Source organism: Uranotaenia lowii, chromosome 1, assembly GCF_029784155.1.
Source record: "Uranotaenia lowii strain MFRU-FL chromosome 1, ASM2978415v1, whole genome shotgun sequence".
Lineage (NCBI taxonomy): Eukaryota > Metazoa > Arthropoda > Insecta > Diptera > Culicidae > Uranotaenia > Uranotaenia lowii.
In genome coordinates this window covers 29,165,817-29,454,174 of record NC_073691.1, presented here as the reverse complement: position 1 = coordinate 29,454,174, position 288,358 = coordinate 29,165,817, and the positions used below count along the sequence as shown (strand labels likewise).

The 288,358-nt window shown below is 35.0% G+C and overlaps 1 protein-coding gene and 1 pseudogene across 5 annotated transcripts; one reads left to right on the top strand and one right to left on the bottom strand.

The window, feature by feature from the left end:
- Positions 1-1,202: 1,202 nt before the first annotated feature.
- LOC129753860 (protein brunelleschi-like) lies at positions 1,203-15,960 on the top strand (annotated as a pseudogene).
- Positions 15,961-65,168: 49,208 nt separating this feature from the next.
- Positions 65,169-233,731, bottom strand: LOC129754664 (protein lozenge). 5 transcript variants are annotated; one of them, XM_055750849.1, is made up of 7 exons: positions 231,810-233,731; positions 231,557-231,673; positions 115,590-116,490; positions 85,112-85,225; positions 74,558-74,659; positions 67,128-67,337; positions 65,169-67,066 (listed from the first exon to the last, which is right to left on the bottom strand). In XM_055750849.1, exons 3-7 carry the CDS (start codon positions 116,140-116,142, stop codon positions 66,258-66,260), a joined length of 1,788 nt encoding a protein of 595 aa, XP_055606824.1. In that variant the 5' UTR covers positions 116,143-116,490; positions 231,557-231,673; positions 231,810-233,731; the 3' UTR covers positions 65,169-66,257. The 5 variants fall into 5 exon arrangements, with proteins under 5 accessions (XP_055606824.1, XP_055606859.1, XP_055606843.1 ...); XM_055750884.1 differs by having other exon boundaries at positions 74,558-74,647; positions 231,557-233,729; XM_055750868.1 differs by lacking the exons at positions 231,557-231,673; positions 231,810-233,731 and adding an exon at positions 211,457-211,767.
- Between the last annotated feature and the right edge of the window lie 54,627 nt (positions 233,732-288,358).

Genomic DNA, 288,358 nt, shown 5'->3' with positions numbered 1-288,358 from the left:
TCGAATAGCAGTCGTGACAATTTAATTTTAAACAAATCAACTTAAATTTACATGCTTTTTCGATTACAGGCAGTTTTATTTTAAAGGTAACCATTTTCAATGACACGTAATAGTCATCATTTATTTCTGTGATGGGTCGATTCTCGCACTGGCTGACCTCACTATTTTTGACACTACGCACTTCCTGTTTTGATTTCTTATTTTCCAATTCTACACGATGAGGAAACAAGGCAAACATTTGGGTCCTCATTTAATTTCACTCACATATTTTTATCAATAGTTCTGCTCAATTTTTTGATGAAAAAGGTTTCGAGTTGTTAAAAAATTTGATTTTTTTAAAGACATACGCCGTCCTAGCCGATTTAGGCTTTACAGAATGAATACATGTCGTGGACAACTTAATGTTTTATACATTTAACACCCAGTACCAAGATGAAAATCGAACCCATGCCATCATGGACCAGTGAATACCGTCTGACCACGCTAAACACTCGACCACCGAGACATTTTTAGTATCATATAATGAAAAATCAATCATTCTGTTTGTTAATCCAGCTGAAAACAGAAATATTGTGATTATTATTGGAATTGGATAATTGGAATTATTGGATTTAAACTTAAGAATAAAACTATTCAACGTTATTTTGATTCCTCTGAAATTTCAAATCGTGAAAAAATTAGAGTGGTTCAGCATTTTCTTTTAGTACGTTCACCGGAGGTTGGATTTTCTATCTCTGAAGAGTGTCGTCGTACGATTGGTATGTGCACTTATTTACAACTTCCGGTCTAAATTAAACAAGAAGCTTTCGGGCATTCGATTCGGCACATTCAAATTCTTAAGAAGCTTCAACTTTGGGTCCATCGATAGGATTTTTCGTTCCAAGTAGAAGCGCTGCCCCAGAATATTGAATGTCAGGGCTATTAGATTAGTGTGGTGTAAAATGTCAAATAGCCCAATCAGCCATGCTGTTACATTGTTTACAAAACAAGAACGGATCAAAGTGCATCAAGCGCACAGGTATCACGGTAATTTTATATTATCGAGTGACTGAATAATTTCGGTTCAGGGAAAGTATTTAAAAATTGTTTTTATGTTTTGTACTTATTTATCTATTTTATTCCCCTTTAGGTTGGTTTCTACCGGTGCTGAAAAAGATAAGAAAGCTGTGTGTGGCACGCACGAAGAAAAGGGAGGCGTATCGCGAAAAATAATCATAAAAAAGAGTCGACGACAAAAGATGATGTGTTAAATCAGTGTAGATCTGCTGGCAAGAAAATGGACAATACAAATTCATTTGCGCTGATTAGAATATAAGCACAATCGATTGGAATTCCTTTCCCGGGATTGGGGGAGAAAGTTCTCCGTTTGAAGTATAAAAGGTTATCGAAGCAGGGAGCAAAAACGAACTGGACCGAATGAAGAAGATTGGCCACTAAATGAGATCGTCTGTAAGTTACATGTTATCGCAAGGACCAGGTGACCCGATAATGGCGCATCCAGACTACGAGCAGCATCACTATCATCACGGTTGTCTGCTAATCCTTGTGCGCGGAATCGGTCCACTGAAGCCGCGATCTCTGCAGCGTGTTTTCGAACGAATTCAGCGACTGAACAACGTCAAAATTCCTGGTAAAGAAATTGCCCTGTTGTTAATTTTGCTTGATTAAAATTGACATCATTCATTGTAATTTCAGATTCTTCAGGAATAACTCGAGATATTTGGGTCCGATATATTAGAGACCATCCAGTGGAAAATAATGATTGGGGTGATTTCCAGCCGCATCGGAGACTGCTGGGTTTGATAACAGTTGGCAAATTCGACAACCAAACCGAGCTGAATGAATTATGCCGAGTACACGAATCACTGAAGGTCAAATACACTTCCGGACAAAACCTCCGCTTCTTCTAACTCGTCAGCTTCTTCTATCAGCTCAACATTTTCATCTGGATCAGGTGGCAGCACGGTCAGTGGAAGTTCTTCGCTCACCGATTCTGGAACGCTGGTTAACAAATCAACTACTACCCAGAAGTTCCCTCCGAACATTCTCCAACCGGAGGAAATTCCAGCCCGTTATCGAGAAGCGATTATTAATTACAGCAAGTATCGTAACGCAGGTATTATCGAAACAGAAGCTGTTCTGAAAGCAGCCAGAAACTGTATTGAACAGGGAAAAAACTTGGACGTAGCAATGTTCCTTCAAAACGTACTTTACATTAACCTCAACATGACCGAACAACAGCGGGTTCGGCGGTTTGAAGTACTCACAGATCTGTACCAGAAAATAGGCTACAACAGAAAAGCCGCATTCTGCCAACGACTTGCTGCCTGGCGACACGTTGCCGTTAGTAACACCAACCCTGACTGGGGCCAAAGTTATCGACTCATGCTGGAAAGTTTAAGCTCGTTCTTGAACCACAACAGGTACTCGAGAGCAACATCGGCTGGCCGGTTTTACAGATCGATCTTCTCCAACAGCTGGTGGGAACGGCCAGGCGGCTGAGACAATCGGCGTTAGCTACACGGCACATGACATTCCTGCTGCAAACGATGTGGCAACATTTGAACGCACACGATCAAAAAGAAATGGCACTACAGCTCCAAAATCTCAGCTCGCAGTGCGAGGGTGCACCGGTTCCGTTGGTATTGGAAAATGGAACCATCATACCGCCCGCGAATCTGACAGATCTACCCTTGTGTAGTCAACTGTTGGTAAAAGATTTGCCGTCGTACATGAAACCGCTCAAGGTTAGTATTTTCCATATCCCTACGCAATGCATCAGTCTGATGAGAACAATAATTGATATGGCATCTAATAATAATTTTCTCTACTATTCCTAAATGTTCTTTGTCTAGATTGTTGATGCCAAAGCCGATAGTGGACCGTTCCTTTTCACGCCAATCCACTTCAGTTCTATGGATCGCCGCCAGCCGAAGGACGATAGTAAACTATCGTTCAACTGGATTCAGCACGATGTGTGCGAGGTGAACTTGAAACTGACCAACCCGCTGCCCTTCGAGCTTCAGGTAACTGACATCCGGTTACTAACAACAGGGGTAGTTTTCGAGGCATTCCCACAAACGGTGATGCTGCAGCCAAATGTCTAGAAAACAGTGGCCCTGCACGGAACACCTATCGAATCGGGAGAGCTTGATATTCAAGGCTACAGCACCCACACGTTAGGAGTCAAATCGAACTGTCGCTTGAAACACATGTTACACCGAAATGAATTAGTAATTAGTCCTCAATGAATTTCGATATCAGGCGGGCGAAGGCTAGAGATTTACCAAGAATAGAAATGCCGCCAAATATTATTTTTATAGGTGTAGGGGGAACTCGTCTATGGTCGGACACCGCCTATGACCGGACAACATAGATTTTTCGAAAAAACAATATCCTAATAATGTTTTAACATCATGAAAATAAAGTAAATAGTAGCCTGATATGGTGTTAGAAATATGGTAATTCCATCTAAAAAGGAAAACCAATGAGAGGCATCTGAAGCTTTTGCCTAGTAGTACGGAGAGGATCGCCTGAACTTTGAATTTGTATTGTGGTCAGTTTTTTCGACTACAGAAGATATAACAAACAAAAAGGAAGTTCAAACGAAATATTAGGAAAATTCAAAAAAAAAATTGTCTATGACCTGACAAGAAAATATTCAAAATTATATATTATTTCTGCTTGATTCTTACATTTATTCATCTCTATAGCACCCTCAAAAAATAATTAAAAAAAAATTGCACCCTCAAATGGTTAGCAGAAGATAAGGATTCAATAACGAAACTGTTTTGGTCATTGTATGTTTCATTCTGGTTTGTCAAAAAAACTTTTATGGCTGGCTTCATAAAACGTTCAGTATTGGAAAACACGTACTCACAAGACCTGTGCAAGTGATTTCAGTCATTTTGCTACGTTTTTGTGCCATTGATGAACCATTGAGGAACCAATATTTACAAAAATCTATTTTTGAAGTTATTGCTTAAAAACCTTAAGTGTCCGGTAGTAGACAACTTCCCCCTAAATCTTCAAAAAATTTAGTACCCATGTACCTATATAGTTTTTACCAAATCAGTAACAGATAAGCGAGATAATTCCTGACTTTTTGAAAATCACTCAAGAAAACTTGGACATTCAGATACTGACCGAACAAGTGATACCGGATGCCTATACGTTTTTTGTCCGTTGTAAGAATAAACTCTTTCTGGAACAAGCCATTAAAACTTATCCTTTGTCCACACCGGATCGTTGAGATCCGATAGCAGAATGCATACCGAACCGGAGCAAAAATGAGTGTCTCAAACCTCTACAGATCGGAAACCAAATTGTAATTTAAGAAAAAAAATACGTTCACCCCTGTTGTACGCAATTTCGACCACTGTGCGATGACGGTCATGATGATGGTTACAATGATGAAAGTGATGATGAGCAGATAAATATTATTGTTTACAAGTATGAGGTGAGAAGGAATTATATGATAAATGTTTACACCATTTTGTTTTGGTTTATTCTGGATTGAATAGTTGTTAGTGGTGGTCTAAATTATTGCTGTGATTTGTTTAGCGATTTCGGGCATTGCAATTAAGTGGAAAGTTTAAAAAGATCTCGACTAATGATCTGTAAGTAGTGCAAATAGAGAAAGAAAGTATGTGCTAATAACAAACTTGTCTTTAGGTTGATTGCAAGTGCCGTTTAATCGAGAGGAATTTGCAGGTGAATTGTATAACCGTAAGTGATCGAATGTTGGTAGCAAAGCAAAATATTCAATGTTTATCTGTTTAGGTTTAGAATCCTGAAGACTATCAATTCTGAGAGGAAATTGTTTAGCCTAGTCCTACGTGCCGTAAGTTAGTTGTTGATATTGTTCCATTGTTAATTTTAATGACAAAGTGAATTTACTATGACCTGATAGGAATAAGTTGTTAGCCATTAAGGAAGTAATCTCGTGCACAGGAAGAAACTTTAAATTCAAGCCATGTTTGTTTTTCGATATTTTTTAGCCTTTTTGTAATTTAATTTTAGCTTTGAATAAACCCCATCACTACAAAGACTTGTTTCCCTATTCTGAGATTTTCCGAACAACAACCCGTGCCTACAGCGTACAATATTGTAGTTCTAATTAAAGTCCCTTCGAAACTACTATAAGAAACTCCATAAAATAATGAATTATTGTTATTCAGTCGACCCAGTTGTCAGCCAAACAAGCCTGAAAAAAAACTCAGAATGCATGAAAACCCCCAAATCGGAGTTTTTCCAGTTTTAGCGAATTCTAAATGGTTTTCCTTCCATTTCAAGTCAAGGAGAATTAGAGTAAAAGTGTTTGCCAGAATGACAAAAACAAAAATTTGTTATTCGAGAATTTTGTTGTCTTGTTTTTCAGATTTAATTCACGGAGCACTTCGATCTAGCAGAAGTGGCTTGCTTACCCTTGCTTTTTGCTAAACAAGGTATGTAATATCGTGAATTTGATTTTATATAATTTGCTTGTTAAAAAAAAACCTTTTTTAGATGCCTTATTTTTGTGCTGTATCGGGATGTGGAAATAAATTACGAACCAATCCCGATATAACTTTCCACAGTTTTCCACGAGAAACAAATCGGTGGAGGCAGTGGGTCGAATTTTGTGGATGGAGAGAAGACTGGGTTCCGCAACAGAACCAAGGCATTTGTTCGAACCACTTTACCGAAAACAGCTACGATGAGCTTTATCGAGTGCGGCATGAAAAGATTGGTGCCAAAAAGCGAAGAGTGTTAAAAATCGATGGTACATATTTTATAATTGTGTTTTGTTGATGAAATGACTTAGATTTTCTCACATTTTTTTCAGCACTTCCAGTGATTCGCCATCCAACTGAAGCTCCAAATGTTGACGTGGGTGAAGGTTTGTTTTATTTTTCTTTTCCGATATATTTACTAGACGTTAAGATCCTTTTTTTTCTAAAAGGATGGTGTTAGACAAAATTAGGTATTTAGTTGACTCTGTGAACTTTACCACAAATATACTGATACAATTTATTTGATGCTTGAATTATAGTAGAGTGTAGTGTACAGATGGCTAGTCTATGAATAATATTTTCTCAAATTCAGGATCATCCGGAACCGGTTTCAAAGACACGTCGCTCGGGGCTAAAGAAATAGGAGGATGTGAGCGACAGACTGAGCCAGTACAGCAGACAATCAACTGAGACTCCGAATTGTTGGCAAATCAATCGATACAAAGTCAGCAAGACCCGAATATTTTGAAGCTTACTGAAGAAATACGGATCTTAAAGTGGCAGTTGGAGCAAAAACAAAACGCTGAAAAGACTCTCAAAAGAGACCTTGCACTGTCCAAAGTTCAAGATCAACAATCGCAACAACAAATAGCAGATTTGAAAAAGGCTAACTCAAATTTGGCTAGACAATTAGCAGATGAAAGAAAACTTTCGAAAAGAAAATTAAACGATCTTGAAAAGCAAATAAGGACTTGTAAAGCCGAACACATGGACAGCTCACAATTCATTCATAACGTAAGGCTTGCTTTGAAAGATTTCTTGTCCGCAAACCAACTAGACGTTCTCTTAGGAAGAAAACAGCAGCCTCACTGGACTTCTGATGAGATTTCACAAGCGTTCGCTATTCGATTCATGAGTAGAAGATGCTACCAATTCATAAAAAATGAATTGCATTTTCCTCTGCCATCAATTTCCACACTACAAAGTTTTGCTCGGTGCCTTGATTTGAAGAATGGCCAATTGAGGGACGTGCTACGTGCCATGGATATAGTAGGCCATGAATTTCAGCCAAGGGACTTCACCTGTGTTCTTTCATTTGATGAAATGAGTGTAAAAAAAATAATGGAGTACGATCAAGGGGCAGATGAAATAGTTGGTCCGCATATTCATGGCCAATTTGTGATGGCTCGAGGGCTTTTTTCGAAATGGACGCAAGTCGTCTACGTTGGCTTCGACACAAAAATGACGTCAGAAATATTGCTTAGTATTATTAAGGAACTATACAAGATTCGGTACGTTGTAGTTGCGATAACGTCCGATAATGGTGCTGATAATGTTGCACTTCGTAACGAACTTCGCGCATCCAATAACCAAAGAAAAAATATACGTTTTCGGTGATGCTCCCCACAATTTGAAACTAGTTCGCAACTGGCTTGTAGGTGGAGGGATAATATGGCAATTCAGGACATTGAATAAAAGACTACTAGAAAAGCTCATAAATGCACGAACTAGCTTTGAGCTAACGCCATTATTCAAACTTGATACCAGTTATCTCAACCTATCCTATGAAATAGTTATTCATGAATTATTCAATGTTGTCCCTCCTATACTAACAAAATCTATGTCAAAAAACTCACCGTGGGTGAAAATGTCGGAATAATAAATTGGGCATAGCTTCACACACACACACACACACACACACACACACACACACACACACACACACACACACACACACACACACACACACACACACACACACACACACACACACACACACACACACACACACACACACACACACACACACACACACACACACTCACACACACACACACACACACACACACACACACACACACACACACACACACACACACACACACACACACACACACACACACACACACACACACACGCGCACGCATGATGAAGAAAGGAGTAAAGAGTATAACCGTGGTCCGAAAGGTCTCAATAGATTAGGTAATCATTAAATGTTAAAATTTTCCTATGCGATTTCTCGGAAAAAAATACACAAGATAGATCACACACACCCAAACTATGCACCATTATAAAAAGCGATTTATTTCAGCTCAATCAAGACCTTTTGGAAAACCTTTTCTCTCAAATACGAACAAGAGGCGGATTAGATGATAGGCCAACTCCATTTCAGGTGCTATATCGCCTGCGTTTGATTATTCTAGGTAAATAAATTGGTAACACTGAGTAACAAAAATCTTCAGCGGTTCTGTTAAATCTATACATATTAACATATTGTAGGTAAAAATCCAGGAATAACCAAACGCAACATTAACACGGTGGACCAAGGCCTTCACAGCGAAACCCGGGATGAGTTTATAACGACGACACTTTTTAGTAAGTCTGATATTGATCCCGACATTCCCGAAGAGCCTAAGGATTACGAGTCCGTGGAATGTCCGACCTCTGGGTCAATTGATGACTCTGTAACAACTGGTTCGAACGTTCAGCTTGAGACATCGCTTTCATTAGTGACTGTTCGGGTATTTCTGGACCGAAAAGAAATCAAACGCGCAAACTTAATTTTTGGATTCGTCCGCCGTTTATTTCTCGATTGTCGAAAGTGAACTAACTGCGCAGTTGCCGGGACCCGGCTTTATCTACCTTCTTCGTCGTCATTCCATACGCGGGTGCGTATGTGTTGGTGTTGTTGGTTCGATACGCACGGTACCGCTGTCAAGTGATGATTTCGGTTCGCTATAATTTGGTCGTCCGTAAATGCCTCAACATACTCCCCAGGGTGGAAGGAGGCAACCTTCCAAAAAATCAAACGTTCTGGGACCCAGTCTTGATGGTTGTGTGTAGTGTCACCAAATTGTTCTGGATTGGCAACATACACAATCTCGAAATCGATCGTCGAATTATGCCGTCTTGGGTCCGGATGTCAGCGACTCGTACTATACCGTCCGGTCCTGGGAAGGTTTCGACTATTCGGCCAAGGATCCACCTTTGGGGTGGAAGATTCTCGTCGCGCACCACAACTACCTGTCCAGGTTCGATGTTCTTCGCTTGATCAAGTTTGGTTCGGTTCTGCAATTGGGTCAAGTAGTTGATATGCCATCGCTGCCAGAAGTGTCGAACCAGTCTCGACACGTGTTGCCACCTTTTCATCAGGGATGTCTTCGTCTTCTGGAAATCGGGCTCTGGTAGGTCCTTCAATGGTCGGAAGATCAGGAAATGACCCGGGGTGAGAACGGTCAAGTCACCCGGATCGGTTGATTGAGGACACAATGGGCGCGAGTTGAGGGCCCCCTCGATCCGCGCTAGCACCGTCGACATCTCTTCGTAGGTTAGCACTGCGTTGCCTAACACTGCTCGTAGGTGCGTTTTCATAGATTTTACACCAGACTCCCAGCTGCCACCAAAATTAGGAGAATAAGGTGGCTGGAAGTGCCAAGAGATGCCCTCTTCGCTGCAGTAGTTGACCAGGGATTGTTGGTGCTGTTCGTCGCAAAACAACTTTCGCAGCTCTGCGAGGATTCGCTTCGCCCCTAAAAAATTCCGACCGTTATCTGAATATATATGAGCACAATTACCTCGTCGTCCGACAAATCTTTGGAGAGCCCCAATAAACGCCTCGGATGTCAGGTCCCCGACCAGCTCCAAATGGATCGCCCGAGTCGCCATGCAAATAAACACAGCGATGTAGCCCTTGTACGTGACCGTCGATCGTCTGTTTCGTTGCTGTAAACTCACAGGCCCTGCGAAGTCTACTCCGGTGTTGTAGAAAGGATAATTTTGCTCGACTCGACAAACAGGAAGCTCGCCAACAGGTTGACTCAAAATTTTCGGGTTTCGTCTGAAGCACTTGGTACATTGGCGAATCACTTTCTTCACTATGTTTTGTCCTCGTACAATCCAGAACTTTTGGCGTAGAGCTTCGATGGTAAGACGAGGTCCTGCGTGGAGGTACTTGGTGTGATACGACCGTATCAATGCTACTGTAAACGGATGGTCTGCCGGGAGGATCATTTGGTTTTTCATGTCCTCGGGAATCTGCGCCTTTTGAAGTCGTCCACGAACTCGCATCACACCGTCGTCGTCGAGATATGGTCCGAGAGTTAGCAAATGACTGTCTCGGGGAATTGACTTGCCGTTGCGAAGTTTTTCGATGACGTCAGAGAAAACTTCTTCTTGAACTAGCTTCACCAATTTCACCAAAGCATCGTTGAGTTCCAGCACGTGATACACATTCGTCCGAAATGTGCAGGGTTGTTTCGGCTTTTTTCTGATGAATCGCAGCATCTGGACCATCGTGCGTAGCATCGATTCGAAGCTGCCAATATTTTCGAAGATGCTGAACCGCTCGTTGACCACGCTCACCAATGCCTTCAGTTCTGGGATGTCCTCGATTTCGATGTTTGGCTTGTCGTCAGATAACCATGTAGCCTCGATGTTCTGCAGGAAGCACGGCCCGTGCCACCATTTATCGAAGTCGACAATCTCGTTCGGCATGAGTCCTCGTGACAGGGCATCGGCTGGGTTCTCCTTCGTGCCAATGTGCCGCCACAAAGCTGGACTGGTCGTTTTTTGGATGTAATCTACTCGGTTAGAAACATATGTTTTGAGCTTAGTAGATGGTGTTTGGATCCAAGTTAATACTACCATGGAATCACTCCAAAGAATTATTTGGTCAAAGGTAATTTCAAAAGATCGTTTCACATTTTCAATGATTTGAGCTAAAACATGAGCGCCGCATAACTCGAGTCTTGGAATAGTTAACTGTTCCTCCTCTGTTTTACGAATTGGAGCTATACGCGATTTTGAGCAAAGGAGCTGAACCGACACTTTATCTTCGCAATCGACCGATCTTACGTACGCGCAGGCTCCGTAGCCCGATTTCGAAGCGTCGGAGAAGCCATGTAGTTCAATGGACATCAATTGGTTGTTAGGGAGCACACACCTTGGGACTTTGATTTGGTCTACTTGTTGGATTTGAGAGCGAAATTTTAGCCACTTGTTTTTCAACCCTTCGTCTACAACGTCGTCCCAGCCATATCCGCTTTTCCATGCCTCCTGAACAATCAACTTGGCTGTCAGAATCACAGGACCGATGAGTCCGATCGGGTCGTACAGCTTTGCCACGTCTGACAGAATTTCACGCTTCGTACATCCGCAAGTCTTGAATTCGATGGATGAGAAATCAAGGACAAAGAGATCAGTGTTAGGCTGCCAGGTTAGCCCAAGTGTCTTTGTTGATTTGTCGTTCGAGAAAATTACCTTTTGTTCTTGATTTTCGCTGGGAACAGCATCCAGGATTTTGATGTCGTTGGAGCACCATTTATGCAGAACCATCCCTCCGGAACAACACATTTCGATTAGTTCAGTTTGCAGAGTCCTTGCTTCGTCTGTGCTGTCCGCACCGGTCAATGCATCGTCCATGTAGAAGTCAGTAGTACCACGAGCCGCAGCATAAGGAAAACGATCTTTCTCGTCTTGGCAGAGTTGTAGAAGACATCTAGTAGCGCTGAAGGGAGCACAGGCCGTGCCGTACGTGAGGGTTGTCAACTGATACACAGATATTTCACTATCAGGATTCGATCGCCACAGAATTTTTTGAAACCGTTGATCATCTTGGTGCATCTTTATCATTCGGTACATTTTTGAAATATCAGCTGACATAGCGACTCGATGTTTTCGAAACCTCAAAATAATATCTGCCGAATTCTGTTGAATGGTTGGGCCGACCAAAAGATTATCATTCAGGGACTGACCGTTCGAAGTTTTTGAGGACGCATTGAAAACGACACGTAATTTGGTGGTGCTACTAGATGGTCGGAGGACAGGGTGGTGGGGAAGGAAGTACTGGTCTGGACCGTCAACCACTGTATCGATAGTTCCGATTTTTATCATATGGCCCATGGATAAATATTCGGCCATAAACGCTTTGTAGTCATCATACAATGTGGGATTCTTGAGTAAGCGATATTCCATAGCAAGAAATCTTTGGTGAGCAAGATTTAAAGAATTGCCCAATGTAGCTCCCTTTCGAAACGGTAGTCTAGTTATATATGTACCATCAGCTGTTCTTTCGACCGTGTCACAAAAATGAGTTTCGGCTAATGCTTCCTCAGAGACTGCTTCTGATGGTTGGAGTTCCTCAACTTCCCAGAATCTTTTAAGTTTCTCATGCAACTCTTCATTTGTCATAACGTTGCAGAAACAATCATCAGTTTCGGTAAACTCGCCCTGTCGCTCAATTATTCCACCAACTACCCAGCCAAACTTGGTTTCACGGAACGAAAACTTTCCATCCATAAACTCTTGCCTTCCAGAAAATATTTCCCAGTACAATTCCATACCGAGAAGCATGTCAATTCGCCCTGGTATGTTGAAAGAGGGGTCAGAGGGAATCACACCGTCAGGTAATTTCCAAGAAGACGTTTCAAAGGGTTGTAGAGGAAGATTCGCAGTGACGTTGTCTGCTTCAAGGAACTCGATAAATCTTGCGTAGTCACAGTGCCTGGACATAACAAAGGCTCGCACAATACGACGAATTTTTGAATGTTGGTGACACACTCCACTTAGTTCCATGTTAGTTGATCTAGACTTCAAGCTCAGCTTTTTGGCGCAGTCTTTAGTGATGATGTTGGCCATAGATGCACCATCTAACAAGGCACGACAGTCAAACCGTTCGCCGTAAGAATTTTCAATCACGACGGTTGCAGTGTAAAGCAAAACCTGTTTGGATGTCACGGTTGCATGAGTCAATGAGGGGTTGGACGACGAGTTCTGGGTACTCTGAACTGAACGATTTGTTTGACCAGACGAGGTTGGGGCAGACCGGTAATTTTGACCATCAGGATTAGGAGGTTTCGGCTGATTATCACGACCACGAGAGTTGGAATCATATTTCATATCGGGTTTCGGTTGGGAGAATTCAAGGTGCAGCAATGTGTGATGTCTGTCTGAGCATCGACGACAAGAGGAGCTAGGGCAGTCCGCCAAAAAATGCTTATTGCTCAGACAGTTGATGCACAAACGAAGTTCTTTCACCTTGCGTATACGTTCAGGGACGGAAAAGCCTCGAAACTTGAAACATTCGCTCAAAAAATGACTTCCACTGCAAAGAAAACATTTGTTCCGCTTTGGTTCTAGGCTCATAGCAGCATTTGACACAGGACCACGAGATGTATGCCGCAACCTTTGCGCCTGCGAGACTTGGGGACGAGGATTTCTTTCACCAGCTGACGCCTTTCCACACTCAAGACTTTCCAAAATTCTGCACCTGTCCTGGAGGAATGTAATTAAAGCTGTCCAGCTGGGGTAAGTCGAGTCTGTTTGTTGCATCTCAAAGGCCTTACGAGTTTCACGATCCAAACGACTGGTTACCAGGTGAACCAAAAAGACATCCGACGTTTTATCAAGGGAGAAGCCTAAAGCAGCAAGGGCTCGAATATGCTTCAGCACTCCATTCAAAAGCTCGCGCAGTGCCAAGGAGGATTCGTAATCAATCGATCTGATGCGGAATAATTCAGAGATATGTTTTTCGACTAACAATTTTTCGTTTTGGTAGCGATCCATCAGGGCTTTCCAAAGGGATTGAAAGGACTCTTCTTTTGACTCAATGGCACGCGCCTCATCGCGGAGGGACGAACGGAGATAGTACAGCCTTTGAAAATCGTTTAAATGATCGTTGCGTTTAATCAAACTGGTGAACTGGTCCTTGAAGTAAAGCCAGTTCTCGCAATTACCGTCGAAAAGTGGAAGGGGAATTTCAGGCAATTTTATTGTGCTTTTATTGGGGGTTTCGGAAGAAGAAGGAACAATAAGTGGCTTTTTTTCATCTTCTTTATAGTGCAAAAGCTTCTTCTTAACTTGAATCCGCACTTCACGAACAATATCGTGGATGGTTTCACCTTGCATCTCAATATCTGGCACTTCTTCTTCTTTAACTAGACCAAAAAGTTTCAATTGATCGGACCGAAAATTGTCGTAGAGCTCAATAGAAGATTCAAGAATGTCTTCCAAGCGAATTTTTTCACCGGTCGCCACATCGAAATTTTCAACGACCAAAAGCATCTTTTTCAATTGCGTTTCGATGGAGGAAAGGGACCGGGTGAGAGAGGTAACTTGTTGCTTGGTAGAGGAACTCATTTTGACCGATCAATTGCTCACGACTTTGCTCAAAATTTGACCGAAATTTTTCGATTTACGATACGATTTGCTCAACCGACGCGATCCGCGAAACGAACGTAGCTCAACAATTGCTCGAGATGCTATTTATTTAATTTGGGGGGAAAATGCTCAAATTGAAACGATCTTACCTTGTGGCGCTCGTCCAGCAAGACGCTTTACTCGACAGCGAACAAAGGCTGGAGTTAGAAAATGGCGTCCTTCCAATTGTTTCGCTTCAATTGTTAGCGATAGCGTCCTCCTTTTGTTCAGGTGGCGTCCCCTCAACTAAAATGGCGAATTTTATCCGACCCACCGATGCCTGTTTTCCAGTCCGGATACTCGTTCTGCAGCGTTCCGCCGTAATATCACTGATTTTATGATCACTAATTAATCACTGATAGTCCAGTCCTTTATTTTTCGTTTCTTTTTAATTTCACTTTTTTCTACACTTATCGACTTTTCGCCGATTTTGCAGTCCACAAATGTAGCAGCGCACTTTTTCTGTCCGGTCAATAAAAGAACGCACACTTTTTCTAGCGGTTCAATGTCCGTGAAGTCCAACAAAACTTTCGAATTCGTATCACAAACTGTCCGCTTTTGTTACAACAACACTAACTGTCCGTTCATTGACCTCTCAAAACTGTCCAGTAAATGCAGTCCAGCAAGCACAAATTTTCTTCCCAGCTACTGGGTTTGCACTCAACAAAATGGAGTAGCGCGCCGCTACTTTTGTTCGCACACAAAGCACTTTTTGCAAACGTTTCGATGACGCTCGATTTTCGCTCGAAAAAACTATCACCGAATCCGCTTAAACTTTTCACTTTCCGATTTTATCCGTAGGTACACCGATTAACAATTCTATCCGGTTCGAAGGACCACTTTATGTTCGGGTATTTCTGGACCGAAAAGAAATCAAACGCGCAAACTTAATTTTTGGATTCGTCCGCCGTTTATTTCTCGATTGTCGAAAGTGAACTAACTGCGCAGTTGCCGGGACCCGGCTTTATCTACCTTCTTCGTCGTCATTCCATACGCGGGTGCGTATGTGTTGGTGTTGTTGGTTCGATACGCACGGTACCGCTGTCAAGTGATGATTTCGGTTCGCTATAATTTGGTCGTCCGTAAATGCCTCAACAGTGACTGTCTCTTCTGGCGTTATCGAGAGCTGCCACGAGGAAGACGGTTTTGCTTATATACTGGGATGGATTGCTTATAAGCTCCAAAAATCGCATCCTGATCTCGGTGATAAGACAAAAAATCTCAAAGACAGCTTGAACCAAGCTAACATGCCAGTTTTTATACAACATCTTTCATATGGCGGACTAACTGTCCCTTCGGCCGAATTTCAGGTGATGGGTAAAGCCATGGAAAAAGTTTTTATTTTGTGCCACGGTACCAACAGCTCCAATTTCAAGACGAAGGTTATTGAAACGGTCGAAAACCAAATTTTAAAAAAATACCCGAACTTTGACAAAGTAGTAGTGAAGAAGTTCGTGAAAATACGCACTATAGTGAGGATGAGATATGGGAATTTACATGCGCAGGGTTTACTACAGTCTAGCGAGTTAGATGAGGATCAAGTGCCATCAACATCGAAAAGACGAATTGAGCATAAAACCCATCAAGCTAACAAATACAAAAAGTTACGCTCTCAATAGACGGTTCAAATAACAAGAAAGTATTGACAATCCATCATATAAAAATTTATATACATATAACAATTTTCTTTTAATTTTTCCAGGTACCCTTCTAAAAAAATTCCTCATCTATACTACTTAACTCCCATACGAACTTCGTTTTGCAAGAAATTATAAAATTGTGATAAAATAAGATGATGTTTTTCAAACCAAGTATACTGTTCCTCCCATTGAATAAAAAAAATCCTTTTTAAAGCTAGAAAATCACCCCAAAACCCGACCTTCAATTCGTACGTTTACCCGTATAATGTCCACCAAAAAAGTCAGTATCGCAAAACAGTTAACGGGTAACATAGACGACCTCTTTTGCTGACCCCTCACACCACCTGAAATCGATTATCCGTCCCTGAAAACATCCGTGTGCCAATTTCCATCTTAATCACACTTATAATACAGTATTTATAAAACAGTATTTGTGTTGTGATCCCCTTGAAAAAGGGGTGATTGATGATATGCTGCTTAAATCACATCATGATTACGAAAATACTCCTTTATTGGCTCATATGTGCTTTTTCCCCTACAATAAAGATAAAGATTAATTAATATTCCATACTCTGTTTTGACTACAAATTAAATAAATGTACCATGTTTCTATTATCTCAACTATAATTGTATTGTATTAGTCTCAATCCACCAACGAATGATTGATTTATGGCCTTCTTCGCCAACGATTCTACATTGGATGAATAATAGTGCTATAGACTAACTAGCTGATCCCATACGAACTCCGTTTCGCTTTCAAATTGGAATACGTCATTAACAGTTCGGATGAATACGCCAATTGTAAAACATTTTCCAGATGCACTTCCGAATTCATTGTTTAGTAATAATTGCAAAAATATTGGACGATCACTTTTTCTGTCGTCTGCTACTAAATTTAAAATCAGGAATCAATTGAACGTGCCAAACAACGTATATAAATTTCGACTCGATCGTAGCATAACAACGCATTTATTGCCATACAGTTAAACCCCTTTCGGTGGCCTCTTATACAATCTTATCTGAAATTAAAAGTTCACCTCTTAACTGACTAGTACGTCATCCAGTTGTGCTGCTGGTCTCGACCGACGTAGACCGCAACAGGGTGCATTTGGTTTTCAGCAGCTCAATTATCTATGGAGATATGAAAAGTTATTTATGGGGGATGCGAAAAATAAAACGAGTGCCTGCCGATTTTCAATCCGATGTTCTGCTAGTTCGATCCGTCCAGCCGGAACCGACCATCAGGGCCATATACTTACCTCGATATTGATATTTGTCGTCGACAGATTACAAAGACGGCATTACGGAGTAGGAAAATAGTAACTGTTGGTTATTGTATTAAAAACAAAACTAAACGAAATTTGAATCAAGTTGATGGTGACGTCATATAAAACACCACTACCAAAGCACGACTGTTTCGTCCTACTTTTCATTGATTTTCTTTGACACAAAACGTAAACAATGTAATAGGCTGTCAAAATTTTGGCTTCCGTGCCCACTTCTCCACCGCGCCTACTTTGTGTCAAAGTTGTTCCACCCCTAGATTTAATAGCCCTGATTGAATGCAAAGTGGGTTGGTCCAAAAGAAATATGTTTAGAAAGGGGTTTTAAAAAATTTTGAATTTTTTTTATAAACAAACATTTTTTTTGAACTTTTTAAGAATTTTCAACTTACTGTGCATTCGTGGAGAGATTTCCGTAAAAAATACAAAAAATGCGCTAAATTTAATTCACAAAAAAGAACTTGATTTTTTTGCTATCCTTAAACTGAGTTTTGAGTTTTTTTTTTAATAATAATAACTTAGCATTCATTTCACCAAGGGGTACGACTCCTAACTTAGCATTCATTTCTTTGAGGTTGAATTTATTGGCCGTGCAGCTACAAGAAAAACTTCGCTGCACCTCATTTCTCGTTCGCAAAATTTTGTTAACAGGACCTGTGAACTGTCACCTCAAACGGAAATAACGTCATCGTGAATCGACCCATTGATTTCGATTGCGAATTGGACACAAAGTATGTGGAGAACCAAAACAAATCATTTTGTGGTTCTGCAAGATGAAGCAGTAGAATTCTGCTGGAGGAACGGCTTTCGACGGATACGAAACTGTAAGTATCAACAAATATTTACGAATAACTTTTGGCATTTCCTCTTAACGATTTTTTTTTCACATCAACACAGGGAAAAACAATCGCCTACGAATGAATGATAATGAAACTGTACGATCTCATTAAACCTCAAATTCACCTATAAATATTGCTAAATAAGAAAAAAAAACTCACTCTTCGACTGGATCCCATCAAATCTAACCGTCGATGAGCGGTCGGCCTGCCAAATATCAATAGAAACATCACTCAGGTGGAAAAATGTTAGATTAATTTCATTCATCCCTCAGACCAAATTCCCCTCCTGCTAACTTAACCACAAGGCCATCATTTTCCCATTTCCAAAAACGGGTGAAAACCCAGGAGAAAAATTGCGTGCGGAATTTGTGCGGCCAGTAGTCAAAGGTGGTGTCAAATTGTAGCTGTTTTTCCCGTTAATATCGAACGTATTAATTGCGAAATAGATGAAATATTGTTCGGCAGAAAAAAACAACTGCCCGAAATGCTCACCAATCGATTGGACTCAACAGCAAAGGTCCCAAAACTGGAAATGATTTCGAAATTAAATCAAACTGATGCGAGAAGTGGGCGGCAATTGAAAAAGTTGGTCAGCCACAATTGGTTAAATGAAATGGTAAAATCATGCCACTTTTTTTGATATTTTGTTTGAAAACTTTTTCTGAATGGTCGCATTTTTTGTCATATGATTGAGAATTATCCTTCGCAAAATTCGGGGAAAAAGATAGAAAATATCACAAAATAAAATGTTTTATTTAATGTTAGTTGTATTTCAATGACTTCTGCGTGAAATTTTAAAGTTTTTAAAAACTAATCATATGTAAAAAAATCACGAATCGGAACATACATACCAGATTAAGTATCTATTTAAAACTTTCATTGCATAGTTCAAGGCGTTAAATGAGAACGTGCCTTTTGTAAGACGTAATAATTTCGCTTACTGGACTCGGAAGTCCAAATAATGTTTCCGATTCCGGAACGGATAGTTTGACGATGGCCTAGGCTACGGGGAAAACTAAACGATATTGGTTAAATCGTTGCATTAACACGTACTTGAGCGATAATTTTCCCCAAAGCCAGCAACAGGCAACAAAACGGTTTGTTGCGGCATGCATAAAATGTTCACACCAAGAAGGCATTTCGCCCATAGCTGAATGCCGGATATCCGAGGTTGAGCAAAAGTTTACAGAAATATTTCGAAAATCACACCGTTGTAGTTGGATCATAAACTTTTGCCACATAACCTTTCACGACTTCCAGGAATATGTGCACAAACATAGAAATATTTAAAAAAAATCCCGAAACCGGAAACGAGGAAATCCCATTTTCATCTGTAGAGGAAAAGAATTCGCTCATACCTGACGGCTTGAAACATGGAATCGCGATTTGCAATCGCTGGGAAATGCTAAAGAGAAGGTGAGAGGAAAGCCGGAGTGTGGATATAAAATCAGATGAATTTCGGGGAGATGCAAAAAAAGCAAACCTACCAAATAGTTGTGGATTTTCGGGGCGGACTCAACTCGACCACAATAACAGGGAAATGCTTTCCTTTTTGATCTAGTTTTTTTTTCATAGCGCCACCGTTTTACTTTGGGAAATGCAATTGGCTGGGAAGTGATGTTTCGAATAGTTGAGGTAAAAAAGTGTAGCAAGCTGTCAAAGTTTGTTCTTCTGTGACTTTTTTTTTTTGCTATTTTCATAATTGATCATCTACTTATGATAAAATATTCTTGAACTACTGTTCAGTAGGTTGTGATTATTTCTAATTTTTTTTTTAAATGTGTTGGAATTATATTTTTATGAAAAACGACCGGAAATGGTTGAACTACAATTAAGAAGAAAAATAAAGTTGTGGAGTATTTAGATTTGTTTTTTAATGGCAAAATTTAATGTCTTTTTCCTCCTCCAGAAGCTTGCTACTTCATACATTTCTTCCATTAAACACAGAATTTGTAAGATGTAAGTTATGAGTTTTCGGCTGTGATAGACTTTTTAAAAAAGCAACTATCAATCTGACGGTCAACCAAAGACTGACTTGATCAATCAATTTATTTCTCTGATTCGAATTACAGATTTTTCTTACTACTAAAGATACGGTTCTCCCACGCGCCGATAGCGTCAGCATAAAATGTGTCTCTGGATACGCGCAGCTAGCGTCAGCATAAAATGTGCCTCTTGATCCCGATGCGTCGCTGGATTTCTGCTGTCGTATGATTTAGGCTGGTTTATATTGATATGGTGATAACTTGTATTATATCAAAAACATTCAAGAAGACTCAGAAATGTTCTTAAGTTTGTGTGAGTGAAATTTAAAATGAAAATTTTTGAAAATTGTCTGCACCTTCCACTGGCCCCTTCAATCTGAACAGGGAAAACTTTGAGAATGTCGAACAGCTCATTTTTTTTAAATGAGTAAAGAAAAGTTCAATTCAAAGGCAATGGCAATCAGCTCAACGTTAAATTTTTGTCCGACAGTTTATTATAATTTGTCAAAATAGATATTTGAACCCAATAATAACATGCATTAAATGGGTTAAATGGAGTTTTTATTTAATTTTTGTGTGTCAGTGTCAAGTTTAAATTTGGTTCACTTCATGTTCCATTTAATGTTGTTGTAAATTTGCAACAATTAATATTTCGGCTAAATACTCGAAATATGTGAAAATAATATTTTTTTCATATTTTTTCCCTTCATGTACTCTTCATTGCGAACTATTGAGAATTTTTTCAAGAAAAATAAAAAAAAATCATGAAATGAAGGGTTAAACAAAGTGCTATAACTAGGAATTAATGTAAATGTTAACATTTTTTTGAGATAATTTTTTTTGTATTTTCTGATCTTCAAATCACTATGCACAGAATTCTTTTGAAGAAGTCTAGACAAAAATTCGAAAGATGGAATCGAAAATTAAAGGATTCAACTATTTTTTCATGCCAAAGAATCGATCCAAAAAATCAAAAATATGAACTGAAAAGGTCGATTTTCCATGGATCGATCAAAAATCGACCGACCCTAGTGCAGAAAATTCTACTGTAAGTCACAAAACTCATTGCTCAAATGCCAAAAAATAAAATTTGTAAAAAATACTATCATTAAAAAAAATCACTCATTAAAAACTGGCACTGGCAATTGCTCTGGTGTACCTAACATTTTTTTTAGCCTATCAATTCGAAAAATAAAAAAAGAGACTTGTTGCCAAATTTATCGTAATTTTCTATAATTGTTTTTGTAGCTTTTTATGATTTCAAGATCGAAGGAAAATCATTGTTACTAAACTTTGTTTTCAGTACAAAATCGAGCATATAATTTAAAAAAAGCATAGAATTTGGATTTTGGTATCATAACTCAGATTTTGAATTCATTATAATTCAAAAATTAGTTATACAACTTGAGAAAATGGAAACTATCATGAAATTTGATGTGTTTGTTCGTTTAAAATTCGAAAACCATAATGACAGAAAAGTAATATTAATACATTATATATAAAAAATAAATTATATATCCGAACTCGAATGAGATTCAGGATCAACACCAATCACATCGTCAAAACTGTTTCTAGATCATACACACAATGATAATTTAAATTAAAAGATATAATCCAGTTTCAGATTTGACAGTAAAGTGATGGTATTAATTGCAATTGATTGAGAACCTACATTGGAGAATAGAATCAACTACCTACACAAGAGATTACACTCAGTCGAAAATGAAACGTGAAATTCACCTGAATTTTCACATAGCAATTGATTACGTGAATTTTTGCTAGATTTACGTGAAGCAGTCAGAGAAAGATTGTCAGAATTTTTTAGCATGTTTCCGTGCCGGAAAAATCCGTGCTATTTTTTCTAAAATCCTAGCAAAATCCGGGCATCTGATTTCAAAATTGTCAACAAAAAATCCGGGCAAATTTGGTGAAAACCCAGAAATTACTTAACAAAAATCGAGAAAAAAAATGTGAAAACAATTTTTGCTCATCAAAACTTATTGGCAGAATTTTGAATCGTGTTTAAGGCTTCCACAAAACCTTTAATGATTATTATCATAAAACTTGCCCATAATCATTTCGTTTTGGACGCATGAATAAAAAATTTTTGCAATACAATTTGTTTATTTATTTGTTTGATCTAAATCAAATTTTTTCTATCACCTCTAGGTTTGGTGCCATGGCTCGTATAATATTCAAATTGAGGAGTTTTTTCTGAATTGCAGCCGAATGAAATAAACCTTCATCAAAACTAAAAGCAGCATACGAATCTTTTTATTATCCTGAAGGGTGATACGATCAAAATTTGGTCAAGAGAAAACGCGTGTAAATTGGTGAAATCGTTTATTTAAAAATCAAATTAAATATCTTTTTCTAGTTTAATTAGTATAAAATTCAGGAAAAATATTCAGTTCGGCTTTTCCTAATCCGAATTGTCGGGCCTTACGCTTAACCCCTGCCATCAGATTTTGTACAGCAACCTTGTCCACCATCTTCGCCGCAGAAAGCCAGTTTGCCTTGAACTGCTGCTCGTCCTTAGCAGTTTTTTTGGTCTTCTTTAGGTTCCGATTGACAAAAGCCCAGTATTTCTCAATTGGGCGGAGCTTTGGCGTGTTGGGAGGGTTCTTGTCCTTGGGAACCACCTGCACGTTGTTGGCGGCGTACCACTCCATGGCCTTTTTACCGTAATGGCAATATGCCAAATCCGGCCAAAACAGTATGGAACAACCGTGTTTCTTCAGGAAAGGCAGCAGACGTTAATTCAAATACTCTTTTACGTAATTTTTTTGGTTGACAGTCCCGGAAGCTATGAAAATGCTGCTTTTCAAGCCACAGGTACAGATGGCTTGCCAAACCAGATATTTCTTCGCGAACTTTGACAGTTTCATGTGCTTGAAAATATCTGCAACCTTTCCCCTTCCTTTTGCCGTATAAAACTCCTGTCCCGGAAGCTGCTTGTAGTCGGCTTTGACGTAGGTTTCGTCGTCCATTTCCACGTAGTCAAACTTCGTCAGCATCGTCGTGTACAGCCTCCGGGATCGCGCTTTGGCCGTCGTATTTTGTTTATCACCGCGATTTGGAGTCACTAACTTCTTGTAAGTCGATAGTCCGGCTCGTTTTTTGGCTCGATGCACGGTTGAAGACGATACATCCAGCTTATTTGCGACATCTCGGAGAAAGAGGTTAGGGTTTCGCTTGAAACTACCGGCAACTCTTTTTGTCGTCTCAGCGGCTTCCGGTTTTCGATTTCCCCCCGATCCAGACTTCCTGGCTGTCGACAAACGTTTCCCAAGCATTTTAATTACATTTGTAACGGTTAGTTTAGCAACTTTTAGCGATTTTGCCAGCTTTGCGTGCGAGTAGCTCGGATTTTCGCTATGCGTGAGCAAAATTTTGATACAGCGTTTTGACAACTGAAGAGTGAATTCCAAAATCAAAATAGGAGCAACATTCTACACACACACACACACACACACACACACACACACACACACACACACACACACCTTCAAAATGAGGGGTGTTCAGATTTTTTAAATGCAAAATTGAAAGAAATACGTCAAGTTGATATTTACCAAATTTTGACCGTATTACCCTTTAAGTGTTTTCCTTAGAATATTTTCTCTTAAAATCCGAGTTAATTCGCGAAATCCGTGTAAAAAAATATCAGTGTTAATTCCCGAAAACCGTGCAAATAATGCCGTGTAAAATAAACAGTGTAAAAAACCGCTTAAAAAAACCCTGGTGTATATAAAGAATGCAGGCGGTACCTTAGTCACCACTTACAGTTCTTTTATAGTTATTCATGTTTAAAGTCAATACATAAATTTTTTAATATTTTTTATGGAAAGTTGATAAAGTTAAAATGCGTTTTGATGTGCTATTTTATGATTTCGGTTCAAAAATAACAGAGTTATGTAGCTTTGTAACATAGTTTTATTTTATAAACAAAAAAATTTGTCAAAAATTGTTAAAATGAACGAAATTTTCAACGTTGGAGAGATCTGGAGACTCCTGGCGCAAATGGTCATATAATAAAAAAAATCAGAATCAATATCAAAAATATGAAAAAGATAGACTTTTAATTTTTTTTAAATTATAATTATGTTTCTAATGAAATTTTAAAACATTTATAGCTTTTAGAATTTTGTGCAAAAACATGATTGAGATCAAGCAGATACTTTTTTAAAATTAACACATCCTAAAGTTTTTATGCTTTGTGTGGGGTTTAACCCAAGTTCTGACTGATCCAGCAAGTTTCATCATTCGGATTTTTATGAATTCATTAACGCTCCAATGACTAAAACTTTAAGTTTTCTCTTTTTAAAGCTTAGTTATAGACGTTAAAGCCACAAGAGTTTCAAAATTTTCACCATCTTAGTATCTTCGAGTTTCAGCTTCAAAATGTTGGTGGAAATTCAATGAAATCATCTGAAATTCACTGTTATTAGTTCGAAAGGTAAAAGTTCTACCAACCAAGCTCTAGTCGTCTAATCGATCTAGTCATTGTTAAGAAATTTCTTTCTAGGCATTCTATTTTCCGTTATACAATCTAGAATTTGACGTCAGTTAGTAAACAGATTATTTACGTAAATTTCTTTGAATTAAAAAAAACTAGTTTATCCCAGGTAGGATGACTAGACTTGAATTAACTGAAATATAAGATTTGGAACGCCTTAAAGTTAACATTTGAAACCAACTTCCACAGCGCGCATATTCTTAAATCTATCATGGACCGTTGTAACGCCGCCTCCATCCACCAAAGACACATTCATCTGTTACCATTTTACTTTTGCGGTTTTTCGGTCTGGTAACAATCACCAGAAAAACACTCGTTCAATGGGCACTTTTATACGCTTACCAACACAGAAATTGGTCGGCGTCAGTATGAGTAAAAGATTTCAAATATAAGTAGAGGAAAAAAGTGGCACAAAACCAAACTCGCGACTCGAACATTTTCAACCGAAAGAATGAACGCATGGGAGTGGGGTGAATGAGAGAAAAGTGTGAAAGAAAAATCCCTTCGACAAAACCGCAAATCAGACACTCGAATTTGTTGTTTTTGGGTGTGGGTCGAGAAACAAAATGGACGAACACCTGGTTTGTTTAACTGTTGACGGACAAACCAACCAATCGATTGTTCAGTTTATGTCTTGGATAGGAGAATTCTTGGGGAAGGGTGTCTCCCTCCCTCTTAATTCATGACCAAATGGCCAAATGTGTAATGACTTTCACTTGGCCAAAAGACGATGATGACGACGGCGCGGCTGCGGTTTTGGCCGAATCCCGAACCCGATGTGGGATATGAAGATTTGTGCTGCTGCTTTGTATGTGTGGGTGCAAATATGAAAATGATAATTTTGCGGTGAATAAATTAAAACTCTTCTGCGGCTGCGGTTTTCGGAAAAGAGTACCTATATACGTATCGGTTTTATCAGACTGGGCTCCGATTCGAGGAAACAGGGCATGAGCGAGCTGTGGGAAAAGTTTCATTGGTTGGTTTCTTTTTTGTTTTTTTTTTTTCACAATCAGGCCAGGTAGTTTAAATCTGATATATTGTGATTGAAAAATTTGTTTGAAAACATTAAAAATCACAACTTTATCTTGTTCTTCATTTAAAATCGAATCTTAACTGCAGATTTGAAAACAATATATAATATGTTTGGAACTGACATCATGACAAAGGAAAGTTCTTTTACTTAGAGCAAGTTTACTGGTGTTGGGAAAAAGTGGTAGAAATTTTGACATTTTGAAAATTTTACCATGCAAAAATGTTTTCAAGATCTTTGGGCGTTGTATTTTTCTACAGCACTGTTTCTATTTCAGCCGTATGTGATAGAAATATTGCTATTTTTGCATCACAGCATGCGAAACTACAACACGTGTTATTAAAAAACTTGAAGGCCACAGATCTTGAAAATGTTAAATATTTTAAAAGTGTGCTGAAAGTGACAAAACTTCAACCACTTTTTCCCAACACCAGTGAACTTGCTCTTAAGAACTTAAAACGTCGTCTCATGGCTTTTTCCCAATTTATTTTATTTGAACAAATAAGAGGATTATATTTTTCCAACCAAGCGCGGACCTCGAGTTCGCTCGTGATTTAACAAGTTATCAAAAATCGGTCAATAAACACAACTTTAGTATTAAGGGAAAAAAGGTAAGTTTTGAATAAGTTAGAAAGCGGGGGGGGGGGGGGGGGTGCTGTACCCTGTCTCTGCTCCACCAATTTGATCTCATTCTAAATCATTAGTATTTTCAAAAGATTCAAAATAAAATAAAATATATAACGTTTTTAATCCATTTTCTATACAAACAGAATTCAATATCCTTTGATACAACTTCAATCCGCAAATTAATAATTTTCAACGCGAGAAAATGTTGAATAAAAGATTATTTTCGTAATTTTATACTATGGAACTCAAAATTATCGACTTATGACATAAACACACTTGTTGTTAAAAACAAGGACATTTTGAAAAACATTTGAGTTATTTCTTAATGCTGACCTTTTTCATATCAGCGCAAGGTCAAAATAATGACAGGTTTATGATTCTCATTCTTCATATTTATGTTCGCGAGAACAAATTTTTGGAATAAGTTTTTGATAACAACTGCCATGAAATTAAAAATATTTCTACAACTATGATGTTTTGTTATCACTCTGGTATATTTTTTTGAATAGGTACTAATAACTAACGTTTTGTTTTGTAAATCGAAGAGTTTAATTTATGAATCTTAATTAAATTATGAAATAAGCAGGTGGAGCATTCAAAACTCTGCTTTCATTTATTTACTCTTGAATTTTAAGCTCTCAATGCCGTGCGCCAAAGAGATTTTTTCCAAGTAAAATTTTCATAGTATTACCGGGAAATTAATTGATCTTAAAAAGTATTTAAAAATAAGTGTTAACAAGTCCAGTTAACGAGTCAGAAATTTAGAAATTAATTCCTAATTGTAAATATCGATTTGCAATTCAATAACTCTTTTGTATCAACACTCTAAACTTGACATACAAAAAACCTTACCTCATCTTTAGAGGGGGTTTTATAAAGAAGTGTAACTAAACAAGAATAGAGTGTGAAACGAATCATTCTAACTTCAAAAGTAATTCATCAAATATCGAATACTAGTTTTATACATCGACAAATTGGTCACCATGTAACAGGCGATTACATCTTGCAAATCAAAAATTTGATATTCTATATTATAATTATAAAATTTTTGATCAGAAAAAACGTTTATGTCATTAAAAATGTTATGCTGATATGAAATATTCTTCAAGAAAACAATTTCAGCCTCTTTGATTTTTTTTTCTTATTCTTCTCAATGCTCAATATCACATTTTAAAAAGTTTTCAATCAATAACACAAGGCCACAAAATTTACAATTTTTCGAGGTGCAAAGAATTTAAAACGTAATTTTTACTTATTTGGGTGCCCTAAATCAAAATATGCAATTTTTCTATCATATTTGATATTGAAACTAGTTTAAAATTATTTAAGAAAGTTCTGAACTTTTTGAAAATTTGCACATTTGCTTATTTTAAAATATAAGTTTTAAATTAATTACTACCTTTTCTCTAGACTTCTAGTAAGTTTGAATTCAGCGAAAAAAGTTATTGAAGCTATTTTTTTTCTTAAATGAAGGTTTGATCGTTTATCAGTCATCAATGATTAATTTCAATTAAAACTGACACATTTTAATACTCCATATCACATTTAGTGTGATAGTTCAAATTTGACAAACGATTTGAATTCAGGACGCTCAAATCTACAATGTCAACCATTAAAGTATACGCACTAAAATCTCCCTTGAGTTTTCAATTAAGTTCCATAAGTAAGTTTTTATAATAATAAGACTTGTTTATTGAAAAAAAAATCCTCTTTAAATGGCAATAACTAATCTTATTTACTTTTTATTTTACTTTTTGTTTTAATTTTCAAATAAATTTGACGAATTTTACAGCGGAGTTTTTTTTTCAATTATTAAATAAATTTATCGAATTTTTAACCCTTACTTTTTAAATTTTTAGAAATATTTTTGATAAGTTTGTCTATGTTTTCCAATTCTCAATATTGGTTGTTCTAAAAACATAAACCTTAAGTTTTTTTCCTAATCAAAAATTCACATTTCAAATCTCTTATAATTTTATTTTTCAAGTTTAATACCCAACAGCGAAATTTTTGAATCATCCCTTCAATTCAAAATGAAGAAAAGAAATTTTAATCCAATTGAATCTATATATATAAAAATGAATTTCTGTCTGTCTGTCTGCCTGTCTGTCTGTCTGTCTGTCTGTCTGTCTGTCTGTCTGTCTGTTCCCTATAGACTCGGAAACTACTGAACCGATTTGCGTGAAACTTGGCAGGTGGGGGTATTGAAATCAGGGGAAGGTTCCTATTATAGTTTGAGACCCCTCCCTCTTTCATGAAAGGAGGGAGGGGCCTCTCAAATAAAATACAATTTTTCGCATAACTCGAGAACCAATCAAGTAAATGGTATGAAATTTGGCATAGGGTGGTATTAGGGAACGAGGAATTTTTTTAAGAATATAAGGTACCCCTCCCTCCTCTCAGTCTGGTGATAGGAAGGGGGGAGGGAGGCTACCTTATAATTTTTTTATATAACTCGAAATCTAATCAAGATATTGGAACCAAATTTGGCATATGAAGGCATTTGGATACGAAAAGTATTTCTATGATTATTTGAGGTCCCTCCCTCTTTCCAGTGGAAAGGAGGAGGGGCCTCTTTAAATTTTTATTACATAAAATATAAACTGATAAAGAAATGGAACCAAAAAAGGCATGGGAGGGTATTTGGATACGAACAATATTTCTATGATTGTTTGAGACCCCTCCCTCTTTCCAGTGAGGAGATAATAAGGGGGGGGGCTCTTTTATAATTTTTTCATAACTCAAAACCTAATTAAGCCAATGGAACCAAATTAGGCATGGGCGGGTATTTGGGAATGTGAAATGTTCTAATGATTATTTGAGACCCCTACCTTCTTTCAGCGGGGAGAATAGAAAAGGGGGAGGGGAGTTTCATACAATTTGAACTGCATAACTCGACAAGTTACAACAGCAAATGTAACCAAATTTGGCATGGAACGATATTTTGGTACAAGAAATGCTTCTATGAATATTCGGTATCCCTCACTCCTCCTTTACAATTTTTAGTTTAATGGAGAGCTGATCGAACAAATGGAAACATATTTGGCATGTGAGGTTATTTGGATACGAGAAATGTTTCTATTATAAATGAAAGCCCCACTTTTTTTCAGCGGAAAGATATTAAAGAGGAAAGGGGGGCTTCCATACAATTTTTTTGCATAACTCGAGAATTAATCGAGCAAATGAAACCAAATTTGGTTTCATAAAGTATTTGAGTACAAAAAATACTATTATAAATATAAAGTTCTCCTCCCTTCAGTCAATGGGGAGAACGGAAGGGGGATGGTTTCAAGTTTATGCATAACTCAAGAATTTACAAGGCAAATTAATCCAAATTTGGCATGGGATGGTATTTTAATACGAGATTTTTTTCTATGTGAAACAGTTTCTTTCTTGCAGTAGGAGTATAGAATTGGGAATATAGGAAGGGAAGAGGAAAGCTTGCATTTAACTTTTTTTTTTACAAAATCCATGAAATAGACAAAACTTAAAATGGAAAATCATTTTGGTATGATTCTATGATTATCGGACACACCATCCTCCTTTCAGTGAGTAGGTACATAGGATGAGGGAGGTAAGCCCAACACAATTTTGTTAGCATATGTTCTCAATTTATGCTAACAAAGCCAATAAATGGAAACAAATATGGCATGGAAAGGTACATAGTTATGAGATATGTTTCTACGATTGTTATAGACCCTTACGCTTTCAAGTGGAGAGGAAAGGGGGGTGCCTGGCAAAAATGGGTATGATTATCATCATTGTATTGCAATTCGAAACTCCAGCTGCAGCTCTCATTTCATAGCGGTTGCTTTTGAATCATGTTATAATTTGATTCAAAATAAAGCAATAAAAATTTGAATAATTTCATTTGTTTTTGAATGGTGTAGCAAAGCACACCGGGTCAGCTAGTAATAAATAAATAACAATTTTTTATCATCTCTCTAACAATTAATCGTCGATAAATTTTTACCTTATCTGACATTTATTTAAGATTTTATTTTTTGAAATGAGTGCTTGTGAATATTAATTTCAAGTTTTTAAACAAGACTGCTAGGAAACTATTTTGAAGCGAATTTCTAGTTCAGAATAAGAAACATAGTTTTGAAAAAAAAATCAAGGACCTACCAAAAATATTTTGATTTTAAACTTTCAAAGTGATTTGTATTGAAAGTTTCGATTTATTTTTTCAGTTAAATTTAGGTATTATATTTTGAGTTTGTGTGATAATTATGAGTAAGAAAAAGATGTGAGAAATCCATTTCGATATTTATTGTGTATTTTGGTAATGCTATCATTTTTGGTTAAATTTTAATTTATTTATTATATTTTTATCTTAATTGAATCAAAAAGGAATGAAATGAAATGCAAGCCTTTCGTTCCGAGTAGTAACAAGTTTGCAACAAAGAACGAGTTTATCTTGTGAAATATATTTTTTATTCCTTGATGGACCCATTTTGCATTTTTCTTTAAATGATTAGAAATTAAAAATATAATATGAAATCATAACACTTTTCGAACACAAAATAAAGGTTTAAAATCATTTTCGAGGACTGTAAAAAATTTTGATTAGGATTCTGCATAGGATAAAAATCCCAGTAAAAGAAAAAAAATATTTGTTTTCAGTACTAAAAATTTAAGAAAATTGAGAAAATTTCGAAATTTTACAAAATTGATACCAAATTGATCATTTTTCAAAAAATCGACCCCATTTCAGTTTTCTCATGTTTTATGCTTTGTTTAAAAGTTAAATTATACAACTGCTTTGTCAAACGGTTTTCAGAAACAAGGATTGACAGATTCATACATTTTTAATCGTTTATCAGCAAAAATTTGTATAAGACAAAATCCGATTAGATATTTAAATTCATGACGCCAAAATCTTTTATAATCAGCATTTAAAATGTTTATCAATTGCAATCAATATGATCATCTATTTTTTTAATAAAATCTGAAGCTGTATTATAATTTTATTTATACCGTCATCGTGTGATAATCAATGATCTGGAAACCACATTGACGATATCAGCGCTTGCATATTTGACACTTGGTAAAGTTCCTAATTAAAGTTTATTATCGGCAAATCAGTCCAGTTTCTTACCAAATTTATTTCAATCTTACTTTTAGGTATCGTTTGATACCTTCATCAAGGATCCTACAATTTGTGTGGTTTGAAAAGTATAAAGATTTGTGCTTAAAAACACTAATTATAAGTCCTACTTACTAGATGGTTTATCTTACTGTGCTTAAGCGCGTAAAAGCGTATTGACCGGTATATTTTATGTTAGATTCCACTGAAAATAAAGCTTATTGTATAATTTTGATGAACGAAGTGTTTAAATTATATTGAATTAAATTATGTTAGATCGATTTTATAACACTTTGTTGAACAAAATCATAAAATTAAATTTCTTTACGGTGGAATCCAAAACAAATGAGATTGAACAGTACGCATTTACCAAAACACAGTAAGATTAACCATTTTGTAAGCAGAACTAAGAATAAGTTTTTTTAAATACAAATCTTTACATTTTTCAAAGCACAGCAATTCTTGGATCCCTGATAAAGGTGTTTTACTACACCGAAACGTAGGATTGAAATAAATTTTGTAAGAACCTGGACTTATTTGCTGATGATAAATTCAACAAAACATACAGTCGAAAAATCAACATCATCACAGTACCTATTTTGTCTAAACAAAAAAAAAAAGGTTGATTCTCATCGTAGCTTTTAAGCCTAGTCCACACTAGGCAACTTAGACTGCGATTTCGGTTGCTGAGACTTGTTTATGTTTACATCTTGCTTGCTGAAGGTTTCTCATACTTGTCGGGAGACTTGATACAGACATCTCATCAAATGTAAACATAAACAAGTCCCCGGAATCGTAGTCAAAGTTGCCCAGTGTGGACTAGGCTTTAGATGCGTATAAATGAACTTCTTTTATTATTTTAATCACCAAATTAAGCATCACTCGCTCTCATACAAATTTCTTATAAAGGGAAACTCCCTCAAATAAAAACAACAAATCGATACGTCACCGTTGTTCTCCAAACGTCATAACGAGCGCGACTTCTCGAACGGTCAGATTCCTCCCACAATTGTCCTACACTCTATGTCCCTCCAAAAACTAACAACCACGAGAACGATGACGACACGGCGGCATTTTGTCGATGTGTGTTTCTTACGTTTGCGGTTTGATGTTTTGCGGTTTTCCCTTCGCGCGCACACACTCTTTTACACTGGCCCCTCGTTGTTTGGAAAATTTCTCGAGCCCAAAGACCATTCATTGGTTGGGTACAAAATTGCACTAGTATTCGTTGAGAAATGCTTATGTAGGCGGAGACTTTTGTGGTTTTCGGAAAATAACCGCAACCGATTGGTTTATTTACGATGCCTGGCCGAGACTGTCCCAAAAATGCCCTTGGATTTGGTCGATTTTCTCCACCAATCCTTTGAAAACAATCTGAATTATTTTTATTGATATTCTGAAAGTTTGCCAATCTTTTTGAATAACTTTTTTTCTCACATTTTTCACGACACGATCGTTTAAAGGTTTCTTACGTTTTTCTTCCCAGAGCATCTTCAATCAACCCACAACAGCTACTGCCATCTCGAGGAAAGCTTCAAAATCATCACCGTTTTCTTGAGGAACTTTTTCCGGTTCTTGAGCTAAAACAAAGTTTCTCATCCCTTATTTTCCTTAGCCCGATAATAAAAACGCGCCCCGGAAAATGACCCCACTTGGGCGTTTTTTCGCTCGTTTCCTCTCTCATTTTTTTCCCCGCGACGACGCGATGCATCAAGAGCATCAGCGGAAAAACTTGTAAGAAAGTTTTCTTCGCGAGAAAGATTTTTATTTCGCTCCCTCTTCAATAACAATTTTCTTCTCTCCCCGAGATTTTCCCCTCCCGGAAAAGCTCTTTCCGAGACAAAAAAAAAATGCGACGTCCACCCTCTCTTGCAGTTTTTCTTCAATTTTTTGTTGCTGTTCGAAGGTGTGGGTGTTCTTATGTCGAAAGAAAATAGGGGAAGTTTCTAAGTTAAATCTCGCGGAAAAAATCCAGGGGGAAGTTTAACGATTTCTTTTATTCCGTTTTTCGTTGACGGGAGATTTTGCTGAGTTTTTGTGAGCAGTTTTTTCTGTCGTTGGTGAGTGTTCTTGGGAAATAAAGAAAACTCAAGGATAATTTCTTTCCAGCTGAATACTTTTTTTTGAGGGGAAGTGAATCTTTGATGAGAGCCCAGGATATGTTTTTTCTATCGATAAAAATTCATACCGACCAAAAGATGGCACCAGATGTATAAAATTCAAACCACGATTTGAAAAAAAAAATCAGTTACTTCTTCAAAGACCGTGCAGAGGATCCACAATCATGAAGCGTTTACATCTTATCAAGAACACAAATCTTTGTGCTAAAATGTGTACACCAAGATTGATAATATTTAGAAGTAAAACAAAACTAAAGAACAATTGAAAATATAATTTTCGTGATAGAGCATCAAATCAGAATAAGTTATTTCAAATAAAATCAATCCGTTTTCTGAATCAAAATTAAGGGAATTGCTGCAATCAACATCAACAAAATTTAAAGATTGGTTAACATAGTTTCGTTTTTTTTTTTGAAGTTTCTTTTTTCATTTATTTATCTTTATAAATTTATATGGACTAAAATATTTGTTTGTCTAATTTTGAACCTGTGACAAAAAACACCTACTAAAATCAACATTTTTCAGTAACGCGTGAATTCTTTTACATGAATTCACATTTTTTTCAAGATCCATGCCATTTTGACGAGATATAAATTTATGTAAAACAAAAAATAAGAAAATACGCATAAAAATTGAACAAAATAGTTTTTTTTTTCAAAATCAATGCTCCTTACCTTACCTAAACATTGTTTATAACTCTAATAAGACTCCAAATGATGGCTTCGAACATGTTAAGTTGAATCATATTAATAATAATTGTATGTTGAAATACACAAACTAAATTGGCATATGGGTAAAACTGGTTTTTTGAAACAACATAGCCTAAACTTAATTGCTCTTACAAAGCCAATTAAGTTTAGACAAACACCATTTATATGCTTTTGACGATCTTAGTATTGATTAAAAAATAATAATAAAAACATTAAAAATAAATAATATTTTTTTTGCTATTTTTATTATAATTTTTTTTGTAAAATTCAAAAACAAACATAGAGACAAACTTGCCAAAGGCTGAAAGTCTCTTTAAATTAAGAAGAAAAAAAAACAAACAAACAAACAAATGACTAAGCTTGACAAAAAATAAATACCAAATTTAACCGGGACAAATATCAAATTTTTCTTTTGTCTCCCCCCTTATATTTTTCCAAAAATCCCGAAGAGAAAAGTAAATGAAGTTTAAGGTATTTTTTGAAATATTATTTATTCCTAGAAAACTCAAACAGTTAAAAACAATAGTTATTCTGTGGAATTTAGAAATTTGTATAATATACCTTTTGTATTCGAATTTTATTTCAAAAATTTACGATCTCAAATAACTGTTTTTTTTTTTCAATTTTTCCAATGTAGTGTTATGCAAGTTTTTTGAATGCAAGCATTCGTCTAATTTGTTTTAATTTAATGAAAACTTGGATTATCTTTTATCAACCCAATCGTGATGTTTCAACTCCAAGTGACAAAAGAAATATTTAAAATTTGTAACGGTCTAATTTTAAACAAAAAACACATGAACTAGATGTACCTAGTATAAGGTTGCCAGATTGTTGGTTTTATCCGTTTTTGCCTGTTTATCAAATACAAAATTTGGGAGCAGTTCTGGATTTCATTGAATAATGCAAGGATTTTTCCTGGATTTATTCACTTTATTTTTCAAATCAAGTTTAATAAGAAACAATTTGTGTTGTAAAAATTTTTAATTATGACTCCAAAACGAAATTTTTTAACCAAATTTCATTAAAATGATTCTCAAAGGTTTTTTATAGCCTAAAATAAGATTTAGAATATGTCGATGGGTTTTGATAAGAAAAAGTATTTTTTAGTTTTTTTTTCTTGATTTTTATTGAGTAATTTCTGGAATGTGACAAAATTTGTCCAAATAGTGCCAGGATTTTTGGACGTCAATTTTGAAATCAAATGCCCAGATTGGGCTAGGTTTTGATGTAAAATTTTCCATATTTGTACGGCCCGGAAACGTATTGAAAAAAAACTGGCAACCTTAACTTAGAATAACCAGATTGCCTGGTTTTAACCCGAACATGCCCAGATATTTGGCACAAAATTTAAGAAAAGTCCGGCCAGTTGTCCAGATTCCGTTGAAAATGCCTAGATTTTACCGGATTTATTCACTTCAACAATAAACTCAAATTGAGTTTTTTATTTTTGATTGTATTGTCCAAAAACGATATTTTTGAGTAGGTTTTATCTAAAGAATATTGAACGGGATTTTGGAAGCAAAAAATACGTTATAAGCTCTGCTGATATGTATTGATGGAGAACAAATTTCATGTGAATTTTTCTTAAAATTTTTTTAAAATTTTGTAATTTTGACAAAATTTTCCCGAATATTAACCGAATTTCGAATTGAAAATTATGAAATCTAATGCCCGGATTTTGTCAGGTTTTGAAAAAAAATTGCCAGGATTTTCCCGGTCCGGATACATCCTGGAGAAATTCTGGCAACATTAATCTAATTCTAAAGATTTTGTTTTGTTAAAATTCAAAAAAAAAGTTTTGCCAAGAGTGTAACTTATCATGCCCAAGGTTGCTGATAAAAAACTCTGTGTATTTAAGAAATAAAAATTCTGCATTTCTTTGATGGCATCCAAAAATTCTGTGATGGTTTTCAGTGATTCTATTTTTATTAATTTCATTGGAAATTGATGATAAATCGGGTCTCTTTCAAATTTTAGTTATGAAAAATCAATTTACATAACCAATCTTATTTCACTTTTCCAATTCAAAGTTAGAAATCTATGTTTTATATTGGCAAAAAAATTTTTTCGGAAATCCAATCAAATTTAAAAATTTGTGAAATCTTTGAATATTCCCAAATTTTGTGTTTTACGACACACGACAGACAGACAGACAGACAGACAGACAGACAGACAGACAGACAGACAGACAGACAGACAGACAGACAGACAGACAGACAGACAGACAGACAGACAGACAGACAGACAGACAGACAGACAGACAGACAGACAGACAGACAGACAGACAGACAGACAGACAGACAGACAGACAGACAGACAGACAGACAGACAGACAGACAGACAGACAGACAGACAGACAGACAGACAGACAGACAGACAGACAGACAGACAGACAGACAGACAGACAGACAGACAGACAGACAGACAGACAGACAGACAGACAGACAGACAGACAGACAGACAGACAGACAGACAGACAGACAGACAGACAGACAGACAGACAGACAGACAGACAGACAGACAGACAGACAGACAGACAGACAGACAGACAGACAGACAGACAGACAGACAGACAGACAGACAGACAGACAGACAGACAGACAGACAGACAGACAGACAGACAGACAGACAGACAGACAGACAGACAGACAGACAGACAGACAGACAGACAGACAGACAGACAGACAGACAGACAGACAGACAGACAGACAGACAGACAGACAGACAGACAGACAGACAGACAGACAGACAGACAGACAGACAGACAGACAGACAGACAGACAGACAGACAGACAGACAGACAGACAGACAGACAGACAGACAGACAGACAGACAGACAGACAGACAGACAGACAGACAGACAGACAGACAGACAGACAGACAGACAGACAGACAGACAGACAGACAGACAGACAGACAGACAGACAGACAGACAGACAGACAGACAGACAGACAGACAGACAGACAGACAGACAGACAGACAGACAGACAGACAGACAGACAGACAGACAGACAGACAGACAGACAGACAGACAGACAGACAGACAGACAGACAGACAGACAGACAGACAGACAGACAGACAGACAGACAGACAGACAGACAGACAGACAGACAGACAGACAGACAGACAGACAGACAGACAGACAGACAGACAGACAGACAGACAGACAGACAGACAGACAGACAGACAGAGAGACAGACAGACAGACAGACAGACAGACAGACAGACAGACAGACAGACAGACAGACAGACAGACAGACAGACAGACAGACAGACAGACAGACAGACAGACAGACAGACAGACAGACAGACAGACAGACAGACAGACAGACAGACAGACAGACAGACAGACAGACAGACAGACAGACAGACAGACAGACAGACAGACAGACAGACAGACAGACAGACAGACAGACAGACAGACAGACAGACAGACAGACAGACAGACAGACAGACAGACAGACAGACAGACAGACAGACAGACAGACAGACAGACAGACAGACAGACAGACAGACAGACAGACAGACAGACAGACAGACAGACAGACAGACAGACAGACAGACAGACAGACAGACAGACAGACAGACAGACAGACAGACAGACAGACAGACAGACAGACAGACAGACAGACAGACAGACAGACAGACAGACAGACAGACAGACAGACAGACAGACAGACAGACAGACAGACAGACAGACAGACAGACAGACAGACAGACAGACAGACAGACAGACAGACAGACAGACAGACAGACAGACAGACAGACAGACAGACAGACAGACAGACAGACAGACAGACAGACAGACAGACAGACAGACAGACAGACAGACAGACAGACAGACAGACAGACAGACAGACAGACAGACAGACAGACAGACAGACAGACAGACAGACAGACAGACAGACAGACAGACAGACAGACAGAGCGAACAGAACGGTCAGAACGGACAGAACGGACAGAACGGACAGACAGCGAAATTTTTCAAAATATCATTCCACGAGCAGTCCTCATATTTTGCACACGATTCGACCACCGTATTTTGATCACTTCCTCTATTGATATTATCGAAATGAGCTCGAAAAAAAAATTCCCACATTCCTTCATGAAATCAATCATCCTAGATTTTATTCAAATTATAGCTAACTATTGGATCCTTTTGAATTTCTTGAACGATTGTCAATGTGAACTTTTTCGAATAGTTGTTGATTTCCAGCTGTTTTCCGGTCTCCAATAGGAACTCTCCTGGATTTTCCTCGATCCTGCCCATAAAAATTTGCCAAGGCGATATCTCAAAAACCAACCAAACTATTGAATCAAGGTTTTCTTAAATAAAGTATCATTAATTTTGGTCGCGGGGTGGATTAAAACGAAAACAGTTTATCTTATTAGAAAATCGCTTCCATTTCCAAGAAAATGGGTCCCCTGCATCTTCAGTCTTCTGTTTATTTTTGTACGCTCAACTAGAATGGAAAAACTATTCCTTGTAAAGTAGGTATAGTGGGTTAAAGTCTCCATGGGGGTTGAGGTATATTTTTTGGCTAGCTTCTGGAACTTGAAGAGAAACAACGAACGAACGTCGTTAATTGAACGTGACGATAATAAATTAGCTTCGGTTTCCCGGAAGACGTATGGCTCAATTTGGGACGTCTACTCTTGCAGCAAGAAGATGTAGCATCTTGGTGAACACGATCTCGGAGGTCGTAGTTTAATGTGGACGCCCAACGGCACTTCTGAGCTTTTGCAATTTTCCTGTTGAAGCGCAACAAACTTTGATATTTATTTCGAACTTTTATAATTGAAAAAAAAAACACTGAAAATAAATTCAAAAGAGAGATAAAAATAAACTTTTTTCATTCAAGAGATTATTTCTTAATTCTGGAACTTAGCTTGATTGACTACTCACATCCACCTGAACTAGATTATTTCTCAAATCTGGAACTGATTCAAAACTGTACCGATAGGAAAATGGATATGATTTTTTGTTAAAATCAATTAGAAAAAAGTAGACATAAATGACCTCCCTAAAGAACGTTCTATCTGTAAAACATAATTTCAATGCTTTTTGCCTTTGGCGAAATTTTCCACTTATATCAATTCCCATAAGTAATTTCTACTTCCATACTGACATCAGTTTCTTGAACATTCTCCTAACAATTTTATGCAGTCTCTTCCTTCAACGAAGCTTGAAATTCTTCGGTTGAGACGACTCGATAAGGGATGTGTCTGAGGGTAAAATGGAGGGCGGTTCTTCGACTTGTTCAAGCTAAATCTTACGTTTTTCAGTCTCGCTTGCGTAAACTGGCTGGGAGCTGGAATCTTTTTTCCACATTTTTCCATTCAAGCTCCGATGTTTATCTACCGGTAGAGCCATAAATTTTGCATCCGATCTGAGTTTTCAGAAGACCTCCGGAACAGAACGAGAGCTAACCAGATTAGAGTGAGAAAACATCAGCCAGGATCGTTGCCGGATTTTGTTGAGCTCCGAAGCACCGAAACTGTGCTTTATGAGGCCTCTTCACGGATGGGATGAAGCGCAAATAAAATAAAACTCATGAGACTTGCTTCAACAATTTTGTGGTTTTCGTCGTTTCCATATTGAAGCAGCACTAACCGGGTTCCGGTTGTTGGATGCTGTGAAAAATTGTGCTCCAAAAGGTTGCGAAATTTTAGTCATTTCGATTTGGAAAAGCAGTTGAAACAATTTCTGATATTTCTCAATATTTGAATAGAAGGAATATGATCCTTATACTAATTTGTGTTAATGAGTATACTGTTGTTCTATAAAATAATTTAATGAAACAAACATGATAACCTCCTTATAAGTAAAGTTTGATTCAATTCAAATAACATTTAAGGGTGAACTTTCCACCAAATCATTCAACTTTCGAAAGGAGAGCAAACAACTTTCACATTCGAATGCAAATGCAAGCATTTGCCTAATGAACAAACGGGATTGATTGAAAATGCGCACTGAATCGTAGCTATTCTAACAAGCTTTTGTTTCCTCTAATCATCGGCAGATCGCCAGGAAACAGCGATAGGACTAGTGCAACATAAATAGAAGCAGCAGCATAACATCGACGAGTTCGCTCGCTTGAAATGAGTCTGGGTTACATTCATACAACAACACCCAGCCAACATATCCGAATGGGGAGAATCAAACATTCGCAGAAATGCCAATTACACTCATTACTCGTTTCGCCCGGAGCCTCATTGTTTTGAGTTCAGTCCTCGGCTGCATACACCTGCACTTTACCTTTTTCTGACTTCCGGTTTGCTTCCATGTTCCGTAATTTTATCGGAACACCTTTATTCGGGTTGATTAGAAATAGGGTTACTATGAAAGTTAACTCACTTCCACTTTTTTCGAAATTCTCTTTAAGTGAGAATATTTTACACCACTAAAATAGTATGATAAATAGGGATAAATACCCCATTTGTTCACCTATTTAATCCATACACTTTTTTTTCATGGTTTACTCAAAATCACTAAATTAAAAGGATTTAAAAAAACTATTTAATTAATGCGGAAACAGAAATACAAATATTATATACAAGTATCAATTAAAAAGGATCAAACATGATCAAATTCCTTTCAGAATTCTTGATGCTCAGGAAAGCTTTAAAGCACAAAAAACAGTAAAGAGTGTTCTGATCAACAAGTAATCAAACTAAATTGCGTGTAAATCGATTATTTGTTTACAAAAAAAAAATACTATTTTCTTTTTGAAGTCCAGTTTGCATTGAACTGCTGAACTTTGTTTTGGGGTCTTCTTAAAGGTTCTGCTTTATTATCGCCCAATATTTTTTCGAATGGGAGAAGTAAAAGAGTATAAAATCATCCTAAAAGTCTACTTTTAAGAGAAAGGTGGAACCAAATTTCCAAAAAGTAGATCTTTGTAAAAGAAAATGTTAAAAAAATATACTACAAAAATATTCTGAGCAATATCGTCAGAAAAATGTCAACACAATTCTCGGGAGATCACAAACTAAATCTGTTATTAATACAGATGTACTGAATATTCGACGTCAAAAACCCCATAACTGCTAAAAAACCGTTAATATTCGGCTCACCAAATACTTGAGCAAAGTATTCGGCCGAAGCTTGTACAAGGCCTTCAGCACCGGGACGTATCAAGTCTAACGAAGACCTCTTTGCCCTTCGACTCAGTCGTGCTGTTTCCCGCCAGTATCTTCAGTCCCGGCCCTGAGTTCGTCTGTGACGCAGGGGTTCTCCAGCCTGTTTTTTATTAGTTGATCACCCAGGTGGTAAATCCTTTTTACAGATTGCATTTCAAGGCGCGGCGAGCCACCGCGTCGCCCCAGTTTGCTACTCTGGGTCCATGGGTGCAATAGGACGACTCATGATACAATGCTAAGGAACACTGTACCCCCTACGCCACTGCGAACCCCCTACGAACTGTTTGACACACTTTGCTTCAATAGTAGGAGGTCAATTCGCGCTAGTGCGTTCCAAGGCAATAGTCGTTTCCGAATCGTCTATCAGCAATACCTCATTCTAACACACTCATCGTGTGAATGAGGTCCCCGCGCAGCGCAACTACTAACTTTGTGAATCCAGTCTCAGGAAGTCCGGAAACACAAAGCGAGTTGTCGACGACACTTTCTCTGTTCAAACATGCGGGTAGGGGGGGTAAGCCCCCTAAACCACGTGTAGGACTCAGACTCCTCCGAACTCATAAGTAGTGTTGACTTAAGTCACCACTCAGCGCAACTACTCGATCTTCAAGTCGGGCGCTTTACTCCCCCGAAGCGAAAATCGAGCTATAAACCGCCATCATCATGTCACACTCGCGGTTCAGGCACAACAATTCCCGAAACGCGTGTCGACCCCTGACACCTCCGGCAAAACGTGCCTCTCAGACACTGACGTGTAAAACACGTCCCAAGTGATCGGCCCACCATTGGCCACCACTTTGCGCATCTACTCGTTTTGCGAGCCGGGTCTATACCCACCGAAGCGCAAAACGAGTTGGCGATCGCTCTCCCTCCGGTCACGTCCGCATATCAGGGCCATGACCCCCCGAAAGCGTGTTGGACCACCACGCACACACCCAAGTACTGGTACCTAAGTACCCGGGTGCACCACTTCTTCCGCGCCGGTTTGGCAGACCCGTCGACAGCCTCTAGTGGGTTTGGTGTAGTTCTCTTGGCCGTACATCTGCAATATGCCGGACTTTCGTTGCGATCGCAGTTCACGTAATAGCCCACCGGTGGCGGAGTGTTGATTGCCGATAAGTCAGATCTCCCAGCGTTGCTAATCGAAGACAGTTCCTGGAGTGATAGTAGGAGTTGATCCGCATTGATATTTATGACCGTAAACTTTATGCCTGCGTACTGTACCTGCCTCCTGAACACACGAGAGATGTTGGCCTAGTTGTGTCTTTTTCGCGCTGCTTATCTAAAGTTAGCTCTCTCTGTGCACCCGAAGATGACATTCTAGTGATTGGAGACTTCAATTTGCCTGTTTTTTTTTTTTCCTTGTAGGGGAGAACCCTCTGCGACCAGTAGTTGAACTATTGTGGTATTTACCCCGCGTTACTATATGCTTTCAAGTTCACCTGCACTATTGATTGGAGTGACAGTTGATTGCTGACTAAGCATTTTATCCCAATCGGGTATGATATCAAAGATGTATGGTAGCCCTTCTTAGGGCTGATATGCAACCATACACAGTAAACGAAAATTACCGAGTTCGGTAATTTTTTTTACAGAAATCCTAACATGTGTATATCGTTAAACTGTTCGGTAGTTTTTTCGGTAAAAAATAAACGAACATCAGTCAATCGATTTTTTATTTACCGATGTTCGTTTATTTTTTACCGAAAAAACTACCGAACAGATTAACGATTTACACATGTTAGGATTTCGGATCATACTGGCGACGAACATCTCTACCAAGGCAGGTGCGACCATTTGTTTAACTCGCTGTATTTGAATTGTATTAATTCCATCTTCACCAGCCGCTATAATAGATTCGAATGTACTTATTGCCCAGTTAACCATTGAAGGTGTAAAGATAGTGCGTAATTTGCAAAGTGCTTCATCATGTCTGACATTTCGAGTGAGTCTTTCAGTCGGAGTGTCATTAATCCCCGTGGTGGTGCTTAAACCTTGTAACTTTCTCTACCCGGATCCAGTACGCTCAACTTTTTCGACTCGATCGAACTTCATACAAGACTTCCTGTGTACAGCGACTTTGCAGCCGATTAACAGCGTGACAAACGAAAACGGTCGTATGTTGGATCTCGGCTTTGCCAGCGATGGGACTCGTTTACCGTCCGTTGTTTTGGCTCCTGCTCCATACGTTAAAGCGATACACCATCATCCTGCTGTATTGGTCCCGCTCGATGTCTCTAGACTTGCTCCTGTCGCAAAATTAGCACCCTTCTATCTTGACTTGAAGAACGCTGACTATGACGATGTTTTTCGTACTCTGGTTTTCATCGACTGTAAATCTGAGCTCGACTTATCTGATCCTAACGCTGCGGTCGGAACCTTCTTGCCCATCTAGAATTACGTTATCGATCGTCACGTCACGTACCAAAACACACTACTGAAAGAAAAAAACGTACTCCTTGGATAACGACTGAACTACGACGACTAAAGACGGCAGAGAGATGTACCCTTAGAAATTATAACAAATCAAGATCCTTCAACTTTATGGACATTTATCGTAGACTAAATTCTGTTTACAAAAAAGTCAGCAAACGGTGTTACCAAAACTATCTAGCTCGAGATCAACGTGATCTCAAGTCCAGACCAGACGTTTTGGAAACATGTTAAAAGTCAGCGGAATGAACCTGGTCTGCCAACCCAAATGTTCATGACAATACGGTGAACTCTGATCGTGGAGTCTGTGATCTCTTTGCCGAAAAAATCTCATCTATAACACAGCGTCGACATCTTCTGAACATTTGGATAGTGCGACAAGGAATATTGCGCCACTGGGCTTCTCTAGCCCTCATCCGCATTAGGGTGTCATTTTGACACCATTGCAAGTTTGAAGGCTTGTAACTTTTTTCAGAAGCTTCAAAATACAAAAATTTCTTCGGGGACCCTAAATGAATTCAAAAGTTCTTCAATATTGCATCTTTACTTTTTTTATGGACGAACCCTGGAAGCCTGGACAAAAAAACTCCCTTTTCCGACTTTTGGTGTCATTTTGACTCCACAAAAGTAAAATCTATTTAAGTCGTTTAATTTATTGTGAACTTCATATAAAACTTATATCAATAGAAACCTTGTAATGTCAGTAAAATATGTTTAGAACATTATATACAGCTAAAGTTACAAGTTTTCTCGTTATTCAGCATGAAAGAAAAAAAATCTGAAAAAACATGCCTCACGAAAACTGCTGTAGTTCATATGTTACACGTCCAAAAAAATATTTGCCTTATGCATATGAAAGCTGAAGTTAATGTCTACATCATGAAGACAAGAAATATTTTTTTTAAATTTTTTTTAATGAAATGGTCACAAAAAGTTCAAAAAAGTGGTCTAAAAAACCTACTTTTCATTCGATTGCTAGTAAATACTGTTTGAGCGATGGTAGAGTTTTGAAAAAAATATGACTACAAAATGTATTAAAATTCCAACATTTTTCTGTCTTTAGATTTTTGATGCAACAAAAATTGAGTTTACTGGAATTTTTCAAAGTTCACTACTTTGCGCGATTTATTTACAAATTAAAATTTCATCTGTTTTTGTGGTCCTCCGTCAGGTTGTACCCGGATTATCAGTGCTTTTACTTTGTTTGGACCAACCAAGAGTATATTCATTGGAAAGCACATTTAATCTACATTCTAGTGAGGTGCTGCAATTCATGCTGTGAGATTTCACAAAAATATGAAAATTATAAACATAAAATCATTCCTGAATTTCTAGAACTACAAGCACCTCGTCCAGCAAAACGTGTTTGTTTGCTCTCCGAGTAGGTACGGTGGGTGGTGATTCGGGCAGAGAGCGAAGCCGACAGACGAAATAATGATGCGTGTCGTGACTAGCAAACGAGAACTACTGTCAATAGAAAATTTCCAACCGAGAAACGTACGACACGCATCATTATTTCGTCTGTCGGCTTCGCTCTCTGCCCGAATCACCACCCACCGTACCTACTCGGAGAGCAAACAAACACGTTTTGCTGGACGAGGTGCTTGTAGGTGCTGTCTCGCGATGCGCGAGCAAAATTTTGATACGCTGCTCTTCTTCCTTGGACGGCATTTTGAAAACTGAAGAGTGAATTCCAATAGTTAGGAGCAACATTTCACACACACACCTTCAAAATGAGGGGTGTTCAGGTTTTTTAAATGCAAAATTGAAAGAAATACGTCAAGTCGATATTGACCAAATTTTGACTGTATCACCCTTTATCTCAGTACCCTTAGAATTTCAGCTCCGTACATCTGTTGTGATGAAATTGGTAGTTCTTCATCCCATCTTCTTGTCCCGCAAACAAAACTTTCAACACGGATCATGCCAATAAGATCCAAGCCCTATTATTTATTACATTTCACATCATTTGTACATGATGGCTTTACCATGAAGACACATTCTGTTGCCATCTAAATATATCGATCTGCCAGCTGAAACAGATTTGTAAAAATTCAGAAATGGATTTTTGTTTTTCATTTAATTGTTTTGCTGGATTTGCTTCCCTGGATGCGATAGACAAAATCTACCAAATATTCGAGTTAAAAGACGCAAAAATCTTTTACAACCAGTTATGAAACATTGATAGAAGGTTTGAATCCAACAGAGTTTAAAGAGATTGAGCTCAAGGTTGCAGTAACGACGAGCAAGCACTTAATAGCTTTTGAGTTTTGAGCGGATCTGTACAAAGTTCTGTTACTGAAACTTTCAATTTTCAATAAAACCAAAAAATCAGGCAAAATCAGGCTTTTAATCATTCATCAAAAAACTGTTTACATTTTAAATGTTTGTTTACACACAATCAAAGTATGAACTTAACATGAAAAGTATGTTTTTGTTTAACATATTTTGGCTATATAGAAGAGACTTTTGATTCACTTTTTTGTTGAAAAGTTTTTTTGTGATTGATATTCCAGGGGCAACAGATTTTTATGATGTCTGAGGAAAATATTCAAGTGAGTTGAGAGGACAGCTTTACATGAATTTGAAAAAAACACTTTGAAGCAAGTTGAAAATCAAACTCGTGCGTGTGGAGAAGACAGCCATTGGAAAGCTCGAACGCCTGGGTTTCTGTGGAACTCTTCTTGACTGGTTCCGGAGCTACCTATCAGGACGTAAATTAACAGTTCGCACGGAGGACTTTTTCTCCATACAATTCTCTGCTTCTTCTGGTGTGCCTCAGGGAAGCCATTTAGGGCCAATTATCTTCTTAATCTACTTTAACGATGCGCTCTCACTCCTCAACGGCCCAAAGCTACATATGCTATGCTGACGACCTAAAGCTATTTTACTGTATCAACGGCCAGGACGATTTTGATTTCTTACTATATCAATTCAACCTCAATGGTGTGACATAAACTGCCTACCATTGAATCGTAGAAAACGTGCAGTCATCAGTTTTTTAGAAGGTGGCAGCCGTTTCCCACTGAGTACTTCCTCGGAGATGAACCAATTACACGCGTAGAACACATCAATGATCTTTGCGTAATTATATACCGGAAGCTAGAATAAGGGACATACACAAACTGAATATGCTGTCGACAAAGTCTCCAGAAGTCTTGGATTCTTATTCCGAGTGGCCAAGGACGTCAAGAATGTGTATTGCCTGAACATTTGTAATGCAGAATTGTTCACTATATTTTTGAAAACGTAACAGCTCCATTCCGGTAGTAGGGACACCAAACCTACTAACGGAATGAAGCTGAACGGAACATCGGCGTTTCTTACGATTCCTGCTTCCGTTTCACTTAAAAAGCTGTGAACATCGATGTCGTCTCATAGACATGGGGACACTCTTCAAGCCCGCAGAAAGGCAACACGAGCCACCTTCTTCGCCGATCTCTCGATATCGCGAATTGACTGCCCCCCGCTATTGAATGCCATTTCTCTACGTGTGTGACCCCGTGGACTTAGAAACCAAGATCTTTGATAGTATGTTCACACTCGATTGAAAAACTACGAAGTAAAATAGCGCTATTATCGATGTTGTGAAAATATTCAACCGTTTCTCTGAGCAATTCGACTTCGATGTTTTGAGAGATGTTTTCAAAAATATAGTTTTCAGTGTATTTTGAAGCCTAAAATTAAACATGGTACTCCTTTCATTTTAATTTCAAGTCATTTTTTGAACCAATATGTATTCCGTTGATTGGTTTTAATTATTCAAATGAACAGAGCTCTGAATGATGAGAATAGAGTTTGTAGTGAAAACATAGTCGCACATATCTATTTGTAACAATGAATAATAGCATTCAAAAATTTGGTTTGCAGTCAAAACTCTAACAAATTTGCGAGTTCATATTTTTCTTATTTTCTATCCAGATTTTTTTATATTTATTTTTTAGTAGTGTGTTCAGTTTCTGTAGAAAACCTTGGTTTTGTTCAGAAAATTCTAACATGTTTTTGTTTATCTGATTCTGAATCATTAACAACTAGTTATTAACTAGGAATGCTAGTTTCATATTATGTTACAAGATATGATTTTCCCCTCACCTCGCCCAAATCTTCTAAATCAGTGATATAACAAAGGTGCCTAAAAATGCTATTTCTTTGATAGAAGATTTGAATCCAAAAGATTGTGAAGTTATTGAGTTCAAGGTTGTAGTGATGACGCGCAAGCACTAAATTTCTATTGAATTTTGAACGGATTTGTTCAAAGTTGCGCTCAATGAAACATTCATTTTTTTTTCGGCTAGAGCAAGTTGAAGAAAAGCTCCCATGAATTGTAACTCCTTTGCTCTACACACTAGCAACCTATGCAAGAGAAACTGAGAAAAAAAATTCAACACCTTTCAAACATTCTTCTATTGGCACACTAATGCCTGTCTATCCTCCTATCTTTCATATCTGTAAAAAAAAAATTAAGTTCATCTTGACGAGCATGCGATGAAAGTTTCAATCATAGAAAAAAATGGCGATTAAAATCTTCCAACATTTGATTTTTGTAGTTAATTTAGTAAATCAGGCAAAATCAGGCTTATTTCCAAAAATCAAGGAAAATTCAGGCAAATCCTAAAAAATCAGGCGTATTTGCATCTCTGTACAGGTGTCTCATTTGCTGAACATTACAAAACTTAAAGAAGACAATAAAAAAATGTTTGAATGAAGAAACATTTTAACCGGCCACACTTTCTTAACAACTTTGTAGGTATGGAATTAATATGTAAAACTAAGATGTAAAATGTAACAAGAAGATATTTTATCAAAAGGTTTTTTTTTTTCGAAAAATCCTCTTTTATTTTTAAGGTGTTTTTTTTTCAATGTTTCAGATCTTTACTTATGAATTCATCAGGTCAGTAACCCGAAATTGCATCTAACGACAATGGACGAGCAATTCCCCGACTAGAAAATGAAGTTTACAGACAAGCAAATGTGTGGTCCATATGGATGGCTGCTGCTGCTACCGTCGGTATATCGGATGGTTGACTAAAATCGCTACAATTACCGGCACGTGTGAAAATCAATAATGAATAACTGCGATTTGATTGTTTTGTCTCGAGTGTCACACTTTCATTTACCGCACCTCCAATTTTCCTTTCCCAGATCACCCACTATTTACTATTTGGGGAGGGTGATAGATTTTGATTCGCGACAGTTTTCCCGGCAAGACTATACGCACACCATAACTTGTATCCTTGTCATATCCAATTCCAATCGGGGTACCGTTTGTTGATGTTGCTGCTATTGTATCACACACATGGAATTTCATCCCTTTCCCCCAATTGTCCTACCACTTCTTCAGATGATTAATTTTCATACGACGGAAAAAGGGAAGAACCGTATGCGTATTTGGATGCACTCAAGTGTTTACCCACCTACGGAACACCCACGCACACGAACACCCAATTTCATTCTCTGGTCGGGGTTTAATTGCACACTAGCAGCGCCTAGCACCTTCGTTTAGTAATTATAACGATGATATTTAATTAAAATCCGGAAAATTGAAGCACTCATTCTGTAAGTGGCAGTTCTAGCAGGAGAAAATCAAGGACTCGGGACTGGGACTAACTCGTTTTGGTTCTTGGTTCCCATGCCGTCAGCCAGTTAAGTCAGGGGAACTCAAAACTGTCAGGTGTGGAATTGATTGGAAAGTGTCAAGTGCGAGCAGTGATTAATTGGGTGTTCTTCAGTATGGAATACGAATGACAAGTGGTATGCGTATTTGATAATTTGTTGAATTTGCTCAGTGTTCTCTATTATAAAAAATAAATTAGAGAGAGAAAATATTTTTTTTCATTCTAATTTTTGCATTTTTGACTATTATCTCAAAAGCTGTTTAGGGTAAGTGAGCCTTAACTTGGCATGCTCCTTATCTTGGCATGCCAAAAAGCATTTTGGTAATTTGTATGTCAAACATATGCCTAAAAATATAAAATAAATCAAACATAAAAGAAAATCGCATTTGTCTACATTCTGCATAGCATTTGTCCGCAATTGAATCCAAATAACTGCGTAATAATTTTTTTTCACATGACGAACTGGAAGTAAAATTACGATTTTCGGAAAAAATCTGAAATGAACCTACCTTGCTAGTGCATCTGCCACCTTCGGATCGATTTTAAAAACACACTTCCCTATGAAAAAATCACTAAAAAATACCGTTGGTTACAGCAAAACGTGGCAAAAAATATAAAATTATAACCAACTCCAAACAACGTACATATTTGATCTAAAATTGAAGAAAATATAAACATTTTTTTCGCCTAATCTTGGCATGAAATTCCACTAATTGAGGTTTGTATGTATGTGTGAGAACGAAATCAGCAGCTGGGTTGCCAGGTGCCCAGATTTGTCTGTAAAACCAAGACTTTTGACCCTTCGTCCAGATATTGGTCAGACACAGATTTTGCCCAGATTTGAGCTGAGAGTGCCCAGATTTTACAGACTTTCAAAATGAAGTGATGAAATCAAAATTCATGTATCGAAGTTGAGCCATAACTGCCAGATTAGGCTGGAAATCTCGCTTTGGTATTTCTGCAATCATTCATTAATGATACTTTTTTTTCCTTTTTAAATCACTTCGACAAGGTACGTGGTAGAAAACAGTGTGTATTGTTTAGTTTTCGACTCGAAAATAACCCGAATACAAAACCACAGCACAGACCTACTACCCCCCCCCCGCTCGCACGCATCGTCAAATTTCTTGTTAAGTACCGAATTTGTGAACTCTTTTTAGTGCACAGACCCACACAGACTTTTTTTCAAAATTCCCCAGATTTTTTATCCTCAACACCTGGCATCCCTGATCAGCAGGCAGACGGTAGCCGGCAGCCGGCAGCCGAATCGTCGGCCGTTAGTGCACAGTGGTCTGGAAATTTAAAACCGGTCGAAAGTAAAAAGAATGATTGAATTGCAATAACTTAAAAATACCATAAATGTATTTTGGACTGTAATCAATTTATTTATCCCACAAGCGTATTTGGCATCTTAGTTGGAATTATAATACTAAAAGTTTAGCTGCCTTTTTCTTGGTACATTTCTAGAACTTTTCCTCTCAACTTTTGAGCACGAAATCAACAGGATTCGGATCCGAATCGATATCTTGGATCTCAACGTTGAAGTAACTTTATCCTGACCCAAAAAAGAAATCTACAAATGGAATTAAGGTCCAACGTATTTTGATTTCATTTTATTTGTGCTGGAGATGAACATTTGCTGTTTATGTGTCGCTTTGAAAGGAATGGTCACAAAGTTCAAATTATGACATTCTAAATATTATGTTTATTAAAAAAATGTAGTTGCATTACAATGTTGAAAAATTATGTTATTAAGAGCTAAATTTTATTGTTTTCAATTTCATGTGAAATCAAAAATAATATTTTGACCAAGTTTGTTTTATATTATGGATCACTGTGCATCAGCAGAGGTGACGACGTTTGTTTTCCGTAGGAAAGGAATATGCGAAGGAAGCGCTGCCGAGTTTGGATGATGATTTTGCATGAGTGCGAGCGGGATGCAGCTTGAATTTCACCCAGCTTGTAAATTTGTTGTTCGCTTTCATTGGCTATAGTCCCCAAACGAACGAGTGAGATGCAATCTATTTCTATCAGGCTGGCTGGAGTGAGCGATAGTTTGTCTTGTTTTGCTTTCCGGGTGTACGCAAACGGTTGCTAGAAAATTCCTAGGGGCGACATTTTAAATATGTAGGTATGATTCAAAGAATCGTTCGCTTACTTTAGTTTAAGCTTTAGTTTGTTTCTTGCCTCGGTCATAATGATTTTTAAAATGTCGATCCTCCTTTTAAGGGAGTGGAATGAAAAAGAAATTTGAACATTTACTATCTTATGTTAACCTGTTAACTTCAATGGAAACAGATCTATCATGATTTGATTTTAAAAAATTGAACAAACGATTTGTTTGCTCGGTCAATAAACATATTTATGTTAACCAATGCAATATTTTGGAACCTATTTGTTCTAGATTGTCATTCTGATAATAGAAATTTTAAACACACCAAAAACTGAAACAAACAAATGGAACTTTTTTACGTAAGATTATAATTCTGCACGCAAATATCAATTCTAAAAAATGGTTGACATTTCGAACTTTCGACTTTTTGAAAACAACACATAACATTGTTGTGCTTCCTTCCAGGATATTATCAACGAATTCGTGGGAGCTGTTGTTGTATTAGTGAGGCAAATTTCTTCTAGAGGCGGCCAATTTAAGGAACTCATAAAGGGCCACAATTCGGAACGGGGGCCACAATAAGGAGCATTTCAATCAATAGTTTGATCAGGTTTATATCAAATTATCCACCGCTTTAAAGCAAGGACATATTTTTACTACATTTCAGGCTAGTAAGCAATCATATTTGTCGAAGGACTTTTGAAGGTACATATTACAGGAAGACTACAATCATGGGAAATATAGTCAACCATGCCTTAGGGGCCAAGTTCGGGTACATTTACCCTAACCATAGGATGAAAATAAAAAATGCTTTACAAAGCCAAACAGTATGATGATTTGTTTAATTCTGGTATGAACATTTCATGACATTATTGAAATTTTTTCTTCCATACAAATTTCCATAAAATATTGAAACAGAGCTTCCTGAATTTGGAAAAAAAACATGTTGGCAACTGTTTGTATGGTTTTAACCGACACTTGGTCATCCGACTCGAGCGTGCACGCGAGACACGTCAGACCGGCCTGCACATTTGGCGACCGTGGCAGGTTTATCAGCTTTGGAAGTCGGAATTTGAGACTCCTCCTAGTACGAGAAGAAAAAATCGAACCGAAACAGAAAAAAATTGTTTTCCTTGATTCACGGTGAATAGTTCCAGTTAAGCGATGTTAGAAAAAAAAGTACTTCAAAAACCCATCACATGTAAATTATATACCCATCTTGTGAAAAAGTGGTTTTAATTTACTCCAAATGATGTTTTTAGATGCGTTTTCGGTTAGTTACGGAGGAATGAATTGAACTGTAGTGATATATGCAAACTAAGGCGGGATGGCCTTAATATTATGTCAAATTGGGAATCAGTAGGTTTGAAAAAAGGTTGAGATGAGAAAGAATCAAAGCAGCCGAGTTGAGAGGACCGCTTGGGCATACTGACGCAAGTTTCAAGCGAGTTGAGAGGAAAGCTTGAATTCAAAATGGCGAGTTGGGACAGCCTAAGCGTTTAGATTACAATTTCAAGCATGTTGACGCGAATTTCAAGCGAGTTGAGAGGACAGCTTGGAATTATTAGACGAGTTGAGAAGACAACCTAAGTGTTTAGATTAAAATTTCAAGCCAGTTGAGAGGACAGTTTGAGATACGAAGGTGAGTTGGGAGGACCACCTGAGCATATTGACGTGAATTTAAAGTGAGTTGAGAGGACAGCTTGAAATTAAAAGGCGAGTTGAGAAGGCAGCCTAAGTGTAAGGCAAGTTCAGAGGACCGCCTTAGCACATTGACCCTTATTTCAGATGAGTTGAGAAGACTGCTTTGTGAGAGGGAAATATTCAAGTGAGTTGAGAGGACAGCTTTACATGAATTTCAAAATACACCTTGAAGCAAGTTGAAAATCAAACTCGTGCGTGTGGAGAAGACAGCTTGGTGAGAAAGAAAACTCAAGCGGGTTTGGGGGACAGCTTGTCATAAATTATTAAGATAAACACCTTGAAGCGAGTGGAGATAGCAGATTGGTGGAAATGGAAACTCAAGGCAGTTGAAGATAAAATATCAAACAAGGTTTAAAAAATTCTATTGAGAAGAGTTGAGATGACAGTCGACAGACGACATGATAGCCGAGAGGGTTAATCTCGTGCGTTGGTTGTGCGCTATGGTCAGCAGTTAAGAACTGATCCATGCGCAGAGGACCGTCAGCACAGAGGCCACGAGTTGCGCCAGGTCAGCCAGAAGGTTTCACTGGAGTTCGAGGCTGGGAAGTTGGGTTCCGAGAGGGTTTTCTTCGATGCCGACACAAGCCGTGCTGCAGTTAGCAGCATGGTTTCATTTCCGACGGCCGGGAGGAGGGCTCTCTCAGGATCTGTAACCAGGATTGGTCAAGTCCGAATGCTCCAGATGGAGGATTAGCCCGGGTCGAAGGTTGGAGAAAGCGTGCTGTGGAGCTAAGCTGCGATCAGTACTCGTAAGCTCATCCAAGCTTACAGAACGATTTTTCTGGGGCTCTGGAGGAGATGCATTGGGCGACGGTTAGTTGCCGGATACTTCAGCATTGCTTTGGATCCAGATGGGTTGCATGCAGCTAAACGTTGCCCTCCTGTTTTATGGAGCGCTCGAAGCGTTGAAGCAAGCGTTAGCGCACTTAGCAAATACCAGGCCAGCCCGGCGGATAGGCACTGGCAAGGCTTGCGGCAGGTTCTGCGATACCTTCGAGGTACGTCCGATACGGCGTTGGTATTCCGCAGAAACGCGAAATCGGAACCATTCATCGGATATGCTGATGCAGATTTTGCCAAGGACTCCGATGATCGAAGATCTGTATCAGGTTATGCTTACATGATTTTCGGAAATCTTATTTCGTGGTCAACGTAACGTCAGCAGACGGTCAGTCTGTCGTCAACCGAAGCTGAGATAGGAGCCCTTTGCCATGCGGTCAAGAAAGGTTTGTGGTTAACAAACTTCCTTGGTGAATTGGGTGTGGTTAGCACTCCTTTCACGTTAATGGAAGATAACATCCCTTGCATCCAGTATCTGGAAGAGGCGCGGACTCATCAGTGGATGAAGTATCTGGACGTAAAGTTTGCATTCATCAGGGAGATCATAAGAAGCGGTCAGCTATCTTATCGACACATCTCCACTGAGGATCAGCCAGCTGATGCGTTCACGAAGGCGTTACCAAGGGTGAGGCACGAGAAGCTGTTCAGCATTCTCAATCTGCGAATTGAGAGGAGATGTTGATACTTACGATTTCCGCTTATCCGCTCCTACATTGCTGCCGATTGCAGCAGAACCAAAACATTGTTTGATTTGATTCCTCTTGTTTGTTGTTCAATTCGCAATCGAAAACAAAAGATCAATGATTGCTGATGACTGGTGATGATGATAAACGCGGTACAAATGTTTACATCATCACACGGTCAGGCGAGACTACTCAAATTGGGTACAGGATAGGAGGGTTGGTCCTGTGGCTCACCAGTATTGCTTCTGAATGTCAGACCGGCCTGCACAGCAACCCTGCTTCCAGATCGAACTGCTATGCATAGCCAATGAACTTGTTGATTAGTTTAACCTTGACAAAAACATCTCTTGAAATTTGTAAAAGCTTTCGTCATCAATTTTTTTTTATTTTGAAATGGTTATAATTTTTTTTGTGAAAGACCAAGCTTCTTCTTATGTTACCAAGAATAGACAAAACCAATAACTTAAGACAATCTTCAATTCAAGCTAGTTTGAATTCTCGGGAAGATTCAATACTCAAAAATTTTTCTTCCATACAAGCTTCTATACAAAATTCAATCGTGATGCGCTAATTCAGGAATCAACCAAATCATCTAAAATTTAACACTAATGCTTGGTGACCGATGGGAGCAAAAAGTCATTTTTGTAGCGGTCTAATGATTTCCCAATAAGATTGCTCAAACTCATTTTATTCTTTTTTCGTCATCTTTCGCATAAAAAGCAAAGCCACAAATTTAAGGTTCTCTTTTCGGAACCCAATTCCATAAGCTATACATATGTAGGGGTACATGTATTCAACAATCAACCTGACGGATTTTTTCTCGGAGAATCCAAATCAACAAAACAGCCTGTCATAATTAACTGTCAATTGAGAACAAAACAGTTATACCACTGGCCGAATAGTGACAGAACTATTAAAAAGTACATTCTAGCAATTACAACTGAGCAACTGGCATCGACCCACAAAACGCCACCTCATGGGCCCATTAGAGAGCCCGTTTGAGTCGTGTTTCAACACTTTTTTCCGTCATGGATGTATGTTGTTCACGTGTCCGACAACAATAAGCAAACAACACTTTCAAAACAGCCGTCGAAACATGCAGTCATTGAAATTTATGATATTTTCATGCGGTTTTTTGTCGCTTGCCTCCCAGTTGTCGTCATCAGAGCGCAATTCGGGGTTGTTATGATTCCGGGGGCCATGTTTTGCAAGCCGCCACACACTTCAAGGGTTCTTCCATTTGGAGGCCTAGTTCTACTGGTAAAAACAACAGCCATAACCATGTAAAAAATCTCTACCGAACTTACTCCATTTGCCACTGGAATAGAGTGAACCAAAATCTGAGCAACAACGACCGAACAAAAAAAAAAAAACCCGACAGGATAAAATGGCCACTTCATACACCATGGCTTTTACAACACCATGCATGCATGCGGGATGCCGCTCATCGGTGGTGGACCAACTAGGTATGTAGCAAGAGAGTTCAGAGCCGCCATTCGAACCTTTCACGGGTTTTCGTGTGAATGCCCAATTTCCGCTACCGCACATCTATCGCGCGAATCGATATGGCAGCCCATTCCGAATTGATTTTTTGTTGCGCCAGCTTCCTGTATCAGCTCTTGTGACAGTTATCTCTTGAATGGTCGAAGTTCCACGTTTAATTATAATATTAATACACCTAATTTTTTTTTCTTCTGAATCAAAGGGTTCTGAAAAAGGTAAAAAAATTTCTTTTATGTATGGTCATGATGCTTCTAATACATACACAGCTAAAATTTGTCAGTATCCCGGTGAGTAGTAAAAGAACATTTACTTTCAATCTTTAAACGGCCGGGCCCACTGTGCAGTATTGAACGTAGAAACAACTGGAACATAGGAAGAAAGCACCGTGGGCAACAGTTCTATATCTACGTTTCTGTATAGGTAAAACACTTTATTTTAAATAAAAAAGCACCAAACTCGACCTAGTGCAAACTTACTGTCGATGGACCTTCCCGCGGAAGAATTCCAGAACCAGAAAACCTCTTTCCCTATAGCCAGGATTGCCGTGCTTTTTGTATCCGCCGATATTAAGAGCATCTAAAATGCCGGGACCACATTCGCTGCATCCGAGAGTCTATCCATCGAGGGTAACGGTTGTTGGTCGGTCTGTTAGCCTGGCCAGTCGGCTTGGTCCGAAAAACCTTCTGCCAAATTCACCGCGCCAAACGCAACTTGTCGGTCGCGATAAACGATTCCGAAATAGTGTCCACTTTCGATTTGACCACTCTGCTCTCTCTGCTCTACTCTGTTCCACGGCGATTGGAGGCCTCTGTATCGAAGTGCTTTTGCGGAGACCCGGCAGGCGACATCATCAATTGCCTCCTTCCAACTCTTCCATCCTCAGACAACTTCCGTAAAATGCGCGGCAACTACGGCATTAAAATGTTATTTCAGAAAACAACCACGGCTTGTTTGCAGTAAATTTTTAATTTCAACATCACACCACTTGTCGAAATAGGCCTACATGTGTGTATGTGTATGTATGTACGTATGGAGTTGTATTTCTGGGTAAGCATACGAGCTTTAGCGTATTTGTGAGCTTGGAGTGCCAATTTTGCCGTGATTTTGGAATTGCCTATACGTGGAATGATAATCTAAACGTTGCACTTTGTTTTCTATCAGCATTACAGTATACTTTTGATTTTGAATATTAATACTGCAAAGTTTAAAACAATAAAAATAATGCTGGAATGATAAATATAAATTTATTTAGGATCGCAATTAAACATTTAAAATGAACTTTTTAAGAACAGCTGTATTTTTGCAGTTTTTCCATTGTTAATGATAGGAATTTGTCATGGAAATTTATCAAAAAAAAATTGAACCTTGCCACTTTAAAATCATTCATTATTTCAAAAACACAAAATACCCTACAGTCGAGAATAAGACATTTGTGCCCACGCTTCAACCCTCCCTTGTTCCTGCATCTTTTGCATTTTTCATCACATGGTTGGTATGTTCAATGTATCAGCTACGGGAGATAAGGACATCCGTATAATGCAACAATCAAAATAATCGATCATGAATGGTGAATGAGAAAGAATCGCCTCGACCAGGAATGGAACTCGAATCATCTGATAACCTTTTCGCAACTTACCAATAGCCCAAATCGTGGAATGGAACAAGTCAAGCTGTAGCTCTATAATACAGTAAGGCTATGATCATTTAGAATCCGGGCAGTTACAAACGTGTGTATTTTAAAAACTATCTATTTAATCGAAAAACTTTCTATGGAGGAAATGAAGGTGTTAATATGATATTTAATTTAAAAATTTAAAAGAAAATATTCATCACTGATTACCAGAAATACTCTGACTTTATTATAAAATCCCTTTTTTATCTTTGCACACTTTTTTAAGTCATGTTATTGTACTTACCAAAGAAGCAAAATCTTTGCAAAATCATGATATTTTACATAAATTAACCTGGAAAAACCAATTGGAATCTGGTTCGAACCTTTTCATAAGTAGGCATCTCGAAAAATTTGAGCTCTTAAATTCAGTTTTAACATAAATTTCTTTGTCCATCAGAACACATCTGTCACATTGCGTAAAAACCGGTTGCACAGATTGGAATTGATCATTATTAGATATCCACTCGATGTCTACTAGTCAGGCAACACTTTTTGCCAGTCGGAAACGGATTTACTGCATAGTTAAGCGGTCTACTTTTAGTTATTCTCAATAACCATAGTATTTTTACCCATATTTGAGATCAAGGGTCCCACTCCGGTGCTTGGTTTGAACTTCGTGAGCATCTTAGAATGGCTTCTTATACTTCTTAACCATTTGGACGAAAAAAAAATTTAGAAAAAATCAACAATTCATGAGTTTTCAAGTCGACAATGGAGAATTTCCAAAGTGATTGTGGAAACTTGTTTCTACCAAGTCTTTTTGCATCGTTAATATCTCAAAAACACGTTAACTTAAAAATCTAACAAAAATAGGCAAAAAAAGTCCTTTTCATAACCAACACAACGCTACTAAAATTTTGCATATCCGACCTCTAGTAACGTAGCTATCACCGCATTAAAGTGCCTGGATACTAAATGATCATAGCCTTAGACTGAGTAGATTTGGGGTCATTTTTGAATTTCTTAAACCCTGGGGTCTTAAAGGCTTCGTTTTGGTCCAAAACTCTTCAATGAATTTTTGCAGAATTTTAAAAATACGTTTGGATGAGAAAATTCGAAATTTTAGGTTGGTTATGGATTCAATTTTCCCATTTTCTCATTTTTAACGGAAAATTCAACATGATTTTTGTTTCTAATGTGGAACCGAGCCTGCTTTTTGTTTATGTGTCAATTTATAAATTCTGCAATGGAAAATTTCAGCTGAACAACTTAATAAATATAATAAAGGTCAGTTGAAGCTACCATCTTGGATTTCCAGATGGTTTCAGATAGCGATATTTGATTTCCACTCGTTTAGCCCTTTTACCTAATAACCATATTGTGGAGGTTTCATGAGATTTTCAGTAACTTGCAGCTTTGAAAAAAAAGTGGAAGCCGTTATCTAAAATAAATGATGGCGTCAAACAAAAATTGTTGTTCCTAAAGGGTGATACGGTCAAAATTTGGTCAATATAAACTTTACGTATTTCTTTCAATTTTGCATTAAAAAAAAACCTGAACACCCCTCATTTTGAAGGTGTGTGTGTGTGGGTAGAATGTTGTTCCTATTTTGATTTTGGAATTTCAGTTGTCTCTTCAGTTGTCAAAATGCCATCCAAGGAAGAAGAGCACCGTATCCAAATTTTTCTCGCGCAAATCCGCGCAAATCGTGAAAATTCGAGCTACTTGCACGCAAAGCTGGCAAAATCGCTTAAAGTTGCCAAATCAACCGTTACAAATGTAATTAAAATGTTTGAGGAACGTTTGTCGACAGCCAGGAAGTCTGAATGGGGGGGGAGGAATCGTAAACCGGAAGCCGCTGAGACGATAAAGAGAGTTGCCGGTAGTTTCAAGCGAAACCCTAACCTCTCTCTCCGAGATGTCGCAAATAAGCTGGGTGTATCGTCTACAACCGTGCATCGAGCCAAAAAACGAGCCGACTTACAAGAAGGTAGTGACTCCAAATCGCGTTGATAAACAAAATACGACGGCCAAAGCGCGATCCCGGAGGCTGTACACGACGGTGCTGACGAAGTTTGACTGTGTGGTAATGGACGACGAAACCTACGTCAAAGCCGACTACAAGCAGCTTCCGGGACAGGAGTTTTATACGGCAAAAGGAAGGGGAAAGGTAGCAGATTTTTTCAAGCACTTGAAACTGTCAAAGTTCGCGAAGAAATATCTGGTTTGGCCAGCCATCTGTACCTGTGGCTTGAAAAGCAGCATTTTCATAGCTTCCGGGACTGTCAACCAAGAAATTTACGTGAAAGAGTGTTTGAATAAACGTCTGCTGCCTTTCCAGAAGAAACACGGTTGTTCCGTACTGTTTTGGCCTGATTTGGCATCTTGCCATTACGGTTAAAAGGCCATGGAGTGGTACGCCGCCAACAACGTGCAGGTGGTTTCCAAGGACAAGAACCCTCCCAACACGCCAGAGCTCCGCCCAATTGCGAAATACTGGGCTATTGTCAAGCGTAACCTAAAGGAGACCAAAAAAACTGCTAAGTGTGTGAATGGACAAAACCGACACTTCTTCATTCGACACGAGCGTGCACGCAAGTCAATCAGTCAGTCGGCGAGCAAGCCAGCCAGCCGAGTAGTGCGTGCGATTCTCGCGGCTGTAAGTGATTCGGAGGGCAACCAGTGCTACTTCTGGGCTTCAGAGCTCCAGACAAGTCTACACATTTGGCGACCGTGGCAGGTAATTTTTCAGAAGCTTAAAAAAAACAAGAAATTAGAAAAAAAAAAGCGTACCAAAAAAGAACAACAAATGCGATTCACGTTGAAAAAATTTTCATCAAACGAGGTTGAAAAACGTTGCAAAAAACGGGTAAAATGAGTAATTAGATAACCTAACATTGTAAAACTTGTTTAAGAAAAAGCAATACTGTTGGAAGATTTTCGGAAGCTATTTCGGTTAAAGTGGAAGAAAGGCAACGTGCCATTCGGGAATATGGCCGAAACTGGACTGGAAGAAAATCACAATTCAGATTAATTTTCAAGTCCGTTGAGAAGAGAGCTTGGAAAAAATAATTAATATGTTATGTTAAGCGAGTCGCAAGGGCAGCTTTATTATGTTCACAGTTCCAAGCAAGTTGAGAGGACAGCTTGAAATTGGAAGGCATGTTGAGAGGACAGCCTGAACATATTGACGCTCGTTTCAAGCGAGTTGAGAGGAATTTCAGAGTTTTTTAAATCAAGCTTTTGAAGAAAACTGGAATAACATATTTATCGTTGATCTTAAAAAGTATCTTACTAACAATCCTTCCGTCATCCCTCTTTGATCATTTTTAAAGGGAGAGCATGAGTTTTGTGCATTGAGAATGAGTTGCTAATCCCAAGCTGCATTCTTTTGGCCCTTGTTCAAAATTGATGGCCTCGATCAATCACGGAGTAGCAACCATTGGCGATGTGGAACTCGTTCTACTTAGCCACGCCAGCGATCATGGAGCTCGAAATGTATTCAATATATTTTTTGTTTCAAATAATCAAAAAATTATAATATTAGGAAAACAATGTAAGAGAAGCATTTCGGGTTGATTGATTTAGGGTGGATATGAGTAGTCAAACAAGCTAAGCTAAGCTAAGCTATGCTAGTGTGCTTGAAAACTTAGAGCGATTCTTTGTTCTTCTAACTTCTATTTTTTCGTGAATTTGATTGATGGATCTTTTTTTTTAAAGGACTTTTTTCTAGGTTCAGGTTAAATTATCCTTTTCTTTATTACAAATTCTTTCGTACATTTTATGATTGAATTATTGAACTGTCATTTAAAAAATCATAAAAATTATTAAGCTTAAAAAAAGTGAACAAATACACATGCGCGCACAAATGCTATTACAGCTTGGAAAATCATCGAGCGATTGATACCAAGAAAAAGGGGTGTAGAACTCATAATTTATGATATCATCATTGTCGAAAGCTAATCGTTTCTGAAAGAAAGACAAAAATAGTCAACTATTCGGCTATTTTTTTATTGAAGCCTGATTTATTTCGATTTTTTTAATGAATTTTTGGCAACCCTTTTGTAGAGTTTTGGAAGAAAAGAATTTGACGGGCACCGAAAGGAAGAAAAATCAGTTTACAAACTTTTTTAATGAGAGCGTTATGTCTCGTGTGAAAGAAAAGTAGATATTGTAAAAAGAAAATGGCAGGACAAATCGTCTACTTGAATGGAGTTAGGAAAAAGTTAGGGAATATAGGATAAAATCTAGAATAGGTCGATCGGTCTCGATAATGTTATTTTTTCCATTTAATTTCTGTGTTTTGTAATAATTTCGCCGAGATCCAAAATTGGTTCTCAATCCTATCATAAGGTTTTAATTTTTTATCTGTGTTTATGAATTTTAACGTCTGGTTGTGGCTAAGCTTTGAAACTGAACAATAAACCCAAATTTTGATAATCCTATATTATTGAATATGTACTCTGAGTTCGAATTCTGAAATTTAAATCATGTTTAGATTTCTTTATTTAAATAATTTTAATTTTTGTCTCGATTCTACATTAAAAATTATCAATTAATTAAAAAAAAATCTATAATCAATTCTTGAACCATTTTTTGATAATTTTTATTCCAATCTTAAGGGGGGGTAGGGTCTAACGGGTAAAAAAAACACCATTTTCACGATTTTTTTCTAGAGCTATCGTTCAAACAAATGTATTCAAATTTTTTGAATTATACAAAGCATTGTTAAAAGAACATTTAGTAATTTTTTCGTAGAAAAATATTGAAAAATGAGCCGGCAATGGAGCACTTTCGAGGATGCCTTTTAGAAAACAGGATTTGCGGTGGACACTGTATCTCAGCACAGAATCATCTGAAGTCAAAAAATCAGAGCAAAATATTTTTAAAAGATGTTTTTCTGGACCCCAACGTTTTTTTTTAACTTAAAAAATATTTTATGGAATTTTTGTGGCTGTTTGAATTAAAAACTACGATTTTTCACGAAAAAATCCGCCATTTTTTATCTGTAAAATCTCCCCAAAGTAAAAAAAAAGAAAAACGTTGGGGTCTGGTATTTTATATGTAGAAAATATGTTCCAAATTTGAAAAGAATCGGATAAGTAGTTTTCAAATGATGATGTCCACGGACTTTTAAAATGTGCTTTCGAGAAAAACGCGTTTGAAGTTTCTGCTCTTGCTTTCTTGCAGTATTAGATAGGCCTATAATTTCTACAGTTTTGCTTCAATTGACTTGAAAATTTGACACAACATTCTTGAAATGTTTTACAATAATAAAATAAAAAAATCGATTTTTCGAAAGTGTTAGACCTTACCCCCCCCCCCCCCCCCCCCTTAAACTGGAGACGTTGGTTGAATTTTAAATTTTCTTAAAATAATTGACTCAAATCTTTAGACCTGTCTTTAGTCTTTTGAGTTTTTGATCATAGATTCGAGTCAGGATGTTGACTGTCACTGGAAACAATATGTTTAGAAATTTGTTATTTTATGTTTAGAATAGAGCACCTCATGTGCCATTTAAGAACTATCTCATGAACTCTCATGTGAGAGAGGTTTAATCACTAATCTTTTAACCGATTGTTTCATCGTCGAAAAAACTCACCTTTTTCTGTTTCGGGGCCTCACTGATAACATGACATGACAAAAAAAAACCCTCTTTTAGTCCACAAGTGTTCCAAATAACGAAACTTTTCAGTGAAAAATCCAAGAATTGATCCGCATTTTCTTTCAAACCAATACGTAATTGGGACAAAAGTGTATAAACCGTAAATAAATTCAATATCTTTCCTCCCACATGAACAAAAAGACGCCAGACGAGCTAAAAAATGGAGACAAAGTGCTTTTAAACCCCTTTTTAAATTTTTTTTTTATTTTTTGTAAACAATCCAGAAAAACACTGATTTATTCTTAAAAACTTTGATCAAAACTTGACCTATCTGGTGTGATTTTTTCCAAGAAAACATATGAAGGCTATTTGAAATGTCAAACGCTTCGAAAGATGGAGTTATGACTTATTTGACCTTCAATTCCTCTATATTTTTTATATTAATTTTGGAAAAAGTAAGTTCAGACCTGAAAATTTTGAACCAAATGCGACCTATCTTGTGTGAATTTTTTTAAGGAATCAAATGTAGGCTATTTGAGCCATCGCACGAATCGGAAAATGGAGTTATGCGTTTTAATCTCAATTCTCCTAAATTTTTTTTAATTTTGCAGAAAAGTATGTTCGTATTTAAAAAAATTAAACCAAATGAGACTTATGTTTTTTGATTTTTTCTGAGGATTCCTCAATTGAAGGCTTTTGAGCAACCGTAAGTTTTTGGAAATGAAGCTTTTTCCGAATTAATTGAAAATAGTAGGTTAATTTTCAATTCCGAACATGCTTTTTCTGAAAAATTTTAAAACATGTTGAGAAATTGTAGGGAAAGCAGTCATAACTCCAGTTTCCGATACGTGCGGTGGCCAAGGTTGCTGAAATCACAGAAAAATCTGTAATTTCACAGAATTTTGAGATAATTTTCATCACAGAATCTGTGTCACAGAACACAGAATTTTGAAACATTCACAGATTTCACAGAATTTTTGAATTTTGAAAGAATTTCAAAAATTTTATTTTTCTTGGCCAAAATAAAAATAATATTTTTTGCTTTTAATGAGAAAGTATGATAAGATTTCTAATGTTGATTGATTTTCCTCAACTAAAATGTAAAAAAAAACACAATTTGTCTTGTATTTTCAATGAAAATAATGAAAATAGCATAACAGAAAACCATCACAGAATTTCTGGGTAGAATCACAGAAATTCGGAATTTTTTTTTCCCAAAAAGACAGATTTTTTTTCGGCAACCTTGGCGGTGGCTCAAAAAGCCTTCATTCAATATCCCTTAAAAAATCACAAACGTTAAGTCTCATTTTATATAAAAAAAATTCAAGTCCAAACATGGGTTTATCAAAACTATGCTTAAAATTTTGGGGAAATGAAGGTTTAACAGCCATAAATCCAGTTACCTATACGTGCGATGGTTCAAATAGCCTTCATTTGTTTTCTTAAAAAAAAATCGCATAAATGGTTCTATTTTGGTTCAAAATTTTCAAGTCCAAACATGCGTTTTTTCATAATCCATTGAAAAAATAGATGAATAGAGGACAAAATCAGCCATAACTCCATGTTCCTAGGCTTGTGGTGGTTTTTATAGTCTTCATTCAATTCTTAGGGAAAAAATACATAAGATTGGCTTGTTTTTGATCAAAATTTTCAAGTCCAAACCAGCGTTTTTCTGGATTGTTTTCGATACATAGGGAAATTAGAGGTTAAAAAGGCATTTTATTTTCGTTCATAAGTTTATATGGCGTTTGAAACTATGTCCAATTGATTCTCTGGACAATTTCTATCAAGGATATTATATTTTCTTAGTTTTAGTCAATGTAGGAGGGAGGATATTGAATTTCAAATTAATTGTTTTTCGGCGATTTCAGTCAAAAGATAAAAATCGATTTTTATTTCTTCTTCCGACGTTTCGGCATTTATTATGGCTTTTTCAAGGAGTCTATTAATATGACATAATTAAATTATACTTTTTAAAAAGGCGTAACAATATTTGATACTGAATTTATTTGGGGCTTATACACTTTTTTCCCTCTTTGTGCACTATTTTTATACACTGATCAAAAATGGCTAGAATTAAATGCTTTAACATGAAGAAAACATTTATTCACTGTTTTTTTTTAATTCGGGATTGTCATCAAAAATAATTGAAATACTTCTAAATACATTGAAATTGCTCAGCTTTATTGATTCATCACTTGATCCAGGAAAGGAATTTATGGAGCTGGTTCATCTTGTTTTCTTTTTACATAATTTTTTATCTCATTGGAAGCTTCAACCTTCGGATGTATCTTGGTTGACTATCTTGAACGACTTCTCATCAATCACATCAATTTCAATAGTTTTGGATCCCGTTCGAAACTTACAAATTATATAGCACTGTTTGGGGTGATGTAAATTCATTTAAACTTTACCTTTCTCTACTACTTTGGCTACGATTGGGTTTTTCTTCACATTTTTTTCATTATTTTCTTTCATTTGACGTTAAAATTGGAGAACTTTCCTCAGTTTTTATTTATAATTTTACTTTAATAGCTGCTTAAAAGTAAACAAATAACAGTTTAATTAGCTTTTTTCGGTAACTAGCAGTACTTACACGCTAAACGGATTAATGGTTGTCTTCTTAGCTGTTCCATCGAGTTTCTTTCTATTTTATCAATTGAATTGGCAACCTGTGTTCCATCACATGTTCTAAGAGAGGCTACACAAAAATTGATTTAATAGACTGGGGGCTTAAGATTTTTATTAATAATAGATTTGGTTTTTTTAGATTTTTTTTCTTCTTCAAAATTTACAAGAAAAGGTATACATATTGCGAAGTAGAGGTTTTTTTTTCTTCGAATTAGTGTTGCTTCCTTACAGCTGAATGGAAGCTTTCGGTACTAAGCTACATAAGTTTTACAATTAAAAGTACGGTATAACATCTATGATATTAGTTAATTGTGATTTTTGGTTTGCTTTTTTCAGTAGTGTACATCAACCGTTGGTATCGAATGCGCTATCCTGGAGGATAAAACACGTATCTACAGGTCGGATACTTTTGGACAAATGGAGTCATAACAGAGAAAACGTTGAAAATTCAACGACTACGCCATCCCAACAATGCCCCCATAAGTCCGAAGCACCCATTGAGTGAGTTGTCTTAGAAAGAACGTAACAGAAAAATCAACGACCCGGTTTAAAAAAAAAAGGGGATGATCAAACACCCTAATCCCCGGATATTGCACCCTGTTCCTACGGTTGAAGCTTTCCTCAGTAGGGTCGCCAGACGGAGTTGCCGTTCTCGGACTGAACCTGTCCCTGGGGTGGAACTCCACGACCTCCGGCCAAAGCTCGTACTCCGGAATCGTCTAGGGCTCCCCGAGCCATGGCCCCACAGTTGCCGATAAGTGAGAGGTCCGTGTGGGGGTTATTGCTCATCAGATTCGGATGCTGTCGACCTCCGACTGAGGCCGTCGTCGAAGTCAGATGGTCCATTACGCTCTGAAGTTCTCCGGCATGCATCGAAGAGTTGGGGGTTGTTGAGTGGCTGTTCTGGAGATGATGATTGTGGAAGCCATGCGTCTGATTAGCTGCCGTGTAGAGTTGAGAGTAGAGGAGACTAGCCGGAAGTACCGGATACAAAGATCCGTTACAACTGCCTCCTCCGGTGCCGTAGTTCGCCTGACTTTGGTTGACCACCAAACTGGAGAAGTTCTGGTTGGCTCCCGTTCCCAAGTTTGGCGTGTTAGAAGACAACAGATCTTCCTGGACTGGAGATTCCGCTTGCGATGAGTCACTCAAACTCCGAGGACCGCTTTGACTCGTGTGAAGTGTATACTCATTATTGCTGGAGTTACTCTGATACCTCGGTACCAAAAGTCCATTCGATCCATTGGTCGTCGTAATAGTATTTGAGGTTTGAGAGGTCACTCCATTGGCATTGGTCCCGTTGCCACCGGTTCCAGCTCCATTCCCACCCGCGCTCATCAAACTGGGGTGGGTCATCTGAGCCGTTTGTTGGGTCCCGACCAAACTACTCAGCTGCTGGTCCAAATCGGCGGCCGTTGAATCTGGTAACACTGATTGTGAAAGAAACCCTTAAAAACCATAAAAAATCTCTCTCAAAAGAAAAATACTCACTTGGAACGCAATCTCGACCGGTGCCTGCTCCGCCGGTTGTGAAGTCCTGGCCGGCGTTCTGCTCTCCACTTGAGCAGGTGAAGCCGAGGGCGGGGTTGTTGAACTGGGCTGCCGTTGGAGTTGTGCAGGATGTTAAGTATGGTGAGTAGGGCCCCGTTGAGCTGTAGCTCCAGTGGGAATTTGCAGTTCCGAGGCCGAATTGGGACATGTCTGGAAGAAGAAAGATAGTGGATTTCACGATATATCTGCAGAATATACAATAATTTAAAACTGTCTTTATTGAAAAATAAAGAAGGAAGCTTGAATAGTAACTCAGTTGATAGAATGTTTGCCTTTTTGGCCAATTGTTATGAGTTCTAACCTGAAAGTAAACAAAATTCACTTTCTTATCGAAATGGTTTGAAAATACTGCATCCCAGCAAACATGAAATCGCATTCAAAATGATAACTCAAGTCATTTAAAACGTTACTGCGAATCGTTTTTCCAACTAACGCAATTCGTCGTAAAAATCGTTACTCGAAGTCGGATTATATGGTTTAAATCGGATATGATAGAAAGTCCGCCATGTTTGCAGATTTTGAAGACGATTTTGTTCCTTTTTTTCTCCCGCGTGGGTCAAGTAAGAGAACAGCTTTGTTGTTCTTTCTGCGACCATCAGTGCAACCAGATTGCTATAAATCAGAAGGTGTATTTGCAAGAATATCGTCCAAATCGTATATTCTTATCGCTTTAACCAGAAGTAAAAAATATGTATGTATATTGCCTCCACTTTGGTAGGTAAATGCTGTTTTTTTCGGTTTTCGAAGCAATAGTCCACTTTTAATTTAGATTTTTTCAGCGGGTGAACGTTTACAACATTTAGGTTCAAATAGCTTACACAGCTTTATGCAGTTTTTAATGACGAACAATTTATATCAAAAAAACTTAAAAAGGGTAAATATAACGAATTCATGTTCTTGCATCAAATTCAAATTTTGCTAGAAATAATAACAGTACCAACAATACACAATTAATAAGGAAATTGATTTCTAAAATCATTAACTTACTCATGACCATCACAACTCGAAAAAATAATAAGATTCAACAGATAAGATTCAAAATTAAAAAGAATCAATCTTTAAAATCTGTGATTTCCAATAAGTTATTAAAAAAATAATCCAAAAGATAATCCTTGTTCTGAACTAGAAGTTTTGAGTAAATATTTTCGAAGCAAATCTTAGAATTAATTTTGACTTATTCGGGAGCGCTAAATCCAAATATGCAATACATTTTTTTTTAATCAGCTCTAGTTTTTGAGATAGCTTTAAAAAAAGGTAAAAAATTTGTCATTCAATTTTTGTTCTTATTTGACAAAACTGTTAAATACAAAAATACTTATTGACTCAATGATAAACTTTCCCAAAACCGAGACTAATTTTGGGTTCTAGGAAAAAAGTTATGGAACTTTTCTTTTTGCTTTTTTTTTCAAACATGCAAAATCCGGGAATTTTAACGAAATTATGAAAAAAAAACAAACTGAATTGAACCGTAAGTCATTTCATTTCGCAGCCTTCAACAAAGTTGTTGATTGAGTTAAAATCATTAACATTCAATATTCAATGACTTTCTGTAATGATGTCAGAAGAAGTTTTAATCTTATTTTTTGGAATTTCCATTAATCGTTGGATTCAATTTTTCGAAAGCATTGTATCTCTTATACAAGAATATATTGGCTATATCTATATTGATTAGTAAAGGATTGTTAATTGATTTAAAATCAGCTTTTGGTTTTTATGAAGGTTTATTGATTTTAAAAGATTATACTGATCAATTTTAAAATTTCCACACTCTACATCACTGAAACTAGAAGTGATAGGCAAAATCTGTGGAATGTTTTGAATAGAGGATGCAAAAACCTTACAAAACCAGCTATTGAAAGAGAAAGACCAAAAATGCTGTTTCCCTGATAAGTTGTTTCAGTAGATGCAAGGTGCATTGAAATGGAACTAAATATAACGAAACTTTTACTTAGAAACCTAATAGGAAATGACAAAGAAAACCCTGGAGACTGAAAACAGGATTATTGAAACAAAAACCTTAAAGAAGATTTTTCCACAACCAATCGCTGCACAGCGCTAAACTATTTGAAGCAAATTGTGTAGGAATTAAATTTTGCAATATCTTTGCAAAAAAAATTTGTTTTTAAATTTTTTGTAACAAATTTTTTTGAAAAGGAAAAGTCTGATCACATTGCGGACCATACACGTGATATCTCGTTTTTTTCGCTTTTAGTAAAAATGCTACATTTAGACGTTAAACTCAAATGTTATCAATTTTTTAATAAAACTATATTTGAAACAAATTATCTACACTTTCGATTACTAACAGGAACAAGGAGTTGTAGAATTTTGTCCAGTGGATTCTGTGCAATAAAATGCCAAATCTCGGTGTGTCTCAGCTTAGATTTCGTTGCAGACCTTAATCTATTATTATCATTATATTTTGTAATGACCCTCCAAACTTGTCTGTCATTCATTTGTTAAGAATTGGTCAAAATTGGATTAATAATTGCATTTCTTTCTCAACGATGGTTTGAAATTTTCTAAGTTAGCTGTACGACCTATCAATCATGGCTTTAATCTCTTATTTTTCTCCTTTTTGTAAGTTCTTAGATCACAATTCAGCATGTTGGGACTCACACAAAATCCACAAAAATGATGATTTTCATTCTTCGATTCGAGCCGTGGCTCCCACAACTTTCGTTTTATTTCTTGGAATATTTGTGTCTTTTGAGATTCCCCAAACTTGGTTGGTAAAAAAAAAGAGAAATCATTTAAACTTCCAAATAAGGGGGGTTAGAGGAGTAGAATCGGAATTATGTTGGAAAAGTTGAGCGCTATATAAATCTCGTTTCTTTAGATTCTTCTTGTTGAAATGAGCTTTTTTTATTCAGCTTATGTTTTTTTGAGTGACAAAATATAGAACTTTTTGCATGTTTTTAAATGAATTAAACAGATTACAAGATTATTTTAAAAATAAACTATGCACAAAATTTAATGTTTATAATAAAAATCCTTTAACGTTCTTCATAACTTGAAATGCGTAAGTTTATGTTGAAAAAAATTAGTATCCTAAAGGCAGATTAGAAAAAAAAGAAATTTTTAAAATTTTTGTAAGCAGTGGGATTTAAAATATATTTTTAATTACCGAATCAGTGTTTTGATCTCTTAAACTTTAAATAAATTTCAAAATTCATAAATCTCAATTAACAAGATATAATAATTTTAATGATCATCAAGATCTACCAGTTCAAAAATGATTCAAATTGTATTAAATGAATTAGCAAAAATATGAGAGTAATTTAGAAACAAAGCGTCAATAATATTGGAAAGTTAGCAACTATAGATATGTAGATGATGTTAAATTTTTCTCCAAAAAATGATGAAAAAATTTGTTTTATTTTTTTTTAAATATTTGTATAAAAGTTGCTTATTTCAATTGAGGCCCTCAGAACCAAAGGGGTATAAGTGACAAAATGGTCGATTTTGAGTTAATAATGCCAAATGATTTTTCATACTTCATGCTTTTATTGCTGATTTTTTCAGATTTTAAGAATTTTATTTACGTACTTTTAAATTCGAAAGAAAAATGTAAATTTTCGAAAAATATATGGGAAATGGCCAAACACAACAACTTTAAAGCTTGTTTTCTCGAAATAAGCTTTAATGCACTTATACCCCTTTGGCTCCAAGGGCCTCAAATACATTTTCTAATTTAATTAAACCCTCTCATGAATGGAGATCAATTTTTTCAATTATTTTTATTTTTTGAAAATTTATAGAAATGAGATAATTTTTATAATTTTTCAGGAATTGTAAATGCCAATTGAATTTTTCATGTGCCTATTAAAATTGTTTGAATTCTTTTACAGTACTGAATTATGATATAAAATCTGAAAAATCTTTGAGGGCATGTGTACATTAGGGTGGCCCAAAATTGTACCATGTCTGGGATTTTGGGGGCTCAAGCTTCAAATGATAGCTGAGGGTGTAAGAAACAATATTTTATATGGCGATGACTCAGGAAAATGATGTTTAGAGGTCGCACTGGTTCGATTTTTGGAAAAAGACCGTTTTTGTTGACATTTTGTCCTAATAACATTTTCAGATCTTGAAAAAGTATCAAACATGTGTCTCTAATATTTTTTAAATTTTCTTAATAATGAAAGTTTAAAATAAAAATTTATTTGGACTTATTTGGACTCTCAATTTGTATGTATGATTTTTTTGAATTACGCAATACTATGAATTATTGTAACAAAAAATTATTAAAACTAACAAAAAAGTATACTTTGGATTAAGATTTTTAATCAATATTGAATTCAAAAGGTGCAACTTTGCAGAAGAAAGTGTATAGCTATGACTTCGTTTCAAAGTAATTCAAGTTTCACTGTGGAAAACAGTCACAATTTCCAAATTTCTACAAAGAATTGCTCTATATTATGATGTTGATGTGTTTCGATCAATCTAAGAACCAAATAAACTCCTGATATCAAATTTGTTCATCCTTTTATCAATCCTTAAATCACCAGAAAGAACCATTCCAAGTTTCTAGATTTTTTATTGATTGAAGGTCGTGCTACCCATACATGGTGACCGTTTGGTTAATGTGTTATGGCTACAACCACTTAATAAATTTAAAATAAAAATCTAGAAACCAGTCATAGTTGTTTCTGCTGATTGAAGGATCGATAAAAGGATGAAAAAATTTGATATCAAAAGTTTAGATTGCTCGAAATTCATTCTCATCATAATATAGAGAAATTTTTAGCGAAAGTTTGAAGTTTGTGACTTTTTAACTTGCACACCATAACGTTGCGCATCTTTTGAATTTAATGTTGATTAAAAATGTTTATCCAAAGTACACTTTTATGTGAGCTATAATTTTTTTTTCATAAAAATTCATAGTATTGCGTAATTTAAAAAAAATCATACATACCAATTAAGAGTCCAAAATAGTCCCAATAAATTTTTAGATTAAAACTTCATTATGAAGAAAATTAAAAAAATATTAGAGACACATTTTTGATACTTTTTCAAGATCTGAAAATGTTATTAGAACAAAATTTCGAAAAAATGGCCTTTTTCCAAAAATCGAACCAGGTCGACCTCTAAACATCATTTTTCTGAGTCGCCGCCATAGAAAATATTGTTTCTTACACCCTAAGCTATGATTTGAAGCTTGAGCCTCCAACATCCCAGACATGGTACAATTTTGGGCCACCCTAATGTACATATATAAGCTCGTATGCACTGGAAGCTAAAAAATTAAAGAAAAAAATCATATAAGGATGACAATGGATGTGTGAGAAACATTTCATGATCTAAATTTGAAAACCAACCAGATACGTATTATGGATTGGCCCAAAAATCTGACCCGGACAAAATGTCAGCTCAATCGGACTTTATTTAGGGGTTCCTCGAAGCGATCAAAATTTAGGTTTTTCACCCTCGAAAATCACAAACGGACAACTTTTTGGGACTAAGTCTTTTTTTTTTAAACCAGCCATTTTTAGGGACACCAGCTAAGTCAAGGAAAGCCGATTTTTAGCAATTTTTTTTTGCTTTTCTATGTCATTTGACATCCAAATTTGATCTTCGATTTTCCGAATTCTCTTTGGTTCACCAATCTGGTATTTTAAAAAAATTTAATGTTGATTTTTGACAAATTTTTTTCCTAGATAACACCTGATTCCGAAATTTTATCTTTTTTAAACTCATTTAGCATCTAAATCGAAATAAATCGATTTTCCTATTTCCTTTAGTTCAGCATTTGGTATTTTTTTAGGGTAAAAAACAACCAAAACTTTGAGTACTTTGAGGCACCCCTAAATAAAACCGGTTGAGCTGAAATTTGCACAGGTCAGTTTTGGGCCAATCTGCTTAATGTATATTAGGTATCAGATTTCGAAATTCGTCGTAACCCCTTTCGCCCCCTAAAGTATTATCATAATGCTCCCATTTTATGTGTTTTTGTTCCAAATAACATCGTCTCCAAAAATTAATAAGAGATAATTAAAAACCTGAAGAAAGGAGATGTGAAACAGACGACTTTTTTTTTTTTTAATTTTTAATTCTAACCAACAAAAATCAACTAATCTATAAATTTTGCCTTGATTCAGCATAGGACAAACAAAAATTATAATCAACCTTTCCAAGAAAAACCTTTTTTATCGGCTGAAGTGAATGAGATCCTGGTATCAGATAAATGTAAAGGTTTTGATACCGTAAATAGTCAGAAAAGCCGAAAAAAAATTGGATTTTTTATTATTTCTAAGAATTCTATGTTTGTTACGCCTGCATACTAAAAAATAGTTCTCACAATTTTTATCACTCTCAAGAAAAACATATACTTAAAAAGATATTTGATTTGATTGTTAAATTCCTCATAAAATATAAAATTGTGTTCCTCGATTGCGCATTAAATCAGGTATTTTTATTTATATTTATTTATTATTACGGCAACCCTGATAATAACTTGAAACTGATTTTTGAAGCTCGAAAACTTCATTTCAAAAACAAAAGTTTTTTTGGATAAATCTGAAGCAGAGTCTCGATTTGAAATAAAACTGACCCTTTAGAACCATTGTCTTTTTGATGTCTAGTCAAAGAATTAAACATCGCTAAAAGTTGTCACAATATTGTTTCTATTAAGTATTAGAGTTTATTATCAAGGGAACAGTCCTCTCGATGGATTTTCCATGAAGAGTGCATTGGATAGAGGAAAGTCTGATCTATAATGAAAGCTGAAGATTTTTCTTAAAAAAAATCTTTAAAAAAACACCGTGAGAAATTATGGCATACAGGCTTTATTGGAGGAAACATTCTTTGAAATTTCTGTGATGAGTGGTTTTCATAAGGTATATTTTTATAAAGCTTATTTTTTCAAAGACAGAAAATATCGAGATAAAAAGTAATTGAAACTGCAGCACATAGTTCGGTTGAAATATGAAGAATCATTCTGCATTTCTTACTAAAACATGACGATTTTAACACTTTTATCCTAGAAGGTATGCTTCTATTAGATTATGTTTTTAGTTAAATTTTTGTGTATTTCCAGATAAATATTCAAATTTATGCAGATTCTATGCAACAGGTTCATGTAAGTAAAGATAATTGCCATTTATCACGTTTTTCTCTATTTAATCATTTATTTGGATGTTCTGTACCCATTATTGATAGATTACACGTTTATCTAAAGTCAGAGCTCGAGAAAAACTAGATTCAGTGTGTGAATTTAAGATGAGTAACGTTATTACTTTAAATTTAATTTATAAAGTTTTGGGTGAAAACTTTTGAGATCGCAGTACGCTTTATAGAATGGTCATTTCAAGCACGGTCACGATTAACAAGCATCAGGAACTTAAGTTTTGATATTTTTCACGACTTACCTATCGGTGGCATTCGGAAGCTGGACAGCGGATCGGCCGGGAAGTGGAACGGCCGCTGGCCGAAGGCGAAGTGGAACTGCTGCTGCTGCCCTGCAAACGAAACTAAGCATGAGAACAGAACAGTACCCATGATGGAAAGAGGATGGTATGAGAAGGTGGATATTTTTATAAGTAAAAAAAATCAATAACACACTCAAAAAATACAATCTATTAAAACCATGTGAAAATTCATGTAATTTGCTAAACTTTATACTAAAATTTGCACATATTAGCAAAAATAAGTGTTCTACTTCGCTCCATTCAATTAAAACGTATCTCTCACAAGAATCTAATCAAGTGAATGACGGCACCACATTGAGTGATTGGAAGCAGCTGGATGCTGTACGTGTCCGTCCAGGATTAAATGACGGATTGATGAATAAATGAACGATGATCGGTATTTTGACTGACGTAGGCAGATTTTGGTCCCAACTCTACACACTGCATGCAGGAATGTACTCCCCGGTCCTCAAAGTGTGACCAAATTATGTGGTCCCGTTTTCCATTGGCGGTTTCGTAGACTGGTTAGCAGCCTATTTTAGTCAAATACACTGATAGAAAAACTGTGATGAAATTTCACAGGAAAAATCGGGTTAAATGGGTTAAATTAAAGTTTCGAAATTTTAATAAAAATCTTCTTCATGGTTAATAAAAGATTGTTGGCAATTTTTTAATTAAGCTTGTTTTAACAGTGTCCACCCAACTAAATGATAATCAGATTTGCTGGCCCCAGGAACAATGTTCTCGATTCACTGTCTGCCGGGACACTGACTGACGACTGTTTCTGAAAACGATACACAAACACACAGACAGTTCATTGAGCACCCGGGACGGGGACCAGTGACATGTATCTGCGTTTTTCGAAAGCTGTCCGGATAATGGCAAATGTGCATCATTCTGCATTCTCGGCACCCGGAAGGCAACGCTTGTGGTTATGGAAATGAGTTTAGTAGAGCCTTCGTCCATTCGTTCGTGCGTTGATTTGGACTGCATGAACTCTGACTCAGAGAATTTGTCTCTGTCATCCCATGTCCCATTTTGTTCTGACGTCAACTATCAAAATACCGCGGTATCATTTCTAATAATCAGGTGTAATGAATTTCAGTTTTATATCTCTTATTCACGTTTTGTTAACAAAAAAAAACTGAAAAATGACAAAAATGACAACAATGACAAAGATGACAAAAATGACAAAAATGACAAAAATGACAAAAATGACAAAAATGACAAAAATGACAAAAATGACAAAAATGACAAAAATGACAAAAATGACAAAAATGACAAAAATGACAAAAATGACAAAAATGACAAAAATGACAAAAATGACAAAAATGACAAAAATGACAAAAATGACAAAAATGACAAAAATGACAAAAATGACAAAAATGACAAAAATGACAAAAATGACAAAAATGACAAAAATGACAAAAATGACAAAAATGACAAAAATGACAAAAATGACAAAAATGACAAAAATGACAAAAATGACAAAAATGACAAAAATGACAAAAATGACAAAAATGACAAAAATGACAAAAATGACAAAAATGACAAAAATGACAAAAATGACAAAAATGACAAAAATGACAAAAATGACAAAAATGACAAAAATGACAAAAATGACAAAAATGACAAAAATGACAAAAATGACAAAAATGACAAAAATGACAAAAATGACAAAAATGACAAAAATGACAAAAATGACAAAAATGACAAAAATGACAAAAATGACAAAAATGACAAAAATGACAAAAATGACAAAAATGACAAAAATGACAAAAATGACAAAAATGACAAAAATGACAAAAATGACAAAAATGACAAAAATGACAAAAATGACAAAAATGACAAAAATGACAAAAATGACAAAAATGACAAAAATGACAAAAATGACAAAAATGACAAAAATGACAAAAATGACAAAAATGACAAAAATGACAAAAATGACAAAAATGACAAAAATGACAAAAATGACAAAAATGACAAAAATGACAAAAATGACAAAAATGACAAAAATGACAAAAATGACAAAAATGACAAAAATGACAAAAATGACAAAAATGACAAAAATGACAAAAATGACAAAAATGACAAAAATGACAAAAATGACAAAAATGACAAAAATGACAAAAATGACAAAAATGACAAAAATGACAAAAATGACAAAAATGACAAAAATGACAAAAATGACAAAAATGACAAAAATGACAAAAATGACAAAAATGACAAAAATGACAAAAATGACAAAAATGACAAAAATGACAAAAATGACAAAAATGACAAAAATGACAAAAATGACAAAAATGACAAAAATGACAAAAATGACAAAAATGACAAAAATGACAAAAATGACAAAAATGACAAAAATGACAAAAATGACAAAAATGACAAAAATGACAAAAATGACAAAAATGACAAAAATGACAAAAATGACAAAAATGACAAAAATGACAAAAATGACAAAAATGACAAAAATGACAAAAATGACAAAAATGACAAAAATGACAAAAATGACAAAAATGACAAAAATGACAAAAATGACAAAAATGACAAAAATGACAAAAATGACAAAAATGACAAAAATGACAAAAATGACAAAAATGACAAAAATGACAAAAATGACAAAAATGACAAAAATGACAAAAATGACAAAAATGACAAAAATGACAAAAATGACAAAAATGACAAAAATGACAAAAATGACAAAAATGACAAAAATGACAAAAATGACAAAAATGACAAAAATGACAAAAATGACAAAAATGACAAAAATGACAAAAATGACAAAAATGACAAAAATGACAAAAATGACAAAAATGACAAAAATGACAAAAATGACAAAAATGACAAAAATGACAAAAATGACAAAAATGACAAAAATGACAAAAATGACAAAAATGACAAAAATGACAAAAATGACAAAAATGACAAAAATGACAAAAATGACAAAAATGACAAAAATGACAAAAATGACAAAAATGACAAAAATGACAAAAATGACAAAAATGACAAAAATGACAAAAATGACAAAAATGACAAAAATGACAAAAATGACAAAAATGACAAAAATGACAAAAATGACAAAAATGACAAAAATGACAAAAATGACAAAAATGACAAAAATGACAAAAATGACAAAAATGACAAAAATGACAAAAATGACAAAAATGACAAAAATGACAAAAATGACAAAAATGACAAAAATGACAAAAATGACAAAAATGACAAAAATGACAAAAATGACAAAAATGACAAAAATGACAAAAATGACAAAAATGACAAAAATGACAAAAATGACAAAAATGACAAAAATGACAAAAATGACAAAAATGACAAAAATGACAAAAATGACAAAAATGACAAAAATGACAAAAATGACAAAAATGACAAAAATGACAAAAATGACAAAAATGACAAAAATGACAAAAATGACAAAAATGACAAAAATGACAAAAATGACAAAAATGACAAAAATGACAAAAATGACAAAAATGACAAAAATGACAAAAATGACAAAAATGACAAAAATGACAAAAATGACAAAAATGACAAAAATGACAAAAATGACAAAAATGACAAAAATGACAAAAATGACAAAAATGACAAAAATGACAAAAATGACAAAAATGACAAAAATGACAAAAATGACAAAAATGACAAAAATGACAAAAATGACAAAAATGACAAAAATGACAAAAATGACAAAAATGACAAAAATGACAAAAATGACAAAAATGACAAAAATGACAAAAATGACAAAAATGACAAAAATGACAAAAATGACAAAAATGACAAAAATGACAAAAATGACAAAAATGACAAAAATGACAAAAATGACAAAAATGACAAAAATGACAAAAATGACAAAAATGACAAAAATGACAAAAATGACAAAAATGACAAAAATGACAAAAATATCAAAAATGACAAAAATGACAAAAATTACGAAAATTATTAAAATTAAAAAACTTTGTTCAAAATATCAAATCGAATTGGTTTGTATTTTTTTTAATTTTATTGCTCCTCAAAAAGTTGCTCTTCTTTCGTACATGGAACCTAGAATCCATTAATCAAAAGTAGCAGTGCTTTAATAATTAAAGCAAAGTACTGCGATACCAAACCCCACTCGTGACTTAAATCTGGGAAATCATGACAAGTGTCACCATTTTCAGAAAAAAAAGAGGCAAGAGACACAAAGCACAGAATGAGACAAAATTTTAGCAGCATAGTAGCAAGCACATATGCACGGATGATGACGTGCAGGAAAAAGTTTTTCCCTCTCTCTCTCTCTCTCTCTAGCTTGTGGTTTTCCCAAGCACTCGAACAGATGTTGTCTCGATTTTTCTTTTCCTCAACCCATTTCGACTTGAGGCTGCTTCCCTGAAATGACACTTTCAGATGCTGCTTCCCGGAGAAAACATATTTTATGTCTAATTTCTGTTTTTGCTGCTGTGTTTCCACCAGAAAGCGATGCAAAAAAAAAAGAAAAATATGTGGCATCAGAAAGCATCGAGCTGAAACCATATGTGATTTGTCTTTCCTGTCTTTCTGCTGTTCTCCACAATAATGGTGAAGCTAGTTTGCTTTTTTCCGTTATCCGGGATACGTGAAAATTGCACAATTTCAGGAATCATTATTTCTCCAAATTAAAGCGTGGAAAATGACCCAAACAATCGAAAAGGAGATTTTAAATGCGTTTTTCGTGACATTGAGACTCAACCAATTTTTAATTTAAGATTCATTTTGTTTTAGGAGGTAAAATCAACTGGGAGAATTTTTAACTTTTTTTTTATTTTTGAAAAGATAACAAATGTAATGCTCAAAAAGAAATATTGAACGGAAAATACAAACACACGAAAAGTACAATGTTGAAAATATCAGTTTATATCTAAGAAACCTGTTAAACTGTATATTTCGAATTGTGAGTCAACATTTTTTCGTACTCAGCTGTGTAACAGATTCTCAACTTACGACTTTTGTTTCAGCATTTTTTTCTGGATTCAAATTCTTTACTTCAAAATCTAAGAGGCAGAAATCGATCACTTGTTTCGGATTACCATTTTCAAATTCAATTTCGAATCAACCTCAATATCTGATGAATTTTGCACATCTTTTTTCAGAAGCCACAATGATGGGACCACTTTTACACAAAAAATATCATAAAATGAAACATAAAATTAAAGCTTATTAATGGGTTAAACAAAACTTCGAAGTGAGTATCAACTAGGATTGTTCGATCTTCAGTCAATGATTGAATCGACAAATCGATTCAAAACTAAATTGAAAATAATTGATTGGTCAAGGCTCAAAACCGATCCTTAAAAATGAAAAATTGTTGTAGAAAAGATTCTGAGATCGATCGAAGATCGATTAATCCTAGTATCAACTGTTATTATTCCAATATATATATATTAAAATTCAATAACAGTTTTGCCTTCAATACAAGAATTTTAAGAAGATTTTGAGAATAGGATTAAATATAAAAATAACAATTTGAAATTTATGCTGACATTTAAACTGTACAATCATCTATATTTTTTAGATAGGCCCAAACAAAAAACTACCCTGTGCAAAATTCCAGCTTAATCAACAAAGAAAATGCAAATGCACAACAAATAAGCACATTGATTTCTTTAACCATTTTTTAAAGGTATTTTAACGGCTATTTATCACGGATATTTTTAAGATAAAACGACTGTTTCTTCTGCAGTCGTTGTTGCTTAAAAAATCCGAGACTGATAGCCGTAAAAAGCCTTAAAAAATCAATTCAAATGAAATTCATAAATAAAACCATTTTCGTAATTGAGTAGGCAAACAGGTGAACTTGATTTGAATTGATTTTTTAAGGTTTTTAACGGCTATCAGTTTTGGATTTTTTAAGTAAATGGTTGTCACACGTAGTCAAAAAACTACGTTTTACCGAAACGATTCAAAATCAATCAGAGTCAATGTTTTAATTTATGTGATATTTGGTAAGTCGTTGATTAATTATTCAAAATGAACAAGAAATTTGCTAGAAAATAAATTTTATGCAGTATAGTCTGGCAAAATAAAGGTTGGATGATGGGAATAAGATTTATTATTAATATTGAAAGCACGAAGCATATACTTTTTTGCTTGACATTGCATATGAAACATGCTTCTTCAAATCATTTTTCGATTTTTTCATAGAGTGTTAAAAAAACGATGATCGATTTAAGAGAGCTGAATTAATATAATAAACAGTCAAACATTTTTAATTCTTTAGCGCGAAATTAGTAAATGAAAATTTGGAGCTCTGATTCTTTTGGAGTATCGGGGCCTGGATAGAACAAAATGTAGAAAATATGTTTTCTCATCAAAAAACTAGATTTCTAGGCTTACAAGAAGATTATTTTTCAAAACATAGAAATTGAGGATTGGAAACCCAAAGACAAACTTATTAATAATATAACAAAAAAATATAAAAAAGTTTCACTTAAAAAATTTAATTAAACTTAATAAACGGTTCATTAAATTTATTTGGAGATTAATACAAAAAATGATAATGAAAAAGATAAGTTTTTAATATTTCAGAAGGAAATTTTTCAATAAAAACATCTTGACATTTTAGAAACTTATACAAAAATAAAAATTAATTGACTACTCATGGAATCAGCATTTGGAGCCTTTGAACTCTAATCTTTTGTTAGATTTTGTCTGTCCCCTTTAGTTTGGTGATATGATGTTTTTTAAGTTTTAAAATGCAGTTGAGTTTTGAGTGCAATCAATCAGTGGTAATCGATAAGCTAACAAATCTATTTACATGAAAAAAAAACTGATCCTGAATTTGTTCATTATAGTTATTCAATTAAGGAATAATATTTTGAGAAACATATTTAAAAAATGGTCTTTAAAAGTTGGATTATACAGTTTTTAAAAATTTGAAAAAACAATCATCCCTAGTGACATTACTGAAGAAAGTTTGAAAAAAAGAATCCGGTCTGTAGGATTCAACATTTTTTTTTATGTTTGCTTTGAAAAATATCTAAAGTTTCAACTTGGTTGTAAACTTTTTAAAAAGACTGTTGAAATTCCCGGGGTTTGGGTAAAAAAATAAATAGCAATTCTAAAACTTTTTTCGCAGAAGTTGAAAGTTCTCGCGGACTTGAGGAAAATTGATATATTACCAAATTTGAGATATTGCCAAAAACCGCAAAATTTGTGTGAAAATCGCATGTTGTAAAAAAATTAAAAATAACTTAAGAAACCAATTTTGATGTCCCACTTATCTTAAAACTTTTTATAAAGAGGGTATGGTTCTCTGTGAACGTGAGTTTTTAGAAGCCCGTTAATTTGAAATGTGTTGCATTTTACCCCAGTTGACGGTATATCACTTAATCACAGTAAGAAGTTATATCTGAAAAATTTAATTTTTTTGATTTGTGAAATTTTTAAAGCCCTTTAACGATTTACGAAAACCTATTTTTCAAAATTTGCTACTTGTTTGCTGAAAAGCTATAACACAGCAAAAATTAAATTTAGGTAAATATTTTTTGGTGGCTGCGCTGTCTTTTCAGCGTTGCAAGTAGAATCGTTTTAAAAACTCATTGATAAAAGTGGCTTTATATGCGTTTTTTTGAGAATTTTGTTTACATTTTCAACATTCCAGGCTGAGATTTGTTTCTGCATAGGGAAATTTCACCGTTTGTTAGGATTACGTGCCGCTATTAGGCCAATCCCTTCTCCAATGATATGTTATCAGCAAGGTTGTTGTACAATCCTATAATTTCAAAGACTTTTTGGTAAATTCCGTCAAAAATGTAGGTTACAGTTTAAATTCCTAATTTTTTGAATTTGGATTTTACAAATACCAAAGATTTTAAAATCAATTTAGATACTCCTGAGGTAGAATTTTTATCGATGATCAATCGAAATCATGTTAGGATATTGGTAATGTAAATTGATATTATCCAAGGAAAATTAGGAAATTTGCTCATCATCAGTCTGCTGGTTATTTTTTTGATACGAAAAATGAAAAGACATGTAATCTAATGAAAAAAAAAAAATATTATGATTTGGACATTGTTGCTCCTCTGCTATTAAAAGAGCACAATAAGTGTTTAAAATGCTAGTAAACAGATCACCAATCCGATTGATTCAATAAATTCAAATGAATAAAAACAAGTAAAGTGCATATTTCAACAAGTCAACAGCATACCAGTTTTTCACGGCTTGTCAGGTTGCCCGGTTTTATCCGGACTTGCACAAATATTTGAGATAAAATTTTGTAATGATCCGTTCCGGCCCGATTGCCCGGATTTCGTTGAAAAAAGGCCCGGATTTTGCTCGGGTTCATTTAATTCACTAACAAAATCAGACTAAAAACTCAAATTTATATTTTTTAAATTTTGTCTTCAAGAACTATTTTTTAAGCAAATTTATTCCAAATAACAATGGAGGGTAATGTAAAAGCCTATAAAACGATTTATCAACTGCTGATATATGTAGTTGACAAAAATGTGTTTAAAGTGTATTTTTACAAATTTTTGTTGAATTATTCCTGAGGTTTAACCAAATTTTCCCGGATCTGGCCAGATTAAGCGTTGAAAATTTTGAAATCCAATACTCAGAATTTGCCATGTTTTAGATAAAATAGCTCGGATTTGGCCGGTCCGGAAACGTGCGAGAAATTTTTGCAACTTTGTTTCAACAATTTATCTTAGGAAAAAGTGAAGAATAATCATTCAATTTGAGAACAGATTCGTACAAGTAAATTGCTCATCCCTGGATCAATTAAAACCTTAAATAGAAATGAGTATTAACGAGGATAGTTAAAAGCTCAGATCTCTTAGCTCTCGATTTGAAAGGTAACAATATGATGTTAAAATTCTGCACAAGCTGGATCTAAGATGCTGAATATTTACATAGAAAAAAAAATCACTAGATTGAAAGACCGAATCGGAAAAACAGGTCTAATCGACTTTCCCGAGGCTCAAATACTGATTCAAAAAAATTTATCCAAGATCGACTAATCATAGTATTAGCAATCATTTGTTCAAAATCTATATGAAAATCTAAGAAAGATGTAGCTTTGAAAATTTAAATTCCAAACCAATTTTGAGGTAAGGATTAGAGTGTCACAAATGACCCGACATTTGAAAAAGCTATGCGCTGCTGGCTTCAATTAATTCTAGGCCTAGTACAAGGTCTCATGCCCAATTTGGGCCATATTGGATCAAGGCAAGGGGTCGCTCAATGAGCTTAAAGATTGTATGGTATTTTGGAACATTTTGTTCGGGAAAAATACGAAAATCCAGTTTTTCATGAATAACTTTAGTCCCCTCCGGCCGATTTCTTTTAAATCCGGTTTTTCTCAAAGCAAATATTTTATCCGAAGACTGCATTTCTTGATCTTCAAAATTATCAAAATATAACTAAACGACAACTTAAAAAAAAATCAACTGCTTGGTAAGTGAAAAAGTAAGACAAAAACGCTGAGTTCATATGTATATCAAAAACATCAAAATGAGTCTGTTTGTGGAGTAAACTGAACACCTTCCTGGGGCATTATAGACACCATGTTGCCCTTCATCAAAACATCCTCAAGGCTACTTTTGTGGTTTTTAAAAAACATTCTGCATTTTTTAAAAAAAATCAACTTTTTTCAAATGTAAGTTTTTTGAACAACAGTTTTTTAGAAATTTAACCAGATTTGTCTTAACACAGATAAACTTAAAATGAAAAAAAAAACAAAAGTTTTCTAGTTGAAAAAATTTTGGTGTTCTCATCCAAAACCGTTTTTTAAAAAGACTTTTAAACTTTAAAAAAGTTGTTTCAAAGTATTTTTATTTATTTGTGAGTAGTTCCTTTTAAAGAAAAACATTGTGCGTTTAATAAGTTTTGGATTGGAGAGGATATTTCAATAATTTGTTTTTTTTTTTCAATATTCCATAGTTTTATTTCGTACGTCAACCTTGTATTGGTTCGAAACAACAAATTTCTTTAAAATTCAGTTTAGACGGACCTCATTTTTCAATTTATAGCAGTAGTGCCTTGAGTATTTTACATATATACCTAATTCAATCCACGTAAAAGTTCTTTTTTCCAAACGCAATAATCGTTCTCATTCATTCGTTTAAGCTACTGAAAGTACAAAAAGGTCAACTCCCACGGGAAATCGAACAGAACCATCAACAAATCTGGAATCCTCTCCTTCATATTTGTTCGGGTCAAACATTTCTGAACCGACACCGGAACGGCACCGATGCGGATATGAAATTAAATTATACAAATCAACAACCTTCCATATCTTCCGTTTTTAGCCTTATTCGAAAGGACCTAACCCAACATTGAAAATTCAGAAGCCATGACTTCGGCAGGCAAACAAAATTTTGGCTCGACTAATTGCCGGGTGTTATAATTCATACTTCCCCATGTAAAGGATTTCTGTTCGTCCTTTTTTCCTACTTCAAACAAATCAACACCAACCTTGGAAAAATTAAAACCAGAACACACTCCAAACCAAAATCAAAACCGTCTAAATGGGATACTTACGTGTTTTGGATCGGGGCTCCCGAGGTCCATCGACGGTCACCTTGATGGCCTTATTGTAGGTGGCCACTTGTGGAGGGCTGGTCGATATCATGATGGTGAGGGTGAAACTTTTTCCTGGAGGTTTTCCGTTGTAAAATGTGAAATCGGGGAGGAAAGAAAGGTTAACTTCTTATGTTTTGTTTGTCAGAGGGTTGGAACATATTTTGGAAATACTTCTCTAGAATGAAGTTGTTCGATTGAGATAAAAATTAATCACGGACATAACCTCAACATTATGGGTGATGAAAATTCCTAAACAGAAACATTGCCACCTGTTTTCTATCTGTTTAGGAATTGCCATCGGTTGGTTTCTTGATGAATCATTATTGTAATGTTGAGGTCATGATTTTGACAACAAATTAATTACTTGATAAATTTAACAAAAACAAAACACGAAAAAAATTATAATCGAATAACAAAAATATTAGGAAATTCAATATGAAATGATAACTTTAACATTCAACAATCCTTAAACGATTTTTGCATTCCTTTTGTGTCCTTTTCAAAACAAAATTGGGATTGTTTTTTTTTTTTAATTTGGAACAAGTTCAACAAATTTTAATGCCAAATTAACAATGTTCAATGAGCTCAAAAAAAGGAAATAAGTAGTTTTTAAAAACTTTTGAGATTAACTGAAGGCAGCTTTGGATATTTTTTAAACATTTTTGAGAAAATTTAAAGACAGTTTTGAATGTCGCAAAATTTTCACTAAAAACTTTAAACATCTTAAGTCATAGTTGAGATATTTATATTTTATTCCTTAAGAGTTTACAAAATAAATCCAGACAATTTTGACACTTTTGATAATTTTGACAATTTTGACAATTTTGACAATTTTGACAATTTTGACAATTTTGACAATTTTGAAAATTTTGACCATTTTAACAATATTGTTTATTTTGACAATTTTGACAATTTTGACAATTTTGACAATTTTGACAATTTTGACAATTTTGACAATTTTGAAAATTTTGACAATTTTGACAATTTTGACAATTTTGACAATTTTGACAATTTTGACAATTTTGACAATTTTGACAATTTTGACAATTTTGACAATTTTGACAATTTTGACAATTTTGACAATTTTGACAATTTTGACAATTTTGACAATTTTGACAATTTTGACAATTTTGACAATTTTGACAATTTTGACAATTTTGACAATTTTGACAATTTTGACAATTTTGACAATTTTGACAATTTTGACAATTTTGACAATTTTGACAATTTTGACAATTTTGACAATTTTGACAATTTTGACAATTTTGACAATTTTGACAATTTTGACAATTTAGACAATTTTGACAATTTTGACAATTTTGACAATTTTGACAATTTTGACAATTTTGACAATTTTGACAATTTTGACAATTTTGACACTTTTGACAATTTTGACAATTTCGACAATTTTGACAATTTTGACAATTTTGACAATTTTGACAATTTTGACAATTTTGACAATTTTGACAATTTTGACAATTTTGACAATTTTGACAATTTTGACAATTTTGACAATTTTGACAATTTTGACAATTTTGACAATTTTGACAATTTTGACAATTTTGACAATTTTGACAATTTTGACAATTTTGACAATTTTGACAATTTTGACAATTTTGACAATTTTGACAATTTTGACAATTTTGACAATTTTGACAATTTTGACAATTTTGACAATTTTGACAATTTTGACAATTTTGACAATTTTGACAATTTCGACAATTTTGACAATTTTGACAATTTTGACAATTTTGACAATTTTGACAATTTTGACAATTTTGACAATTTTGACAACTTTAACAATTTTGACAATTTTGACAATTTTGACAATTTTGACAATTTTGACAATTTTGACAATTTTGACAATTTTGACAATTTTGACAATTTTGACAATTTTGACAATTTTGACAATTTTGACAATTTTGACAATTTTGAAAATTTTGACAATTTTGACAATTTTGACAATTTTGACAATTTCGACAATTTTGACAATTTTGACAATTTTGACAATTTTGACAATTTTGACAATTTTGACAATTTTGACAATTTTGACAATTTTGACAATTTTGACAATTTTGACAATTTTGACAATTTTGACAATTTTGACAATTTCGACAATTTTGACAATTTTGACAATTTTGACAATTTTGACAATTTTGACAATTTTGACAATTTTGACAATTTTGACAATTTTGACAATTTTGACAATTTTGACAATTTTGACAATTTTGACAATTTTGACAATTTTGACAATTTTGACAATTTTGACAATTTTGACAATTTTGACAATTTTGACAATTTTGACAATTTTGACAATTTTGACAATTTTGACAATTTTGACAATTTTGACAATTTTGACAATTTTGACAATTTTGACAATTTTGACAATTTTGACAATTTTGACAATTTTGACAATTTTGACAATTTTGACAATTTTGACAATTTTGACAATTTTGACAATTTCGACAATTTTGACAATTTTGACAATTTTGACAATTTTGACAATTTTGACAATTTTGACAATTTTGACAATTTTGACAATTTTGACAATTTTGACAATTTTGACAATTTTGACAATTTTGACAATTTTGACAATTTTGACAATTTTGACAATTTTGACAATTTTGACAATTTTGACAATTTTGACAATTTTGACAATTTTGACAATTTTGACAATTTTGACAATTTTGACAATTTTGACAATTTTGACAATTTTGACAATTTTGACAATTTTGACAATTTTGACAATTTTGACAATTTTGACAATTTTGACAATTTTGACAATTTCGACAATTTTGACAATTTTGACAATTTTGACAATTTTGACAATTTTGACAATTTTGACAATTTTGACAATTTTGACAATTTTGACAACTTTAACAATTTTGACAATTTTGACAATTTTGACAATTTTGACAATTTTGACAATTTTGACAATTTTGACAATTTTGACAATTTTGAAAATTTTGACAATTTTGACAATTTTGACAATTTTGACAATTTCGACAATTTTGACAATTTTGACAATTTTGACAATTTTGACAATTTTGACAATTTTGACAATTTTGACAATTTTGACAATTTTGACAATTTTGACAATTTTGACAATTTTGACAATTTCGACAATTTTGACAATTTTGACAATTTTGACAATTTTGACAATTTTGACAATTTTGACAATTTTGACAATTTTGACAATTTTGACAATTTTGACAATTTTGACAATTTTGACAATTTTGACAATTTTGACAATTTTGACAATTTTGACAATTTTGACAATTTTGACAATTTTGACAATTTTGACAATTTTGAAGATTTTGACAATTTTGACAATTTTGACAATTTTGACAATTTTGACAATTTTGACAATTTTGACAATTTTGACAATTTTGACAATTTTGACAATTTTGACAATTTTGACAATTTTGACAAATTTGACAATTTTGACAATTTTGACAATTTTGACAATTTTGACAATTTTGACAATTTTGACAATTTTGACAATTTTTATAATTTTATTAATATTGTTTATTTTTACAATTTGGAAAGTTTTGACATTTTTGAAAGATTTTTTACTTTGTGTTTCGTATTTTATAAATTTTTGTTGGTGAAGCTGTCGGAAAAAAATCATGTGATGAATTCCAATTTAAAGTTCATAAGTCCGGTCAAACCTTCCTCTTCTTTAAATTTTCTACTTTGAACCCAAAATCTCAACCCTTTCCGGGCAGCTCGAAATATTTTCTATACATACATAAAATTATTTAACCTTCCTTTGTTCCAGCAGACCGGAACGAGACGCGTCGCCAACGATTTCCCCCAGAAGAATGGAAATTTGGTGGCTCGAGGAGGTGAGGCGATTAATTTAATTTCTTTCATTTAGAATCCTTTTTTTTGTTATAATGTGTGTGAGAGACCTTTTTTGTTGCTTAATTTCTACCTTTTTGGGATCCTTTGCTCATATGAGAGGGTCCGTTTGAAAAATGGAGCAAATTCAAAATAGGAAATTTCGGAGGACGGAAACGTCGGCGTCGCCAATTGTTTCAAGTCGAAAACATACGTGACACTTTTTGAATAATTTCTTCACCGGTGCTCGTCGTCGTTCTCATCCTTGCTCGGTCCGGATTATCTTGGAGAAAGAGTTTTGTCCCCATATCCTTCTGATGTCTGGACCAGCCTCAGGATGTGAGTCGTTTGTCTATCAATTTGGGAAGAACATTAAGCATGTGGAAAATGTGCTACAGATGTTCGTTCCCGATAATTAATCTTCTATTCAAGATTAATGAGCATCAGCAATTGGCGTAGACAACACAGCCCGTTGTCATGTTAATCAATTTAAAGCTATTTTTTCCATTCCTCCGTCCAAGTTTCGTTCGGATAGTTTCGTCCAATTTAATTTCATTAACTATCTTTTATTGAAAACTTTCACTGCCCACAAAATAGTTGCTAGAAATAACGCCGGCTTGAGAAATAATAAAATCGTTTCCAAGATATTTAAATTTAATGGCAAAAATATTTTCCATTCCGCTTGCTCCGGAAACTCCGGACAGCGACAAACTATAGTGAAATTCTTCCTTCCAAAAGTAGCTCGGATAAAAACTCCAAAGAGATAACATCGGAACGGTTGATTTTTATTAAAATTCCCAGTTGTGGTTTTTCTTCGCCATCAGCGAATCAAGCAGTCGGCTATTTTTCGGGAAGAATCTCTAACGGATCGGATGGGGGAAAATTATATTATTGAAAAATAATCGCAACCCACCGAACAGCGCTATCGGCTATCGAGATTATAATCAGAGCATTTTTCGGCTAGATTAACGGCTACAAAAATTTATGGATATTTGAACTCTTGCTTAGTGGGAAAAACATTGGAAACTATCTCATTGTTTGTGGCAAGGCCTCAACTGCTGCGTCGTTCGCTCCATCCTGGAATATGCATACCTATTTTGTCCAATTAAACCTTAAGATGAACATATGATCCGTTGATATGTTGAAAAAAAAAACAAATAAACAAATAATCTGATGTCATGAGCAATCATCAATGCTAAATATTCCCAGAAAACATGAAATCGTATCAGAGAAGATGTTGTTTACAATGGTGTTGCGAATTGCAATGCCAACTGCATAGTGAAAAGATCGTATAAAACGTCGGCTGAAGTCAGTTTAAATCGGATATGGTAGAAAGTCCGCCATGTTTGTAAATTTTGAAATGATTTTGCTCCCGCACGGGCTTCAAGTGAGAGAATCATCCTCATGTTTCGTCTGCAACCAGCAGTGCATCCAGATGGCTTAAAATGAGAGAACAGGAAAACATTGTCGCTGGTAATGATTTTAAGGCTACGAGAGCCAAATCTTGCGCTCTCTTGCATTCTTCCGATAAGAACGAATAAGGTGTCGGATAACTTGGATGTCGGATAAGCCAGCTAGCATTAGGATGTTTTATTATGGTTTAGTTATGGCATTTTTGTGCAACTTGTTTTATGACGGTTTAATTATGGTCTTGCAAAATGCTTATATTCTTGAATGGACCATATGTTTACAGATAGTTTTGAAAACGCTTATTAAGCTTTTATTAAACATACTGTTTTACTCATACATACTCTTTTTAAAGAGTTATGAAAGCACTGTTTTAACCTAAAAAAAACACAAACTTAGAAATTTGCTCCAAGCATTCTTATGCATGTTCTATAATAGCACTCAGTGCCTGATTATTAAACCGGCATAAAACTAAGTGACAGTTCTCGATCAAGATGTCAAAACAGGACACGCTGAAATGAGATACCACATATTTGAATTGGAATTCTCATTTTTACACATTTTTGATCAGTTATGTGAAAAGGCTAAGCTAAGCCATCTTGGCTTTCAATATGGCATCGGATAACAAAATTCAACTGATCGACTGATCGTTGTGTTTTTTCTTGGGAAATTCCGGCTTGCAGTCTTTTTAAGAGCGAAAACGATTTTTGTTTTATGTATCCAACGTTTCAATCCATTTTGGATCTTCTTCAGGAACCAAAAAGTGTCGGTTTTGCTCCAAAATAGATTGCAGGCAGAAATTTCCCAACACAAAAGCCGCCTTATTGGATTGATGCTGGCGTTAGATAGCGAAAGCCGACTTCTTCTAGTTAAATCCTTTCACTCAATACCTATATTGTGGGGATTGCATGTGGTTTTCAGTGGTTAAAATCATTGGAGTTCAGTGGAAGCCGCCATCTTGGATTTCAAGATGGCGTTTGATAGCAAACTTCGACTTCTACTCGTTTAGCCCTTTCAATCAATACCCAAATTGTGGGAGCTTCATGCGATTTTAAGTGATTAACAGCATTTTAAGGTTCAATGGAAGCCGCCATCTTGGATTTCAAGATGGCGTCTTTAAGAGAAATTCGACTTAAACTGCTCAAGCCAATTTAGCCAATGAATTGTGAGAATGTTGAGGCAATTTTAAGAGATTTTCAGTAACTAAAATTATTTTAATGTTCAGTGGAAACCGCCATCTTGGATTTCAAGATGACGTCTGATAGCTAAATTTGTTTTCTTCTCGTTGACTCTTTTCAACCTTTACCAAGATTGTGGGAGTTTTATGCGATTTTCATTGATTAACAGCATTTTAAAGTTCAGTACAAGCCGCCATCTTGGATTTCAAAATGGCATCCGATAGTTAAATTCGACTTCTTCTAGTTAAGCCCTTTCACCAAATACCCGTATTGTTGGGCTTTCTAGAGATTTTCAGTGATTAACAGCATTTTAAAGTTCAGTTGAATATAGGATAGCGGAATTCGACTTCAACTAGTGAAGCTACTTCTCTCAATCAAGGATGGTGATTGGCGAATAAATCGACGAACATAAAATGATTCTCTCACTCTCTGAGGTAACCCGTTCCCCGAACGCAATCGAAAAAATTACACACGATGGCACTCAGTGAGTGAACCAATCGGACTTTCCGGCCAACCTCTTTAGTTCATTCAGGAGACGAATGGGTTGCCTGTCTGCCATCCTATGATCCAATCATCAAGCGATTGCTTTGGAAGATGATTCTGCACAGAAGAATCGCAGACGAAAATTATCAGCCAGCCATTGATGATTGCAATTCTTTCGACCGCATCCGATCATTCGTTCTGCTTGCAAAGTTGGTTTTGCTACAGTTTGGTTGCCTGCGTTCGGGCGCTTTTGAAAGTAGCTCGAGTTAGGTAGATCCTTTTTTATTGGGAGCAGTATCAATATCAACACATTTGATATGTTGTTTGGAGTAAGAAATTGATAATTCAGAAACTATTCGTATCAAAACCGCTTTAAAGTTAAATACAACCCATTTTAGATTTTTAGAAATGTGTACACATGAGCTTAAGAGATGCTTCCATTTTCATTATCGGTGAAAAAAAATCTCTAATTATTAACTTTGAATACTTTAATACTTTTTTGTGTATCCTTCCGTTTTCAAATGTTTTCGTTATCATGTATTGTTAAATTATGAAAAAAAAAGTTTCAAGTCATTAAGCAAGTCCAAAGCTTCATCTAGAATGATTCGAGACAAGAAACAATTGATCATGAGCATATAATTTGAAAAAAAAAATTGTCCTAGCGTCTCAAGCCCAAGGTTTCCAAAAAAATTCTGTGTTTTTGATAAAAAAAAAATCTTGAATTCTGTGATTTGAACCAAAACTTCTGTGATGGTTTTCTGTGCCGCTTTTTAGTTCATTGAAAAAATCAAGTGGAACATCAACAAATTGCAAATTGCTTACAGTTTTAAGAGAAAAAAATAATTTACATTACTTTGTTTTCATATTTTCATAAATTATAGTCAGAGATAGAAAGTTGAGAATGACATAAAAATTTATAATTTTGAAAATCTGAACAAAAATTAGAAAATCTGTGAATTTTATGATCTGTGACACCGATTCTATGAGGAAATTTTGCTCAAAATTAAGTGATAATATAGATTGTTCTGAGATTTAGGAAACCTTGCTCAATCCTCTAAGTTTATAACAGGACCGACAACTCTATCAAGAGATATTCCATTCACTATTTTTTAAAACTGTTGAATTGTGTTTTGAATGTGTGGCAGGACTTTTAATAAAGCATTGGATATATTGTAATTTTAGTGAAATTTTTTGTCAAAGTTTTGTCATATTTTTTGCATATTTTCAGGACTTTTTTTTGGGTATTATATTGTCATTTAAGTGAAAAATTGTCGTCATAGTTTCGTCATTTGTTTTAAATATTTTTCATATTTTTGTCATAACTTTGTCATGTTTCCATATTTGTTGAATTTTCGTCAAAGTTATTATAGATTTTTTTTTTTTTTTGTAGAGAAATGAATCCAACTTAGATGAAATTTCAGGGACTAGATAAGAGAAAATCGATGTTGAAAAACATGCGAAAAAAATTCGCCTTGTCTCCCGGTGAGACTTGAACCCACATCTTGCGCCTCTCCGGGGCCCATGTATTAACATTCTACTACAGGAGACCAACCTGGCGTATGAATATTATACTGGTTGAGTGTCGATGTCTGTCAAGTCTCACCGGGAGACAAGGCGAATTTTTTTCGCATGTTTTTCAACATCGATTTTCTCTTATCTAGTCCCTGAAATTTCATCTAAGTTGGATTCATTTCTCTACAAAAAAAGTTTCGCTGACTGAATGTTTGAGTCAAGACCCATCTCTGGGTCGCAATTTAAAAATGTTATTATAGATAATATAGCAAAAAGATTATTGTCATATGTTACTAATTTTGTCATATTTTTTCATAATTTTGTCATATTTTGACCACAGTTTTCAAATTTTTGTCATTGAGTTGTCAATTATTTTCAACATTTTTGTTAATTTTTTTTTGCAAATTTTTTTTTTTAATTTAGCGATAGATTGGTCAAAAGTTTATCATATTTTCATCATAAGTTTTTCATATATTTACCACATTTGTAAAATTTTTGTTATAGTGTTGTTATATTTTTATCAAAATTTAGCCTTTTTAGTTTTTGAAAATTTTGCGTCTTAAAATTCAAAAAAAATTGTCGGATTTTGTCTATCACTTCTAGTTTTGGTTAAAATTTTTCAGGTTCGGCTGAAATCGATCATTGATAAATGATAAACAAACAAGCGTACATGAAAACTTAAAGATGTTTTTGAATCATTTAATTATACCTCATTGATCAATAAGAAGATCTTTCATAAATTTTCTTGTTTCAGAGATACAACACTTCAAGAAAAAAATTACATTATACATTTTAAAGAAAACCCAAAAGATTTGATTACAGGTATTCCTAACATTATTCAAGGAAGTCATTGAATATTTGAACTCATTCAACAATTTTGTAAAAGACTACGAAATGATTTGACATATAGTTATGTTTTGAAATACATATATCAAAGATTCTGTCCAGTTAACATTTTCTTTAAAACTTGGTCAAAATACCCGTTTTTGCCGATTTGGACAAAATATTCAAAAAGATAATTTTAATAACTTTTCTCTCAGAAGTCAAAATTTCTAGCGGTCTTGAGAAAGTTGCCTATTGACACCTTCATTTTCAAAATATGTATTGATAATGTTCTATAGCAAGGGTGAGCTACCTTTTGAACCAACGGGCCGATTTATATTTGAAATCTTGTCGACGGGCCGCACATAAAATAACTTTTTTTTTAATTAACAGAGCTTCACGTAATTTTTTATAACTCAAAATTTTTGGCGAAAATCAATCTGAAACAGCAATGATAAAACGAATACACGCGCTCAAAAACAGAAATTCAATAAGACTTTTTAAATACCCGACATTGAAAAGGTACAGCTTTGTCATTTTTCAATTCTCTCAAGTTTCTATAGCACTTCTTGGCGAACATTCGTTCTTACAACATTCTTGTTCAAACCGATGATACTATTCGCCAACACTTCCATTTAAAAATCTTCTGGAGCTTACCACGGTGATATCTAAGAGTATGATAATTAAATTTTTAAAGAAATCACAGTCTTCTTAGCGTTGGACGTTGAATTCTGTGATTTTTTTTTTCCAAAATAAAAAATTGTCCTCAAAGCCTAGATTTCTACAAACGTTAAAAAACCCGTTTTTTAAATTTAAGTTCTGTATTGGATCATTGCATTCAGATGTTGAGCAAGGTTTGTGAAATCACAGAGAAATGTTCAATTTCACATATTTTTAAGCAACTATCTTCAAAAAAACATTCTTGATATTAGAATATTTACCAACATTTTTATCATTCTAAATCTTAATTAGATATCATTTCGAAAGAATTTTATAGCTTTATTTTGACTCTGGTAATGTGGATAGCTAATTATAAGTGAAATAACTCAATTTACCGATGTTTGTGATATAGTTTCTATCAAATTTCTGGAAAAAGATCGATCAGGAAATCGTCAAAGATATTTTGAGTGGAATTACAGAATTTCAGATATCTATTGTTTTTTTAAATCAAGAACTAATAACTTTTGTGGGTGTATTCATGTTGATAAACAATCTAAAATTGTTCACCTAGGGTTGGTTATTTTAATTTCGTAATTCTCGTCAATAATAAGAAATAAAAAATTCTTCACAAGTTTTTGGTTGAATTTTTATTTGCCAGTATTTGAATTCTCTTATATTTTTTGCACCTAGGAAATGGAATTTTATTGCCTTGTGTTATCAATTACTTGACTCAAAATAGAATATTATCCCAACTAGACCGAACATTCATTTTAGTGTTTACATCAAATTTTTAACTTATTTATCTAAGATATAAATTTTTTATCTCTCTTGGTAATTTAATCAGTTTTCTCTTTCAAAAATATGAAAGATCATAAAAAAATATGTTGCGAAGATATCAAATGTCTACCGTGTACCGTTTGGCCGCAATTAATTTTTTTGTAAAACTCTGTGTGCGACGATTGAAAGATATCTGAACGAACGGCGGGCCAATCATTTGCCGATCCGATTCCTTCTTTCAGTTGAACCTGTTGGATCGGATCAGCGAACGAACATCTGGAGCCAGGAAAGTCGATGATTGCATCAAAGCATGATGCAAACCTGCCCGTACGCAAGCACACAACGTTCAAAACCAGCAGCATTTACAGATAGACTCGATCAACGTTACTCTTTTTCCCCCAGCGTTCGGTTCAGACAAAGATTCGTGAGATCCGAAAGAGCGCTTGAGTGAAGCGTTGAAGAGTGTATCGCGATTGAGTGAGCGAGTGGATTTTGACCATACTTGCTCTCAATACTCATATAGTTACATTTGATTCTCAGTGATTAACAGTATTTCAAAGTTCAGCGGAAGCCGCCATCTTGGTTTTCAAGATAGCGTCGGAAAGAAAAGAAATCGACTTCTACTCGTTAAGCATTTGGGGGTCCAAATTCGAGTAAGAAATGCGCGTTCACTGTTTGACGTAAACTTAATTAGGCCGGAACAAATTTCAAATCCTTCTTTTGTCACTCGGAGTTGGGACATCGCGAGGGGGGGGGGGGGGGACAATAAAAAAATGCGAAAAACAAATAAATTGGAATAAATTGCACGGAAGCTTGTATGCAACAAAAATTTATATTATATTGTTGCACAAAACCTATAAACCTATAAACCTATAATCAAGTATCGAATAATTCAAAGAAATCAAGAAAACAAAAGGTGAAATAACTCCCATCTTCTTAAATTTAATTTTTAGTCTTGTAAACTTTCAGATATCGGAATTTTTTATAGGAATTTACATAAATAACCTCAAACTTTATTTATTTTCCCCTTCGAGTTTTTGGAAATTTCAAAGGGGGTGGGGGGGGAGTGGGTGGGCGACAAAAGAAGAAATTGATATTTGTTCCAGCCTTATTACTAGTTATTATGTACAACTATTGGCTATTTATACTGTTTGGTGTGTTTGTGTGTGTGAGAGATCGAATGTGTATTGTATGCTATTGTACATGCAGGCGATTGTATGTTAATGCTATTGTTGTTCGCTATTGTCTGCTGTCGCTGTCGACTGTCTTCAGCTGTTGTTGTTGTTGGTAACCGGCTATGTTCTGTCGCCGGTAGTTGGCTGCTACCTGCTATTGCGTGTCGCTGATTGGCTGACGCAGTTGTCGTGTCGCTGATTGGCTGACGCATGTCTGGGTGTCGAATGTTCTCGATGAGTGGAATGTTCTGGTTAGTTCGATGTGATGACGTAAGAAGGGAACGGCGGTAAAGTACGCCACAAGCCCTTTCACCCAACACGCATATAGTGGTGGTTTAATGCGACTTTTTATCATTTACAGCATTTAAAGTTGAGTGGAAGCCGCCATCTTGGATTTCTAGATGGCGTCAGATAGCTTAATTCGACTTCAACTCGTTTTGCCCTTTCATGCGATTTAAGTCATTTACAACATTTTAAAGTTCAGTGCATCTCGGATTTTAAGATAGTGTCAGACAACGAAATTCGTCTTCAAGTCATGGTTTAGCTTTTTAAAAGCTTTGGTGACCAACATTGATGACCAACAACGGTTGGTCATGAAGACGTTTCTAGGATATGGTCAAATAGCCTGATTTTAACTTTATTAGAGTCCAGGTGATGTTATAGAATGCGCTTCAGATTTTTTTTAAGAGTTATGCTGTAGTTCTTAGATATTCACCATAATAGCCTTATTTGGAAGCCTTATAGCAGCAATTTGGGGATGTGTAGGAGTCATAACCCTCAGGGACCATGCGCATATTACGTTACGTGTTTAAAGAGGGAGAGGGGGGTTATAGCAGTTTGTTAGGGTTTTTTAATTTTCGATAGAAAATCTAATAAAAATGGGTTACGTAGGGGAGTGGAGGGTTTGGAAATTACCGAAAACTGCGTAACGTAATATTTGAACGGCCCCTTATGGCCCGCGGGTCACAAAGTGTTTGACTATTTTAGAGCCTCAATGTATGCAAGCATTTACTTCTTCGAGCGTACATGAACATACAGCCCGCCATTCTATGACGCGGAATTATTATGCAGGAATTGAGTTCTGCTATCCGCTAGCTTAAAAAAAGTATACTTTTGTGAAAATCTTACTTTCTCGGAAATAAGAACAACTCATATTCTGAAAATTTTGAATTTTGAATGACATTTTTAAAGGATTCCCATATCAATAGGGTTTGCCGACAGCAACTATTCAATTAAAGTTGGTACCTATTTTTAAACATCATCATAAGATAATAAATTCTTCAAATTTCGAATGTTGCGTACGTTAACTACCGGTCTATAGAAATGGTAAAAAGTCTATAGAAATTTCGGCACAAAATCTTGTTTCTCTTTCGAAAAAATCCGTCGCATCCGTCACATCGATCAAACGCGCCATCATCAAATTGGGAAACATCACCGGGCTACCACTTCCTACTTAACGAAGCGGGGGCCAACCTCAACCTCAATCGCGTTTCGGTTTGCCGCGACGTTTGTTTGCATCAAGAGGACGACGGCGATGGACGGGATGAATTGTTGTTACCCATTTATTCGGCGGGAGCCCCCCCGGTTGACAAATGTCCTACTGGATACACAAATAGACGAAGGTACGAACGTACGCGTAAAACCGAGAAGCCCAAACGTAGAATGTTTTTAATAGACTCCGAGGCTTGTAGTCGAAAAGGACGAAAAGAACGCCATGTCAGACTTTTCGTTTGAGGGTAAAAGTCTGGCCGGTCGACTGTCAAAATGGGCGCAAAAGGTTTTACGCGGATTGGCGACCATCGTCGTCGTCGTTTGAAATAGGCCCAACAAACGACGAAGTGCATCATCGTGGATTCCACTTCCGGTGGCGAGTGCGTCCATCAGCTTCCCTGAGAATGGCATCACGCCTGAAAGTAGTCTAGCCTTGTCTGGCGTGCAATCCGCCAACACGACCGACCTTGTTTGCTCGCATCAGTCGCGAAACGTGAGATTTAAATTATATCCTCTGCTTAATTTAGTTTCGGACAAGCCTCCTAGCTTTCTACTCCAGAAAACGTGGACGTCCAACTGATCAGGAGGACGTTATTCTGGCCAGGAATTGTCAGCCCGGAATCGGGAGAACCAAACCGAACTGATGGCGTTTTGCTTGCGGTTCCGGGGACTAACCAAACGAGGATTGTGGCCGCAGCTTAGATTGAAATTGATATTTTCTCCGTAGCGCGTTTTCGAGTTGCATCGGACATCATGAGTGCCAAGCCAATTACAGATGCAGCGCGCCGCGGCGAGCCCGGTTGACAGCTCAATGCAGCTTCCCAATGACTTGGACTAGGATTGCAAGATTGTATTCAATCCTGGCAAATGTTTGCTTTTGCAGGACCTTTCGAATATTCGAAACTATCCTACTTGGGCTTGTGTTTGACAAAGCAATGTACTGGCTAGGCACATTTATCATCCGTAGAATCCTATTCTAATGGAATTGACCGAGAATATCCCGGAATAAAGTGATGCTAAGAGGATCCGACCGCGACCATTTGTCGTGGCGGTATGCAAACTTACAGTTATTGACATGAAAAATAAAAAATAAACGATCAATGCCTAGACTTGCGTCTAGTTTAGAAGCCTAAAAATAAAAAACCGATGAACGGGAAATCTCAGTTTGATGATTTATATTTTGGATCTAATCGTAAAGAAAAATCACATCTTGGTTAATATTTTAGTTAATACAAAATTACTTTCAAGAATGTTTGAAAACATGTATATGTACATAATTCGTGTATTTTTATCGTCATTTTTTACAATTCACAATTACTTTACTTCAATCTGTACCGTTGAGCCGTTAACACGTATGCCGGAGCATCGTATCGTTGGATCGCAGGAACATTTTACATTATTTTTTTTATTTTCTTACCTGTTTTTTAATCAGCACTTTTCAATGCTTAAATTATTTCCATTTTCTTTTATTCATATTCTTCTCTTTTCCTTCCAGCATGGGGAAGTCATCGACCGGCTCAAAAGCCGGAAGAAAACGGATCCTAATTCAGGTCCATCGCCCAAAAAAGTTGGAATTCCCAATTCATTCGATGTCCTTCATAACATCGGCGATGAGAAAACATTCGTATTTAATTCTGATAAGAGTACTAGGAAACCTTCTTCTTCTTACACTCTTAAAATCGAAAAGGTTCCACCAATTACGGTTATAATTCCTGACTTTAATGCCTTTCGGAAAGAAATCGTCACTTCGGTCAAAGATGTGAAGATTTCTCTTCAGATCGCTCGAAGGGGAACTGCTCGTATATTGGCGGAATCTTTTAATGATTTTCAAAAAAAAATTAAATTATTTGAGTCATAAAAAAACACCAATTTTTTACGTACGACACTAAAAGTGATCGTCCTTTCAAAGTTGTACTTCGTGGTCTCACCGGTGATCTGACACCGGATGAAATCACATCTGAATTAAATTCTCTGTTAGGTTTTTCTCCGATTCAAGTAATTCAAATGGGGAAAACAACCAACACGAATAATATCAGTAGTGTTGGTTTTGCTCCAGAGCTTTATTTATTTGATCCAATTTAAAAAGGATCAGATTAATAATTTGCAAATTCTTGAGAAGGCTCGTCTTACATTTCATTGTCAAGTCAAATTTGAACCTTTTCGAAAATCTTATTCTATTTTGCTTCAAAATATTACGCAATGTCATCGTTGTCAAGCTTTTTGTCACGGCGCGGGCGCTAAAAATTGAAGAATGAATGCCAGATGCATGCTTTGCGGCTCATTCGATCATGAAAAATCTTAATGCCTTTTTGGTGGTGATAAACCACAAATAGAATTCTTCAAGTGTGCGAATTGCGCAGGTAATCATTCCTCCAATTCCATAGGCTGTCCCGTTAGGGCAAAAATTATTGCTTCAAGGAAAAATCCCAATGTTTTCAGAAAATTTTCTTCTCCTCCTTCCTCTTTTTCTTCTTCACACGTCAGGCTGGCAAACAATCTGTCTGTTCGTGGTCAGCCTCGGCCAACTTTAGAATAAAGTCTTGGTAATGCTCGAAGTGATTTAAATGTTACCTGTACTGATTCAGCGCCACAGATACGTTGTTTAACGTTCTCAGAGGTCTTTGAAAATGGGTTGCCCTCTTCAGGTTTAACTCATAGGAAAAAACCAAGTCTCAACATTCATGCGAAGGTTGGGGAAAATCCCCGAAATTTAAATACCTGTTCTTCTCCTTCATTTTCTGATCCTAACAATTTTATTGATTTGGGTGAGATTATTGAGGAAAAATTAAAATTTTTGCATCAAAATTTAATGGAAATGATGCAACTTATGTTGAAAGCATATTCAATGTTTGAAGCTTTCCAAACTTCTTTTAATTATGCTAACAAAATTATTATGACTTTACGATTCCCTCATGGATCCAAATAGATGATTAAATATTATGAATTGGAACGCAAGATCTTTGCTGGCTAACCAAGATGAATTATTTTTATTTTTGTAAACCCAAAACATACAAATTGCTGCCATCACTGAAATTTTTTTAAAGCCAGACAATAACTTGAAAAGCAATGCTTTTTTTTAATTTTTACGAAATGATCGACTTGATCGACGAGGTGGGGGTGTAGCTATTGTCATCAATAGTCGTCTCAAGCTTAGACATTCTTCTTCTTTCAAAACAAAAGTTTTAGAAACAATTGGAATTGAATTAGAAACGTCTATGGAGAAAATTATAGTTATTGCCGCATATTTGCCTTTTCAATATAGCGGTGAACAGAAAATTTTTTGAAGAGAGATTTACAAAAACTCACCAGAAACAAATCTTTTTTTTTGTATTATTGGTGACTTCAATGCAAAAAACCGATCTTGGAATAATATTTCATCAAATTCAAATGGGAATATTTTATTTAATTACTGCTCTGCAGGTTATTATACTGTCGAATATCCTTATGGGCATACTTGTTTCTCTTCAATTAGAAATCCTTCCACAACTGATTTGGTTCTAACGGATTTAGGCGAGCATTGTAGTCAATTAGTTACTCATGCGGACCTCGATTCAGACCTCCTTCCAGTAATTTTTTCTTTATCCCAAAGTCCCATTGACTCAACTTTTAACTTTCAAAAAGCTGACTGGGAGCGATATAGGAATTTTATTGAACGTAATTTAGATGTAAACGTTCCACTGAATTCAATTGAAGATATTGATTTGGCTGTAGAAAATTTGACAACTTCAATAGTCAATGCTAAAGCCGCTTCAATACCCAAAGTTAAACATAAATTTAATCAACCTTTAATTGATGATGATCTTCAGTTTTTGATACGACTGAAAAACATTCGTCGACGCCAATATCAACGTACTAGGGATCCTTATTTGAAATTTATTTATTGCGACCTTCAAAAAGAGATCAAACGTCGTTTGAATTTCATGCGTAATGAAAATTTTGCAAAAGCAGTAGAACATAAAACCCTGCTCAAAGCCATTTTGGAAATTAACTAAAATTCTGAAAAAGCCCCAGAAGCCAATTCCTACTTTGAAAGATGGGGATAAACTTTTTTTAACTAACGCAGAAAAGCTCAAAAATTAGCCCAACAATTTGAGTCATGATTTTAATTTAAACGTTGTAAGTCCAATTGATGCTCAAATTTCCCTTGAATTTGATGATATTCTTTCTAAACAAAATGTATATGAAAGTTCCTGTGAGACAAATATTGATGAACTTAAATTGATTTTCAAAAAAATTAACAATATTTTCTAGATTCTTATTAATAAGTTGCCTGAAATCACTTTTAATATTTTAGTTAAAATCTTCAATAAATGTTTTCACTTGGCTTATTTTCCCAATAAATGGAAAAATGCCAAAGTAACTCCAATTTTAAAACCTGGAAAAAGTGCTTCAGAGCCTTCAAGTAATCGACCATTTAGTTTGCTCCTTTCTTTAAGTAAACTATTTGAGAGAGTTATTTTGAATAGAATGATGATTCACATTAATCAGAATTCTATTTTCCCTGATGAACAATTTGGTTTTCGTCATGGACATTCTACTACACATCAACTTTTGAGTGTAACTAATATGATTAACGCTAGCAAATCTGAAGGATATTCAACTGGTGTTGCTCTTCTTGATATTGAAAAAGCTTTTGACAGTGTTTGGCACAAAGGTTCAGTAGCTAAATTAGCTCGATTCCTGTATATCTCACCAAAATTATTCAAAATTACTTGACTAGCCGAACCTTACAAGTAAGCGATCAAAATTCTTGCTCTGCAAGGACCCCCATTAGAGCTGGAGTCCCTCAGGGCAGTATTCTTGGGCAAATTTAATACAATATTTTTACTTCTGACCTTCCAGATGTACCAGAAGGAAAAGGCGGAAAATTATTTGCTTATGATACTTTGCTTTCAGCCAAAGGTCGAAATTTACGGGTGGTTCGCAGTAGATTGCAACAAAATTTAATTTCCTTTTTGAATTACTTGAAAATGTGGAAATTTTTTGCTAACGCTTCAAAAACTCAACTTATTTTATTTCCCTATAAGCCAAGAGCTCAATTTATAAACCTAATGAAAATCATTCCATAACTTTTAATGGGGTTTCATTAGAATGGTCTGATCACGTGAAGTACTTGGGACTCACATTTGATCGGAATCTTACTGTTAAATATCACATTGACCTGGAAAAATTCGGGCATTCGATTTCAAATTGACGACCGTCAATCCGGGCAACATCCAGGTAAATTTTCTCAAAATTCAGAAATTCCTCAACAAAAATCAATTTCGTTTTGGAGGTGTTTGTATTTTATTTTTGGTTTAATTTGCCAAATAAAATAATATAAACTGAATAAATTCGGGCAAAATCCGGGCATTTTCAATGGAATCCGGGCAACCGAGACGGGCCGGACTGTTCTCAAATTTTGTATTCAATATCCGGGCAAACCCGGAAGAAACCGGGCAATCTGGCAACCTTATTTTAACGGATGTTTGATTTATATGTTGTTTTGAAATGTTTCTGAGTAATAATGAGCGTCTGGCCGCTGGCTGCCCTTGCGGGTATTCTAGGAAAACTTACTACCACTTCGAATTTTAGCTGCCGGTAAGGCAACATCTAGGCGTGGTGTCGTGGCAGCGTGTATGGCTATCATCTCGGAGGGTCGCGGTTCAAATCTGGTATCTGGACTAATTTTTTTTCATTAGGTTTTTGATTGCTTGTTTAAGCGAATCAAACAAATGTTTAGCAGAACTGACGCGCGTGCCGGCATGTGTCGAACAAAGTTAAAAATAAAGCAATTAAGTATGATTAATTGAGATGATTGAAGGGATAAAGATGGATGCAAAAAAACTGGCAGCACCACATGGGTTGGTAGTGACCAAAGTAAGAGAGAAGAGGAGATTTTTTTTTTGCTGATTAAACGATTACTTGAGGGCTGAACAGAAGACCGTTCAAATCGGTAATGTAACTTCAAAGTTTCAAAATGAACTTAAATTTTGGGCTGAATAAAAAAAATTTCAGCACATTGATTTAGCTGATTAAGCTGTGTTTGACCTTTTTAACGAGACTTTTGGTTGCTTGGGTATGTTCTTTGAAACTGTTTTTTTTGTTGGATTGAACAATGACAATGAAAAAACAAATAAATCTGTTATTTGAAATTCTGCAAAGAACATAAGCAACGTCCATATCACAATTTTAAGAAAGAATCATAAAAAAAATCTTAAAGACTTTTATTAATGTTTTTTTTTTTTCAAAAAAGTAAAAAACAGCTAATTTTTTTACCTGTAAATTTGTTGAAAACACAACTTGAAGGTGATACGTGGAAACACTCAATTTAGTGCTATCCAATTGTTTCAATCCTTCTGGCATAACATGTGCGGTTATCGATCCTTGAAATGCATTTTCCACATTTTGGAAACCACTCTGCATATTGCACCGATAAACGGAGGGTAGTTTACGAAAATCAGTAAATGGGTTCTCAAAAATAGAAAAGCCCCAAGGACTGAATTCGCACTAACCGATATGGAACAAACCAGCCCATCATTTTGATGCATTTAATTTCCGATTCCTATCCCCTTCCTGGGCTCTCTGAACCTTGCTCAATTTTTACTGTGGAACTGAAAATTTGGCCCCGAGAACAAGTATTTTCACTCCAATACCGACTGGAATTACATTTTCGTTTGGTTTATTACGATACGTGGGGAAAATTCGATGTGAAGCTTAAGTGATTTTCAATCAAATCTAATAGGATTAGTGAATTTCTGATTCAATTCATCATTTAATCGTACATCGCTCGCAATTTCAACTTGAAGTTTGTTCAAAATTTTTAATTTTTATTTTTAGAATAACATTTCCAAAATACTTCAATATAAAAAAATTACAACTAGCACTTTTCTCATTATTTGTAAGCCTATTTTTGATTAAAATGATGTTAGGAATTAAGAAATATTTAAAAGTTTCAATAGAAAATTGTATTTTTGTGCAAATTTTTCAAACTTCTTCAAATTCCCTCTCATAACTGTTCTCCTAATAAAAATTCCCTTAAATGCCTCTCCGTTCCATGGAAATAAACATAACATTTTCTCACTTTGATATAAAAACAACGGCTGGCATTTTTTCCCACGGGCAGCAGACACAACTCATTTAATTTATCCGCACTTTACCATCACGATACACTCAATTTAGTAAATATAATCCCCCCTGCTGAAGAAAGAATAAAGCAAGACGGTTTGCAAACCTACCTCAATTATTCTGTAAGGGAGAGTTTTCCTTTCTGGCAATCGGCCCAGGAATTCAAGTCTCCGAGTGTCTCAATTCAGGGAAAAGTTGGATGGGGGATGACGGTGGCAAAAAATATGAAAACGTCTTTCCGTCTTGCTTTCTTTCTTTCTCTCCCGCTTTCAGTCAACGGGGAAACAACTTTTTTCTTGGTGCCAGTTTTTTCCTTGGCCGTGCGCGTGTCTACGCAGAAAACGGGTGTGATTTATTTCTGTCGCCTCGTTTCTTTCAAGCAAATTGAGCCGGTTGACTTTCGAAAGAGGGAGAAAAAGTGGGTCCTTTTTCGTGTAAAGAGAATTTTGTTTGTTTGAACGGTTTTAAAAAAGTTTGAGGAAATCGCTTCGATTTGAGTTGAATTAAATTCGATGTTCTTTACTAGGTTAAGGCCCTCTACTAAAATTGATTGTTTTACTCATGGCGACCGTCAAAACATTAAAAATGTTTTTATTGTCATGAAGTAAAATATTTCAAATTTGCTACTTCATTTTTAAAAATTCACAATACTATCGATTGATTCTACCAAACATCAGTACCAAAATTAACCTATGCCTAACTTTTCATGAGTTAAAATCTCTAATGTTAATTCCTAGCCGGTTTTCTATAGCAATCATTATACCAGACAACCACTAATCCGTCCAACAATTGCTGCCGACAACATTCGGAAGCCATCAATTTTGCATCCACTTCCATATCATGTGACTCCGAATTTTTCCCTGAACATGGCGACCGTCATTATTAGCTATGTAGCTGACTGGACGATGGCCGGTTTCAGCTAACTAACCCTTATGTCGGTTGATTTTTGGTGGCCGGATTATTTTCAATCAGCAAAACTATTCAGTAGGAGCTAGGAGTTGATATATTCCGCATTCCGAGTGGCCATAATTGTTGCACTGCGGCCAGTTGACAAGTGTGTCCTGTGGGTGTCATCAATATTGAATGCATTCGGGTTTCGGTGTTTTGGTAAATTGTTTTGGCTTTTTACACACCGACTAAGCCAGTTATAACTGACAGTTTCATTTTGGAGAAAAATTAGCCGAACTGAGGTTGGATTACCATCAACTGGAAGTTGGAATTCGAAATGTGTCAATTCGGATATTTAATCCTGTTTAAAATTAAAAAAAAAACACCTTTAATCAATTTTCCAGGTGGAAAAAACTTACTGGTAGTGAATAATAGAAAATAAAATTACTGATCAATAATGAAATTTGCAAATCTTGAAAAGATATATCAAGTTTAAATTTTTTTACGAACATGACGATTTTATTTTACTTGATTTTTTAAATTTTAATACATTAAAAATAATGTATTTGAAGCAAAAATTCTCCTTTGTCTCTACTAACATCGACTAAACAGGACAAAAAACTAAATCATCCCCACCCAGAAACAAATCCCAGTCCCGGGAGCTTGCGGTAAACAATTTGCGCGCTCGTAAAACTGCGCGAAATTATTATTAATTGAATTGGCTTTCGTTTTATCCCCGGATTGCGAAAATAATTAATTAATGTTGGAGCCACTGCTGTTGCTGCTGCCGATCGATCGCACGCACCGGTTCATAACAAATCACCTATGGCGATTTTCTAATAACCGCGTCTCGATTTCCTCTAAATAGGCTGGATACTCTTCCACCAACTTAAAATAGGAGGATGCAATTGTTGGTACTGTTGCAAATTTTTCACTGCCCTGCCCCCCAAGGGGGGTCAGTTCGATTCTATTCGAGCCGGTGTGGTGCGCGCGTGATGAATGGCATTAGATAACAGGGTTAAAAGCGAGTCAATGAATTCAAATTATAGCTCAGTGGCCAAGCCAAGGGGTATCGATGGTGATAATGATGTTCATGATTGTTGGTCGCCATCAAACGGCTGATTCATATTTAGATGTATAAATTTTGGATCTCTGCTTGTCCAAATTTCTACCAACCCCGCCCCTACCATATTCGTTTTATATCAATTAGGGAGGCAACGAATGTATGAAACATTTTTTTAGCTCAATCGGACTTGATTTAGGGAAGCCTTAAAGTGTTCAAAGTTTCGATTTTTTTTAACCTGAAAACTCACCGAAAGAGGTTCATGGAAAACCAGAAACGTCAAAATTATTATTTGAATTACGAATGTCTTAAAAATAAATGAAAACTCAAAATCTGCAGTTATTAAAAAAAAATTTACAGCTTAGTCGTGTTTCGGAGCTCCGGTAGATTTTAACGTTAACCATAAATTTGAATGACATCACTGCTGGGCGCCTAGCGGAGAATTGCATAACTACTTTTCAAGCAATACTTCGCGAGGCACCAACAGTGATGTCAATTAAATTTATTGTTCTCCGATGCCAAAAGACATATCGTGTTAAACAGCTAATAACTTTTTTCACTTATACGATTCAAACTAACGGTCTTCGACAAAGTTGTTCAGCGGGAAATTTCTTCCATTAGCAGGTTCAGTTCCACAGAAGAAACAAAAATGATGTTTATTTTTCAATATCAAATATTCAAGTTTCCCATACAAACCTCAAATCAGATATACTTTAACCGATATGCATCACTTAACGAGAAAACGGGAGACACGAATAGCGCTATCTGGTGACAGAAAAGAAAGTGTTTTTCTGTGAATTATTCCGGTGCTTTGGTCAGAGATGCCAGGTGTAATGTTTTTTCAGTATTTTTACTGATTTTCGAAGACCGTTAAACTGTAGAATTATATTTTCGTTCAAAATTTTGCACAGCTTTACTGAACTAAAATTCTCCAAGCTGCATCTTATTGCTGAAGTTTCAACAACCAACTTTGTCCAAGACCGTCAATTAATTGAAAGATTTGACGTTTTTGAAATTGCATAATTTAATTTGATTTTTTTCGCATCTTTTCAAATGGCAACCAGGTACTTCATGTTGGTTTGGAGCCATTACACGTTGGAAACTAGCTGGCCTGTTTTCCCAAATGCAGAAGTATTTTCATCAAAATGAAGATCATTTCATCAGAAAATTTCAATGCTCTTAAATCAATAACTTTGTAGGTAAAATGTTATTTCTTAAAATTGTATGGAAAATCTGACAGCACTGCTAGTTTCTTTTCATGAAAAAGAATGCTCCGTTTGGGTGTCAAAACGAAATTCTCGTTGCTCCTACCGGTATGTCGTCTTTGGTCAAGTTTGTAGCAAGAGAATTATCCAGTAAGCTTCATAATTAAGAATTTCTTTTGCATTGCCTGAAAACAAAATATTCAAGGAAAACAAAAAGAAATGACATTATCCGAAAAAAAAATTTACATTATCCATACAAAATTTCATATCAAAACACGGGTATTTAAATTACAGCTTGAACAGTTATCTGCAAAAAATCTGACGATCGTTTTGACTAAAAAGGTAACTTGGACTGTAGAGTTTTTGGAATTTGAAAAAATTTGCAAAACGACACACACACCCTAATTTATACAAAATTTCATAAACAGTTAAAGTGTTAATATGTTAAAAATTCCTAAATTTGAAAGTTAAGGGAGAAAATCCAAGCGAAATTCGAAGATTTCTGGAATGCTAAGATTAAACAGCTTTTAAATAAACAACAAGAGGCGCTGTACTAGGCTTGCAAATAATTTAATATAAAAAAATGGGATATTTCTCGAAAGAAGAAGGACATTTAAAATGCTTTGTAAAAATCTAATATCATATAGCCAAACATTCACCATCAGCCCAAGTTGCTCAAAAGGAAGTTATTAGAACTGAATATTTCAAATGTGATTTGAAAACTTGAACAATCAGGAAAATTTTCATTTTTATATACTTGAACCAGGGCCGTAGGTGGGGTGGGGTTTTTTTTTGAGGGTTAAACCCCTTCCATGAGGATTCAAAAAGCTAGCGAGGTATTCTAATCTACACTCAACATTTTAAATTCAATATCAAATTATGATAAAGTAGTAATTGTAATAGTAGTAAGAGTATTATTTTTCAAGAGTATCAATCTAAACTTAAAACTAATGCCAAAACCTCAAAAACTCATCCCAAGTTTAAAAATTCTGCTACAGTTTTTCACAATGTTCTTACAAGTTCATTGAAATTTAAGTCTGAATAGTTAATTTTAAATTAAATCAAACCCATGTTGGAGGTTCCGGTTTCATATACTCATGTTCAGAATTGTATTTCGAATTTTCGTTTTTCGGATTCTTTATACACTTTAGGTTTTTTTTTCAATTCGAATAATCCTAAGAAATTAGAAATAAATAGCTGCTTCGAAATTCTCGTTCAAACTTGGTTTTGCATTTCATATCAGATTTGAATTATATTTTATGAAAATCATATGCATTTTCAATATTTTGATAAAAGTTTTCCGAATATGAAAAAAAAGAAAACAATTGTTTTACATTGTAATCCGTAGTGCTAAAACTTAATTTTTTCGCAAAGTTGAATCATTAAAAGCGATCTTAAATTTTAAACTCAGATTCAGATTTTTCATTTGAAATTTATATTTTAATTCAGTTCCATTCACAATACAAATTAAAAATAAATAATTTAAATAATGAATTTAGATTAAACCAGTACTACAGATTTTAAATAATAGATTCCTAAATGGGGGCTCTAAAACTTGGCTCATAAAATTCAGATCTGGAATTAAGATTTGGAAATTGTTTTTTTTTGTACACTTCTGAAATTGTAAAGAAACTCGGAAACAGATCCATTGTTCAATTTTTGAATTAATTTCAGAATATGGATACGGAATGCAGTTTCATATTTCAGCATGAGATTTATCATTCAAGGAATTCAAGAAATCGTGAGCTTAAAAATTTGATTGTCAATCCAATATTCAAACTTCTAACTTTTTTTTTGTCAAAATTATTTTGTGAACACAATTCAGCTGAAAATCACAAATACAATGTAGAATTTGAGTAAATTTTCTTAGTTGCTATATGCAAAAAAAAAAACCCAATTCTAGTTCAAAAAAATCATCCACAAGATTTTCATTAAAGAATTGATTTTTTATGAAAAGTTTTTGCTTTTGAAGAAACATGCACCTGATATTCATCTGCACAAATTTTTTTTTGTGTATTGTTTATCATTATTAATATTGCAGTTTTTGAAGCCAAATATCGAATTTAAATCATAAATTTTGTACAAGTATGCATCAAGCAAATTTTATCCAAAAACTTTGAATCTCTTACATTTTTTTTGTAAATAAGATTTATTTTCATCAAAAGTTGAAATCTTTGAATTTGCAAAATTATTTGGATGATTGAGCTTGTTTGATTTGAGTATAGAATAAGTTTTTATTTTAAATTTAAGACTCTCCTAAAAAATGCTTATTTTATGCTCAAATCAAATAAGTTTGATCTACCAGACTCTTTTTTGTCTAATAAGATACGAAGTTATGGTCTTCGACAAAGTTGCTCAACGAAAAATTTCCTTTAGTGAATTTATAAATTGGCACACAGCCCAGAAGCAGGCTCGGTTCCACAAAAGAAACGAAAATGATGGTGATTTTGCAGATAAAATAATCAATTTTCCCATACAAACCTAAAACTGAAAATTTACTCATGTAAACGTTACCTTAAACTCTGCAAAAAATCATGAATGAGTTTTGAAACAAAACGAAGCTTTTTAGACCCCAGGGTTTGATATAATAAAAATTACCCCAAATCGACTCAGTCTTATACACAATAAAAACTCTCTGTTGCGCTTTATCATAACTGACGTAATCTTTTAAAAAATTGACTTAAGTTTTTGACAGTTGAAAAACCAAAAAAAAATACTATGGAAGGTGAAAAATTTATAAATTAAATAGTTTCATACAAAGCTGGCAGCAGTCTTATGTTCAGGTTTTTTATTTCTCTTAGAAAAAAATAAAATATGTGACTAGTAAAATACTTGCTTCAGGAAAACTCTAAGAAAATTTCTCACCATCAGCTTTAATTGAGTAAATAATAAAACGTCCAAGCTCTACATATGTGTTGCACAGGTAAAGTTTTTATTCTTCGTAGGCATAGTTAACATGGCAAAACAGACGTCACTTCAGATAATTTCAGCGACAAATATTTTCTAGTATTAGAGACACTTAAAAAAACAGACGGAATGTCACGATTGGTTTTTTCGATTTTCTGTCAATCTCATTTCAATAGAATAAAAGATAGTAAATGTAAAACAGAAAAATTTGAAAATGGTGAAAGAGGAAGTAGTGTTATCATTAGAATTGTAAATTTTAGTATCAGTTATTTTCGTAGGATTTTATGTCTAATGTTAACAAATAAGATGAGCAATGTAACCAAAACATGAAGCAATAGAATATAGATCAATTTTGTCCGTTGATTCGCATCAACAGTCACGAAAAGTTTTATTTACGGCAATCTTGGGGCAACACTGGTTGCTGGCTGTACTATTTTGAAAGGGATCAGATCAGATCAAATTTCTCATAATGTTTAGAATCAAACCAAAATTGTAGGGTAGTTTTATACAAATATTCATTTAAAAGATCAAATGAAACGTTAATCGATGGATCCTTGAGTGTAAAATTGAACGCATTTTTGTTTGTGCTCTCCATCAAAGTTTTTACGGTGTCATCCGGTACCACTTTCTAAGTTTTTTTTTATCATTTTCTTAACATGTCCTTCTCGTCTTTGACTGCCTTCTTGCTCTTCCGATGCTCCCGCTTCATTATTGCTCAGTACTGCTCCACCGGACGCAGCTCCGGATAGTTTGGCGGGTTCATGTCCTTTAAAACAAAATGGACAGAATTGCCCTCATACATCTCCAGCGCACTTTTAGAATAGTGGCAGGAGGCCAAATCCACATCGAACTTGCTCTCGCCGGTGAAAAACTTCAACCCCGGAATTTGCTTGGAATCGGCTTTTATATACGTTTTGTCGTCCATCACACAGTAGCCATATTTTATCAGCATCTTCTCGTAGAGCTTCCGTGTCCGAGTTTTAGCCGTCGTCTATTGCCACTTATCGCGGTTTGGGGTGTGTTTGCTCTGACTATAGCGAATGCGATTTCGGATAGACGATTGAAAGTTCATCTTATGTTGTGGACGAATAAAATAAAAGAGAACATTTATTTTACCTGCATCAAACATTACAGTTTTTCGCGCCCAAAATAACAATAAATTTAAATAGAGCCTATAAACTGGCAACACTCAGCAAACCATTGATAAACAAACAATTGAAGGGGCTAACTTGACGTAGAGCTCACAGTGACCATCTTTGATGAGATCGATCAGGGTGTTCTGTACCTTGTACGTATGTAGTCCAGCTCTCTTCTTTGCATTCTGGACGTAGCTCTGCGGCATGCCGATCTTTTTAGCCAAATCATGGCTTGCGACATTGGGATTTGCTTCAATCATCTGCTTCACCTTTCCCCACCTTTCACGCCGTTGTCCGGTCCCGGTTTTCTGCCAGCTCCTTTGCCGTGGCTCAACCTCAACTGCTCCTGGAACCACTTCAACACTCTGAAGACGGTTGAAAGGTGAATGTTCAACATTTTCCCAACTGCCAGGTAATTCCAGGTGTTTGGAAAGAATTTGTTCTCTCGACCAGTAATGCCAACTGTATTTTGGAAATGTCTGGAAGATTTTCAAAAATTGGATAACTTTACGGATAGGTAACGACCTTTTTTTTGGTCGCCAGATTGCAATATTGTATAGTCTAGGGATCAATACTCATTAACTTCTTACTTAAAAACAATCAATGCCTGAGCCTATGTGAACTGTGATGTGAACGAAAGGAACAACTGAAAGCTTAGACCCATTCATCTGTCAAAATAACTTCTGTATTCTGCTTCACAGTAAATTCAGTGATGCCGTTATTTTTATTAAAACGTTGAGCTTATAGAAATTTCTGGATAAATCTGGATAATTTATGAAAAGTCTGGACCAAACAACACGAGGTCTGTATTTCTGGATGACACATTAAAATCTGGAAGGTTGGCAACGCTGCTCTCGACTCGCGTTTGTTCATCTCCATTTTTGTTTAATCGAAAAATTCGACTTCCAGTTTGACAGCATATAGAGTAAAGGATTTATTTGGGACCGGGTACATATTTTGGACCACCTTGTAGCTTTTTGCCAATATTTCTCTCAAAAATCATGTTATTCATAAAAATTTTAACAAATATAGATAAAGCTACTTCTTATGATTCTAATTACATATAAAATTTTATTTAAGTAAGCTGTTAACGGAGAGAAAATTGAAAATAAAGTTTTGATTTTTCACAGTTGGACCGAATCAGGGCCATTTCAGGAGGACGTGCCATTATTGAAGTCAAATTTCAAGAGGTTTGCTGCATAGCTGTGATGAATTTCACAAATACAAACATGTTCACAGCTATGGTAAAACACGTGAAAACTGTTTTGCAAGCTCAAAAAAGCAAAATAACCGATTTAAATAGCAATTTGACCCATGTCGAAAATAGGTCCTACTTTATTCCTTAGGAACTTATTTTGGACCACTCAACATAACCTGGGTATTTAACTTGTAACTAAATGTTCATGCACGTAATAAGACGTTGTACGACGATATGAAAGAATTATGCAGACTATTTCAATCACTCATTATGAATAAAATTTGGAATTTAAGAATGATTTTATTCAATCAACTCGCCAAAGTCCAAACTCGTCGTTAGACGGGGTTCACATCAATCGGCATAAAACCAAGCCAATCATAGTTTTAACTTACTTTTTGTGCACTATGCTTTGAGTCCCATCATTCTAACAATCTACATCAATGGCAACTGTTTGATAAGCTTACTGGCCAGTATTGAACACTGCAGAACAAATTTAGTCGAGATTTCAGTGTGCTGTCAGAATTTTCATAACATTTGAAACACAATATATAACAGGAATTTTACTGTTTTTACTCTATTCTTATCGAACAAACTTATCGAAGTCAATAACAATAAGAAAAGACAAAACTATATGTATAAATCGCATAATTGCGCATCAATCGCTGTCAAAATATAAAAAATTTAGAAATAAAAAATTATTTAGTTTAAGTTTGTCTGTGGTTTAAGGGTGGTCCAAAATAGGTCCAAAGGGTGATCCAAAATAGAAACCTGGTGGTCCAAAATACTGACCAGAGTAATGATTGAAGAATCGTGTTTTTAGGCTTAAATCTTGTTACATTGCAACAAACGACGATATTTTTCGATAGAAAATGCCTTGATCTTCGTAAAAAACGAATAAATCAGTCGAAAATCTTTTGACACGAATGCCATAATGCTGATAAAGTGTCAAAAATAAAACCTAAAAAAAAGTCGAAAATTGTAACATATGCTTTTTTATCCTACAAAATTGCTTAGCCACTTCTCAAAGCGGTCCAAAAAAGATCCGTTACCCTAAACAATACGCATCAATGCAAAAGTGTGCAAAATTTGGTTGATTTTTACCCAATGGTAAAAAAAAGTTATGACCTGTTGAATGTGTGGCAAAAATTTCGAGATCGCCCTTTATATTCTAGGAAACGTGCGTTTTCTTGCACCACCTTTGTAAAAGTGTACTTCATTGGTCAAAGTTGGCCGCATTTTTTTTGGTTTGTGAGATAGAGAATAGATACATTTCACACGAGAAAATATATGTGAATATTATGATTATTTAATATAAATTAAGCGAGTTTAACCCATTTCTTGAGATTTTCTAAATTTCTAAGTTTAATAAAATCTGAGGTTTGCTTTCAGTCGTAACGTATCTTCTTAGTTTCGATGAGTTTACATTTCTTTCGCATTGTAGACGATTGTCATTCTCTTAATGAGGATTCCCCCCTTAAATTGTTTTCCTTGATAAAGATATCTTTAAAAGCCTAAAAACTCGAAACAAAAAGATACCAATCGAACAACCAAAACAAAATGTAAAATGGCACAACCACCACCTACCTCTTCCACTCCTCCCCACGAACCGCAGATCGTTGAACTTGGCCACCTGGTTCTTCATTACTGCGGTGCAGTTCCGCAGCTCCGCGCAGTAATTCTCGTCGTTCCCCGCCCGCACCGTCACCATCGTCCCATCTCCAACATCCCCCAGGGCGACGACCTTGAACGCAACCGGAAGTGTTTTATTCGATCGCCAGTGCGGTGGCAGCACCGTGCAAACAAACAGAGGACTCCCGGTTCGGATCAGCTCGCCCGGATGCTCGGACAGGAAATCGCCGAGAGTCCGCTCGGCCAGGATGTCCGAGGTCATCTTCGAGTAGGTGTCCTGGAGGATGCTGGCGGCGGATGGGGGCCCATTGTTGTTGTCGGCACCTGCTGTTCCCGAACTGTTGTTGTTGTTATTGTTACTGCTTCCATTGTTATTGCTATTGCTGTTGTTCGAGCTGCCATTATTGTTGGCGGTGCTGTTGTTATTGGAACCGCTTCCATTGGTCGTTCCCCCACCACCCCCACTCGCATTGTTGGTCGAGCTGTTGTTGTTCGCAGTCAGATGCATTTTTAATATCGATACACTAATGATTTATGCTATTATTATCACAAACACACACGCACCAATAACAACCAACTTCCCCTTTTAGGTCTGGTATGATATTTTCCCTTCCAATTTAAGCGTTGTTTTCTGTGTATGGCTACCGTTGCAAAAATCACACAACTCACGTCCACATGAGTTCCCGGTTCTATTTTACTTTTTCAACATTTAGCACATCGTTTGTTGTTTTCACGGGTTTTACTCCGTTTCCTCGATTTGAAACGAGTGATTTTCACTGTAGAAATTTCCGTTTGGTCGAACTCATAGTCACAGTCTAGTTGCACATATTAATTGACTGTCTGGTGTTGAATGCTTCTGCGAATAAAAAAATAAGAATAGGTTAATTAGTTCCATTGAAATACAAATGTTTTAGTCATTTATAAAAACTAACAAAAAGGAAAGTGACTTTTAAAAATATCCAAAATGTACTTGAACAGAAAAGTTTTAAAGGTACCCTGGAAAGTTTATTTTTTTTTGTTACTTTGAAAAATAACTGACCGTTAGGTAGGTAAAGATTGTAAAATAAACTCCAATTAAAAATAAATAGTCACGAACGTGAAAAAAGGAAACTCATTAAATATAATGTTTTCGTTCCAATACTTAGCTATCATTAATTCTTATTTCTTCTTCTTTGTCTTCTAACATCAACATGGCCAAAACTTGCAGGCATCCTGGAAAATGAAAAACTTACGTTCTTCATTTTTCTTTTCAACATAGTATCTATTACATATCAAAAGCATTGTTGATACTACTACGGCCAGGCCAACCCTGTGATGGAAACCCCAAAAGCTATTGGAACAAGGGAGGAACAAAGCGTGGAGTTCCCTGCCAAACGCTTCATATAAATTCATTAAGATACTACAGGGTTTGACTATAAAGTGATGTAGTTCTAACTTACAAACAAATTCAACCAAGGGATTGAAATCAAGAGAGAATTCTTTGCATTTGGAGAGGTAATGATCAAAATTCCACTACTGCTTCACTAATTGCAACAAATTGCAACAATTTGCAACAATTAGCACATTTTTACTCTCTTTGAGCACTGGTTTCTCTCATTTGAACTCAAACCTTCTAATCTCACCACAAAATAACCGGCCTAATTCCATGTCAATGCAGGAACGTACTACAATCCGAAACAATCGGGTCTGCACAATTCGATTGCTCAGAAAAAAACACACCCGTCATCAGCGCAGCAAAGCCTACTCTTAGCTCTCATTTATTCTTATTTGAAATACATAAATTTTATTTAATATATTGGATTAGTATTTATTTGAAAAAAAAAAAGATAGGATAATTTGCATGACTGCAAATGATCTTGAGCGGAACTAGTCGAAATCTGATCTTGAGCGGAACCATTTACTTTTCCTAATTTAAAATGACTTTGAACGTCAATTTTTAAGTAACACTTGACCGTTATAAACTGATTCTTAATGACTAAAATGGTAGAAAAACTCATAAAAAAGAATTATTCGGGTTTTTGTAACAAGTTTTTGATCAAAATATCAATTCATCGCGTGGTTTTTAAATGTACAATGTGATCTTGAGTGGAACCATCTTTGATCTTGAGCGGAACTACTAGCTTCCGAAATAAACCGCTAGGTGCGCTGCCTTATGCTTTATGTATCACACACACGCTCATTTTTTTCTAATCATTTTCGAATTTTTTTCAACCGTTTTCTGATTTTTCTTCGGAAACTTCGAAAATTGTTATTTTTCAAACGGAATGAATTGTTAAATTTCAAGCGTTTTCAGAGTTTCAGTGGAAAACCATAATAATGGTTAAAAAATGTTCCGTTCCGCCATTGTTCATTTTTTCAAATCGACTTGGAAGATTATACTCCGGTTTTCTTTCGATTCATTCGGTGCAAATTGTGTTCAGATGCCGACGTGTTTTGCACGAAAACTTGAAAGGGATTTTTAAGAATAACGAGCACAAAAAAAGAAACCATTTGGAACCAAAAATCAAAGGTAAATTGCTTTTTCAAACATTGTTTACATATTGGCTACACTCATACATGTTTTTTTCTTTACAGAGAATCTAATAAATGATGGGAGATAACATACATCCGGTGTTTCCGATGGCTCAAACTGCTTCTTACGAAACACTTTCTCCAAAGTTTAATATTTTCATTAAACCAATTGAGCTGCTGCTATCGTGGTTTTGCATTGTGTTCCTTTGCTATTCTAATTTACCTTCCGGTCGGTGAACTAGGTGAAAATTTTGTAAACGAAATTTTAATTTTTTTTTCTTTTGATTGTTCCAGAAAAAAATGATCCGCTACTTGAGCAAATGGAAAGATTCATGGAGTATTTCGTGCTGGAAGTTGTGCTCCAACTTAGTTCTTGGCCTCCAAAGAACAATCAGTACACCAACAACCAGCCTTTATGGACTGTGGCCGAACATTATGGGTGCTTCTTTTTTTCTTATCAATTCCATTGGCACGTCATCTGGGTACATATTATGACATAGTATAATAATATATGTTTCATTTCAATAAATACCTTAAAAGTATCCGTTTTCCATCGAAATTGTTCCTTTCAACACTTAAAGAAAGAATCTCATTCACTTTTGCTCACTTTTGCTTTTTTCTACCTTTAGCAAACGGTTAAAAAATAACCATAATCCAAGTTCTCATCGAAATCTCATTTTATGAGTTTTCACTGAAAACTCATAAAACGACTTGATCCACAAAACTTCGATTATGGTTATTTTTCAAGCATTAATGGTTCAATATGGCCGAGCGTGCATGGTTTTTACCCCTGAATGTATGCAGTACCTTTTATGTATCTACTTTAGGGACAGAAAAGATGTAAAATTAATTTCGAATAGAACCAAAAATTGGTGTCACAGCGTACCAAACCAAACGCAAAAATTGATTCTTTCTTTCAGAGGGGCGGCGAGAAGGAGGAGGGAGGCTTTTTTATATTTTTTGTCATAGTTGAGAACTAATGAAGCCAATAAAGTAAAGTCATTATTTCAGAATAAGAATCAATCTTCATTGCCATTACTATTCGAGCTTCAAGAAGCAGCTTTCATTTCAAGAGGTTGATTTTGATGTTGAAATTCCAATTGAATACCATATACTAATAAACACAAATTCAAATATTTTTACCACAAATTCCTTCAGTTCTACAAAGTTTAGCAAAGCACACCGCGTTAGCCATTTTATAATACTTAACGATTCCATTGAAGGCCTGGTATTGATAACCTATCCGATTCTCTAGTGTTTGATGTTACATTTGAGCTCGAACTCATAGAAATCGGTTTGAGAAATAATTGTTCTATCAATTGAGCTAAAGACTTAATGTTTCCATAATTTTTTATATGAATAAATTTTATCGTGATCAATAAGAAACTGGAATTTATTATAAACTATATTCTATGAATGAGTTGTTTAAAGCAAGGTTGCCGAAATCTCATGAAAATCTGTAATTTCACTGAATTTTGAGCAAATTTTTATCACAGAAAATGAGCATATTTTATCTGTGTCACAGAACACAGGATTTCAAAATATTCACAGATTCCACAGAATTTTTGAATTATGAGTGCATTTCCAAAATTATATTTTATAGGTCAAAATAAAATTAAGGTTTCTTATTTAGAATTAGAAAATTAATATAAGATTTTCAATGTAAACTGATTTTTTCCAACTAAAATGTACAAAAAAAACCCAATTTATCATCAATTTTCAATGAAATTAAAAGCATTAGCATCACAGAAATCCATCACAGAATATTCGGATAAAATCACAAAAAATCTAACTTTTACTCAAAAACACCTTGATTAAGAGAAATGAAAAGTTTTTTTTTTGAAAAATCTGACTGACTTTGTCGTTACCCTAAAAGAGCACATTCAAATAATCAGTCAAATATTTTTACGAATTGAATTTTTGAGATAAAAGAACTATAATTTGAGTTAAGAGAATCGATTCTTTCGAAAATATACAGTGAATCAAAGTGGAAATTTTATATCTTTTTTGAAGTAAGATATAAATTTGAACAGATATTTTTAGAACAACTTTTGATGCCTTAGTTTTTGTTATTTACGCAAAAACAATAATTTTCGATCATAAAAATCTTTAAAGATAAAATTTAATTGTAGTTTTCACAGTTACACAAATATTAGGAATGAGAGCTATTAAAGATGTTTACAGTACAAAATGATTCCGCTCAAGATCTTATTTAAGTTCCGCTCACGATCAGCGTGGTTACGCTTAATATCAGAACTCTTTCTTCAGTAAAACAGCTCTAGAGTTATTTGCAATTACTCTAAAATATTCTACAAATTATCATTACAAAGCAGAAACCAAGATCTATCCGCTGAACTAAAAACGCTCGTTCGGATATAACCTCTATCCACACCGCTTGATCAACTGTTCCGAGTTGCATCGAATTGGGCCATTAAGTTCCGCTCAAGATCATTTACTCTATAACTCTGATTTCCAGCTCTATTCCAATTTTACATCTGTTCCATCTTTTGGAACTCTAAAAGAAAGTGCAAGCTTGCTTAAAAACTTGTTATCTTATAATGCCTAGTCTTTAAACATGGGCCGCCAACATTTTCAACAGGCGGGCCGAACTTCAAGAATGAGATTTGCTGGCGGTCCAAACATTAATTGTTCTGGAGTATTGAAAAAAAAAAACTGATTTTTGAAAACGCTAAAAACATTGGCCTAGGTCACATCAAGTAAATTAAGCTTGCCAGATTGCCCGGTTTTATCCGGATATTTAATTAAAAAAATTTGAATAGTCCGGATTTCATTGAAAAATGCTCGGATATATTAACAAATCGAACAAAAAAAATGTTATTGTTTTGTAACAAACATTATTTATGCATCCGAAACGAGAATTTTTGAGTAATTTTACGAAAAAAAATCATAAAGGTTTTGTGGAATCCTCAAATAAGATTTAAAATCTACTGATAACTTTTGATGGAAATTTTTTCAAGTTTTTTTTGCCATTGATTTGTTATTGGTATTGCTTGGAGTTGTGCTCGACAACTTTAAAATCAAATGCCCAGATTTTGCCTTGTTTTTAGATGAAAATAATCTTGATTTTTCCGGCCCGGAAACGAGCTAAAAAAATTATGGCAATCTTAGTATAGATTAATCTAAATAAGTCGTTTTTGTTACTTGTTATTTTTACAATTTTTGCTCCATTTGACAAAAAATTATAAAAATTGTACAATACGAAATGTATTATCCCTCCTTACTTACATGTGTTTTACGTCGATCTTCTCAAATCATTTAAAATTTCATCGGTTTATTTATCCCAGAAATGTCAAATAGCGTGACTACAATCGACATAAAGTCGATTTTATGGTCTCCAAATTAAATTAAAAATGACCGCCCATTTTCCAAAGATTTCAAGTTCACCGTTTTGCTTGGAAAAAAATGTGGACAAATTAAAAAAAAAACACAGGATGGTATCGTTGAAAAAAAGGAACGTTTACAAGTTTTTAACATAAAAAGAATATTTTTTTCAACGAACTCTAGTAATATCATAAATAATATAAATTTTTCAAAGTACGGACCGCAACTTCGACTTAATCCAACTCTTTCCAAATTTTTCAATAACTCGATTTGACATGTGAATTTGGAAAGCCTTCTATCAATAGGACGAATCCTAATTTGAGTCTTTTTTAAAAGGTGCAACGATTTTCAAGTCAAAATTTTGCTTAAAAAAAGTCGTTTTGTCAGTACTAAACCGGTTCTAGTTTAATTTCACTACCCAACTGAAGATTCTGTCTAGTTTTTATTTGTTCATGAATAAAGAGCCTGATGCCAATTAAAATATGTTTGGATTTGGTTTGATTTTCATAGTTTTACCCTTTTCTATTAAAGCTTTGCAAACAAAAACAATTTGGATTAAATTACACAGCAAACTTTCGATATTAAACATAACTTGCAAGAAATGTTGAATTTGGATGCATGAAAAAAGTTGTTGAAATTGAATTCGTGTTACGAATGGTTGAAGTTGTTGTAAAAGTATAATTTTAATTATGATGTTTATATGCCTAAGTGATTTTTTCGATTTTTTCCACAATATGATCAGAAGTTTGTTCCAATTCTAAATGAAGCAAGCTTTAGTTCTTATTATAAATCGAATTCAAAATTGAGGTATTTTTATCAACGGTTTATTCTGGATGTTGAATTTGCATCACCTTTGGAGGTAAAATTCAAACCCCACCGAAAAATAGTGGAATTACAAACACTTCCCGGAATGCCTCGAATTTTCCCGTTTTCCCGTGGCCACAGATTATCATCTACATAATGTTTCCACGAACAACGACCCCGTGGAGGTTGTGGAATGTTCACATTCAATTTCCTTTTCCGGTCGCTCGCCCACAAGGAAACACCTAGATATATGTATATTCTGCAACAACAAACATATTTGTATCATTCAGCTTCCTGGATTGCATCGGCGAAAGCCGACAAGCTTTTATGAAAATTTTTGTCATGTTTTACTCGCACATTCCATAAATGTGCTGTGATGAGCTGACAGTGCCAAATACCTTCGAGAAGGGTAACTACATTATTGCAAAATAACTATATCAAAATTGAGTGAGACTGACATAGAGGGAAGTCGGGTGATAATGAACTAAATCTAGAAGTGAATGCTTCTTTTTGCCAGTTTTCCTTAGCAGTCTTCTAGAAACACTCTTATTTTTTCAGTTTTCCAAACCAAAAACTTTATTTTTAGGTAAATTTGGATTGTATGAAATGAAATCCACAACTGAACCCTTAATTCCGTATAATCCAATCAAAACAATTCTCCCTTGCAGCAGAATGTATTCAAAAAGATGAAACCTGGTCCCGAAAGTTGTGTCACACCTTCAGATATGCATCTGACTTTGCAAATGGTGAAAATACTCTGTTGTCGGAAGTAAACAGCACGTCCAGATTTGTAGTAGCAACGACAGCTACATACATCCGGATGCAGGGACCAAAACCATAAACAGGAAACCGATAATGTAGTGACCGAGAAATGAAAGACTAGGATCAACCACCCCCAAACCCCTCAATGAAACGAAACGCCCGAACACAAAGCAAGACTTTCGGTGCCAAAAACCAACCACAGTGTTACCCACATGCATTTCCACCATCATCGGCCATTCTTCCCCACTTCCGGATTTCGGATGCTAACTGGTTCTGGTTCGGTCCGAATGATCCCCAAAGTCCGGCATTGTATTGCGTGCGTCCATATTCCGGCCAAACCCGACAAAAACACCCCAACGATGAATGACGACAACAACGCCGGCTGCATAATACATCTCCCTCTAAATTATGGTCATATGAATTGCATAGTGAATTATTCCTGCTGCCTCCTGCCCAGCTTCATTCGAAAAAGTGTGCCCAACCCCCACACTGGGATCCGATTTGTGTCCGGATCCCAGTTTGTCATACGCACCGACATTTGTGTCCACACACACAATCCCGGGAGCACAGCTTATGCTGGGAAACGGGAAGCCCACCCTCCTCTCCACATTTAATGGTCATGATTCATGAATGATGATGCATGCGTGTGTGGGAAGCTGGTCCAGACCGAATTTGCAGGCCATTCAGGAAATCGGGGGATGCAAATAATTTGTCATTGTTTTGGAAACCCAACGAATGCAGTGCCATTAACGTGCCTTTGAATCGGGCTAGTAGCTCGTGGCAGCGTATCGCCTCTTGGTTGTCTCGTTTTTTCGGAGGCCGTTCTTAAATCATATAAAAAATGGCAAGTTATTTTGATTTTTTTAATTGGTTGGACCAATATAACCACAAAAATTCATTTCAGAAAAACTCCAATCATCATGTGTCTGCCAATATCTCTCCTTTTCGAGATATTTTCTGTTTGTATCGGAAGCGAAACATAGTTTCAATACCAATCTTAATACCTTGCTGGATTTCATCGTGATAGTTTAGTTTAGTTTAGTTTAGTTTATTTATTTCGTCAACCGTAACGTAGACTACATAGTTTACATGTGAATTTCCTTAAGAATAGGTTTAAGCAGTGTCTGCTTTACAATTTCTCCTTAAGAGTTAAGATTTCTTCGATTAAAATATTGTTTGAGTTTTTGCCGAGACATTGTAAAGTCAATGGTTTCGCAGTGTTGATTGTAAGAGGCCATCATGCGATTTATTGGCCCGTTTTTCGCGTAGTTTTTGCGATAGTGATTAATGAAAAATAAATTTCGATTTCGGAGTTGCCGAGAAGGTGCATAAAAGTTTAATTTTGATAGAATTTCTTTTGAGTCAATACGCTGCGAAACAATATCGTTTACAAATGAAACCATTGCATATTCACGGCGTTCTTTTAGTGTTTGTATGTCAATGAGCATGCAGCGCGCTTTATATGATGGAAGTGGAAATGATGTCCAACCTAATTTACGAAGAGCATATAGTAGAAATTGCTTTTGTACTGATTCTATTCTTTCTTCGTGTGAAATTGAATAAGGGGACCAAACAACGCTGCAATATTCCAGTAAAGACCTTACATAGGCAATATATAGTGTTTTTATTGTGTATGGGTCTTGAAAATTAAAGCAAAAGCGCTTAATAAAGCCCAGCATGTTATTTGCCCTATGGATGATAGTATTGTAATGGTCTGTGAAAGTAAGTTTAGAGTCTAAGATAATTCCTAAATCCCTAACTCGTTCACATTTGTCTACATTCTGATCTCCTAATGTAATTGTGATGTTTGGTGTTGTTCTTTTTCTGCTAAATGATATTAAATTGCATTTTTTTACATTGAGCTTCAGAAGGCTTTTTTTGCACCACTGGTAGAAAATGTGAATTTCATTCTGGAATATGCTGATGTCTTCTTCACTTCTTATTTCCAAATAGAGCTTCATGTCGTCGGCATAAATGAGCATTTTGAGATTTTTGAGAATAAAGGAAATGTCGTTTACATAAAGTATGAAAAGAAGAGGTCCTAAATGAGATCCTTGCGGAACTCCTGAAGTGACTTGAATAGGGAGCGATTTCTTTCCATTGAAATTTATTATTTGTTGGCGATTCGTCAGGTATGATTCAAGCCATTTCAGGAGTTTAGATTTTATTCCAATTTTTTGTAATTTGAAAAGAAGCATTGGTATGTCTATGCGATCAAATGCCTTACTAAAGTCTGTATAAAGAGCTTCCACATGGTTGCCATTATCCATTGCATTCAATGAGAAGTCTATAAATTCAATTAAATTAGTTGAGGTTGAACGGCCTTTGAAAAAGCCATGTTGCCTGTCAGTTATTCGGTTCTTAATTTGGGAAAATAATTTTTCGTTTATAATTGCTTCAAAAAGCTTGGGAATGCAAGAGATAATGGCTATCCCGCGATAATTTCGAATGTCAGACTTTCGACCAGATTTGAAAATAGGCACTAAAAATGAGCTTTTCCAAATTTTAGGAAAATTTCCTGATTCCAATGACATATTGAAAAGCCAAAACAATGGAGCTGTCAGTTCCATTGCCAAACTTTTCATGAATACAGGAGGTATCCCGTCTGGTCCTGGACCTTTCGAAGCGTCTAGATTTTTTAGTCCTTGCAGAATATCCTGCACATGAACTTGATTAATGCTAATGTCCCTTGAGAATTCTGGGAAAAATGAAAAATAATCGCGATCACGATCTTCTTCATTAAATGTCGTATAAATTTCTTGAAAGAAATCTGCAAAAAGATTGCAAATTTGCTCCGAGTTATCACCGACATGTTCGTCAAGGTGCATTCTTGACGGAAAATTCCCAGATTTCAACTTCGTTTTCACGTAGTTGAAAAATTTCTTTGGACAAGTCTTTATTTCAAGCTCAGTTTTCTCATTATATTCTTCAAGTGCATTGCTAATGACCAAGTTCAGTTGATCGCATAAGTTCAAATACGATGCTAAATTTTCATTAGTATTGTGTTTTTTGTAAAATTTGTGTGCTTTTTGTTTCCGATTCTTTAAGCTCATGATTTGTCTGTTGAACCAGACCGGGTACTTAGAGTTTCGGTGACGTCTTCTTTTCTTCAATGGTGTTTCTTGTGAGATAATTCCAAATAAAATTTTGTAAAAGACGTCAGCGGCAGTTTCGACATTTCCTTCATTCCTAAAAATTTCTTGCCAATTGACACTGTTTAATCTATTCTTAATGTTTTCATAATTTGCAGATTGGTATTCAAAGACTTCTTCATATTCGCAATCGTTGGGTCTTTGATGTTCATGTATAAATATGGAATATTCAATCGCCGTGTGAAACGTCTCGTTTTTCCATAAAGGGTTTTGCGCTTCAATAACGCAAAAATCTTCATAAATGTTTGTTAGTAAAAGGTCTAAATAGCAATTCTGCTGGTTTTTTATGTGATTAATTTGATTCAATCCCAAATTAGAAATTTTGTCAAAAATGAATTGCAAAGTTTCATTATCCCCAACGACTGGGAGTAATATGCTTTCATTTTCAGAGTCCTCGATGAAGTCAGCGTGGCGTTGATTGAAATCCCCATAGATATGAATTTTAACCTCAGCACATAGATGAGATATTACCTCTTCTGCAGTGACGAGGAATTTTTCATAAGTATTTTTATGAGCATGGTCTGGTGGAAAATACACTGAGGCAAACACGTGTGTTTCACCTGCTATGTGTGCCTTCACCCAAACCTGCTCAAATTCATTGAATTTTTGGGTTGGAATTATTTCAGAATTAAAGCTATTAGAAATGGCTATAAGAACTCCGCCACCTGACTTCTTCTGAGACATTTGAAAATTTCTGTCGTCTCTGAATACGTTATATGCACTCCCAAAAATTTCTTCACTGCGAACGCTTTCATCCCAGCTAGTCTCAGTTGCTAGAATGACTGAGAAGGACGAGCTTAATACATTTTTATAAATATCCTTCATTTTGGCTGAGCTTTTCATGCGATTGAAATTTTGACAATAAATCAAAATTTCAGTCGCACTCTCAAAATTTCACTCGCATATTATCGGGCTAAAAACATTCCTTCCAAGATCATTTTGACACAACCGCAAATAAAGAGATCTGCAGTTTTATTAACAAAAATCAGCCACATGGCATTATAATTGATCGATTTAAACTGTCTGGATAAGTGATTGGGGTGATTCTCTACAGAAAAATCCGAAGTCATAAGCTCTTTGCAATCTTTCTAGGCAACTTTTTTTCCATTTCTTTCTAGTCATCAGTTACCTGGAACTCAATTTAAAGCAGTGGTTTTCAAACTTTTTCGCTCATCGCCCTCCCTGTTTCGATTATTTGAGCTTACCGCCCCCTAAGGGTATTTTGGGACAAATTTGTTCCGAAATGCAACCAATAAAGGCAATTATGAGCTCTTTCGACGCCCTCTTGTAGGATCTTTGCTTTAAAAACCACTGATTTAGACTATTTGAAAACAAAAATTGGATTGGTTCGTTTCAAACACAAAATTTCAAAAAAAAATTGTCAAAATAAACGTTGTTCTTAAAGGTTCTTGAACAAAGTAAGTTAATTATATAAAATTTCTTAAATGTAAGAGGCCGGGGAAGGTTCCTATTATGGCTTGAGACGCCTCCCTCTCACTGGAGGAATGGGGCCTCCCAAACAAAAGAAAAATGTTTACATAATTCAAGAACCCATCAAGCAAATGGTACCAAATTTGGCGTTTGAGGCTATATGGGAACGTGAAATATTGCAATGAAGATTTTATACCTCTTCCCTTTTCCATTTAAATGATAGGAATGAGGGAGGGGGCCTCTCTTAAAAGATGTTTCATAGCTTAGCTTAGCTTAGCTTGGTTGACTACTCTTATCCACCTTAAATCATTGAACTGGAAATGCTGTGAAGATATACACTGCCGGCCAAAAGTTTGGGATCACCCACTAAAAAACATGCAAATTTTGATCGTTCATATATCAGCCGTCTTAGGACATATTGAAAATCTTCTGATCTCATTTGAAAGATAATGAGCAATAGCTATCTCGGAGGTATTTTGCCCAAATATAATGTTTTAGTTTTGAACTTAAAACTTAACCTAAAGTTATAACATTTTCAAAAAATCGCATTCAATATTCAAAGCCGATCATCTCGGGATAGGGTGGACCAAATCTCAAAATTTGAGTGGCATTAGAATTCCTGTTCTTTACTTCTCAAAACACAATCAAAAAATTTTTTGAAAAAATTCAAAAACGCATTTTTAATTAATAAAATAGACACTTGAGTTGTCGTCCAAAAGTTTGGGATCACCTCTTTGTATGGTGAGTTTGGGATCATTCTTATAAAAACATGCAAATTTATTTTATTCATATCTTTCTCATCTAACATCGTATTGCAGATCTGAAAGGTTCATTTGGAAGCTAAGGAATTGTTATTTTTTAATAAATTCATTTAAAAATTATATTTTGAAGTGATATCCATAAAAAATCACCTGAAATTTATTGTTTTTTTGAAAGTTCCCAGATTTTTTTTATAGTTCTCACCTTAAAATATAATTTTTGAATGAATTTATTAAAAAACAACAATTCCTAAGCTTCCAAATGAACCCTTCAGATCTGCAATACGATGTTAGATGAGAAAGATATGAATAAAATAAATTTCCATGTTTTTATAAGAATGATCCCAAACTCACCATACAAAGAGGTGATCCCAAACTTTTGGACGACAACTCAAGTGTCTATTTTATTAATTAAAAATGCGTTTTTGAATTTTTTCAAAAAAATTTTTGATTGTGTTTTGAGAAGTAAAGAACAGGAATTCTAATGCCACTCAAATTTTGAGATTTGGTCCACCCTATCCCGAGATGATCGGCTTTGAATATTGAATGCGATTTTTTGAAAATGTTATAACTTTAGGTTAAGTTTTAAGTTCAAAACTAAAACATTATATTTGGGCAAAATACCTCCGAGATAGCTATTGCTCATTATCTTTCAAATGAGATCAGAAGATTTTCAATATGTCCTAAGACGGCTGATATATGAACGATCAAAATTTGCATGTTTTTTAGTGGGTGATCCCAAACTTTTGGCCGGCAGTGTATATAACAACCTCAAAAAAGACATCAGAAAACATATTTTATTAGACTTTGTTCAACTTATGCATTTCGAATCCCTTGATCGCTGGCGTGGCTAAGCAGAACAAGTTCTACTTCGCCAATGGTTGCTACTCCGTGATTGATCGAGGCCATCAATTTTGTGCAAGGGCCAACAGAATGGTGCTTGGGATTAGCATTTCATTCACAATGCACAAAACTTATGCTCTCCCTTTGAAAAAGATCAATAACGGCGCCGGCCACGTCCTATTAGTCAATGAGGGAAAACAAAGGAATGTTAGTATGATACTATTGAGGTTAAACTAGCAACCTCTTGCTCCTGCATACTCCAAAATAATTTCGAAATAGTCAGAACCAGAGATAAGTTAGTATCACCAACTGTGGAAACCGTCTGTACGTCTGCGAATCTTTATTCAAGTATCCAAGGAAGGGGTTATGTTAGTTAACGAAAGGTAAAGATCAGGATCCATTTTGGTGAATGGTGCGATCGTGTTTTTCCTACACCTCCTATGCTTCTAGATATTTCCTAAGGAAACTCCTATTTCTATGAAGCATTCGATTAAATTCTAAAAAGATTTTTCATAACTCAAAAACTAATCTAGCAAATGGAACCAAATTTGGTATGGGATGGTGTAAGGGTACGAGAAATGGTTCAATTAACACTTGAAACCCATCGTTCTTTCCAATGAAGAATGAAGGAAAGCAGGGGGGCCTCTTTACAATTTTACATAACTAGAAAACTATTCAAGCAAATGGAATCAAATTTGGCATTGTGGAATGTCCTGAACACGAGAGATATATCTGATTATTTGAGACCCCTTCGTTCATCAATTGGGAAGACAGGAAGAAGAGAGTGGGGTTTCCATTTCCACACGTTTTTTACTACATTTTCTCGGGAACAATTCAAGCTAATGGAACCCAATTTGGCATGAGATAGCATGCGATGAAAAAGGGGAAAGAGGCTCTAAGGGTATTTCGAGGGAATATACACCTGCCAAGGGAAATGACCAAGTATGTGGAATACATGTAATATGTTCTTTGTATTTATATTTACTAGTCATATAATATGAGTACAAGCCTTAAAAAGTAGTCAAAGTAGAAAAACTACTTTTCATTGTAAGAACTAAGAAAATCTTCAATTTTCACAATCACTTCTCAAAGCAATCTTTGAAATCATTGGATGTAAAACGCCCCAGTGTAGGCAACAAATGCTCCAAAACATTGGATCAAAACGACTCAAAAATAACACCGTGAAAATAAATTTATTCTGGATTTGAATTCAGAAAAAGAGGATTTTTTTTCAGGTACATCTTCATATGAGAACAAGTGGATTTGAAACATTTTAGAACCAAAAATGAGTAGGTAATTTTGAAAATTTTGTTTATATCACCCACTGTGTCAGTTTCAACGAAATTTTTCTGCTGCATTTGGCGACAAATTCAGTGAACCGATCTGGTTTTCAGTGCACGTTTCTGACTGAAACCCGATCGAAAGTTATAATTATAAGAATTCATTCTTTTAATAGTTAGATAAAGTCAATGTTCGAGGATGTTTCAGGAAACTATGGCGTAAAAGCCTATTTCTTTTGCTCACTTTTTCCTAACTTAAGTAATGAATAGCCACCATAAAATTTAATTTGATTGTTACTCGAGTTAAATTTATTATCTGGTAATGTTTTTTTTTAAATCATAAGGTTTTGATTTTAAGAATACATTTGTGTAAGGAGAAGTCACTTAAAACTTTGCGAATCTTCAGAATCTATCAAAATATAGCCGTTGGCGTCATACTTCGCTAGGGCATTTTGGGCAGAATTACCCTATACACTTTTGCTGGAATAATTCAAGTGAACGGCATAAAATGTAGCATGGGATGTTTCCAAAAAGCATACCAATGATTAAATTTTGATTTTAAATTTTCATTTCTGAATCGAATTTCCCTTTTTTATGAGGAGCTTTCGAAAAATAAAACAGATTTAATCATTTGCTTTTAACTTCCGAATTTTCAATTCTGTTGCTTTCGTTTAGTTTTTGTGCAATCTTACAGTCAGTGACAAAAGTAAGCAAACAATAACATTTTCCACCATTGATTGATTTGCTAATGTGCCATAAAAACGGACGTAAAAGGCATTCTATGTACTGTTTGATACTATTTGAATCGCTCAAAACTACTTTATTAAAATATTAAATGTGTAAGATCAAAAGTGTGTTCTGTCTCTTAAAACGTTTTATGGAGTTTAAATTTTAACGATTTTAGGGTGTTTTGAGGCTTTTAGGGATATTATACTTTAGGGATAATATAACTCCCTCGAAATGAGCTCTTTTTTGGCTTCGATACCATATTGGAAGATCTATCCCATGGAATTCCCAATTTCTCCCCAAGAAGATGCGGATTATGTTAAAGAATGGTCGAAAAATCCATTTGGATCATCATTTAGTTGAAAAATATCCTAGCTTTTGGATTCTCAATTTTTTTTCTTAATTTCTCTGATAAAAAATTAAATACTTCATAGAAATTATTATGAAAATCTTGTAATGTTGACTTCAGAATCGCCATCTTTTAGTCTTCTATGAATTAAAAAACATGATTTATTTTGAATTCGGTAGAATACATAGGGGACTTCTTTTTTTGATAAAAGATAAAACGAATAAAATGAATGGTATAGTTTTCTACCTAAGTATCTAACGCATTTGTTTAAAAAAAAAATATTTTCCCCGTATTCTGACTAATGGTGAAGAATCGTGGGCTAGAAAATTCAAATAGACCAAACTACATGCAAAGTTCATGAGTTAACCTAAAACTGTAATTTCATAACTCATCTCGTTATTTTAGAGCCAACTCGAATAATGAAATAAAAAAAAGAGTTGTGTTGGATTGAATAAATTCAAAAACCTGGCTCGCAATCGGTTCAGATTTAATTTAAAAAAATACTGAATATTTTTTATAACTCTTCCATTGGCATAAGACCACTTAGCAGATAGGTTAATTGTTTTTGTGATATAAATGTGTTTAAAAACACCAAAATAAATAAAGGTGGCCCATGTTTCCCCACTAAAGATGATCTACAAATTGGTTTGTATGGGTGACTTATGAATAATTCATGCAAAATTTATTTCACATGTGAAAGGATAAGACAAAACTTAGATAATAAGCAAACGTGCATATTTTTGTCATGAACTTAAGATTCCTCACCGACACAGTTTGCGGGCGCAGACTTTCATGTCAAGTTTACATGTCATCAAAAAAATAGGATTCTTTGAGGAAACAGTAGTTTTTCCTCTTCTACTTCGTCATGTTTTTTTTAACAAGTTAAACAAAAGAAGCATACGATGCATTAATAGGTCAAAACATATAGAAATATATGGTTACGCAAAGCGACGACGATGCCAGTTGAATTAAGATTTTTATCTCAACTCAAGACTGAGATATTAAGAGTTGCCCACCAGGCGAAAAGGGAAGGGGGGGGTCTAGGGGTTCAACCCCATCTTCTTCTCCCCCATGGAGATTTTTTCCAAGTTAAAATTTCTGTTTAATAAATAAATTTACCGTATTAGCGTGAAATTACTTGATCCCTTAAAGAATTAAAAATAAGTGTTGACAAACATGTCAGAATATGAAACTGCAGCCACAGCCCGTGGCGTAGAGGATAGCCTTCATATCTTCTAAGCCAGCGGGCGTGAGATCAAATCCCGGTCACGGCATACTTAGTACACTTTCCGGGAGATGGTGGTTTTGGCATTTGTAAGATACTTGCCATCATATCCTTGAAAAATGTACTCTTAGAGTTGAGAAAAAGGAATCTCTTAGGATTATAAGATATTTTGCTAGGGAGAAACAAAAAAATACCGGTTTTTCATTAATAACTTTTGTCTTCACTAGCCGATTGCTTTTCATAGATAATTTTCTTAAAGTTAAAACTGAGACAAATACTTCACGCGAAGACTGCAATCCGATTGGAATACAAACAAAACTGTTTTGCGGATAAAAAATTGCATTTTAACCGAAAATTCTCGTATTAAAAGCAATACGTAAAAAGTATGAGTTGCGTGTTAGACGATGTTTTCTCTAAAAAAATCTTTTATTATATGGGAGAGTGGGAAATCGTTGGGTCCTTTTTGTCTTTGTTCCATAACTTGTTTATTATAAAAAATGAAATTCATATAAAAAATGGTATGGTTTTCTACATTTTAAGGCATATAAAGCGTTTTTTTAATTATAAATAAGTAATTCCCCAAGTCTTGACTGTTTTAAAAAAGCTACATTTTTTGGATTTTGAAAAATCGTGGGGAATCATGGGCCACCTAATCCAAATTGACCAAATGACACACAAAGTTTATGAGTAGACAAAAAACTGTAATTTAAAACTCATTTCGTTATTTTAAAGCAAACTCAGACGTGCTGAAATAAAAAAGTGACATGTGTATGATCGAATAGATTCAAAAACCTGGCTCGCGAACGTTTTGGCAAAATTGCTTATATAGGATGAACAGAATATTTTTTATTACTCTTCATTTGTCATAAGAAAACTTTGCAGATAGAGAAAACCTATTTTATGTTCTGAATGTGTATAAAAACAAAAAAATATATGTGGCCCTAGATGTTTGGCCCACGATTCCCCACAAGCTATGATTTGCAAATTGGTTGCGTTTGTGTTACTTATTGATGTTTCATCAGAAATTCCTTTTCCACGCGATAGAACATGACAAAACTAAGATTATTAGCATATGAGCATATATTTGTTATCAACTTTGTTTTGCGCATATATGACACGACTTATGCCTAAGACCACTATGGTCCAACTTGACAATTTTTTTTTAATTTTTTTAAGATTTTTTTTAACTTTTTTAAGCTTGATTAATAAAAGAAGCATATGATGGGTATATGAGTCAACAACATGTTGAAAAATCTGCTCACGCAAAGCGTCGACGATGACAGTTGGATTGGGATTTTTTATCTGATATATTCAAAGTGGCTCACGTTATCCCACTCACCCCTTATTTTTTCTATCATAAAGTAACTAATATCAACAAAACTGTTGATCATACGTAAAAATAAAGTTCATATGATCGATAGCAAATATCTTCACCTTTTAAATGCAAAAAAGAGATTTCAAGTTTATGTTATGTATTCCGAGATATTTGAATCCGAGTACAAGTACTTTTTATATTTTTCCATAATTTCATATTTGGAGCATAATTTAGAAACAGTTCTACAGAGATTTTTTAAAATTTCATTTTTGGATTCACATTAAAAATATAGGTCCGCCAATAAAGTTCGTTTTTTTTTCAAATTATGTAAACTAGAGTTTTAAATGACTTACTGAAAAGGCATTGTTTTAAAACATTGATTCTGATTGATATTAAATTGTATCAGTTAAATTAATTATTTTCAAGAGTTTGTTTGATGGATATTGCAAGAAAAATGATTTTTAAGGAATGAATTTACTTATTTACTGTGCATTATTAAAATTGATGTTATTTCTAGCAAAATTTGAATTTAGAATACACCCCAAGACCCACGTTACCCCACTCTTTCTACTGTTTTTTTTTTCATCAAAGCGTAGCATTTTTATTTTTTTAATTAATGAAGGGAACAATTAAAATTCCTTTCGAAATATCAAACTGCAGAAATATTTTCGTTTGGAAACTTACAAAATTCTGAAAAAAAAAACTGTTCTGGAAAAATTTTGCTCAGATAAGTTTTCTCTCAGTTGTCATTCCAATAGATAACCGATGAAAAAAAAACCGTCTAAAATGGACCGCATCACGCTTCTTGTGCACTCCTGAAGTCTTCTACCGAAATTTATTGAAAAGACCGACACGTTTAATTACACTGTTTTTCATTCCAAAGCAGCACTCTGGTGCTCCATTCAGTCTCTGCACGACGACCGGTCGGTGGCCACCGGAAATGTGACCACATTCTGATGGCACTTGGCATTTTTCAGCAGCTGCAGTGACAGAAAAAAATCAACCCGAAAAAAGAAACGATAGCTCCTCAAACTCTCCTCAATCAATCTTGTTGGAACTTTATCCCGGTTGGGGTCAAAGGGTGGGAGGTTTGAGTCCAACGAAAAAAGTAGGAAATTCAACAACTCCAAAAATTGACAATGGCTTGTTGGAAGTTGACGTGCGCGGATAGAAAATGAATGGACGAAAACAGGAAAAAAAATCGGGTGAAAAAAACCCCGGGGGCAACGAAAAGACACAACACGGTTACATGGCTGATAAATGTACGACACGATGTCACTTTTTGTCCCCAAACTGGACGACGAGGAAAATCCTAAAGTGCTGACTGGTTCAGTTTTTTTCTTCTTTCTTCTGTTTGGCTCTCTAAACATTTCCGTCAGTCACTGATTTTGGACACTTCACTCTAGAGCTACCATCGGAAGCAAGCCCAAAAAAGCGTGGAATGTTCCATCAACCCGGTGAATGAGTGAATGGAGAATGTTGTTTTCAACCGACCACGTGTCACCGTTTGGCCAAAACGACGGCGGCTGAAGGAATCAGGAACGGGAACAAAAAAGGAAAAAGAGCATCAACACATGTGGCGTTGAGGTGTTGTTGCGGAAATTGGACGTATAGAATAGAGTGAAAAGACACTCTTTACAGTCAGTTGACATTCAAGTTTTTTTCCCTGTTTCCTTGATTCACCGGAACGCGCGTCAAATGTGAATTCTTACATACACTTTGCGGCACGATTCGGTGATTGTGTCGGTTTTTCCATTCAGTGGAGGCACGTTAAATGAATGGGCTAAATTAATTGAATGAATTCTGGACGAGCTAGATGTCGATGACACGGGATACGGCAAGTATTTTCAAATTTTTAAGTCACTTGATAATTGCAATCTGGACAAAAAATACCTTTAAGATATGCTTAAACCATTTCCAAGCTTGTATGTTTGTAAAAAGTCACATTGTTAACATTGAGATCCTGTATATATTTGTGTTCGTTAAAAAAAACAGTTTATTTTTGTTTTGTTCCTTATCCTTACTCTCCCTAATAATATTGCAAATCATCATTCAGTCACTCATCACGCAATCCGGAACTTCTCGGATCGTCTGGAGTAGGTCGCTGTAGATTGTGATAGCTACGTTAGCTCTCCCCCCGTGTCGCCTTAGCTTTAGGTATGGCGTCACCAGATCTTTCCACGTCCAGCACAGCAAACTTGGTACATGGCCTCTTCAGGATCCCTGCTAATGTCATCACTTCCGCTCTACGTGCAACTCCGTCTCTACCAGGAACCGTTTCTAGCACACGTCCACGCAACTATCGGTTTTTTACTTTCTCGTCCACCTCAAACACCAGATCTTCGACCTCGATCGGCTTCACATCTTAGAACCACTTCGTTCGTCTTATGATAGTTGGCAGATATTCTCTGACCCACCGTCGCCAGAAGTTGTCAAGGGTATGCTTCACCATGTTGCAGTAATTCCTCAACTCCCTGCCTTCGTCTGTGGGAAGCTTCTCCTGCTGCCGTACGCCACTTAAGCCGAGCAGAAGGAAATGATTAGGAGTTAGGGACTCATAAACCGCTGTCTCTAGTGGGATGTACGTCACCGGTCTGAAGTTCACCATGCTCTCTGCTTCCCCCAGTTCCGGGGCAAACGATTCGACTTCCTCACAACTGGAACTGTTCCAAGGGCTGATTTCACTGTCCACATGGTTCTCTTCCAGCATTCTTCCATATGAGGAGCGGCTGGAGGATTAAACTTCTACTGGGTTTTTGCATTCGTGAAGGTACTGCTGAACTCATTATCCGAATAGTTTTCCTGTGGAGCCCCGTGTCGTGCGATGAACCTTCGAATAAGCTTCTTACACGCATCGGTGTTCAAGCTAGCTACTAGCTCCAAGTGGACTGCTGTAACGGTAAGTCAAGTAAATAGCTAGACTCACCGCTTAGCCACGCTTCAACATATCTTCACCTGATACGGCCCAAAGATGTCTACACCTACGTGAGTTAAAAGACGCACGTCGGTCTCCATACTTACTGCTAGATGCGGTCCCATTTTGGGAGCGACTGGCGTTGATTTGTACACTCGACTCCACATACAGCGTTGTTTAGCTAGACGCAGCACCACTCGTAGATGTGGCACCCGAAGTTTCTGTCGGACCTCGTTGAATACTGTCTCTTCGTTAGCATGACAGTACTTTCGATAGTAGAAATCCATCAACAAGTCTGTTATTCGGTGCTTCTTAGGTAGCTTTATCGGGAACTTTACATCGTAAGACAGAATTTCTGCACCTGCCGCTCTAATACCTTCCCGCATAACTCCGAACACATCAACGAATGGTGACTGCTTGATCAGGCTGCTAAATACCGCGATTGGCTTCTGCTGCTGGTCGATCTTCTCCGCATTCTGCTTCAAGATCGCAACTTCGTGCGGGTATGCTTCGGACTGCGCGATCAACCATAATAATGTCTTCTGAATGTCCGCATTAGTCAATCCAGTAGAATCCGTCGATTGATTACATCCCGAAGTCCTCAAATTGTTCAAGTAGTGGTGAACGTACGCCACTGAACGAAGCATCCTCTCTAAACGCGTTCAGATGGCGCCAGACAAACGCTTCTGGTAAGTCTGCTCTGGAACCATCGTCTAATCTGCTTCGGTTTTGTAGAGGAATTCGGTTCCTTGGTTTCTCAGTACAAACAGCCACTCCATCCACCGAGTCGCAATCTCCGCTGTAATTCTGATGTCCCAATTCGCGTTAGTTTGCCGAAACTCTTGGATCAATATTTTTCCGTGAATGACGAATGACCCTACGAAGCCGAGCAGATCGTAGATGCTCATAACCAGATGGAGTATTTCTCCTTTCGTCGGGACTGTAGTAACCTTCAGTAAGTGTCTTATCTTGCACAGAACTGCAACGAAACCCGCTCGAATCAAAATTCCTTCTCGGGTAGCATGGCTTTTGAAGGCTTCGCAAACTCCTCGACCAGTTCATTCATCACGTTTTTATAGCTGGACTTTAAATTGCAGATATGAAATCCCGCTCGATCTCTATCACCTCCTTTGCTACCTCGTATGATTCTTCAGCCGTTTCGAAACTGTACTCGTGGTTGTTCACGTAATGCCTCTTCTTCGCGTGCTGAGAGTGCGCTGGAGAGCACGCAGCGCCGAATATTGCCATATCGGACACCATAATGCTCATCGGCAACTCTGGAGAATTTCTGTACGGAAACAGAAGGGCACAGCGATCACGGGCTCGAACAAGCAACTGCTAAAACATTTCTTTGATGTCTGCTTATACCGCCAGTTCAAGCTCTCGAAAGGCGATCAGCACCGATAACAAGGAAGTTAGAAGGTCTCTTGAGCAACATGCAGTTCAGCGGAATTCCCTCGACCTTTGCTGTGGCGTCCCAAATCCCAACTTGAAGCATCGTTCCTCCATCGGTCGGCTGTCAGGGAACTCGATGGCATGTTTCCATAGTAATCCAATCTCAACCGCTGATGGTAACCCGAAAAAGCGTCGAACGTATTCTTGTCGGTCACCGGTACTTGGCTCAGCGTTCATATGAAACTGCCTGTGCATCGTGCTTGTCTGCGGTTTCCGGAGACTGCCACATCCCGCCTATCCGATACGGGTCTTGGTTGCTATCGGTTTGCCTCTCGTGTATAGTTTCAACGTAGCTAGTAGATGACAGTTACTCTGTCTGATCAAGATTGCTGGAACTGCACACCTGTAACTCTTTATTGGAAGTTTGTCAAAATGAGCGAAGCGAGTAAACAGCTCAACGTAGTTCGTGGTATTTTGCGAAAAAGGTTATCCACGGTGTATACCTCCAAAAGTTTGTAGGGCTTGCTTCCTCTGACTTCAGCTACCTCCATCGATACGACTTCTGCTCTAAAAATCGTTTTGTTGACTCCTGCAGTCCATTCAATATGTAGTGTTTCCACCTCTCCGCTGATACTAAGAGCTTCTGCTATCGATTCCTCTACGAGGGTCACCGAGGATCCGTCGTCGAGAATGGCGTACGTGTTGAACTGGCCATTCTTTCTAATCAGCGTTACTGGAAGGATACGGAAGAGCGTTGATGATGACTGCTGACAATGAGTGGTTACCAATGCATTGCTGACCTTCGTCGCCGGCGGTGGATCAAAACAGAGTAATCGGTGATGCCGCTTAGGGCAATCGTTAATACCACAATCTTCCCCTTTACACGGCCACTTTGCGTGCGAAGTAGGACAGCGAGAGCAAAGCTTTTATTCCGCCTTCAACACCTTCCACTGCCCGTCCAAATCTAACTCTTCAAACGACGCACAGTTTTCGGTTTGGTGGCCTGAGTTCGTCTGTGGTCTAGGGGTTCTTCAGCCTGTGATTTCAGGCCCTCCTGACCATTTTCCTCCGCTTGATGTTTTCTTACCTTCCAGCGTTCGAAGCTCTAGCTCTGCGATGAAATGTTATGATTCAATCACCATGTACTACCAGAATGTCGGGGGTATAAACTCCTGTCTAGCAGACTATCTGCTCGCCAGCTATTGCTGCGAATTGGTGTGGTGATGGTGGCACGACTGTGAGCTCGTGTGGACCCACATCGATCGCGAGATGCCTGGTGGAGTCATTTTCTCACTGCATACCCAAAGTGAGCTCTCTCTGCGCCCCCGAAGACAATATTATCGTCATTGGTGACTTCAATATGTCCGGCTCGAAGTGGTGATCCAACCATTGTTGCTTTTTGTACAAGGATCATGTGCGCTCTCCATTCCTACAGCCTTTAAGCCGCCAAGCTCATTTTGGTAGTTTTACTAGCCGGGCCCAAAGAATTTCTCGGAGCGACAAAATAAAGAAGGAGACTCCCCGCTTTGCAACTGAGCGGCTAACATGAGTAGGATAGCGTTACACGATTTTTATGTGACGAGGCCTCCCGTGAACGTGTTAAACATCAGACTAGACTCCCTGAGTACGGCAACCTTGCGTCGAAAACGGCCGTATGTTGGAACTCTGCTTTGCTAGCGACCATTGAGCCGGCTCCTGTTCCGTTCGTTAAGGCAATCCAGCATCATCCAAGCGGATTTCTATGGCATCTCCTATTTTCTGGTCACCATCGACTGCATATCTGAACTCGAACTGCATATTGAATCCCACTGCTGCGGTCAAAACCTTTTCGCATATCTTAAACTTCGTTATGGACCGCCTCGTGTCAATGCGTACGACTACCGAGAATTTACGGACTCCCTGATTCACGAAAGAACTGCGTCGACTGAAGACGGCAAAAAAATGAGCCCTTAGAAATCACCATAAGCTCAAATCCTTCCAAACTAAGGATGTTTGTCGAAGACTGAACTTCGTTTATAAAAAAAGCCAATAAACGTTGTTACCAAAATTATCTTTTCCGAGTACAACGGAACCTCAAGTCCAACCCAAAATCGTTCGGGAAGTATGTCAATAGTCAACGGAGTGAACCTGGTATTCCTCAAAACATGAAAGCTTAAAAAACTCCCTCTCTATGGGTCCGGATGGTATACCATCTACTTTTCTAAAAAGATTCATGCCTGTTTTACTGACTCCTGTGAGATTCATTTTTCAAGCTTCTCTTGATAGAGCCGTCTACCCTTCACTGTGGAAAGAAGCTTACTTGCTTCCAGTCCATTAAAAGGGGGATCGGAGGTACGTCAACAACTATCAAGGAATCTCCGCTTAATATGCTATTTTCAAACTATTCGAGTTTGTCGCCATGAATCCGATTTTCTCGTACTGTAAGCAACATTTTTCAATCGTTCAGCCCGGATTTATGCTCAAATGCTCGCCGACAACTAACCTGTTTACCATGTGCACGAATGATTTGCTGCTAAATCTCAAACTGACGCCATTTATACTGATTTATCAGCAGTATTTGATGAAGTGAACCACGATATTGCCATTGGTAAGCTTGGATGCTTAGGATTCTCCGGACCTCACTTGGCTGTGCTTGGGTGTGCCTCAAGGTAGTCACCTAGGACCGATTATCTTCTCAAAAAATTTTTACAATGTGCTTTCACTCCTCGACGGCGCGAAATTTTGTTATGCTGATGATCTTAAACTGTTGTACACCATAAACGATCAGGATGACATTGATTTCCTGCAAAACCGGTTCAATTTATTTGCACAGTGGTGCGACATCAACTGCCTATCTCTGAATCGCAGTAAATTTGCACTGGTTTCTTCGGAAGACGACAGCCTTTTAGCGCGGAATACTTCTTAGGAAATGAGTCCTTGGCGCGGGTGGGCTACCTCAATGATCTGGGCGTCATACTCGACCGTAAGCTGGAATTCAAAACACATACCAACTACGTCGTCGATAAAGCTTCTAGAATCCTCGGACTTATTTTTTGAGTAACCAAGGACTTCAAGGACGTATGCTGCCTGAAGAGCCTGTATTGCAGCATAGTTCGATCCATCCTCGAATACGCATCAGCTGTCTGGTGTCCCTACTACCAAAACGATGCGAGACTATCCAGTGGCGCTTCAAGCGTTATGCTCTCAAACACCTCAACTGACAGGCCCCGTTTCACTTGCCAAGCTACGAACATCAATGCCGTCTCATAGACTCTCTGGATACTCTTCAAGCACGAAGAAATGCAACACGAACCTCTTTCGTCGCCGATCTACGAATCGATTGTCCTACGCTACTGGAAGCTATTCCTCTAAGTGTGAGACCCCGTAGACTGAGAAACCAGGATCTTCAACTGTATGTTCCCATTCGATTGAACAACTACGGAGCTAATGGCGCTTTCATCGGTTTTTAAGAATGGTTTACCACTTTTCCGAGCTTTTCGACTTTGACGTATTGAGGGATGTTTCCCGAAGAAAAGTTATAAGTATATGGACATTTCGAGCACCCGCAAACTTCCGTCGAATGCTGGTAGCTGCTGATGAACGGAGACCAATTGATTGAATCTCCTGAGAAGATTGCCAACTCTTTAGTAACAACCTGTCTAGCAGCTATTTGCTGAGAGGTTGGCCCTTGGTGTAGCTTAAGATGAAACTCCAGACATTGTGACAAGACCACCGATAGTCCAACTCGAAGAAGGAGGTGGAAGAGGGTGAGAGACAGGACAATCTTCACCTAACCACGACGCTAGACGTGGAGGCAACGAAGGAGGACTTCCGCCATCCAGACAAAATGATAAGCTTTTTGATTTTTCAACTCACAATTGTTTCTCAAATTCTCCAAATATAGAACTGAATTTTTGAGAAACAATATACAATGATCAATCAGTGTGCTTGGTACTCGACAGTAATACGTCTAAATAAAATAATTTATCTAACCACTCCCGATTTACCACAGGCAGTGCTGCACCAGACTGCAAGGACTTTGAAGCTGGACGGAGCCATGTTGTGTTAGTTCGGCGCATTCGAACAACTGCAATAGTGGTCAATGAAAAAAAAATAGAGGAGACACACTCCACGCCAGAATCATGCCACATTATGCATAGGACGAACTCAGACTGCATTCATGAGAGTGGACGGTTCCCAAAATCGGTCTCGTTTAGCCAATATTTAGTGGCTTTTTTGGGCCATTGATACCCACATGTAGATACATGTAGAGAAGTGGGTATAGGATTGAAACTGTCAGCGAGGAAAAGGGGAAATATTGTGACGTTATTGGTGGCACTTGCACTAATAGGAACCCTAACTAGTACTAGTTGTTCGGGGGGTCGACGCTTTTGTATGGCGAGAAAAGGCGACAAAAAATAGTGGAGCCAGTGGACATTTTCTGGTGTGGTCGCATTTTGTTTGCAGCTCGACTGGCCACCCCTAGGATAATATGATGGTAGATTTATGGACGATTTTATGGTCAACCGAATGGACCTAATCTGCGACCCTGATTGTTTTGGTTCACTCTCCGTTTTATGGTGGAAAATGAAACGAGGCTGGGTCAGTTTAGAAACAGGAAGGGTTGAGCAGCAAAATTATTGATCGGTTTCCTCACCGACAGAGGAAACTATCCAAAACTTTTCCCCTCCATCCTTCATCAAACAAAAAACTATTTTCCAACTACTCCGGACAGAAGCGACGCAAAAGGTGACCTAGACATTCCCTCTTCCAGTCTCATATGCCCTCTTCAGAACCGGTTCTCTCCATATCACTCCTCATTTATCTAATCCCAAACTCCTCATCAACAGGATGAAGGCCCTGGATGAACCGGGTGAATGGTGAAAATTAAATAACACACTCCACCCCTTCGATCCACCCTCAAAGACTGACGCACAATGGCCGTGTCTGCATCCTTCATTAGGCTTTAAAATGAAATTTTGCCCCCTTTCGCACAGAACTCATCCCTCCCAAGGTTTTCTGGGCTAAGATTGGGGCAAAAACACACATCCTCCAGCCAGAGTCCAGACCGAGTTGCTACTGCCGGCCGTAAAGAATAGTTGTTAACTTGTACCCTTTTTTTCCTCGAAATGCTCCTAAAGAAGATTCCTTTCGAGACAACGAGGCCTTGATGCTTCGAGATTGTAACCTCTAGCCGAGAACAAATCTCACACATCCTGGATCTAGGATCCAGAATCCAGAAAAATCGAAAGAGAAGGATGGGCTTCCTTTTTCTAATTTCTAAAGTTTTCTTCTGAAAGGGATTTTTAGTAATTTTTTCTAGCATCTCGCCCATGGAAAGGGGTGAACATAAATGGTCATTAATTTAATCGGTCATCCTGACCGAATAAGGAGGGGGGACGTCTCGTGAGATGGGACACATCGTAAACTTGGTGCAGGCAAATGAGCAAAATGATTCGAATACTTCATTCGGCTCATATAAGTTCAACGTGAGATAAAGGAGGTGGATGATTTAATTCTGATACGTTGACGGAGGTTGACTTTTATTGATTAAATTGAATAAGAATTTTAAATTACTTTCTTTTGTTGAGCTTCAGTTTGATGACCGTTACAAAAGAATCTACAAAAATAACAAAGCGTAACAAAATTTCAATATAAAAGCTTGAATTGAAATCTGATAAACCTTTTCATTGTTGTCTTGTTTTGGATGTAAGCTATTTTCAAAATAACTGAAGAAAAAAATCGATTTTTATGAACTTTCCTGCAAAAGAACAAAAATGACAAAAATGACACAAATGGAAAAAAAAAACAAAAGACAAAAATGTAAAAAAAATAAAAAAAAAAATAAAAAATTGAAAATTTTTTAAAAAATTTAAAAAAAAAAGAATTAAAAAAATTAAAAATTTGAAAAAAATAAAAATATTCAAAAACATTTAAAAAAAATTACGGAAATTTTAAAAAATATGAAAATAACAAAAATGAAAAGAATGACAAAAACGACAAAAATGACAAAAATGACAAAAATGACAAAAATGACAAAAATGACAAAAATGACAAAAATGACAAAAATGACAAAAATGACAAAAATGACAAAAATGACAAAAATGACAAAAATGACAAAAATGACAAAAATGACAAAAATGACAAAAATGACAAAAATGACAAAAATGACAAAAATGACAAAAATGACAGAAATGACAAAAATGACAAAAATGACAAAAATGACAAAAATGACAAAAATGACAAAAATGACAAAAATGACAAAAATGACAGAAATGACAGAAATGACAAAAATGACAAAAATGACAAAAATGACAAAAATGACAAAAATGACAGAAATGACAGAAATGACAAAAATGACAAAAATGACAAAAATGACAAAAATGACAAAAATGACAAAAATGACAAAAATGACAAAAATGACAAAAATGACAAAAATGACAAAAATGACAAAAATGACAAAAATGACAAAAATGACAAAAATGACAAAAATGACAAAAATGACAAAAATGACAAAAATGACAAAAATGACAAAAATGACAAAAATGACAAAAATGACAAAAATGACAAAAATGACAAAAATGACAAAAATGACAAAAATGACAAAAATGACAAAAATGACAAAAATGACAAAAATGACAAAAATGACAAAAATGACAAAAATGACAAAAATGACAAAAATGACAAAAATGACAAAAAATGACAAAAATGACAAAAATGACAAAAATGACAAAAATGACAAAAATGACAAAAATGACAAAAATGACAAAAATGACAAAAATGACAAAAATGACAAAAATGACAAAAATGACAAAAATGACAAAAATGACAAAAATGACAAAAATGACAAAAATGACAAAAATGACAAAAATGACAAAAATGACAAAAATGACAAAAATGACAAAAATGACAAAAATGACAAAAATGACAAAAATGACAAAAATGACAAAAATGACAAAAATGACAAAAATGACAAAAATGACAAAAATGACAAAAATGACAAAAATGACAAAAATGACAAAAATGACAAAAATGACAAAAATGACAAAAATGACAAAAATGACAAAAATGACAAAAATGACAAAAATGACAAAAATGACAAAAATGACAAAAATGACAAAAATGACAAAAATGACAAAAATGACAAAAATGACAAAAATGACAAAAATGACAAAAATGACAAAAATGACAAAAATGACAAAAATGACAAAAATGACAAAAATGACAAAAATGACAAAAATGACAAAAATGACAAAAATGACAAAAATGACAAAAATGACAAAAATGACAAAAATGACAAAAATGACAAAAATGACAAAAATGACAAAAATGACAAAAATGACAAAAATGACAAAAATGACAAAAATGACAAAAATGACAAAAATGACAAAAATGACAAAAATGACAAAAATGACAAAAATGACAAAAATGACAAAAATGACAAAAATGACAAAAATGACAAAAATGACAAAAATGACAAAAATGACAAAAATGACAAAAATGACAAAAATGACAAAAATGACAAAAATGACAAAAATGACAAAAATGACAAAAATGACAAAAATGACAAAAATGACAAAAATGACAAAAATGACAAAAATGACAAAAATGACAAAAATGACAAAAATGACAAAAATGACAAAAATGACAAAAATGACAAAAATGACAAAAATGACAAAAATGACAAAAATGACAAAAATGACAAAAATGACAAAAATGACAAAAATGACAAAAATGACAAAAATGACAAAAATGACAAAAATGACAAAAATGACAAAAATGACAAAAATGACAAAAATGACAAAAATGACAAAAATGACAAAAATGACAAAAATGACAAAAATGACAAAAATGACAAAAATGACAAAAATGACAAAAATGACAAAAATGACAAAAATGACAAAAATGACAAAAATGACAAAAATGACAAAAATGACAAAAATGACAAAAATGACAAAAATGACAAAAATGACAAAAATGACAAAAATGACAAAAATGACAAAAATGACAAAAATGACAAAAATGACAAAAATGACAAAAATGACAAAAATGACAAAAATGACAAAAATGACAAAAATGACAAAAATGACAAAAATGACAAAAATGACAAAAATGACAAAAATGACAAAAATGACAAAAATGACAAAAATGACAAAAATGACAAAAATGACAAAAATGACAAAAATGACAAAAATGACAAAAATGACAAAAATGACAAAAATGACAAAAATGACAAAAATGACAAAAATGACAAAAATGACAAAAATGACAAAAATGACAAAAATGACAAAAATGACAAAAATGACAAAAATGACAAAAATGACAAAAATGACAAAAATGACAAAAATGACAAAAATGACAAAAATGACAAAAATGACAAAAATGACAAAAATGACAAAAATGACAAAAATGACAAAAATGACAAAAATGACAAAAATGACAAAAATGACAAAAATGACAAAAATGACAAAAATGACAAAAATGACAAAAATGACAAAAATGACAAAAATGACAAAAATGACAAAAATGACAAAAATGACAAAAATGACAAAAATGACAAAAATGACAAAAATGACAAAAATGACAAAAATGACAAAAATGACAAAAATGACAAAAATGACAAAAATGACAAAAATGACAAAAATGACAAAAATGACAAAAATGACAAAAATGACAAAAATGACAAAAATGACAAAAATGACAAAAATGACAAAAATGACAAAAATGACAAAAATGACAAAAATGACAAAAATGACAAAAATGACAAAAATGACAAAAATGACAAAAATGACAAAAATGACAAAAATGACAAAAATGACAAAAATGACAAAAATGACAAAAATGACAAAAATGACAAAAATGACAAAAATGACAAAAATGACAAAAATGACAAAAATGACAAAAATGACAAAAATGACAAAAATGACAAAAATGACAAAAATGACAAAAATGACAAAAATGACAAAAATGACAAAAATGACAAAAATGACAAAAATGACAAAAATGACAAAAATGACAAAAATGACAAAAATGACAAAAATGACAAAAATGACAAAAATGACAAAAATGACAAAAATGACAAAAATGACAAAAATGACAAAAATGACAAAAATGACAAAAATGACAAAAATGACAAAAATGACAAAAATGACAAAAATGACAAAAATGACAAAAATGACAAAAATGACAAAAATGACAAAAATGACAAAAATGACAAAAATGACAAAAATGACAAAAATGACAAAAATGACAAAAATGACAAAAATGACAAAAATGACAAAAATGACAAAAATGACAAAAATGACAAAAATGACAAAAATGACAAAAATGACAAAAATGACAAAAATGACAAAAATGACAAAAATGACAAAAATGACAAAAATGACAAAAATGACAAAAATGACAAAAATGACAAAAATGACAAAAATGACAAAAATGACAAAAATGACAAAAATGACAAAAATGACAAAAATGACAAAAATGACAAAAATGACAAAAATGACAAAAATGACAAAAATGACAAAAATGACAAAAATGACAAAAATGACAAAAATGACAAAAATGACAAAAATGACAAAAATGACAAAAATGACAAAAATGACAAAAATGACAAAAATGACAAAAATGACAAAAATGACAAAAATGACAAAAATGACAAAAATGACAAAAATGACAAAAATGACAAAAATGACAAAAATGACAAAAATGACAAAAATGACAAAAATGACAAAAATGACAAAAATGACAAAAATGACAAAAATGACAAAAATGACAAAAATGACAAAAATGACAAAAATGACAAAAATGACAAAAATGACAAAAATGACAAAAATGACAAAAATGACAAAAATGACAAAAATGACAAAAATGACAAAAATGACAAAAATGACAAAAATGACAAAAATGACAAAAATGACAAAAATGACAAAAATGACAAAAATGACAAAAATGACAAAAATGACAAAAATGACAAAAATGACAAAAATGACAAAAATGACAAAAATGACAAAAATGACAAAAATGACAAAAATGACAAAAATGACAAAAATGACAAAAATGACAAAAATGACAAAAATGACAAAAATGACAAAAATGACAAAAATGACAAAAATGACAAAAATGACAAAAATGACAAAAATGACAAAAATGACAAAAATGACAAAAATGACAAAAATGACAAAAATGACAAAAATGACAAAAATGACAAAAATGACAAAAATGACAAAAATGACAAAAATGACAAAAATGACAAAAATGACAAAAATGACAAAAATGACAAAAATGACAAAAATGACAAAAATGACAAAAATGACAAAAATGACAAAAATGACAAAAATGACAAAAATGACAAAAATGACAAAAATGACAAAAATGACAAAAATGACAAAAATGACAAAAATGACAAAAATGACAAAAATGACAAAAATGACAAAAATGACAAAAATGACAAAAATGACAAAAATGACAAAAATGACAAAAATGACAAAAATGACAAAAATGACAAAAATGACAAAAATGACAAAAATGACAAAAATGACAAAAATGACAAAAATGACAAAAATGACAAAAATGACAAAAATGACAAAAATGACAAAAATGACAAAAATGACAAAAATGACAAAAATGACAAAAATGACAAAAATGACAAAAATGACAAAAATGACAAAAATGACAAAAATGACAAAAATGACAAAAATGACAAAAATGACAAAAATGACAAAAATGACAAAAATGACAAAAATGACAAAAATGACAAAAATGACAAAAATGACAAAAATGACAAAAATGACAAAAATGACAAAAATGACAAAAATGACAAAAATGACAAAAATGACAAAAATGACAAAAATGACAAAAATGACAAAAATGACAAAAATGACAAAAATGACAAAAATGACAAAAATGACAAAAATGACAAAAATGACAAAAATGACAAAAATGACAAAAATGACAAAAATGACAAAAATGACAAAAATGACAAAAATGACAAAAATGACAAAAATGACAAAAATGACAAAAATGACAAAAATGACAAAAATGACAAAAATGACAAAAATGACAAAAATGACAAAAATGACAAAAATGACAAAAATGACAAAAATGACAAAAATGACAAAAATGACAAAAATGACAAAAATGACAAAAATGACAAAAATGACAAAAATGACAAAAATGACAAAAATGACAAAAATGACAAAAATGACAAAAATGACAAAAATGACAAAAATGACAAAAATGACAAAAATGACAAAAATGACAAAAATGACAAAAATGACAAAAATGACAAAAATGACAAAAATGACAAAAATGACAAAAATGACAAAAATGACAAAAATGACAAAAATGACAAAAATGACAAAAATGACAAAAATGACAAAAATGACAAAAATGACAAAAATGACAAAAATGACAAAAATGACAAAAATGACAAAAATGACAAAAATGACAAAAATGACAAAAATGACAAAAATGACAAAAATGACAAAAATGACAAAAATGACAAAAATGACAAAAATGACAAAAATGACAAAAATGACAAAAATGACAAAAATGACAAAAATGACAAAAATGACAAAAATGACAAAAATGACAAAAATGACAAAAATGACAAAAATGACAAAAATGACAAAAATGACAAAAATGACAAAAATGACAAAAATGACAAAAATGACAAAAATGACAAAAATGACAAAAATGACAAAAATGACAAAAATGACAAAAATGACAAAAATGACAAAAATGACAAAAATGACAAAAATGACAAAAATGACAAAAATGACAAAAATGACAAAAATGACAAAAATGACAAAAATGACAAAAATGACAAAAATGACAAAAATGACAAAAATGACAAAAATGACAAAAATGACAAAAATGACAAAAATGACAAAAATGACAAAAATGACAAAAATGACAAAAATGACAAAAATGACAAAAATGACAAAAATGACAAAAATGACAAAAATGACAAAAATGACAAAAATGACAAAAATGACAAAAATGACAAAAATGACAAAAATGACAAAAATGACAAAAATGACAAAAATGACAAAAATGACAAAAATGACAAAAATGACAAAAATGACAAAAATGACAAAAATGACAAAAATGACAAAAATGACAAAAATGACAAAAATGACAAAAATGACAAAAATGACAAAAATGACAAAAATGACAAAAATGACAGAAATGACAAAAATGACAAAAATGACAAAAATGACAAAAATGACAAAAATGACAAAAATGACAAAAATGACAAAAATGACAAAAATGACAAAAATGACAAAAATGACAAAAATGACAAAAATGACAAAAATGACAAAAATGACAAAAATGACAAAAATGACAAAAATGACAAAAATGACAAAAATGACAAAAATGACAAAAATGACAAAAATGACAAAAATGACAAAAATGACAAAAATGACAAAAATGACAAAAATGACAAAAATAACAAAAATAACAAAAATGACGAAAACTACAAAAATTATGAAAATGACAAAAATGACAAAAATGACAAAAATGACAAAAATGACAAAAATTACAAAAATTACCAAAATGACAAAAATGACAGAAATGACAGAAATGACAGAAATGACAGAAATGACAAGAATGACAAAAATGACAAAAATTATGAAAATGGCATCTGTCAATATTTGCCGCAATTATAACTTTTTTCATTCATGTCAATTTTGTTTATTTGGTTTGTTGAATCAATTGAAACCGTTTTTTTTTAATTGGTAAAATTGGTGACTTTGTCCAATTCGTAAATTTATCAATGTGGTTAAATTGGTCGCTTTTTCATTTTTTTTTTTCAAATTTTGTCAATTTTGTTACTTCAAAGAATTTTTGGCTTTTTGTCAGTTTTGACTTTTTTTTTATTCTTCGATTTTAATTTTACCAATTTTCAATTTTGGTCAATTCTGTCGATTTTTTTCGGTTTTGTCAGTCAGTGATGTTAGCTTTATCTATAAGTTCATTGTTTTTTTTTTATTTTTCTTTGTTTATTTGGTAAGTATATTTGGCAGTAACGTTTATCATTCAAATTCTTGTCAGTTTAACTTATATTGTAATGTTTTTTTGTTTTCTTTCAAATTTTTTTCAATCTTTTAAATTTTAACCATCAAATATACAATTTACACAAGTGATAAAATTGAAATCAAAATACAAATTGACTTAATTGTCAATGATAACTATATTGGCAAAAATTACAAAATAGAAAATTTTAACTGAATTGACAATAATACCAAAACGGCAAAGTTGAATTTTGACAATATTTTCAAAATTGTCATTATTATAAATTTTAAAAAATCAGTTTTTTTACATTGTTTTCTTGAATCTTAATTTTAATTTAACATATGCTGTAACTCCAAAAGGAGTTCATTGAATTTACACTTACTTAAAAAAATCACAGAAATGTGATCAGAGTTCGGTTACTTTAAAATCAAATGCCATGCACAATAAAAACTTACAAAAATAAACTCAAGAGATAAAGATTTATCAAAAAAATTTAAATTCAAATGTTAAGTAGATTTGTCAAGATTTATAAAATCTTTTTATCAAAAGTCTACTTAGTTTTAGTTTAGTTTTTCAGTTATCAAAAATATTCTGTGTAATTTTCAGTTTTTAAAAAAATAATAGTAGCACTTTAACTGTATTTTAGTTTTTTAAACTTTCAAACATCTTCATAGAAAAATTTATTCAAAAGAGAACCTTTATATGAAATGCTATGTTCAAAAATGTTGTTGAGCAAAAGATTTTGGAATAAAAAAAAATCTTTTATCAATTTTTGTTAAATTTTTTTAAAACAATAGCACAAAAGTAAATAATCTTAAAAAAAATAAAAAAAAATAAAATGAATAGAATCAAAAGAAACGAACGGCTTTAGTCAGGTTTTCAAGAAGATTGTAAACATGTATTATTTTGAGAACATAAGGCCGCAAAAAATTTCAAATCCTTCTTTTTTCACTTGGAATTGAAACATTGCGAGGGGAGGATAATAATAAATAATGAAAAAAAACTTATTAATTGGAATAAATTGCACAAAAGCTTGTATGCAATAAAATAATATACTATATCATTGCACAAAACCCATAAATTAAGTAGCTTTTTATCGAAAAATTCAATTAAATCAAAAATACAATAAGTGATTAAACATCCATCTTTCACAATTTGTTTTTTGCTTATGTTATCTTTCGGATATTTGATAAATTCTCGAAATTTTCATAATTTACTCCATACTTTGTTTATTTCCCCCTTCTGGTTTTGTGGAAATTTCTAAGAAAGTGGAAGGGGCCGACAAATGTTACCCACTAATCCACATCATTGGCATAAGTAATCTATAGAGCTAACGATAGTTTTTAACTTGAAGAAACCACGAAAAGTAGATGATAAATTCGTTCAAAACATGGAAAAATATGTTATACTTTCAATACCTTTGATTTTAGTATTTGGATCTTGCTTCGAAATTGAAGGGATTATCTTGTCAAATTATTACTATTTAGGAAATGTTTAGCTTCATTTGCTTTTCTTAATAATATTTTCAATTTTGGACTGTCATTCCAAAAAAAGGTCAACACTATCAAAACACTTTCGAAAACCGTATGTTGACAACTTTTACGCACAGCAGTATGAAATCCATTTCCGGAAACCACTTGAAAACGAATTATTTCTGGTAAACCGAAACCAACACAGCAACAAAAAAAAAAAACAATCGAGAAACAGTAGGATAGACAGTTTGAAAAAAACAACTTCTGCCAGACTCAGTTAAAACGCATAATCGCCAATTACAGGTTGGTCAATTTGGTGGGCTTAGATAAACCAAACCGAACCGAGAGTTGTTGGTCGGATGAAAATAAACATGCTACAAGCTCACAGCTCACAGAACAACAAACCAATAAATGGAGGAAGGATGAACGAATGTTGTAGGGTAGGACTCAATAGTAGGTTTATGGTGTGATGGCTGACAGGAGGCCATCGAGGAAGGATATCTCACTATTTCCACATTTCGGCCCTCTGGTTGCTGTTTGTTTTTTTGAACGATGAATTGAAAATCAAACGGAAAACCCGGAAAAATATCCTCTGGTTTCTGGCCGGATGCAGCTATGATGGAAAAAATTGCAAGCTCGAACATCTAACAGTTGTTTGGTACCTTTCTTAAAAAATTTACTCGATTTCGGAACAAGTTCAATTTTATAATAGAGTTTAAAAGTTAAATGTCAAAAGTTAAAAATCTCGGTTAATGTTTTTTTTAAATTAAAATGTTTCTCCGTAAGGATAATTCATAAAAGTGAGAAAAAAAACAATAACTCACCCATTGAGTTGACGATCAGCAGCGCCATTATTGTGTGTTCACATATCCTGTCAGTAATCAAATTGTGTTCGCATAAACCAGTCGAAAACCGCTTGAGGAAAGGGGGGATGAATTGGATGATGAAGTGGATGTTGGAAGTTGCGTGTATATTTGCTTTATTTGATGGGACCAGACATGTTGCGTCGATGTGAGCCTCCCTTGGTGTTTTTCCAGGACCCAACTGCGGGAGCAAAAAAAAATGGGTATTGTAAACCGAAGCCCATTGAGAGCTACTATTATACACTCGTTGTAGGGGAAAAGTAACATTGCACAGAGCAGGAAAAAAATATTAACTGGGAAACTACTGCATCGAAAACAGTAGAGAAGCGAGAAAAAAACGGAGCAGAAAAAATGGTGAACCATTTGTTGGCGACGGCCGGCGAATTTAATCAAACTGGTAAATCTGCCTCGTAATGTCATTTAATCCTGCGGGTACCACAGATCGGTAATCGTTGGGGCCTAGCTTGGGTACCGTCGTCGATTTTTTTTCCTACTTTTTCCTGCAACATGTTCTATGTGTGCTTACTTTTCCAGCTTTATTAAGAGTCGATTGAAAAAAAAAAAACAGAGAATACCTCCCGCTTTGTTGTCTGTAGGATTGGGTTGCAGTCAAGCGATTTTTATAGTGTTTCGATTTGTGGTTCACAGAAAACGCAGCTTTCCATCTAATGCTATAAATAATTTTGTTCAGGTTAATTTTTTTATAAACTATTTTAAGTTAAGGGGTCGCTTCGATTTCCTATCTTTTAAAAATCTCTCTTTTCAGTTATCTCAATGATGCATTTTCCTTTCAATCCAACAAGAAAAAAGTATGAAATGTTTATAATTTCTGTTGAAGTTTTTTTTTGAAATTTTCTAAGCCACTATTAATAATGATAATTTTGAAGAAAAAAAATCATAACATAAAACAATAAGAGAATATACAATGATTTAGGTGAAATAAGGGCATGATGGGCACTTTCAGTTTTGGCGAAACCTTTTTCGATACTTGATTGAAAATGTTAAACGCAATGCATATAATCAATATTGCGCAAAATCGTGAAATCGAATCATTTCAGATTGTATACTTGAAAATCTCAAATCAAAAGATTATATTATTCTCATTATCTACAGTTCTATTTTCGCTCTTTGAACTGTAAAAATAATCTGATCATTTATCTCATTATTTATTGTTAAAACCACAAACTTAAATTATTTTGCCCTTTGGGATTTAAAAAAAATCGAAACAGGGGTTACTAAACAAGAATTTGATATTTTTCCGAATGAAAAATGAATGCATGCATAATCTATCAATTTTTATTTTCTACTAACTGATCCGGAGAGCCTAACTACACCTTGCAAAAATAAGTGAAATTTGTAAAAATGATTTCACTTTTTTTTGTAGGAATAATTTTAAATCAAAGAAGATTTAATCATATAAAAAGAAAGTTGATCTTTAAATTGTTTGTCAAGATCTGAAATTTTTACTGGGTTTTTGTAAGTATCATGAGTTCTTCAATAATTCCAAAATGTATATTTTATTTGAATGGACTCTCCACCCTCTCCCTCTTCCAAAGTGCAAAGGGCTCACGAACATTCATTAAAACGTTGTTTGTTATGAAATGACGTCACATTCCACGTTGGGCTCCATTTGTTTGATAAATTTTCAAGCTTTGCCAAATACCATATGACAAAAACATGCCTCCTTTCCTGCTTCACCCTTAAAAAGGGAGGGTCTCAAATTTTCCGGATGAAAACCACCTCTCATATGAAATAAGGTTCTTTTTTGATTGATAACGGCTAAGCATTTCTAATAATCATACCCATTATTTCGTACCCAAAAATCCTTTCATATAAAATTTGATTCCATTGCAATGGTTAATAAGTTCTAGAAAATTTTATGAAGTTCCCCCCATCATCCCTCTCTTCTCTTCTCTTTAAGGTGAAAGGGTTTATAACAATCTTCGAAACATACCTCGTAGGGGGAAGTGTTCCTAAATGCGCATGTTAGGTAATATGCGCATACAGCCGATTGACGATATGGCTAGAGATTCATCATATCTAATCAGTGCAGTTTGAGGGTAGTACGCTTTTAACACATGGCATGAAAAAATTAAATTGTTATATAAAGTCGAAAAAATTTAAAAATTCAAACAAGATTTTTGTCAGTTTTGATATAATATATTGAATTTTAATTATCGTGCGTACAGATTCTGTGAACAAAAATTTTAATGGTTTTTCTTTCTTATTCATCTGGAAATCGGAAATGCAACAAATTGAAGCTTTTGGCAAAGTTGTAGATGATAAGATATTGGAATACGAGACAGGTTCTTAATGCCCATATCAAGGCAGGTTAAATGCCTATATCAAGAAAAATAGATTATTCTTATAAATTTTTTACTTCCTATCATTTAAACATTAAATCTACGCTAATATCACGATCTTACAGCGAAAAAAGAAGAACTTCATACTGATCCGATAAAAATACAATATGAACAAAATATTACCATGAAATATGGCCATATGGCATACTTAACTATGTTTCATGCAAAAGAACTAGTGATGTAAAAAATTTCACCAAAATTTCAGCCTTGACGTATGCCTAACATCCGTTTCTACCATTTTCAATTAAATAATTTCAAAATATTGCGAGTGTAAATGAAATATAGCTTAAAACATAAATATGCGCATTTAGCCCACCGGTTTCGGAAATCGGCTATTTTGACTTCTTTTATTATAAAATTATTTTCACAAAAACTGTAAGAGATTTTAACAGAAAAATTGCTCTTAGGTATAGAAAACAGATGTCCGCTCATATGCATATAGTTTTCAGGCTCCTATCTATCGGAATATGGGAGAAAATGAGTGTTTTCCTTAATATGCGCATATAACCCGCCTCTCCCCTACCCTAATATCTCAAACGCTAAATTTGAATCAATTTGTTGGTTCTCAAGTTAGGCCAACAAAATTTTATAAAGGCTCTTCCCTCTTACTATAGGCGTATTGGAAGAAGAGTGGGGTCTAAAATCCTATTCGAACCGTTTCTTGTACTCTTATCCTTTGCCATGAGAAGTTTGGTATGGGAGCCTCCCGACTGCCTTCCCGTATCCCCAATGGAAGTGGAAGGGTTTCTACTAATCATAAAAACCATTTCTCGTATCATATACTCTCCCATGCCGAATTTAGTTTCATTTACTTGATAAATTCTCAAGTTATGCAAAAAATTGTAAAGGAGTTCTTCCAGTGGGAAGAACAAATACCCTTCCATTCCAAATTTGGTTCAATTTGCTCAAATTGTCCTTGAGATATGCAATAAAAATTGTATGGGATCCTTCTTTCTCACTTCCTATCTTCCCAATGGAAGAAGGAAGGGGTCTCAAATAATTATAAAAAATTCTCGTATTCCACTTGATTGCATCATTTTCGAATAATGTTTATTTTTTTACAGAAGCCTCCACTCTCATCATTTTTCCCCACTGGAAAAGAAGAGGGATACCAAAGATTCAGAAAAACATTTATCGTGTTCTAATTCAATCCCTTGGCAAATTTGGTTTCATTTGCTTGATTTATTATTCAGTTATGTAAAAAAAAAATGGTTAGAAACGACATCAACCCTTTTTTCTATTTTCCCGTTGTAAGGATGGAGGGTTCTCAAATACTCTTAAAAACATTTCTCGTACCCAAAAGCCTTGCATGTCAAATTTGGTTCCATTTGTTTGATTGGTTCTCGAATTATGTAAAAATTTGTATGGGAGCTGCCCTTCTCTCTTCATATCTTCCCACTGGAAGAAAAGATGGGTGCTTATTTTTTATTGAAACATTTCTCGTATTCTAATACCTTTCCATAACAAATTTGGTTCCATTTTCATGATTAGTTTTCGAGTTAGGTGACAAATTGTAAGAAAGGACCCCTCCCTCCTTCCTTTCTCCCCACTGGAAGGAAAAAAGGGGTCTCAAATAATCACAGAAATTTTTCTCACACCCAAATGCCCTCCCATTACATATTTGGTACCATTTGCTTGATCGGTTCTCGCGTTATGCTAACATTTGTCTTTTGTTTGGAAGACTCCTTCCCTTCTTCTTTTGAGAGGGAACAAACAGACAGATAGACTGACAGAAATCCATTTTTATAAATGGGTCATGACTAAGGTTACCAGATTGCCCGGTTTTATCCGGGTTTGCCATGATATTTTGTTCAAAATTTGGAAACAGTCCGGCCTGGCCCGGTTGCCCGGATTTCATTAAAAAATACCCGGATTTTGCCCGGATTTGGCAAATCATACAAAAAAACAACAAATGCCTCCAAAACGAAAATTTTTGAGCAAGTTTTTTTTAAAATAATCATGAAAGGTTTTTTGGAAGCCTTAAATGCGATTCAAAATCCATCGTTAAATTTTAATGAAAAAATTTTACTACTTTACTTTTACTAGATTTTTGTGGAGTAATTTCAAGGTTTTAAAAAAAATTTGCCTGGATATTGCCCGGATTTATGGTCGTCACTTTTGAAATCAAATTCCCAGATTTGCCAGGTTTTAATAATAAAAATTGCCCGGTTTGTCCGGGCCGGATAAGTGCTAAAAAAATTCTAGCAACCTTAGTCATGACATACCAATTGACCATAAAAAAGCAACGACCCTCTCCGATTACGTTCAAATATAGTAGGATGACTTATTATATCGTAAATAAGAAAAATCCAAAGCTTTGGGTGAATTGGACCACCCATATAATTTTGATGTATCTCTTAAGAACTTAACAGCCTATGGAACTAAATTTGATATGAGAGGATTTTTGGAAACGATAAATTTAGTATGATTATAAGAAACGCCTGCCTCCTTCAAGTTGTGGGTGTGGGAAGAGTAAAGGGCATTTTTCAGCATTAATCGAGCACTTATCAATCAAAAGGGATCATGTTTTGTAAGAGAGGCTGTTTGACTAAATTGAGACTCTCCGTTTGGAAGAATAGAAGATGGAGAATCCATTCCATTAAATCATTTACTTTGTTAAAATTAGAGAGCTCATGAAACTTGCAAACACAAAGAAAAAATTTCAGATCTTATAAACTAATTTAAAGATGAAGCTTCACTATATAAGATAAAATCATCTTTGTACTGAAGTTCCAAACGCCAGTTGCAGTTCTCGTTTAAAAAAATTGGTTCTGATTTATGCTGAAATTGATTAAAAATTATTTCTACAAAAAGATTTAAACATTCAGATAATTTTACAAATTTCATTTTTTTTGCAAGGTGTAGCTAAGCTCACCGGGTCAGCAAATGAAATATAAAATCAGTTGGGGAGAGTGGGGTAACGTGCGCCATGATGAAACGTGGGTCATGGGGAAACTTGGGTCACTCTGAATATCTCAGATGTGTGTTGAGATAAAAATCTCAAACCAACTATCATCGCGGTCGCTTTGCGTAGGTATATTTTTTTTATATGTGGTTGACTTAAATACGCATCATTTGTTTTTTCTTTATCAAGCTTAAAAAAAATTTAAAAATAATTAATTACATAATTAAACACATACCCGCTAATTGCATCGATGGAGAATCTAAAGTTCATAACAAAAATATGCCGCTTATGATTAAAGTTTTGTTATGTTTTTTCACGTAGAAAAGGAGTTTTTGATGAAACATCAATAAGTCACAAAAACGCAACCAATTTTTAATCGCTTTCAGAATTCAAAATACGTTAATTCTACCTGTAAAGTTTTCTTATGCCGAATGAAGAGTTATAAAAAATATTTTGTACATTCTAAATAAGCAATTTTGCCGAAACGATCACGAGCCAGGTACAAGGAACTATTCGATCATACACAGCTCTCTTTTTTATTTCCTCATCTTAAATTACTTTAATATAACTAAATGATGAATGAAATTACAGTTTTGGGTAAACTCATAAACTTTGCTTGCACGTTATCTAGTTAATTTGGATTTGGTGACCCATAATTCCCCACCATTTTTCAAATTGAAAAAAACTACTTTTAGTAAAACAGACAAAACTCGGGAAAATTAACTTATACAAAAAATACCAAATGACACCTTAAAAATGTAGAAAACCTTTCCATTTCTTTATTTTTTCTTTTTTTCTTTTATAATAAAGAAGTCATGAAGCAAATAAAAAAAAGTGACACTCCACTATAAATAAGGCTTGTAAATTCAGCTTTCTTATGCCCAAAGTAATTTTTAGCAGCTGATCTTATCTGAAATCATGTTTTTTCTTCGACTTTGAACATCAGGATTAAAGATTCATTTTTAAATAAGCTGTTGTTTTGAAAAGACTACAATGAATCAAAACTATTTACTCATATTATAACTAAATGGTTGAATCAACTAAGCCCCGTAATATTCCATTTGAAATTTTTCCACATAATCATAATTAAGTCTATAGATAAAATATCTCAAAACATTTTTCTACGTTAAAAAACCTATAAGTTGAGTTTTAAATTGGGAAAACTTGGTTTGCTTTTGAAAATTTGAAATATAAGTAAAAAAGTAATTTAAAAATCTTAAAATATATATTTTTCCGAAAGCTCACAAACAAACACCCTTCCTCATGAAATCAAAGCGTTTAGAAGCTAACAGATTGATTAATGTGAGAATTCATCTTCCTCCTTAGTAAATGTTAAGCTTTGATGAAGTTTTTACTGTAATTTGAGGTAAGTATTTTATATTCAGGAAATAGGGACATTTTCCAAGAGTTTTAGCCAGTCTCGTACATAAGGCTAGAAAACCGTGTCAAATGGTAAAAGTTGAAAGAAAAAATTATAGCGGAGTAGTGCGATGGCCTAATAAATTGCCAATTGAGGACAAAATTTTATTTATATTTGTAACTAAAATTTTATTAGCGATGTTAAAAAATTTATCCCTTAAATTTATGCAGCATCATTGTCCATCTTTCAATTTTAATTATCGTTTGGCCTTAACACACAAAGGGCCGCGATGTTGATTTTTTGTGGGGCCGCGAAAAAAACTAAACCAAGAAACACTGAAATTCAGCATTCTTTTTCTCAGAATTTGCCGGACCAAAAGTAACGAATTTAGTATCTTTGAGCCACCGATAGTGTTGTATTCAATATCTAAGATAATGGAGATTAAAAGAATATACGGAGAAAATTTGAAAATTCAAGAAAAATTTAGTTTTTTGCGGAGAGTTGAAGCGTTAATTGCAGATTGAAGTCCTGTTGGTGAGCTGTTGTTTATTTTTTGAGAAATTAATGATATTTACGGTTTATGATCTTCCTTTCCTTTGACCCTCATGCTTCTCTTATGTTTCACATCACCTTGGAAATTTATATTTCGAATTTTATGAATCCGAAGATGTCAAACTGTTGCGAATTAAGTTCACTTTTAAATGTCTTATAAGAAATTTTTCTACCTCGCACTATATACTCGCACCCCTATATAATCAGGCGACCAAGGCCGGATTAAAGGGGGGGCAAAAGGGGCAATTGCCCCGGGCCCCCCGGCTCAGGGGGGCCCCCCGAGGGAAAAAAAGTTTTAACATTACTTTTATCATACTACTACAAATCCATGAAAAGAAATCAAAACTAGAAAATCTGGATGAAAACTTAAAATATAAAAACTAAAGAGCCCTCGTGAAATAATATCTAGATAAGTTTTTGTTTTAAAAAAGTTAAGGGGGTCCCCTAGAGTAAGCAGTGAAGGGAGCTCTCCCACGTTTTTCGAGCTGAGAATATCAAAATCTTCTGGACAAAACCGAATTCGAAAAAAAAATTAAGAAAAATATGAGGCTAAACACCTCAAATTTTCATTTTTTTATCGAAACATATCAGTTACGATATTCTTTAAAGAACAGGTAAAAGAAAGAAAAAACATTCAAAACATTCAAACGTCTTGCACAACAATACTGTTTATTGTTACATTAAGTTTCCAAGTTATGGTTTACTGCACTAAAATAGCAGCTAATTTCGCTTTATGATAAACATTTCAGAATTTTACCTGGGCAGTATCCGGGTTTATACCGCGTATTATAATAACTGTTCACCTTTTAATCATTATTATTGAAATTTGGTTTATAAATTTTAAACCAGTTGTCCTCCCTATTTTTGAAAGTAAAATATTTAAAACAAACTGCAGTTGCTTAAATTGGACCAATCGACAGTACAGGGTTTCTTTATCGAATTTCCATCCCAATTTCTGTTTTAGACTTCAAATTTGTATTGGAACATTTTCAACTGATTCAACCAAAATTTTACCATCTACTGAAGTGAATATCCTGAATTCAGTTTATCATTTTCCATATGATCATTCTCAAATTATCATGAAAACGGTCTTGAGTTGCTAGTATAATTGAGTGAAATTTTTAATATGAATATTTCTATGATCTTAATCTTTTTTTTTCCAGATTCAATTCATTGGGATTTTCAAGTCTTGTGTTGTTTCTCCAGTTACTGAAGTTCAGGTTCATATTTTTTCCGAATTTAGAAAATTCATGATCTTTGTTTAAGGTACTAAGCTCATTTTGATTCCTTATCTGTTTTTTTTTCAATGATAACTGATTCTGTGTTTTAAACATTTAATCTTTATTCTCAATTTGTTTTTCAACCGATCATAGTTGCACTAATACCCCTTTTTGTTTTAGGGCATCGAATGAAACTTTCGTTTCATTTAGAATAACAGTTCGATAAAAAAAAAATTTCTGATGAGAATCATATTCATGAACATCTCACGAATATTTTTTTTGTATTTCAAAGACATAGAATCGAAATTAACATTTGGTGCAGTTTCTTTTGCTCTGATTGTAACTTTGTCACCACTCACCCTTATTCTTGTTTTCGATCGAATGGCATTCGTTCGTAAGTTTTGCAGTTTTGCATTCTTGTTTTCGTTCGAACGAATGAGAACCGTTCGATCTTTCGAACATCGTTCGTACGAACAAAAGACTGCATTCCCGTTTTCGATCGAAAGTATTTTTTCTATGGACTGACAAACGCGAGTCTAATGCTGCGAATGATGACCGTTTAAACCAATTGGTGGAATTTAATGCAGATTATAAAATACAAAGGTGGTTCAAAATAACATATTTTGTGCAAATTTGAGAAGAAATGAGAAAAATGTGATACGTACTTAAACGACTGGCTTAAACATAAAAATAGATCCAGGCCTTATTGAGCCAACTGACACGGAAATCCCTGCCAATGAATAAGACCGGTTGTAGAGTCGAAAGGTGTTTAAAAATTCAATTTTTTCGAGATCAATGTTACAAAATGATATCTTTAATTCAAAAATAACAAAATTTTCTAGAATACAAACTTTATTTAAACAAGTTTAAATTTTTGTCGATTTTTTCTATGCGAATTCCAATTTCCTACGACGGGGCAACTTTCCAGCAGCAACAGCGATAGCAACACCCCCGCAGGCTGGTATCGGCACCGATTTGTCCAACTTCTGGAAATCACACAAAATAGCTGATGCTGCTGGAGGTTTTACTGGTGGGCCTGATCCGCTCGAGCTTTGATTGATTTGCTTCTTTTCCTGGTCCCTGGGCCGTTTACGGGGTTCCTGTTTCCCGGTCCGATAATCAAAATTTTACAAACACCCTTATTCTCGTTTTCGATCGAATGACATTCGTTCGAAAGTTTCACAATTTTGTATTCTTGTTTTCGTTCGAACGTATGAGAACAGTTCAATCTTTCGAACATCGTTCGTACGAACAAAACGTAGCATTCCGGTTTTCGATCGAACGTATTTTTACTATCGGTTGTCAAACGCGAGTCTGTTGCTGCGAACGGCATGCGTTAAAACCGGCAAAAAATTAAAAAAATAGAAGATAAATTTAAAATTGGGAGGAAATGAGACAAAAAATCTGAGAATACAACAAATTTTAATCCAGGTTGGTTGAATACAAAACAACAAACATTTTTGGTGAATCAATTTCATACGATCGATGTTATGTTTGCCACCGTCTAAGAAACGTTAGTCTAATGCTGCGAACTAAGGGTGATTGTGAATTGTAGGAAGGTTGTGGTTCAAAATAATAAAATTTATGTGGCTCAAATAAGCATATCTATTGATTGTTTAGGAACTAGAGTTGAAATAAAATAAGTTTTTATTCAAAATTCGGGAAGTTTTATTTTTCATTGACTTTTGATCGGTTTCCAATTTTTCACTCCGGGTGGGGGAGATTTACAGCAGCACCATCCCCACTACCGTCTGGGATTGAGGACACCTTTTTGGAACCGGAAACACATTGATCTTCTAGGGCAGGCGATCTTATCGGCAGGCGTTCGTTTCTGCTGCTGACGATGTCGGAATCAGCCCCGGCTATTGCAGATGTGGTTTGCTAACAGTTTTTTGTTTTCAAAACTCACCGGAGGAGCACGACATTGATCCACTTTTCGTCTCTTGGGTTGTGTCCCTTAAAAATTCTCTGGTTCTGGACGATGAATTTCCGCAAGACACAAAAAAAAAACAAATTTTAATTCCAATATTTACGTTTGGAACTGTCATTATCAACCAGGTTGCTGCCCAACCATTTCGAAGTTCATCAGGCAACACCAAAATTGAACGTATCACGTTCGTACGAAAACAAGAATACCCTTTTCGAATTCGTTCGAAAGTATCCGTTCGAACGAAAGCCAGATACGCCGTAAACGAGAATAAGGGTGAAAATCACAATCAGACAGGTTGTTTACTTTTGTTGGCACACGAGAAATGTCATTTTGATACAGCAGGGCTGCTTAGAAATTTCGAATTTCATCTGGTAACACCAACATCGAACGTATCGCATTCGAACGAAAACAAGAATAGCTTTTTCGAATTCGATCGGAAGTATCCGTTCGAACGAACGACAGATACGCCGTAAATAAGAATAAGGGTGTGTATCTTTTTTTAAAATTTAATTCATATTTTGTTTCTCAAAACTTGATTTGAAATTATGACTAAGATTTGAAACACTGAATTTTGGTTCTGAATGTAACGTGATTTAAAGTTTTGAATTCTTAAACTCTTTTATCTGTATCTCTATGGAATGTGGATTGATTAATTTTTTTAATTTTTTATTAATTTTGTTTTCTTTGTTTCAAATCTTCATGATACTTCCTAATTGTCACTAGGTAAATATTTCTCGAAAAAGCACAAACCAAACGATCAATGATGATATGAAAATAATTTATGATATCTAAAAATTCGGTCATTTTACTAAGTTAGAGAATTTTAGTTGGTGAAAAGGGTTTTAAAAAAATGAGAATTAAATTTAGCATTTTGCTGCTTAAATCAGAGTTTTCATTTTTAAGAAATTTCTAAAATTTTCCCCAATGTGTGCACGTGATTGATTACAAATTTTTATTTGAAGATACCAGAAACTGTGTTCTACACAGACAACATGGCTATTGGAAGATAGTATACTGCACTCATCTCCAGTTTTTTTACACGTTTGAAAGGTTTTGTATTTTCTGGATAGCATTTGAAAAAGAATCGATTTATAGGGGCCCCCCAAGAAAAATTGCCCCGGGCCCCCCGATGGTTTAATCCGGCCCTGCAGGCGACAAAAATGTATTTTCGCTTTTTATGAACTTTTTTTAAGATGATATTAACTGTATACATTGAGCAACCATTATCAACTATTTTCAGCTCTTATTTTGCATGTTTGCTCAGAAAGGACAGGAAAATTTTAACATTAACTCTTCAAAATGCATAGAGTAGTTTTGAAAGAATTCTAACGGAAATTCAACTATCCCGGAAACGCGTTGATATAAAAAGTTTTGGGTGATACTGGACTTTTTCTTAGAGACCAAAATGATTAAACATTTAGAATAAATCATAATAATACTCATTTCTTACACTTTTTTGTTAACCGTGAAAAAACAAAAATATTTCAAAAAGAAACATCAAAAATAAGCTTTCTCAAGATGTAGTGGAAATTGACGAAACATTCCTTTTGTAGGAGAGAAATTGATTTGAATATTATTGGATCTGAAATATATTTTACAAAATTTTCTAAGTCTGATGTCTGTGAAACGAAAAGTGCTTATGATTATGATCTGAATAAGGCCGGAACAAATTTCAAATCCTTCTTTTGTCACTCAGAGTTGGAACATCGCGAGGGGGGGGGACAATAAAAAATAATGCGAAAAACAAATAAATTGGAATAAATTGCACAAAATCTTGCACGCAAAAAATTGCATGCTATATCATTGCACAAAACCTATAAAATAATGAAATTTATTATTGAAAAATTCAATAATATCAAGAATACATATGGTGAAATGACTTCCATCTTCCAAAATTTCTTTTTTGGTCTTGTAATCTTTCGGATACTTGAATTTTTTATCAAAATTTTCATGAAATACTAAAAACTTTATTTATTTCCCCCTTCGGATTTTTGGAAATTTCGAAGGGGGGGGGGGGGGGGAGACAAAAGAAGAAATTGATATTTGTTCCAGCCTAATTGAGGATATTTCTAGAGTTGGTTTTGATAAGGTCGTATGAACCAATGTAAACAAAATCAATTTGTTGGTTGTAAACGATTGATGAATATGTGTGCTGTATTGGGTGAAAATTTGGTTTTATTCGAATAATAAATCTATATATATAAAAAGCAATTTCTGTGGGTTTGTTTGTTTGTTTGTTTGTTTGTCCTCTATAGACTCAGCCATCTTAAGAGCTAGAGAGCTGAAATTTGGCATGGACACTCATTTGGACCAGGAAAGATGAAAAATGTGTTCAGATTTCTGGATAACCCCTCCTAAAGGGGGTCGCCCATACAAGACAAATATTGTTTTTGCGATATTGACGTTATTTTTCGTCGGAATGTGACAAAAATTTGCACATAGGGGTTTTGAGAGATGAGGAATGGATTCCAGGTATTGATTTTTGTGTCAGGGGTCGGTAAAAGGGTTCGTCCATATGAATTGTTCAGTGTTTTTATTATATTGACGTTATTATGCATTGGATTGATGTGTAAATTTGCACCTGAGTGTTTTGAGGGACGAGCAATCGATTACAGGTATTAAATTAAGAGTCAGGGGTCAGCCAAAGGGGTCGTCCATATACACTGTTCGCTATTTTTTTGATATTGACGTTATTATACATCGGTTTCAGATGAAAACTGGTACACGAGTGTTTTGAATGACAAGCAACCGATTTCAGGTATCGAATTCAGTGTAAGAGGCCGGCAAAAGGGGTCGTCCATATCAACTTTTCAATATTTTTGTGATATTGACGTTATTATTCACCCGATTGAGAAGATTGTATTCATCCGATTGGCTCTCGGGTATTTTTAGAAACACGCAATTGATTGCCGGTATCAAATTTAATGTAAGGGGCCAGCTAAAGGGGCAGTCCATTTTAACTGTTTTGCGATATTTACGTTATTATACATCAGATTCAAAAAATTGGTACACAAGAACTTTGAATGACGTGCAAACGATTTCAGATATCAAACTCAGTGTAAGGGGCCGTTAAAAGGGGTCATCCATATTACCTTTTCAATTTTTTTTTTCGTGATTTTCACGTTATTATACATCTGATTGAGATAAAAATTTGCACATAGGAATTATTAAGGACGAACAATTGATTCCAATTACCCAATTTTGGGTCCGGGTTCGGCCAAAAGGGTCGTCCAAATTAACTATTCATTGTTTTTTTTTGCGATATTTACGTTATTATGCATTGGATTGGTTTGAAAATTTGCACACGGAAGTTTTGAGAAGAGGGCAATCGACTTCAGAGATCAAAAGTAGTAAAAAAGGCCACCGATCTGCAACGATCGAGCCGAAATTTATACACGGGGGTTGGGACGGTCTGATTGATTTCTGATTTCAATATTTGTATCAAACGACAAAAAAGGGGTCTTCCATATTAACTGTTAAATTTGTTTTTGCAATAATTATGTGAGTTGGTATCGTATCGAGACGAAAATTCATAAACAGGGTTTTTTTTAACGGTCAATTGATTCTTGATTTTAAATTTAGTGGCAAACGACAAAAAAGGTGATTGTACGTACATATAACGTGTTCAACATTTTTGCAATTATTGCTTAACAATCCATTCGGGTATGCATCTGGAAATTGACATTTATTCAAACTTCATGACATATTCTAAATTGAAAGCGAAACGGAGTTCGTATGGGATCAGCTAGTAACTTAATAAATTGATTTCAATTTAAGACGTATAATGACTTTCTTATTTTTGAGTGCATTTTGGTTATAACGACGTTTTACTAAACTAAATTGCCGTGCATACAAAGGTCGCAAAACAAAAAAAATTTCGGCAAGGTGGCTTTTGCGACTTAATGCATTTTCACAGAAAGCACGTCGCTGAGTGTCAAAAAGTTGAGAAATTTGTACGAAAATGGTTTTGAGAGTGTTTTAAACTAAAATTCTTCGTTGCTGTTGCTAGGTAAGTTCAACAAACGTTCCTTCTATGGCTGGACAATTTTCGACTTCGTAATTCTTTCATTACAGTAGCAGTGAATAAGTTACCCGCCTCACAATTCGTATATTCTGTAGAGCTCATATCACCCGATCCATCACCCTTATCCAGATAACACTCCAGTTATTCAAAAGTAAGTATTCTTTCTTTTATTTTTTATTTTGAGGTGCATTTAAAATTGCCACGTAGAAAATTCCTTCAAATCACATGCTAGTAATTGTGCAGATCATTTTCAGTATATTAATCGTGGTGCTTTAGTACTTGAAGCAGGTAAGCAGGAATTAGGGAAGTTCAAGATAAATGAAATCAGGGTTTGAGAGAGAATTCATCAACCTGCAAAACGACGTTTCAAACAAATATATAATGTAAAAGGTTGTATGTGCATGTATACTAGAACTACTAAATTATATGCGAGCGTATTTCTCATCTTGTTTTGCATCGCATACGAAATTTTCAGACAACTCTGGGCGATATGTTTAATATAAGATTTTTTTTTATTAAGGACCTTTTTTTCATTCAGGTCCATAATATAAGAATTAAAAAGGTGTATCAAAACATCAACAGCGATTTTCTTGAAATATGTCAAGTGGCTCATACGACCTAATCAAAACAAACTCTAGGCTTTAGTAAAATTTAAAGTAACGAATAAGTATCTATCAAATATCATTGGGATGTCACTTTTTGCCGCATAAAACCCCATAGTGTTGTGGTTGAAAAAATAGTGCTGACTGATTGATTGAAACGTACGAGTTTTTAATATCTTTTTTAACATTTTCATAGTTTCGCATTAAAAAAACCATCAGCAGTCTAAAGAATCGGCGCTTTCTTAGCAAATCCCTCTCTTTCGTCCAGAGGACCAAATCAAAACAAACAATCAACAGCAGAAGGCTCAAAATAATATCTGCGCTTTATTAGCCAATCTGTCTTTTTCCACCGGGTGGCCAAATCAAATCAAACAATCAGCAGCAGCAGCGTTAAAAGTCCGCGTTTCCTAAGCCAATCTGTTTCATTCTTTCACCGGAAAACCAAATCAAAATAATCAGCAGCAGCAGCCTTTAAAGTAAGCGCTTGCTTATCCAACCGCCATTTTCCATCAGAACCTTAAAAATATGTGCGCTCTTAGCCAATCCGTCTTTTCCACTGAAAGCAAAATCAAAACAAACAATCAGCAACAGCCTTAAAACTCTGCGCTTGCTCAGCCCATCCGTCTTTCTACCGGAGGCCAAATCAGAATTTTTTTTTCGTAGCAGCAGCCTTAAAAATTTGCGCCCCTTAAGCCAATTCGTCTTTCTGTCGGAGGCCGATTCGGTGATTATTCTACCAGCAACGCCATTGTCGTGATTCCACGATTATTTCGCATCTCAATTAAGAGATTCACTCAAACACGACTGTAGCTCACAAGAATCCATCAACGACTAACTTTGTTTTGTTTGTTTTGTCAGTGTTGCCAAAATAACATACAAATGTTGCCCTTCTCTCCAAAAATATATCTTTATTTGCAAATATTTGAAGGTCTTCTAACTTGAGCCTAGTAACGCAAAAAAAAAATCGATTATTTGATAGCTGATCTACAGAATTTTTCGGCTTTAAAAAGTAAACGGATGAGGAATAAAATATTAAATAAGTTTGAGATTTCGCTTTTTTTTAATGACAGAAAAAAAAATATTTTTTCTGTTTATAACCGATTGCATTTTTTGAATACTGTAGTGTTCCCTTATCTGCTATCAATTTTCATGTCATAACTTCAAAAAAATGTCACTTAAGAAATTATTGGTAGATATTTACAATCGATATGGGATTAAAATTAAAATATGCATGCAATGTAAATAATAATAATTTAACAAGTTTAAGACAAACACGCATTTTTTACTCTTTTGTTGGGATATCTTACGTTAATGTTGCCAGAATTTTCCCAGCACGTATCCTGGTCGAACAAATCCAGCCAATTTTATATTAAAACTTGGTAAAATCAAGGCATTCCATTTCTAAATTGACGACAAAATATCCGGACGTTATCCGGGTAAATTTTGTCAAAAGCCAGAAATTATTCAACAAAACTCAAAAGAAAAAAAATTAAAACAAAAGTTCATTAAAATTCACCGACAGATTTTTAATCGTTTTTTCAGCTTCGAAAAACCTGATTATTTGTACATGACAGAGACAAATGAGTGAGCCTACTCAAAGTCTCTATAATAAAAAAAAAATTTGTACATACCTTGCACAAAAAATTTATACAAGAACCTTTTTTTGTTTGAATTGCCAAATCCGATCAAAGTTCAAGCCTGTTTTGATAAACCTACCGGCTACCGAGATGGGCCGGACTGTAACTAAATTTTGTATCAAATATCCAGGCAAATCCGGATAAAACCGAGCAATCTGGCAACCCTAACTTAAGTATATCTTTTTTATCCGCATGTTTGTGGAACTATCAATTTACATTTTTAATATAATATTGACAAAATCTGTGAAGAAAATATAAGCTAATTGGTCAAATATCAAAATAAAGAAGTAAGATGAGGAATACCAATTACTTTTTACCCCAAGTTTGTTTATGTTTTAAAAATTTGATGAATTAAAATTAACTCTGGCCACTGAGGATGGACTTTGAGCTAGAACGCGAAAGACCAACTGTTCAACTCCCGGATCCGTGTGAACAAAATTTACCTGTCTAGCACTCAATTAGCTACTTTGTAACCGTGTATCTGGTAACTAGCTGAAACAATCCGCTAAATTCACTTCTGAAATCTAGCCGGGTAGGTTAATCCTCTTCTCGAATAATGACTGGGTACTGTCATACATATAGTCCAATCTGGTACGACACGTTCCAGATTCAGCATACAGGATGTTGTAAACACCGTTCGGTCCTTTCGTAAGAGGAAAAAAAATCATTCAAAAATTGCACTCAACTTCAGCTTAGGACATATTTTGGCACGCACTCACTCCATTCTGTTTTCGGTTTTGGGAAGTCTAATCAGACAGGGGCAAAATAATTTTCGACGGCGCAAATCGATACCTCGATCAAAGAAAGGCCGGGTTTTGGGGTTTGGGTTTCAGGAAAATCAGCCAAAAACCACACGGATCCGTCAGGTTGGTCAGTCGGTCTCCATCTGGCTCTTACGGTTACAACAAGGTTTTGGGTTTTGGTTCAGGAAAAAAAACTACAAGCTTGGGGTACGCAACACCCACTTACATATTGTTCTACCGGAAAACCGGGCAGGATATGGTTCACCTTTTACGCGCGAGATCCAAACACGACGGACGTCGTCGTTTGCGTTTGGCGTCGTCACCGTATGAAAAACACTGCGAATTAATCCCTTCGGTTCTCTCCTGTTGTTGTGTTGTGAATTTTAACCGGATTTTTCGAGGGCCAGGAAAATTGAAAGCACGATGTTCTGGTTTGGCGTCGTCGACGTCGTACTTTTTCGAGGAACGGGTACTAGAAGCACGCGATTCAATTTTCCCCGGCTAGTTATTGACGAAGAAGAGGGTTTGATTGGAACACGGCCGACCTTCGTTTGGCTTCCGTTTGGCCGCAGCCGGTTTTTGGTCAGGTGGTCGTGTAAACTCTTCCGACTTTGCGGCGTACCAGGCGTATCGATAACGTTTATTTACTGATTACCAGCGTAGGTCCACTAGCTTTGCTTATGGAGAAGCGTCTGTGAAACGCCGTCGTCAACGTTGAGTGTTTCCGATCCGGAACGAAGAGTTCCGGCACAAAAGTTCGCAAGTTCCAGCGCCGGCTGACGACGACGATAATCACATCATTCCGTTGCGTGTTTGCGTACACAGGTAGTAAGTTCATAAAAACACCTCCCCCGCGATTGGCCGGCCAAACTTTGGTCGGTCGCGACGTTACATCCAAGCTTCCGGGAAAGTGCACAACACTCTAGCTAATACCTGTAGACCAGAAGCTAGGGACCGGATTCAAACGAAAACTTCCCAGACCTGTAGACCGCTGAATGCTACCACTTTTCCCCAATATGGAGCACACACACTCACTACTGATTCCACCAATTTGCGTGAACCCACGAATCGAGACTAGCCACACACCGAGGGGCGGCCGACTTTCACAAAATTTTCCTCACCGGTTTTGGAAGTCGGAAAACTGCCGTACCTTTCAATGGTTCAAAACGCTGCTCAGCTCAGCTTAGATCCTTCAATAGTCCTAGTCGGGTCCCACAGAGAAAGCGAAGCGTCGCGACGACGACGACGGAAACACAACGACGGCACAAGCCCGAAAAACCTCGAAAACCCAACCGACCGACGTGTGGTGTGGTAAGATAGTGATGCCTCCGATCCCGATTCAACTGAAGCCTGGACCCAGGACGACGACGACCCACTAAGCCAGGGCCCGGGGACTGAGCTGCAAACCTGCTGCTTTCTCCTGCTTTCTGTGGCGGAATTAGAACATTTCCTGCGGACAACCGACGAAACCCACCCACCCACCAAAACACCCTTCCCCCAGGTCCTTCTTTCAATTTCCATGCACACTAGACTGGCCCATAACAAAAAAAAATCCTTATATTCCACGCGGCACCCCCTGGGTTGGTGCTTTTATGTGAAAAAATGACTTTCTGAAAGTTTCAGGTCATTTGGAAGAAGCACGAGCTGGCGCAAAGGACTTGAAATTTGTATGAAGATTTTCGGAAAAATGTATGAAAAATCGCCATACATTCATTCTTTGTGTTCTAAAATATGTTCCCAATATGCTAGAAAGCTCAGAATTTCAGGAATTGTAGTTCAGACAATGACAAATAAGTATGTAGAAGATTGTGACGCGATATGAGTTGATTGTGATGAGTTATTTGCAATTGAATGTGTGATTGTCGCATTTCTTTGATATAACGTGAACGGTGTATGGGCTAATAATCGCACTAATTTGATCGCATCGTCACACAATGAGAACAAAATATATAAAATTTGTGACCCCGGCAAAGTTGTAGCTGATTCTATAACAAAAAGTTGCAACTATGCCGAGGACACAAACTTTCTATCTGTTATCTTATGTGTGACAATGCGATCAAGTTATAACTAATAATCCACCAATATACCGTTCACGATATATCGATGAAATGCGAAACAAATCACACGTTCAATTGCAAATAACTCATCACAGTCAACTCGTATCGCGTCACAATCTTCTACAAACTTATTTGTCATTGTCTGAACTACAATTCCTGAAATTCTGAGCTTTCTAGCATTCTGGAAACATATTTTAAAATACAAAGAGTGAAGGTATGCCGATTTTTCATACATTTTGCTGAAAATCTTCATACAAATTTCAAGTCCTTTGCGCCAGCTCGTGCTTCTGCCAAATGACCTGAAACTTTCAGAAAGTCATTTTTTCACCTAAATGCACCAATCTAGGGGGTGCCGCGTTGAAAACAATGTTGTAAAAATCATCCCATACAAATTTGGGCCAGTCTAATGCACACCCCTAATCATAACTCTTCATCGGGAGGAAAAACCCCCGAAGAGAGAGAACGAAACCTGTACCTTTTCACACCGCACATATGTGTGTTTTTCTCCGGTCGTCGTTAGAGGAGATTTCCTTCGGTTTCTTCCTCCGGAAGAATTTCTTCCCGAACCGCCTTTGGACCATAACAAACACAGGTCGAAACGGGACGGACGAAGTTCAAACATCCCCCCTCCCCCTCTTCGAGGGGGGAAACCATGCGAAGAAAATTTTCTCTCTTCTGTTAAAATCTGTTTAAGCGTTAGAGGAGCTCTTCCCAATACAACATCGAGGGAAAAAAGAGACGGAAGCAGTCTCCGGTTTCTAAGAAAATGGAAAACGAGCATTTTCTCTCCCGGGATGCCCCCCGAACGTCTGAGATTAGTGTTTTCCTTCGCCTTGTGCCGTGAGGGATCTCTTTCTGTTGGCTGTTGCTCTCTTGCAACCGAAAAACCTAACAACATTATGGGTTGGTGAACGCCAACCGGGCCAGCTGATTTTCCTGATGGTTGTTTTTCCTTCCCTGCTGACTGGTTGCTGACTTTTCCGATGTCGTTTTTGTTGATGTTGATGATGACGGCGTTGTTGGTGAAAATGCTGATGATGATGATGATGATGATGATGATACTGGTCATGATGCTGGTGTGGATAAGAAAATCACTAGATGATGTTGTTGTCTGTTGTCTTGCCGTGTAGAGCTTGTTGTGGGAAGCGTTTGGCTGAAGAAGGAATTTATACTGTGTCCGGGGCTCAAAGGATTCTATGCAAAATCGGTCAAGTTGATAGTTATTTTTTTATGTAAATTTTTAACAGTAACTTTAAACATCTTTACAGAAATTTCACAGAGATTGAATATAAAAAAATGCATGTTAAAGTTCACTTTCTGACGATTGCCTTTTCAGAATATCAAAGTTGTCGTGATGTTAAAATACTTTCAATTGACAAAGCATAAGTCTTTCCATCGAATTGTATTCACCTGAGTTTCCTTTCGGGCATAAAGTCTTAGATACTGACCCTTCCCCCCCCCCTCCCCCCTCCTCCTCCCCCCACTTAAGATGAGCCCAAGGAGCGAATCCAAAACAGTGAAAGAAGAAGAAGAAGAAGAAGATGAGTCTCCATTCCTAAATTTTCAATTTACTTCTTCACAGAGTCGGATTAGGCCTCAGAGGGCTCCGGGAAATTTTTCTGGGGGGCCCTTTTGATTCTTTTTTTTTCTAATAATAATTTTTTTAATCAATCACGTGAAAACACTGCGGAAGAGTTGAGAAATGTATAAAAAAGAAAACTCTGGTTTGAGCTTAAAAATACAAAAAGTAATTCTCATTGTTTTGATAACTTTATCACCAACTAAAATTGTCTATTAGAAAAAATTAACGCAGTTACAAACGTGTTTTTTTAAAAGCTTTTCTTTTCATTCAAAACTTATCTTCGGAGGAAATGATATAAACACTTTCGTATTTCATTTAAAAATATATTTGAGATGAATCGTCCATACGGATGAAAATCCTTACAAAAAAAATAAATAAATAAAATTTTAAAAAATTGTGTTGGTTGATTACAAAAAATACTCTTACTTTATCATAAAACCTCTTTTTTAACTTTGCACATGTTTTTCAGTTATGTATTGATCTTTTATTATTACCACAGAAGCAAAACCTTTGCTAAATCATGACATTTACACAAATTCACCAGGAAAACCCAATTGGAATCTGGTTGGAATCTTTTCATAAGTAGGTATCTCGAAGAATTTGACCTCTTAAATTCGGTTTTAATATACATTTCTTCGTCCATCAGAACAGATCTGTCACATTGCATAAAAACGGGTTGCACAGATTATGATCTATGGAACTGCTATAGATACTATTAGTTATTTACTTGGTGTCTACTAGTCAGGCAACACTTTTTGCCTGCCGGAAACAGATTAATGCATAGTTAAGGGGTCTACATTTAGTTATCCCCATTAACCATAAACTTTTTACCATAGTTGATATCAAGGGTTATATTCCGATGCTTAAATATTTTGAACTTCGTGAGCATCCTAGAGTAGCTCCTTTTATTTCTTAACCATTTGGGCCAAAACAAAATTCAGAAAACATATACAATTCATGAACTTTCAAATCAACAATGCAGAATTTCCAAGGCGATTGTGCATTTTTTTTTACCGTGTCTTTTAACATCGTAAATATCTCAAACACGAGTAAGCTTTTAAATTTTGAAAAAAAAAATGGTAAAATAGTCCATTTCATAACCAACACAAAGCTGCTAAATTTTGCATATCTGAGCTCTAATAACGTAGCTTTCACCAAAATGAAGTGCCCGAAGACTAAATGATCATAGCTTTATCATAAAGATTCATAAAGATGTTCCTTAAAATCTTCTTGAACTGTATTTATTTCGATTTCCCTCAGTTTTCACCGCGGAAAAATAAAAAAATAATAAACAATAATATAATTCCAATTCCCTGGACAAACGGATAAAAAAAGTTCAAGAATTAAAAACTGAAAATCATGTTTTTCAAAACGACAATTCAGGGTCTCTAATCTGAATCAAAATTTCCAATCATGCTTTGAGAAATAAAATACAAATTAAGTTAAAAAAAAAATGAGAATCAAAGATACGATCAGAGCCAAAGGAGGAATTGCTTCATGTTTGTATAACAATTTATTAGCTTTTAAACACACAACAAGTTTTCATGAGATATTTATGAATATTATTCTTATCCGATGAAAAAAAAACTACAAAATATATATCGAATTATTATTCTAAGTGTGACAAAAGTTTCATTCGATGCCCTCAAAGCCAAAGAGGCATAAGGGCAAAAATGATCGAATGAAATAAAAAATCGTAATGGGTGTTGAATGATCGAAACACAGAATCTCTTACCATTGGAAAAAAAAATCAGATGAGGAATCCAAATGAGTTTAGTACCTTAAACATAGACCTCGAGTTCTCAAAAGTCTGAAAACCATTTAACTGAACTTCAGTTACAGTGAACGTAAAACATGACTGCAGGACTTCATTAGACTAAATACTTGAACTAGTTTTCTTGATCATAAAGGATACAAACTCCCTTCATGATATTTACAAATGGTAGTAATTGATAAACTAAGGCCGAACAACAATTAAGATCTAAAGATGGACAATGATTTTGCATAAATGAAGGGGCTAATTTTTTTAAAACTTTTTTCGAAAAATTTTAACTACAAAAAAATGAAATTTTTTCCTTCATTGAATTCTCTTAGCCCTCGTACTATTACCCTTTATTTTTTCCTCCGAACCTTACCATTTGATAGGCTTTCTAGCTTTTTGTTCTAGATTGGCTTGCTCTTGGAAAACGTCCCTTTTTTTTAATATCAAAAATTTACCCCAAAATACAACAAAAAGTACACCAAACTATAAAATAACTAAGAAAAAAGTTGAACTGTCACGTAAATTAACACGATGGGTGTTTGTTTACGAGCCTCCAAAAAAATAGATATTTCAATATTTTGAAATAACATGTTTGCTTATATTTGAAATGATCAAAAAAACAAATAAAAATTTTTCCAATTTTGAACTGAACATATTGGTTTTTAAACATCGAAATTATTTCAAGGTTTTTAACGTTAGGCTTAGTTATTAATGATTATGTGAAAAAAATCATGTTGATCAAAGCTACTCCGGCGATCAATGTTACCCCGTTTTACGATACTGAAAACAACAATACAAGATTTGAAAATCTCATTGGTTTGAATGTAGAAAAACAAATTTAAATAGTCATGTTTACAGAATCACTCAATGATATAAGCAACTCAACAATGAGATCGTTTTTATAAGAAAAAATAATTTCAAAATGATCATTAGGACAATTATATGTATGAAATTACTGCAGAGGATAATATTTCGGGTTAATCAGTTAAATATATTTCATTTCAAATTTCAAGTTTTAGAAAAAAATTGGGGTGGATAGAAAAAAATTGGGGTGGAAATTTAATAGAAAAAATATTGATTGGTTCAATTTAAGCAACTTTTTATAGCTTTTTTTCATAGATTGTATTTAAAAAAAGAAGGAAGAAGGGTTTAGAATTAATAATCCAACGTGAATTTCAATAATGGTGAATGAAAAGCGGAAAGTTAAAAAAAAACCGGCATAAACCCGGATATTTCTCGGGTAAAATTGTGATATGTACATATATTACATTGATTTTTATTTAAATTAAGGGAACGTGAATGTATTCATGAATTGCGTATTTAAAAAAATCCCCGCCAAAAACAAATGAAAAGTTTTAAGTAAATGTAATAAAGCTTATTATTGTGAAACGCCTGTGAATGAAATGAAAATTGAATAAGTTTTTTATATTCTTACTCTCTTTTCTGTACTGAAATTATTTTTTCAAAATCTGATAATAGCTATAATTCATTTAAATTTTGACAAAGATAAGAGAAAAAATACTCCAGCCCCGAAAAAATCTATACATTTTTTTAATGTGTAGAGAATATTTAATAATCAATACCTAATGTTTGATTCACTGGAACATCCTATTATATTCTTCAGCTTTATTTAAGTTTGAAGTTTGTAAAACGATTTGAACCACCCTGACTGACATATTAAAAACAATAGAAAATTTGAGATGTTTTTACTCATGATCTTCTTATTTTTTTTTTTTTTGAATAATCACATAATTCCCAAATTTTTGTGTTGAAAATTTTAAAATCAAGATTCTGATATTCTCAGCCCGGAAAATGCGGGAAAACTCCTTCAATGCTACCTCATGGGGGCTCCCTCAATTTATGCTAGAAAAAATCTATTATAAATATTATTTCACAAGGGCTCTTTTAGTTGTTATATTTTAAATTTTCACTTCGCTTTACTAGTAAATTTTTTTCTGATTTAGATTTTTCTGACGGGCTTTTGTTAGGCCCGGAGCAATTGTCCCTATTGCCCCCATTTATTCGGCCTTGCTCATTCGCAATACTTGAATATTGTATGACGTTATTATTTTAAATTCCCTGAACTCCATCAGTTGGAAAAAAAATCAATGTCATGAAAGACTTGCAGTGCCAAATGAGTAAAATGTTTGACTCTTTCATTAAATTTTTCGACAAAAATACCAACTTGATAACTTGCCAAGTGATAAAAGGTTTTTGAGCTACTATCGGCTTTTAACTCCTCTTCAGTGGATTTTCAATTGTGTCTATTAAAATTACCATATTTCGGTTACAAGACAATTTTTAACTTTATTTAGCTTAATGTGATCGTATATGCTAGGGTAAAAAAAATGTAACTTATAACTTTAGATTTCAACAGGAGCTTGTTTACGACAATATATGAAGAATTGTTTTCTGCCCAGTTGTTCAATTTTTATAATTTTTAATTATTTTATATTTTTATATTTGGAATTGCAGATTATTGAAGTTATGTTTTTTTGTCAGTGTTTTTTTTTATACATAGATTCTTTTATTTGAAACAGCTCGGTCCCAACAACTTTTTTGATTTTATAATTGTTTACTTAACCAAGTTTTATGATTTTTCATAGAAAATTTGTCAGTGTCTTGATCTCGGGTAAAAAAGAGTTGAAAACTGATTGAAAATTAATAGAATTTTTCTTTTGTTGATAACTTTGTCATCGCTTTAAATATCAATCCATTGATGCAAAGTGTTATTTGAAAACAACACTTAATAAAATCGAAATATCTCGAAAGATTCCGGATTTTTTGGGATAACTAGATTTGAATAATTCAATGTATGTGTGAGTTAATCACATTTTTTACTATATAAGAAATTGTTTGGAATATCGCTATTAGTGTTTGGACACTGTTAAAATCGTCTGGCAACTCTGTTTTGTGTTTACCAACCTGTTTATATCGCTCCGTTTTTTCATCATTTTTTGGCTGAAATCCTGCTCCAACCGAACCGATCTCTGCCGTCATTGACCACCCATCGCCTCACGGAACCGCACATACATTATTCTGCACCCACTGCACGGAAAGGTACGAAAATTCGCATTATAAATAGTTGCTTGAGAGTGGTTGATCTAGCGCCCATCCACCATTTACCCTCCCACCTCGCGACTATCCACCTTCCGCTGCCAAACCCGCTTGAACTCCACCGACTCGCTTACCGTATAAAACCGCTGCTTGCAGTCTGCTGCTCACCATAGTGCCGATCCGTCTACATAAAAACATATTTTATCCGCCCGTTTGTAAACCAACTTATTGATTTCGGACCAATAAAGAAACGTTTGTTGCTTGGCGCTGTTATTATTTGGAAACCGATTCACCATCCAAAACAACAACACTCCCCATCTTGCTTGCTCCAGTGAGATCCTGCAGTAGGATAGAGCCCGATCATCAACACCAACACCCATCTCGCTTCAACCACCGGGAACCACCATACAAAACAGGTAACGTCAAAATTTCGTCCGAGAGCCGAGGCCATATCACCTTGTGTCACAGACAGTTCGAAAGCCGAGGCCACATCGCCGTGTGTCACAGCAGCGCCATCTGGACTTCAGATCTGGTAACATCTTATTTCATAGGCTACTTTTTCACTATGTCGAATTTTTGTGAAAAATGCGCTGATACTTTCGACGGTGAATATGTCAAGTGTGGCGTTTTTTGCTCCACTGTTGTGTGTCTCAAATGCTCTGGTCTGCACGAAAATTCTCGAGCAGACCTACATACAAACGGGCATCTCGTATGGATGTGCAACAGCTGCAGAATAATGATATCTAAAGCTCGCTTTTCAAACGCTTTAATATCTACCAACGCCGCCAACAGTACCGTGATCGACTCTTTGAAAGAATCTCTCAAAACGGAGATCCGCGAGAGTATTCTTCAAGAAGTTAGAAACGAACTAAAGGTCAATCCACTTCCCATGAATGTTTGCGCTACTCCAATCTTCAATGCTACAAATGGTTCTTCCAGAGCTTCGGCAGCTGTATCTTCTGCTCAACTCAAGCGACGCAGGGAGAGCTCAGCAGCGAAGGATATCATCAGCACGCGACAGCCAAAGTTGCTTTGTGCTGTAGGTACTGGAGCCGCCAATGCCGAAATCGCCACTCGTAGTATTTTTTTTTCAACCTCCGCTTCATTTTGGCTTTATCTGTCTGGTATCGTACCAAATGTCCCCGATGAAACAGTTTCACAGTTTGTCCGCTCACAGCTGGGAACCGATGAGGTTCAACTCGTAAAGCTAATACCCAAAGGACGCGACGTTAGTACACTCTCGTTTATTTCCTTCAAAGTTGGCCTTTCACTCGATCTGAAACAAAAAGCGCTGTCGTCCGAAACCTGGCCCACTGGAATCCGTTTCCGCCAGTTTATTGAAAACGCATCTGAGCGGGTTTTTCCCAATTCGAAGCAGCCTCGCCTAGATTTCAAAGCGAATCAATTGACACCGTTTGCGACTCCAATTTAAACGGTCAAGTCAATTTCAGTGATTACACTGCATACAGCGCTCAACCCGCTCCAACGACCTGCCAAATGCCTGCACCCTCTCCCTCATCTGCAACACCCGCAAGCCTTCTCAGACAGAACAGGAACAAAATCTCTCAGCTTTCCGTATATTATCAAAATGCTGGCGGCATGCGAACTAAAACCAACGAGTTCCTGTTAGCCCTCGCGACAGCCGAATACGACATTGTGATGATAACTGAGACTTGGCTGAAAGATGACATTTCCAATTCCGAGTTAGCTTCAACCCATAACATTTACCGCTGTGATAGAAATTCTAATAATAGTCATCTTAGACGTGGTGGTGGTGTATTGATCGCGGTCCGACACGGCATCGATGCGGTATCCGTAACAGCACCTGATTGCGATAGCCTCGAACAAGTTATTGTGCGTATAAAGCTTCAACATCGTTCTGTATACTTGTTTTGTGTCTACTTCAGGCCCAATAGCGAAACTTCTTTGTATGCATCGCACATGTCCGCTCTTGACTATATCCTGAATACTGCAACCTATCAAGACTTCGTTGTTGTAGCTGGGGATTACAATCTACCGAATTTGCATTGGAGCTACGACGAGGATGCTAATGGATTTTTGCCAGTGAATGCTTCCACAGAACAGGAGCTCGCTGTGATTGAATCGACAATAGCTTCCGGGTTATCACAGATGTGTTCCCTCGTAAACGTTAACGGCAGAGTTCTTGACCTCATTTTTGTAAACAGACCCGACCAAGCTGAACTCGTGCACCCACCAAAAGCAATTTTAAACACTGACCGTCATCATCATCCATCAATTTTACTCCTTGAGTACAGTTCCGATGAGCCTATGGACACGGGTAGCCCTCTCCGACAAAATTTAGACTTCCCGCACTGCAACATCGAAATGGTTACTGAATTATTAGACGAGACAGATTGGCAATCAGCTTTTGAAGATCTGAATGTCGATGATGCGGTATCTGCCTTCTACAGTCAGCTTTGGAGCGTATTACGCGAGCACACGCCCCAAAAACGATCCACCCACCGCAAGCCCTATAAACTTCCCTGGTGGAACTCCGAACTGCGAACAAACCGCAATTTGGTCCGAAAAGCTCGCAAACGCTACTTCCGAAGCAAAACGGATACTAATAAAGCACTTCTATTGAGACTAGAGAACGAATATGCGGCTCTGCGCAATTCCACCTTTGAGCGATACATTCAGAATATTGAACGTGGTATAAAGCAAGATCCCTCTACTTTTTGGAAGTATATCAATAGCCGCCGCCTCACCAACATTGTTCCTTCATCTGTCACGTTCCAGGAACGCACATCGGGAACTGCTAGAGAGTCAGCTAATTTGTTTGCCGAATTTTTCAGCAGTGTGTATAGTCCGCAAGCCTTAAACTGTGACGACGCCTACTTCGAATCTTTGCCTACCTACAACATTAGGCTGCCACAGCCTGATTTCACTATTGAGGAGGTGTTTATTGCTCTGAGTAAGCTCGATTCCTCGAAAGGGCCCGGTCCTGATGGGATTCCATCGTCGTTGGTATCAAAAATCGCAGCATCTCTTGCCGTACCGCTACGTATAATTTTCAACAGATCGATTTCCGAATGTGCTTTTCCGAGCCACTGGAAAACTGCTTCAGTATCTCCAATCCTTAAATCTGGAAACTCTCACCGTGTAGAGAACTACCGGCCCATATCAATATTGTGCTGCTTTTCCAAAGTCCTTGAGTCTCTGATATACGAAAGGCTATATTCAGCAGCTAAACCAATACTCACCGAATACCAGCACGGATTTGTAAAGAAAAAATCAACGCTGACAAATCTGATGTGCTATGTAAATGAATTGCACACCGCAACAAATAAAAAAATGCAAGTTGATTCAATATATATCGATTTTGCTAAGGCTTTCGACAAAGTACAACACAGCATAGCAACAACAAAGCTCGAACGCTACGGTTTTCCTTCATGGATAATAAAATGGCTGCATTCCTACCTGGTAAAACGCCAAGGTTACGTAAACATCCGAGGAACACACTCTACAGAATTCGACATGCCATCCGGTGTTCCTCAAGGTAGTCACCTAGGGCCGCTTATCTTTGTGCTTTTCATAAACGACATAGCTACCTACCTCAACTCGACTAAACTACTGTACGCCGATGACCTAAAAATTTACAGAGTCATTGACTCGATAGTGGACTGCATTGCGCTTCAGGAAGATATGAACAAATTATTATTATGGTGTGATACGCATGGGATGGAAGTGAATGTCGGAAAGTGTAAATGCATAAGTTTTTTCAGGACTAGAGCATCAATTGTATACGAATATTCGCTCAGGGACTCCACCTTAGAAAGAGTTTCAACGATAAAAGATCTCGGAGTTACTTTCGATCAAAAGCTCTCGTTCGCACAGCATATCTCGACAACCACAGCAAAAGCGTTTGCCTTATTCGGATTTCTTCGCCGAAATACACTGAGTTTTGAAGACCCCTATGCTCTTAAAACAGTATTCTGCTCGTTAATACGAAGTGTACTGGAATATGCTGCACCTGTTTGGGCACCGTACCAATCCGTTCACATCGAAAGGATAGAGAGGGTCCAGAAAAAATTTCTTCGCTATGCACTACGAAGATTGCCCTGGCGAGATTCTGTACGTTTACCACCTTATTCCGAGAGATGTGGTCTTCTGTCACTGACGTCTTTGAGTAATAGGAGGACGTACTTGCAACGGATCTTCGTGTACGACATCTTAACAAACGTTATTGATTGCCCGCAACTGCTGCATTCTCTCAATTTGCACGCTCCAGCTCGACAACTACGCAATCAAAATTTTCTCTGGCTACCAAGAAGCAGAACGAGTTTTGGCCAAAATCATCCACTACATCGATGCTGTCATGCTTTCAACGAAGTTTCTCATCTGTTCGACTTTAACGTATCAAATTCGATGTTTAAACGTTCGATCCGTGATTTAACTTAATTTTAAAATGATACATTGTATGTTACTTAGGTTAATTTTTAATTTTAAGACTTTAAGTCTGTATGACTTCACGGTCAAAGACTCCAAATAAATAAATAAAAATTTTCAATCCCATTCAATAATAAATTTTGTATTGAAAAAAGTTACAGTGGTTGTATATATGAAACGACCGAGAAGTTCACGTAGAATTACTACAGCCTATCCCGAGTCAATGTGTTTTTCGTTTCAAATAAGCATTCTAGAATAAAGTATGTCGATTTTTTTAAAGGAACTTAACTTCGAAAAAAATCATTCTTCTATAAATTGTCGTTTTAATAACTATTAATGGTCTAAATCGACCCATAAAGATAGTATGCAACTTTTTCAACTGCATAACAAAAGGCGAATTAAATATAAGTATAAGCAGAAACAAGGCCGATGTCGTCGAAATTATGCGCCCGGCAGTTATGCAAATAATGTGATAAACACATGAGCTTTGTATCAAACGCTTGCGAGAAAAGCCTACAATGACTGCTTTGATCTAAACGCTTGACTCAGGGCAAAAGCTCTCAAACTGTTTTTAGTCTCATGCGTCTCGTTGGATTGTAATCAGTATCATGTTTTCATTTCCCTTAAGATCACATAGCAATCACTAGCTTAAACTGTTGCTTAAACACGAGATTCCCGAGGAAGCGTTAGATTGACCATGTTTTCATATCTACAAATAACAGAAAAAAGCCCTTTTCAGGGCCAAAATCATAAAGAGAGTTGCGCTTGACTTTTCTTCTACAAAAGGTGGATGACGAGTGCGTTGTGTTGGTGGTGCGTGATGGGTGGGTGGTGTGTGATGGGTGGGTGGTGTGTGATGGGTGGTAGTGGTGCGTGATGGGTGGGTGGTGTGTGATGGGTCGGTGATGTGTGATGGGTGGGTGATGTGTGATGGATGGGTGGTGTGCGATGGGTGGGTGGTGGTGGTATTTGATGGGCGGGTGGTGTGTTACGTGCGGGCGGTGTGCGATGGTGGGTGTTAAGCGAAGGGTGGGGATTGGGGAGTGTGGTGGGTGAAGGTGGTAAGGGGGTTGCGGCTGTTTGTGTGTGTGTGTGTGTGTGTGTGTGTGTGTGTGTGTGTGTGTGTGTGTGTGTGTGTGTGTGTGTGTGTGTGTGTGTGTGTGTGTGTGTGTGTGTGTGTGTGTGTGTGTGTGTGTGTGTGTGTGTGTGTGTGTGTGTGTGTGTGTGTGTGTGTGTGTGTGTGTGTGTGTGTGTGTGTGTGTGTGTGTGTGTGTGTGTGTGTGTGTGTGTGTGTGTGTGTGTGTGTGTGTGTGTGTGTGTGTGTGTGTGTGTGTGTGTGTGTGTGTGTGTGTGTGTGTGTGTGTGTGTGTGTGTGTGTGTGTGTGTGTGTGTGTGTGTGTGTGTGTGTGTGTGTGTGTGTGTGTGTGTGTGTGTGTGTGTGTGTGTGTGTGTGTGTGTGTGTGTGTGTGTGTGTGTGTGTGTGTGTGTGTGTGTGTGTGTGTGTGTGTGTGTGTGTGTGTGTGTGTGTGTGTGTGTGTGTGTGTGTGTGTGTGTGTGTGTGTGTGTGTGTGTGTGTGTGTGTGTGTGTGTGTGTGTGTGTGTGTGTGTGTGTGTGTGTGTGTGTGTGTGTGTGTGTGTGTGTGTGTGTGTGTGTGTGTGTGTGTGTGTGTGTGTGTGTGTGTGTGTGTGTGTGTGTGTGTGTGTGTGTGTGTGTGTGTGTGTGTGTGTGTGTGTGTGTGTGTGTGTGTGTGTGTGTGTGTGTGTGTGTGTGTGTGTGTGTGTGTGTGTGTGTGTGTGTGTGTGTGTGTGTGTGTGTGTGTGTGTGTGTGTGTGTGTGTGTGTGTGTGTGTGTGTGTGTGTGTGTGTGTGTGTGTGTGTGTGTGTGTGTGTGTGTGTGTGTGTGTGTGTGTGTGTGTGTGTGTGTGTGTGTGTGTGTGTGTGTGTGTGTGTGTGTGTGTGTGTGTGTGTGTGTGTGTGTGTGTGTGTGTGTGTGTGTGTGTGTGTGTGTGTGTGTGTGTGTGTGTGTGTGTGTGTGTGTGTGTGTGTGTGTGTGTGTGTGTGTGTGTGTGTGTGTGTGTGTGTGTGTGTGTGTGTGTGTGTGTGTGTGTGTGTGTGTGTGTGTGTGTGTGTGTGTGTGTGTGTGTGTGTGTGTGTGTGTGTGTGTGTGTGTGTGTGTGTGTGTGTGTGTGTGTGTGTGTGTGTGTGTGTGTGTGTGTGTGTGTGTGTGTGTGTGTGTGTGTGTGTGTGTGTGTGTGTGTGTGTGTGTGTGTGTGTGTGTGTGTGTGTGTGTGTGTGTGTGTGTGTGTGTGTGTGTGTGTGATGGGTTAGGGAGGTTCTGAGCTGCCACAACACAACTTGCTTCCGCCGCTGTTGGTCAGCTCTGCTACTGCCCGTGTCACTAGTTTCAATTTCTCTGATACAATGAACCAAACCGTCAGTTGACCCCTTGTTTTATACCTTTCGTAGGCTGGAAATAACATAACTCATGATGGGGCGGGGCGTCTATTTTTTTTTCCATTTTCGAATAGCCAATCAACGTTGAGCAGGCTTGGTATGTCTTTTAAGAGAGATGTCTTTGAAAGCGGCGTTTTTCGTGACGCGAGATCGGTTCGCGAATTTCAATTTGCCCCCCTATAGTGTTGCCGTAAGACGTAATTCTACGTCAATAAATCATCAACTTCAACAAAAAATGTATAGATTAGCACTCGTAGAATGCTAAAATATTTCAAATCGAATCAAAAAGTCCATGTGTGAATAATTAAATTATATCACCTGCATGATAGCATGAGTCTTGCATACAAGCTATCGCGCAATGTCTGCTTTGAACTAAAGTTAACTGAACGAAAGGTTTTATCGTTTCCTGCCTTGCACTCAAAATTTTACGTTTTGTTTTGGACTTGCATAACTCTTAAAAAGTTTGGGTTCGAGGCCAGAAGATGCGAACTTCGACGTGCCGGTTGAGAGGTGCGCTCGCTACCCTAGAACCATACTTGATGCATTGGAGTAAGAGCTTCAGAATTCCAATAAATGCTTTCCAAGCAGGCAACTTGAGGCAGGAAAATAACTGTTTGTATCAAAAGATATATAATTTATTCTTGAAGCGACAATAACGAAGTTTTTGATATCAAAGCTATATCTGAAAAAGATAATAATATTTTATTGAGATGGGTTTTAGTAGTAATTTTGATATGCTTTCCTGGTCGGGTTTTCTAGGACTATTGGCAGTTCTGTGTGGTAATATTAGGTTACTTTGATCTAAAAGAAAGCTTAAATTTTTCAAATTTTTTCATACAATTAAGTAGACCGGTTGAAGTAGAAAAAAAACATAAAATGGATGTTTAATCTTAATACCACATGATAAAACAATTTAAAACATATATTTTGAAATTTTAAGGAGACATTTTTAAGATTTTTTTGGTGTCCAAATTAAAAAAACCGTTCAAGACTTTAAACCTTCCCAAACTAAACACCGTGGGAGGGAGCGGGATGCAGCATCAGCGAAAGTGTGGCCACATTCTCTATCTGGGTGGTCCAACTTTGAACGGCTGCTAGTGCTCGTTAATGAATTTATCGTCCGTTTTGAATAAATAAATAAACACACTAACTGGCGCTATTCAATACGGTAGCTACGCTCCAACAATGAAAATCCGAATCCAAACTTATTATACGCTTCGGTCCAGACCTTTGTTCCTTCTGTGAGAGAGTACCAGAACGGAATTCAAAATCGTAGAATGGGAATGGATCCATTCGTTGAAGTCAAAATTTTCCCCGGTTCTTCGGACAATCATTGAAATGGTGTTTTTGCGAAGCTGAGTCTTTCTGCTGTTGGATTACGAAGCAGAAGGGCCGTATGAAAATTTAACGACACAGTCGCTAGATTTTTGGTGCTAGATTCATGTCGACGACAGCATTTCAAGATTTACGATCCGCTCCGGGTATGGGTTTCGGAAGCAGATCCAAAGATGCCGAACTCCACTATCAAAAATACATTCGAGAAAATGGGTTTCTTACGGCAAAACGCAAAATGTTCATCGTCAACTGGGGGAAAAGTTGAAGAAAATTCAAAACCGCAAAAGCACACATGATGGAACATTCTCCACCTTGAAACGGGGTTTTCGTGACATTTTGTCTCTGGTCTTGAAGTTGGGGCTAATGAAGGCGTCTCCCCGTAAGACGGGAGATATTTCCTGAAGATTCCATAAAGATCCATTGTTGAAGACTGAGAGACGGATCATCCTGCGTAAAACGGTGTGGAGTTGTCTCTTGAAGTTTCTTCTTCAGAAGTGGCAAGTTTCCAACAACAGACACCAAAATGTTTTCGAGAGACACATAGAGAACAACATGTGAAAATATGTGTCATCCAACCATAAACGACCTAGCGCCTGAGTCAAAGTTCAAGAGTAACTAAGTGGGAAGTAGCATCGCTACTTTTGAAAATCCCGAAGAGTCTCTCAACCATAAAACGGCCTGTTTTTAACTCGTTAACGAGGTAATTAGAGGGTGCTGTTTAAATGATTTATGATTTTTGAGTGGACCGAAACAAAGCAGTTGGCATAGGAAGTTTGGATTTCTCTCTCTGTCTTTCGTTGCGGATGGCAGTTAAAGGGTTCCGGTCCAACGGAAGCAAAGGTTTTTCGAGGAAATAAACGCGTTTACATGCGTATGTGGAAAACCCGAAGATTTTCCTGGTTGTAAGTTAGCGTCGTCGCTAAACTCCAAACGGGCTTTTGTTTGTTAGGCAAATACGGAACGAACAAACCGAATCAATAGCTCGCAAACGCAAACGATCGGAAAATGTTGGTGGATGGGAGAAAGGGGCTAAATATGTATGGTTTGTTGTGACATGGCGATACTTTACTACCCAAGAGCAATGAATGCAATAAAACCAGTCTTATGATTAACTACTGGCACGAACCAATTTTATTGCCCTGCAACATGTAACATACGAAACGCACGTTCCGCGTTTGTCCTTTGACTAGTTTTCATGAAGAGGAAAATTGAAATTATGAAACGATTTTTTTCATTGCGTGTAGTCAAATAAAGTGATATTACTTTTAAACTAAAAATATCTTGAAAATTATGGAAATTTAAAAAAATTAAATTCCCAGAGAATCTTTTTTTTTTCTCAAACATTTGTACATTTGTACAGGATTGACCGTATAAATTGGTGTGCTCTAGATCCACAATTTCAGAGATTTGATTATGTATACATACATAGATATCCCATGAAGAAGGTATCATTCAAAATGTTAGCTCAAATGGTCTATTTTGAAAAGACATACACCGTCTTAGCCGATTTAGGCTTTACAGACTGAATAAATGACGCGGACAACTTAAGATTAACATTTAACACCCAGTACCGAGATGGGAATCGAACCCATGCCATCAGTGGACCAGTGATTACCGTCTTACCACGTTAACCACTCGACCACCGAGACGTACAAAGAGGTCTCTAGACGAGTCTTCACTTAGTTTGGGCTATCAGTACCGGTTGCCTAAAAAAGTACGGAAATTCTCTTTGGTGGCTCATATTTATATGTGAATTGGTGAATTTTTCTAACTAGTCCTTTAAAGATTGAGGAATGATACGAGCCAAGACAAAAGGTGCATAGTGGAGAAAATTTTAACTAAAGAGCAATCAAAATAACTACAGAAAGGATGTTCCTAAACAGCGTCTTCAGATCTACGAATTTTTCCCTAGATCTACGGATTTTGACCACTTCTATGGACCTACGGATCGATGTCTGAAATTTGCGGATTATTATGATTTGCTACGGATTTCTACGGATAATTGACAGTTATACCCGAACAGACTTTCATGGCAAAATTATAGCAAATTTTGCTATTAAGTCCTGAAAGATAAATTTGCTCTCATCTTCTTGAAATGCGGTAGTACACAGCAAAAATGAGAACACAAATGTTCATACTTGGTTAGCAAAGTGAAGACTAATTTTGCTTAAACTTAGACCTTAACTACAACTCGTTTATGAGAGCTTGAAGAGCTCAATAATTCCAATGTAAGGTATCAAATAATTTCGATAATAGCTAAATTTGACATCAAATTTCTCTCAATTATTTAAAAAAATAAGATGTAATTTTGGAAAAATTTGGCATCACTTTGCTAACCTTGTTAAAAAAATTCGCTTTCATTTTTGCTGCGTTACACCTCTTGTCAAACCAATTCGACTTTGAAGACGTGACATCAAACTTATAAACATAACTTTTTTCAATATTGTTATTTAGTGCTTTATGCCAGTGTCATGAAAACCGCTTTCTGAAATAAAACTAAATGTAAGAGACAATACTTTTTGAGGTTGCAAAAGTGCCTTTGCTCACGCTTCTATTTGTTAAGCAATATTCATGTTGCGAGCTATGGCGTATATCGTGGTATGTGTGGCGTATATATGGTTAAACTCCTAAAAATATACTATCCATTCGATTCGATTGATTTTTGGAGCAAAGTTTTCAAGTATAGTTATGCTTAACCCTTCGTTTCATAAAGTCACAAATTTGCAACGATAAATGTATGGAAAAAATGTGAAAAATCGTATTTTATTTTATTAATTTTTTCTTGGTGCACTTATCCTATCCAACTGTAAAAAATGATTTATAAGGAAATATAAAAAATCATGAAATGAAGGGTTAATTAAAAAGAAAAATGAGCCACTTGCGATTCGAGGGGTGTAATTGTAGAAATAGTATTATCGCGAAAACGCGCTCCAAGTAGTCAAAGTGCTTTTTTTTTATTTTCGAGTTCGAGCAATTTGAAAATTTTCAATGAAAACCGTGTTTTTTTATTTGATTTTTTCACCAAATGTAATTTGGGTTGTGAAGAAACGATTAGTATACCTTTCTCAAAATTTATTATTGTGGCATTTACATATGTTTATCTCTCTGGTCCTGAGAGCCTCAAATAATTGAAATGATGTTGGTATATTGAATGGATGTTCAACAAATTTTCAAAGTTACTAGAATTTTATGGTATTGATCTGTACATTTGTACTATGAATAAAAAAAATATAAATGCATCTTGTTTGCCAGATGCTTTCAGAAAAAAGCGAGACATTTCTCGAAAAAAGCGGGACACTGCCGAAAAAAGCGAGAAATTTAAGAAAAAAATAAAAAAAAGGTTAATTGTATAGCAAAACTTATACGTTTACCATCAGCCATAGAATGTACACTAAGTTTTGTTTTTAACGCCGACTTATTTCACTCAGTTTTTCTTGCATGACTTCTTTTTACACAGGTTTTTGCCATATGCCCCGTTATTTTCCACGGTTTTCGTGAAGTTTGGGAGAAACTATTTCAAGTCGTAGGACATTCAAACGGTGGATTTGCAAAATCCATCAGCTAAATTTTGCAGATTTTTTCCCGCTGACTTTCCAGCAAAACTTCCAGCAATTTGAATTGCTGAAAACGATCAGCAAACTCAATTGCTGGAAATCCAGAAATCTCAATTGCTGAAAACCAGTTATCTCAATTGCTAGATATCAGCATTTTTTTAAAAAACAACCGGAAATTTTGGGATTCTAAATTTTTTTTTTGTTTCGATTATAGTCGTTTTACCATCTTTATGGCATTCGCGACTTTATCAACGTTGCAGTTGGCGGATCGTTATGGAAAAACTTATCCGGTACAACTGCGTTCGATGTTTACTCTTGGGCTCGAACTCGCGGACATCTGCTCAGGAGACAACAGACTTGCCAACTAAGCTATATCACAAGCCCTGGATTCTAAATTAGATTTCAAATTTAAATATCAATATTAAACCCTCATGGCAGTCATATCATGATTAGAAATTAGTTTGTTCATTTTTCTTGAGCTTCATTTAAATTTTTTAACCCAAATAAAACCCAAACCCAAATAACTTCTGCCAGTGGGTTGGCCACTTTTTGCTAAGTTTTCGACATGTTGCTCCATCTGATATAAAAATAAAATCATTAGTTTTTTATGAAATACTTTGTCTATTCAAAAATTTACCTTTGGTTTAAATACTTCATCGCTGTAATATAAAAGTAAATACAACTCGATGTCTCCACCGTTGCATACACGAGAAACAAACCAAAACTTTTCGCGCACAACGAAAAATAAATAGCAAAAACAAAAAAAAAATCAAGTTTCACAGATATCGTAGTACAGTAGTTTTTCAGCAATGAAGATCAAGTGCTGAAAAATTCTGCAAGAAGAAGAATGTTGGTTCCCGCAAAAATTTGGATTGCTGAACTTTTCCAATCGATACAAAAGTTTACTGTGTTTAATATAAGGTAATTTAACTAAACTTCTTGCGGAAAAAATTAATCCCTAAAATTCTATAATTTAGAATTTTTGGAAGCAACCTCACCAATTTTTTCTTCATACATTGGTTGAACGGGCTCCAAGAATGGTTAACTAAATCATAATCTTACTGTAATGTTAAGAACTTTAGAGTTATTCAGTATTGTTTTATATAAACTATGAAAAATTCTGCTAATTTTGAGAAAAAGACGTATTTGAAAGATTTTTTTTTCTTCACCGAATTCAAATTGAGACTAAAGTTTGATTTTCTCCAGTGTTAGTAAACTTTGTAAAAGTTTTCCAAGAAAAAAAAGCGTGACATTTTGAGGAAAAAGCGGGACAATCAACAAAACAGTGGAACATGTCCCGCTTTTACGGGACGAATGGCAACCCTATCTTATCAGTTATACGTCATCGTTTAACCAACTGGGTTTTCAACCTGATTTTAAAGGCAACTTTCCGATCGGAAGTGGAACTTGTTGCACAATTATGTAGGAACATTTTTGCTATTCTTGCTAGAGGGAGAAAGTTTTTTAACTGCCTCCTTCCTAATGTGATTATACTTTTTCTATTTTTTTGATTAATTGACATTTTTTGAACGATACTAAAATGTTTAAAAAATAACATCAAGGCATAAAAATAAGTTAAGAACACATTTTATCAAAAACTAAATATTGTAAATATCGAATTTTAAAAGTAAAAATATAAAACGTAATCTTTGGTAATAAAGCCAAAAGAATTGCGACCATGACGTTGAGACACAAAAAAAATATAACAGATTCACGTCCATGTCACAAAGATTATAGAATATTATTTTTGTAAACATAGTTTAGTTATGGTCACAGAGTTGTTTGCTTAAAAAAAAATTCCTAAATGACGCCAAGTTTTACTATTAAGTTGAATTGGACACAAAGTAAGATCATCGATTTTAGCATATACATATATTATTTTAAATGTGGTCTCCGATTCGCATTCCAAGATGCATTTACAGTTCTTGTGAACGTAAAAATGGAAATATTTATATTCGTAAAAAATTCGACTAAACTGTGAGACTAGATGGAATCGATAAGGAATAATTTAAAGATTATTTTTGAACTGATTTCATTGTTGGTTTAATACCAATTAGGGGAGATAAGGGCATAATGGCCACCTTAAGGAAGACGCTTATTTAATCATAGAAAACAGCTATGATATGTGACTAACATCATTGTTTCGTATTCAGACACTAAAAAAGTCTATTTCTTAACTGGCTGATACTTCAAAAAGTATCTTTTTTCGTCTGTCGATTTGGCCTATTGGTTTGATGTCGAAGAGGTAATCAGTAAGCTAAGCGAGTTCGATTTCTGTTCAAGGTGATTTTTTTTTCATTTACCATTCATGATCGATGCATTTTACACTAAACGGTGAGGAGTGATCCATCAAACAAAGGAATACTTAAATAGTGTGTGACTGTTTGTAGAATACAAACAATTCACACAAACTCATACATTATGTTTCTTATGCTACTAGTCATATAATGCAACAATCAAAATAATCGATCATGAATAAAGCTTAGTTCTTTTAGAAATGGGACACTTTCATTTGCTAATAGCTCGTTTGCTAGTTATCGGATATTCAAAATTTTGACACCATTTTTTTGCCTGTAAAAAGTACTATTCGACCTATTTTTTTCAAAATTTAAAATTTACGCGTTTTTGAATTATGTACGATGCAAGAGAAAAAGAAAAAAATAATTTTGCACAGTTTCCTTTAAAATTCGTCATTATTAAATTGTTAGCTGACAAAACCGTTCATTATTCAAATAATTACTGAGTTTTTGTGGTGGATAAGTATGCAAATACTGTCAATAATGTCCACAAAGTTCAAATCAAGCATTGGAGTGAAGCACATGATCGGCAACTACGGTTGAGGGTCATCAGGGAAGTCAAGTCTCATACCAGCATTTTTAATTTTCACTAAGCGAAAAACTAAGGGTAGATCGGTGAAATGTCCAAAACAATTATCTCCGATAAGCTGAAAGTGTTGCCTAGTGATGACTCATTCAAACTTTACCTCAAACAACCAATTTTTGCTAGTTCCAGAGCTCGTAAGCTGTAAAGCCGGTACCGAGGCTATGGGACAGATGAATTCTGATGAACGACAAAACTTATGAAATATCCTATTTTAAACAAATTCCAGCGTTTGAATCCTATACCATGTCTGCTCGTTGCAAGATCCCGAGTATATTAAAGTATGTATTTGCTAGTTATTTTGTTAAAATTATAATGATTTGCTAAAATTCTGCTCCTGCGAAAAAAAAAACAAAAATTTTCAAAACAAAACTTTGGTTTTCGCTGTTTTTAAAAGCCTAAAAAGAGTCATTTTGTATGTACCATCCGCAACCTACGATTTATACTAACCGATTTTACTTCAAGTTCAATCTTATGATGGTTTTACTTCGTTATTGTCAGATTTTGCCAGAAGAAATTCCGTTAAAACCGTTCAAAAATGTGGTCAAAAATAATCAAATTTGATCATTTCGAAACTACTGTATCCACTAAAATGCTTCCAGTTTCTTTTAAAAGAGAAGTATTGGACCGAAAAGTTTCAGAAATTGAAGAAGGAGGGTGAAGCCACCTCAAATATAGATTTGACGAAATATAAGTTGGAAAAACTGATCAATACCATGACTGAAAAAAGTGTGCGCCGGCCAATGGGAGATACCAAGAATAAAATGAAAATTTCTCTAACAAAAAACGATAAATAATTTTTTTGAAATTTTTTCATGAAATATCATAACATTACCTTCATTTTTTTCATAGAAAGTATTTTGATCAAACGAACGGTTTTTGAGATACGCGCATTCGTAACTGTCCCATTTCTAAAAGAACTACGCTTTAGTAAACGAAAAAAAAATCTCCTCGAACAAGAATTGAACTCAAGACTTCTGATTACCTCTCCGACAACTTACCAATAGACCAAATCGTCAGATGTAAACTGGTGCAGCTGTTGCTCTATCATTCAGTTGGCTTCATCGAGTTGAATTCGCTGCTAGATGCTACGTCAGAAAATGCTCTTCGTGCCCCGATTAATTGTGTTCTGTTCGCCCCGAGTCAACAAATTAAAGTAAAAACGCGTTTGAAAATGGATTTAAGTCAAAAATCAAAAAATTAATGATGGTGAAAATTGGGGAACAATGTGTTTATCGTGTTCCAGTGCATACATTATAGATCAAGATGATTCAAAGATGATAAAAGCTTGTTTCCTGGTGCTTGAAAATAATAATATTTTCGTCACTTGGGAACCTAGATGTTTTTGTTTAAATATTTCTGTAAATATGATAAGGAGATTTCTCTTTTGGTGAAAAATTATTACTATAGGAAGTACGAAACTATTCCTCATGAGAATTTATATATCCCTCGATTTAAATGAGAAATATTTTTTTCCACAAACATTTTCGAATACATTTTTTACCGATGACGAAAATAGTTTTTGGGCTATAAACATTTGTTTTTTTTTTTTAATGCAAGCACCTTTCAAGGCAATAAAGTTGCAATGAACCACTTACGATAGTTTTTTGTTTTTTCTTTAAGTTTTTAAACAAGTTTGGACACCATTTAATAGTACCCGCGTTTCTCAACGAATATTTAAATGTAAAAAAAAGACAATGCGATTGGCCAGAGAACATTAAATAACAAAAAAAAATAGTTTCCACTATGTGCAAACGTGTGCCTTAAAGAAGGTTCGAAAATAATTGTAAAATTAATGAAATTTTTCAAAAATTATATTTTGAAAATGAACTGAAAACAGCAAAGTGATTGAACAATGGTGAACAGATACATAAATTAAAAATTTTCTGATTGTTTCGTTTCATTAAAAATGATTGAAGTAATCATGTTTTTGCTGATTTTCAATCATGAGTAAAACAATTTGCTATTTCATAACAGTAATCGTTTTTATTGAAAATTTTAAAAAGAAACGAAACACAAATTAAGGAGAAATTATCAATCGTAAAGCTCGTTACTTCTTGATTGATAATCATCAGAGTCTGCTCGGGTAGCGATTTTCTACGAAATAACGAAAACTCAAGCTGACGACAAAAAAAGGCCTCCGAGTTTCATTTAACCAAAATCAGTAGGTACATTTTTATTTTTTTTTGTAAAATCTACGGATTTGAGCCGGTTGCAATCTGGATACGCTATTCCCAAATTTCCTGATATCTGGGATTTTGGGAGCTCTGCTTTTAAATGGAAGCTTAGGGTGCAACAAACAAATTTTTTGTATGGCAGGAACTTAAAAAAAATACATTGTTTAAACGATGCACTGAATTTATTTGTTGCAAAAAATTATTTTTTTCATATTGTCTTAAGCACAAAATTTATAGAAATGGCAAAAGTTTGGGACCTTTCATGTTTTGTTATTAACATTGAGGAAAGGGAAAAAAACCATAATCCAGAACTAGACTTGTAATTTATTAATTTCAACATCAGTCAATTTATTTAAAAAAAAAAATGTTTTGTATACATTTCGTTTACAAAAGAAAGAATTTGAAGAAGAATTTAAATCTTCTTTTGCATACGAGCCCATTTATGGTTTCGAATTATGCAACCATTTTTTAACCTTATTCAGTATTGTACAACTAAACAAACAATTATATTAAAGTCCTAATTTTCGATAGAGCAGTAATTTTTCGAACTTTATAAATATCCTAAATATCAATAGGAAGCTTTGGAACTCGAAATTTAAGTGAATTGTTTGCACTTTTTCAATAATTAAAAACAATAAGCAGCTAATTAAAGCAATTGCAACCGATTTTTTCCCGATCATTTCATAATTCATCAAGTAAAGAGGCAAAAGCAATCTAAATCTTACTTATTTAAGATTTTAAAATTTTTGCTAAGAATTCTGATTTAAAAATATCTGACAGCAATCGTCAAATGCACTTTGAACTTTCAATATTTTGAACATTTTTTTAAGGATGGAAAACAAAAATTGATGAGGCTTATCTTTTCCCTGATCTTGTACATGAATGACGTTTTTGTTGGAGGTTTGACATGAATATTGTAAATCGCGGTTCTGAATGTGATAAAAATATCACCGAAAAAAATATTTTTAGAAGGTTTCCATTGGTTTTCATGTTTTTAAAGGTTAAATAATTTATCGGCTCGGTTTTATGAAAGTAACCTTTTAATTCAGTAAAAAGTACAATAGTTTCCAAGAAGAAAATCAATGATTTTCAGTTTTTCCTTATATTATTTTATTCAAGACATATGACATGAAACCAAAAGTTTTTATTACTTTTAACGAATCTTTAAATCAATCTTAATTAAGTTGACGTAAAGAATTTTTATTTTTTGAACCGGGAAGGTCACGATCTCCGTCATCTTGTCTTGGCCAATTTTGTCTTTCGGATCAATTTTCAGACGCCATAAAAATTATAATGAATTTTTATATCCGTAAAAAGATAGTGACGATTTCAATATGGTATAATTTATGCAAATCGGTTCAATAGTTTTAGAGATACAGCCAAAATTGTAATCTGGGTCTAAATGACCCTAACTGTCCTTTTTTTAACCGCAAAGGAAGGTTAAACATGAACCTCCAAATAATATTCAAAAGCATTTGTGGGAGGTGTCACAATTTGGGGAAAAAATCATTATCGCTGCTGATTAGAAATTGAATAAATTAACACAATTCGTAATTTTTTTTTACGAAACACGCAGTGTGTCCATTTTGCTGCCATCAAAAATGGATTTAGAAAATTGATTAGCGCAATTTTAAAATAATTAAAAATAAATCCGGGTGTCTGTTGTTTTTTCAACCATAATATGACTGTTCTGAAAAAACAATTTTGCAAGATATTTATTGATCTGGTTGGATCAAAATTTCATAAACATGTTGTCTACTCCCAAAAAAACCAGACTCTACTCCAATAATGGTCTTCCTTGGAGGTTGAATTATCGGCACATGATTCTATTCCGGGCCGGCACTAACAAGCTTTCTCATTGTTGGCATTTTCCTCCCAGCGCAACCGCATGGCATATGTCTTAAAGAAACAAACAAAACATATCCCATATCCCATCACAAGAAAAAGCGGGATAAAAACAATCAGCCAGCAGGAAATTGTCGAATGGTGTACCGAGTGCTGTGCGAGTTTGTATCATCAAAAAAGTTAGAAATTTTTTTAAAAAAATGTGAATTTTACATCATATATCGTTTGAGACATGGAGAATCTTTTGGTAAACTTATCTTAATTGATAAGGGGATGATTGTAGTACTTGTGTGAAGGCCTCAATTAATTTACAAGCTGTTGATTCTTTTTATTAATCTATTTTAACTATAATTAAAATGCTATTTCCGATAAATTTTTCAAGACAACTTTAATAGCAGAACATTTGAACACATTCTTTCTATTACTTTCCAAAGGATACATAAATTTTTGATCCAATTTCATTTATCTCGAAAATGAAACTCAGTCAAAATATTGGATCCAGCCTTGCTAAAGCAGTATCCTCAAGCAAAAAGACACTGCTGCTGTTTGGAGTGCTAAACTTTTCCACTCATGAGAAAATCAACGCCAGCACGCTTGAATAAATTAACACTCGGGAAAGCACTTTCAGCCTGCCAACCGGAAAAGTGGCGCTGCTGCTAATGCCAGCTAATGATGTACATATGTAAATTTGGATATGGCTGCTTATGGAAACAGCAGAAAAAAAATTATAATAATAAATACCTTGCTTCGTAAAATGTGTAAGGGGTAGGTATGGTTTCAATGGCAATGCGGGGAGTGGGTGTGGCAGGATGAGTTGTTTGTCTTCAAGTGGCTTTATCATGATGCGGAATTCCACGAAAGGGTAAAAGGGGTTTTCCTGTTTGACGATTCATTGTCATCCAGCATGAAAGTGTTTTGGCGTTTCGTTTCATTTAAGTGATTTTAGTGGAAAAAAAAAATGATTTCAATTCATACATTTCTTAATTTTTTATTTCTTTTATATTTCAAATCATTTTCAATAATTGAAAATCATGTGAATTTTTAAAAATGGAATTTAAAATAAACTTTCATTGCTAAGAGTACTTCAAAGATGGTATTTATCACCCAGGGAATCATTGATAGCTGCTAAGAATTCCGCATTGAAGGACGATGTTCTTTAAACAAATCTGCGAACTGCTTCAAAACTTTGCTCTCTAGAGTCGTAAAGAAGTTTCGTTCAGTCGAATTTAGACAATAAACATACACGCGTCTTGTTTTGTAGTGTTGATTAAGTGTTACTCCCATTCCCAATTTTACTCTTAACCTTCATAGATACACGTTCATTCGAACGAAAAAGAAGTCAGAAGGAGAATCAAATTTTCCAAGAAACGCGGTGTTGGGGGTGGGAAATGGAAAAGAGTTAAAAACGAGAAAGTAGCATCGAGTGAGGGTTTTTCTTCAATTCATTTCCATGTCGGAGTCCCATTCCACGTGTTTTCTTTCTGGAAAGGGCGGCAAATTTCGGCATCGGTAATGCATACAAACAACTTCTGTTTGTTTCGTTTTCAAGTGTTTTATGATCTTGTTCTGCTCTTTTTCCCTTGAGCTAAGTATGGGCACCAGGTTAGAGGAGTTGCCTTTCTTCGAGGTGCTTCTTCATTACCAGTAAGATTTTCAGATCTTTTCTTGAACGGATCATGGACCGGTTTACATTTCGAAGCCGTGTCGTTTTCTTTCCACTTGGGAACAGCCAGAAAGTGGGGATGAGTGTTTGTCTTCTCGGGTGTGGAAAATGAAATTATTACACACATTTTTATTAAACAACAGGTCTCGGAAGGCTGCAGGTATTTAATGAGCAGCTTTGAAGTCGATGTACTGAATTTTTGCTGAAGCGTTAAGAATCAGATTCAATTTTTGACGTTCGTTCATTTGAATAATTTTTACGATTTCAAATAGTATCTTTTTTAAACTTTTTGGAACACTTATCTTTATTAGGGCAACCAATATTGAAATTTTGTGTATTTTATAAGATTTTACTTTTTTCTTGCATGGCGACCGTCATAAATTGATTGAACCAGGATTGCGTTTTTCCATATAATTCCGAACAAGTTTTGCTAATGCTAAGCTAATGCTAAGCTAATGCTAAGCTAATGCTAAGCTAATGTTAAGCTAATGCTAAGCTAATGCTAAGCTAATGCTAAGCTAATGCTAAGCTAATGCTAAGCTAATGCTAAGCTAATGCTAAGCTAATGCTAAGCTAATGCAATGCTAATGCAATGCTTATGCTATGCTAATGCTATGCTAATGCTATGCTAATGCTATGCTAATGCTATGCTAATGCTATGCTAATGCTATGCTAATGCTATGCTAATGCTATGCTAATGCTATGCTAATGCTATGCTAATGCTATGCTAATGCTATGCTAATGCTATGCTAATGCTATGCTAATGCTATGCTAATGCTATGCTAATGCTATGCTAATGCTATGCTAATGCTATGCTAATGCTATGCTAATGCTATGCTAATGCTATGCTAATGCTATGCTAATGCTATGCTAATGCTATGCTAATGCTATGCTAATGCTATGCTAATGCTATGCTAATGCTATGCTAATGCTATGCTAATGCTATGCTAATGCTATGCTAATGCTATGCTAATGCTATGCTAATGCTATGCTAATGCTATGCTAATGCTATGCTAATGCTATGCTAATGCTATGCTAATGCTATGCTAATGCTATGCTAATGCTATGCTAATGCTATGCTAATGCTATGCTAATGCTATGCTAATGCTATGCTAATGCTATGCTAATGCTATGCTAATGCTATGCTAATGCTATGCTAATGCTATGCTAATGCTATGCTAATGCTATGCTAATGCTATGCTAATGCTATGCTAATGCTATGCTAATGCTATGCTAATGCTATGCTAATGCTATGCTAATGCTATGCTAATGCTATGCTAATGCTATGCTAATGCTATGCTAATGCTATGCTAATGCTATGCTAATGCTATGCTAATGCTATGCTAATGCTATGCTAATGCTATGCTAATGCTATGCTAATGCTATGCTAATGCTATGCTAATGCTATGCTAATGCTATGCTAATGCTATGCTAATGCTATGCTAATGCTATGCTAATGCTATGCTAATGCTATGCTAATGCTATGCTGATGAAAAAGTTGCAAAACTGCATTTCGAAAAAAATTCAAATAAAATTGTATTCTATCAAAATTAGGATTTTTTTTAACTAATGTATTAAAAATCATTAAAAATTAAGAAACTGAACATGATTTCAATTCGGAAAGGTCAGAATTTATATTTCGATTGATTTTCCAGCTTCGCTAATGAAGACAGCTTCCGGATTAAACTTGGCGAAGCGTGAAACTTACTTTTTGCGTAAAAGCTTCGACTAGTCATGAACTTATCCATAAAACCACAAATCAATTCCCATTGACCCAAGAAAAATGGCCCATCAGCAGTTATACCAAGAGAACAGCTTCTGAATGGAAGCAAAAAATCAGCACATATTCATACATCTCAGTTCTAACCGCGACCAACCGAAGTGACCAACCGATTGACCACCGTTTGTGGCCACCGGAAAGCACCCGATGATAACCCGCACTTGATAAATATCTATGCAGCAATGCTGCCCCACTTTCAAGCTTTCCCTTTTCTGGTTTATCAAAATCAACCCCCGGTTAACGCAATAAAGAGAGAAGGGGTCCCAAAACCTCGAAACCGGAGACCACAGGACCACGACCAACTGACTGCCGAAGGATGACCAAACACTCGTCAACGGAACATCAACGCGCGAAGATGATCAGAGCTTACTTCCGGTTCACGTTTTTGAGGTTTTCCGGCCCAGCTGATGAAGTGTCAATAAATTGGTTCCCAGGAACTTTCCATTTGTGAATGGAATTTTTAAAAACTGCTACCATGGCTCATAGAATAGCATGAAATGCATTTTCATTTCCACCAACTAACACACTTCCGAGGGTTGAATATATAAAAAAAAAACATGAAGTCAAAATTTGAAAAATATGCAAAGAAATCGAGGAAAATAAGTTTTTTTAAATGTTCTATGTATATCTGAGTGTTGAATACTCCTTAATAATATTTTAAAAATCATTATCAGATGATGAAAGTTTTTGAAACAACAAGGAATTACCTTTCATTAAAATTCCAAAACGATTATTTCCTAGCACTTCATTAGCTACACATCTAGGATTTGTTAAAAAAACGTGCATATTGAACAATAATTAATTTCCTTTATTGAAAAAGAATGTTGTATAAGAATCAAGCAGATGGAAATGAGTCATAAAAATTGTAATTTTTCATTCAAAATTTGCAGAGTTTTTTTTTATTATCGCTTTATTTCTATTCAACTCAAACGAAATATGAATTTTCCTTCTGCCAAGAGAGAAACCCCAGTTCATCAACATTTCAAAACGTATAAAAATTTGTTTGAGAAAATAAAAAGACGTTGAAAATTGCGTTCGAAGAACATAGAAGACAATTGAAAAAAATGAAACCAGTTTATTTTTTCAAACAAAAAACAAAGAGAATGGAGAATTTCCATAGATCCAATTAAAGATACAGACATTTGTAATATATTCTTTTATACAATTTAATTGTTAAAAAATGTCAAATTTTATGACTTATAAATGTTTGTAAGTGTCTAACAATGTGATCTTATGAGAAGGCTTCATTTTAAAATGCATTTCAAATGATTTCAGGATCCAGATTATTCAAATTCTCGACTAAAGAAATTTTTGAATTAAACTTTTAATTTCTTTTTAAATATTCACATTTGATTTTGACTGACAAGAAGACAAAAAAAATGAAAGTATAACATAAACGATTCTATAGCAGAGTTTGCTTTCAAATTTTTGAATTAAGAATCATATTTCAATTGAGATTTCAGTCTCTTAATGTATCACATATGTTGAGAATTCATGATGAAACTTTGTTGTTCTACAAATTTCAAGTCAGTCGCTCAAGTTCTCATCAAATTCAAAATCATTTAATTTAAATTGCAACTTTATCGTAGATGGAAGATTTATGGAATAATACAGACGAATTAATTAGAAAAAGCAACAGGTGTAAATGAATGCAGAGCCATTTAAATAGAACACCGTAACAAATTAAAAAAATGTGGAAGTAAATTTAAAAAAAAAAGACAGTTTTATTTATTTTAAGATCTTACTTAAAAATATTCTCCGATCAAGCCGATGAAATAATAAATAAACATGCACTGATTAACTACACTTCACGAACCTTAAATTGGAAAATAGAATTTTTTATTAGATCTGGAATACATAAATTTAAGGCTTCCCAAATTAAAATCAGAACGGTTCTGTTTAGAAATTTAAATTACTTAAATGTTTTTAAAATTTAACTGGAAGTTGAAATCATTGCGTTATAAGAGAAAACCATTATTAATCCTCATCCCTTCCAGAAATTTTTACCCGTTACAGTGTCGATCTGACACTCCCGACTTAAACGAACAGCTATATCACTCTTGTTTTCCAGCCGATTTCTACCAATTTACAAAATTGTTTTGGAAACTTCGTAATGTAACTTGAATATTTTTCTCAGGCTTTATCACATACCGCACTTCCGTTTTCTGTTATTCAAAATCTAGGAAAATAAAATTAAAAAAAAAACATGCGGAGAAAAAACTGTATATTAGCTACGGAATGCTAAAAAAATATCACTAAGTGTTCAAGAAAACTGAAATGAGAAGCTTTCCGTTAAATATAAGGATTTTTTTAAATATTTTTTTTTGGTTTTTTTTAAATTTTTTATTTAATGTGAAAAAGTGGTGTTAATAACCGTTCTTTTCAAACAATTAATCGTCAATAATGTTTAAGTCATACCAGGTCAATTTTGAAAAAAAGATTGGAAAGTTGGTGTAATTTGGCACATTTTTGCATCTTTAGATTTTCAAAATACAAAACACAGATTTTTTGCCGGATTATCAAAGGTAGCTTGTTTGCAAACTTTTTGTCATTTTGCAATTTCCCAGATTTTTTTTTACAATGAAATTTAACTTTGCACAGGATTTTGAGTATTTAAACGCAACATTCCCGCAATAAAATTATAAAAATATGATAAATAAAAATGTGACAGTCAGAGCAAACTACTGCTACCAGCTGCGTTTCGTTCCGAAATTCGGTGGTAAATATTGGGCGCAAAAACGATCAAATCATAAGGTGGTTCGTTCCAAATCAGTATTTTGGCGTTAAACGTTGCCTACACTTATTGATATGAAAATCCAATGCAAAGTTGAATATGAGTTAAAAAAAATACAGCTTCCAATCCTCTTTTCAATATATATTTATCTAGTACTAGCTGACCCGGTGTGCTTTGCTACACCCTCCAAAGATTATTGAAATTTGTGGTCCCTAGTTATTTAACTTTTTATTTATTTGCACAAAATTCTATATTCAATTTAAATATCACAAAAATGTTTATTCAAAATAAAATTGCTACTTTTTTTTGAAATCTTAATTCATTTATTTTTGAATCCGTGCTTCAATCCTTTTTATGACTCTGGATTTCTTTGCCTCTTAAGTTTATAGCTTATGCTAATTTTTTTATATATGGAATCTTCGCTGTCTTTTTATTTGTAGAGAGGGGCTCAAACTATCCTAGAAAAGTTTTTTGTAACAAAATAACATCACGGGAAACTCATTTTACCTATTCGTTCTCCAACCCTAGTTTAACCCTAGTTTAACCCTAGTGGAAGGAATGGGGTCTCATAACATCAGAAAAACATTATGGCGTCATTCTCGATAAGCTCTCGAGCTATTCAAAAAATGGGTGGCCCTCTCGGCACTTTATATCTCCCCTCTGGCAGGAGAAGGGAATCTCAAACCATCGAAACAACATTACCCGTACACAAATATGCTTCCTTGCAAATGTGGTTCCATTTTCTCGATTAGTTATCAAAATATTTAAAAAAAAAATTATGAGTGACCCTCTCCCCTTTATATCGTTCCATTGAATGTAGAGAATGGTGCTAAACCACCGAAAAAACATTTCTTGTACTCGACTACCCTCCCATGCAACATTTTGTTTCGTTTGCTTTATTAGTTGTCGAAATGGTGCCAAAAAAATTTGTATCAGAGCCCCTCTTGCTGCCTATTATCCCCTATCTAGAAGGAGGGGATCAAGATCAAACCTTCTGTGTATTCAAATACATTCCCATGCCTAATTCTGATCCATTTGCTCGATTGTTACATTGTTTTCATGTCATATTTGGGTCTTAAATAAGCTAATAACCTTTTTACGTATCCAAGTGCTTTCCCATGCCAAAGTTGTTTCCATTTGCTCAAGTTATGAGAAAAATTGTAAAGGAGCCCCCTCTCTCTTTCCTATCACGCAACTGGAAGGAGGCAGTAGTACCAAATATTCACAGAAGCTTTCCATGTGCTCAAAAACCCTTACAAACCAAATTTCTTTTTGATTTGCTGGGTAAGTTCCCGAGTGATGTAAAAATTGTATGGAAGCACCTCCTCCTTTAAGATTTTAAAAATTGAAGAACGGGGTTCTCAAAATATCATAGAAACATTTCTCGTAATCAAATACCTTTCCACACCAAATTTGGTTCCATTTGCTTGATTAGCTATCCAATTATGCTGAAAATTGCAAAGGAGCCCCCCCCCCACTTTTTATCTCCTCACTGGAAGGAGGGAAGGGTGGCAAATATTCAAAGAACTATTATCGTACCCAAATAAACTTCCAAGCCAAATTTGGTTTCATTTGATCGAATAGTTTTCATGTTATGCGATTAAAAAGGTATGAAAGCCCCCTTCTTCCTTCCTGTATCTTCACTGGAAGGAGGGGGGGGGGTCTGAAATAATCATAGAACCATTCCTCGTATTCCCCTACCCTCCCATGCCAAATTTGGTTCTATCAGCTTGATTAGTTCTCCAGTTATGTTAAAAATTGTAAGGTAGGCCCCCTCCCTCCTTCATATCTCCTCACTTGAAGGAGGGAGGGGTACAAAATATTCCTAGAAACATTTCTCGTACCCAAATACCCTCCCATGCCAAGTTTGGTTTGATTTGCTTGATCAGTTCTCGAATTATGAAGACTTATTACTTTTACATCAAAGACCCCCTCCCCCCTTCCTATTAGAGGGAGGGGTCTCAAACCATAATAGGAACCTTCCCCGGCCTCTAATACCCCCACCTGCCATGTTTCACTTAAATCGGCTCAGTAGTTTTCGAGTCTATAGGGAACAGACAGAAAGACAGACAGACAGACAGACAGACAGACAGACAGACAGACAGAAATTCATTTTTATATATATAGATGACCTAAACAATTCTGAAGATTAATTGATTGAAAAGTACGGTTTATACACCACTTTCTTACATTTTTTGTATAGTTTCTTATTTCAGTTTTCTTGGACACTAAGTGAAATTTTTGAGCATTCCATAGCTGATCTCCTGTCTTTTCTCCGAAGCTTGTTTTTTTTTGATTTTTTTCTTAGACTTTGAAAAACGGAAAACTAAAATTTTGTTGCTGAATATTGTCTGAAAACCATATTTGAGTTTCATTACGATGTTTCAAAAACTATTTTGAACATTTTGTAAAAATCGGTTAGGAAACAAGAGAGATATATTAGTTTTAGTCAGGAGTGTCAAATTGACACTCCAGGGACTGTGTCGGGTAAAAATTTCAGGGATTGATAAGGGTGAATTCAATATTTTATTGAAAAAACATTCACAGTAAAAAAGTCATAGCTTTACAACTTTCAGCCAATTTTTATCAAATATCTTTTGAAAATTAAGATTCAAAGAAAAAAAAATTTTTACAGTCTGTTTAATTTTTTGCTTAAAAATAATTTTCTTAAATCATAAATTTACAAATTCCTACAATCCTGTTAGTCATACGCAAACAAAAGGTTCTATTTATCTATAATTATGGATAAAGGAGATTTTAATTGGATGATACGTAGTCCTAGATATTTCAACTGAGTATTATTTTTTATTTAATTTTCGAAATCAGCACCCGAATATACGTTAATAATAATACGTTAATAATAAATTTAGTTTACTTAGTCGAAAAATGCTGTAAACTTATGGAATTAAAAAACGAAATCCTTCCCAAAAATCTTATCCATGAATTGTTTCTTCGTACTGCCCTGACAGTAAAACGATGTTGAATACGCAAAAAAAATCATTAGTAAAAATAAACGTTGTAAATGTCTCCAGATTTTCCGATGACTCCTTCTGAAGGGGGTCGTCCATACAAGACAAATATTGCTTTCGCCATATTGACGTTATTTTTCGTCAGATTGTGTTGAAAATTTGCACATGAGTGTTTTGAAAGACGAGCAATCGATTTCAGGTGTGAAATTCTGTGTAAGGGGTCAGCCAAAGGGGTCGTCCATATTAACTTTTCAATATTTTGGCGATATTATCGTTATTATTCATCGGATTGGGATGAAAATTTGTACACTGTAGTTTTCAGGGACGAGCACTCGATATCAAAGATTGTAGATATAAAAGAATAGGGGAGAATGGGGATTCTTGATCCCCTTTTCTTCTTTTCATTATATCTTTTTGGGAAAATTTTGCAACGCACCGTCTTTTGTATTTTCTGAGAGCGTGTAATTTCAAATTAATATGCTCCAAAAGTTAGAACAATACATGAACACGTAGCTAAACAGGCAAACATTTAGTAAAATCCGAAGATAAAAGGTCCGTCAACTATTTTTTGCCATATTAGTTCTCATTTCTCAGTTTGTAAGTTTCAGACAAAGAAAATTCCAAAAGTTTGTCTACTACCCTAAAGTCATTGCATACTTCATGGCGCCATTTTCTGGTTTTTAGATAAATCCAGTATTTTTAGTCCTTTTTACCAGAGAATTCCTGGATATCATTAGTTATTGGACAAATATTATTAGTTATTTCATGATTACCAATGATCTCGATCCATTCAGAAGAAAAATATACCATTTTGAACTCTAGGGATCAATTATACCCATAACATACATTTTGGAAAACTTCTTCTTAAAAAAATTGAGAGTTTCCTATTGAAAATATGGAAAAATGAAATTCAAATTATACTCTAACGACTGACATTTTGAAATAAAATAAAAGTCTCAGGTCTCACGTATCAGTTCTCAGGTCACATGTCTCAATTGTCAGGTCTCAAGTTTAAGGTACTATTCCGCAATTCTCAGATCTCAGATCTAATGTCTTAAGTCTAAAGTCTCAAGTTCCTGGTCTCAAGTCTCATGTCTCAGGTGTCAGGTCTAAGGTCTAAAGTGTCTAGTTACATGTCTTATTGTTTCAAGTTTCAAAGCTGCATAAATTTAAAAGTCTTTTTTACACGGTTTCCCGTAATTAGCACGGTTTTTTTTACACGGTTTTCGGGAATTAGCACAATTTTTTTACACGGTTTTCGGGAATTAACACGGTTTTTTTTACACGGTTTTTTACGCGGTACGTATATCAGTGTAAAAAAGACCTTGGTGTATTTTTATTATAATTTTCTCATGTCAGAAACATTTCCAAGTGATGAAAAAAGATCTTCAAATCACATTTTGTTAAATTTTTCAAACAAAATTCAATAACTAAAAAAAAAAAATCTAAAATTTGTACAAATAAAAATATGCTTGTTTTGTTCTATTTGGCACATTTTTCTAGAACATTTGATATTTGTAAGACATTCCTGTTTCGAAATATAGAGAAGGAATCAAGTATCCCCAGGGATACAGTATCCTCACACTTCACTACCGAAAGGGGTTGAACTTTTTGACAATAACTGCGTTGTTATGCAACGATCGAGTTGAAATCTACGCCTGGGGTTTTTTTTTACGGTCAATTGATTCCTGATTTCAAATTTAGTAGCAGATGACAAAAAAGTGATCGTCCAATATTTTTGCAATTATTACTTACTTACAATGAATTCGGAAGTGCATTTCGAAAATGCTTGATAATTGACTTTCATACAATCTGTTCATGACATATTACAAATTGAACGCAACGGAGTTCGCATGGGATCAGCTAATTTATAAAAAAAAACCTGTCAAAATCCGGGCATTTTATTTCAAAATTAACGACCAAAAATCCGGACAATATCCGTGCAAATTTTGTTTAAAAAAAAACAACTTTATCGACATATTTTAAATCGTAGTTAAAGCTTCTTAAAAACCTTTCATGATTATTTTTATAAAACTTGAACAAAAAATTTCATTTCGGGAAGCATAAAAAAAATTTTACATCATAATTTTTTTTGTTTGATTTGCCAAATAAAGTGAATAAATCCGGACATAATCCGGGAATTTTTCAATAAAATCAGGGCAACCGGGCCGGGCCAGACTGCTCCCTAACTTTACATTTAATATCCGGCCAATCAAACCTTAACTTATATCATTTTGCCAACAACCCTCACGTGATTTCTGGAAAGTAGTGTTTTTTCATCGGAATCAAAAATTAAAAAAAAATTGCAACTTATACAAAAGCATGAAAAGTACAAAAAATGTTTTTATGTGAGATAATTTTGTTAATATTGAAGTGCTTTTGTTAATTCACTGTTAACAACTCATAGTGACTGGAAGTCCCTTTCCAATGCCCAATTGATCAGGCAAAGGCGCCCAAAACATATACAAATTATTATAAGATTAATCCAGATAAAAAATCGTTGTTTTGAGAGACTGACTAGAAATTTTTCTTATCTTACTGTACCAGAATATATTTCCCATCAAAACAGAAAAAAAAGAAATGGATTCAAAAATACACTCTTGTAAAAATGAATATTTATGTTTTTTTTTTACTCATATCAACAAGATAAAAACACCTAAATGTGACAATTTGTTGGTAGCAAGTGAATTTATTTGGTGGCAAAAAGGTATAATTGCATGTGTTTGGAGCCAAAGGGGAAAATTTAAGTGCTAAAAACCAAACAAAGTTCAAGTGCTATTTTCTTAAAAACAGCTTCAAGGGTCTCATATTTGAATTCAGCGCTCTCAAATAAGTTTAAATTAGCTCTTAAGTTCTTTGCAACTCGGAAAAATGTAAATTTGGTTGCCTTGGGTATTCATCCACGCCAGAGATTTACCTCACCTCACTTTACCATTTTCAGATCTATGACAGATTATTACGGTATAATGATATATTCACTTTGATCTAGAACCAAACAGATAACTGAATCTTTATGGAATTTTGCAAGCTGAGTAAAAAACAAGCTATTCTTCGAGGTGATTAGCTTTTAAGCACTAAACATTGTGTATTCAATGAAATGATTGGGTAAAACATTTCGTCACATCTAATCAATAAAAAGCATGTTTTGTTTCATTTGAATGATTAATTTTTTTTATATGTTTCAAATAAATTACATTTTGGCTTTATTTAACACCCATAAATGAGCCTCTACTTCAATAATGAACTTCCTTGGAGGTGGAATTATCGGTATAAGATTCTAAGCCGGACAAGTAATAAAAAGCTTTCTAATAACTGGCTTTGTTCTCCCAGCACAACCGCATAGCATATGTCTGAAAAAAGGCAAACAAAAAATATCGCATACCATATTACAAGACAAAGGAGGATGGACACAATTAGCCACCAAGGATATTGTCGAATGATGAACCGAGCGCTGTTTGTTCATGTTAACCGGCCGGCAATAGAAAACAGTTTCTAGTTTCCCATTCCTACCCCATTCTCATCCCTTTCTCATCAAAGGTAAAGGAGGATAAAAAAAAATCACACCGACTTAACCGACTGAGATTATGCACTGGGTAAGATATTCGACTGACAAGCCGAGATGAGATGTTGCAGTGAGTTCGATTCTCAATATATTTTTTTGGGATGAATTATCCAGAAGGATGAAAATCCCAAAAACCGTTTTTCTTGTTTCGTTTAAATGTAATGGTCATGAATAATTTTTCTGGAGAATTCTAGTCTTTTACCAGTAGTGTTTTTTCTATCAATAAATTTTTGGCAAAGTACACATTTCAGTGCATTTTCGGCACGGAGATTTGTTAAATAGGCATTAGATTTTTGAAAATTCTTCAAAAGGTGTAGATGTCTATTAAGGTCTTGAAAGTTTGATTTTTTTTATATGAAGAACATTTAAAAATAAAAATATCAAACGGACAGAGAATAAGATTCTTTTACATAGTTTAGTGGAAAACATTCTTGTTTGTTAAACAAGGTTTTGCTTTATAAATGGCTCAAAGGGTTTTTCAATAACTACACAATAGTCTACAACAGGAAAATATGCAACAAACTCACATTTCACAAACGTCTATTAATAAATTCCATGATTAATCATAACCAAGTTGCCATTATCCTTTGCTTGAATCACACGATATCTGTTTTCTGGTCACTTGTTCACTTGAATAACATAAAGGACTTCCAATCATTCCTTCTCAGGTAAAATTTTGATAACAGCTCGGCGTAAATCCACGAAAATATTCCAAGGACACAATCAATCAACACCGAAAAACTGAATCGCGCTACACAAAATAACCATGATAAGAACTGGGATATTTTTTAAAGATTCCTTCGCGTCAACATCCCAATATTCTGACCAAGGTTGCGAAAACCGAAAGACCCAAACCAATAGGCCCCGAGAACCGAACCGAACCACTCACTGGGTCGCCGTCGTCGTCCTGTGTCGAGGTCGGCCACAGGACTTGCACTGACCGACGATTAATGGTTTCATCCGACCGAGAATGAGAACATGAATGGGCGCGTGGCACATCCTGCCTGGCACAATCGGCAGCATCAGCCAGCATCAACATAACCGGGCTGGAATCAGTTAAACACATACAAGGTAGGAACCTACTTATTGATGGCAAAAAAGGGGGGTTGGTAGCATTTTTTTTCCTGTCGTCGCTTCCATCCATCTCATTCCGATTTCGCCGCCTCGGATTGCGCGCGAAACCAAACCCACTGACCAGCAAACCAAACCGACGTTGTTTCGAGCCCCTCGGTCCATCAGTTTTTTTTTAACAAATAAAAAATGGCGTGGGATGATCCAGTAATGTGGCATTGAGTTTATGGCTGAATTGATTCAGACAAACAATGATCCTATTCGTTAAAGCTACAAGTAAGGATCCGATTTTGAGTTCCTGGCAAGACCTCTTTACTTCGCTTAGGAAACTATAAAGCGGCTCCAAGAAATGTTTTGAGCAAAACTGTTCTCCATTTGTGTTGCATTTTTGATGATGTTTTATTAGATAATTGATAAAATTTGACATAACTATAATGTTTTAAGCATGCAATACATATAACAAACATTTAAAAGTGATTTAAGCAAACTTCTGGACAAAAAAACACAATTCGCAGAAAACGGTTTACAGTTTTGACTAGGGTGGTCGGATTTACCGGTTTTTTTCCAATCCGGTATTTCGGTATTCTTAATTTATAAAACCGATAAAACCGGTAAAACCGGTATTTTTCAAAGCATATCGAATTTATGAAAAAGTTTCGTCTAATTGCAGTAGTAATGGCATAAAATGCTCAGAATTTGTAACGCAATAGATTTAGCAACATTTTCGATTGAAAAATATGGTATTGTGTCTTTAAATTATCCCTTTGTCATAAATATATCATTATCCTCATGATAATCATAATATTTATCATCTTCATTTCATAATTATAATTTCGCTGTTAAGTTGCAGAAATTATAGAAGTTTCATATAATTTTAAACGAATTTTTGTCCTGTACTCTGTAATACAGTATTCAGATTTAAGAACAGATTTTACAGATTTAGTAAAAGTTTTAAAACGTCTTTCATGAAAATGATATACAAAATATATTTATTTTGATAAACAAAAATATTTTACGGTAATAAACAACTAGGCAAAATACAAAACTCTGTGACAAAGCTTCTGGTTGACTCACATAATTTCAGATTTAATGTTGTCTAAAATACGAATGTTTTCCCCGCAACTTAGGTCGTGATCGCATTCAGTTTGCCTTTCTAACATTAAAACGAACAAATAGGAATAAAAATCTATCCAAAATTGAGTGAAAATTCAGCAATAAATATAGTTGTTTGGATCTGATCCATACGTGTTTTATAATAATACTTTTGCAAATTTATAAAAACTTTGTTACTGCTTTGTTTGGAAAAAGAAAATGCTTCAACAGCGTTAAAAATTAAAACAACAGAATTCCATCAATCACCTTGAAAATATTGATAAATAAATTTCTAACAAACATTTGAACATGTGTTTAACTGCTGACTCTGTTGAAAAATTTAATGATTTAAAACAAAATAGGAAGTTTTTAATCAGTTTTCAACATTTTTGGTTTTTAATTTGAAATTGGTGGAAGCCCGGCACCGCTTAGAACGATTTTGATATACTTGGCCTGTTTATTTATAAATAACTTTTCATCTTTTGTCCAAATTCCAGTTTTTCAATGAAAAATACAGTGATTATTGTGAAGCAATCTTAAATTTCTTGTAGCTGTATTTTTTCTACAGTCGTTGTACACTTGAACTGTCTGCGACTTGAACGTTGTGGAGCGATAGTTCGATAGGTGAACTGAAATGTGTAAAGTTTCATGAAAAAATTTCTTCTAAGAGAGAGATGTCAGCTTGTCAATACTCTTTTGAAAGCCACTATAGCTTTAATCAAAAAAGTTACGTCGACAAGTTTGACAACAATCAAATCTCACATAAACCTGGCAGTAAGGTTTATTGAGCTTAGATTTTGAAGCTGATTGAACAAAATTTGAGTATTTGCACTCATACATATTTGGTAAAAAAAAAACATTTAGCTGTGTCAATATTATTGCTATGCAAAAGAATAATGAAAAATTTACCGGAAATACCGGTTTTTTACCGTCTCAAAAGCCGGTATTTCCGGTATTGGAAAATGGACGGTTTTACCGGTTTCGGTAAAACCGGTTAGACCACCCTAGTTTTGACTCCATCTGCAAAACTGCTGGACCGATTTTCATCACAAATATTGTTTTGGAATCCTCTCAAGTTCAAGATGAATTCGAAGTGGTCCGATAATGATATTAGTTTTTAACAAAAACTTGATTTACTTTGAAAATTACTTCTCAAGCTCTCTGCAATTGTATGGTGGTCTTCTGCACCACTTCGATTTATTTTAATTCGTTCCAGTATTTTCTGAAGTTATGTGAAGCCAAATGCCAAAGAACACAAATTTTTCCAACGCACTGAAACTAAGACTCATTGAAAAATGCTGTGCGATTTTTAAGGAAGTACTCAGTGAGTGTTTCAAAGAGGTCAATTTTGAGAAAGAAATGACAAAAAAGTAGAATTCTGTATAAAGAAGCTGCTTTCAGATGTTGGGCAAAATCTTAGCATAGTTGTGCTTAATGTACCATTTGAAACACCAACATATCACAAATGGTTTATAGCACTATCTGAAAGTTTAAAAAGATTCAGGCAGCTAGGTAATTTTTATAGAGTTTATACTGTGATGTAATTTGATGTGGGGGACACACTTCGAATAGATTTCCGATCAAGTCAAGTCAAGTGGAAGTCATGTCTTTGATGAATTTTCTTTCTAAATAATACACAAACGCAACCCTTCTTTCCATATGAATTTTTCAATATATGAAGATAAAAAATAGCTTATATAATCTCGATGTTTTTTATAAATTTATGGTAAAAACTTAGTCAACATGTCTAAAGTATGTGTGGAAAAAATTAAAAATGACCTCGTGAAAACATACAGAATTTAAATGATAATATAAGTGATCGTTCTAAGAAAAAAAAAATTAAAAAAAATTAAAAAAAAAACACTAAATTTTTTAGAAATCGGTTGGAGACCAGCTGAGTTACAACAGCGGGAATGAGTGAATTCACGTCACAAAATTTTATTTTTGTAAAAAAAATTTAAGAAAAATATGCTCTGAAAGCTGTTTTGAGCCTCCAGAAGGTCGGATTTTTACAAATCGAACGTAATTTAGTTGATTTTTTTTTCATTTTTCCGTTATTTTCAAATAAAAAACAAAAATATTAAAAAAAATTTTTTTTGTGATTTTTATCAAATTAAGACTGTGAGAAACAGTAATTTTAACATGTGATTCCTCAATATGTTGCTATTCAAGTGCCAGTCAGTCAAAATATGGAAAAAGTTAGGTAAAGATACTAAAAATATATGATATAACAAGATTTAACAATTCAAGTGGTTTGTACTGAAGTAAAAAATTGCCAATTCCAGCGTGAATTCACATCACAAATGTGTCTTAAGCGTTTATGCATTTAACCGTTGTTAGTCTTAGCGAACATCCTTAAAATTCATCTTATCATCATTACATTCAAATGAAGAAAGTTTTTCAACCTAACTGATAAATAAGAATGAGGAAAATTGCACCATTTTATTGAAAAGAAAGAAAATATAATACTCGAAAAAAGGCGCAAAAATAAGTAAAAATTGCTTTAATACAAGACTTTCGGAAAAAATTTTAAAACATTTGCATCAGATCACATAAATTTATTAAAATGTCACATTTACAGATTCTCTTCAATTTTTTAAACAAATTTCTAAAAGCGTGTAAAATAGAATATTGATGTAAAAGATGAATATTTTCGGAAACCTTGTTGGAAGGAGCGGGGACGTGGATTGAAAGAAAGAGGTTACACACTTTAATCCAAATAATCTTTTAAAAATGAAGTTTTGATATGACAAGAACACAACCAAACGAATAATATGAATGTTCGCAAATGGTTTTAAACGTTGACAATTAGAATATTTATTGAATATTTTCTAAACAATTAACGATTGCTGAAAAAAACATTAAGTCCAAAATTGTCATTTCCAAGCTAAACTAAGACGTATGTAAACCATTTATCTACAAAGGTTTGATTAAAATTTGCCAAACTAGTGTATTGTAAAATAAATAACAATTTCCTTTTTTCTCCCGGTGGCTGCTTACTCTTACTATACAAAAGTTCATCAACAATCAATATAATAGAATAGATTTACATCAGACACATTCCACGCGCTTGTACCGCTCAATAGTGATTTTTATACTTTCGGGTTTCAAAAAATCTCAAACTTGTCTATAATTTTGATAATTCAAATCACACAAAACCAACGGAAAATAAAGAAAAAAAAATTAAAACATGTTTTATATGATTTTGAAAATCCAATTTTTTGTTGAAAAAAGTGGTTATTTCGACAACTTTTCCAAAATAATTAAATATAATATATGGATTTATTTGTATTGGAAATTTTTTTAATACGTTTTGGAGCCAAAAAACACAGCTGCATTTTGTAGAACAAAGAATTTGTTTATGCTCAATGTGGTTGTTTCGAAAAGCTAACAAAAACCGTCGCGTTTGAGTGAATTCACGTCACGAAAAAAGTGAACTTTTTAGTTTTACGAGAAAACTTTGACATTTTCTGACATAGAAAATGAGATCTTCTTTGCAAACGAGAAGATGATTTTAAAACACTAAATTTTTTAGAAATCTAGTTGAGTTACAACAGCGCAAATGAGTGAGTTCACGTAACAAACTAGTTTTTTTTGTGAAATTTCGTAAGGATAATATGCTCTGGAAGCTGTGTTGACCCTCCAGATGATCAGATTTTTACAAATCGAACATAATTTAGTTATTTTGAAAAAAGAACCAAAAGATTGTAAAAAAAAATATTTTTTTGGGTGAATCTTTAAATGAAGACTGCTAGAAACAAAAGTAACTTTAACGTATAATAATATGTTATTCAATATGTTGCTATTCAAGTGGCAATCCAAATAAGCAAAAAATTAGGTGAAGATACCGAAAATTTATGATAGTAAAAGTCGGAACAACAAAATGTCGTTTTTAAAAGTGCACATAAAATTTGAAGGCCCTTGAGAATGTTTCAAAGTTTCAAAGTTACTTGAATTCAGTCAACTACCCTGTTCTGTTTAAACTGAATGAATTCACGTCACAACTTCAAATAAGCATAACTACGTTCGTTGTTGTTTAATCGGCAAGCTCCGTACAATAAATTGTGGGTAATCGTTTTTTCTACAACTTATTTGAAGACACCGATATTCTATTTCCACAGAGAGAACAGGAAATCAAAGTTGTATGTACTGAAGTCAAAAATGGTCAATTCTAGCGTGAATTCACGTCACAAATGTAATCGATCACAACAAAAACAACTTAAAGTTTGTGTTCACCAAATTACATTTATTTTGAAGAAAATTCAATTTGCGACCGTTTGCTACAATTTTTTTCATTTTCAAGTAAATTGGTTGACTTCCAGAACGATAACATATGTATGTATGTATGTATTGTATCCACCTTGGGTTTACGGCAGCGCCGCGGTTGTGGCAAAAAAAATAACCCACACGTCCATCTTGGCTACCACGCAACACAATAATAACCACTCAATGAGACTTCTAAGGGAATGGAATCGTAAGCAGAGGCACAAACGGTATCCAGGGTGAAAAGGGGAAAAGTCTCGAGAAGCTATAACCATGTTGTTGACTAACCTAGATAGCATGCAAATTATAATCCCGCCGCCAAGGCTTCCGAAAAAAGAGTGCGTCCTTATTTCACAAAAAGTAATCAAACACGTTCTTTTCCTCAACCATGCCAAATTCCCTTGGCATAAATTGAGGAACGTCCAGTATTCGAAACGGGAACTAGCATACACGGTAACCGCTCCTTTTGTAAAACGAGGATACCCAGATGCCCCTACCCTAGTTGTTTAAATTTGTAATAATGATACTATGAATAATAGAACAGTTAATATAATTAAATACAATATATATTATATAATATGATATAATGTAATACATCTCAATATAATGTAATATAATATGGCAATGTAATATAAAATATAATACATATACATATATGTATGTAAAATGTTATCTAATATATGATGTTATTCCTGGCGATTTTGATTATGCTGAAAAACTGTTAAATGTTAACTACACCCTTAGAAAAATCCACGTAGATTTACATGCAACAACATGGGTAGAAAGGAATCGAGCATTTGCGTGTGATAAAACTGTACAACTCATGTAAATTCCCGGTAGCCCACAAGCCTGTTGTTTACTGTACATTTACATTATTTAGCACATCTCATGAATCTTATTGGACAAGGAGTGGTTTCACTAAATAAAAAAGTCACCAGTTTGAGGCAGAAATAAACTTTTATTTAACTTCGATTACACTTTTTGATTGAATAACAACACTTACACCGATCTTCATCTTCCAAATATTGGTTAATTTTCGACGATTCCCCTGACGACGGAAACGACGGCTGGTGCCATAAGACAGCAGAAAATTGGCTGTCGCACAGGCTATGATGTTTTGGGGATTTAGCATCAATTTCCTGTAAATTTAGGGTGAAAATGTTAAGTCAATCACAGTTATTTTCAATATTGATTTACCTTTTATCAGCAATCACGGTTAGATTGAAGAAAAACTTAAAACTGTTGCCGACGTAGAAAGGAACCTTTAACGAACAGGAATGAAAACAAAACAAACCCGACAAACTGACGCTGGTGCTGAAAGAAGCATGCATTCACATGTAATTTTCATTCGAAGAGGCGAACATGCTATACTCTTTTTCAAAATTTTCCAGCGGCGGTGTAAAAATGTAAAATCACTTGTAGTGTAAGGTTACATTTTTTTATCTGTGTAACAAGATTGAAATGTGTTGTTAAAGGAAATAAATCAAAAGAATAATATTGACATTATTAGAAAAATATTTTAAAACTATGATCTGATAAGCTTGAATTAATAATTTCGAATGGGTGATATTTAAATGCTGCTGAACCGACAATGGAATTGTAAATTGGGTAAAATGAAGAATTAATTCAGAATCTTATGGTCAGTTGAAAATTATTTGCAGGGGCTTATATGATGCAAAGGATGTATATCATCAATTAAATTTATTAAATTTTACCTGAAATATCAAATAATAAAATTTAGAAAAAAAAAACTAAATTAGCTACCTATTACATGAAGTTTACTTTCAGTTCCACAGCAGACCTTGCATTTTGGTTACATATAACGTTCATCTTCTTGAATGAGAAATGTTTTTGAGTTAATACTTCTGGTTATCAACATCTACAGTGTAATAACAAGGTTATATGACTGGTTAATCTGAAACAACAATGGTTAATTTTGAAGATAAAATATTTAAAAAAAATTTGGATCTGGTACTGTAGCATTATAATAAGCTAAATATATTAAGAAAGATGCTCATCTATTTGGTCGATCTGAAAACGAAAGTAGTATTTTATTCAAATTATGATGATTTGAATTTGGAAATTTCACGACTTATAAACAAAAATTGAATAGATGCAAATGAATTTTGAAAGTTCAAGATTTGAAATACTGAAAATAACAATATGCATGATTAAAACTTGGAGGAATCAATACGATACAATAAAATACGATTGAATATAATCTAAAATGCCATATGTATCGCTTTATTTAAGTACTATAGAGGCCACTTTGGACGAAAATTTTTGCTATGAAATAGAGGACAGTATGTATAATATAGAAGAATGGTGAAATTCAGCTATTATTACGGTTGAATGTTTCAAAATGAAGGAATAGATACAATAACGAAAGTATGATGAAATTAGACGAATATTTGACTTAATTGTCAAAACGGAGAAAAGTTATAAAATCCTAAAGAGAAAAAAGTCAAAGATTTCAGATCAACTGATATATTGTTTGTATGATAATTATTCCATTTAAAATGTGGTGGTCATATAAGAAATAATAATTATTATATATGATATATGATTATACAAATACAAGTATACGATACAAAAAATACATTAGTTTTTTTTATTGCGGCTTTTATGATGCTGGAAGTAAACGAGATTATAAATAAATAAAACAGAAAAAAAAGTTTGAATTACATATATTAAGTTTTCTAATGTTAAAATTCATGAAAGATATCGACCGGTAACCTACAAGATATACTAAATATATTCCAAACATTCAGTTCAACAGATGGACACGACAAATCCTCATTTTGATCACTTGACTGTTATTTGTGCTATTGATACTGTCAATTTCAAATATTTATTATAAAAATAAATAATATTTTATATAGTTGAAAGATAACTAAAATATGCATTAAGCAGTAAAGTGTAAATTCCTTTTTTATTTAGTTAGTTTTAACCTGATTGTTAAAGCATTTGCAAGCTCTGGCTCAAGTCCTAACAGCTAACAGCTAACAGCTCATCACACCTGGTTAAATAAAATAAATTTATTTATTTATTTATTTATAATGATACTGAAACAAAAAAGAATGATGTGCATCACATTATATTGAAATATTTTTGGCATTTCCATCAGTATTCATTATTTGTTAACAATACTTTTGTTTCCGTTGAATATCCATGAATTCACCAAACCACTCCTATCTAATGAAGCTGGAATAGTGCTTTAAAACGAATAAAAATATACGTGTGCATTATAAACTTAAAAAAAATGATGAAGTTAAATTAGTAAGATAATTGCAATAAATAATTCACAATTGGAGCATATTGATGATTATTGACGATGTCTGCTATCCAGGGCTGCAAATTTAAAATTAAGTTAATAATGAATTCAAATAAAGCTTAGTTCTTTTAGAAATGGGACAGTTACGAATGCGTGTATCTCAAAAACCTTTCGTTTGATCTTAAAACTTTCTATGAAGGAAATGAAGGTTATCTTATGATAATTCATGGAAAAATTTAAAAAAATATATCTATCGATTTTTTGTAAGTATAAATTCTACTTTAATCTTGGTACCTCCCATCGGCTAGCGCACACTTTTTTCAGTCATGATATTGATCAGTTGTTCAAACTAATACTTCGTCTAATCTGTATTTTAGGTGGCTACATCCTCTTCCTTCAATTTCCGCTACTTTTCGGACCAATACTTCTTTTTTAAAAGAAACTGAGGGCAATTTTGTGGATAAAAATGTTTCGAAATTATCAAATTTGATTATTTTTGAGTCACTTTTTTAGTGTTTTTAGTGGAATTTCTGCTGGCAAAATCTGATAATAACGAAGTAAAACCATCATGAGATTAAACTTAAAGTATAATCGGTTAGTTTAGATCGTAGTTTGCGAAGGGTATATAAAAGATTACTCTTTTAAGGCTTTTCAAAACAGCGAAAACCATAGTTTTTGTTTTGAATATTGTTATTTCTTTCCACAGTAGCAGAATTTTGGCAAATTATAATATTTTATACAAAATAACCAGCAAATACATTCTTTAATATACTCGGGACCTTGCCACGAGCAGACATGATATAGGATTCATACGCTGGAATTTATTTAGAAAAGGGTATTTCATAAGTTTTGTCGTTCATCAAAAATCATCTGTCTCATAGCCTCGGAACCGGCTATACAGCTTATGAGCTCTAGAACTAGCAAAAATTTTGTGTTTGAGATGTGGTTTGAATGACTCATCACCAGGCAACACTTTCAGTTTATTGGAGGAAAAAATATTTGGAAATTTCAGCGATCTACCCTTAGTTTTTCGTTTTTTGAAAATTAAAAATGCTGGTATGAGACTTGATTTCCTGATGACCCTTAGCCGAAGTTGCCGATCATATGCTTCACTCCAATGCTTGATTTGAACTTTGTGGACATTTTTGACAATATATGCATACTTTTCCACCACTCACATACAGTAATTCTTTGAATAATCAACGGTTTTATCAGCTATTAATTTGATTATGATGAATTTTGAATGAAAGTGTGCAAAATTATTTTTTCCTTTTTCTCTTGCATCGTAAATATCACAAAAACGAGTAATTTTTAATTTTTGAAAAAAATAGGTCGGATAGTAGTTTCTACAGGCAACAAAATGCTGTCAAAATTTTGAATGTCCGATTACTAGTAAACGAGCTATTAGCAAAAGAAAGTGTCCCATTTCTAAAAGAACTAAGCTTTAGCAGTTTAATTTCAGGAAACGTTCATGATGCCTAAATCATTATTGGTTTAAACTAATTGCAATTATTAGACAATCTCTATGACAATGGGAAACTGCGAGCAGTTTGGAAAGCATTAACTAAGAATAAAAAGAGCGATTTAATAAAAGATTTGATTCTGAACAAAATCTTTAATATGCTTGCCTGTGAATTTAGCATTTTCATTGCAGTAAACATTTTGAATTTAATGAATCGATGAAAATATGCAATTGTTTGTGGAATAAAATATTTTCTATAAACATGTTTTCTCTTTTCAAACAAAAAGCAAAATTCAAGACTACCAATTCTATTAAATGAAATATCGAATAAAATTTTTTGCATTGTGTCATAATCATGTCATTTTACGAAAATAGTGTTTATCAATGTTTAAAGCTGAAAAAAAAGTTCTGAAATGATTAATCGTATTTGACGATGCATAGTGCACATTATCATGTTTTTAATTCTTAAAAAAGGAAAAAGGGTGCTTTAAATTGAGCAGCGTTGTATATTGTGTCCTTTCTATTCGATCTACAGATTCTGGAAAAAACTGAGCATTATGCAACGTCAAATACTACATTATGTATCTGTTATTTACTCCTTTACGTACCGATACATGTTTATATACACCTTAAAATTACGACGATGGTTGTGGCAAATATTAATAATTTTGTTAAATCTCTGAACCCAATATTTTCAAACTGTAACCTGAAAACAATTGATTGTTAAAATAACCGAAAGCAACCTGAAAATAGATAAATAGTTCAATTTACCAAAATTAGCCAAATCAACTAAATCACAAAAAAAAATCGATAACAGAACAGGAGTTAGCAGTATATTTCATTGACAAAAAAATTCCATTTAATTAGTAGAAATCTGTTGATTAAGTTTCAAGGTGCACATTTTCAACATAAATAGACCAAAATATTTGCAGTTATGATTTACCGAAAAAACATTGATTTTGAACTCCATATAATGAAGTTCGAGATGCCAGCATTTGAACTGCTTAATAAGAATGATCTGGAAAAGTATTCTGAAAAAATATGAAGATAAAATGTAAAAAATTATATTCAATGTTTAAGGGCTGAAAGTCTTAATGATTAAAAAATACTATGAATGAATTAGTTCATAATAATTAGCAGCTTCAACAAGCATTTATCATCGGCTCAACATTTTGTACTTAGCTTTGGCACGAGAGACTCATCATGCAATAAATCCATAAAGCACCTACAGGCAGCAAACTTCTTCTATCAAAGCAACCATGCAGTAGCTGACAGCACCACTCGTGTCTTCTATCATCATAACGCTTCATAACGTTCGTAACGTTTTTTACGCCCCCTCCTCTCAGAGTGCCATTCTATACAAAATTCCCAAGCGAGCAGGTTTCACGCACACTAATATGTAAATGCAATCGCGTTGCAATCTTCGCTCGAAAGCAGCCATATTTCTTTTTAATTTTTCATTCACATCTTTCCCAGAGCTGAATTTCCCATTTTAACTATTTATATATACACTTTTTGGGTAACGGCAACGATATTTGGAATACCGGCTAACAGATTCATTTATTTGAGGGAAAACCCTTATTGCCTGCCTGTTAATCACATCCTTCACCGAACACTCGACGTATTTGCCATTTTTTTTCTTCCAAAATCCATTAGTTGCGTTAATGAACACAAATCACTGATTTTTCTGGACAGATGAATCAGGCACACTCCAAAACAAAGAGAAAATCGCGACGGGAAACAAAAAAAAAACAACACACCACAGGACCGACATCTTTTTAGAACACTTAAACCGCTTAAACCACACTCAAAGCAAGCGACGGTTGACTTCCAGAACGATAACAGTTCTGAAAAGTCCGGAAATGCGATTTCACGTCACGGTGGAATGTGTCATCAGCTTATTTACTATGTATTCGTCGAAATGATTTTCACGCTTGATTTCTAAAATTTGAAATAGTTATTGTAATTTCAAAGAATTCTATCTCGTGATCTTCAGGTACCACACATTTTTGGTAGTCTTATTATGAAAGAAACTTCATTTCTACTGGATTATGGTAAAAATGTTACAAAAGAAAAGGTGTAAACAGGATTTCAAACAATATTGTAAATTTTTGACCGTTGTTGAAAGGCCGATGCAAGGAGTCTTCCAAATATAAATATGTGAAATTAATCAGCTGTAAAACAAGTTTTTTCACCCAAACTAAGCGCTATGGCTGGACTTCTTTCGACTTTTCCCGGCCGGGCTTACAAATGGATTAATGCAAACCGACCCCAATATTGATCGGGCTTAAATCCAATAAAGCCCGTGTCGGAGATCTTGGTGTCTGTAGTCGGCCACTCCAAATAGACCCCTTCTCTGGCATCAATTTTTTTTTCATGAACCCTCGTCGGATTAACCGGGACCGCTTAATTCGTGCAATAAAAACAATCAGCCACAACAAAACAGACCTCGTGTCTCTCTCCGGATCCATTTTATTTTTTTTTTTTTGCCCGAATAATGGGTTCACTTAAAGGTAACTGTATTAAATAGATTTAAACTTTTTTTCGTCAGTGTATGGTGGTTGGGAACTTTTTTGTTGCAGTATGATTTTTTTTTTTTGGAATTCATACATACCAACCCTATCCGATTTCAGAGTTAATCGTAAAACGTATCCGTAGAGGTGATGGTGATCGGTTGGCTGGTTGCAGCAATGCAGGCGGAAAAAATAAATTAACATATTTCATTTATTTTTTTCCAGTTCGTTTTTGTTTCAAACCTGCAACAACCGGTTGTTTTTTTTTTTTTTTAATTTCAACTAAAGGGTTGATTCACTTTGAAGCTGCTATTTTTTTCGCTGTTGGTCCAGCTTTTTCCCAGATCCTTATTTCAGAGTGAGGTTTGGGTCCGGAAACGCGAGGAGCCTGGCTGGACACATTTTTAAACATTATTATTTTTGTTGTTAATATTATCTGGGCCCGGCGTCCATTAAACATGATTTTCGACGTTCCGCTTGGCGACGATCGAACGCTGCCGGGGCTGCTGCTGGTCAATTAAATTTTTCCGGGGAAACCTGTGCAAGTGGAAAAGGATGAGGAATTGGTATGGATCGCTTTTGGCACCCCGGCAAAATTGAGTCCTGTTTAACGGAAATCATATTGTGTGGGTTGAGGGGTTGTTGTTTTTTTTTCGTTCTGTGCACCAATATTTTTTTAAACGCAAAATTTCGTTCTGTTTTCGAAAGGCTGCGTCAGGAAAGGTGCTTTATTATAATGAGCTATGGCGTCTGTAATACATTCGAGAAGTGGGTGCCTGAAAAAAAAATTCATATACATACATACTCACAGCTTCGAAAACACATCTGCTTTCGGGACACCCGGAGCAAATGCATACAAATTTTAATTAAAATTCAAAATGAAAATGAGATTTTTTTTCGTACCCCAACGTATGTCATTGCCGGCATCAGTTGATGTTGTCGATGCTGCTGATGATGATGATGATAGAAGTTGAAGGATCTTTGAGGGTACCCGAGAGTCAGTAACGAGGCTAGTGGAGGAAAATGATAACATGTTGATGAGCTGCACATAATTTAAAGAAAAACTCAATCATGTAGTGCAGTTTGATGCAGAAAAACAGTGATGAATAAAGATGAAACATGAACTTAATGAAACTCAAAGTTAACTTAAAAGTGATTAAATGTTGCAGCAATCATGACAGAATAAAACTCATAAAACTCATAAAACTCATAAAGCACATAACACTCATAAAACTTCTATTACCTGTGTGAACAAAAGTTTTCAACTTGTTTCCAACTTAAAATTTAGTTAACTTATAAAACATTGTTGTGAAGACCCAAAGCATAAAAACCATTGAGTCTTTTTCCGTATCCAAATGACATCCCATGCCAAATTTAGCTTCAATGGAAGAGGGAAGGGGTCTAAAATAACACTAGTTTACAGCATTTTTGAACTCAGTAAACTGAAGGTCATTTTCAATGTGAAATCGGGCGCTGAATCCGAAAATGAAATTAAAAAAAATCTCAGTAGAACCGTTCCTGGGTTATGCTCCAAATATGAAATTTCGAAAAAATTAAAAAAGATCTTGTACTTAGATTAAAATATCTCAGACGGCATAACAGTAATGTGAAATCCCTCTTTTGCGTATTGAAGGTGAATAAGTTTTCTATCGATCATCTGAACACTGTTTTTGCGTTTGACCAACATTATTGTTGATATTAGGGACTTTATGAGTAAAAAAAATTATAAAAAACGCATTTTTTAGAGAAAATTTTGTTTCAACGAATGTTTTAGACTCGATGGTAGCATTTAAAAAATCTGATTTTCTTTTGCACTTAAATGTCAATTTAAAACAAAGATTTCAAGTGGTTATTTATTAAAACGGTTGAAAATTGAAGAAGTTATGCCTACTTTACCATAACTGAAATTTTTGGAGTTTTTAATAATTTAACGAACCGCAGTACACTTATCATAGTATGAAACATGATAAATCTCACTCGCTCCAAATCAAAATTATTTATTATCTAAGCAGAAGGTCACATGCCAAGTTTCAGGAAGATCTGACCATAGGAAGGGGTTGCTTAAGTCTCAAACGTGAATAAAATTTCTAGGTATTTTGCCCAGAAGGAACGAAAAATACTGGTTTTTCATCAATAACTGTTTTCATCACTGGGTGATTGTTTTTTATGGTTGATTTTCTTAAAGCCTAAATTGAGACAAATATTTCACCCGAAGACTGTTACTCGATTGGATTTGAAACAGAAAAGTTATTGCGGTACCATAACATAAACTATAACAAATATCATGAACAAAGGCGTTCTACGCTTTTGAACGAAAATTAAGGTCCTAGAAATGGTTTCTGAATGATTTTTTCAATGAAGTGTAAAAAATTTTCAATTCGCAGGTCAATCAAACATTACTCATCGGACCACTGAATTCTGGGTGGGACGTTAGTAAAAAAATTCTGAGGCCAACACCAAATCCCAGTTTACTTGCATTCTTACTACAAGAGGGGTTCTCCTAAGTATCGGTCGTCAAGGAATACAAAATTATATCATTTATTTTTTCATAAAATTTGTTTTAACACGTAGGGGAGAATGGGGATACTTGATCCCTGGGGATACTTGATTCCTTAGCTATATCTCGAAACTGGAATGTCTTACAAAGATCAAATGTTCTAGAAAAATGTGCCAAATAGAGTAAAATAACAACGCTTGTAGTTTAAAAAAATTTAACAAAATTATTGATTGAGTAATAAAACTTTGTTTGAAAAATTTCACAAAATGTAATCTTTTTTCATCACTTTAAAATGTTCCTTACGTAGGAAAATTATGAAAAAAAATATTTGTTCCAATGTATCAATCGTTCGAGCGTAAAAGGAACTTCATAATGTCATATTTTCAAAGCAATGGAAAACTCTCAACTTTTTTCAGAAAATGTTTTCTAAAATGTTGATTATGGGTACAATTGATCCCCCTTCCAAATGGCATATTCTTCTTCTGAATTGATCGTTATGCTTGCTGATTACGAAATTACTAATATTTATCCAAAAACTAATATTTATCAAACAATTGTCTGAAGAAAATAGCAAAAATAATTAATGTTCTCCTAATTATAGAAAATAGCGCCTTTAAGTATGCAATGTTATTAGCGTTGAGACAAAGTTATAGAATTTTCTTCTTATGTCTGCTATAAAGTGTGAAATGAGAACAAACATGACCAAAATTGTCAATTAACATTCTATCTTGGGGTTTTGTTTGATTTTTATACAAGGATTAGGGCTTCCTGAATAAAAGATCAAGTCTCCTTCAATAGGGGATCAAGTCTCCCCAAACTTCAGAAAAATCGTAATTTTTTTACTCCCACGAAAATGCTTCTAGTCCATCAACGGGTTCAAGTATCGTTATAATTTTTGGAACATAGAAACTTGAAGTTACAAGCTGTCAGAAAATGTCAAAGACGGCGAGTTGCTATTTTTTTCCAGAAAGATAAGGTGAAAATAAGAAAAGGGGATCAAGTATCCCCACTCTCCTCTATAAATTAGAACTGATTCAAAACATAGAATGTTGTTTAAACTAAATCTGTTGGTTCAAATGCTTACATATCCTAAACTTCTCCCTTCGATAAAATTTGATAAAAAAAAAAATTAAGCTTTTAAAGCCAAAAATCAATCAAGCTTTGTGAAAAAACCAATGCACCAAAATAAAAGCGTTCCAATAATTCTCAAAACATTTCAATCTGATTTACGATAAATGTAACCTTTCTTCCTTTGACCGGTTCATTAAAAGAAATTCTAACCTATAGAGCTATAGCGTAAATTATTTCAACTGATGAGTTGCCATCTTGGTTTGACATCGGACAGCCAACTCGGAGCACTGGAGTTCAAATCTCGGTCGAAGAATTTTTTTTTCGTATTATTCAAATTACTTAAAACCGTTTATTTAGCTTTTTGTGGGGAAATCGAATCGTTGGAATCTTGTCGTTTATATATATGTATATCGCCTCCAATTTTGTAACTATATGCTATTTTGGTAAGTTTAATACAATCTTTTCATCTGATATATTTCTTTGAATAATTCTGTTGTTCCTGCGATATACCTTCTTAAATGTTTGCTGGCTGGGCTTTTCAGGAAAACTATATGGATTTGGACGACGGGCTTAAGCAACACGCGTATAAAAAAATTGCTAGGTCAAGTAAAGCGGACAAATAACTTTCCCCAATTATTTCAAATATTTTCGGTTGAATCCTCCAGATACCTTCAAACGATCCCGGCTAGAGTAATTGTCACTTGTCAGTCAAAAACACTCAGCATCTCCAACTAAGCATAGGAGCGGTTTAACCCTAATCCGTTCTTGAGTGTCAATATGACACTTTTGGAAGTTTGGCGGCTTGTAACTTTATTCGGGTGCAACCAAATAAAAAAAATCTTCGTGAAACCTCAATGAATTCTGGGAATCTTCAATTAAGAATCATTACTTTTCATGGACGCACCCTGAAATCTCATGAAAAAAAAACTCCCTAATCAGACCATGACTGTCAATTTGACACTTCTTACTATAAACCGCTTTATCACTCATAAATCTCGATCGATTTTTACAAAATTTAAAGTAGAAACCTCGTAATATAACTCAAGTATGATTTTCAGACAACGTTCAGCTATAACACTGTTATTCAAAATTTATGAAAAAAACATTCGAAAAAATATGTTTCGGAAAACAGAATTCTCAAAAAAAAATTTTAGTGTCCAAGAAAGCTAAAATAAGAAACTATACGCTGCACATAAGGATAAAGTTTTTTGAAATTTTTTAAGATCATGGCCACAAAAAATGTAAAAAATGTATGTTCACCAGAAAAGCAATTTCATACTGATTTAAGTGATGTAATTATATTAGCACAGCAAGGAAACCAAAGAGTTTTATGTATTGGTTCTAGTCTGGAGTGTCATATCGACAATCCAGGGACTGTAACTTCTAAACATTTCTGGGACGGAGGCTTAACAGATACTTTCAGGTAAAAACCGGGACATTTCATTTAAAATTCGGGACATCGACGTTTAAAGTGGGACTTTTTTTTATGACCATTCCTTTACATATGCATAAATTGCTTCAGCTGAAACAGTTCAAAGGAATTGATAAAATATGGATATGGAAGAAAACTTCCATCTTTGTATACTGCAAAAACTCAAGTCCAAAATGTTGTAGTTCAGAGTGATACAAAATCTGAAAGTTAAAGAAAGTTTAAATTTTTTTTAACATCCGTTTTTGATCATCTACCAAGTTTGTTCAATTCATCTCGTCAATTCATTCATTGTTTATTGCAAATAGTTCGTTTTCGCTCGGTAGTCCTGTTTTTTTTATATCAGGAATTTCATTTTTTGCTTAAGCTTTACATTCAAGAGATTTTGCTTGGATTCCCGAGGAACATCTGGAACCAGCATCATTTGAAAGCAACTTAAATTATATTATCTTCAATCCAAAAAATATTAACGTTGCTAGAACGTAGCCAAAGAACGCCTAATAAAACTAAGATAAGCTTTCAAGATTGCCCGGATTTACCAAGACTTTCCCGGATATTCGGTCCGGCCCTTTTGCCAGAATTCGTAGAAAAAAGGTTGGATTTTGCACAGTTTGATTGACTCTATTTTCAAAATTGAACAAAAAAAACTTAAATGGAATTATTATGATTTTCATTTTTGCGTTCAAATATGATATTTTATAAAGTTTAAAAAAATCTGAATCGAAAAGTTTTCCGTAAGCCTAAAATACAATTTAAATTCTGCTGATGTGCTTTGATAAAAAAACCATAGAGTATTCTTTTAAATTTTTATTGAAAAATTTCGTGGTCCGGTCCGGAAACGTCTGGCAATCTTAAATGGTAAGAAAAATCAATATTTTTTTAATCTTATCTTATTTGAACTTTGAAAAAAATGCTTATTTTGAGAAAAAAAAACCTTACATACAGAGTCCGTTTGTTTTTGCCAATATTCGATTTTGACAACCCAAAATTTTCGGGCGTGTTGCCAAAACTGAACGGGGGTCTATATTTGAATGATTTTACTGTGAAGAACCAATGAATTAACGTTTTTCCAGTGTAAGTCAGTAAAACTTCATAAAAGCGTTGTTTGACTTTTCTTCAGCCGTAACGATGAATTTCATGTCCTTTAAGTAAATCATTTCTTGTTTTGAAAATGGATGGATAATAGAAGATTAGAAAAAATTACAGGATTTGAAAATGGTCGTGGAGAGTTTCAATGAAAAGCGTTTTTATCAAGCACGTAACAACTATTTTGGTAGAATCGGAGTAGGTGAAATCTTCTTCAAAAGTTTTTTCAGGATAAAACGGGACTTTTTGAGAAAAAAGCGGGACGGCGGGATAATTTCTAAAAACAGCTGGACATGTCCAGCTTTTGCGGGACGGATGATGGTCACTAAAACTTAAAAAAAAAATAAAAAAAAAAGATTGAAATTGCTTGGAGCAGTGCACTTTATTCCAACTTTGCACAGCTGCCATTTATCTGTTGGTTGATTTTTTTCAGCTATTCATGCAGATTTAAGTTCAGCTATCCTACAAACGTTCCACAAATTTATTTTTCTATGACAAGATCAACATTTAAGACCTAAAATCTTATAAATTGGAAGAACCTTCCTTCCTGCTTTGTTTGGAAACATAGAATAAGGTATGATTTATTCATCCCTACCCCGCCGGAAAAACATTTTCCTCATTTGTCCCTTGTAAAAAACACAAAAACAGTAGTAGACCAGTCATATCACTGACAAGTTATCCTCCCGAAAAAAAACCGCGAAATATTTGTAACGGTGGCATCACACCGTGACCACTAAAATCTAGTCAATTAAAAATTTCGGTAGCTAGTACATTTGACCAAAGGATTAACCAAACCTAACCAGAGTGCTAGCAAACATCCTCAATTATGGCAAACGTGGTGGCATTTGACCGCCTGAAACGATACTCACACTTCACTGTTCCGATTTGTTGACGCCAACGACGACGAGTCGGCATGAAGTTCCAGTTCCAGTTCCGTTTCCGGTTCCGCAGGTGAACCGCAGAATGCAGAGATACAGGCGTAGTACCTAGTAGTCGCGTAGTGACATCCACCGACGGCCACAGGGCGTATGTAAACGGTTCATGGAGGGAGAGACTATTATTCTATTCAATCCACGCCGATGTGTTTCCGGTTATTTTTTTTTTAGTTGTCCTGTAACATACCTAAAAATCACACACAAATTTTGTTGACGTGCGCTGCGTAGGGATGTCGTTTCGGCCCACTTCTTTTAACTATCCACGATTAAGGTTCCAAATTGATGATGGGGGATAGCCAAAAAAAAACCCAGTCACTTTTTTACTTCACTTTTTTGGTTGATGTTCCCCCCCAGTTGGTTTTGGTTTTTGTGTTTGAGGTTTGATGGTTCTTCTCTCTGTTTTTTTTTGTTGTTGACGGAGTATGGTACCCGGTGACCTTCGTGTTGAGGTTTTGGGGGTAGCCCTGTTCCTTTTTTTTTTTCGTTCGAATCACACTGACTGGGGACCCGTCACTTAACACGCAATTGTGACACTCTCCATACACGCGTTTCGGAATCCACCAAGGTATCAAATCACACACAAATAAATATATTTTCACTGTTTAAACTCGTTTTTTTTCTGACGGCACAACACGAGAAAGCCACACCACCAACAACACTTCACTTCACATTTTTGTCAACGCCAACCGGGTTTTACTTTTTTTGTTGCCTCTCTCTCTGTCGGCGTTGTACTCGTTGAGGTTTGCTGGTGTCGTACTTCCGGTTTGTTGTTGTTATTCTTTTTCATCGGTCACTTCTCGAAAGGGTCGAAAAAATCCCATCGGCTACTGCGATTGGATTCACACCAATCGGGTTTTTTTTTCTCCGTGGGTGTTCAACGATTTTGTTCACACCCGGTTTCCATCTCTCGTCGATTGGGTGTCCCGCGAGTTGCCCAATAGTAGGCCGCGGGAATCGATTCGCGGGTTGGCAACTTCCACGAAAAAAAATAGTTGGAACGAAAAAACGAGCACGGGAACACACACAGAAAACCAAACCGAAATTTGGCCGGGAAAAGCTTTTCTGCTGACCGCACTTCGTCTCCCCGAAAGTCCTGCGTCCCGGTTGGGGATCCGGGGTGCGAATTTGACCAGACCGTCGCGGCGCGATATCCGCAGAGTGGCCACCCCCTGGTCAGATCCGCGGGAGCGGTTTGTTTTTTTTTTCGTTATTTTTTTGTATTTGGTGTATCACCAACGCGTTTGATTCGCAGCGAGTCACTTTTTTCGCGGGTTCCCCCTCCACTTGCCAAATGGCGCGGACTTCCAGGAATGAATTCTGGCCGAAAAATAAACCCCCACAAAAGAGGGTTCAGTTGCAACTGGTCCCGAGGAGAGAGAAAAAAAATACAACAACACGGTAACCACTTTACTCTATTAAGAGGACTCTATAATGGGCGCGCGCGCTTTTTTATTTCCGGTGATTTTTTTTCGGGTGTCCCGAAAATGTTGTCAAATTTTTCCGCACACAAAATCGGTTTTAATCGTTTGGCACTGATTCGGCCACCAAATAGTGCCCTACCCACTGACCGCGGCCTTATCCAGGAAGATTCCAAATAGAAAGGACAACACTTGGAAGAGCTGACCTGTTTGCTTCCAAAGTCAGCCGAGTACAATTTTAGACTAAAATTGCTATTATGGTTTTTCCCACTGGTCTCGGGGAATCTCTTGGAGGTACGCCATTTAATGTCCTCTTGTTGCCTTACCATCCACTCTTCCAGACCGCAGAAACCATCCACAAAAACTCCCTCAACCAGGGAGCTATAATGCTGGACCGAAACGAGCGAGCGCGCCGTTTGCCGAAACTCCCGAAAACATATAATACCGATGCTGCTGATGCTCTCGCTATAATTACAACAAGTTGAATTAGAGATGCAGCAAGCGAGCTGACGCTCGCCCCCCCAAAAAACCCTGGCCACACTGCCGTGGCCAACTTCTGTCGGATGGCCGCCAGAAGCCGAAAAGCGCAGACTGAATGCTAACAACACACAACACAACACAAGTCCCGATCCCGGTCGTCCAAATCCGTTGGACCGTCGACCGTCGTCCGTGTTCCGTCGTACTTATTTTCCATACGTGAGCTCTTCTAGTTAGTTCACGTTTATCCCCCCAGCATTCGTGTGTTGTCTCTAGGCAGCAGCATCAGCAGAGAGTTCTCGGTCCGTTCTCTCATTTTCCCCCTTTGACGGGATCCTCCGGATCCCATCTTTTTCCACAACACCACCCACCTTGCGGTGTGTGGTGTGGATCGAGGGGTTATTTATACATAATCATGTATCGGATACAACTCCCTTCTTTGCCGGTATCCCACCCCTTCGGGATGGTCTACCTCCCGAATCCGACCGAAAACTGTGGCATGTTGTCTTCTCGTTCACACGCGCACACACCGGGAAAATTCTTGGACGGCAAGCGGCTGCTGCATCCATTCCACGCTACACCAAGTGTGTGTAGCAGTTTTCATTGCTTCTTCCTCAGAGTGCCGCCGGCTTCGCCGTCTAGCACCTGGCCCTGGCGCTCTCTGGTCAACCCCTTAAGACGCCGACACGCACGCCGATGGTGGTCTGCTATTGCTTTGCTTCTTGAGTTGCCTTGTCGTTGTTGCTGCTTATGTTTGATGTTGGATTGCCTCCAAACCGATAATGGGTGGAAATCTTAGCGGACACGGAAATTGGAATCGTTGAGATGTTTCCGAAGAATGTGGAATAAAGAACGTTCCTTCATGCTTCGGTCTGATGTTACCATTTTGTTCAATTACACATCAACTGATTAATAAAGTCCACACTTCTTTTAGGTATGGCTATGATTATTTAAAAGCTGGGCAGTTACCAACGCGTGTATTTTAAAATCCATTCGTTTGATCGAAAACTTTCTATGATAAAAATGAAGGTAATAAGATGATATTTCATGTAAAAATTCACGTTCATTCACTTTGTATTTATCAGGAATAGGGCCTAAGGTACCAGAAAAACGGGTTATCGAAATGATACGTTCGCATCTTGATGCAAGTCTAACTAATGTTACAAAACTTGTTCCCAAGGAAAGGAACCTTGAGTCACTAACTTTCGTGTCCTACAAGGTTGAAGCGCCATTGCATTTAAAAATCAAAGCTCTTTGATTTTGACCGGAAACATGGCCGGTTGGTATTCGTTTTCGTGAATTTACCATCGAACGCAATAACAGGCCCGGGTTTTCGTGGGAACCGAAACCCGAAACTCCAGCAATGATCGTCAACCCCATAACACCTTACGCGACTCCCGTACAAGTTCAAATTTAGAAACTAATAATGAAACCTTGTCGGAATCAACGACTCCCGTGGGAAACTCAGACCTTCTTCAATGTTCGATGCCCGATTCTAATAATCAGATCTCCTTAACTCTTTCGCCCACTCAACTTTTTCGCCGGAATATCTCTCTATACTACCAAAATGCGGGTGGTATGCGAACAAAGTCTGCTGCTTTCCACAACGCGCTTTCTGCCAGTGATTATGACTGCATTTTGATCACCGAAACTTGGCTAAATCACATAATTCAAGACAGTGAGCTATCATCGAACAATATATTTATCGTTGTGACCGCAACTCTGAGACGAACAATGCTCAACGAGGAGGAGGTGTTTGGATCGCTGTGAAAAAAGATCTGAATGCGATCCCTGTCGCCCTGCAAAACTGAGAACATCTGAAACAAATTATAGTAAAAGTTAAGATTGGCACGAGCTCGCTCTATCTGTGCTGTATTTATCTTCGGCCAAACAGCTGCCTCCGTAACTACGAATCCCATTCTGCTGCTGTTCAACAAATAGGAAAAATGACCACCGCTCTTGACTCAGTAATCGTTGTCGGGGATTATAATCTTCTTCATCTACAATGGACCTACGATCAAGATTTTTATAGTTATCTGCCAACGAACGCTTCATCTGAAGCTGAAATTCTATTGACTGACACATTATTTTCCGCTGGTTTATACCAGATCTGCAGCATAACGAACAACAATCAGCGTTTCTTAGACCTTGCATTTGTAACCAATCCCGCCAACGTGTCAATTTTCGAATCATCCGTCCCAATTATTCCTGTAGACCGTCATCATAAACAGCTTATCTTATGCTTCGAAGTTGATCAAGAACTGAGCCCCTTAGAAGAGCCCATCGGAGAACTTGATTTTGATTTCAAGAGGTGTAACTTCGATCTGGTTGCGGCTGCGGTCAACTCAACAAACTGGGAATTTCTAGAAGAAGCAAACAATGTGGAGTCCGCCGTTGATTTTTTTTATTTTAAAATTTACTCTATTTTCAAACAAAATGTACCCCTGAAGCGCCAGCAGAGAATCAAATCAACGAAACATGCCTGGTGGAATGCCGATTTTAGAAGATTACGTAATCAGCTACGAAAGGCCCGAAAATGTTTTAATCGGTATCGTTCTGAAAATTGTAGATGTCACCTAAGACTCCTGGAAGGTGAATTTGAAAATCTGAACAACGTGCTTTACCGCCAACACATCTTGCGTCTCCAGCAAAACGCCAAAAATGATCCCTTATCATTTTGGAAGCATTTCAACAACAAGAAGCGTAACGCCACCATCCCTGCAGATGTGAACTTTAATGGTGTCACTGCTAATAGTCCAACCGAGTTGGCTAATTATGTTTGCAGACTTTTTCCGAAGTGTGTATTGCTCTACTGATGTATGCCAAGACAATAACTACCTAGACTCTTTGCCTTCCTATGACATTAATTTGCCCTTACCGTGCTTTTCTGAACAAAATGTTTACGAAAAGTTGTCCGCTGTTGATCCAAATAAACGTTCAGGTCCTGACTGATACCGCCATCGATTTTAAAATATTGTGCTGCATCCCAGCTGGTCCGATTTGCAGTGTTGTAAATCGGTCACTTAATCCCCGATCGTTCTATTGCGCGTGGAATATCGCGGCTATTTCTCCAATATACAAATCAGGAAATGCGCACAAAGCCGAAAATTACCATCCCAACTCAATCTTGACTTCTATTTCCAAAGTATACGAAGCTTTGATGCAAGAAAGACTGTACGCCCGCCGTTAAATCTTTCATATCCGAATCACAGCACGGCTTTGTGAAGAAGAGGTCGACTGTTAGCAACTTAATGTGCTACGTAAGCTCAATCAGCAATAGCCTGGAAAATAGTTGTTAAGTTGACTCGATTTATATCGATTTTGCAAAAGCTTTCGATCGAGTCCCGCACGATTTACTTATCAGAAAGTTGGACCGACTTGGTTTTCCAACTTGGTCGCTCGAGTGGATCAAGTCGTATCTCACAAATCGCTGCACTTTCACGAAAATAAATGGATCAGGATCTTGTATATTCGAAACCCCGTCGGGTGTACCCCAAGGAAGCCACCTCGGACCGCTACTATTCATTACATTTGTAAATGATCTATGTGAAAAACTCCACTCCGACAAGCTCCTCTATGCTGACGATCTGAAGCTTTTTAGGAGGATTCATAGTAGTATAGATTATATGGCACTGCAAGCTGATATCGCTAGGCTTGAAAGCTGGTGCTGCTTGAACGGGATGCAAGCTAATGCAAAAAAATGCAAGGTAGTAAATTTTTCTCGCTCACGAAACATCGTCAAGTTTGACCACCGCCTATCTGAAAGTTATCTGAAAAACGTGAAGTCCATATTAGATCTCGGAGTGAAGATTGATAACAGGCTCACACAGGGCCGTAGGAAGAACCGACTCATGGGGGGGGTTTTGATGACTGATTTTTTCATATGCATAACTATTTGCCCAACAATGCCCGCATACAAAAAAATTAAACAAATTATGTATGTAACTATATGATTATTCATATTTAAGCACTTTTATATTAAAAATTTTTGAATTCAATAATATAATTCAATAAGCCTTAAAGGTACGCTAAATTCACATTCTCGATGTTTAAAATGTTTGAATTTGTTTAACAGTCTGGTAGATCAAACTCAGTTGATTTGAGCAAAAAATAGGCTTTTTTAGGAGAGTCTTCCATTTCTTTAAAAAAAAACTTATTCTATGATAAAATCAAACAAGCCCAATCTTTCAAATTGTTTTGCAATTTCAAAAATTTTAACCTTTGATAAAAAAAATCATATAAAAAAAGTAACAGAAAAAATCATCTGATTTTCGGATCAAATGATTTTAGTTTGAAGTTTAACTTTAGAAAAAAATTCCAATATTAACACATTGCGACCAGTACGAGCTATCTTGGAGTTTTGCTTGCTGCTCATATGCTCCATTAAAAAGCATAATTCAATTGTTATGAATCAAATAATGAAACCTCATTCTACAAAATTCAACACAACGCAAAAATATTAAATGTCGAATTTTGATGTCTCTAATGTGTTAATAATGTTAACCCTTTCCTTCCCACGAGGTTTTTCACGTTTAAAAAATAGAAATATTGATTTACCGCTGAAGTTCTAGAACAAAAGATGCATAATTTAAGCCTAATTTAATGATCCATTTGATATATTTGGGTTTCGAGGTGGATCATATGTGCTCCATTGGGAAGATAACAACACATAGGGTGCAAATGAAAAACATGAAATTATTGCAAAAAAACATGGAATTTCATCACTTCATTGATCACAAACTAAAACGATCCTATTTGATAAAAAAACTTCTTTGGTATACGCATCCCTCGAAAGTCTATTTATTGAAATATTTTAAATTTTTATTTTTGCCTTTCACAATTGGCCGCCATGACACTTTGCGCAAGGAAAACAAAACATGCCGTTTTTCGAGAAAATCGCGAACTTTTACAAACATTTCGAGACATGTGGTCATTTAAGCAGATGAAATAACTATCCTGAAGCGATTTTTATGTTGACGAAATGATTTTCTTGAGTATTGGTAAGAAGCTTCACAAGAAGAAAAGTACGTTTTGTTCCCAGTGTATCACCAGTGATCCACTTTACTTACTCAAAAATTTATATGTTTTAGTTAAAATCTAAGTAAACCATCATTTGATTCTGCTTGCATAAGCAACCTTCTCCACGTCAGTAATTTTATTTGAAGGAAATTATAAAAACTAGTCAAGTTATTGAACAACAAATCATTTTCTTCAAATTTTGTGAGATGTTTCTTCACTCGAATCTACACATTCAGTAAAAAAATGGTGTTGATCCAAAGCGCCCAGTTCAAATGCGAGCTGTGCAAAGTTGTGGATCACCTGTGCTACCATGGGAAGGAAAGGGTTAAACAATCCAACGAAAAAATACAGAATTTCGAGCAGATTTTTAGGTTAACATCAAGTACATGTTTCTTTAACAGAAAATATTTTTCTAAAAAAATCAATTCCAGAACAAAAATTCTGTTGATGATTAAAAAAAATTTGGGTTTTTCGCTCAATACAAAAAAAACTCAAATTTTACTTTTAATTCGCGATTTTCAGCTCAATTTTGTTTACAAACTAAGTTTGATTAAAAATTTGAAATCTGAAAATTGAATTGACAAGTAATCTTAAGTTCATGTACTCTTGAATTCCTCAACAATTTATGTTGATTGTAAAATTAATTTACAAGCTAAATCTTTCTCTGAATTTAGAATCAGCATTCTGAACCTTAATTTAAAATTCGCCCGTTGAATCTGCATTCCAATTTTCATACAATTTCTGAAATGCACATAAAATGCGATTTCCGAATTTTATTCCAGATGCAGTTCAGGTTTAATCTAAATTCACTATTTAAAATATTTATGTTTAATCAGTATTGAATCTGAATTCAAATATGAATTTCAAATGATTTGAATATGAGTTTTCAATTTTGTATTGCCATTTCGAAGCTTTAAATGTTTGAATTTTGTGTAAGAATTAAATTTTTAGAACTCAAATTTGAATATAAAACAAAACTTTTCTATTTTTCATATTCGGAAAACTTTTATCAAAATATTCGTATGGTCTCGAAAACATGATTCAAATTTGATATAAAATGTAAAACCAACTTGAACCAGTTTTCCAAAGCAGCTTTTCATTTCTAATATCTTATGATTATTCTAACTGAAAATCATGAATCCTGAACTTGATACAGAATCCGAAATATGAAAATGGGAATACATAATCTTATACACTTACATGTTCTAACCTGCAAATAAGGTTGGAACAAATATCAATTTCTTCTTTTGTCACCCCCCTCCACCCCTTTGAGATTTCCTAAAATCATGAAGGTGGGAATAAATAAAGTTTGAAGTATGTTATGCTAAGTCTGAGGTGTCCGAAAGATTTCAAGACCAAAAATCAAATTGTGGAAGATGGGAGGTATTTCGCCTTTTGTATTCTTGATTTTATTGGATTTAACGATGAAAAATTACTTGATATATAGATTTGTGCAATGATATTGTTTGCAATTTTGTTGCATACAAGCTTCGTGCCATTTATTCCAGTTTATTTATTTTTGTTTTTTTTTACCCCTTCTTTCCCGATGTTCCAACTCCGAGTGACAAAGGAAGGATTTGAAATTTGTTGCCGCCCAATGGGTCTTTTAAAAGGAATTTTCTTCCACTGAGATTCATTTTAAACAAATATTGATATATTTCCTCATTACATTTCCTCGCATTAAATAATCACTTGGAAAGTTCTAAAAAATTATTAAAACTTTGCTCGCGTATTCAAATATTAGGTTTTATATTGTTTTACAGACATCCTGAGAGCAGGAAGCGTGCATTGCCAGGGGGCTCAAATCGAGTTTTTTGTTGTGGAGGGTGTGGTGGATCGCTAAGAAAAAAATATAATTTTTTTTTTTATTTATTACTTGGTCTTTGGATAAGAAATTATCATTCAGATGAATTTCTTAAAAACTACGTTATTCTACTTATGTCTAGTTTAAATTTACGTTTACACACATTGAAATCAAACAGATGGTACACTACATTGAAACATTCACAGCATTTGTCGATTGGGTGGTTTCGACCATACGCAGTACGGTGGTAAGGTATCCAGAAAAACTGGCGTTGTCGGAGTGTCCTCGTAGATACGTATAAATTGAAACGCTGGAGTAAGTAAGAGGAGTCCACACCATGAGTCAGGGTGTCAAAAATAAAAGTTTGCTGGAGTTCGGTACGACGTTTTTCAAGCGTGGCCAGATTTACAAGGGCGCATCTTTGTTTGTAAGACGGAAGACGAAGCGGTTCAGTCCAGGGAAGGTGTCGTAAAGCATACCTTATAAAACTACGTTGAACTCATTCAAGGCGGTAGCTTTGTGTGCTCTGAAAAGGAGCCCATATCTGTACAGCGTATTCCATAATGCTTCGTACTAATGCGCAGTAAACAGCTTTCAACGTATAGATGTCGTCAAAATTATCGGTATTTCGACGCAGGAATCCTAATGCAGAAAAACCTTTTGCGGAAGTAATTGCAATATGTTCAGCAAATGTGAGCCCATGGCCGTAGGAACGGGGGGGGTTTTGGGGGTTAAACCCCCCCCCATGAGGATCCAAGAAAGCAAGCTAGGTGTTCTACTCTACACTTAAAATTTTAAATTCAGAAATAAATTAAGATAATAGAGTATGGTTAATCAAGAGTAACAATCTAGACTAAAAACTAATGCCAAAACCTCAAAAACCCATCCCAAGTTAAAAATTCTGCATTTTTTTCAAAATTTTCTCGCTTGTTCATAGAAATTTAGGTCTGAATTTTGAATTTTAAATTAAGTTAAATCCATTTCGAGGTTCTGATTCCATAATTCCCATAACTTAAATAATCATGTAAGTGTATAAGTGTATAAGATTATTTAATACTGTGTAAGATAATTAAAGCACATGGTTTGATTAGCATTATTGTTGAAGACATCATTTGTTTATCTCTTATAGTACCTTCGTAATAAATTTAGGGCAGAGCGTTAGAAACGACCATCCAGAACTCACATGTACTAGAAAGCATACACGGTAAATAATAAAAATGTTAAATTTACCGAGATAGCAAGGTGAGCGCTCGTGAAAGCCTAAAAGGTAACTTCTACCTCTTCGAGATGAAACTCACCTCACAGCGAGGTAAAATTTGCCTGAATCGAAGTTGAAAAAAATGTATAATTCACCGATCCAAACGATGAATCCAAAAAAGGTAAATCTTACCTCGTAGCGAGGTGAAGTCCACCTGAATTAAGCTGAATCAAAAATTATAATACACCTAAAAAATGGTAAATCCAAATAAGGTAAAACTTACCTCCTAGCGAGGTGAAGTTGATCTGGATTGAACTAAACAAAACGGTACAATTAATCTCAAAAGAAGTAACTATTGGCCGAATCCGTTTACTGAGGTTAAGCTGTTTTGTCGATCAGAAGGGAAGTTTTGATTCGTGCGCCCAATATGAGAAAACCGGAACAGAATGGTAGGTGGTGAAAACTATTGATTTTCTTAGATATCATTTAGTTGTGCTGGTTCTCGTCATAGTACTTTGCTTTTGTTGCAGATCGGACCAGCTTCGAGGTGTGTTCCACGTTATCCTCCAGATTTCATTCCGGAAAAGCCGCACCTGACCGGATTAGTCGAACAGAAAAGGATATGAAAGTGTTAACGCGGTGCAGGAGGATTCAGTGGCCGATATGGCGCGTTAGAACGCGAAGCCGAATTGCCACGAGCCTTGCAAAAAAGGACTTACCTCAATATTATTTTCAAACAAAAAATAAATATAAGGTTGAAGTCCCTGTTTATTTTCAACAAATATAAAATTTTGAATGAATTTAGTTTTTATTTTTATTGAGCAAAAAAAACAATCAAACCAACTATCATTTACCTTTCATATTAGTAAATAGAAAAAACGGTATTATTTACAATTTTGCTAGGTGAATGCGAAAAAGGTAACATTTACCTCGAAAGAGGGGTGGAAAAAAATCACCTCGCAAAATGGTAAATTTTACCTTTTTTTTTATTTTCCGTGTATCAAAGCCTGTAGAATCAGTGCAGATAACTGGAAACTGAAGTTTTGACGGAATTTTTTTCTTCGTTCTACTGTTCAAAAACAACGGCAAAACAAACGGAACAAAGTCAGTCATTGATCTATTCTTGTTAGCGACAAACGTGTCTGAGTGAATCTTTGTATTGAGATTCGTGAAATCACATCAAATGTCGTGCCAAAGCAAATCTGCATTTTCCACCAGAGGGTTAAATCATATCTAACAATCAGCAACAGCAGCCTTTAAAATCCAATTCCATCTTTACCCATCCTTATTTAATTTTTGGCATTTCGGCGAGTTGTGAAAATTCAAGGTAGAATATTTAGAAAGAACATGAAAGTATTATAGGTGGAAAGATCAAAGCTAGAGCGCTTTGGGTAGAAGAAATTGAATAGTTGGTGAAAATGTGAGAGAAATGGGATAACAAAAATTGTAACACAATTCACCACGATGCATTTGGCAAAAAAGTAAGGCATCGGATGGATAATATGCGAAACAAAAAGTAGCAACCATCGTGTCTGAGTGAATCCCCCCCGAGGGAAAACAAAAGTTTTAACATTACTTCAATCATTCTACTTCAATATTCAGAAATCTATGGAATGAAATCAAAACTAGAAAAATTGAAAATAAAATAATATCTAGAATAGTTTTTTTCTTACATAAGTTAACGGGCCGCCTAGAGTAAGCAGTGAAGGAGTTCTTTCGCATTTTTCTAGCTGACAATGTCAAAATCTTGGAATTGAATTTAAAATTTTTTTATAAAATCTGAAAAAAATAATGTAAACCGAATTCGAAAAATAATTAAGGAGAATATGAAGAAAAAAACCGCTCAAATGTTCTTTTTTTTATCGAAACTTGTTATTCAGGATATTCTGTACAGAACAGGTAAAATAGAAAAAAATATATTCTCATTTTCATTACTTACAACTTTCCAAATTATGGTTACTGCACTAAAATAGCAGCTAATTTCGCCAAATTGAGCTCACAGTGCTAAGAGATAACAGAGAAGCTTTGTTATAAACATTTCAGAATTTCACCCGGGCAATATCCGGGTAAATTGCGGATTTAACATTTCAATCCTCATTTTTGAAATTTCCGTTGGTTTATAAGTTCTAAACCCTTTTTCCTCTCTTTTTTGAACATAAAATCTGTTAATAAAAAAAACTAATTTAAATGGACCAATCGACAGTACCGAGTTTCTTTATTGAATTTCCATCCCAATTTCTGTCTAAGACTTGAAATTCGTATTGTTACATTTTCAACTGATTTAACCAAAATTATATCATCTACTGAAGTAAATATCCTGAAATCAGCATATCATTTTTCAAATGATTATTCTCAAATTATCATTAAAAACGTCTTATAGTTGAGTTGCTTACACCATTGAGTGATTCTCTTAAAAAATTTTCTATGTTTTTAATCTTATCTTTTTCCAGATTCAAGTCATTGAGATTTTCAAGTCTTTTGTTGTTTCTTCAATTACTGAAGTTCAGTTTCATGGTTCTTCAGATTTTTTTAGAATTCAGGATCTTAGTTTAAGGTACTAAACTTATTTGAACTCCTAATAGAACTTTTTTAATGATAACTGATTCTGTGTTTTAAACATTTTATCTCTATTCTTAATTTTTTTTTTCAATTGATCCTTTTTTCACTAATACTTCTTTCGTTTTGGTAAATAGCATCGAATGAAACTTTTGTCACATTTAGAATAATAATTATTATTCTTTTTATCTGAGAGAATCATATAGATAAACATCTCAAGAAAATGTTGTTTTTTTTGTATTTCAAAAATATAAAATTGAAATACACATTTGGTGCAATTTCTGCTTGGGCTTTGATTGTAACTTTGAATTTTTCATTTTTTATTTATTTCATATTTTGTTTCTCAAAACTTGATTTGAAAACATTATTTAGATTTAAGACATAAAATTTTGGTTTTGAATATAACCTGATTTAAAGCTTTTAATTCTAAAACACTCATAAATGTATCACTATAGAATTTGAATTTAATTATTTTGTTTATTTTTTTGAATGTTGTAAATATTCTTTGTTTCAAATCTTCATGATTCTTCCCAATTGCCATTAGGTGAATATTTCTCAATGAAGAACAAACCTGACGAACAATGATGAAATGAAAAACATTTAAATATCTTTCTGATCGTTATACTAAATCAGATAACATTAGTTGGTAATAAGGGTATTGAAAAAAAAATTGAATTAACTTTTAAATTTTGTAGCTCAAATCAGAGCTTTCATTTTTGAGAAATTTCTTAACTCTTCCACAATGTTTGCCCGTGATTAATTAACAATTTTTATTGGAAAACAGTAAACATGGCTTTTTAAAACAGTATACTGAATTCATATTCAGGTTTTTAACACGTTTAAAATGTTTTGTATTCTCTGGGATGGCTTTTGAAAAAAAAATCGAATCTTAGGGGCCCCCGAGAAATATTGCTCCGGGCCCCCCGATGACTTAATCCAGTATCAACTAAGCAGAACGCGACAACCAGAAAATATCTATTTGGTTATCGTTGTTTATAGATTTTTATCTTCCCAAAATCTTGAAAATCGAAACTTTTTACTCGGTATTAACCCTAAGACAGCTACTGTAAACTGAGGGAACTTTGATCAGCGGGGTAATTTTTATCAACATGAAATTTTTGCAGGTAATCATCATTAACTGAGTATAAAGTTGAAATATCTAAAAATTGTTTACTACTTTTAAAAGCCTATACATTAAGTTGCAAATAAGCTAAATTTGGTTATTATTAGGAGATTTTATATTTTACTTAAAATGTAATTTTAAAATCATAAAATATCTGGTTTTTTTAAGGCTCCCAAAAAAACATCTCTCCTGATCAAATTGAAGCATTTAGGAGCAAATGTTTATTGTGAAAGTTCAACTTTTTTTTTGGTTTAGGATTGTCTAAAAAGTAAAAACCCTATCAAGTGGTTAAATTAAAATTTAAAAAAAGCATAAGAACAGTGGGACGACCTACGGAAATGTTTTTAATTTTTCGTCCCTCATTTAGTTCCGCACAATTTTTTGTATTACTTGAGAACTTATCAAACAAATGAAACCAAATTTGAAAGAAAAAGTTTTCTAGTCCAAAAACTGTTTCTATTTTTTTTAAAAGAAAAATTCCATACAGTACGGAGCCATGAATGGGGGAGCTTTTATTGCATAGTTTTAAAAACGTTTCAATCAATTGAAACCATATTTTATATGAGAGGTTATTTTTAAGATTCATCACCCCTCCTTTTTTCAGGGAAGAAACGGGAAAAGGAAAGTATGTAAAGCTTGAAAACTTATCAAGCAAATAAAGCAAATATGTGAAAGGTGATGTTATTTGATTACGAAAAATGTTGTTATGGCAGTTCGTGGACCCAAAGTTTTAAAATATCTGTTTTTTTTTTCGAAGACTCACAAACAAACACCTCTCCTGTCAAAATGATAGCATTCATAAGCAAATGGGTTGTTTTATATGAAAGTTATCTTTTTTCCTTTGTATAGGTAAAGTTTTAGAGTTATTTTTATGGTCATTATAATATATTTTTTGGATATTGAAAAAAACGGACATTTTCTATAAGAAAGTCTGTATAGAACAAATGGCTTAAAACCCAATCAAATGGTTAACTTTCAATGTAAAAAAAGAAACTTGGGAACAGTTTGAGGACCTTTGATATTGCATGATGGTTAAATTTCATTTGTTTTTATTCATAATTTTTGCCCCTAAATGTATGCAGCAAAATTGTCCATCTTTTGAGTATATTTGTTTTTGAAAGAAAACGTTGAAAAATTCAATTAAGTCCAAACCAAAAATTACTTTTATCAATATTTTGAGCCTTCTGTGCTAAATGGCATCAAAACAATAAATTTGAGGATGTTGAGATACGTAAAAACCATAATGATCAAAGTTAACCCGAAACTCGAAATCTGGTTTTGTAACAAACATTTCATTATAACCACCAACGTCGTTTGAATTAACTGCAATCAATAATCATGTTTAATACTCCCCACCTCAGTTAGTGTTTTAAAGCTTTAAGGTATTACGAAAAAGCAACTTCTTACAAAATATTCAAAAATGAATGAAAAAAGTGATCAAAGTTCCTCCAGTTTACGGAAATATAAAAGCACTTAAAAAGAGTGTCTAGAGCCACCCAAAGCTAACCTATAATCAATATTTTCGGAAATTGGAATCCTGTTTTCAATAAGGGAATATTTTAGAATAGTTCAGCATGTGATTCAATAAAACATGGAGATAACGCTACGCTTTTTGACTAACCGGTAACGGTTAATTCCGGAAATCCGATCTCTGTCTGATGTGAACAGTCGACAGAATTCCGGGAAGAGAGAAAATTGAACTGATTGGGAGCATGAGAATCAGGTGAAAACAGCAGAACGAACGATTTTGATTAGAACTTTTTCACAATTCACTATTTCACTTGATTTCAACTTTTTCACTATCAAATCCGATTAAGCTGGAATTTGGCACAGGTCAGCTTTCAATTTTACATTTTTTTTTTTTGTATTTTTACATCTTCTGCAAATCTGACATCCTGTGATATTCAAAAATTTACTTTCATATGCAAGCTGTACATAAAAAATAAATTCCTAAAAGCAGTTTTGTTAAAATATGGAAACAGTCAGAACGAAAGAGAAATTCTAACTCGCAGTAGCACAGTAGATTTAATTAGTTTTTAATCATACCTACTATTTCGAATTAATCAAATCTCTCTCCGTTCAATCAATGGCAGCCAATTAGCTCATTACAACTGCTGCTGTCGCGATCAGCCTTTGTAGTTCCAGTCAATGAAAAACTATACAGCATTTATCAAATTATCCCCTTGTGCGAGACAAGTCGATAGTAGGTAGTTGAATGCTAGCAGGAATTTTCCTCTCAGGGATCACACGTGTTCGCACTTTTGCGAACACATCCTCGTCATCATCATCAACATCATCATCATTTTCAACAGCCTCACCAACAAGAGTATCACCATCATCAGCATGAAAGGAGCCAATCGAACATTCATATATGGGAAGGCAGTTTGAGAAATTCCTTTCAGCCGGAAAAGTTTGCAAAACGGACCACGCTTCTTCTTGTCCTCACCTCAAAGGCAGCCACCATTCAACAAATCATCAAACGGTAGCTCTACGAAACTTGTCCTGTGAAATACTCATTCATTCATTCATTCATCGTTCGCCATCGTCGTCATTCACACATTCGATTTCACTTTCGAAGGTCCCCTCTTTTTTCCATACGCTTTTTCAACTACAGGCCAGGGTCTTTTCGAAAAAGTTTTTTACGCGACCAAAATTCACCCTTTCTCTCACAAAACGTGAAGGCCGAGGTTCTGGGTGGGTGTTGTAAAACCTCCGAAGTTTTTATTAAACAATTTCCCGAAAAATCATCCGCCACTTTCACAACTAATTCCCGGCAGCACCACCATCATCATCAGATTGTCGACCGGTTTTTTGACGCTCGATGAATGGGTTGTTTCTGTTGTTTGGTCTATCAGTTTTTCGCTTCTTTTATTTTGATTGCCATCATTTTGTTTTGAAGATGACTGATATCTTAAGATGGATGATAGTCTTGTTTGTAATTTTTGTCATTTTTGTAATTTTTGTAATTTTTGTAATTTTTGTAAGTTTTGTAAGTTTTGTTATTTTTGTAATTTTTGTAATTTTGTAATTTTGTAATTTTTGTAATTTTTGTAATTTTTGTGATTTTTGTAATTTTTGTAATTTTGGTAATTTTGGTAATTTTTGTAATTTTTGTAATTTTTGTAATTTTTGTAATTTTTGTAATTTTTGTAATTTTTGTAATTTTTGTAATTTTTGTAATTTTTGTAATTTTTGTAATTTTTGTAATTTTTGTAATTTTTGTAATTTTTGTAATTTTTGTAATTTTTGTAATTTTTGTAATTTTTGTAATTTTTGTAATTTTTGTAATTTTTGTAATTTTTGTAATTTTTGTAATTTTTGTAATTTTTGTAATTTTTGTAATTTTTGTAATTTTTGTAATTTTTGTAATTTTTGTAATTTTTGTCATTTTTGTAATTTTTGTAATTTTTGTAATTTTTGTAATTTTTGTAATTTTTGTAATTTTTGTAATTTTTGTAATTTTTGTAATTTTTGTCATTTTTGTCATTTTTGTCATTTTTGTCATTTTTGTCATTTTTGTCATTTTTGTCATTTTTGTCATTTTTGTCATTTTTGTCATTTTTGTCATTTTTGTCATTTTTGTCATTTTTGTCATTTTTGTCATTTTTGTCATTTTTGTCATTTTTGTCATTTTTGTCATTTTTGTCATTTTTGTCATTTTTGTCATTTTTGTCATTTTTGTCATTTTTGTCATTTTTGTCATTTTTGTCATTTTTGTCATTTTTGTCATTTTTGTCATTTTTGTCATTTTTGTCATTTTTGTCATTTTTGTCATTTTTGTCATTTTTGCCATTTTTGTCATTTTTGTCATTTTTGTCATTTTTGTCATTTTTGTCATTTTTGTCATTTTTGTCATTTTTGTCATTTTTGTCATTTTTGTCATTTTTGTCATTTTTGTCATTTTTGTCATTTTTGTCATTTTTGTCATTTTTGTCATTTTTGTCATTTTTGTCATTTTTGTCATTTTTGTCATTTTTGTCATTTTTGTCATTTTTGTCATTTTTGTCATTTTTGTCATTTTTGTCATTTTTGTCATTTTTGTCATTTTTGTCATTTTTGTCATTTTTGTCATTTTTGTCATTTTTGTCATTTTTGTCATTTTTGTCTTTTTTGTCATTTTTGTCATTTTTGTCATTTTTGTCATTTTTGTCATTTTTGTCATTTTTGTCATTTTTGTCATTTTTGTCATTTTTGTCATTTTTGTCATTTTTGTCATTTTTGTCATTTTTGTCATTTTTGTCATTTTTGTCATTTTTGTCATTTTTGTCATTTTTGTTTTTTCCTTAGTTTTGAATTTCTTTACTTTGGATTTTTTATATTTTATAATCATTATTTGTTTTCTTAACGAATGAGTCCTGATTCAATCGATTTTTCGCTCACAAAAGTTCAACCGGAAGCTGTTTGTTTTCGTTCGGACGATTTTGAACCTTTTCCAAGGCCCATATGTATGAACCAGAACCGGTAGCCATTAAGAGGGGCACCAGGGTACGAACAAAATTTCACAGTCGCGTGGTCACTCGAGGAAAGTCCTCGGTCTGATAGCTTCTACTTAATGGCGGGACGACGGCCGGGATTTGAACCCCTTTTGGTTCGGAGGTTTTGTTTTTTTTTTTATAATGTATTTGTTGGGTTTCTCCTCTTGCTGATTTTAAAGTTAGGAGTCTCGTTTTCACACACCCACCTCCCCCATTTTAAATGAGCACATGAGGTGGGATGGATGCTGTGCGAGGATATAATTTGGAGCTCATAAAAATATATCCTGACTGTGTTCGCATCCCGAGGATTGAAAAAAAAAAACAATCCTCTTCAAGGTAGGTCAGTAAATGTGTGAGTAAATATCGTTATTGATTTTCGTTGTTTCAGACGCAATCTGTGGGTGTGTTTAGGAGTATCGATTAAAAGTGAAGGCGTTTTAAAGAGCCTTACTCGGAACGAGATGAAATTAAATAATAAATTCAATATACATTCAAATTCCGACAGAATTTACTCTTTTTTCTTATTTTATTAAAGAACTGACCTGGGAAGACTTTGATACCTAAATCTATAGCGAAATGAAACCAAATCAACAATCAATACTAAAATGTGATAGAAAATCGATTTTATTAACGTGATGGAATTCAAATTCAATCGAAAAAAAAACTGAGAGTTCGTACATTGCCAGCGAAGCGCGCACATTATTCTGTATTGATTTTTCAGTCATAACAGAGGTTGAGGTTTCATTATCTTAAATTTACTTCAAAATTTTTGTTCAGCGTATACCGAGTTGAAAATAAAAAAAAATAAGAATAAGAATAACCTACTGATATACCAACAGACATGAATGATTTTTTTTTTCAAAATTTGGTATCATGCCTTCTAAGCTCATTTTTGTATCATTGTGCAAACATTTTGATGGTACAATGCCCAAAATTTGTTTTTCATTTTTAATAGCAGATATGGCCTGCCTTCGACCAGACCGAACTGAGCGCCATAAGAAAATTTAAAAACAACTGAAACTAAATCTCGAGTTATTCATATCTTAGATCGCAAAACCGGATACAAATGATTAAAATGAATTCCTTGAATAATAAACTATTGATTCTAGCTCATTAACATCCAAGATTTTGTTTCTAGTTGAAAATACTTGCACATGAAGTTCAAGTGTCTCGAAAAAATGCTGATGGCGTTCAGCTCGGTCTGGTCGAATCCCGACCATATCATATTCGATTCAAATTATGGTCTTTTTAATGCCTAATAATACCTGGATTAGCCAGTTTTGAGCTTGAGCTTGAGCTTAGATAAACCGTACATTTCAGTAGTTGCTACTCCGTGATTGACAAGAACCATCAAAATTGTACATAGATCCAAATAAATGGGGCTTGGGATTGGCTTACCATTTTCTGTGTACACGTTTCGAAGGTTCCTTATGTTATATGGTCAATAACGGCGCCGGCCACGTCCTTACGGTTCATCGGGGAAAGGGAAGGATTGTTAGTTCGACTTCCGTTGCTACTAGAGACCGAATACACCTCTAAATCTCCACGGTCATCACAGGAAGGGTGGTTTGTTAGTGGGGAAGGTAAATATGTAAGATCTGGATTCCCTTTGGGAAGGGATGTGATCAAAGCAAAGTTGAATATTTAATGATCGTCGCGTTTTTATTTAGAGCAAATACGTCCTAACGTGGCATTGTCATACACGTACAATGCACTTGGCACCGGTGCAACTCACCGAATTTTATCACGCGTTTAAAACGAGAAGAGCAAGAACGAGAGAAAGGGAGAGGGAGAGAGAGAAAAAAAAGAGTTTAACCTCATTAGAAATATTTAATATTGGAATTATCATACACGTACAAAACACATTTATCGCGCGCGGTAAACCAAGAGAAAACACGTCCAAACGCGGCATTGCAAAACACGTACGAAATAAACGCGGGAAAATTATCCATCACCGAACACTTGTACCTTCGATTTCACGGCGGGTAGCCAAAAAACTCACTACTAACAACAAACGAACTTTATTTCTTGCGAATTTTTGGCAAGCTTATTAAAACTTTATCTGTCAGGTTCACATACATTAAGCAAATTTGAATTGAAATGAAAAATATACTTATCTTAGTATCCTGTTCAAAGGCATTTTTTCTGTGGGCAACGGTATCGGGTGAAAATTCGCCACTCGATGTCATCAAAAAACCATACATCGAATTTTAATGAACTGGCAGCACAAAAATATAGAGCTATAGTTGCGCCATCTCCATTTGAAATGAATAATAAGCTTTCGAAAACTCATAACAGCGCTATCTCGTGATGAAAATCACTTGAGAAAAAAGGCATAACAGCGCCATCTTCTTTCAAAAAATGACTTGCTATTTTTCTAAAGGCTTTTCGAGTTGCTGCCATTTTCTCGACTCACAAAGGAAACAAAAAATACAAATATTTAAACATAAATTGCACTTCATAGTTAACACTTCTCACTAAAACTTCACAAATCTTCTAAGCACAATCACCTCAAAATTCGCTTTAACAAATAAAACTCAACAAAAACCATTATTTCACCAAAAAAACAACATTTTTTCTTCTACTTGTAATAAGTAACACCATCAACACCACACCCAGGGTTGCCATCCAATAATACCTGGATTAGCCAGTTTTCTGAAAAAAAAAAAAAAATTAACAGCACAACGATGCTAAATTTTGGATGTGTTCGACGCCTTTGCTATCAAATCCAGTTTTGAGACGGTTGTCAAATGAGTTTTTGCCTTTCTAACAGAAAGGTTTGGTTATCGGTCGATTTGAGAGATCATTAATTATGGGTCTTAGACATACCTTTATAGGTACCTATCGACTCAGCTCGACGAGTTCTGTTGATGTCCGTGGATTTGTATGTGCCATTTTAAAAATGTCAAGAACGTTTTTGCGAAACTGGGCTGCACAATTAAAATGATTTTAGTCTCAAAAGAATGCATTTTTTTTTCTACACAACCCTTTCAAAAACGGGAAAAAAACAAAATAGTTGAAACCGTTTTCTTTACCAAATACATATCATACTTATTATGGCATAAAAAAAAGTTGCTAGTGGCGCCTCGAAGCAGCAGCACCAGCAATCATTTATAAATTGAAGATAATCAAAATAAAAAAATAATATTTATATTAACTCGAGAATTGAACCAAAACCCTTCAGATCCAAAGTTGCAAGCGCTATCCAATAAACCATCGGCACGCTTGATTGAAAGCGGCTCAAACTCAAATAGGTAAAAGGCATTACTAAGACGCACCGTGGTCTGGGCAGTTTCTCAGTCTGCTGGGGCAAATACGGCAACAGTGTTTATATCTTACACTTCTTGCTTTTCAATGCAGCAAATGGCGGATGGGCGTTTCCTTCAGAGTCCGCCATGCCTATAGACATTATAATTTCATTTATGAAATTATAGTGTCTAAAGCCATGCCGGGTGTCAACAAAATGCAGAGCCGTACAGGAAACTGCGTTGGGGGGGAATTTATATGAAGATCTTATGACCCTCGTTTTTTTTTACTCGTGTTGAAGAATGAATTTATGTTTTTTTTTTTCATTTCTACATACTCATACATAATATAGATTCAATTTCAGATGCAGAATTCAGATTCAGTTTTCAAATTCAGGATACAGGTTTAGGAATCAGAATTCAGGATTCAAAATTCAGAATTCAAAATTCAGATTCAGAACTCATATTCAGATTCAGAATTTAGATTCAGAATTCAGATTCAGAATTCAGATTAAGAATTCAGATTCAGAATTCAGATTCAGAATTCAGATTCAGAATTCAGATTCAGAATTCAGATTCAGAATTCAGATTCAGAATTCAGATTCAGAATTCAGATTCAGAATTCAGATTCAGAATTCAGATTCAGAATTCAGATTCAGAATTCAGATTCAGAATTCAGATTCAGAATTCAGATTCAGAATTCAGATTCAGAATTCAGATTCAGAATTCAGATTCAGAATTCAGATTCAGAATTCAGATTCAGAATTCAGATTCAGAATTCAGATTCAGAATTCAGATTCAGAATTCAGATTCAGAATTCAGATTCAGAATTCAGATTCAGAATTCAGATTCAGAATTCAGAATCAGAATTCAGATTCAGAATTCAGATTCAGAATTCAGATTCAGAATTCAGAATCAGAATTCAGATTCAGAATTCAGATTCAGAATTCAGATTCAGAATTCAGATTCAGAATTCAGATTCAGAATTCAGATTCAGAATTCAGATTCAGAATTAAGATTCAGAATTCAGATTCAGAATTCAGAATTACCATTCTTTCCATACATAAAATGAGCTCCTTACATACCAGTTCGCTTTTCCCCAAAAAAACGTATCAGGCATCATTTTTTTATATTGAGATTGGAATTTTTCGTGTTTGAATATCTGAAATCATACTTATATTATTCAGAGGGAAGGAATCTATCATGTATATTCTATATCTATTATATAAAATTCTCTTGTAACGGTGTTTGTAGTACTACTCCTCCGAAATGACCCAACCGATTCAAATGAAATTATTTTTAGAATATTCTGTGGGCATGCGAATCAGTTTATATCGAATAAAAACAACACAAAGTCGCATTAATTGTCCGTAATCATTAAATTTGTGATAAATTGAATCAAATTAAAGTCATGGCCTTCAATTTTTTCGAGATTTTCTTTACTTTGGGCGCCGGGCGGGCGGTTTGTTTTTCGTCTCTATGGTCAAGGCGTCGCAAGCAAACGTCGTAGGAGGTTAGTAACTATGGCATAGCATACTGTTTAGTGGGAATATTTGGGCGCGCATTTCTCAACCAAGCATAATTTCGATGCATGTGGTGACCACATGAAGCCTAGATGTGTTTTTTCTTCTTGATTCCTAGATCATTTGTACAGCACATAGTAATGAATGACGCCTACATTTGATCCAGATTGGTTTTGCCGATCAAATCAAAACCATTCAAACGATTTGAAATAATTAAACTTCAATTCGTGTTATTTCAAGAAGGAATTGTTGTCTAAATAATATGAATTTAGTACTGATGCGTATGAAATAATGGTATGACTCTTTGCGGACATTTGAAAAAAGAAAAGTGGAAAAAACTTGGTTTATAATCCAAAACGCTAGAAATATTTATTAAACATGTACAAATGTGAATCACAGAAGTTGTATCATGCGCCATTAAATTTATAGAACAACCACAAAATCCGTTGCAAATGAACAGACACATGAACTGAACAAGAGCCTGTCCTTTAAAATGGATTATATAAGATTGATGTTCATTTGAAGGCCGAATGCAAAGAAGTGCAAACGTTCAACATTTACAAAAAATGTATACATGATTTCTAAATTTATAAATGGTTGGGCCCAAATTAACAATCTGACTAAATAAACTTAACTTTTTTTTAAATCGTTCACCAAAAAACTGTTTACAGGTTGCCTGTTTGTTTACACAGAATTCAAGAACATACTTAACATAAATGTGTGTTTTTGTTTAACATATTTTGGTTACCTAGGTGAGACTTGAGATCCGATTTTTTTATGACATTTTTTTTGTGATTGATATTCCAGAAGCATAATTTTTTGATAGCAGAAGCTGATTTTTTATTTGATAAGTTTTTGTTATGACCTAAAAGTGTTGAAAATAATATTAACTCCTGTCATTTCTCACGGTGAAACAAGTGGCAATGCGCCTTTAACTCATGAAACATATTCCAATTTTTCTCTAAAATAGTCAGATAGGGTATCCCGAGTGTTAAATCTGAACGGATATTTAAAATTTTTAAAGGTCGAGGTAAATTTACATGAAAATTTTCAGAAAAAAGAATGAACTCATGCTTGAAAGATTAGTTTTTTTCTATGTATTTAATTTTTTAAAACCTGCGTTCCAATTAAATCTTATTGAATCTTGAATATATCACATAATCTTAAACAGAATCGCAAATCACCTTCAACAATTTTTAGAAAAATTTTAAATCAGACAACAATGGTTTAAATTGGCAGGTATGTATTTAAGGATAAAAAAGAAGATAAAAATGCTTTAATTCGGTTGAATAACAAAAAATTTAATCATATCTTTTCTTCTTTCAAAACCAAATTAAATTTCTTAGAATATTAACTCAATAAATCAAGACTTCTTGATTTAATTAGCATTTTTTGCTTAAAAAAAAGGGCGAACCTTTTTTTGGACATGATTTTGATGAAAATATGGATATAAATAACCACTGCTTCCAAATGTGAGGAAAGTGACGCTTCTTGAAAATGGTTTTAAAAAAATCATCTCTAATGTTTTTATTTCTTCAGTTCTAAACAATATACCATCAAAAGCTACTCGGGAGCTAAAAGTGCTGCGCTAGGCAGAATATTGAGCAAACACTCCAAAAATTGTCCCGATATTCAAAATTCTTCTTCCATAAAGTTTCATAAGCAATAAATTCCAATAAATGAGAAATTTTTTATTTCGATTTAAACCTTAAAGTGAACTCGAGCAAAGCGGAGTCAATCAACTAAATTGTATACAATAAATGAAACATAGATATTATCAACAAATGTTATTTATGGAACAAGTTATAAAGAGTGGATTTTATTTAGCATGAGGTTTGCCAAGTTAGATGGAAACGTTGAGTGCTGAAAAAATCGAATTTGCAACGGGAAGCTGATACCTGATATCATTCGGCAATATTCAAACCATCCGAATCAAAGAAATGTAAATGAAAAGGATTCATGTAAGATGTATGTAAAATTTATTGGAGATATTTTTTGAATAATCAGTTAAAAGACCCGTAGAATTGAGTTAAAATTCCTAGATTTGATTCCGATATAATTGAGCGGGCCAATTCGAGCAAACGGAAAAGATGGATATGTTTAAAAACTAGGACATGTTCAAGAAAGCGAGACGATTAACAACTCAAGATTTGATGCTTTTTTTAAGTCAAACAGCGAAAAAAAAATTGAAATAGACGCCAAGTTTATAATGGTAAGACGAAGTTTACCGGGTCTGCTAGTTATTTTATATATTTCCAAATATAATTTAAACTCTGTTAGAAAGGCTCCAATCCACTGTTAAGTGTATTAAATCGGGTTTTTCATTAAGTTTTCAATAAATCCTACAGTTGGCATTAGTCTGATACCCTGAGACCCAAATTTGGCATTGTTCCTCTTTTTTCAGGCATAACGATACCAAATCTTGCTTTTGAGGATTGATGGCAAAATTTGCTATAATTTTGCCATAGAAGTCTGCTTGGAGAGACAACATGGCACGATCAAGCTTTGAGTTCAATATCTGTAATTCAATTGTAACACAAATATTGGAGAAATTTCTCTTGCTTGCAGATCGATAAACTTTCTCAATTCTCTCGGAATTTTCAACAGTTATTATTAAATACAGCATAAGTACTCAGATTTTGGATTCAGGCTCATTATTCAGAAACAAAATTGAAAATCATGATACATGATGGGGGGGGGGGGGGGGGGGATTAGGGGTTTAACCCCTTCTCCAAGAAAATTTTTTCCAAGTACAATTTTCACCGTAGTAACGGAAAATTACTTGATCTTAAAATGTATTTGAAAATAAGTGTTCACAAGCAAGATAGAAATTTTTCTCGCTTCCGGCGGAATTTCATCTAAAATCACCCTTGGCTAGAGACATTTCGATCTATGACACGATTCAACGTTACGAATTGAAACTAACTTTGGTTCTAAATAGCAAATCAATTAATCTTCAGTAAAGGAACTTAAAACTTGACATACAAAACCCCTACCTCGCCTTCAGAGTTGGTTTTTATTAAGAAGTGTAATAAAATAAGAACAGAGTTTGAAACGAACCATTTTTTCTTTACAAATGTTATGCTGCTTTGAAATATTCTTCAAGAAACCAATTCCGACTTTTATTTGTCAATGCTCAACGCAACACATAATTTACAAATGGCAACAAAATTTACATTTTTCTGAGGTGCAATTTATAAAAAAGGTAATTTCGACTAATTTGAGTACCCTAAATTTGAATATGCAATATTTCTTTTAGCTTTTGTTATTGAAATGACTTTTGAAAATAAGTAAAAAGTATTGAATTGAATTTAAGATATTTAAAGAAAACCTTATCTTATTATCTTTCTTTCGCAGGTTTCAACAAATGTGTTAAATGAAATCAAGTTTTTTTCCCACTTTCTGCAGTTATGTCAAAAATACTTGTAATGATATATTTTCATTTTTTTTTATTTTTGAATTTTACAGTTTTTAGATCATGCATCATTTCCATCATGATATTATTCTTTAATTGGATGAAGTATGATAAACAGAATCAGAATCAGATTTTTTCATATATGTAGGTTTGTTAATTAATCAGTTATCAATGTTTGATTTTACTTAAAACTGATACATTTTAAGACTCTTTATCACAAAAACTTAAAGTGTTTGACCAAATTTGATAAAAGATTCGAGTTTAGAACGCTAAAATCTACCAAATCAATCATTTAAAACAAAGCACCAAAATGCTGTTGCCTTGAGTCATCAATTAAAAAACTTGAAACGTGTCTATTAAAAAACCTCCTGAAATGTTTTAAAAAACTTATCTTTTTCATTTTCAAGTTTTGTTTAAATTTTTGAATAAATTTACCGAGTTAAAGTACAGTTTTTATCCAATTCTTTAATTAACTTGCCGAATTTTTTAGTCTTCTTTTTTAATTCTGAATTTTTGCGTACTTGACACATAAGCCCTTACATATTCATTTTTAATTAAAAAACATAGTTTCAACCTTCTGGTCTTTCCAAGACTCAATACTTTAATCGAAAGTGACAAAATGCTCAGAGCTTGAAATTTAAAACTTTGAAACATGTGATTGAAAGTTTAAAAACTTTTCATTAACTTTTTTTTAGATAAAATCATGTTTTATGAATCGATCATAATTTTTAAATTAATCTCAAAAAGTTTAAAACATAGTTTGAAGTAGCAACTTAAAACTTAATTTAAATGCAGAATGTTAACTTACTTTGTATTTGCTTTTTTCTTTCAATATTTGTTGTAACTTGGAACTCCTTATTTTTGAATTTTAATCAGTTGTCATTGATCATTCACAAAATTACCCATTCTCCAACATTTCCTTGTAAATATAATTGAACATGAAGTTATTATTTTGCACTTCAAAAATGAACTTTTTAAGCCATTTGTTTTTATAATAGAAGGATTTTTCTATAAATAGGTTTTATCTCTGACTGCTTTCACTGGCACTTTTCAAATAATAATAAATGTATCTATTCTTCTTTTTATCAAATTAAATTGAACCACCAATAATCATTGAATAAATTTTCCAAAGTTGAAAATAATTTTTCAGTTATCAAAAATTCACATTTTTAATCGAAAATACGACAGCGGAATTTTTCAATCAACCTTTCAGTTGAAAATGAAGAAAAAGTTTAATTTAGATGAATAAAAATTAAGAATTTTTATCATTTCCTTAATAACTAATCATGGTTGTTTTTTTACCTGATTGGGCATTTATTCTAGAGTTCAAATTTATTTTAAGCTCTGTATTTTGGAAACCTTTATTTTTAATAAGTTTAGAAATTCTTTTGAAACAAATTTCTACTTCAAAATAAAGAACATCATTTTAAAAAAAATACATCAATGACTTATCGAACATTTAAAACTTTCATTGTGGTATGATTTGAAAAATTTGTTTTTTATCAGTCCTATGTTTAATTTAGTTTGTGTGAATGAGTGAAAAGCGGTGTTAGATATTCCTTTTTTTGCTTCCCCCCCACGGGTCCTTCACACGGGCCTGACTTGTTCATTCAAAATTGAAATTTCAAATATTAAGTCAGAGGCAGTTTGACATCACAATCCTGCTGAAATTCTTAAACATAAAACATAAAATAAGTATATTTTGAAAAAAAAAAGTTTTATATAAAGTCTTGGCTTTGAATTTAACTTTGAAACAAATATGATTGAAAAAGTTTAATCTCATTTAACAATTAATATTTAATCTCAAGGTGGAAATCTCTGCTGGAAATTTTTACCTGTTTTATTGTTAAGCATGATGAGTAGATATGAGAACCTCAGAGCCAAAGGGGCATAAGTGACAAAATGATCGATTTTAAGTTAATGATGCCAAACAATTATTCATTTTTTATACTCTATTTGCTGATTTTCTCAGATTTTTGGAATTTCATTTGTATACTTTCACATTTGAAACAAAAATACAATTTTTATAAAAATTTATGGAAAACGCTCAATTATAACAACTTTAACGAATGTTTTCTCGAAATAAGCTTTTATGCACTTAAACTTCTTTGGCTCCAAGGGCCTCATAATATAAAATAATCGACCTTTTTTTTGTTTCGATTATAGTCGTTTTGACATCTTTAGGTCATTCGATGCAGTTGTCGGAAAAACATTGAAAAAACTTATCCGGTACAACTGTGATCGATATTTACTCTTGGGCTCGAACTTACGGACATCGGCTCAGAAAGCAACTGACTTGCCAACTGAGCTATATCACAAGCCAGTAAAATAATCAATCATTAAATTAAATAATACATTTAAACTTCTAAATTAAGCTTGACAGATTGCCCGGTTTTTCCTAGATTTCCCCGGATTCCTGGTTTTTTTTTGCATAATCCAAATAAAGTTCAAATTGAACTATTTCAATTTTCGAATTTTGCGTTAAAAACTTATTTTTTAAGCAAATTTTATATTAATAATCATAAACAGGTTCAAAAGTCTAATAAATGTTTTAAAATTTTCTAAGGTTTTTTGATGGAAAAATAAATTAAGCGTTTTCTTCTTGATTTTTATTGAATTGTTCCGTGGTTGACCAAATTTTCCCTGATACGGCCCGGACTTTGGGATGTTAATTTTTAAATCAAATTTCCGGATTTTGCCAAGTTTTTAGATAAAATCGTCTAGATTTGCTCGGTCCGGATATGTCCGGATAAATTTCTGGCAACCTTATGCTAGAGAATAATAACTAAAATGTGTTTTTAACTACGATTCTTTTACTTTCAGTTGTTAAACAAAGAATAGAATATTGTGAGTTATTATATTCACCTTCAAACTATTCATTTTAATTTTTTAAATTTCATCAACACCAAATTGAGGAAAACTTAACCTGTTTTTTTTTGTAATTTAATTGTCAAAAAAATTGGCACAATATTAAACATTGTAGAAAATTTTCTTAATTTTTATAAATATTTCAACGATTTTAAATTTTATGTACTAAAAATAATTTACCTTAAGAATTAAAATTCTGGTGTTCGAAATCAAAGTGATTTCTTTTGTTTTAACAAACCCCTCTTTTTATAAGCCTGCAAAAACAGGTCAAACATCCAATTTTCTAATTTTTAAAATTTATCTTGATCCTCTTACGAAATTGGTTTCTGGAAAAAAATTTCCATTATTTTGTAAATTTTCAGGTAAGCTGATACCTTTATTATAAAACCTCTTTAAGCCAACTGAACTTTTTAAACTCTGTTTAAATATAGCTTATAAAATCTATTCATTTTATTATTTTCAGCTACAAACAACTCTGCTCCAGGATTTGGTTTTCAATAATAATTTTTAAAACAAATAAATCTCATTCATAACATAACATAATTTTTAATTTTTAGGCTTGAAGCTTTTTGTGGTCGTTCAAATTTTTTTTATATTCTCTCAGCTATAAGGTTTATAAAGTTTATCAACAGTCGTCAAAAAATTCATCATTATTTTCCATAAAAATGGCGAAAATTATGTTCCCTCAAAATTACCAACTAAACTTAAACCCTTTTAAAAACTTGTTTGTTCTATGAGAGTGTATTGAGTTTGAAAGGGTAGCTTGAACAGAATTTTTTTCACCGATTTAGTCATATAGTAATCTATTTTTTTTTTTTCATAGAAACCAATCCCAATTTGGAAATAGTTTTACATTAAAAATCTCCCTTACTTCACACCAAAATTGATCATTAACTTACCAGAAAGTCATTTGAAAATTTTAGTATAATTTCCTCAATTTCAACCGATTTTTTTGAACAACCACTTGAAAACTTTGTTTTAAATAAAATTTTAAAACGTTACCAACGAGTCTACAGTTGACGATACATTAAAAAAAAATCATCAATACTGTTGATCAGGCACAAAACTGAATTGATAGCAAATTTATTCACCTTCATGATACGACAAAGAGATTTTTTATTGATGTTAAGCAGTCCGAGATATTTGAATATAAACACAAGTACTTTTTTCATTTTTCCAAAATTTCATTTTTGGAGCATAACTGAAAAATTGTCTAGGTGCTGAGATTTTTTTCAATTTCATTTTTGAATTCAGCGCCCGATTATACGAATTTGGGTAATTCCATGAAGTTCACATTGTTTTTTCGAAAAAAAAAAAATCTGATTTTCTGTGATTTTACCCTAAAAATCTGTGATGAAAAAAGCATAAATTTCTTAGAAAAGTCATGAAAAATAGAGCCTTTTTAAAAATTTTATTTGAGAAAACCCAATTAAAATTATTAATTTATCAATGTTTTTCCAAAACAGAAATAAAAATACGAAAAATAAAGAGTATTTTTTTGGAAAAAACGAACAAAATTTAAAAAATCTCTGAAATCTATGTTTATTTTAAAAATTCTGTGTTCTGTGTCACAGAACCCGTGATTCAAATTTGCTCAAAACTCTGTTAAATTATGGATTTTTCTGTAATTTCGACAACTTTAGTGGAATCTTGACTACTATTCAAATTCCTCATTGCTTTGAAAATCGCCACTCTGCCATCGTCAAAAAAATCCAATTTAGCTTAGTGAATTATTCAAATCCAGCTCCCAGCTCATTTTATGGAAAGTAGATAGCAGGCAACTTTCCAGCAAAAAAAAAGTGAATCGAACTACTAAAGCAAGAAACTAATCCATACAATTTATTCCATTCCTCTTTCTAGGAAATCCGGATAGAGCAAACAGCAGAGCACTCAAACAGCAGCAGCTCACCACACGGAATCTGAATTTAATTGTGAAAAATCAATAAAATGCACAAGAACATTCCCCGGAAAGTTCCTCAACGAAACGGAACGGAAGCTTCTCGTTTCTATGCTTTTCGTCGGAAAATTTCCGTGAAGAGGACCTCCTAGTGCTATATATTTAGAAGTTTTTATTTCCTTGTAATGGAAGAGACGAGTTGAAGGGTTGAGGAAAACTGAAAGTGGAAAAGTGCACATTTTCTCGGAAAAACACCAGGAAAAACAGCTTCGTGAAAGTTTTTAAATGGGTTCTGTTAGAATTTTCCTTTTTTTTTTCAAATCCTCCGTTGGGAGGAGTGCTTCCATTTTACCTATACCGAGGTGCTGTTTTTTGCATCTTTTAGAAAAACTCGACAAAAAAAAAACAAATTTCTACAAAAAAAACAACATCGACGTCGTCGTCTTCCTTCCATCGCCGGCAATTCTTTGCGGTCACAAACTGGGTTGGGTTTATCTGCCAGGGATGCTCTGCTACGATGGTGCTTCGATGTCTACCAGAAGCTGCTGGCCGAATGGGGTTTTCCATATTTAGATGGTTTTCTCCCAATTTTTTGGTTGGTGGAAGGGGGACAGTTTGGAAGGTGGAAATCCGGAAACACGGCTCTCTGTTATTGTTGCTCTTTCATTTACACCCTCACTCTTCAAGAGCATTTGAATGAGGGAAACTCTCCCGAGAGTTTTCCGATTTTCCACGTTTTCCAACAGATGGTTGCCTGTTATCATCTGTCAGCTGTGTTCGGTGGTTTTTCTCGGAGAGAAAATTCCCCCTGGGAGCACCAAAGTGAAACAAAAAACACGTGGACGAGGCGGAGTCCCAGCTCGGTCTCTTTCTCTCTTTCGAAACCCCTTTCGGAAGGCTTCCGGACGGCCTCAAAATCGTGTGTGCGGGTTGTAAAACGGATTTTCTCTTTCCCTCTTGTGGCTTTGTGGAGCTGGTTGGGATGCTGCAATCTTGGGCCGGCAATCGGGCAATCTTGGCAATCTGCTACTCTTGCTCTGTTGTTTGAGGTTAAGGGTGGGAGGAGTGAGAAGAAAATGGGGGCTTCTGAATCTCCCTTCCCCCTTTTCGGGTTTCGTTTCATTTCGGTATGTTTTCGATGATTTCCCGGAGAGTTCAAACCTCGTCCTCCCCAACCCACTTTTATGGCTATATAATTTAAAGTTCTCACATAATTATTACAAAATTAAATTATTCCGATTCCCAGAGAAGGAACGCTCTCGAATCGATTCCCGTTTTTGGAGTAAAGACCGATGTGTGTGGTCCAGAACCAAAATTAGACCCGGCTGTATGTTATATATTTGTTTGTGTGTGAGAAAGATGATGGGATTGCCAAATCTTCAAGGAATCAGGCTAGAGTTTGGCCAACAAAACACACCATTTTCTCCGGTCAGTTGTCAGGTTGGAAAGTTCGGTAGCAAACCCGAGTGAGATCCCGGACCAGGAATTGTTGGGTTCCCTCTCGGTGTGATGGTATCCTTTTCCCAGGGATTCCGGAACCTGGAAACTTCCGAGCTGAAGGAAACCCAGCTGACCGGAATCGTTTGGTTTCGGAGGTTTCGGTTTCGGATGCTCATATGGTTCCTCATGGAAGTGGAACGATCCACAGATGGGGTCACTTGTTTGAGTTCTATTTGGATTCTGCTGTTGTGACGGATGAGTTTCTAGGGCTTTTGGTAACTTGTCGCTGTTCGGTGATTTCAGGTGTGAAAAGTTATGTTTAATTTTTATGGTTTTCTGGTTGACGATATGACGTGGAAGTTATGAATTTTGAATTCCATAGCTTTCAATCTCTAAACTTCTTGTTCTGTAAGCAAACATTAAATAAGTTAAGGCACAAATTACACAGTTTTCACTGAATTACTATCGAGAGTTTATCAGGGCTATAGGAAGAACAAGTTCAGGAAGGGGAGGGGGGGTTAGTTTTGCTTGAACACCTCATACTTAAGAGTATAAAAAATGTGTAGGTTCTGTAGAATTATTCAGCATTGAGTTATAGAAGTTAGGTATTTATTTCGAAATCCTAACTTCAAAATGAAGTCCTAGAAACTACAAAAACTGACCAAAACAAGTAGCAACTTTTTAATATTTAGAATATTTGAAGTCTAAATAACATACAGTGAGCGAAATTAGAATAGCACCACTATGTGTTTTGCTTGTAAAAATATGAATGATTGAAAATTACGAAAATTTTCTTCCACAGTTTGTTCTGAATTGCCTAACAGATAAATCAAGCATAAGTTTACTTTTTTTTTTGGACGTAGCAATTGGCTTTGAGGACCAAAAATGTGAAAAATGGTGCGAAATAAGAATAGCACCATTTGAGTTTTTCAACAAAAACAACATTATTTTTAAAAATTTACTGAGTAAAAGTGAATAATAATGCTTCTACGAATTATTTGAATAGATAACTGTATTTTAGGAGTTTTCCAGAATTCCAAAGGTTTTCAAAGGTTTTTATTAGATTGTTTATTAGGCCTTGGCTCAAAAAAATTAGTTTTGGAGGCATTAGTGAAAAAATTCACAACATAGTTTTTTTGTTTAATTTGGTAGATAAAGTGAATAAACGCCAGGAAAATCCGGACTTTTTATGAAATCTAGAAAAAAAAAAAAAATTATATATTCTAATTAAAATATTGTTCATATATGAAAGTAGAACAATCATTTCCGAGCTGAATCTGACCCATTTTATCCAATCAAGGTCATGTTATTATCTGGAAAGGAGACTGAGCAAATATGTATGAATTTTGGGTTTCTGGTGTACAGGGATGTGTAATATACGGTTTAAAAATACGGTTAATATTTTTAATTTAATTTAATTTAATTTTTAATATACGGTTCAAAAACAAAGAGTCAAGTGAAACAAGTGTGTACTTACAGTTACAAAGCTCCGTTTTCTACCGTGTTTTCGTCGTGTTTTGTGCAATTTTATCCGTCCCGTTTTTGCTTCACGTGTTGTTCTTCTCCTGGTGCTGCCGTGCGAAGTGATTTGCCAACCGATCCGTCGTTCTCGAGCCGCGATTACCCCGATCGAAATCCGTATCATTTGCGGTTGTTTTTCGTTTTGTTTTGATCCGATCCCGCTCTGAACGTGGCACAGATACTGTTTCAAACAGACGAGGATTTGTGTTCAAATCAGTTTAGTGCAACTTGAATAACAGAGAATTCAGTTATAACCATTCTGATTTTCTTTAAGGTATCATTCGATTGAAGAAATGGTCAAAACTCAAATGGATTTTATAGATACATCAGTACAGTTGATAGAAGAAATGATCGAGATTCAAATGGATTTTCTAGAAGCGAACCAGTTAAACGATTGAAAATTTCACGAAGCCTTTTAGGGAGACAGAGAAGTACCCTTTCATTGAAGACGTTCTAGTATCCTTTTAAAATGGTACGAGGTAAGATGTTAAAAATGTGCGGCTTTTTTTTTACTATATTCCTACAATCAAAATAGCTTAACTTTATTAAAGGGGATTAGTGGGGGGTTGGACAGGGCATCAAACGAGCGGAAAACTGATATACAATGGATTGTGGGTTCAAGCCAGCCGGAGTATCTCGGCAAATTTGGAATTTTGATTAGGCTACTTAAGCTCCTTTTCAGGATTCTTTATTTGTTTCGAACAGTTGGAAGGGAGTGAGATGAGTCAAACCTGTCCCAAGCCAGTGGTAACGGACCCCTTGGTTGTGCTGCAATTATTGTTGATGAGTTAAGCATGAACAGTATTTGAATGCGCGATCGAGACTTCCCGTACTGCCTCGGGTCGAAAGACCTATCAGCCACTGGTGGGTTCAACTACATACATACATACATAAATCAGTTTAGTGCAACTCGATTTTTTTTGTGCACTGAACAATTATTGAGTTTTGACGCAAATGTTATCAAGCGATATGGCCTGCGATAAATGCGCTAAACCTACGAGCGACTCCGACAGCATTCTTTGTCAGGGCCTTTGCAGCCTGGCGTTTCACTTAAAGTGTGCGGGGTTGCTTTCGTCGCACCTCAAGTCGAAGGCTGACAACAGAAATCTGCTCTGGGTTTGTGACGAATGTTGCAAACTTCTAAAAAATACTGCTTTTCGTCGATCTTTGGACAGCTATGAAACTCTTATTGCGGACATGCGGAAGAGCCAGGCTTCGTTAGTTGCTGATATGAAGTCTGAAATTGCTGCGACCAACTCGAAGCTTGATAAAATTCTAATCGTTCGCCCTAACATCAACCCTTCTCCACGCGTCCCTGCTGCCTGGCCTAGGCTAGCCACTCCCTCGAACAAGAGGCGCAGAGTTGAAAACCCAACTGTAGCCCCCTGTGTGGGTACTAGAAGAAAAACTACCGTAAAAACTATTGCGACGGTTGCTCCTCGCGAAAGAAAGTTTTGGATCTATCTGGCTCGATTGCAAAATAGTGTTACGGCCAAAGATATCGAAGAATTCGTAATGGAATGTCTCCAATGCGAATCAGCTGAAGTTCATGCCCTGGTTCGAAAGGATATTGATGTTTCCACGCTCAGATCAATTTCTTTCAAAGTTGGGGTGGATCCTAAGTTGAAAGACACTGCGCTTTCCCCAAAGACTTGGCCTGCTGGAATATTATTCCGAGAATTCGAGGATTTTGGTTCAAAAAACCCTTTAACTCCTGCTGTCACTTTCTCACCAGTTGCATCATCCATGGAGACTCCTGGCAGTTCTACTCCTCGTGTGGCACCAATTCACTGAACGCCTCTACCTATGGTTTACCGAGAATGGCCAACGAGTCTTCTTTAGCCTCGACAAGCAACCGCATAAGACTCTCGAGTTTCTCGTCATCCGAACCTTCCAACAGCTGTCGTGTTAACTTCCACGAACATCACCAATTCCTCGCCTCTTCTCGGGCTTCTTCACCGGGACGCAACGAGTCAGGCTTTACGGAGACCTCGGAGCCCTTCGACTCAGTCGCGCTGATTCCAGCCAGCGGCATCAGTCGTCCCGGCCCTGAGTTCGATTGCGGCGATGAGGTTCTCCAGCCTGCACAAACAGGCAAGTATTCAACTTTCGTCGACCTTCCCCTCCGTGATGGATTTTTCCGTTCCAGTGAACGACGATCCGGTGTGTCTGTCGGGTCTCGAGATCAACTAAGTATCTATTACCAAAATGTCGGCGGTATCAACTCCTGCGTCAACGAATATCTGCTAGCCACCTCATGCTCCAGCTACGATATTGTGGCTTTCACCGAAACCTGGCTGAACGATAGAACCCTTGCCAGTCAGGTTTTTAGCTCCGACTACACAGTGTTCCGGCGTGACCGTGGTCCTCACAACAGCACTAAATCCTCCGGCGGGGGTGTTCTGATTGCCATCCGATCCGGTCTTTCAGTCACTCCAATCGACGACGAATCATGGAACGACCAGGAATTAGTGTGGATCCGTATCGATCTGGGCACTCGAAAGCTCTTCTTTGGGGTTTTATACCTACCCCCTGATCGACATTCTTATTATTGGCGACTTCAACTTGCCCGGACTTAAATGGTGTTTCTCCCAGTGCGGTTTTTTGTTTGCTGATCCAGCGAGATCTTCATTTACTACGCCCTCTAGTTTGATCCTCGACTCACTCAGCACAGCAACTCTCCGACAAATTAACAGCGTCGAGAATGAGAATGGTCGCTTGCTCGATCTCTGTTTTGTTAACGACGGATCCCAATTGGCTACGATTGAACTGGCTCCTGCGCCTCTGGTTTAGCTTGTTCCTAACCACCCGGCACTGCTGCTTTCGCTTGAAATCTCTGAAGTTGTGACTCCTATCAAGAAGCCGGCATCCTTTTTTCTCGATTTCAAGAACGCCGATTTTGTCGCTATTTCACAAACGCTTGACGCCATCGACTGGAATTCTGAGCTCGAATCTTCCGATCCAAACGCTGCTGCTATGAAGTTCTCCCATATCATCAACTACATCATCGATCGTCACGTACCAAAACGCTCAGCAGCCTCTGACCTACGTGCTCCCTGGGTCACGAAAGAGTTGCGACAAATGAAAGCACTCAAGAACAAAGCCCTCCGCTACTACTTGAGGCACAAGTCTCTCCACGCCAAAAACCAGTATCGCAAACTTAACGCAGCTTATAAAAAAGTAAGCACGCGTTGTTACCAGGGCTATCTTATCCGGGTTCAGCGTGGTTTTAAAACTAGACCCAAATCGTTTTGGCAGTACATTAAGGACCAACGGAAAGAATCGGGCTTACCGTCCTACATGTTTTTGGAAGACAAGTCGGCGACCTCAGACCTTGATATTTGTAACCTCTTCGCTGACAAATTCCATAGTACTTTTGATTCTGGTTCAATATCCACGGAGCAGTTGACTATGGCGGCTAGTAACGTCCCACGTCAGAGCACTTCCTTTCATCACATCGTAATCGATGACGATACCATCCTGAAGGCGACTGCTAAGCTGAAATCCAGTGTTTCTGCAGGTCCGGCATTCCAGCGACTTTTCTAAAACGCTATATATCACATATGCTGACTCCTATAAAACGAATCTTCCAATCTTCGCTCACGGAATCCACGTTCCCTTCCATTTGGAAAGAGGCTTACATGTATCCGGTCTACAAAAAAGGTGACAGAAGGAACGGTAACAATTATCGCGGTATTTCTGCCCTATGTGCGATCGCCAAACTGTTTGAGCTGGTTGTACTAGATCCATTTTTCTCGTATTGCAATTTTTATTTCTCTAACGAACAACATGGATTCATGCCCAAACGCTCTACGACAACAAACCTGTTGACGTTCACATCTTCCGTGCAAGACAGTTTTGTCATGGGATCTCAAACCGACGTAATCTACACCGACCTGACCGCAGCTTTCGACAAGGTAAACCACAAAATAGCCATAGCCAAACTAGATCGTATTGGTATCTGCGGCTCTTTACTGGAATGGTTCCATAGCTACCTGGTAGGACGGAAACTTTTTTTTTTTTTTTATTTTTTTTTTTTTTTATTAGAGACGTTTAGGACGGAAACTTATTGTACGATCAGGTGAATCATTTTCCGATCAATTCCGTGCCTCTTCTGGAGTACCTCAAGGGAGCCACCTAGGACCCATCATATTCCTGATCTACTTCAACGACGTGCTGTTGCTTCTCGATGGACCAAAACTGGCGTATGCCGACGACTTGAAATTGTTTCAATCCATCAACAGCCCCGAAGATGTCAACGTATTACAGAGCCAGTTTAACATCTTCGCCGCCTGGTGTGATGTCAATTGCCTTCCCTTGAACCGCAACAAATGTACGGTAATTTCGTTTTCACGCAAGCGGCTACCGCTATCGGCTGATTATTTTCTTGGACATGAGGCAATTGCACGAGTTGAGCATATGAAAGACCTTGGTGTGATCCTGGACGAACGGCTGGATTTCAAGATCCACACAAACTACATCGTCGATAAAGCTTCCAGATGCCTGGGTCTTTTATTCCGCATGACAAAAGACTTTAAGGATATTTATTGCCTCAAGAGTCTTTACTGCAGCTTGGTTCGATCGTCCCTCGAATATGCCTCGGCTGTATGGTGCCCCCACTACCAAAATGGCTCGGAGCGTATCGAGGCCATCCAGAGGCGTTTTTTGCGCTTCGCTCTCCGGAACCTGAACTGGCAAGACTCGTTCCGACTCCCCAGCTACAAAAGCCGCTGCCGCCTTATCGACATCGAAACGCTGCAGGCCCGCCGGACCGCAACACGGGCCTCTATTGTTGCCGATCTGCTTTCGTCTAGAATCGACTGCCCTGCACTGCTAGAAGCACTCCAACTCAGCGTGCGATCCCGTGGCTTGAGGAATCGTAATCTTCAGCTCTTTGCTCCTCTCCGACAGAATAACTACGGAGCTAATACAGCGCTAATTGGTGCAATAAGGACGTTTAACCGCTTCTCCGACCATTTTGATTTTGACGTTTCGAGGGAATTATTCCGAAGAAGAATCCTTAGTGCTTTTAGTATAGTATAGGGTAAATTCCGTGTAATTGTAGTTTGTCTTTAATATTTAACCTATCATTTGGATCAATATGTGATCTGTTGATGGAAAATAAACAAATACAAATACAAATAAAAAATCTACCGTGGAAGAAAAAAGTTATAAATTGAAAGAGTTGCATTAGTTTTGGAAGCTTAAGTACAGCATATGTGTCTAGTTATCTAGAATGAATGCAATTAATTTGAACCTTGAGCCTGCTTTAGTCCTAAAGCTTAGTTCTTTTAGAAATGGGACACTTTCATTTGCTAATAGCTCGTTAACTAGTTATTGGATATTTAAAATTTTGACAGCATTTTGTTGCCTGTAAAAAGTACTATTCGACCTATTTTTTTCAAAATTTAAAATTTACGCGTTTTTGAGATATGTACGATACAAGAGAAAAAGAAAAAAATAATTTTGCACAGTTTCCTTTAAAATTCGTCATTATCAAATTGATAGCTGACAAAACCGTTGATTTTTCAAAGAATTACTGAGTTTTTGTGGTGGATAAGTATGCAAACACTGTTAATAATGTCTACAAAGTTCAAATCAAGCATTGGAGTGAAGCACATGATCGGCAACAACGGTTAAGGATCATCAAGGAAGTCAAGTCTCATACCAGCATTTTTAATTTTCAATAAACGAAAAACTAAGGGTAGATCGCTGAAATCTCCAAAAACATTTTCACCGATAAGCTGAAAGTGTTGCCTAGTGATGACTCATTGACATCCAACCTCAAACAACCATTTTTTGATAGTTCCTAAGCTCTTAAGCTGGAAAACCGGTACCGAAAAAAAAACCTTCAAAAATGTGGTGAAAAATAATCAAATTTGTTCATTTCGAAACAACTGTATCCACTTAAATGCTTCCAGTTTCCAGTTTCCAGAGAAGTATTGGACCAAAAAGTATCAGAAATTGAAGAACTAGGGTGTTGCCACCTAAATTATAGATTTTACGAAGTATAAGTTGGAGAAACTGATCAATACCATGACTGAAAAAAGTGTGCGCCGGCCAATGGGAGATACCAAGAATAAAGTAAAAATTTCTTTAACAAAAAACGGTAAATATTTTTTTTCAATTTTTTTCATAAAAGATCATAACATTACCTTCTTTTTCGTCATAGAAAGTATTTCGCTCAAACGAATGGTTTTTGAGATACAGGCATTCGTAACTGTCCCATTTCTAAAAGAACTAAGCTTTATAATGCCGAAAATAAAGAAATAGCTCATTTTATTAGCATAGATTCAAGACACTTCAATGTAAATAATGAACCCTTGTTCTTCCTTTATCATATCGTACCGTTATTGGCCATACAAAGTAATTCTTATAAAATTTTAAACATCTTTTAAAAAGTCCTTTCTTTTAAGTGGTAAAACAGACTTCTTAGTCGGAATTATTATTTTTCAATCATTTTTTCTGACAAAACTTTTGTGATAGACTCAACCCTATCCTATTCTACCACTTAAGAAAAATTAGTCCGTGCTTGATGAAAACGTGTATTGTTCTTGATTTTTAATGAATAATTCCGTGGTTTTGATAAAATTTGCCCGGATAATGGGTTGAACGTTTTGAAATTAAATACTTGGATTTAACCAGTTTTCGTGCAATCTTTTTTTTATACCCTTCAGTTTTTATGAAGCTTGAATAGATTTACGTTAAATGCACGTTTAATTACCTAATCCCTCTCTAAGATCAAATTCTTATACAATAATCAAATTGTTTCATTGATTTTTCTTTTGCTATGAAGATTTCCAAAACTATGAAAATGATCGGTTCCTTAAAGCTGGAACAAAAATGTACAGTCCAAAAAATTATTCAACTGAAGAAGTCAATTCATAATGAAGATGAATCATTGTATCCATACTTTACACAATGCATATTTATGTAGACTCTCAACGTCTCCTATTTAGATGCGGTAGGGACCGCTTTGAAAATCGCTGTTCTAAATAGTCAATATATTCCTAACAGGCGAGAAGTATTTTTTTCATCCTAAATGTAGGCTAATTTATCCAAGAACCACGTGCTTATGCCCCTCGCTTCAAACAGTTAAAGGGGAAAACCCGCCAAAAATTTCGCTATCAATTTTTTTGATCATTAGCAGGCCTTAATTTGCTGTTCAGTAAACGTGAACTATGGATGGTCGTTTCCAGGGATGATAACTGTTCGAATGTCATTTGAAATTTTTCTGAAGCCTAAAGCGACATTCGTCCGTACGAAAACGACTGTCGCAGTCATGTCCTTTTTGGATTTTGTGAATGTCATCGCTAAGAGATTCCCTCGAGAAAATGTCAAATAACATTTGGGATGAATGTCAGAACTTGCATCGAGATTGTGATAGTCATGGAAAAAAAAATGTTACGATAAGCTGATGAAAGTCGGTCGTTGCATCAATGACATTATCGAAACTTATCGAAAACTTCGCTTTCCAAAATACACTTTTTGTAGCCTTATAGGTAAAACGCCTTCAGGAAGGCAACGAAATTCAATTTCTAGAATTTTTCCAATCAAATATTGGTGCATCTTTTAAAATTTAAAAAGGACGAAATTTAATATAATTATGCATTCTTATTGTAATTTGGGAGCCAGCAAATTAAAAGAATGACATTTCGCTTTGATATTCGGTTTTTCTCAAAGGTTAACAGCATTCTAAATTTGAGCGAGAAACACGTGGTCTGGTAGGCATTCTGCCCCAGTTTGGATTGATATTAGTTGAAATTTGTGGGAAGTTAGTAAAATACATTGAATAAAACATTTATAGTCTTCCGAGTGCATACGAGTGTAAAAACGCTAAGCTGTAGTTTCGTCAGACTTCGCAAGTAGGTTTACCATATATTACCATACACAGCAAAAAATTTCCAAAAGTTTACGCAATTTAAAACGTGTTTCCCTAGTGTAATTCAAAAACGATGTAATTTCAAACTATTTTATGTCTATTTTTCATTGGTATAAAATAAAAAGTGTGGAATTAAATTCTTTGCAATAAATTAACACTGCATGATCTAGAAAGTAACGATGGGATATAATTTTACATAAAAAACTATGTAAAACATAACAGATCCATTGTTTTCCTTTCTTTTGCGGCTAAAGTTCATTAGTTTTCACTCGAGATGATGATTTGTAGCATCATAATTAATATAATTTAAGTGAAAAGTCTGTCGAAAATAGGAACCCAAGTCCGAGCCCATGTCGTAATATCGCAAAGGATCGTACCGCCAGCACTCGGCAGATAACTTTGAGGATCACCGCACGAGCAATATTTTCCGAAACTACTGTTCGCTGATAGCGATGAGGCTGATGGTGGTGAACAGTGGACTGTTGGAATCAATAGTCATAAAAAGACCGAGAAAGCTACGGAGTTCCGGCCAGATGAAGGTAAATGAAGTGAAATACAAAATAAAACTAAAGTTGTCGAAACTAAACAGTTTTTCTTACTTTTTTTCCATCTTCGTCAACGTTTGATACAACTTCCGGCGCATTATCTGGTGAACGTTTTTATTTTCCTTTTAATGATTTGTTTGAAAATAAATTGTCTAATAAAAATTATCAGTGTATTTTTCAATTTCTCATAAGATTTTTTATACTTGAAACCTGAATATTTACTAAATTTTTCAAATATCCAGAATGAATTCTAAAATTTTACAACACAGTGTATTTTTACACGACAATAAGCCGTTCCATTTTCGTGCATTGCTTTCGATCTAAATTTACAGGCCATGATAGAATTTAAGATCAAAAACAATGTTCCGTTTTCGTGCATCGTTTCCGATCTAAAATTACACGAATAAGTTTTACTGTGCAAAATAACAAGTTTTACGCGGATGCCATGAAACCATCTTTTCCTAAGAATTAAAGTCTTTTTTTGTACAGCTCAAGAGCTTTCTATTCATGTGTCGCAAGTTAAAATCCGAACATTTTGATTTTTCGGATTCCGGAACCGGCCAGATTGGCCGTGGCCAATGAACTTCATGACTGTCACGGAAACGAAAATTCAAAAATGTCATTCCGACAGGCAGAGGACCAACAGAATCTTCGACTGTCACAAGTCAAAAATGTTATCAAGATGAATAATTCGATGACATTTTTCTGAGCGACTGTCAATGCAAAACTGAATTACATTTTCTCCAGTCGTTTAACTTTTTTTTTGGATGACCGTCAATGTCATTGAGACATTTTCGAATGTCATTGGAAAATGTTATGCGACTGTCACGATCCCGACTGTCTTTTGGATGACATTCGCATCACTGGTCGTTTCTAATGCCTGGCCCGTAGTGATGGTAAAAACAACCCCCCAAATGGAACGAAAATTGCTTGACAAAATGGGTGCCATGACTTTGTGGGAATAAAAATGGTGGGAGGGGCCCAAAACTATTTCCTCGAACTATCTCATGTCCAATTATATCACTATACAAAATTTCAAACTGAACGGTTAAGCGGTGTGAAGTTGTATAAGTTGCATATAAAAACAAACATATAGTCCAACTCATCTTTATTTATTAGATAGTATCGTTCTGATGCCTGCAGTCAGTTTAGGTAAATAAACTTATATTTTACATGGAATTCCTCAAAGAATCAAAACTTATTTATTTTAAATTTTTGAACAGCTTTTTTTTTTACCTCCGAGTTGGTAGCTTATTAGTTGAAAAATGCGTAAGCAAACTGCAAAACAACAAAAATGCGTTCATTCAAACTCTCACTGAGCAGGAATCATTGCGTCCTTTTTCGCTAAGCAACTTAATTTTTTTGTTTTTTTTTCGATACTCAGTTATCACATTTCTCATCAACCATGTAATTATGTTCGAAGAAATGTTAATGCGGATGCATGCTACGCAAGGAATCAAGAATTTATTCTTGTTTTATAAGATCTTAGATAAGGAAAAACGAAAGTACTGATCACTAAACTAAATTCAATGTTCAGTAGAACAGTATCACTAAAACATTTAAAATTTAAATATGTCCTCTGAAAGATGTTTCAAAACCACAATCTAAAATACTTACTGAGGTAAGGAGTATAAAATATGATCATTGATAGCAAAATATTCAAACGACATTAGTGGTTATAACTGAATGTTTGTGACAATACCTGATTTCATATTTCGGGGTAACATTGATCACTATGGTTTCAACGGATCTCAACATCTCCAAAATTATTGGTTTAATACCAATTAGCACTGAAGGCTTAAAATATCAATAACAGAAACTTTTTGTTTGGACTCAATTGAATTTTTCAACGTTTTTTTAAACAAATATACTCAAAAGATGGACAATGTCGCTGCATACATTTAGGGGCAAAAATTATAAACATATCTCAATATTTTTTGGCCTTAAAAACAAATGAAATTTTGACTTCATGCAATTCCCTAGGTCTTCCCACTGTTCCTATGTTCTTTTTTTTATTCAAACTTAACCATTTGCCAGAGTTTTTAGTCATTCATTTTACACAGGCTTTCTCATAGAAAATGTCCGTTTCTTTAAATATACAAAAACTATCATAGAATGACCATAATTAACCACTATCAAAATTCACAAAGAAAAAAAGTTAAACTGTCATAAAAAACATCCCATTTGCTTCTAAATGCTATTTTTTAATCAGGAGAGGTGTTTGTTTGTGAGTCTTTGAAAAAACAGATATTTTAAATCTTCAAAATTAAATTTTATGTCATTTAAAGTCTCCAACTATAAGCCAAATCAAGCCTATTCGAGACTCAATTTACAGGCTTTCAAACGTAAAAACAGTTTTCAGATATTTTAACTTAAGGCTTAGTAAATGATGATTATCTGCAAAAACTACGTGTTGATCAAAGTTACCCCGCTGATCAAAGTTCCTCAGTTTACGGTATTGCTTTTTGCAGAGAGAACATGACCCTGATTTTCTCACTTGAAGCCTGCGCGGGAGCAAAATTGTTTCACAATTTTATTATTATTATTATTATTAAGTTTTATTCATCGAACATTTTGTTTTAATGAATTATCTATACTAAGGATCTATACAAAACAATTAGATAACACGAAACAATGAAGACTGGCGTACTCGGTTGATGAATCGGCTAGATGGCTCCCCCAATTGATGTAGATGCTCAGCAATCTGGAACGTACGCATCATTGCACTCACTGGTTCATTATGTCCGTAAGTTGTTCGGTGGGTTCGATTCGATAGCAAAGAGTGATGACGTAAAGTCCTCGAAGGAGCATTAAAGTTGATCATTCCTAGCAGGTTTGGCGACTGAATTTCTCCATTCAGTATTTTTGCGATGAATGATGCCTGTTGAGTTTTTCGGCGGCGTTCCAATGTTTCTAATCCCAGAAGCTGGCACCGGTCGGAATATGCGGGAAGGTTTTCAGGATTACGCCAGGGTAGATGTCGTAGAGCGAATCTAACAAAACGCTTTTGTACACGCTCGATTCGCAAAATCCAACATAACTGAAAGGGAGCCCAAACAATTGCAGCATGTTCTGTAACTGACCGGACAAGTGCGCAGTAGAGTGACTTCAAGCACAATGGGTCTCTGAACTCTCGTGCTACTTTGGAGATTAAGCCAAGCTGACGATTCGCCTTTCTTATAACTGAAGTTCGTTGACTATCGAACGTAAGCTGAGCATCGAGAATAACTCCAAGGTCGTCAACTTCAAATACCCTGTCAAGGCGCTGGTTATCGATGTTATAATCATATAAAATTGGCGTTTTCTTTCTATGGAATGTTATAACGGAGCACTTGGAGACGCTGACTGATAGCTTATTAAGTCTACACCATTCACCAAAGTGATCTAGTAAAGATTGAAGGTGTGTACAATCGACAGTGGATTCAACTGGAACGAATAGTTTCAGATCATCAGCATATCCTATTTTGGTTCCAATTTCCAAGCTAAGGATCAAGTCGTTGAAAAACAGAACAAACAGTAAAGGTCCCAAATTGCTCCCTTGCGGCACGCCAGATCGGTTAGTAAATGGAAATGATATGCTATCACCAAATTTAATCCTAATACACCGCTCAGTGAAGAATGATTTCAACCAAGAGATCATGTTGTCATGAATACCGAGCTTAGCTAGCTTAGCGAGTAAGATTCCGTGATCAATCGTATCGAATGCCGCTTTGATATCGGTGTATATAGCATCGACCTGTTTTTATCTTTCCATTTGGTTCAGACAAAACGAAGTGTACTCTAAAAGATTGGTACTCACCGATCTGCCAGGCATAAACCCATGCTGTTCAGCGGCAATATAATGTGAGGAAGCGCGTAAGAGGGCTTGACTTACAACAATTTCAAAAAGCTTGGATCCTGCCGATAAACTCGTAATGCCTCGATATTGCTTCACATTTCGTCGTTCGCCATTTTTGAAGACAGGAAACATGAAGGAATTTTTCCAATAATCCGGGAATTTACGTTGTTGAAATGATCGGTTATAGATTTGGGCTAGCGGCAACGAGAGAGCTTCGATGCATCGACTGTAAATAACAGCCGGAATTCCATCAGGTCCAGGAGCAAAGAGAGCTTTTCAGTTTCCTTGCGGCATTTTCGATGAGCCTTTGATCTATCTCGAAGGTGTTGAAATCTATAGAATCCGCCGGGAAGTGAAACGTGGCATCAGAGCACTCAGTTTCGGAAGAGGCAGTGTCCAGGAAGACCGCCCGAAAATGCTCAGCAAATAAATTGCAACACGTGTCTGGAGAATCAGCAACAGCATCGTTGTAAAAGACTGAGGATGGTAGGGAGCTCGATTTTCGTTTCGAATTTACGAAATCCAGAAACTTCGAGGGTTCTTACGTAAACCAGATTGCACTCGCAGAACGTGGTGTTTGTACAGTAATGCATTGAGTCTGCGGTAGGCTGTGCTTGCTGCTTTAAACTGTTGTTAGAGTCTACCGTTCGATTTTTCCGAAGCCTTCGTAAACATGCATTTTTTTCGCGTCGAAGTTGTCGCAAACTGGGCGTGCTCCAAGCAGGTGTAACAGGACGTTTAAATCTGGGAACATACGAATTCAACCAAGTACCAATCAAATTGCAGAAAGTTTCAGTCATAACGTCTACTGATGCATTGCCGAAAACTGCATCCCAGTCAATGCTGTTCAAGTACTGTAAAAGCAGCGAAAAGTCCGTCTTCCGAAAATTTAACGGTCTACTCCTACGATCCGAAGTCTTTGGCGAGGAGTTACTTGCCAACACAGCAGTTGGTTAATCGAATGCGACAGGCGGGTGGTGCAAATCTACAGGTACCAGAATGTCAGGGGCATTTCTTATTTCAATTTGTTCGTCACTCAGGCCAAAAAACAAATCAAGTGTCCGTCCGAGATGATTCCTGATAGAGTTGAGTTGGATCAGATTTAACGAATCAGTTCCATCGATCGAGGATGCGGCGGCGGAGCTTAAGGCGGCAACATTCATTAGTTTAGCACCTGTTTCGCTTTCAGTCCACATCAAACGAGGTTGGTTATAATCGCCACATATCAAAACTGACTCATCAGCAGTAGCACGGTTACACAGTTCACGTATAGTGGCCACGTGGGACTCGATAATGTGAACACAATTACTTTTGTCAGGTGGCACGTAAACAGCACAGAAGAGTATGTTTTTTCCATTAATGGAAGCAGCAACACAGACTTGTTCCAGGTCAATCCCACATTCCGTGGTCACAAAGCTGCTTGGATGGCATTGTTTAATGGCAATCAAAACACCGCCAAAGCATTTTTTTTGTACTGTTACGAGAGCTGCGGTCGCAACGGAAAACCGAGTAACCATTACCGAAAAGTTGGGCCGAGTTGAATGAGTCATTCAAACCAGTTTCTGTCAGAATAATGACATCGTAGCTGCACTCGATGGTCGCAAGGTAAAAGTCTTCTGACTTGGTGCGTAAGCCTCGGACGTTTTTTTTTTTTTTTTTTTTTTTTTTTCTTATTATAGAGACTTTCAGCCTTGGGCTGGTTCGTCTCTTTCTAAGCGCACATCTTTCGAAGTAATGATGGCTAGCATCTCACAAATGCTAAAACCACCAGACCACAGAAAGTGTACTATGTATGCCATGACCGGGATTCGATCTCATGAACTTTAGCGTAGATGACTTGAACTCTAACCACTACGCCGAAGCCGCTGGCTCGCCTCGGACGTTCTGATAATAACACCAAGCTGTTTCATTCGTACGGGCAGATGAAATCCTTTCCAACACCCCCGACACGGGCCTACAAGTTAAAGATGCATGACTGGGTGAAATATTGAAATCAGACGGATACTTGCCACAGTATGGCAATTGGAAGTCTCCCCCTGAACCACCTGACTGATACACGGGACGACTTGAAGCAGGAACGATCGGTCGTTGGTGGTTAGAGAAAAGAACTTCCGAATTGCTTTGAGAGGTGCGTCCCGAGGTCCTAGTGAAATTCCCAGGAGTTGTGTCGACATCAAGATAAGTTTGTGCTAAACTACGAGCAGCATACGACGTATACGATGCGGTGCTAGAAGGCAGAGGTGCGTGACTCGGAGAAAAGCGTAAAACTGGAAAATACTTGCCGTGGCATGGCAGTTGGAAGCCTCCCCCTGAACCACCTGACCGATAAACGGGACGACTTGCGGCAGGATCGAGCGGTCGTTGGTGGCCAGAGAAGAGAACTTCCGAACTGACATGATTGGTGCGTCCCGATGTCCAACTGTGCGGCGGTTGAAATTGATCACTGTTGAAGGCCGCAAAACTGTCGGGAATTATAGTCCGTAAATTCCCGGAAGTATAATCCTTTGGGCCAGGATTCAGGATCTAATGCTTTTTGTTTGGAGTCTGGAGAAATGCCAACTTTGAATGATATGAACCGGTAAGAGCTCATATCACTACCTCTGGAGACTAATTTTACAACGTTGGCTTCTTCTACCCCAAGGTTGGCATGAACCATGGCCCGAACGGCGTCCTCAGTTACGTCCGGTTTGATCCGTGACAAATAAAGCCAAAACAGTTTTGGGTTATCGTCGTCGCAAAGAGGGATGGTGACAATATCATCAGAAGCATTTTTCGACCCCAATTTGCAGGGCTCAGTTGATACAGCATCATGGCGGTCTTTCATATTCGGTTTGTACTGGGGGAATGCAATAGAGAGAAAATTCTTTGCAGTTGGAATGGTATCGATTCAAATTCCACAAACGCTTCATAATTTGCTTCAATTCGCTTATATTCTCTCTGTCTGGGCACTGGTTTCTTTCATTTACTCATTTTCCCGCACAATTTACCACAATTTCAAACACTAGCTCCACAATATGTACATCTTCTCTCGTTATCTCAGTCCTCCGATTTGAACTGCGCTTCGCAACACCATTGTAAACGACTTAAGTTATCATTTGTGATACAATTTCATGTTTGCTGGGAAGTAGCAATAGTGATATGTACGTTGTTTGACATTAATTTCGATGTTTTAACGTCTTTGTGTCCTTTGCTGTACAGGATTTATGTTAAACAAAATGTTTGTTTTGTCATACATGGCTATTACAAGGCGAATGATTGTTTATTGTAAATCAAAAAAATGTTTAGAGTAATAAATGTTAATCCTACTAACCTTAAAAATATCAAATCTTTTTTTAATCATAGGTCTGTTTTTTAAAGCATTTAAAAATGTCAACTTTTTATTTTCAAGTTTTCCGAGCTTTAAAACCATTTTTGAATAAAGTTTGGTTTTTTATAGAAAAAGTCAAACATATCTCATCAGACTGAGTCGATTTGATTTATTTTTGGAATTTCTCAAACCCTGAGGTGTTAAAGGCTTCGTTTTGATTCGAAGCTCATCCACGATTATTGACAGAATTTTTAAGTTTTTCTATGATTTAACCATTACTTTGAGATGTATAAGGGAAAACTGAATAATTCGATCTGAAAAATCTACATCATTTGCCTTGGTTCCCCAAAAGCAAAAAAAAACAAAAACCATGTTGATTTTTCAAATTTTTCGAAATACCCTTCAAAGCGAATATTTGTTCATGTGAAGTTTTCTTGAAATTTGGCGAAAAAACAAGGACGAGTATGAACCTCAGGGTTTCAAAAATTGGAAAATGAACCCATATAAGACTCCGTCTAACTTTACATTACACTAAATATTTATCATCAAATTTAAGATTCACGACAAAAATTTTAAGTAGTAATCAACCAGCTTCTGATCTTCTACAGCTAAGCTAAAAGATGTTAGCAGTAGCCAAACATAATTTTCAAATTAGACCACCTCTTATCCTGCAAAGCAAACGAACCAGAACCAAAATACACTATGCATATCCTTGTTAGATGCGTTCATACATCAGCTTGAAAAAAAAAACAAAGGATATGTATTTCGCACCTTGACGATGATCCTATTCACCCATGCCTGGTGTCTCCAGGAAAGGATTCAATTTAAAGGCGACTGTTCCAAAAGGATGAATGCTTCTGTGTGTTAACACATCGCATCCTCACACGACAACATCCAACCCACAACACGAGGCAGCCAGCAGCGCACATGATTCATTATTTTAATTTACGGAATAAAAAGGATTTAATTTAATAAATATTTTCTTAGTGCAAACACCCGCCATTCATTGTCGTCGTTTGTCGACAAAACCTGTCCTTTTTCCGGGTTTCAAACGGTTACCCGAATCCTGCTTCTGCTTCAGGGAAATATCTTCAACAAATCCTTGCTCGGAAGACCTCCCCGAAAAGGATGTTGCTGCTGATGATGGTGCCAAAAAATCTGGTCAGCTCCAGGGTTTTTTGGCGCTATAAACACATCTTGTATCTTGTTTCAACGTCCGACGATTTCCCGGGGCCAGGATCCACTCTTTAATGTTTAATATTATATGTTTGTCTGAGCTGGAAGTGAGTATGTGTTTGTGTGGGTGAGTGTTTTTCGGTGTGCCGAAATTAAAAGGATGGAATGTGGTTTTAATTTTAAGGAATTTTCGTCTTCAGTTTTTCAACTCGGCTCGTTTGGATGAAAGGATGTTGGCTAATGTTTGGCCGAATGGCTCTTGGGTGTGCGTTTTTCGTATGCGAAAAGTGTATTTTCCAATTATCAAAAACCCGAGAAGCTCTGATCAAACACCCACACTTCTCATACTGTGGAACTCTATCGCCTGGCAGACAGCTGAGTACGGGATCAGTGAGTAAGGAAATGGAATTTCTAGAAAAGTCCCATGGATGGTGGCCACTAAGTATGTAAAAATACCGCATGAAATCGTGAGCATTAAACCTTCTTCAACTAAAATTAAATGTTTAACATTTGATGTTATTAAAAAAATTATAGTTTAAAAATTGTTCATGATGTGCTTGAACAAATTTCAATACATTTTCTTGAAAAAAAACGAAACTATTTTTTTATTATTTATAACATCATTTTCCGTTCAGTTTAAATGAGTGTTCACTCTTCTCCTTCAAATTGATCTTTTTGAACCATTTTAAAATAAGAAAAAAATAAAAACCTTTTTTACCTTTTTTCACTTTAAACTTATTTCGATATCCTTTGACACATTTCAAATCTACGAATCTATAATTTACCTTGCGCGATTTTTTTATAAAACAATAATTTTCGTTTTTTTTGAAAACCAAGAAGTAAAAAAAATTGACTTACGAGCTCATTGGAAAATCTCTCATAAATGTCAATGTATAACTGAAAATTATATACTTAATGCTAAGTACCAAAAAATTTCAAGTAATGATTAAAATAAAATATTTTTCCAGAACTTCTTAAATATCAGCGCAAAGTAAGCGCAATTAGTTTTTAATGATTTAGTTTTGCCAAATAGCTACTAACTATACATTAGAAAAAAACTAATATTTGAGAATTTCACCAGTTTTGCAATCACTTTCATTGTAAATTTTCGTCGAAGAAATTAATTTTTAAATTTTAGTTTCATTCTGGAATAAAATAGAGAAAAATAATTCAGAACTCTAGAGCTTTTGTACTCTTATTGATTTGATTACTCTTAAGTTTCAAGTTGTGATTCTAGATTTCCATTTTTTTATATGAATCAAATTAAATGACATTTCGGATCCTCCTAGATTCCGTTTTCTCATCCGGATTGGCCCGTTCCAGAATGCTGCTGATTTCAGAAAACCAAAACACATTGTTTTGGTTTCGTTCCCTTTTGTCAATTCGCATATTGCTAACAATAGCGGTTGACAGTTGATGATGGTCAATGATGATGACATCAATACATGGCCGTAGGAACGGGGGAGGGGGGTTTGAGAGTTAACCCCCCCCCCCCCATGAGGATCCAAAACAGTAAGCAAGGTATTCTATTCTACACTCATACTTTTAAAAAAGCTTAATCAAGATTAAAAATCTAGGTAATAAAAGCTTATGCCAAAACCTCAAAAATCCATCCCAAGCCCAAAATTCCGCTACACTTTTTTCAAAATTTTGTCACTTGTTCATCGAAATTCTGGTCTGTATATTAAATTTGGAATTTAAATCCATTTCGAAGGTTCATTGTAGTCCTATTTTCGTATTTCGGATTCTGTATCCAGTTTAGGATTCTTGATTTTCAGTTCAAAGAATCTTCAAAAATTTGAAATTAAGCTGCTTTGAAACCCTGGTTCAAATATGTTTTTGCATTTCATATAAAATTTAAATCAAGTTTTTCGAGATCATATGCATTTTCGATATTTTCATTATAGTTTCCAAATATGAAAAAGAATTTTTTTTTATATTCAAATTCAAAGTTCTTAAACTTAATTAATTATTTAAATAGTTAATTTTAAATGAACCTGAACTGCAGAATTTAAATGATAGATTAATAAATGAGGGCTCTAAAACTCGGTTCATAAAATTCTTACCTGGAATAAAATTTGGAAATCGTATATTTTGTTCAGAAATCTTATGGAAATTCGGATACAGCTTCAAAGCGCAATTTCGAATTCAAGTTCAGAATTTAGATTCAGAATGCAGATTCACTGTTCAGTAAAAGGTGTTTCTAATCATAGATTTCTTCGCGGTCCCCAATGTTGCTTGTTAATTCAATTTCCAGAATCCAATTTTTAAACCGAATTAGTTTGTGAACACAATTCCATTAAAAATCACATAAAAAAGGTAGAATTTTAGTTCTTTGTTTTATCTGAAAAATTCACATTTTGTTTATCCAAAGGATTTTTAATACCGAGTTAATTAACTCACGAAATCTGAACAAAATTCTAAATTTTCCCAGTGTACTGTTGAACGTTACTAACACAAAATTCGCCATTTTATGTTTCACTAATCAATAATTAAATTCAAATTGCTAGTTTAATATAGATATTTGAGTAACGGGAAGTGTTGAGTTAAATTTTGTAGAATGAGGATTTTATTATTCGATTCATAACGTTTGAATTACGCTTTTTAATTGAGCATACTAGCGGCAAGCGATAAATCGCAATGTTAATATTGCAGTTTTTTTCAAAGCCAAATGTGCATCAAGAGTATTTGATCCGAAGATATGATAATTTTTACCTCTTACTATTTATTTGAACATTTGATCTATTTTCATCAAAGGCTAAAATATTTGAATTTGCAAAATACTCTGAAAGATTGGGCTAGTTATATATGAGTAAAGAATAAGATTTTTTTAAAGAAAAGGGAGACTCTCCTAAAAAAGCTTATTTTATGCACAAATCTACTCCTAAACTCCTAAACAAATTCGAAGATTTTAACCATAGATGAAGCGAATTTAGCTCACGAATTTAGGACCAATCTTCTTAAGCTACAATTTATTATGAAAACTTTGAACGTCAAAGTTCTTAAAAATTAATAATCATATAGTCACATACATATTTCTTTTGAATTCCTGAATTGTTGGGCAAAACATCATAGGTAAAAATCAGCCACCAAAACCCCAATAAATCTAGTATTATCAAAATCATCAAAATTGCTGGTCGAATTTCCCTGTAACGGATATTTTGTGAACAGCTTTGGAAGGTTTTGAAATATTTTTATTTAATTTGTTCAACAACCTGGGCGAAACTGCGAAATAATTTGACTTATCGTTTCATCAGATCAGATTTGGAAATTAAATTACTAGAAAAAAATCTTCGATAACATGTTTCTCAGAAGTCAATACAATCGCAGTTTTCAGCAAAGTTGATTATTGAGTCAAATTTTTTTGAAAGTATTTGTGATGTTCAACAGTTTCCCCAGTAATGTAATTAAATTCATGCAATGAGATTAGTCCTTTTTCAAAATTTGCGTTTTAAAAATGTGATAGAAAAGAACTAAAAAAAAGTTTGGAATCATCACCCATTGATTTTTCAAAATTAACTCTTATATTTTATGCGATTCTAAAATATTTAAATTTTGTTACCTTGTGTTAATAAAAATCATAAAATGAAGCATCAATTTCTGATGGCGGAAGGCAAAAAAAATAACATTTTGCCAAGTTGCAAAAAATTTAAAAGCTGATTTTGATTGATTCAGAGGTGCAATATCCAAATTTGCATTGAATTTTATAATCTCAGGTCTCGTTTCATAGATAAAGGATTACATTTGAATAAAGGTAAAAATTCATTCAATCTGTTTGTGCGTTTTTTTAAACTATAAAATGTTACTAAGATATAGAAAATAGAGGTTTCCAATAAAATTAAATCAATGGTAAATTTTCGACGACTGCGAGTTATTCTGAATTCTATGTAAAATTTGCATAAGCTTTAATTTTGAATTTTTCCAATTCAGCAAAAATCAGGGAATGTACTGAAATTTAAATCTTGAAATTTTATTTATTTTCTGCATATCTGCATGAAGAATCATCCAATCAGAAAATATTCTTCAAAAAAGCCTCTCCAATTTGTGCATTTCCTGTCACTCTGATTTTGTTTACCATAGCCGGAAGCAGCAGCCTTAAAAATTTGTACTTCCTTAGCCAATTCCGTTTTTTTTTTTTTCACCGGAAGCCCAAATCGAAGCAGTTAACCACCAGCTTTAAAAATCTGCGCTTCCAAAGCCAATTCCGTCTTTTCCATCGGAAATCAAAATCATAACGAACAATCAGCAGCAGCAGCCTTAAAAATCTTCACTTCCTAAGCCAATTCCGTCTTCATCCACCGGAAGGCCAAATAACAACAAATAATCAGCAGCAGCAACTTTAGAAACTATGCCTATATAGCCATCTCTGTTTTTTTTTTTCAGCGAAAAGCCAAACCGAAACAAACAACCAGCAGCAGCTCCCTCTTTTTTCACAGGTAGACCAAATCAAAGGCAACAAAAGCTGCCTAAAAATTTGCGCTTCCCAATCTATTACATCTTATTCCGCCGGAAAGCAAAATCTTAAAAAAAAAAAACAATCAGCCGCAACAGTTCTAAATCTGCGCTTTCAAAGCCATTCCGTCTTTTTCAATCGAAAGGTTAAATCTTACCAAACAATCAGCAGCAGCAGCAGCCTTAGAAATCTACGCTTCTTTAGCGATTCCCGATTTTTTTTTTTTCATCAAAACAAACAATCAGAAGCTTCAGCCTTAAAAATCTGCACTTCGTGTCGTGATTTTACGATTCTGACTTTGTCGTATGAACGTAATTGCGCCTCTCGCTATTACTTCTCCCAGCTATTCAATTGATGCGGGACAAAGGGTCTAGAACGCACCTTTGAAGCTTTCCATAAAATATGCTCTTGGCTCATTTTCAACATCTTTCAATTTTCTTCTATTAAGTATCTGCTTTGTCTATCCGTCATTTAATTTCTATCTTTAATTCTTCTATCAAGAATTTTCGTAGCAAAAAGTTCACCGCAACGCCATTAAACTATCATATAAATAATAATCAACGGTGACTATTCGTTAAAAAGAATATTGTTAATTTAATTTGATTTATTTTCTGCATATCCTTCATCTCATTACTACAGAAGTCTTCTACAAAGGTGTTAAAAAAAATAAATATTCATTTCACAAACTTTGAAATGCCATTTAGTGATGTAAAAACTAGTAATACCGATTCTTTTAAATTTTCTAAAAAATTGTTGGACTACACTTATTTTCTAAAGTACGTCTAGAAAAACTAGACAAAATCTATATCCTTCATAAAAGATCATATAATGAAAAATTAGTTTTTAGTTCTTGTGTAGGGTTATTTGTTTATCAGCAACGAACTATTCGTTTTTTGACGACATTTAAAAAAAAATTATCAAACCGTTGGAAATTCTTGGTCTTTGCGTTTTCGATCTAATACAGCCTATGAGAGCGTGGTCTAAAATTTACAACCATTAGGGAAAAATGTTATTTAGAAAAAAAAGATCATTTGTTAGGTAAAAAGAAGAAACAGCCGTCTAAATGGAATGGAATTGGAAAAAAACGACAACAAATCAACAAATATATTTAATATTTGCAACCGAAAAAATAAAGAATTTATTTTATTATTATTATAGTTAGTAAAAACATGTGGTTATGCAATTTTCTAAAAATAATGTAAAAAATGTATCCTAGATTTAAAATAATGTGAAAAAATTATAAGAAAGTTAGACTGCCAATAGAAGTCCTACGATTCTGAAACGCTTTTATTGGAGAATTGATCACTACAATGAAACATAACTTTCATCCGATAAATATTGTCATGGAGTGAAAAATTTTGAAAATTCAATTGTATACCAGCTTGGTAAAGCTAAAATTAAAGCTCGAGCGTTTTTATGTATTTTGTAACATTTATTTCCCGCTTGGAGGAATGATCACCTGCTTATTTGTGAGTGCAGTTGCTCGACCATTGTTTATTTATTCTTCTGATTGTAATTATTTCTTTCATAACTCTCAAAGGAGACAGTTGGCCCAC

Coding starts and splice junctions, on each gene's coding strand:
- LOC129754664 (XM_055750849.1), bottom strand. CDS start 116,142: ATGCATCTGACTGCGAACAACAACAGCTCGACCAACAATGCGAGTGGG. Junction 85,226..115,589: donor CGTGGGGAGGAGTGGAAGAG/GTAGGTGGTGGT, acceptor GAAAACCTCCAG/GAAAAAGTTTCACCCTCACC. Junction 67,067..67,127: donor CGGTCGAGATTGCGTTCCAA/GTGAGTATTTTT, acceptor TTTCACAATCAG/TGTTACCAGATTCAACGGCC.